Below are 288,358 nucleotides of genomic sequence, written 5' to 3' on the forward strand. Positions count from 1 at the left end.
TTCCAAGTTCACAAAAACACGTCTCCCTGCAGTTTCAAAGCTGTGTAAATTTACTCCTAGGACTCAAGGTATGATCTGTGTATACTGACTTCCATATCTGGGCTTCCAGTGATCAGCTAAAACTGTACTGTCAGAGGACTTCCAGCTAGAAAAGGTAAGCAGCATGTTTCTCTCAGAAAACACAAATATTTGATGAAACTTGCTGTCATAAAGAAGGGGAAAATGCACCAGTGTGTTTTCCCATCAGGTCAGAAACTGCAAGTATTCTGGATTTGTTAGGCAAAAATGCTGCTTTCTCTTCAGGCACTGAGTTCTAGGTGCAGAAAAACATTGCCCCACGGGTTCGGAGCTATGCAAAGGCACACCTAGATCACACTGCAGCATTCCCTTCGAAAAGGATTCAGGGAAGAATGTTCAGTTCTCCAAAGAAGACGTACAGATGGCTAACAAACACATGAAAAGATGCTCAACATCACTCATTATCAGAGAAATGCAAATCAAAACCACTATGAGGTACCATTTCACGCCAGTCAGAATGGCTGAGATCCAAAAGTCTACAAGCAATAAATGCTGGAGAGGGTGTGGAGAAAAGGGAACCCTCTTACACTGTTGCTGGGAATGCAAACTAGTACAGCCACTATGGAGAACAGTATGGAGATTCCTTAAAAAACTGGAAATACACCTGCCTTATGATCCAGCAACCCCACTGCTGGGCATACACACTGAGGAAACCAGAAGGGAAAGAGACACGTGTACCCCAATGTTCATCGCAGCACTGTTTATAATAGCCAGGACATGGAAGCAACCTAGATGTCCATCAGCAGATGAATGGATAAGAAAGCTGTGGTACATATACACAATGGAGTATTACTCAGCCATTAAAAAGAATACATTTGAATCAGTTCTAATGAGGTGGATGAAACCGGAGCCTATTATACAGAGTGAAGTAAGCCAGAAGGAAAAACATAAATACAGTATACTAATGCATATATATGGAATTTAAAGAGATGGTAACAATAACCCTGTATATGAGACAGCAAAAGAGACACTGATGTATAGAACAGTCTTTTGGACTCTGTGGGAGAGGGAGAGGGTGGGATGATTTGGGTGAATGGCATAGAAACATGTGTAATATATATGAAACGAGTCGCCAGTCCAGGTTCGATGCACGATACTGGATGCTTGGGGCTGGTGCACTGGGACCACCCAGAGGGATGGTACGGGGAGGGAGATGGGAGGGGGTTCAGGATGGGGAACACATGTATACCTGTGGTGGATTCATTTTGATATATGGCAAAACCAATACAATATTGTAAAGTTAAAAAATAAAATAAAAATTAAAAAATTAAATTAAATTTTAAAATTTTTTTTAAAAAGACAAAAACTTATGAAGTTCCTTCTTGCTTGAAGCTTACATTCTAGTGACGGAAATGAAAAATGATACCTGTTCTAAAGAAAAATTAAGCAAAAGGAGATAGGAAAAGAAAAAAATGTTCCATGAGGGCTTCTGCTCTACCTGTTGCTACCCTGAGTGGGTAAAATTACACTGTCAGATGACTTTGTAGCATTAATAAGCAAGGGCACGTGCTTTCAGAAAACATAGATACTTATGAAAAGCTGCGGGTGTAAGGAAGACAGAAATGAACCCATGTGTGTTTCTTCCAGGCATCAGACTGCAACCACCCAGCAGTCACATGAAGAAATGCCGCTTCTGCCTTTAGGCTCCAAATCCCATGCTAACAAAAACAAATGTCTGTGTAGTCAGAAAGCTGTCTGAGAGAGCCCAAGGACAGATAGCACCATTCCATGAGTAAAGAGTTAAGGGGGAGTGCTCTGAGGTTCCAGCAGGGAGTGTTCTCTGAGTTTGGCTGCCATACCTATTATTAGCTTAATTCTGTGAAGCTGGACTTGGTGTTGCCTTCCCAGTGAGAAGTGGCCAGCAGCAGGTTCCTTTTAGAAAACAAAAAATGCACCAAAGCTGTTGTCATAATACACAGAAAAATGACCCAGTGTGTTTTCCTGGCTGGTTTGAGGCTGCAAGTCTGCTTTCACAGGAAGAATATACTGATTTTGCCATATTGCCTGGAATTCCACTTCAAGGTAACATGTTTCCTTACACATTTAGAGTTGCATAAAGAACTGTGAACTCATAGTTCACAGACACTGTCCCATTTGAGAAGCCAAGACATCATGGGAGAGTGCTCTGTGATTGTGGATGGCCAAGCCTGTTTTCACTCTGATTAGGTGAAACATACTGTCAGATGACCTAGCAGAGGGAGGTATCAAGCAGCCTGATTCAGGAGAAGTGAATATGCTCCATCGTATATGACTCTTTGTGATCCCTTTGAGTGTAGCCAACCAGGCTCCTCCGTCAGGGTGCTCAACTGTTGCCATGGGGCTAGGATGCTCAGACGGGGACCATCTTATTCATCTTCAAATGGAACTCCATGTCTTCTGTCTTACTTACTCTTCAAATTAACATTGGGGGATGATCATTTTGTAAGGGAAGAAATAGCAAATCACTATGTTGTACACCAGGAACTAACAGTGTTGCAGATCAATTATACTTCAAAAACAAACACACAAAGCAACAAACTCATATAGAAAAAGGGATCAGATATGTGGTTCCAGGAGTCGGGTGTAGGGGACAGGGGATTGGATGGAGGCAGTCGAATGTACAAACTTCCGACTATGAGGGTTAGGGCCATAACCAGCAACCTACACACACACTTAACACTGCTGCATGTCATACATGAAAGCACTTGAGAGAGCAAATCTCGAGAGTTCTTATCACAAGGAAAATTTTATTTTATTTTGCATCTTTATGAGACCATAGATGATCATTAAACTTACTGTGATAATCATTTCATGATGTATATAAGTCAAATCATTACACCGTACACCTTTAACTTATACAGTCAATTATAACTCAATAAAACTGGAAAAAATAATACTGTTGGGAGGTGAACAAGTCTTTTATGTATTTTCCTAGCAGTCTTCCAGTTAAGACAGCTTCTGGTCTCTCTCTACCCCACCTTTGCAAACTGCTGCCAGATCATTTGCCCTCGAGCTCAGTTGTCATCTTGACACTCCTTCAGCTCAGTGTTTTTCACTGGTTCCCAACCACCCAGAAGACAAATCCAAACTGATGCTTCAACCCAACCCATTGCTGCCATAGCATGTACAGGCCCCATTTGCTCCTAAATCTTTGCCTTTCATCACACCATTCCCTCCACCCAGGGGCCCTCTCTCTAGTTCCTGTTAAAGTCAGTGCCCCTCCACGTCCATCTTTTAAAGACCAGCTCATCCTCTCCATAAAGCTTTGTCCCCACTGAGCTCCTGGAGCCCTTTAAAGCCATCAGAAATATGCAGATAATCACCTTCAACCAGGCTGTATAAATACTCATGCATTATCCCCTCTAGTAATATCTCAGCTCTTGGCTGGCAGGGTGAACACAGTCACACACACAGAACACCCACACAGACACACACTCTCTCTTTCCTCTCTTCCTCTCTCTCAGCTTCATACAGCACCCCGTAGGAATAAACAATACCTATCTGGGTGCTTCTGTCATTGTTGTTTAGTCGCTAAATCATGTCTGACTCTTTTGCTACCCCATGAACTTGCAGCACGCCAGGCTCCTCTGTCCATGGGATTTCCCAGGCAAGAATACCAGAGTGGGTTGCCATTTCCTTATCCAGGGGATCTCCCTGGCCCAGGGATTGAACTCACATCTCCTGCACTCGCAGGTGGAGACTTTACCACTGAGCCTCCTGGGAAGGCCCAAGATGTTCCCAAGTACTATGATAAATAGTATCTCAATTAATGGTAAGAAACTCTCACAGCTGAGGAAACAGAGTCCCTGACCGGCAGTGACCTTCCAGCCTGGGTCCTGTGCTCTGCCTGCCTCTCTTTGCCACTCACTGGCTGAATGAAGACACTCTGATTCTAGGGGGTAGCTTCGTGAGATCTGCACTGTCTTTCACAACTGTACGGAAATCAAGAAATGCGTGTCCAGTTTACACCAGGAACAACACCACCATGTCCATTCGGCTGAGAGTGCACACAGCCGTGGGCTTTCCATCTGAGTCTGGCCAGAGAGGATGAAAGGTCACAGGCAGGAAATATGCACTCCCGGGCCCCGTGGTGGCAGGTTCAGCATCTGCTAACAAGAGACCCGCATCACGCCATCACTGGCCCACGTCCCAGACCCCTGACTGGAGCCCAGGGCGCAGCTCATACCTTCTCCCTAAGGCAGCCCAGCCAAGGTCTGTTTTTGAGCTGCAGACCCAGCCGCTGCACAACCAGAGGGCTTCCCAGCCCGACGGGAGCCAGGACGGGAGCAGGGAGGTGGGCCAGCCCGCACAGCTTCTCTGTAGGACCATCGCCAGCGAGCACCAGGCCAGTGAAGCTCGCTCTGTGCCTGGTCCACCCCCTCAGAGGTGGGACTTCACTGTCCCTCTTTTTCTTGATATTCTTTTCATTCTTCTCTTTGCTAGCATCTGAAGGGCTGGGAGTCCTGGGCAAGCCGTCAGCATCTTCTGACAAAGACATATCCATCCTACCTGGGAATTCTTCTGCATTGCTTCCCCATTTAAATGCTACATGCAACTGTCAACTACAAATTGGCACTTACCAAGAACATTGCTAACAACGGAACAACAAACGCGTTTGCCATCTGCCTCTACAGAGACTGAACCCCATGCTGCCGTAGCTATTGACCTTCAGCACACCCGGAGGGAGTTCAGGGTGAAGTGATCTGGTGGGACAGGTCTTTAGATAGTTGGATGTTTTCAGGAACAGATTTTATGATCTCAATCCTTGCATCTCCTCATATCTAGAGAAGCACTAAATCCCCTCATGGTGGCATTAGATTTTCATGACTAACAAAAAACCTTTTGCAAATTGAGTGCTTCATGGTATTGAAGTCCCCCTTCACCAAAACCTTATACACTGACTTTTCCCCACTGCCGCTTTGGAGCAGTCTCTCAGAGCTATCTGAGCTGCCGCCTCCCGGGCTGCAGTCCTCATTTTGCCCCAAATAAAACTTAACTCACAACTCTCAAGTTGTTCATCTTTTTTTAGTTGACAGAACTATGAGGGTGACACAAGAACTGCTGCTGCTGCTAAGTCGCTTCAGTCGTGTCCGACTCTGTGCTACCCCATAGACGGCAGCCCACCAGGCTTCCCCGTCCCTGGGATTCTCCAGGCAAGAACACGAGTGGGTTGCCATTTCCTTCTCCAATGCAGGAAAGTGAAAAATGAAAGGGAAGTCACTCAGTTGTGTCCGACTCCTAGCGACCCCATGGACTGCAGCCCACCAGGCCCCTCCATCCATGGGATTTTCCAGGCAAGAATACTGGAAAAGTTGATGAAACTTACCAAAACCACAGGGTTAACAAAGCACCAAGGGAAAGAGCTAGCTAACTGCCTGGGAGGACTTTAGAGGAGCTTGCAAATGGAAGAGAGTCTAAGCAGGTCACTAGCACAATGAAGAGACTGAGGGGCAGCAAAAAGCAAGGAAGGGAACCTTTCCCATGCTGAGGACTTTGACCCTATTTTAAAGATGAGGAAAGTGAGGCCGTGAGATCTCATGACTAGTGGGTTGTAGAGCTGGCATATCAACGGGGTTTCCATTTTTACCTTCCAAGCACAAGATAGAAGAGGCAAAAAGCACAGGTTACTGAAGAAACTTGAGTCAGAGAAAGTCAAAAGAGAGGGAGGGAGACAGGAGACTTTCTTTGATGAAAACAGGAAAGTTCTGGGTTTGCTGTTCTGGGAAGCAGAAAAGGAAAACCGACTCTAATGATATCAGTTACACTCGTTACTATTAATATAGTGCTTTAAAAGTTTGCAAAGGGTTTTAATTTTTCAAAACAAACAAACCAGTTCTAATTGAATTTAATGTAAATTATATATATATAAACATCAATCACACACATACACGGGGTCCAGATAGGTCATAATACAACCTACTGAAAGGTTGTTGTTGAACCATGAAAGACGCCAGGATTCGTGGCCTCCAGAGGAGAAGAATTCAATCTGGGGCCAGAGAGGAGGTGTGATTGCTCAGAGCTTTTGTGTAATAGTTTTATTAAAGTATAAAGTAGATAGAGAAAGCTTCTGACACAGACATCAAAAGGGGGGCAGAAAGAGTGCCCCCTCACTAGTGTTAGCAAGGGAGTTATATACTTTTTAATTACTTATTACAGTGAATCAAAAGAATGTCTGGAGGTTGTAAAGATCTTACTAGGCCCACTCCCATAACTTACATTTTAAGATAACAGGATTAGCCAGAGGTTTTCAGGAAGGAGAAACTGTCCTCAAGCAGGATACATTGTTGTTATATAATCCTTGATGATGAAGTTGCTCAATCCTGTCTGACTCTTTGAGACCCCATGGACTGTAGCCTACCAGGCTCCTCTGTTCATGGGATTTTCCAAACAAGAATACTGGAGTGGGTTGCCATTTCCTTCTCCATATATCCTTATTACAGAGTTTAAACGAGTTGTTTGTTATGTAATCATCAGTTCAAGGCTTAAAGATAAAAACTTTTATGTGACTAAGACTAAGGACTGTAGAGGGAAAAAAAGTTTGTCCTTTCTTCCTCCTTGAGAATTCCAGACTCCTCTCTCCTTGCGGACCCCCCGGACTTCTTATCAACCTGCATAGGAATTGACTCTCTCACTATGAAGCACTGACTGGACTCAGAAGTTCTTGATATATTTTAAGGTTGCCAAAAAAAGGAAACAATTCTATTATAAATTCTCAGGTTCACTGAGAATAACCATGTAGAAAGGGGCCCAGGTTGTGTGGTAGAGAAAGAGATGGGCAGTGGTCAGCACTGAAAAATAAACACGAAATAGTAACAAGCACTCCTAAGAATGAAACAGGTCTGAATCTGTTTCAGTACATTTGACACAAACATAAGACCAAAGGAAGTCTGCCCCAAAGGATCCTTTCTTGCCAAATACTCGGAGATCCAACCATGATAAAAGAACGTAAAATTCCAAGAATCTCAGGATTATTCCTCTCTCTAAAAAAGAACCAAATTCTCCCCCTTTAACCTCTCCAGCCGACTTCACCCCAAACTCACCTCTAGCTTCAAACACAAGCAAATAAATGAATTCTGTAAGTCCCACATGGTCCATTTCTGCCTTCACTTTGCTTTGCAGAAACTGACCCTACAGCACATGAATTCTAAAATAGTGTGAAAATGTAAGTACACTCTCATAATCCAAACTGGAAGAAAGCAATACTGAATTGGAATGACAGTTTCATTTTCCTTTAAACCAAACTGATTCACCAGTTCTCTTTTCTTTCCACAACTACAACTAAGCCTGGCTTTTACAAAGAACCCAACCAGGGCTAACACCTGCTCCTCGATAAGACTGTTGCTGTTGCTGTTTATCACTGAGATGTGTCTGACTCTTTCATGACCCCGTGCACTGTAGCCTGCCAGGCTCCTCTGTCCATGGAATTCTCCGGGCAAGACTATTGGTGTGGGTAGCCATTCCCTTCTCCAGGGAATCTTCCCAACCCAGGGATCGAACCCACATCTCCTACTTTACCACTGAGCCACCTGGGAAGCCCCTTAACATAATCAAATGTTATTTTCTAAATGAGTCTAGGTATTTCACTATCCATCCAAGGAATAAACTACATGGCATTTCTGCATTGATAGTTTTCTGCTTCTGGGTCTACCAAATTAGACAAAGGCCCATCAGTGTACAATGCTCTCCTAACAGAGGGGAATAACAGCCCGGACCACATGGTCCAGGATTTGTGACTACAGAGTGGACAGCCAAGGAACCATACAATTAAGTTGGCGAGCCTCCAGTGAAAACGGCAGGGCTCCTTTAACTCAGTCAAGAATAATGTTGTGAACAATATAATATTATACAGTCTGCTAAGTGCAGGAGCAGAAGCGAGACCGAAGTCAGACAGAGACTGCAACCTGAAGGACCCATGAGGCCAGCATTATACCTGCAAGAACAGACTAGACAAATAAGCAGTGGTTTGAGGGACTGCTTTCCTGTGGTGCAGAACCAAGTCCCTGAGCACACCCAGAACATCTAGACCACACAGAAGAACTTGTATCAATCCAATGTAAAACCTGACGACTGTCCAGCGAATAAAATTTCAATGACGTGTGCACAGGTAAAAAAAGATACAAGAACTAATGTTTTAGTAAAGATGCAAAAAAAGTACTTAATGTATTTAAATATTTTTTAATTTTATCATCTGAGATTAACTAGCTCAAATATACAGAAAATGACAGAAAATAACATAAGAGATACCTAGAGGTTTAAAGCAATACTGACATTTTGCTTTGTTTACCTCATTTTTTTTTTTAAGATTCTTTTTGTTATGGACCATTTTTAAGTCTTCATTGAACTTACAATACTGCTTTTGTGTTTTTTGCCCATGGGGCATGTGGGATTTTGGTTCCCCGACCAGAGATCGAACCCTCACCTCCTGCATTGGAAGGGGAAAATTCTTAACCAGTGGGCCACTCTTACTCCAGATTAAAGCTCTATATATCCACTTTTTTAAGATTCTATTTCCATAGAGTATATACGTATATGTATAACTGATTCACTTTGCTGTATAGTAGAAACTAATAGAACATTGTACATGAACTACACCCGAATAAAAATTAACTGAATAAAAAGATAAAATAAAAAGCAGTATAACATTAAAAAAAAGCTACTGCAAAAGTAGGAGGTATTTAACGTACATCTCCTGGTGAGCAAGTGATATGTACTCATAGACCTGTTGTGTTTCAGAGAACAGAAAATGTACACCCAGTTCTTTCTGATGAAAGGGACAGACAGTATTTCAGAAAAGAGCTGGACTTTAATTCCTGATGCCAAAAGGGAGACATTGGCAATGACACAAGATATTAAGGTTCATGTCAAAAAGTGGGAGTGGACATGTTAGGGGAAACTGACTGAAGCCACCTCCCCTGGCCAGGTACCATAGTAACCATTTGTGTGAGTTATTTTATGGCAGGAGGTCCTGGTAAAGAATTGGAACTAATAAGCCTCCACTAACCAGAAGAGTTCAGGGAAGGTCAAAAGGAGACGCCCCCTCCTAGTATCCTTCTCGCTGGCATCCATCTTAGCTTAGCAAAGCCTGCACCACCAGGAAGGACCCTGAATCAGAATGGTTGGCCAAAGACAACCCTGAAACTAATCCCGTCACCATAAAACCAGAGACTGTGAGCCACATGGCAGAGCAGTCCTCCTGGTTCCCCAGGTGCCCCTTTCCAAGAAAGTCTCCTACTTTGTCACCATGTGTGTCTTCTTGGACAATTCATTTCTGAATTTTAGACAAGAGCCCACTCTCAGGCCCTGGAAATGGTCCCCCCTCCTGCAACAGATATGGGGGAGACATGTTGTTTTGACCTGCTCTGACCAATGTGGTAATCACTGATGAGATTTCTGAGTACCTTGAATGATGCCAGTCTGAAATGAAATGGGCTGGATTTCAGAGACTTAGTCAAAAAAATATGCAATATCTCAGAATTTCTCTTACTGATTACATAAATAATGAGAATTTGAATACATTGGGTTAGCTAAAGTAATTTTTAACATTGATTTCTCCTGTTTCATTTTACTATTTTTATGCAGCTACTAGAAAGTTGTCAGTTTATGTGGCTCTCATCATATTCTGTTGGGCAGCCCTCTAGAACACCCTTATTCTGTCTAATGCTTACTCTTTTTTCGGTTCCCATTTGCAGTAGCCATAGTTTGGGGTAATTTCTTTTCTCTTTCCTTAAAAAATGTACCATTCCTTATCACAAGGGGTGATAATTCATTGAGTACTTTGAAAGATAGGAAAGAGCCTCAAGGCCTTTGTGCTTAACAATACTTCCTTTGCAACAGTTTTGATATTCAAAATGAACCAATGCATGAATGTTAAAATCTCTTGAGTCTCTTTACCTCTGAAATCACCATCAGAACATTTCCTTTCCTGGCTCTGAATTTTCCATAGAGGCTTAGGCTCTATTTGACTCTTCATTGCCTGAGGTAGTGTGAATTTTGTTTCTGGGGATTTGGAAGTGATTTTTGATAGCATTGTGGTTTCTCTGGTTTTTCTTTTCCTCCTGTCTGAGAAAAGACACACTGAAGCATTGGAACAGGCCTCTTGGGAAATGGATCTTAATTTTCCTTCGTTTACAGGATTTGACTTGTTTCTGCTTTCCCTGAGGAGTCTACAGTCTCTGGAGAACCACAAAGGAGCACTTATTTGCTCGTTTTCTTTTCTCATCTCATTTAAAAAACATACTTATTTGTTTGGCTCCACTGGGTCTTAGTCGCAGCACTCAGGATTTTTTGTTGCAGCACATGGACTCTCCAACTGTGGTTCTGTTGTAGTCATGTATTGCGGGAAACACACTCACTCAGGACAATGTAGATAGTGGAGTGCAGTTTATTACACTGGCAGGCTCAAGGCAGAGTCTCGTCTTAGCCAAGGACCCTAACCAGTTTTTTTGAAAACTTTATATCCCCTAAGTGTATGTGCCCAAAACCACCTCCCCAAATTTCCTGAAACTAGTCTGAACAAAGGAAAAGAAAGATACAGTCAAAGTTAACCCATGATTCATATGCCTTAAGCCTAGGTAGTTAACAGTGGACAATTATCAATAGACCTGTGGTCATATCCCAATAAGCATAATGGAATGTATTATTCTATTCAGTTACACAGATAATTAGGGTATTCTTTTAGGCAAAGGAGCATCTAGGTATGAGCCCTAGGGCTCTTCCATCCGGAGGTCTGGTTATCCAGTTGGTATGTCGTTTCCATAGACACTTGGGCACATAGCTCAAAGTCCACAATCTGGCCCAAGATGGAGTTCAGCTTTCAAGATGGAGCCTGTTCTCTGTTTCCTCCTTCAGTACCACAGGCTCCAGAGCCCCTGGGATTCAGAAGTTGCCCTACTCCAACCAGGGATCAAACCTTAGTCCCCTGCATTGCAAAGTGGATTCGTAAGCACTGGACCGACAGGGAAGTCCCTCATCTCACTTTCAAGAAGGGAACCAGAACACTGATGTTATTTGAAAGGGAAAGAAGTAAGATTAGTTACTGCAATTTGGTTTTATCAGGTGAAACACAGAACAAAAAAAGCCCAAGTCAGCTGCAGCCGGCCTCTTCCCTCATGCCCCGCTCTCACCTGGGGCGGGGGTGGGGGCAGGGATTCCCTCACGCCCCGCTCTCACCTGGGGCGGGGGTGGGGGCGGGGATTCCCTCACGCCCCGCTCTCACCTGGGGCGGGGGTGGGGGCGGGGAGCAGCGGTGGTGGTGTACGGAAGCAGCATAGACTCAGCCTCTTTCCTGGCTGGGAACTACTCATAAATAGAAGGTGTTACAGTCTTACTCTAACAGCGTCTAATAACAGTGTTTAAATGATGTAGGTTAGACCTCTATGTATGGTCAGGCCACTCAAGATGGCTGTTCTCTTGCTGTCTGAATATACCCAACTTGACCAGTCTCTGCCTCACCCACAGCCTACTCACCTGACTGACCTTTGCTCTTAATCAGAGAGCTTAACCAGTGCTTGTTCTAATCTTCAGAGCAGGATTATCTCTACTATAATTTGATCAAAGGGGCAGTTAGGAGTGTTTCTCAGGTAACCTGACATCAGTTCCCTCTGTAACTGGTAACTTCCCTCTTCCCTCAGTAGCAGCCTGCTGCCATGTCCTGCTGGTCACCTGGCACACAAGGTTGGGTGTCATTCCAGGGCCCTGCTTCAGACGTGTAAGCTCTCCCTGTTGCAGGAAGGTGGCCCCCTTCCAGGGCCCGAGAGTGGGCTCTTGTCCAACATGCAGAAATGAATTGTCTGAAAGACACACATGCTGACACAGTCAAGAGATTTTACTGGGAAGGGGCGTGGGGGCGGAGGGCAGCAGGGTGAGGGGGCCCAGGAGGACTGCTCTGCCACGGGGCTGGCAGTCTCAAGTTTTGTGGTAATGGGGCTAGTTTCTGGGTTGTTATGGCAGCATGGAATATTACATATCCAGAAGTAGAATTGCTGGATCACATGGGAATGATATGCTTAATATATATAGTTTTTTAGACCTGCCATACTGTTTTCCTTAGTGGCTGTACCATTTTGCATTCCCACCAACCTGGAGCTGACTTTGAATAAGCGTTAAGAGGGAATGGAGACAGAGGAGCACCTGAGAAAGCAGAGAGGCCTTGAAGGAACGATACATGTGGCCACATCAAAAAGAGGAGGGATGGCAGGATGAGCCTGAGGCAGTGGGCAGAAGTTTGCTCCTTACACTGAAATCCAAGGAGGGACGGAGGGATTTAAAAGTGGTGATGGGGGTGTGTGGGGAGGGTTGGCATAAGAGGTCTGCCTTCCAAGAAATCCACTGACAGGAATGTGGAAGGCACGTTAAACATGGCAAGTCCATGAGAACACTTCTGGAAAGCAGACAAGAGCCTGAAGAACAGCGCTCAGGCTGGAGGGGGCACTTGGGTATGGAGGAGGCAACACCACAGGGTCGGAGTCAGAGAGGCTGCAATTCAGGATAACTTCCCCTGGAGGAGGCTGCACCACAGAGTCAGAGACAGAGACAATTCAGGATAACTGCCCATGGGCAGACCCTAAGGCAGCCCCATGAGTCCCTGGATGTTCATGCCCTGTGTAATCTCCCCGAGTGAGGCAGTGCTGTGCTTCACTTCTAAAAAAAGCAAAAGCAAAGAGATTTTGCAGATAAAAGCAGTTCATTTTGAGTCCATCAAGAGGGAGAGTATCCTGAGTGGCCTGATTTCAAAACCCTTAAAAGAGGAACTGGGCCCTTTCCAGTTGAGAGAGTCCTATTGGTGCAGGGAGAAGCTGATTCTGACTCCATGTTGAAACTGTTTCTTTGACTTGCTTCCCATTGCTTTTGTTATTATAATCATACATAATGGCCTGCTTCAGAGGACCCTGCCCCTCTGCCTGACTGTTAAAGTGCCTTTGTTCAGAACCCTGCCCACCTGCAGATGGCAGGAAACTAACAATATCCCCGTGCCTGACGCTTGCCATTCTAGGAGATGTTTGCAAGATTAATGGCCTTGTTTCCTTTGTTTCCTCACCTCCCCCTCATCTCTGACCCATAAAAGAAACTGGCATCCAGACCCCGACTAGATGATTATTTTGAGATGCTAGTCTGCCATCTTCTCGGTCAGCTGGTTGTCCAAATAAAGTCATATTCCTTGCCTCAACCCCTCATCTCTCAGATTCACTGACCTATCCTGTGGCGAGCAGAGCGAGCGTGGGCTGCTAACACTATGGGTTTGACGATGTAAGCAGTCATGCTAGAGAAACCCACATGCCAGGACCTGTGAGCAGCCTCCAGCCAATGAAAAGGCAGTCGTACAATCCCAAGAAAATGAAATCTGTCAACAACTCGGGGCAGGGGGGCTTGGAAGCGGTCCCTTCCGCAGTACAGCCTCTGGATTAGAGCCCAGGTGCAATCCACACCTTGATTGCAGCTTTGTCAGACCCTGGGCAGGGGACTCAGCTCAACCATGTTCAGACGCCTAACCCAGAAAACTGGGTTTAATAATATAATAATAATACGTTATTATTATAATAGCCAGATAATAGTATGTGTTGCTTTAAGCTGCAATGGTTGTAGTAAAATGTTATGCAACAACAGACTAACACAACCTCCAAGCTCCCTGGGGGTGCCCCCCTAGGGAACAGTGGGGCTGCGGGAGGAGCTGATGACAGTTACAGCTAGGACTTACAGGCCTTACAGACCTCACCATGGGCCAGGCACTGTATTAAGATTTCAGGCAGCTGATTTATTACCCACAACAGTCAATGGTGCTAACTGACCATTGTACAAGAGAGTCCCCTTCTTGGGAGAGGGAGGCAGGCAGATCCGTGTTTAGCAGCACGAAGCCCCGGTCCCTCCCTCTCCACGCCCGGGCGGGCACGCAGCTCCCAATCAGACAGCATGTGATCTCTGCTTCAGAAATTCCAGACTCTGTGGGAATTTCTTAGTCAAGGACTTTTTTTCCTTTAGCTACTGCCAGCTAGCTGGATTTTCATGTGTGCCATGAAGCCTACTGAATCTCCGGTATTCAGCAAAGGAACAGGCTTCAAGACACTTGGGGACTCATCTTCTGCCACATCTTCCTGAAGAGAAGACAAGAAACATTAAGGCACATTTTTCATTAGAAACAAAGTTTTATTTAAGGTAGACACAACAGTGCAGAACAGAAACACCATTTCACTTTTACATACAGACACAGCAGCCTTGGTGTTCAGCCTTTCAACTCTCCTTAAATATCAGCATGGTCAGAAAGCAGGGCGTGGACAGGTGACTTATGTAGAAATATGAAATAGAATGGTGATAATCACCCAAATACAGAAATTTTGAGGCTCTTGGTTTTTAACATTTTCTAAGACTAATTTGTTCCCATCCTTCAATCTCTGTGGAATAGAAACCAAATCATTCTTACCAAATGACACAGAAAGAAAAAAAACAAATACTATTTTTCTTTAAAAGGTTTGAAGAAATGTAGTCATTAAAAAGAATGTAATTTTTGCCTAGAGCACCACTTTATGGAATACCATTAAACTGTCATTACTGTGCTTTTAAAAAAGTCAACTTGTTAAAGAGGAGCTGATGGCTTCAGTTTTTGTAGAAAACCCTTGGCACACTGCAGAATTCTTTTTTCCTCTTCTGATGAGGCACAGAGAAAGTATTCAAGGCATGAGAAACTTTTACAACTTTCAGGAACAATGACGTGCTTTAAGAGACAAGTATTATTACAGCAAAAAAGAGAACCCCCAAAGACAATACATTTCATCTAAAGCAGGCAGGACAAACCAATCACGGATGAGCGTGTATGACATTCCATAAACAACACAATGTCATCTTTGCCAAACTTTTTCAAAGGCTTTACTTTACTTGTGAAAAACACGACAAAAATGCCAATGACTGCCCAGGAGGAGCCATTTCATCCTAGTACCCTCAGATGAAATTACTCAGAATTGCACATTTCAGTCAACATCCCTTTTCAAATTGTTCTGGGAAATTACAGATACCTTTATAACTAAAATTGCCCTGATCTCTGGGAGGCAACACTGAAAACTTGTATTGAACATGGAAAGGATCGCAATTCACTCCAAAATAAAAGGCTAAGAACTGGCACTACTTACATGCAGAAATCTATCCATTTGCAGAACAGGTCCTTTCTCCAGCAAAGGGCTAAATAAGCCTCCCCTCCCCTGACCTGCAGAGGACCATTTGCCTTTGAAAATCAAATTACAGTTGTCCACAAACTAGGATTTATTATAACGGTGTGTTCTTCTGTTCAAGTATTTACAGAATGCCTAGTCCAAGCCAGTCACTGTTCTCCTGGAATTTGTGATACGGCAATGGGTTTAAAATGAAAGAAGCAAAAGAAACCAACATGCGTGCATTTTAAAAGCTGTGCAACAATCCAGCTCTAAGAGTTGAACAGTTCTCACAGGGTCAGTGCCTGCAGTACCCTGCCACTGTCCCAGCTTAGCTCATCCTTGCAAAGGAGAGGGTGCTCAGAACAGCAAGCTTCCACAAAAGAAACACACACACCAAACAGGACCTGCCACACAATGTGGCACATTTCTCCATTTCTCCCAGGACACTTACGAAGTAGGACAAAGCATCGTGCGGGTCAGAGGTGTGCCCACCCTCCCCCAGCCCAGCAAGGCTGGCCCCAGGGGACAATGCCGCGATCTGGAGGCTGAGAGGACGCAGTCCGCGCGGACCCCTGATCAGGCTGTGCCACTGCCCACCCCCTGCTCCCTTAACGGACTCTTTCAGTCTGACTTGAGGAAACGATGTCAGTTACTCAAGGGGACAGCTCATTCTAAGTGTGTAAACTCTAATCAGTAAACAGCAGCTGAGACTTACTGTTGGGAGCGGCAACTTTCCACAAGGGCTACGGGAATCTCCCTGCCACGTGGCTTGGTCCCCAACCATTAGAGCCCAGCTTCTTAACCTGGGGTGTATGGACCACGAAGACCCCTGACGGGTATTTAGTGTTGTGTGTGTGTCTGAGGAGAGGGTCCCTAGCTTTAGAAAATATATTTACAAGAGGGTTTGTAATTTCCTAAAAGTTTAAGAGCCTCTGTCTTAAGAATGTGTCTGCCTGTCATTTGGTGAAATTAAAGGAGGAGCCAGACACTGCTGTGAGAACGGTCGGTCAGACCACAGACACACTGGCGCTGCAAGCCTGGGTTAGAGGACGTGTGGTGGTTTATTAGGAAGACACCAGCCGGAACAAAGCTAGCTGCCACCGGCAGTGGTCATTTAGGATCTGTTTGCCCCCTTTTGTAAAGCAATGATCGATTCCTCATTCTTGGGAATCTGCTCAAAGGTGGTCCTCACCTAAGCCAGCAGTAGATGGAGAAGTTAACTTTCCTAGTAACGCTTTTCCTCAAGTCAAAATGTATGGCCAGATGTGCCCATTAGCCTCTTATCACCGTGCTTGTTCACGGACAGCATCACGTACCTCCAGGTTTGTGTTCCCCATGTCCTGCAAGGTAAGATACAAAGTGTGACTGGAGTTCTTTCTGTTCAAAATCACTGTCTATGTTACTGTTTTGTTCAAGCTTCAGCTTGGGGGATACGTGGCTAAAGAACTTCCGGGAAAAGCAATAACTATACTCTCAAAACTATCAGCTAGAAATGATGGGAAAGAGAAAAATAGTATTGTGTTCCCCAAGAACACAGCATTTGCTGGGAGTTCTCTGGAAGGACCTTCATTGTGGTTATTACTCTTCCTCTTGGTACCTGCCTCTGTCCTCACTGCCTTTTACTAGTCTCTGAATTCCTCAAAGGTGGGCACCAGCCTTATTCACATCCACGCAGCCAGTCACTAGCTGACCTCTGGGACGTCACAGATGCTACTGGAACTCAGAGAGTAGGGATGGGGGGATAAGAGGCCGAGAGAGTTCCTGATCTCCTATAATAACGTATCCACTTCAAACTATAAATTAGGGGCAGTCTATAAAGAATCTGAGGCTTTGGGGGAAAAAATCAAGTCATAGAAAACTGTATTTCAGAAAATTTTCAAATTACACAAAGAAACAGGTGGAAAGAACTACAATAAAACACCTGATACAGTGATATAAAAAGTAGCAAAACTGATGAGTTAGATTACTGACATTTCTAAGTCACACTATTATTCAAGGGTAATAAATATTATGCAGTAAGAATAATTTAAAACACTGATTGCATCCTGGATATTTATTATTAGCTTTCCATCTCAGAAACCATCGCAGAAACACAAATAAAATCCACTTCTGCGAATATTCTGAAAGGCAGAGAGCAGCTTATGTAATTAGATCAGATAAACAACTGTCCCTAAGAGCCACACATAAACTTGAAGGCTCCTGAGGATTATTCAGTAGCAATGTACTAATTTTAACTTCCAAGAATAAAAACAGGAATGTCCACAGATGTCCTTTTTAAGAATTTTGTATAAAATGTAAACATAGTTGGGATCTATTTACATGACTGGAATTGGGAAAAGGTTTTTGATATTCCCAGTCAGCCTTGAATGTTTACAAAATAATGCTTGGTTGATACACAATATACAATTTGTAACATTTATTCTATAATTCTGCATTAATGCTAGAATGTTCTTCCCAAATGGCCTCAATTCTGATATCATACAATTCTAAAATTAAAGAAAATTTTCAAAGATGGTTTTAAATATAAATACACTGCGAAATTGTTCTGGGTCTGAGCATATGTCAGTGTGCACATGACAAATGTCATTTACACATTCTGATCCTAATAGGCAAGAAATGTCCCTCACTTTAAGCCTTCTGTGTTCTGTGAATTTGCCTCAGTAGCATCCTGTCTCAAATGCTTTTGATAACAGAGGAACGCCCTGCAGACAACCTCTTCTGAAGTAGTCACTTTAACTTGTTTTGTATGTTCGTTTTCCCCCACTGGGTTCATTTAGAAGCGTTCCTTCCTGTATGAAGTCAACAATTAAACATCCTTTCAACTCTACCTTATTAACGAAGTTCTCAGCCAGAGCAGCACTGGGGTCCACTGACCTTTGCAGCGCAGAGCATCACATGGTGCTTAGAGGGTCTAGGCTGACCAAGGGTGACAGGTGGCAGGGCCCAGAGCCTGGTTATTAGGAGAGAAGCGCCAGCGGTTCTCCCAGCCTGGGGCACCGCCAGGAAGAGGCCCCCGTGGGTCCAGAGTCAGCCAGTGAATGTTTTCTCCTCCAACAGTCATTGGGACATAGACAAGATTCATATTTAATTATACCCTGATATTATCACCCCATAAAACAAAACAAAAAGCTCCCCCAGTCCTTGTTCTCTGTAGTTCGGAGGCTCTTTGCACCATCCGCACAGAAAGGCGTTTTGTTTGTGGCACTAAAGCGCTACTCCTCTTCCTGAGATTAGCCTTACCACTTTCCATCTGATGAGGATGCTCGCATCGACATTTGCAGAGGCTTACTTGTTTCCGCGTTGTCTCGTAGGAAGTTCATGAACCACCCTCCACAATGTTTGTTGACCATCGTTTCCACCAGAGCCTCAGTAAGACATGCTCAGTACCTCTGCTGAGAACCATTTACTGCCAGTCAGCTGGGTGCCTGCTAGAGGTGCTGCAGCCAAAACGAATCCCAGGTTGAAGTCACCGATCTGAAGTTCACAGGACAAAAATCATCAGCAAGAAGTGTCCAGAAGTCTCTGTCGGGCATTCTTCTCTCTATTACTTATTTTTGTTTCACTGTGTACATTCAAATCTGTCAGAACAGAAAACAAGCATTTATGATGGAAATCCCACAGCAGGTTCCATTGGCACTAACTAACAATCAATCTAGCTGTTGGTTTCTGCCTTATCCACTTAATCTTAGCTTCGCTGCAGAATGGCTGAAGGTGGGTCAGGGTGACAAGTAACTCAGTAAACTCCCAGTTCCTTCTGTAAGAGACAGAGAACAACCAACAAGACGATCAGAGGGACAGGGAGATAAGCCAGTAAAACAAAACAAAAATGAGCAAGAGTGACGTCAGAGAAGAATGCTCAAGCAAGAAGTGGAGTATGAGACAGAAGAGAATGAGAAGAGCAACAGGTGTGTCCCCTGGAAACCTCAGGCAGCACCGATGCCCCCCTCTCTCCCAGCACTGTGGGGTTTCTGCTAATCACACCAGAGAAATGGGCTAACACCAGTGGGCGGGGCAGACACTGCCAGTCAGTCATCGGAGGCGCACAGAGGGTTCCATGGGCTCCCCAGCTCCCCGAGAGCCAGGCCTACCTTGCAGCTCTGTTGTCTGGTCTCCCAGCTCCTCCACCATCATTTCCACAGGCTCGGGATTTTTGCCGTCAACCATGTCCATCTTGATCATGCCGAAGTTGGTCAGGAGCAGCATGGGGTCAACGTCCTGACAACTGCTTTTAATATTCTCCAGGACCTTAAGGCATTTGTATGACTTGAGTTCACTGATATTCTCCTCCAAGAAAAGAACGTAGAGGCTCAAGTCATTGTACCCTTCCAACTTCAAATGCAGAATGTCGAACATGGGCAGGATTTCATACACTTTGAGAACATCCATCTTCTGCTGGAAGGGAACAAACAGGGAGTAGACCACCACCGGAACCAGCATAACATACACCACAAGGTTGATGAAACTGAGCAGCCGGAAGATACCAACAGCAATGAGCTTGCACTGGAACTTATCAGGGACGGTGCTGTCATTTTTCAGGATGCCAGATTTGATGCTGCAGACGAACTCATCCGAGAGGGAGGAAAGGCTCAGGTAATAGCCCAGGTAGAGGCTGGCTAACAGTATCGTGCTGAGTGACAACACCCGGCAGCTCATGTACTTGACGATTAAATGTCTGGAGGCTTTCTTTGTCCTTAAGTACTGTTCCACAATTGGGTACCTGAAGTGGCTTTCCTGTGAACTAAAAAGAAACAAAAATAATTTAAACCCTCACCAAGACCATCAAATAGAAACACACTCAATGGTACCACGTGGAAAATTTCCATCACCTTCCCTTCCGTACTTCTCTACCTGTAACTTCACTGGAGTACCCAGGGAATTAAATTAGTTTTTTTGTTTTTTTTTAAAAAAGAAGGAAAAGTAACAATAAAACCCTTCTCCCCCAACTTGATATTTTAAGGAAGGTCTAATTCGTTAAATGTGCTACTTGTAAATTGTTAGAACAACTCCTGGTTGCTGCTGCTAAATCGCTTCAGTCATCCTATTGAAAGGTAAATGTTTGTTACATGAACTTGATTGTTCTTAGTCTACTGCTGTTTTTGTAAACTATAATTTTCCATTCAAGTGTGTAGAATAAAGACAGTTTTTCCAGCCTAACTAGAACACATCTGCCTCCTATAGGCCAGCAGTGGGAGGCAGACAGCTGAGAGGGTGTGGGTTTAGCCTGTGAACTAAACCTGGTCCTGGTTCCAGGTCTCCCACTTAAAGCTACAGGACAGAGTTTTCAACTGTGGTGGTAGGGGGCGGGGGGGGCACGCGGGGCAGGGAGTGGTGGACAACGGCAGTGAGGGGGATAGATAAATGTAGTTATCTGTAATGATGTTTTGAATATTAAATGAGATAAAGCACTTTGGAAAACTCAACAGTGTCTGAGTTATATTAAGAACTTTTAAAAATGAGAGCTGTGTGCTCAGTTGTGTTCAACTCTTTGTAGTCCCATGGACCATGATCTGCCAGACTCCTCTGCCCATGGAATTCTCCAGGCTAGAATACTGATGTAGAGTGCCATTTCCTACTCCAGGGGATCTTTCCAACCCAGGGATTGAACCTACGCCTCTTGGATCTCCTGTATTGACAGGCAGATTTTTTATCACTAACTAGTGCCACCTGGGAAGCCCCAAATGAGACCTACTAATGCTGTTATTGCTAGTGTCAATAACAAAAACCAAAAGAAGAATGTCCAGAAAGCAAGGTGCTGTCTACTTGTTCCCTAGTTCCCGCATGTCCATTCTCGGTGCTCAGGAGCCTCATAATCCTGTGTTTCTCCATGAAGGGGAAGGTCAAAGCAATTCGCCCTGCACTTGAGAACATGAGAGAGTGACGCTTCACTCCACAAGGGAAGGACTTGAGGTGAGGACTGCTGCTGGGGCAGACAACCAGGATGAGATCTGGGGAGGGCGGGCCTTCCTGGCTCCCCCGGGTGTCACAAGGCGGATGGCAGTCCCCCATGTACTGGTAGTGAGAACCCGAAGCCCAGATGGATAGGAGAAGGGCAGCAAACTCGTACTCCCAAATCCCGATGGGCTGGGGGCTGAGTTACCTTTGCCTCATGTTCTCATTAACTTCTGGCGCTGGGCAGGCACCGTCTCTCAAGTCAAGGTCATGCATGCTCTTTGCGGCTTTAATTGCGCGGTTGTAAACTTTGTCGAGTTCTTCCATGATAAACTTCAAATCCGAGCACACGTGAGGAGCAGCTGCGAAACGCCAGAACAGGGAGGGCAGGTACAGCAGGATGGCCACCAGCAGCAGGATGTAGGGGAAAAACTGAAAAACAGGGAGCAGATCACGCAATCACCAGACCAGCCCCAGCCCCCACTGAAGCAACCGTGCCAGGCACTGTTAGTGGTTTTCTCATTTTCACACTAAAGGCATCCCACATCGCTTGTGAAAATCAGGCTCCTTACCCAGTAGCTACATCTTATGGCTAAATTCACCTGTCCAGGTAATACTTGACACTAGTAACTCCCCAACTTTGCCAGACTCAATTTGAAATAATTGGCAAGTACGTCATGACACATGATGTCTCCACTCTAATCAAAGAAAAGAAACAAAAAATAAAATTATTCCCTGGTCCTTTAAAATAACCCCTCAGCAAAATCACAATTAAGGAAGATATTAATGTCACAGTGGCCTCCAGGTTCTTGTTTTCTTTTTTTAATCGCTATGGTTTTAGGAGGTCACTAAGACTTTTGGAACTCTGTTTTTCTCCCTCTCTGGAATCTAGGAGAATGACACAGAAATGCACAACTTTGCTCAAAACAAATTAGAAAAATGTTGGTTTCAGTGACCCAGTAAACACCCCATGAAACAGCAGAAATAAGCAGGTAAAATCCACAAAGTGCAGAATGGATCTTCTGTAGAGGGATAGACCGTGAGGACCACACAACATTCTCATTTTATAGCCAGGTAATCTCAAGTCTGGAGAAGCCAACCATAATGAACAATTATGGGGGAGTCATGGCGGAGCATCCCAATCTGGATGGTATGCAAAACCAACGAGAGAGGATTCAGCAGTCAGAGATAGCAAAGAGCATCCTATAACCAAGACCCCTGGGGAAGGGAGTAAAGGCTTAGCCTCAAAGACAGAGGAAGCTGCCAGCCAGCACAGATGTGAAGTCAAGTTCAGGTAGTGGCCTTAACAGCAAGGTTGCTGAGCCTCTGACCTCAGTTTCCCTATCTATGAAATGGTCATACAGTACATGTGTTATAAAGATTAAATTAGATACCTTATGAAAAATCCTTTGCATGGTGCCTGGCCTGTCACAGGCACTAAAACACACCAATCAAAACCAACGGAAGGGCTACTGAGTGGCCACGTTAATGTCAACCCTCACAATGACCTTGGCAAAGCCACTACTGATGGCCTCATTTTGCAAAGAGGAAGAGGATGCCCAGAGCAATTTCTGGCCATGAAGCACAAAACTGGTGACAGAGACAGAATACAAAGCTGGACCTTTCTGATCCCAGAACTATACCTCTTCCACCATAATACACTGCAAATCATTTTACTTCTTGGAAAACTTCTCCCTCCCTTTGGACTGGTCTCTCTACATAGCTCCTCAGAGTTGTAACAGAAAGAGGCTACGAAGGCCTTGAGTTGGCACAAAAGCCCCACCCCAACATCTCTGGAAGCCGGCAGCAGACCAAGTGAGAGTGTGACTCACTACAGACTGTGTGTGTGTGCTCAGTCGCTCAGTTGCATGCAGCTCTTTCTGGTCCTATGAACTGCAGCCTGCCAGGCACCTCTATCCATGGAATTTTCTAGACAAGAATACTGGAGTGGGTTGGCATGCCCTCATCCAGGGGATCTTCCCCACCCAGGGATCGAACATGCATCTCTTACATCTCCTACCTCAGCAGGTGGGTTTTTTACCACTAGCACCACTGGGGAAGCCTGGGAAGCCACTATAGATTATTAATAGAAAAGTTGCAAAGATGGTCCAGAGTATTCTCAAATGACCCTCATTCAGTATGCCCCACTGCTGACACTGGACATCTCCATGGTACCCTTGTTAAGAGGAAGAAACCGTTGTTGATATAGTACCATTAATTACATTTCAGGCTTTGATTTGGATTTCTCCAGTGTTCCCATTATTGCCTTCTTTTTGTTTCAAGATTTAGGGTATCCATTGCATTTTGCTGTCATGTCGCCCTAGAAACCTTGGTTCTGTGACAGTTCCTTAGTTAACTTAAGGTGGGCTCTAATCCAGCGACTGGTATTCCTCTAAGCAGGCCACAAGAAGACACAGAGACACACAGGGGAGAAGCTATGTGAAGACGGAGACAGAAACTAGAGTGATGCACCTATAAGACGAGGACCACCAAGACCGCCAGCCATGACCAGAAACCAGCAGCGAGGCACCAACAGACCCTCTGAGCCCCAAAGCAGGAATCGACTCTGCTGACACCCTGATTTCCAAATATAGGAGAGAGGAAATATTGGTTGTTTCAAGTTACTGTGTGTGTGGTCACTTGTCAGAGCAGCCCCAGGAAATCCACACCAAGGGGAAGCATGAACTGAATTATGAAGTTCCCACAGTATGGGGAAGCCACTAGTGGAGGGCATGATGGGAATTTATTTTAGAAAGATTATTACAGCTGTGAAGAAAAGACGAGGAGACAGCAGGCAGGAGGTTACTGCCGCAGAGAGGGGCGGTGATTAGCACTAGCAAGGCAGCAGCAGCGGAGGAAACGGATTGGAGAGCTACTGGGTCAGCCAGGAAGTTAGTTCGGGTTTTTCCAGTAACATCTTAGGGCAAAATCTGAATGAAGTTTTTGGCCAACTCAATACACAGAGGGAAAAACATCTTCTGGTGCCCAACTGTAAGTGATGGATGGAAAAGGGGAGGAACTAGGGCTAATAATCCCGGGTTTCCAGCTTAGGTGAGGGCATGAGTGGTAGCGCCAGCAGTTGAAATAAAGAAACAAGGAGGAACAGACTCAGAGCAGAGAGGAGTGACGTGGGAGACAGAGCTGAGATGAGAAAGTCTGAACACGAGACACTACAGTCAAGAGTAGCCTGGTGGAGACGTGTAGCAGATAACCAAAAATAAAAGAAAATCTGACCATTTCTTTCCAATTTCAGATTCTGCAGCATAGAGATGGTCAAAGAAGCCATGGTTAGGATCCAAGCAGAACCTGCAGGAAAAGATACGCGAAGCACGGAGGATGTGACACCCTAACACTTCAGGATCAGTCAGCAGGAGTCATGTTAATCAAGAACAAATTCTATAGGGGAGGAGACAAATAAGATTCACAAATTATGTTTGTCCCTGGATGCCTGTTGCTTGAACAGTAACATACTTAAAGATAACTTCAATTACACAAAGCCCAATGAGTAAAGGGCTCCCCAAAAAGACTAATGCATTACATCAGCGGTTTACAGAGGAGAGAGGAGAAAGGTGGTATGTCATCCTATTCTGCACTCAAAGGAAGACACCCAAGGCAGCAGGCTTCGTGCTGAGTGACATCCTGGGAAGGACCTAACAGGAAGAGAGACTTGGAAAAGAGAAGATGGCAAACACAGCATTTGTATGTGAAAGAAGACAAGACTCCTGTTAATAGAATTAGAACCAAGTCACAAGGAAGCAAGGAAAAACTTTCCCAAAGATCAGCATGAACACAGCACAGAGTGTTCTGTGAGGTGGTGAGTTCTGTTTCACTGGATCATCTGGGAGGGCTTAGGAGCTCTGGATCCGGGGTGGGAAACTTTTTCCTGCAAAAGGCCAGACAGGAAATGTTTGTGAGCCATATGGCCTCTGTCACAACTAGGTGATTCTGTCATAGTATAAAAGCAGACACAGGTAAAGTGTATAGGAAAGGGCATGGCTGTGTTCCAATGAAACTATCTGCAGAAATGGGTGATGGGCTGGATCTGGCTGGGGTACGTACGTCCGTCTGCCAGCCCCTGCCCAGGATCTTTGCTTTGCAACAAGTGATCCACAGACAAGCACCCTCAGTATCACCTGGGAGCTTGTTAGAAATGCAGAATGCAGCCCCCATCAGGCCTACTGAATCTGAGTCTATAGTGCAGCAACTCTGGATTATAGATTCTGATCCCTCCCTCATCCAAGATTGCTTTGTTATTTGCTTTTTTGTTTAGTAACCTATCTGGCTGGGCTACAATATATTCTCAACAATGTCCAGTTTTCAACAAGAAAAACAACCACCACTACAAAATGAGATGTGCAAAGAAATACAAAAATCTGAATCTAAATTTCAACAAGATCTCCAGGTAATCTGCGTGCACATAAAGTCTGGGAAACACTGGTTTAGATGACCGGTGTACAATGGAACCTAATCTGGCCTAGCAAAAGCAGACTCCTGAAAAGTGGATAAAAATGATATTCTGGGCCTTAATCCCACAGGTTTCAAGCCCACAGGTGTCAACTCAGCAGTCTGGCTGGGGCCCTGGGTCCTGTATTTTCACATGGATAATGCTAAGGTTTGAAAACCTCTGGTCTGGTAGCCTCAGAGAATCCCTCCAACTAAGCTTCTTTGAATCCACTTAAAGGAAACACTGCAAGATCTGACAACTCTGTTATTTTTAAGTTTCTTCTTGTTTTTGTCTGTTTGTTTTTCAGTCAAAAACTGGCTTTTCTGTTTCAGAAAGAAATCGTGCCTAACAGTTGCCTACTTTATGAACTTGAACAAAGAGAACAGAACATTCCAAAAAGACCAGTTATCAAACAGTCCTGGAGTGCCAGCTGCTGGTCCTGTGAGTGCACCCACATTCCCACCAGAGACAACTCAGGCTCTAGAGTCACCAGAAATAAGGGGTGGGAGAGAAAGGGAGGAGGAAAAGGGCCGGAGACATGAAAAAAGCAGGTGCGGAGTGCCAGCATGAGTCACAGCACTGCCAAGTCACGCCCACGCACACGTCAGTGTTCCACTTCTTCAGGGGGATTCTGGGTCTTTTTTTTTTTTTTTTTGGCTGAGGCAGGTCTTAGTTGCATCGTGTGGGATCTTTTACAGTGGTGCATGGGCTTAGTTGCCCCATGGCATGTAGAATTTTAGTTCCCTATCCAGAGATTAAACCTGCGTCCTCTGCACTCCAAGGCAGATTCTCAAACACTGGGCCACCAGGAAGTCCCTGGGTCTTCTCACTGTAGCTCTGACATCAGAACTGAGTTGAGAAGTGTTCACATAAACCCCGTGCCTCTAACCCTCTCATTGTGAGCACAAGTCAGAAGGTTCCTGGAGAACCAAGTCTGGTTCTGATCAGGACTTGCAGCCACCTCGTTCCTCACCTCCCGTCCACACGTGTGTTCCGAGCACCCACTATGGACGGTGCAGAGTCCGGGCACGGGGATGAACAAGACACGTCAGGTCTGCCTTCATGAAACTTAAGAGTCTTGGAAATAAAGAATTAATTGAGAAGAATTAAGGCAAGCGCCAGGTGGCGCTAGTAGTAAAGAACCCACCTGCCCATGCAGGAGACATAAGGGTTCATTCCCTGGGTCAGGAAGATCCCCTGGAGAAGGGCATGACAACTCACTCCAGTATTCTTGCCTGGAGAATCCCATGGACAGAGGAGCCTGGTGGGATACAGTCCATGGGGTCACAAAGAGTTGGATATGACTAAAGCAACTTAGCACACAAGGCAAGTAGTGACCGTATGGAAAGGGCAGGCTGCTCTGGGAATACACAACCAAGCAATGCAGACCAGGGTGGGGTACAGATGATAGTCTGCTCGGCTGCTGCCCCATTTCTAGCATCTGAATGTCTGAGGCAGGGCGTGTGGTCTACTGTCTACTCAGCCAGCCCACAGTCTTATTCCTGCTTCACATTCACACACCTGGCCCTTGAAGCAGTTTTAACTGGCAACAACCCTCAGTCTAGGGTTCAGGGGAAGCTTGTAAGTGGAAATAACATTTAAGCTGAGACTAGAAAACCAAATTAGGAGTTCCCCGGATTCGGGGCTGGGAAGGCACTTCAAAGTAGAATGTGAATGAAACAACCAAGAACAGGAGACCTGCAGGAAGTCAGGGCCCCTGGGTGCAGCGGGGGTGAGGCTGCATGTGGAGGCAAGGCTGGGATCACAGGGCCAGAAAGGAGAGTGAACTTGTTAGCCAAAATATATATATATATATTTTTTTTTTTTTTAAGAAATAGATGGTACTGGCACAAAGACAGAAATACAGATCAATGGAACAAAATAGAAAGCCCAGAGATAAATCCACGTACATATGGACACCTTATCTTTGACAAAGGAGGCAAGAATATACAATGGATTAAAGACAATCTCTTTAACAAGTGGTGCTGGGAAATCCGGTCAACCACTTGTAAAAGAATGAAACTAGAACACTTTCTAACACCATACACAAAAATAAACTCAAAATGGATTAAAGATCTAAACGTAAGACCAGAAACTATAAAACTCCTAGAGGAGAACATAGGCAAAACACTCTCTGACATACATCACAGCAGGATCCTCTATGACCCACCTCCCAGAATACTAGAAATAAAAGCAAAAATAAACAAATGGGACCTAATTAACCTTAAAAGCTTCTGCACATCAAAGGAAACTATTAGCAAGGTGAAAAGACAGCCTTCAGAATGGGAGAAAATAATAGCAAATGAAGCAACGGACAAACAACTAATCTCAAAAATATACAAGCAACTCCTACAGCTCAATTCCAGAAAAATAAATGACCCAATCAAAAAATGGGCCAAAGAACTAAATAGACATTTCTCCAAAGAAGACATACAGATGGCTAACAAACACATGAAAAGATGCTCAACATCACTCATTATCAGAGAAATGCAAATCAAAACCACTATGAGGTACCATTTCACACCAGTCAGAATGGCTGCGATCCAAAAGTCTACAAATAATAAATGCTGGAGAGGGTGTAGAGAAAAGGGAACCCTCTTACACTGTTGGTGGGAATGCAAACTAGTACAACCACTATGGAGAACAGTGTGGAGATTCCTTAAAAAACTGGAAATAGAACTGCCTTATGATCCAGCAATCCCACTGCTGGGCATACACACCGAGGAAACCAGAAGGGAAAGAGACACGTGGACCCCAATGTTCATCACAGCACTGTTTATAACAGCCAGGACATGGAAACAATCTAGATGTCCATCAGCAGATGAATGGATAAGAAAGCTGTGGTACATATACGCAATGGAGTATTACTCAGCCATTAAAAAGAATACATTTGAATCAGTTCTAATGAGGTGGATGAAACTGGAGCCTATTATACAGAGTGAAGTAAGCCAGAAGGAAAAACATCAATACAGTATACTAATGCATATATATGGAATTTAGATGGTAACAATAACCCGGTGTACGAGACAGCAAAAGAGACACTGATGTATAGAACAGTCTTATGGACTCTGTGGGAGAGGGAGAGGGTGGGGAGATTTGGGAGAATGACATTGAAACACGTAAAATATCATGTAAGAAACGAAAAAAAAAAAAGAAATAGAGACATTTCATAAGGACACTGGAGGTGTTTGTTTAGGGAAATGAGTGGGTAGCCTTTCCCTTCTCCAGGGCATCTTCCCAACCCAGGTCTCCCATGTTGCAGGCGGATTCTTCACCAGCTGAGCCACATGGGAAGCCCAAGAATACTAAAGTGAGTAGCTTATCCCTTCTCCAGCAGATCTTCCCAACCTAGAAATTGAACTGGGGTCTCCTGCATCGGATTCGTTACCAACTGAGCTATCAGGGAAGCCAGGAAAATAACAGTCAGGCTGAAAAGAGCCCCTGTGATCATGTGGAACTCGACCAAGATGACAGGCAGTCCCAGGGGCCAGACCAAGGGGCGAAGGGCTCAGAGCTACTTAAGGAAACAGACCTGATAGGGCTCAATGACAGACAGGATGTGGGGAGAGAGAGAGAGTCACAGTGGCCCTCAGATCTGTGGCTGATCTAACAGGGTGGCTGGTGTCATGAACCAAGCTAGAGGTCACAGTGCGGACAGGCAGGGGATGGAAAGTCAGCTCTGAAGCTGTGCTGGAGGCACGAGCCAGACCTTCAAAGGTCCAAGCTCGGGGTTCAGCGGGTCGTGCGGATCTGGAGCTCAGGAGAGAAGGCCAGGCTGGGGTATAGATGTGAGAGTCAACGACCCACGGGAGGTAAGAGGAACCGGGGCCTGGGATGGTTCCAGGAGGGGTGCCGAGGGGGTGCCCTGGGAGAGAACCCCAGCTTCTCAGGGACGGGCAAAGGGCGACACTGCCCCAAGAGATAAGACAGCACCCACAGGAGGGCGTGGCCCACAGGGCTGGATGCCAGAGAAGCCAAGCAGCACGTGCCCCCAAGAGAAGTAACTCAGCAACGAGGGCGGAGGGGACCTCGACAAGACCACGCATTACAGAGGTGGACTCACTAAAACATCACTGGGAAGACAGCCCTTGGGAAGGGAAGGGCTGAGGATGTAGACAAGAAAGATGGGGAGAAGTGTCCATATAACCTGGGAGGGGGATCCAGAACACAGGTGGGTCACATGCGGGTCTGGCTTTGGTCAGGAGAAGGGGCTCCTCCATTCACCAAAAGGAGGGGGTTGGTGCTGCAGGGGGACGCTGGGCTAGGGGCTGAGGGCGCTCTCATGGTCTGAGGGTCTCTTTCTAGTTCTGGGATTTCTCCTGTACTCTGGTTATTTCTGATTGAGTGCTGAACACCACATGCAAAAACCGGAGCAAGGGTCTGAGGTTCTGGATAAAGCGACTTCCTCCAGTGAGGACTGCCTTAATTTTGCTTCTAACTGGCAGTAGACTAGCAACACTGACAATCCCAAATTCCCTTCATTTAATTGGTGCTAAAATGCTTCGAACCAAGGTTCCAGACCCTATGAGGGCTTGATGAACTCTGCATTACCCCTCACTCCTCAGCAATGGCCTTTCAAGCCTAGGGCATTGACCAGGGTCCTTCCAACTTGGCCTGTTCAATTTTCTGTCTCCAGTACTGTGAATCTGGAAAGACCTCTGCTCAGAGTTTCAGCCAAACTTCTACCAAAACAAGCCAGACTACCATCACCAGAAAAAGAGCTCCATCTTTCACTAACATCAAAAACTTACAGCTTGGCTACCCACACCATTCCAAAAGACTTCCCCAACCCTGCAGAGGCAAAAGGAGCCTAGAGACCTGATTTTCACCTTACAGCCAGCAACTAGTTCTGTGACTCCTGGGCGTGACCTCCCAAGATGCCCTTAGCCTCACATGTAAAATGCATCTGGATCAGAATCTTTGAACGTCTTCCTGCTCTAGAAGTTTCACAGTCTCTAATATCCCTGCCACCTCCTACACTGGACAATCCTAGAATATACATTCTTCTTCTGTGGATCTATCAGCGCCCAGCCCAGCCACTGATCACAACTTCCCATTCTCAGAAGACCATTAAAATAAATGGACTTAAACTACCACAGGAGAGCTTCCCTGATGGCTCAATATTAAAGAATCTGTCTGCCAATGCAGGAGATGTGGGTTCGATCCCTGGGTCAGGAAGATAATCCTGAAGAAAGAAATGGCAACCACTCTAGTATTCTTGCCTGGGAAATCCCATGGATAGAAGAGGCTGGTGGGCTAGAGTTCACGGGGTCATGAGAGTCAGACATGACATGGCAACTAAACCACCACCAAACTACAAGAGCATGCATTTAGATGTGCAAACAAAGACATTCAGTTTCTAGAACTGTGCCCATCCATGCAGAAGATCCTTATTATCTGCTGTCCTGGCTACTAAGGCATGCAAAGTTGATGAGGACCCAATCAACGCCAAGGCAGAAAGTCAAAGAGAAAGCCCAACCCCAAAGAAGAAGGGAGTCAGTGGAGAGCATCATTGTGCCAAATGGCACCTGATACACAGACATAAGGGGACAAGTCTGAGTCACAGCAAATGATTTACATTGTTCTTTTTTAAAAAAGAAGGATGCTATGTGCTCAAGGCAGGAGAGCCTCAAATGTTGGCCTCTGGCTTTTTAGCAGCTAACATACCATGATTTCCTTGGTGGATGAGAAGTCCCAAGATACCCATTCTACTTATTTTCATGATGGACAAAAAGACCAGTGGTTGACATAATGACAAGTTGAAACAAAGTCCCACTTTCACAAGCACAGAGAAGACCCAGTGGAGCCATTTCATTATGCAGAGAACATTCTCCTGCACAAACCTGGGGGCTCTGGCCCAAGCCCCACACTGCAAAGCCACTGTGTGCCCTGCCCCTGCGCTCCCCCGGCAGGCTCCTGGCCTGCTCCTCTTCTCTACAGGACACTGCTATCTCCCAGGCAGCAATCTCCCCTTCCCTGCAGCACGTGGACCCATCAGAAAGCAAAGGCGTGTATGCCAAAAGCTGTGCTGCAACCAACACCCCCAAATGAATTCATTCCTGGGCTTCTTGATGGTGGAGTAACACACAAACTGGAAGCTACTGACCTCTAGGCTTGTCCTTACTTTTTCCAAGAGGTCCTGCATGTGGTGGGATAGGAGCTGGTGGAAGCTCTGAGTCCCAGCTCTGCTGTTCTCTTAACAAAGCTCCTTGAGGCATGAAAAATGGCCTGAGAGCCTCCTATGGTTCAGAAATCCCTGGGCATCAAGGATAGAAAGGTGACTGAGACACATGAGGTGCCAACCACTACAGAGCTAAAATCAGAGGGCCTCAGTTTCCCATCTGCTAAAGGAAGGCGCTGGATCCAGTCATCTTAGAGGTTCCTTCCGATTTGAACATGCTATGGCTTTAAGATGTGAGTTACAGCCCTGGTTGGCCACAGGCAGCTGTGGACTGGCGCTGCCACTCTGGACCTCAGTTCCCATGCAGGCAAAGCAAAGACGTGAGATCTGCAATATCCCCCATTACCTTATGCAGACACAACGGAAGGTTTCCAGAATCGCCCTGCAAGGAGTCCTTCTGCTGGACGGCCGCCCAGCAATAAGAGTCCACAAAGGAAGCCTGACGCCACGAGAAAGAACTGGGGGAGAAGCAGCTTATCTGGGTACCTAAGAAGCAAGAACAGAGTGTTTCAAGTCAGTGTGAGTGCAGGTGTGTGGACCCTTCCTGCCGCACCACCCCTCCCCGCCAGCCTCAGGGTTGCAAGTGTTTACTAAGTCACCAAACACCGCGATAGGAGCGAGGCCAGCACCGAAACCAAACACCCGAGTCCGTGGTAAAGCTGACTTTTGTGAGCTTTCTGGCCAGGGCTGGACGTGACAGCAGCTTGGGCTCAGTTGAGGAAGAACTCTTGAAAGAAAAGACACCATCATAAAAAGGAAAAGTGAGGACTTCCCTGGTGGTCCAGTGGCTGAGAAGCCTCCTGCCAATGAAGGAGACACAGGTTCGATCCCTGCTGCACAGGCCATGGAGCAGCTAAGCCCAGGCGCTGCCACTACTGAAGCGCATGGAGCCTAGAGCCTGTGCTCCACAGAAGTGGAGCCACCACAGTGGGAGGCCCACACACTGCAACTAGAGAGCCCACCCGGCCATCAGAGAGAATTTTTCAAGAAGGAAAAGTGAGCAGGAAAGGAAGCAGAGCCAAACATGCATTAAGGACACAGGCAGAGTTGGTTTAGTTTCGGGTAAGGACTGGTGGGGGTGGGGACGGTCCCAGGTGGTACTAGTGGTGAAGAACCCGCCTGCCGAATGCAGGAGATGTAGAGACGGGGATTCAGTCCCTGGGGTGGAAAGATCCCCTAGAGAAGGGCACGAAACCCACTCCAGTATTCCTGCCTGGAGCACCCCATGGACAGAGGAGCCTGGCGGGCTACAGTCCATGGGGTTGCAGAGTCGGATACGACTGAAGCAACTTAGTCCGTGAAGGGTGGGGAATGGGGAAGGAGGAGAACTCAGTACAGAAAATTGAACAGGAAAAGGAGTCCTTTTTACAACAAAGAAACAGTGAACGTTCAGCCTGAGGAAGAGAAAGTTGGTGCAACATTTGGTAATACATCCCTGGACGGAAAATCGAGTTTTCCATCTCCTCTAAGCAAAAAGAAGGTTGAGGCCAGAATTACAGCCCAAGTGGTGTATGTTCAGAAGGCAGATGCTCTCAAGTGCCAACCCGCAGGCAGGGAGTGGGGCTCAGGGTGCGGACTCTCATAACTTGCTGCTCTTCTGTGAGGGGCTCCGGACCTCGTTCTCTCCTCTGCAAGCAGAGGCCCGCGTCTCCACATAAATGCTGTCGTCACTTACTGCCTGGTAGAGTCCTCCTCGGGGAAGGCAATGGCACCCCACTCCACCCCACTCTTGCCTGGAAAATCCCATGGACAGAGAAGCCTGGTGGGCTGCAGTCCATGGGGTCGCTAAGAGTCGGACACGACTGAGCAACTTCACTTTCACTTTTCACTTTCATGCACTGGAGAAGGAAATGGTAACCCACTCCAATGTTCTTGCCTGGAGAATCCCAGGGACAGGGGAGACTGGTGGGTTGCCGTCTATGGGGTCACACAGAGTCGAACACGACTGAAGCAATTTAGCAGCATCAGCAGGAGCAGCAGCAGACTCCTCCTGACTCACAGGGGCCACCGTGGAAAACAGGCCAATGAAGCTTTGGGTGCAGGGCTGACACCGCTCTCCCCTCCTCGGCAGCAGGCAGAGGGCTGGCGCTGAGCCTCCGCGGCGCGCCCAGCAGCGCCACAGGCACCAGCCCTGGGGGCAGAGGCTCCCCCTCCCCGCCACACGGCTCTGACAACGCTGCAGGTAAACCTGCCGTCACACAGCCAGGGACCTCGCCACTGACTTACAACTCCTGGGACGTCCGAATGAGACCGACATTAGAGTCTGCATTCTGAGAAGAGGACCTGGTCCCCGATAGTCGAACACTGTGCGCTACCTCTTCCTGTACAAAGTGGCCAGCAGGTTGCATTACAGCTTTAAAGACGGGAGAGGGGTGCCCATCTTCTCCCTCCCCACCTTGCAGAAAGCACAGGACCACAGGAAGACACAGGCTGGACATCCCCGGTCCCTTTATGAGGGACACAAACACCCGCAAACGGTCACCGTCCTCGGGAGTAAAGAGTTACTCGCTGTTGTGTCTGACTCTGTGACCCCACGGAGTGCAGCCCGCAAGGCTCCTCTGTCCAGGAGATGTCCCGGGATACTGGGAATGGGCTGCATGCCCGACCCACGGGGAGGCCCTCATCCAGGGGATCTTCCCGACGCAGGGACTGAACCTGGGTCTCCTGCATTGCAGGAGCCAGCAGGGAAGCCTCTGGGGAGGAGCTGGCCTTCACACACGTGGCAGGAGAAGGCAGTGAGGGTGGCCATGCTGGCTGCAGAGCAGATTCCTGGGGCAAAGGGGCTGCAACCCCCTTCTTCATTTGCTCAAAGAGGTCAAAGAAGGACTTCTCAGCAAGAGCCCTTGGAGATCACTGTGAAAAGTCACACACCATCTGAAAATGTCCTCTAATAGCATAAGTTCTTGCCAACCAGGAATGGCTTACACATAAGCTGGGGGTGGGAAAGACATGTCAAGGTCCCTTCCAACTCTGACCCCGTTAAACCTGAGTTCTTACATTCTATCAACAAGAGAGGGCTCAGAACAGAACAGGCCCCCAGGCTAACCTCGCTTTGCTCCTGCATCAGTATTCCTTTGTCAAATGCTTCCAACAAGATCCCAGACACCAAGGCTTACATAAATCTGCAGATACAATGAGACTACAATGAGACAGACAGGCCCTGGGTTATAAATGGTTTCAGGCACTTTGCTTGCTTGGCAGAATCTGTTCAAACACATTCTCGTGAAAATGGACCATGCTGCTAGGATTTCATGGAAACCTGTCTGGCCCAGAAGTTCCTGTAGATACCAGTCCTCATGGTGCATGGAGCCAACATGTAGTAATCTTTCCAAAGGAAAATGCTGTGGGTTGTCCTGGAACCTCAGGGGCCTCCCCCAGGGCAGAGGTGGAAAGCACTGGAGCATAAATAACTAAACTTTTCACACCAAACCTTTTGCAAGCTTTGGCAGAAAAGAGGAAGAAAGGAAACCGAGTCTACAGATGGAGCTGGGGACGTGCTGAGCTCACAGTTATGTTCTTACAGTCGTAAGCATGTTGCTGCTGTTGTTTAGTTGCTCAGTCATGTCTGCCTCTTCTGCGACCCCAAGGACTGTAGCCCACCGGGCTCCCCACTCCACGGTGGGAAATGGAGTGTCTCCGGCCAAACAAGGACGTGACAGCCATCAGTGACTTCAAGCCTCCAAACGTGAACTAGAGCTCCCAAAAGGTAACACAGCGCCTGTGCTCCAGCAGACGCTGCCACCCACTAGAGCTGGGGGGGAGGAGCGCAAGGGGAAAGGGATGAGAAATTAAAAAAAAAGAATAGGATCTGCACAACAAAAGAAACTATAAGCAAGGTGAAAAGACAGCCTTCAGATTGGGAGAAAATAATAGCAAATGAAGCAACTGACAAACAACTAATCTCAAAAATATACAAGCAACTCCTACAGCTCAATTCCAGAAAAATAAATGACCCAATCAAAAAATGGGCCAAAGAACTAAATAGACATTTCTCCAAAGAAGACATACAGATGGCTAACAAACACATGAAAAGATGCTCAACATCACTCATTATCAGAGAAATGCAAATCAAAACCACTATGAGGTACCATTTCATGCCAGTCAGAATGGCTGCGATCCAAAAGTCTACAAGCAATAAATGCTGGAGAGGGTGTGGAGAAAAGGGAACCCTCTTACACTGTTGCTGGGAATGCAAACTAGTACAGCCACTATGGAGAACAGTGTGGAGATTCCTTAAAAAACTGGAAATACACCTGCCTTATGATCCAGCAATCCCACTGCTGGGCATACACACCGAGGAAACCAGAAGGGAAAGAGACACGTGTACCCCAATGTTCATCGCAGCACTGTTTATAATAGCCAGGACATGGAAGCAACCTAGATGTCCATCAGCAGATGAATGGATAAGAAAGCTGTGGTACATATACACAATGGAGTATTACTCAGCCATTAAAAAGAATACATTTGAATCAGTTCTAATGAGGTGGATGAAACTGGAGCCTATTATACAGAGTGAAGTAAGCCAGAAAGAAAAACACCAATACAGTATACTAATGCATATACATGGAATTTAGAAAGATGGTAATAATAACCCTGTATATGAGACAGCAAAAGAGACACTGATGTATAGAACAGTCTTTTGGACTCTGTGGGAGAGGGAGAGGGTGGGATGATTTGGGAGAATGGCATTGAAACATGTATAATATCATATATGAAACGAGTCGCCAGTCCAGGTTCGATGCACAATACTGGATGCTTGGGGCTGGTGCACTGGGACGACCCAGAGGGATGGTACGGGGAGGGAGGAGGGAGGAGGGTTCAGGATGGGGAACACATGTATACCTGTGGTGGATTCATTTTGATATATGGCAAAACCAATACAATATTGTAAAGTTAAAAAATAAAAACATAAAAACATAAAAAAATAAGAAAATAAAAATTAAAAAAAGAATAGGATTGGCCCCAGATAGCTAAGGGGCATATAAAAGGAATGAATTCAGCGAGCCCAGAAGCTTGCATCTTCTCAGACACAGAAGAACGCTAAATCCCTTAATATCTAGTTTTCCTCTCCACTTAACAATAATCTTTGATGTATAGATTGCCTGCTCCCCTAGTTGCAAACCTATATATAGCCTGACCTCCTCTCCTGCCTCCTCAGAGCAATTTTCTCAGAGCTACTGAGATGCTGCCTCCTGGAATAAAATAACTCTCTATTTACAGACTGTGACTAATATTTTTCAGTCAACAATGGGATTTACAAGGCAAGAATACTAGAGTGGGTCGCCATTTCCTTCTCCAGCAGATCTTCCCAACCCAAGGATTAAACCCATGTCTCCTGTATTGACAGGTGGATTCTTTACCACTGAGCCACCAGGGAAGCATCATAAGTATTGCTGTTCAGTCTCTAACTCCTGTCCGACTCTTTGTGACCCCATGGACTACAGCACGCCAGGATCCTCTGTCCTCCACTATCTCCCAGAGTTTGCTCAAATTCATGTCCATTGAGTCAGTGAAGCCATCTAACCATTTCATCCTCTGCTGCCCCTTTCTCTTTTTGCCTTCAATCCTTCCCGCTCATAAGTACAAGTATGTTCAAATGTTCTTCCCCTGAAATGGAAGATCAGAAGAAAAAGACTACTGATACTCACAGGACACCATGCCATCTTTAAATCATCACCTCATATAAACCTCACAACGAAATGTGGAAAAGGGATAGAGAGACCTTATCTTCATTTTACTCTGGAATAAACTGAAGCTCAAAGTAGTTCAGCAATCCCCCACCCAATGAAATCTGTGAAGTCAATGGGGGTGCCAGAACTTGAATCTGTACTCAACTCTTAGGCTTTTAAAATGCTCCTATCTAGACCATTCCTTGGACTTCCCTGGTAGCTCAGCTGGTAAAGAATCCACCTGCAATGCGGGAGACCCTGGTTCAATCCCTGGGTTGGGAAGATCCCCTGGAAGAGGGCATGGCAAACCACTCCAGTATTCTTGCCTGGAGAATTCCCATGGATAGAGGAGCCCGGCAGGCTATGGTCCATAGAGTCACAAAGAGTCAGACATGACTGAGTGATGGGGCAGGGCGGAGACCAGTCCCTCCAAGGAGGCCAAGCTAGAGGCAGTCCTGGGAGCCAGGCCTCTGGCACAGCAGGGGAAACAGGGAGGGGGCAGGTTTGAACACGCGGACACTCCAACTGACCAGAGAGGGCAGAGCTTTTTCCTAGGAATGGTCAGGGTCAAACCCAGGGAAAGGAACAAATCGAGACCCAGGTACTGGATATTCCCAAGTCAGAAACAGGAAACAAAGGAAATCAAGAGCCAGACAAGGAAAAGAGCCAAACTGGGGGTGAAAGGCAGGAGAAAGAGAGGGGCAAAGCCAGAGGGTGCGGGATCCTATCCAAGCAGGGCTGTGCAGTCCTACACCTTCACCCAGGGCCGTCTGCCTGGCCTAAATCACCGTGTTGGGATGCTCAACTGTTGCCATGGGGCTAGGATGTTTGGTCCTGGCCCATCCTGATTCATCTTCAAATGGAACTCCACGTCTTCTGTCTTATTTACTCTTCAAACTAATATTGGGGGATGATCATTTTGTAAGGGAAGAAATATCAAATCACTATGTTGTGCAACAGGAACTAACAGTGTTGCAGATCAATTATACTTCAAAAACAAGCACACAAAGCAACAAACTCATATAGAAAAAGGGGTCAGATGTGCAGTTCCAGGAGTCAGGGGTGGGGGACAGGGGATTGGATGGAGGCAGTCAAATGCACAAACTTCCAACTATGAGGGTTAGGGCCATAACCATAACTACACACACACTTAACACTGCTGCATGTCATACATGAAAGCAGTTGAGAGAGCAAATCTCGAGAGTTCTTATCACAAGGAAAATTTTATTTTATTTTGCATCTTTATGAGACCATAGATGTTCATTAAACTTACTGTGATAATCATTTCATGATGTATGTAAGTCAAATCATTACACCGTACACCTTTAACTTATACAGTTAATTATAACTCAATAAAACTGGAAAAAATAATACTGTTGGGAGGTGAACAAGTCTTTTATGTATTTTCCTAGCAGTCTTCAGTTAAGACAGCTTCTGGTCTCTCTCTACCCCACCTTTGCAAACTGCTGCCAGATCATTTGCCCTCGAGCTCAGTTGTCATCTTGACACTCCTTCAGCTCAGTGTTTTTCACTGGTTCCCAACCACCCAGAGGACAAATCCAAACTGATGCTTCAACCCAACCCATTGCTGCCATGACATGTACAGGCCCCATTTGCTCCTAAATCTTTGCCTTTCATCACACCATTCCCTCCACCCAGGGGCCCTCTCTCTAGTTCCTGTTAAAGTCAGTGCCCCTCCACGTCCATCTTTTAAAGACCAGCTCACCCTCTCCATAAAGCTTTGTCCCCACTGAGCTCCTGGAGCCCTTTAAAGCCATCAGAAATATGCAGATAATCACCTTCAACCAGGCTGTATAAATACTCATGCATTATCCCCTCTAGTAATATCTCAGCTCTTGGCTGGCAGGGTGAACACAGTCACACACACAGAACACCCACACAGACACACACTCTCTCTTTCCTCTCTCCCTCTCTCTCAGCTTCATACAGCACCCCGTAGGAATAAACAATACCTATCTGGGTGCTTCTGTCATTGTTGTTTAGTCGCTAAATCATGTCTGACTCTTTTGCTACCCCATGAACTCGCAGCACGTCAGGGTCCTCTGTCCATGGGGTTTCCCAGGCAAGAATACTGAAGTGGGGTGCCATTTCCGTATCCAGGGGATCTCCCTGGCCCAGGAATTGAACCCACATCTCCTGCACTCGCAGGTGGAGACTTTACCACTGAGCCTCCTGGGAAGGCCCAAGATGTTCCCAAGTACTATGATAAATAGTATCTCAATTAATGGTAAGAAACTCTCACAGCTGAGGAAACAGAGTCCCTGACCGGCAGTGGCCCTCCAGCCTGGGTCCTGTGCTCTGCCTGCCTCACTTTGCCACACACTGGCTGAATGAAGACACTCTGATTCTAGGGGGTAGCTTCGTGAGATCTGCACTGTCTTTCACAACTGTACGGAAATCAAGAAATGCGTGTCCAGTTTACACCAGGAACAACACCACCATGTCCATCCGGCTGAGAGTGCACACAGCTGTGGGCTTTCCATCTGAGTCTGGCCAGAGAGGATGAAAGGTCACAGGCAGGAAATATTCCCTCCCGGGCCCCGTGGCGGCAGGTTCAGCATCTGCTAACAAGAGACCCGCATCACGCCATCCCCGGCCCACATCCCAGACCCCTGACTGGAGCCCAAGGCGCAGCTCATGCCTTCTCCCTGAGGCAGCCCAGCCAAGGTTTGTTTCTGAGCTGCAGACTCAGCCGCTGCACAACCAGAGGGCTTCCCAGCCCGAGGGGAGCCAGGACGGGAGCAGGGAGGCGGGCCAGCCCGCACAGCTTCTCTGTAGGACCATCGCCAGTGAGCAACAGACCAGTGCAGCTTGCTCTGTAACAGGTCCACCCCCCTCAGAGGTGGGACTTCACTGTCCCTCTTTTTCTTGATAAGCTTTGTTTCCATTCTTCTCATTGCTAGCATCTGAAGGGCTGGGAGTCCTGGGAAAGCCCTCAGCATCTTCTGACAAAGACACATCCACCCTCCCTCCCCAGGTGCTGTGTGGGAATTCTTCTACGTTGCTTCCCCATTTAAAGGCTACATGCAACTGACAGTGACACAAGAACTGAGCTTCCTGAAAAGTCGATGAAACTCACCAAAACCACAGGTTAACAAAGCACCAAGGGAAAGAGCTAGCTAACTGCCTGGGAGGACTTTAGAGGAACTTGCAAACAGAAGAGACTCTAAGCTGGTCACCAGCACAGTGAGGAGACTCAGCGGCAGCAAAAAGCAAGGAAGGGAACGCTTCCCGTGCTGAGGACTTTGACCCTATTTTAAGGATCAGGAAAATTGAGCCCTGAGATCTCACAACTAGTGGGCTGTAGAGCTCGCATATCAATGGGGTTTCCATCTTTATCTTCCAAACATGAGAAAGAAAAGGCAAAAAGCACAGGTTATTGAAGAAACATGAGTCAGAGAAGGTCAAAACAGAGGCAGGGAGACAGGAGACTTTCTTTGAAGAAAAGAGTAAGTGCTGGGTTTGCTGTCCTGGGAAGCAGAAAAGGAAAACAGACTTTAATGATATCAACTACACACATTACTTTGATATAGTTCTTTAAAAGTTTGCAAAGTGTTTTAATTTTGCAAAACAAAAAAAACCAGTTCTAACTGACTTTAATGTAAATTATATACATACACACATCAATCTCTCTCTCTCTCACATACACACACACACACACACACACACACGGAGTCCAGGTACGTCATAATACAACCTGTGAGGCACTGACTGGACTTGAAAGTTCTTGCTATATTTTAAGGTTGCCAAAAAAAGGAAACAATTCTATTATAAACTCTCAGGTTCAATGAGAATAACCATGTAGAAATGGACCCTGGTTGTGTGGTAGAGAAAGAGATGGGCAGTGGTCAGCACTGAAAAATAAACAGGAAATAGTAACAAGCACTCCTAAGAATGAAACAGGTCTAAATTGGTTTCAGTACCCTTGACACCAACATAAAACCAAAGGAAGTCTGCCCCAAAGGATCCTTTCTTGCCAAAAACTAAGAGATCCAACCATGATAAAAGAAAGTAAAATTCCAAGAATCTCAGGATTATTCGTCTCTCTAAAAAAGAACCAAATTCCTCCCCTTTACGGAGAAGGCAATGGTAACCCACTCCAGTACTCTTGCCTGGAAAATCCCATGGGCGGAGGAGCCTGGTAGGCTGCAGTCCATGGGGTCGTGAAGAGTCGGACATGACTGAGCAACTTCACTTTCACTTTTCACTTCCATGCACTGGAGAAGGAAATGGCAACCCACTCCAGTGTTCTTGCCTGGAGAATCCCAGGGACAGGGGAGCCTGGTGGGCTTCCGTCTATGGGGTTGCACAGAGTCGGACACGACTGAAGCGACTTAGCAGCAGCAGCAGCCTCCCCTTTAACCTCTCCAGCCAACTTCACCCCAAACCCAACTCTAGCCTCAAACAGAAGCAAATAAATGAATTCTACAAGTCCCACATGATTCATTTCTGCCTTTTGCTTTGCAGGAACTGACACTGGCACAGGAATTTTAAAATAGTGCAAAAATGTAAGTACTCTCTTGTAATCCAAACTGGAAGAAAAGAAATACTGAATTGGAATGACAGTTTCATTTTCCTTTAAACCAAACTGATTCACCAGTTCTCTTTTCTTTCCACAACTACAACTAAGCCTGGCTTTTACAGAGAACCCAACCAGGGCTAACACCTGCTCCTTGATAAGACTGTTGCTGTTGTTGTTTATCACTGAGATGTGTCTGACTCTTTCATGACCCCATGGACTGTAGCGTACCAGGCTCCTCTGTCCATAGAATTCTCCAGGCAAGACTACTGGTGTGGGTAGCCATTCCCTTCTCCAAGGAATCTTCCCAACCCAGGGTTTGAACCTACATCTCCTGCATTGAAGGTGGATTCTTTTCCACTGAGCCACCTAGGAAGCCCCTTAACATAATCAAATGTTATTTTCTAAATGAGTTTAGATATTTCACTATCCATCCAAGGAATAAACTGCATGGCATTTCTGCATTGATAGTTTTCTGCTTCTGGGTCTACCAAATTAGACAAAGGCCCATCAGTGTACAATGCTCTCCTAACAGAGGGGAATAACAGCCCAGACCACATGGTCCAGGATTTGTGACTACAGAGTGGACAGCCAAGGAACCATACAATTAAGTTGGCGAGCCTCCAGTGAAAACGGCAGGGCTCCTTTAACCCAATCAAGAAAAATGTTGTGAACAATATAATATTATACAGTCTGCTAAGTGCAGGAGCAGAAGCGAGACCGAAGTCAGACAAAGACTGAAACTTGAAGGACCCATGAGGCCAGCATTTATACCAGCAAGAACAGACTAGACAAATAAGCAGTGGTTTGAGGGCCTGCTTTCCTGTGGTGGAGAACCAAGTCCCTGAGCACACCCAGAACGTCTAGACCACACAGAAGAACTTGCATCAATCCAATGTAAAACCTGACGACTGTCCAGTGAATACAATTTCAATGACGTGTGCACCAGTGAAAAAAGATACAAGAACTAATGTTCTAGTTCAGCTCAGTCGCTCAGTCATTTCCAACTCTTTGCGACCCCATGAACCGCAGCACGCCAGACCTCCCTGTCCATCACCAACCCTCGGAGTTTACCCAAACCCATGTCCATTGAGTCGGTGATGCCATCCAACCATCTCATCCTCTATTGTCCCCTTCTCCTCCTGCCCTCAGTCTTTCCCAACATCAGGGTCTTTTTCAATGAGTCAGCTCTTCACATCAGGTTGCCAAAGTATTGGAGTTTCAGCTTCAACATCAATCCTTCCAATGAACACCAGGATTGATCTTTAAGATGGACTGGTTGGATCTCTTTGCAGTCCAAGGGACTCTCAAGAGTCTTCTCCAACACCACAGCTCAAAAGCATCAATTCTTCGGCACTCAGCATTTTTTATAGTCCAACTCTCACATCCATCCATGACTACTGGAAAAACCACAGCCTTGAGTAGACAAGTAAATGTTCTAGTAAAGATGAAAAAAAAGTACTTAATGTATTTAAATATTATTTTTTTAATTTTTATCATAGAGATTAACTAGCTCAAATATACAAAAAATAATATAAGAGATACCTAGAGGTTTAAAGCAATACTGATATTTCGCTTCGTTTACCTCATTTCTTTTTTTTTTTTTTTTAAGATTCTTTGTGTTGTGCCATACACAAAAATAAACTCAAAATGGATTAAAGATCTAAACCTAAGACCAGAAACTATAAAACTCTTAGAGGAGAACATAGGCAAAACACTTTCCGACATATATCACAGCAGGATCCTCTATGACCCACCTCCCAGAATACTGGAAATAAAAGCAAAAATAAACAAATGGGACCTAATTAAAATTAAAAGCTTCTGCACAACAAAGGAAACTACAAGCAAGGTGAAAAGGCAGCCTTCAGAACGGGAGAAAATAATAGCAAATGAAGCAACTGACAAACAACTAATCTCAAAAATATACAAGCAACTCCTACAGCTCAATTCCAGAAAAATAAATGACCCAATCAAAAAATGGGCCAAAGAACTAAATAGACATTTCTCCAAAGAAGACACACAGATGGCTAACAAACACATGAAAAGATGCTCAACATCACTCATTATCAGAGAAATGCAAATCAAAACCACTATGAGGTACCATTTCACGCCAGTCGGAATGGCTGCTATCCAGAAGTCTACAAGTAATAAATGCTGGAGAGGGTGTGGAGAAAAGGGAACCCTCTTACACTGTTGGTGGGAATGCAAACTAGTACAGCCACTATGGAGAACAGTGTGGAGATTCCTTAAAAAACTGGAAATACACCTGCCTTATGATCCAGCAATCCCACTGCTGGGCATACACACCGAGGAAACCAGAAGGGAAAGAGACACGTGTACCCCAATGTTCATCGCAGCACTGTTTATAACAGCCAGGACATGTCCAGCCAGGACAGATGTCCATCAGCAGATGAATGGATAAGAAAGCTGTGGTACATATACACAATGGAGTATTACTCAGCCATTAAAAAGAATACATTTGAATCAATTCTAATGAAGTGGATGAAACTGGAACCTATTATACAGAGTGAAGTAAGCCAGAAAGAAAAACACCAATACAGTATACTAATGCATATACATGGAATTTAGAAAGATGGTAACAATAACCCTGTGTACGAGACAGCAAAAGAGACACTGATGTATAGAACAGTTTTTTGGACTCTGTGGGAGAGGGAGAGGGTGGGATGATTTGGGAGAATGGCATTGAAACATGTATAGTATCATATATGAAATCAGTCGCCAGTCCAGGTTCGATGCACAATACTGGATGCTTGGGGCTGGTGCACTGGGACGACCCAGAAGGATGGTAAGGGGAGGGAGGAGGGAGGAGGGCTCAGGATGGGGAGCGCGTGTATACCTGTGATGGATTCATTTTGATATATGGCAAAACCAATACAATATTGTAAAGTTAAAAAATAAAAAAAAATTGTGTTGTGGATCATTTTTAAAGTCTTTATTGAACTTACAATGCTGCTTTTTGCTTTTTGCCTGTGAGGCATGTGGGATTTTTGTTCCCCGACCAGAGATCGAACCCTCCCCTCCTGCATTGGAAGGGGAAAAGTCTTAACCAGTGGACCACCAGGGAAGTACCTACTTCATATCTTTTTTAGAAATTAAACATTTTATTTTGAATTTTTTCAGATACGCAGAAGTTACACGAATATTACAATGACATTCAGCTATAAAAAAACAAGGAGATCCTGCCATTTGTGTCATCATGGAGGGGCCCTGAGGGCATTATGTTAAGTGAAATAAATTAGAGAAAGACAAACATGTCTGATCTAATAAAACGAAACTCACCTGAGACAGAAAACAGAGTGGCAGTTGACGGAGGCCAGGCAAGGGGAATGAGGAAAATGCGCCAAGGTGGTCAAAAGGCAAAAACACCCAGATACACGTTCTGGGAAGTAACGCATGATACAGTGACTACAGGTAACCACACCGTACTGTATATTTGAAAGCTAAGCAAGTAGATCTTCAAAATTCTCATCATGAGAAATAAATAACTATGTAAGATGATGATATTAGCAAAATTTACTGTCGTGATCATTTTGCAATACATGCATATATCAATTCATTGTGCTGCATACCTGAAACCTATACGATGTTATATGTCAATTACAGCTCAATAAAACTGGGGGGAAAAAGTAAAATTTGCAAACACATATACAACCCAGGAGAAGGAAATGGCGACCCACTCCAGTGTTCTTGCCTGGAGAATCCCAGGGACGGGGGAGCCTGGTGGCTGCCGTCTCAGGGCTCACAAAGAGTCGGACACAACTGAAACGACTTAGCAGCGTACAACCCAGGCAACAAACCCAGGTCTCTCACATTGTAGGCAGACACTTTACTGTCTGAGCCACCAGGGAAGTCCTATAAAATACAGTATCACCATAAAAAATATTACTGATATATCACACTGTCAACATTCTGCCACACCCTCCCTTTATATGTATAATACGTACATTTTCTTCCCTGAACCTCTTGAGAGTAAGTTGCTGAGATTATGACCCTTTCCTCTGAAGAGTGCATATCTTCAAAGACAAGATATTCTCTTACATTGTGTGCATCCGTGTGTGCTAAGGTGCTTCAGTCAGGTTTGACTCTTTACATCCCTATGGACTGTGTAGCCCACGAGGCTCCTCTGTCCATGAGCTTCTCTAAGAAAAGAATACTGGAGTGGGCTGCCATGCCCTTCTCCAGGGGATCTTCCCAACCCAGGGATGGAACCAGCGTCTCTTACATCTCCTGCACTTGCAGGCAGGTTCTCTACCACTAGCGCCACCTGGAACACTACCCAGTGCGATCACTAAATGAAAACATTACCCAGTGCGATCACTAAATGAAAACATTACCCAGTGCGATCACTAAATGAAAACACAACAGCAGGAAAGCCAAATACAACTATCCTTCATGGCAATTTTCCCTCCACTCAGGGTCCAACCCTGCACCATACACTGTGCGTTTAGATGTCACATCTCCCTAGCCACTTTATCCTGGTTCCACAGCCCTCCTCTGTTGATGAAGACCCTAACATGTGTCAAGAGCTCAGGCCCCCTGTTCTGTGCGACACGCCTTCATCTGTGTTTGTTGGCAGGGATCCCATGAAAGGGTTGTGGGCCCTCCACAGGACACTCCTGGAGATACCTGTCACAGCTTCCCCATGACAGGTGATGTCACCTATGATAATCACTTGGTCAAGGTGCCATCCTCCAGGGCTCTGCTGTAAAAGTGCCTTTTTCCCTGAGAAATAAGTGATGTATGGGGGACGCTCCTAGACTGTGTAAGTATTCTATTCCCCAACTAACTTCTACTCAGTGGTGAATCCAATACTTCCACTGTGGCTGCAACATGAAGGTTTTTCAACTTGATCCTTCCTTCTAATTTATTAGTGGCATTTTACTATAAAAAGGAGCTTCCCCTTTCCCCCTCCCTCATTTTTTAAGCACCAACATAATCAACATAGACTCATGTAGTCTTGTTTTTCAATATTTTATAATCCATTACTTTTATTTCTTCTTTTTTAATATAAATTTATTTATTTTAATTGGAGGCTTACTTTACAATATTGTATTGGTTTTGCCATACATCAACATGAATCCACCACGGGTGTACACGTGTTCCCCATCCTGAATGATCTTTCCACCTCCCTCCCCATACCATCCCTCTGGGTCATCCCAATGCACTAGCCCCGAGCATCCTGTATCATGCATCGAACCTGGACTGGTGATTCGTTTCACATATGATATTAAACATGTTTCAATGCCATTCTCCCAAATCATCCCACCCTCACCCTCTCCCATAGAGCCCAAAAGACCCTTTTATTTCTTTTGAGGCTTAAATTGTTCCAAACTAGATCCTGTACCTAACATGTTCCCTGGGGTTTTGAGCACTTCTGCACTCCCTGGCACAAGCTGTTCTGGGCTTACCTTGTGCTTTGCCTGCCCCAGCCCTGCAATTGGCCATTTCTCCAAGGAGCCCTCCATTCCTTTCAGTAGGTGATAAAATTTTAAACCAAGATTTGGACGCTTGCTATGCTCATTGCTCCTGGGACATCATAGCTTCCAAGCCCTTACAAGAGACCTAGCTAAGAATCTGATTTGTGAGTATGTGTGTAAGAGAGAGAAAGAGTTTATGCTGAGATTTTTAATTCTGATCCAACATCACTAGGCCCTTCCTTGCTTTCCTCTATTCCATGTTTGTATCTGCTTTCTTTCATTTAGACCCTTACCCCCCAATACATCAACATACTGATAATTCACAGAAAATAACTTAAGAAATTTTAAAGCAACAACATCTGATTTTCACTTTGGATTATATGTCAAAATTGGCCGTTTGGGGTCAAGAACTGAAGTAGAGACCAGACAGGGATCTAATGCAATAGTCCAGGTGAGAGAGTGTGAACAGACACCTGCCTGAAGTCCCTCCCATCACCTCTAGGTCCTAGCTTGGTCCAGGCCAAAGGTTTTGCTTCCATGAAATGATCAATACAAAATGTAGATGAAGGTAAAAAGGGAAATCAATGCAAACATAAAACAACTTGTATATTTAAAAAAATGTGTTCTGCAAAATCACTGAAATAACAGAGATTATAAAACATACAGGATTGAGGCACATCACTCAAATTCTTCGCAGATTTTGTACCTAGAGCAGTAACCAAACAGCAACAATCCTGATAAAAACACATTCACTAGTGTGATAAAGGGGTGTGTAAGGAAGGCTGCTGAGTTATGCACCCAAGTACAAAATCAAAAGACCAGAGAGAACCACCAGAGAACACTTCTAAAACAGGACATGTGACCAAATGGAGCCAAGGGGAGCGAGAGGTGAACAGGCATCGTGTGTGCCATACTCCTCTGAAGCTTACTGCATCCCGGTCTTCTTCCTTGGTGGCACAAATCATTCATGTGCTGGAGAAATGGCATATGAACCAATGCGACTCACATACTTTGCTGGTATTCCCTATGTCTGATCCCATATAAGCTACTTCCCATCACAGAATCACTGAGAGGAACAAATGTCATTTACTAAATAGGATGATTAGATAGGAATTAGACGCTCTCACTCAATTGAAAAAAAGAATCTGGTTATCATTTAGTTTCATTTGTCAGATGAGGAAAAAGTTCAGAGAGGTCAGACAACTTCCAGACGTAGAGAGAGAACACTTGTGTCGGTTCCAGGGAACGGCCCTCCTCTTTCCCCAACGAGATGACACCCCGAGAAGCAGTGATCACGGAAGAGACAGCAGATGCGGGTGGAATGAAGAAGGAGTGGTGCTGTGGGATGCAAGGCCAGCCAATAACACAGGAAGAGCAGAAAAAGGGCCCACCTCAGTCTCCCCATCAGCCTGGTCCTGAGCTCCAGGCCCACATTCACAAAGGGAAGTGTCATCAAAAAGTTCAGCACCGGACTTCCTGGTGGCACAGTAGACAGGAATCCGCCTGCAATGCAGGGGACACGGGTTTGATCCAAGGTCTGGGAAGACTCCACAAGCTGCGGAGCAACTGAGGCTGTGTGTCACAACTACTGAGCCCGTGTTCTGCAACAAGAAGGGACATGACAATGAAAAGCCCACACTGCAGCGAAGAGTTGCCCCACTTGCTGCACCTAGAAAGCCCACAGGCAGCAACAAAGACCCAGTCAGTGCGACCAAAAATAAGTATTTTTTTTAAAAAGCCACAGGGCGAAGAACAGTAATGGCTGGTGTGTGAAAACCTAACACAAAGTACCTAATGCTACTTCATGTGGAGTCCGATTTGTGGCAGAAAGATTGTTGGCAGGGTGAAGGGGACCAACTGAAAAGGATGTTCCCTGCTAGCGATGGAGGCTGGGCCCACGGCGGGAGGGAAGGGCCAGATCAGACAAACTGCATCACCAGGAACATCACAGCAGGAAGGACATGTAAGAGCCAGGCATGGATCGCTGCATCAGCCCCAGCTGGGTCCCACCTCCTCCACAGGAAACGTGGGCTCGGTTTTTGCCTTGTAAGAGGGCAGTGGGGATACCAGACACCGTGCCAAAATGAACCAGATAAATGGATACTGCCCCCAAAGCAGGGGAAGGGGCCTTAAGAAAACACATTTAAGGAACAGCTCATTTAAGGCCAGGGGGCAAGTTAATAGATCCTTTTAAGTATAAAAAGGGTTAGAAGAAAATTATTGTACAACCGGTCCTCACTGACACAGAGGCCAAAACTGTGTGAACACGGAAGTCCACTTAGGTGTGGAGAAGGGGTTTCAGTCTAAAGGGAAAAAATTAGGTTCTAAAGTATTTCCTGAATATGGCTTTAAGGTCCCATTATAGCCAATAGTCATTAGGTTTTCTCCTTTACTTGCTAGCAAATTACTTGACCTCTCTGAACCTAATTTTTCTCATCTGCAAAACCTCACAGAATTCCTATAAGGATTAAATGAAATGTATGCCACAGTGCAAGCAGACAGTAAGAACTCAATAAATGGTAGCTGTTTTTATCTCTATGTACTAGGCACCACGGTAAGCACTGGAAATACAAAGATGTATGGGTCATTTATATGTCATATCCTTTATTCTTTTCTTCAGTACCTTTATAATTACTTGAATTTCACGGCCCTTACTGGTATACTTGCTTATCTTCTATAAATCTTAGAGCACATGCATTGTGAAAGCATGCCTCGGACAGCTGGGATCTGAGATCTAATGGGGTCATGGCTTGAAACTAGACTCAACTCTGTTAAGTCCTTTTGTATCTGCCCTCCCTCAAAGACGCCTTTTAAAAGCGAGATTTTATAGTTTCTGCAACAAAGCAAGCCTACTGTATCAGAGAAGGCCTTGAGTGTCTAAATTTGGTACAAATCAACGATTAGTGACTCCAGGAAAATGAGAAGAACAGAGACTACTACCATAATTTAGACAATGGGTCAAGAGGTGGCCAGTTCTTTGCAGACACAAGGACATTCTGAACAGACCATGGAGGATTTCATGGACAGATGCAGATGCTGAAGCAGCAAATGTTCTTCTCAAGGAACCTCAGAAAAGACAGGGACTTCCCTGGCAGTACCATGGTTAAGAAACCACGCTGCCAATCAGGGGCACGGACTCCATCCCTAGTCGGGGAACTGAGATCCCACATGCCTCATGGTGCAGCCAAAAAACGAAAAGAAGAGAGACATCTTAGTTTCTCTGAGCTGGGTATTTAAGGCCACAGAGTCTTCGTGCCAGCAGCCTTGTGCCAAGGACCCTGTTCTCCCCAAGGGCAGTTCTTTCTGTTTCTCTTTGGCACAACAGAGCACAGCTGCGCTCCATAAGGTACTCAGACCTCGATGGTATTGAGCTCAACCCCAAAAGCATTTATCGGGCATGGGACCACAGAGGAGTCAGAGACAAAGAAAGCATGGACCCTGTCCTTGAAGAGACTATAGTCCAGCGAAGGAGGCCAAGAATATGAACCACTAATGATTAACAGACAAAAAGACTGCATGAAGGCTGAGCCATGGCAGATAATCATACTCAAAGGGAGGAAAGGAGAAAACCCAGGCTGCGAAAAAGCATGAGAAAGGATCAGAGTCTTTGATTATTTATTTTAAAGTATCTATTTATCTATTTACTTGGCAGCACGGGGTCTTAGCTGCATCACGCGGGATCTTCAGTTGTGGCATGCAAACTCAGCTGCAGCATGTGGGATCTAGCTCCCCGATCAGGGATCAAACCCGGGCTCCCCAAGCTGGGAGCCAAGTCTTAGCTACCGGACCACCAGGGAAGTCCCAGGCTTGGTCTCTGAAGTTCAGCACATGTTACAAAGGGAAGCAGACCACTGTGCCTGGAACAGAGTTCAGGTGGGGATCAGATAAAGGACACCATGGGGTGACATGCTGGGAAGTCTAGACTTGATGCTATGATAATCACCAGGAGGTCTGGCAGGATGGGTGGTGGGAGGTGTGCTGTGTTTTATTAACAAGATCCTTGGGGCTGTCATTCACACACCCATGGTCTTGATGCCCCACTGAAGCTGCAGGGCTAAATTGAGGATGGGGCTGATTGTGACTCAACAGAACAGGCACCCTCCCCAGCAAGAGGTGAGGAAGATGGTCTCAGGAGTGGGAAGATGGTCCCAAGAGTGGGGAACAGGGTCGAGATCCAGAACAAACTAGCAGCGTCTGTGCTGGGTACAAGCTCACTCTGCTTTCAGTGTGCTGCTCCGGCAAAGTACACAGCAATGTCCGAAAACTCAGGCTGCAGAATCAAAGCTGCGCTACAGCCCTGCCCTGCGCACCCCTGAGTGTGTTAATCTGGCCCCTACTGACGGCAGGCCCTCATCTGTCAGTCATACAGTGCTGGAGGGCGCTGGGCAGCCAACCGCGACTGAATGGTTATTATGTCCCAGACATGGTTCTAGGGCCCATGTGTGAACATTTAATTCTCACCATCCTGTGAGACAGGTTCGCTAGTATTACCCCATTTATTGAGGAGGAAACCAGGACACAGAGAAATCACGTAACTTGCCCAACATCTCACAGTGAATGTGTCTGTGATATGCCAGGACTGGAACCGACGAAGTCTATCTCCAAACTCATAACTTAACCAATATTCCAAAGTCTCCCCAAAATGAAAATACGAACTTTTTGGAAGAATTTCTGCTGAGAAAAATATCACGCTTTATGGACCTAGCACACAGGCGGTGCCAATACCCAATGGCTTCATGTAATAAAGGACTGCTACTGAACACACGCAAAGAATTCCTTAGATGTGGAAGATGTGGTGTATATACATGCAAGGAACCACTGCTCAGCCATAAAAAGAATGAAACAATGTCATGTGCAGCAACATGGATGGACCTAGAGATTATCACACAAAATGAAGTCAGTCAGACAAAGACTAATATCATATAATAACACTTCCGTGTGAAATATAAAAAAGTGATACAAGTGACTTAATTACAAAACAGAAACAGACTCACAGATGTAGAAAACAAATTAATGGTTACCAAAGAAAAAGTCAAGATGGGGTGAGGAGGATAAATTCAGAAGTTTGGGATGAGCAGATTAGGGTTGGGAAGATCCCCTGGAGAGACAGTGAAAGTTGCTCAGTCATGTCTGACTCTTCACAATACTATGCACTATACAGTCCATGGAATTCTCCAGGCCAGAAGACTATAATGGGTAGCCATTCCCTTCTCCAGGGCATCTTCCCAACCCAGGGATCGAACCCAGGTCTCCCACATTGCAGGCGGATTCTTTACCAGCTGAGCCACAAGGGAAGCCCAAGAATACTGGAGTGGGTAGCCTATCCCTTCTCCAGCGGATCTTCCCAACCCAGAATCTAACCGGGGTCTCCTCCCTTGCAGGTGGAGTCTTTACCAACTGAGCTATGAGGGAAGAAGGGAATGGCTACCCACTCCAGTATCCTGGCCTGGAGAATTCCATGGACTATATAGTCCATGGGGTTACAAAGAGTCGGACACAACTGAGCGACTTTCACTTTTACATATAAACTACTATATATAAAATAGGTAAACAACAAGGTCCTCCTGTATATTCAAGATCTTATAATAACCTAAAATGGAAAAGAATTTGAAAAATGTATATACATATGGCTGAATCACTTTACCATGCACCAGAAACACCACACTATAAACCAAATAGTACTTCAGTTAAAATATTTATATACACACAAAGAATTCTTAAAACTCAACAATAAGAAACAACTCAAAAAATGGGCTAAAGACCTAAACAGACACCTCCCCCAAGAAGATATGCAGATAGAAAATAAGCATATGATACGATGTTCCGTATCATATGTCAGCAGAGAAATAAACACTAAAACGACAAGATGCCAGTGCACACCATTAGAATGGCCACAGTCTGGAGCACAGACAGCACTGAACACTGGTGAGGGCTGGCGCCACAGGGACTCTCGTTCGGTGCCGGTCAGAATGCAGAAGAGGACAATCACTTTGGAAAGCAGTTTGGCCGCTTTGCACAAAGCTGAACATACTGTATAGCAATCATGGTCCTTGGTATTTACCCAAAGGACCTGAAAACTCATGTCCACACAAAAATTCACATGTGGATGTTCATTATAGCTTTGTTCGTAACTGCCAAGACTCAGAATCTACTAAGATGTCCTTCAGCAGGTAATGGCATAAACAGTGCTATGTCCAAATGATGGAATATTATTCAGTGTTAAAAAGAAATGGTTATCAAGCCATGAGAAGACATGGAGAAACCCTGACTGCATATCACTGAGTGAGAGAAGCCAGTCTGAACATGCTACATAGACTGTGTGATTCCAAGTCTATGACACTGAGGAAAAGACCAGACTATGGACTCTAAAAAAAAAACGTCAGTAGTTGCCAAGGGTTATATGGTAGAGGCTGAATAGGCAGAGTACAGAGGAATTTGAGGGCAGTGAAAAAATACTCCGTGTAATACCATAATGATGGATATACAATATTATACATTTTTCCAAATCCACAGAATGTGTTATGAGGGAAATGTTGGTAGCAGAGAAGGTTGTGCACGTGTAGGGGCAGAGAGTATATGGCAAATCTTTGTACATTCCCCTCAGTTTCGCTGCAAAACTAACACTGTTCTGAAAAAGTAAAGTCTTAAAGCTTCCCTGGTGTCTCAAATGGTGGTAAGGCATCTGCCAGCAATGCGGGAGACCAGGGTTCAATTCCTGGGTTGGGAAGATCCCCTGGAGAAGGAAATGGCAACCCATTGCAGTACTCTTGCCTGGAAAATTCCATGGACAGAGGAGCCTGGTGGGCTACAGTCCAAGGGGTTGCAAAGAGTCGGAGATGACTAAGCGACTTCACTTTCACTTAAGACTTCCCGTGGTCCAGTAAAGACTCCACGCTTTCAACGCAGGGGCCACAAGTTCAATCCTGGGTTGGGGAAGTAAGATCTCACATGCCGGGTGGCATAGCCAAATTTAAAAACTAAATTAAAAATAAAAATACTAATATGTGTGTGTGTGTGTATACGCACAGCAGCTATTAATACCGGTCTTCAGGACAGCAGGGGAGGGAAGAGATTGGGAGCAGCTGCCTTGGTGCAGAGCCGAGAAGCAGCGTTTCCCTCCGCACCCCAGCCCTGCTAGCTGTTCGCCTGCAGGACCTAGGCCAGAGCCTCCCAGAGCTGCAGCATCTCCCAGGCCCCGGCAGACAGAGCTTCCTGTCGGAGAGGCTCCTGGGGCCCACCTGGGGCCAGGCTTCAAAGACACCATGGAGCCCAGAGCAGAGCCTCTGAATGTGGCCAACTCGGGGCCTTCCCCAACCAGCTTCAGCATCTCAGCACAACCAGAGGCGTCCAGCGTGCCCACAGAGCTCCCAGCAACGGCTCCTGAGAAACGTTGGTGACCCATGTGCCCCTACATGAAGCCTCACAGTGAGTCCAAGACACATGTGACAATCCCCGTCCTCCAAGGGCACAGTCAGTGATCCTGAACTTAACCGTTACAGCCCCTGACTAGTCTCTCCATGTCTCCATTCCAGTCTCCACAAAGTATCTGGGGTGAGATTTTCAAATGCATATCTGACTATGTCATTTATAACAAAAAGCCCTCCAATCACTCTGGATAAACTCCAAAATCCAAATCCCAAGAGGCCGTCCTCGAGGAGCCCTGCTTGCCTCTCTAACCAACCACTCGCCCTTTCCTCCCACTCAGCAGGCCCCAGGGACACTGAGCCTCTCCCATTCTCCAAGAAACCATGTCCTTTCTCCCCTCAAAGCTTCACACGTGCACTCACCGACAACTCGGCCACGTGTCTCGGCCACATGTCACTTCCTTAGAAGGCCCTCTCCAATGTCCGTGGGTGGGCGACGCATCTCCAACAGCACTTGTTCCAAAGCACATATCACAGCCAGAAGCCTGCAATTATTAGGAAAGCATCTTCTCTGCCAAGCTGCAAGTGCCGGGACACGTCTGCTTCCTTCACTGACAGGTCCCAAATGCAGAGCAGCACTCAGCGAGTAAGTGAGGCATGTGAAGGAGGATGTGAGTGAACGGACACCAAGGTGAGAAGGTGAGAAAGAGTAAGATGGTAAGACGAGGCGTGAACTCTAGTGCCAGAACCAGAAGGGAACCGGAGGGCGTGTAACAGCTAATTTTAGTCCAGCGTCTTCACGTCACAAGGGGTGAAACTGAGTCAAGGCGGCAGGGCTTCTGGTCACTCACACATCCACAGCTGCTCCTTTCTGGTAAGCAAGGAGGGCTGGAAGGGGGTTCCCTCAGTTCTTCTGTGCTCAGTCGTGCTCCACTCTTTGCAGCCCCCTGGACTGTAGCCCAGGCTCCTCTGTCCATGGAATTTTCCAGACAAGAATCCTGGAGTGAGATGCCACTTCCTACTCCAGGGGATCTTCCAAACCTAGGATCGAACCCATGTCTCTTGTGTCTCAATTCTTTACCACTAGTGCAGTGGCCACCCACTCCAGTACTCTTGCCTGGAAAATCCCACGGACAGAGGAGCCTGGTAGGCTGCAGTCCATGGGGTCGCAAAGGGTCGGACACAACTGAGTGACTTCTTTCACTTTTCACTTTCATGCATTGGAGAAGGAAATGGCAACCCACTCCAGTGTTCTTGCCTGGAGAACCCCAGGGACAGGGGAGCCTAATGGGCTGCCGTCTATGGGGTCGCACAGAGTCGGACACGACTGAAGCGACTTAGCAGTAGCAGTGCCAACTGGGAAGCCCCTCAGCTGTTCAAAGTGTATCATTTTTCTATTCTGGAACTCACTTCAGTTCAGTTCAGTTGGTCAGCCGTGTCTGACTCTTTGCGACCCCGTGAACCACAGCACACCAGGCCTCCTTGTCCATCACCAACTGCCGGAGTCTACCTAAACCCATGTCCACTGAGTTGGTGATGCCATCCAACCATCTCATCCTCTGTCGTCCCCTTCTCCTCCTGCCCTCAATCTTTCCCAGCATCCAGGTCTTTTCAAATGAGTCAGCTCTTCACATCAGGTGGCCAAAGTACTGGAGTTTCAGCTTCAACATCAGTCCTTCCAATGAACACCCAGGACTGATTTCCTTTAGGATGGACTGGTTGGACCTCCTTGCAGTCCAAGGGACTCTCAAGAATCTTCTCCAACACCACAGTTCAAAACCATCAATTCTTTGGCACTCAGCTTTCTTTATAGTCCAACTCTCACATCCATACATGACTACAGGAAAAACCATAGCCTTGACTAGATGGACCTTTGTTGACAAAGTAATGTCTCTGCTTTTTAATATGCTGTCTAGGTTGGTCATAACTTTCCTTCCAAGGAGTAAGCATCTTTTAATTTCATGGCTGCAGTCACCATCTGCAGTGAATTCACTTCAATATGTGCAAAAAAAAAAAAAAAGGAGAACATAAAGGCTTAGTGTTTACAGACACTCAAAAGGAACAAAGCCTTATTAAGAAGAATATCAAGACCATCAGCTCCTGGATTCTCCTCTCACCAAGGAACTCGGGAACGGAAGGCAGGAAAGTCACAGGTACCATCACCCAAACTCATGTGAGCTGAGCCTCCAGCACCTGTCTGAATAGCGCCCAAATCTGTGTGATTGCTGAAGAGAAGCATGAAGCCTCTGTCTCTGCTTTGCTGGCTGTTCACAGCACTGGAAAGTACCTTCAGATTGTAGAAGCTTATGTCACTGGTTTTAGAGTCAACCAACATGTACTGAATACAAACCAATACAGGTGTATGTGCCAGGCTCTCTCCATAAATTACCTCATTTGATAGCCTGGCTATCTGTTTTGCAAAATAAACCTGGTCAGAGAAGAGAGGTGAAACTTGCCAAGAAAGGGTACAGCAAATAAGCATACCCTGCTCTGAAAAGTTACCCTTCCATACTGCAGTTATAAAAACTTTGAGCATCCATATTTGATCATCAATGATGGAGTAGATGTTAAACAATAAAAAAAGATTTTTGTATGTAGACAAAAAAAGACCCTGAATAGCCAAAGCAGTCTTGAGAAAGAAGAATGAAGCTGGAGGAAGCAACCTTCCTAACTTCAGACTATACTACAAAGCTACAGTCATCAGAACAGTATGGTACTGGCACAAAAACAAAAATACAGACCAATAGAGCAAGAAAGAAAGCCTAGAGATAAATCCATGCACCTATGGGCACTTTATTTTTGACAAAGGAGGCAAAAATATACAATAGAGAAAAGACAGTCTCTTCAGTAAATAGTGTTAGGAAAACACGTAAAAGAATGAAATTACGACACTTCCTAATACCATACACAAAAATAAACTCAAAATATATTACAGACCTAAATTTAAGACCAGAAACTATAAAACTCTTAGAGAATATAGGCAGAACACTCTTTGACATAAATCACAGCAAGATCCTCTATGACCCACCTCCTAGAGTAATGGAAATAAAAACAAAAATAAACAAATGGGACCTAATTAAACTTAAAAATCTTTGCACAGTGAAGGAAACCATGTTGTTGTTCAGCTGCTAAGTCACGTCCAACTCTTTGTGACTTCGTGGACTGCAGCATGCCAGGCTTCCCTGTCCTTCACTATCACCCTGAGTTTACTCAAGTTCACCACTGAGTCAGTGATGCTATCTCACCATCTCATCCTCTGCCACCCTCTTCTCCTTTTGCCTTCAGTCTTTCCCAGCATCAGGATCTTTTCCAATGAGTCAGCTCTTCACATCAGGTGGCCAAAGTACTGGAATTTCAGCTTTAGCATCAGTCCTTTCAATGAATATTCAGGGTTGATTTCCTTTAGAATTGACTGGTTTGATCTCCTTGCAGTCAAAGGGACTCTCAAGAGTGTTCTAAAGCACCACAATTCAAAAGCATCAATTCTTAGGTGCTCAGCCTTTTTTTACGGTCCAACTCTCACATGTGTATATGACAACAGGAAAAACCATAGCTTTGACTATATGGACCTTTGTTGACAAAGTGATGTCTTTGCTTTTTAATACACTGTTTAGGTTTGTCACAGCTTTCCTTCCAAGAAGCAAGTATCTTCTAATTTCACAGCTACAGTCACCATCTACTTACAGGGAACTATAAGCAAGGTGCAAAGACAACCCTCAGAATGGGAGAAAACAGCAAATGAAACAACCGACAAAGGATTAATTTTCAAAATATACAAGCAGCTCATGCAACTCAATACCAAAAATCAAACATCCCAATTAAAAAGTGGGCAGAAGACCTAATCAGACATTTCTCCAAAGAGGACACACAGATGGCTAATAAACACATGAGAAGATTCTCAACACTGCTCATTAACAGAGAAATGAAAATCAAAACTATGATGAGGTAACATCTCATACCCATCAGAATGGCCATCATCAAAAAGTCTACAAACAATAAATGCTGGAGTGGGTGTGAAGAAAAGGGAACACTCTTACACTGCTAGTGGGAACGCAAACTGATACAGCCACTATGGAGAACAGTGTGGAGATTCCTTTAAAAAAACTAGGAATAAAACTACCATGCTGCTGCTGCTGCTGCTGCTGCTCAGTTGCTTCAGTCATGTCTGACTCTTTGAGACCCTATGGACTGCAGCCCGTCAGGCTCTTCTGTCCATGGAATTCTGCAGGCAAGAATACTGGAGTGGGTTGCCATGACCTCCTCCAAGGGATCTTCCCAATCTAGGGATCAAATCCAGGTCTCCTGTATTGCAGGCAGATTCTTTACAATGAGCCACCTGGGAAGCCCATTAAAACTACCATATAACCCAGCAATCCCACTACTGGGCAACAGCCTGGGGAAACCATACACACGTACCCCAATGTTCATTGCAGCACTATGTACAATAGCTAGGAAATGGAAGCAACCTAGATGCCCACTGATAGATGAAAGGACAAACAAGTTATGGTATGTATACATAATGGAATATTACTCAGCTGTAAAAAGGAATGCATTTGAGTCAGTTCTAACGGACAGGGAGGGCTGGTGTGCTACAGTCCATGGGGTCGCAAAGAGTTAGACATGACTGAGCGACTGAACTGAACTGAACTGATTGGGGGTGGATGAACCTAGAGCCTATTATACACAGTGAAGTAAGTCAGAAAGAGAAAGACAAATATCGTATATTAAGGCATATGTAAAGTACTGATGATCCCACTTGCAGGGCAGTAGACATAACAGACTTTTGGACACAAAGGAGGGGGTGGGATGATTTGAGAGAGCAGCATTGAAACACATAATTACCATATGTAAAAGAGATAGCCAGTGGGAATTTGCTGTATGACGCTGGGAACCCAAAGCTCCTGCTTTGTGACAACCCAGAGAAGTGGGATGGGGAGGGAAGAGGGAGGGAGGGCATCTATATATGCCTATGGCTGATTCATGCTGATGTATGGCAGAAACCACCACAATATTGTAAAGAAATTATCCTCTAATTCAAAATTAAAAGAAGATTTCTTAAAGACATCTTTATATTTCCTAAAAAATTATACTTGCTCATTTTGCTACTTAGTTAAGCAGGAAACAGGGCTCAGAAGGGAAACAGCTTATTTTTTAACTTTTTAGCTTTGGAAAAAAAAAAAAGATAAAAAGAGACTGTAGAAGGAAATATTTCATAAGCTAATAATAACAAACTGAGACCTGATAGTCTCTAGGACCAAGCACTCCAGACCAGAGGGCAATGGAGAATCGCCTGGAGACAGAGCAGCCTCTGGACACTGCCAAGAGTCAGAGGACAGCCCCGAGCTGCGCGTTATGAAATCCCAGGACACGCCGGGAACCAGAGACTGGAACAGTGAGGTGCCGTTTTGTCTGTTTTTGTTTCTTTTTATTTTTAATTCTAACAAAGCAGACTTTGTGTGTACTTTTTTAGCAATTTTTTTTTTAATTTTAAAAAACTTATTTATTCTTGGCTGACCTGGGTCTTGCTTTGTGTGGGCTTTTTCTACATCAGTGACCAGGCTGCTTCTCCCGCGGTCGCCGAGGCCCCTCCTGCTGCGGTGCCCAGGCTCTCAGCCCCAGACTCTCAGCTGAAGCGCTCGGGCTGCCCCGAAGGGTGTGAGCTCTGACCGAACCAGGAATGGAGCTGGCATTCCCCTGCACTGGCAGGAGGATTCCCAACCACTGGATCACCAGGAAAATCCTGTGTTGTTTTTTTTTTTTAATTGAAGTAGAGTTGATGTGTCGGAGAAGGCAATGGCAACCCACTCCAGTACTCTTGCCTGGAAAATTCCTTGGACGGAGAAGCCTGGTGGGCTGCAGGCCATGGGGTTGCACAGAGTCAGACACGACTGAGCAACTTCACTTTCATTTTTCACTTTCATGCATTGGAAAAGGAAGTGGCAACCCACTCCAGTGTTCTTGCCTGGAGAATCCCAGGGATGGCGGAGCCTGGTGGGCTGCCATCTATGGGGTCACACAGAGTCAGACACAACTGAAGCGACAGCAGCAGCAGCAGAGTTGATGTGTGAGATTCGATTTCCATCAAGAGAATGAGAAACTGAAAGCTTAGCAGGAAGGAAGTGGAGAAGGGGCTGCTCCCTACATCCTGACAGGTGTAGACCGAGCCCTGAAGGGCAACTGGAAATGCCTTGTGAACACGTAACGTGCACACCTCATGTGGAGCTAGCCGCAAACACAACTCTTTGACCCCAGAGAATGTTTCTCAAAGTGGGGTCCAGAACCTCAGACTCTTGAAGCTAGTTCGTGATGTGAACCCTCTTCTCATAATATTACTAAGTTGTTACCTACCTTCTTAATCTCATTCTCTCGTATGTTCGATAGTGCTTCCAGAAGCTACTGACTTGGTGTATCACTGTGCAATGAATGAGGAGCAGGCAGTGGTCTGTGGTCTTCAAATGAGCCAGACATTAAGGAGACTTGCAAAACTTGGAACCAATGCCACTCTTCTTGCTAAGCTTTTGTTTTTAAACTTATTTTTTTGCAAGATACATGTTAACATGTAATGGGCTTGTATTTTAAATTAACGAATATTTTAAAAATCTCTCAGTTTTAATTGCTAATGTGATACTGATGGATATAACCTACAAACAAAAGCTCTTTGGAAATCCTCAATAAAATTTAGTAAGAGTATAAAACTCTCCTGAGACCAAAAAGTTTGAGAACCACTGCCCTAGAGAAACACATTTTGCATGAGGAAGCACATCCAAGGATGCTCATTGAACCACTATTTGCAGTAGAAAAAAGTGGAATGAACCTGTAAGTCCCTTAACAGAAAGGTTAAGTGAACTAAGGTATAGTCATACAATGGAAAATTATAGGCAACTAAAAAGAATGAGGCAGACCTACACATAGACACCAAAATATCTCTGGGACACATTATAGACAAACGAGCAAATGTTAATACATGACATAATATTTTGTTACAAATTTAACTCTGATAAAATGCTAAATAATATCAGATTTTTCCATAGGAACATTGAGCAGTGTAAAAGGATACACGTTAAACAGTAATAGTAGTTACCTCTAGTAAAGAGACCAAGATTGGGGTATGCTTTTTTTTTTAAAAAAAAAAAAGGGGGGGGGCAGGGTATTAATTTCCTCTTGCTCTGAACTTTAACACAAACATACAGACACATAGCAAATTAAAACTATCTGGAAAGTCCCCTCCACCAGCACAGCAGCAGAATGGTGGGGTATCTACTCAAGAGCATCTCAGGGCAGACGCACTGCTCCCAGTCTATCTTATCAGCATGAGTCCATGGAGAACCTCTTCATCCTTCATACTGAATATTCACCATGTTCTGAGCCTATTTGGAAGCTGTAATTTTCTCAAAGCATTTCCACTTTGTTTATCCCATCCTTAACCGCCCAGCTTCTCTCAATCACAAAGATAGTAGTAATAGCAATCATCAAAATATGAAATGAGGGACTTCCCTGGTGGTCCAGTGGTTAAGAATCTGCCTTGCAATGCAAGGGACCCAGGTTCAATCCCTGTTTGGGAAACTAAGATCCCGCATGCCACGGGGCAACTAAGTCCCCCATTGCAAGATATGCTGCAACTAAGATTTGATGCAGCCAAATAAATAAATTAGTCAAAAGGCAAAAAACAATGAAGTGAAAGTAAATTTAATGAGCCCCGAAATGTAGAAGTTTGTCAGATAACTTGACAAATTCCCAGTAATGATCCCCTTCCTATAATTCTGTAGCAGTATATTTTGAGGAATTTATCTACTAAAGATGTAACAAGCTGTGCAGGCAAGTCAGTCACTTTGTCTGTTGCTTGTCAACTTCCCAGTTTATTTCTAGATGTAAGAAGATACCTGGGTAAATGAGATACATAAAATCATACACTCTGGAAACCAAGAGCAAGGGGACCCTCCTAAACTGCTGGAAGATTCAACAACAAATGATCTTTCCAGAGAGCAACCAGCCATTTAAGTCTAGAATCCTGAAAATGTTCCCACACTTTGTAATTAGATTTATACACAATTTGTTGAAATACTGAGACCTTTAGTTTAGAGGTTTATGTTCAGGAGTGTTCCTCACATTGCTATTTGTATTAGCAAAAAATTGCAACAGGGTTCAATTTCCATACACCTTTTCGATGTTTCCTTTGGTAGCCAACAAAAGGCAAGTTTGTCAGATTTAAGAATGAGGTAAAATCACCCGAAATGAAGTTTGGTTTTTCAAAAGCAGAATACAAGTTGTCAGCTATGTATATACAATAAAGAGTTCGGGGAAACACACAAAGATTTGACAGTGGTTACCTCAGTGTTGTAACAGTGCTGGAATTACTGCTCTGTTCTACATTGCCCATGTTTTCTACAGGAAGTTATATCTTTATAATCAGATAAATATACACATATGTAAACAGCCTTTGAGAAAAAAGGAGTGCAAGCTTTAGAGAGGATGAATAAGTGGGAAGAATCCCCCCCTGTGCTAACACATACCCTGTGCCCCACATGGAGCCAGGCTCACCTCAGTGCTTTCTCTCCTGGAAACCAATGTCCCAGCTGCCCCCAGGCAGCCCCAAGGGACACGGCTGCGTCCAGCTCACTCAGCTGGGGCACGGTGCTCCCAAACTGCACCCCCGCTCTGGACCAAACTCACTGCCCCAGGTAGGGGTTTGAGAAGAAAGCACTCCAAGGAAGCAACCTGCAGAGGAAGGGTGGGTGTTCGAATGGTTTCTAAAAGGATGTTGCTAATCTAAGTCTAGACTCTGCAAAGATTTCAAGACATATGTTCAGCTTTTGCTAAGGACAGGACTTTCATCTGTTTCGAAATAATAGAGTTTCCCCCACACACACAACTTCATCTTCTTTTCGAATTTTCATTTCTCTTTGGAAAAGAGAAAGGGATTTGAAAATAATTAAATATAGATCTAAGTCATTGAGTTCTTTAAAGTCAGGGAACAATGGGCATTGAAACAGAACAAATGCTATTGGGGTAAATTCTGTTAATTTTTAAAATCAATCTCATCATGACTAAATGTTTGCTTATTATCCATCAGTTCACATTCTTTGGTCTATTACTGTTACTCCAGTTCTCTCCAATGACATTATACAGAGTTTTCAAATATTTTTGATGGTGATTTTTTTTTAAGACAAACTCTTTCAAGATACATAAAATCCTGTCTTACAGACAATAGAATAACACTCAGGATCCCAAAATGCTAAAATCCTACTGACATCTTTAATGATTCCATTCCTTTACAAACTCCACTGAATGCCTACTACGTACCAAGTTTTGCGCTGGACGCTAGTGATAAAGCAGTCAACCCCACAGAGGATAAATGGTCCCTGACCCCAGTAAACTTATAGTCTGGTGGGGAGACAGCATTAAACACAAATTATGGAAATAATTAACAAATTGGAACTTCGGGTAAGTGCTTAGAAGGAAACACTGTGCTTTGAGAACACATCAGAAAAGTCCATGGAAACTTGCAACCTTACTCCTGAAAGAGGCAATTTCTTTCTTAAAACAAGGAACACATCAAAATTCCTCTTCCCCTCTTCTGAGTCACATTTAGAGGGAGCTGGAGCCGGAGGGTACACAGGCGCATTGACTTTTACTTGAAATAGTAACTCAGGAATGCAGAACTATCCTAGAGAATGGCTCCATCTTTCTGGGAACTTTTGTTTTTCTTTCAATGATGGGAGGAGGGCAGCTGTTACAGAGATTATGTACCAATAAGCCTGGTGTGTAATCATGGAAAATTAGGAAGAACCTACACGCACATCCCTAGGAAAATGACTGGGTGAACTATGGCAAGAACACTTCACCCTATGGAGTATCTCTGTCTGCTAAGTCGCTTCAGTCGTGTCCGACTCTGTGCAACCGCATAGACAGCAGCCCACCAGGCTCCACCATCCCTGGGATTCTCCAGGCAAGAACACTGGAGTGGGCTGCCATTTCCTTCTCTAATGCATGAAAGTGAAAAGTGAAAGTGAAGTTGTTCAGTCGTGTCTGACTCTTCGAGACCCCATGGACTGCAGCCCACCAGGCTCCTCCGTCCATGGGATTTTCCAGGCAAAAGTACTGGAATGGGGTGCCATTGCCTTCTCCCATCTCTGTCTGCCTGTCTGTTAAAAAACAGTGAGGTGACACTTCAGTACTAACACAGAAGGCTCTCCATATCATACTCAGTGGGAAAGTGCAAACCACCATGACGTGACTCAGTTTGGTTTAAAAAAGTGTCTAAACTTTGTATTAATGCAAAGAAAGGGGACTTTTCAGCTGAACAGTGTCCACGGTGGTCACTGTGGACACACACAGTGGAAGGCTTATAAATCCTAACACACGAGGAAGGCTTATAAATCCTTCACCCTGAGAAGGTATGTAGGTACTATCTGAACAATAAAAATACCAAAAAAAAAAAAAAATTTAACAAAGAAAAACATGTATCAGTAGGTATGTACACTCTCTGGACAGCAGGCATCCTTCTGGAAGGGGACCAGGATGCACCCCTGGTGTTTTGGCTTAAACTGTGAGTTGAGGATGTGCTGTTTTGGGACCTTTGCCCTGAGACCCTATATTAGCCCATTCTTAGAGACACGCCTGAAAAGAACAATCAGCTGTGCCACCCACTGTACGCTGAAGGCAGCCTGAACACATTCCCAAAGGTGTGCCTACGCACAGCCACAGAAGAGCAGATGACAGAGCTGCGGACTCAGCTGGAGGAAACACGAGGGGAGCAGGGCACTAACAGCTCTGCAAGAGGCTGCAGCTCCCTGTCCCCCGTCCCCCTGGGGCTGGCCCAGCACCGGCCCAGGAATGACAGCAGCAGAGAAGGCTAACCCTGAGAGACCACGTCCCTCCATCCAGAACCACAGCAGCCCACCGGTAGGGCAGCAGAGGAGCAGGCTCCCTGGGCGGACCAGATGCCCTTCCCTGGGGTCTAGTGGTTGCCCTGCTGCTCATCTGGTCCGGCCAGACTGGGACCAGGCAGCCAGCATACTGGAGGGACACAGGGACTCCACCCTCCCAGCATCTCCCAAGGCGCCAGACGGGGGCTCCAGAGTCAAAGCAGACCCCAAGGGAGGATACCTCGGCCTCGGGTCACGTACAGCCCTAGGCCAATGGCACTGCAGATCCAGAAAAAGACCCCAAGACCACAAGTCTCATTCAGGGTTTGGTCTGTTGAAAAATAACATGCTTAGGGAATCAGTTTCTTCAATGCTTGAGATAAATACTAGGATTTCAGAGCGTGAAGGCCATGTGGCCCAATTATGCTTGTATTCTACACAGAGCTGTCACTCTGCTATTTCCTAAACTCTCTCTAGATACAGAAATATATAGAGATAGGGAGATAATCAGGGTGACAGATGCTGTACCTCTAGAGGCATCTGCAAAGGTGTGTTAGAAATGAAGGTCCTTTTGTGGCACAGAACTCTGACCCCCTGCACCTGCCATATGGTGACAGTCGTGTGTTCTCCAAGCCACACAGAATGACACTCAACAGCCTGAGCCATACAGAACAACACTCAACCGCCTTCCACAGAGCCTTCGACATTTCAAACAGATTCTCCCTTGCCCCAAAAGTGCTGTAAAAGGCAATTTGAGGCGTTTGCAACACACCCTATGCTTGTAAATCAGGTGGGGCAACTGGTGCCTCCACTCTGACCGTATCCTGCAGTACTGTCATCAGAGCGGGACCTCAGGGAGGGAACCAGGACTGACCTCACCAGAGCAGCCCTTGTGTTATTAAATGACACAGGGACCCAGCAACAAGGAAGTCTCCCCGTACCAGGGACCCCTCACCTCGAGCTGGTGAATTCCAGGTTGGGACCTGGCTGCTGCAACCTCAATCCTGACACGGGCTTCTGACCTGGACACGGAGGCCTGGCCTCCCTCCCTGGATGCCCCTCCCCGCCTCAGCCCAGCCATTCTCCAAGGGCAGACCCAGGAGAGCTCTCTCACAGGCTCCTGCATTTCTTTCACCGCATCTTAATTGAGCACTTGTTGTATACAAGACATGATGCAAGGCAAGCAGAGAGAAAAAGTGAGAGCTGAAAAAACGTGGTCAGTGCTGAGTGCCTGTTCTCTGGCTCCCATCGCACAGTCTTACCAGCCAAGAGTCACAGTCAAATTTAAACTGTCCTCTGCTGTGCATCAGATAGTGTGGAATCAGGGTTTTTTTGTCCCCCTACCCAGCTTACCCTCTTGGGGAGCCAGGCATGCAATGCTTTAGAAGAGCTGAGCAAAGTATCAGGCTTAACCAGACCAGGGGCCTATTTTAATTCTTATATCAATCCAACATCAGCAGCTCACTTTGCAGAAGTCTTTAAAACTCTCCAGCCACAACTCAGAAATTAAATGATTCTCCTAGCAACTCCCTCCAGAATGGCTGTGCTTGTAATTCCGGCCGTCACAGGGCAGTCAGGACCAATAAGCAGTGACAGCTCCAGGTTGCTGCAAAGGCCGCCAGTGTGCCCTCCACCGTGCCCATGGGCACCGCCCTGCTCTGCCCTTCCACACCACATCACCTCTGTGATGACCCACAAAGGCTGGACGGACGGCTAGGCAGAGCCCCTTCTGCTCCCACCTCCCAGAGCACGCAGGACCCCACCAGACCAGTTTCACGCACTCTTTCCTGTACCTCTTCTCTCCTCTCTGAAGTCTGTCTTCTGGCTTTGTCTAACGTCATCCCTGGTCCTGCCTTCCTCCTGTCAAATGTCCTGAAGCTCTCAGTATACAGGAGTCTGCTGACAGCTTCACCCAAGCTCCTGCCACCTGGTGCTCAGAGCTTAACACTGCCTTGTCATTGAATCACACACTGCTGAACCACGTTACCTCCAGCAAGTCTGTTCCTGTGCCCAGCTGGATGGTAAACTCCTACAGGGAGGGGAGAGGACCACATCTCAAACTCCTTCAACACCCTCCAACAAAAAAACAGCAAAAGCTCAGCCTCCCACTGGGTAAACCTACCCAAAGTAAATGTCTTTCAGACAGCCCATCAGTTAGAAAGGGCTGACAGCACTCTTAAGAGTCCCTGGAATACGTGGGCTAGAGGTAAGGTTTGATCACAGAGGGTATCCAGCTCCTGGCATTAGATGGCTGCTCCCCCATGGCAGAGCCCACGTCTCCCCAACTCCTGGGTCCTCAGCGCCCAGCACTGGGTCCTCAGGAAACATTCAATGAAGGGGCAGATCATCTCCAGGATCCATGCTACTTTGTGGTTTTCCTTTCTCCTGGAAGCCTCAACTCACAGGAAGGCAGAGGGAAAGCTTTGATTATCAATGCCTGTCCAATGACAAGGAAAACTGAAGACTACTTTTCAAAATGAATTTGATGACTTCCTGCCAAGTTGAACAATTCTGTGGTGCAGATCACAAAATCAAGCTCACCGTAACCTTTTTCTAACCAACTATTCCCTCAACTTCACTACTTTTGTCAATATCACTCCCCAATCACTAGGCCTGCAGCCTTTCCGGTATCTCTGATCAGTTCGGCCCTTAGGGGCCTCTGGAAAGCTATATGCCCAAAAGCATGTCTCCCTGCTCCTGGAAACCTCCCATCCTTTCCCTTCTAGTCGTGGGGCCCACACTCACACAAGACCTCAACTGATTCTGAATCTTTATGGCATCCTTCCTAACTCTAACCTCCTCCCCTTCACAGACCTTACACACTGCTGCTGCTGCTGCTGGGGCTGCTAAGTCGCTTCAGTCATGTCCGATTCTGTGAAACCCCATAGACGGCAGCCCACCAGGCTCCTCCATCCTTGGGATTCTCCAGGCAAGAACACTGGAGTGGGTTGCCATTTCCTTCTCCAATGCATGAAAGTGAAAAGTGAAAGTGAAGTTGTTCAGTCCTGTCAGACTCTTAGCGACCCCATGGACAGCAGCCCACCAGGCTCCTCCGTCCTTGGGATTTTCCAGGCAAGAGTACTGGAGTGGGGTGCCATTGCCTTCTCCAGACCTTGCACAGTACCCTCAGCCTATTACTTATTAAGTGCTGTTTTCAGCTAGTCCAGCCTCTACTCAAATCATAACTTTTCACTTTTTAAACCAAGTCTTCTGTTCTGTTCTCACTGACTCAGGCCCATATTCACTCTCATATGCCAGAAACCCTGACCAATCCTTCTGCCTCAGTGAGGATACTCGCTCGCAGTGTCTGTCCTTCCAGGAACTGGGCCTTCTCCTCCATCTCAAAATCTTGGCATAAGTGTCAATTCTGCTTATCCACATCCCACCCACGGGCAGGGGCTTCTCACCCAGGCCAGCCCAGCTTCTCACACAGGCTTTCCCCATCCTTCAGCCCACTGGCCACCTCCGCTCCACAGAGCTGTGTATAGCCTCACACACTGCCTTCCTGTTGACTCAAACACTCTCCCCCGGCAACCCAACCCCCCCACCCCGCCCCCGCCAAAATCTGAACAGCTGGTAAGGAAGACCAGCCGCTTGGTGGCCACGTGATCCTACCCAGGCCACCAGACTTTCAGAATCTCACAGAACTGTTGCTATAACACATGAGAATTTACACGGAGGCGATTCATTTATCTCACATTCAAAAAAAGACCATCCAGGTAGAGGATCTGGATATCCTTCTAATACTGGCCAAGAGCAGTTATTTCCCATCATTCACAACCCTGCAGCTGCTAAGTCTCAGTACACGTTAATTTAATGTAAGACAAGGGAGAAAGCACTTTGATTGGGGTACTTTTACTCATATGCTCCATTTAGACACTAAGGAGCTTCTCTGATACAAATTCTAGGTGACTGCAGAAATGTGGGGGTGGAGGGGAGAGGAGACAGTTGTTCCAGGCAAATCTAGTGACAACGGCGCCGGTCTTAGGAGTGAGGCTTGAACACTAAGCCACAGTCAGCAGTAGGCACTGACTGGGCACATTGCCAGTAAGCCATCAGTGGGCAGCAGGCAACTGGCGAACTGGGGAGTGGGATACGAGCAGAGTCCACGTTTGGGGGTGGGGGCGGGAAGCACGTGGACAAGGACTGCTTCAGACCATCAAATCTGGCTACCTTCCTTCCCAACGTGCATATGCCCATGACAACGGCCGAGCACCGCCCGGAGCGCGCGGTAAATCACTTCCAGCCAGAGACTAGGGCACCTCTGATAACGCCGGCCCAGCCCGCCCCGATCCCGCCAGCCCCGGACCTCACCAATGGAGATTTCTTGCGCGAAAGCCAGCGAGACGAGCAGGAGAGGCAGCCCCACAGCGATGCACGTGACCATCTTGTCCACGGCCAGCTCCAGCCGCAGCCCCTTAAACTTGGCCTCCGAGGGCTCCTTCAGCAGGAAGTCCGAGAAGACATACTCGGTGGCTAGGTGCGCAATGGCCATAGCTGCGGCGCGCCGGGCTGGGCCGGGCCGGTTTGCGAGGCAGGCCTGCGGACTGCCGGCGTCGGGAGGGCGGTGCGGCGCCTTCGACCGTCACCAGCCCAGCCCGCGGGTTTCGCTTTCCCTTTGCCGGCTCCCCGGTGGCTCCCACATTCCGCCGGTCTTTGTACCGTGATGCGCCGCAGCCATTTTCTCCCGGCGCCTGGCCTGGCGTGTCCCTGGGCTGCTCCGCGGGCACGGGAGCCCGGGTTGCGCCCGCTCCTCCACCGCAGGCCCGGGCGCAGCCACCCCGGCAGGTCCCCGGGCTCCGCGCCGCCGCCGCGCGCCCGAGGGCGAGTCCGCGGCCAAACAAAGCACGAGCCCCGCCGCGAGGCCCCGGCTGCGGCTGCCGCCGCCCCGCGCGCTCTCCCGGAACCTCGGAGGAGCGCGAGCGCCGAAGGAGCGCGGCGTTTCCGGGAGCCGGAGGGCGCGGTGAGCGCGGCAGCGCCCGCAACCCTGGGATCCACCCCTGAAGGGGGCGTCCGGGCGAGAGGCACCTCGGCTAGTCCTCGCGCCCCTCCCACCCTCATCCCCTCCTCTTCCGGGCGCCGGGAAGTTTGAAGTCCCTTCTGAAAGTGACCTGCCGCCTTGCAGACCGAACGGACCCTTACGCCTCACCCCCAGCATTTCTACATGGCGGGATCGGGTCGGAAGGTGGTGCAAAGGCCTCAGAGAGCAACGGGCGCCATAAAAGGCGATCGAGCGGGTTAGACCGAGCAAACGTGGGAGAGGGGGCGCTTAACTCTTGCAGGTACACTGTGGGCCAGGGATGTGCGGGCTCGGAGTGGTGAGCCTGCGCCTGACTCGGTCTCAGGGGTCTGTGCTTCGTCTCTCGCTTTGCCCGCGAGAGCCTCGGTCTGGGATGCTGAGAGACAGTCAAAAGATGCTGTGATCAGCAACACTTGGAGCTGGCAGGACCTTTGAAGAGGAGGGCTCCCTGGGCCGGGGCTGCCGTCTCTGCTCTTTGTACACGGGCAGGTCCGTGCAGGCAAGCCTCTTCTGTGTGCGCTCACCTGCCCTGTGTACATCTCCACCCCGCCCTGCCCTCGGAGTCCTCGTCCCATGGCCTGTACGACCCTCCGCTTAGGGGACTCATGGGACCAGGACCACACAATGGCCAGGAACACAACCCGCATCTCCTCTTGGCCTGAACTCCAGTCTTCCCCATCTTGCTCAAAGCGGTGCCATCCGACCATGCGCCCAAACCAGACACCTGGACTGCCCTGTGTAACAGTGCCATCTCTCCCAGATCCCTTAGGCAATTTCCAGATTCTCTGGCTTCTCGCTCCTGAACATTGAACATCTAATCATTTTCCTCCACCTGTGCTGCCATCCTCTCTCCTAACCACGTACAGGTAGGCCCTGCAGGCCCCCAAGCCCTTCTCCCAAGCAGCTGCCAAAGGGAGCTTGTAAAAGCTCCAGTCTTATCCTATCACTACCCTTCTTAAAGTGTACCTTGTTTTTAGGATAAAATTCAAATTGTTTAGTATGGCCACTGCCTGCCTTACCAGTTTCACTACTTTCCCTTCAGTTCTTCAACTTAGCCTCCTCCAGACCTTCACCTGCCCCAAAACACATCCACAGTAGCCTCTTTGCCTGGACTGTTCTGCTGGATGTCACTTACCCTGGAGAGTCTTCCTTGAGAACACTAAACAGGATTAATTTTTGTTAACTTTTGTTAAATATTCTTGTGATACCAGCTGCAGGCCTTGGCAAAGTTACATGCCCCCTCTGCACCTCAGTGTTTTCATCTGTAAGGTGATTATACTGCTTAGGATTGAGGTAAACATCGAAAGAGTTAATATACATAAGGTGCCTAGGACATTGCCTGGCGACTGACGAGTGCTGTGTACATGTTATCTATTACTGTTCCCCTCAATTTTTCCTTCTTTATGAAAATCACAGCTCAGTTCAGTTCAGTTCAGTCGCTCAGTCATGTCTGACTCTTTGCGACCCCGTGAATTGCAGCACGCCAGGCCTCCCTATCCATCACCAACTCCCAGAGTTTACTCAGACTCATGTCCATCAAGTCGGTGATGCCATCCGGCCATCTCATCCTCTATCGTCCCCTTCTCCTCCTGCCCCCAATCCCTCCCAGCATCAGAGTCTTTTCCAGTGAATCAACTCTTCGCATGAGGTGGCCAAAGTATTGGAGCTTCAGCATCAGTCCTTCCAATGAACACCCAGGACTGATCTCCTTTAGGATGGACTGGTTGGATCTCCTTGCAGTCCAAGGGACTCTCAAGAGTCTTCTCCAACACCACAGTTCAAAACCATCAATTCTTTGGTGCTCAGTTTTCTTCACACTCCAACTCTCACATCCATACATGACCACTGGAACTAGACGGACTCTTGTTGGGAAACTAATGTCTCTGCTTTTCAATATACTATCTAGGTTGGTCATAACTTTCCTTCCAAGGAGTAAGTGTCTTTTAATTTCATGGCTGCAATCACCATCTGCAGTGATTTTGGAGCCCAAAAAATAAAGTCTGACACTGTTTCCACTGTTTCCCCTTCTATTTCCCATGAAGTGATGGGACCAAATGCCATGATCTTAGTTTTCTGAATTCTGAGCTTTAAGCCAACTTTTTCACTCTCCTCTTTCACTTTCATCAGGCTTTTCAGTTCCTCTTCACTTTCTGCCATAAGGGTGGTGTCATCTGCATATCTGAGGTTATTGATATTTTTCCCAGCAATCTTGATTCCAGCTTGTGCTTCATCCAGGCCAATGTTTCTCATGATGTACTCTGCGTATAAGTTAAATAAGCAGGGTGACAATATACAGCCTTGATGTACTCCTTTTCCTATTTGGAACCAGTCTGTTGTTCCATGTCCAGTTCTAACTGTTGCTTCCTGACCTGCATAGAGGTTTCTCAAGAGGCAGGTCAAGTGGTCTTGTATTCCCATCTCTTTCAGAATTTTCCACAGTTTATTGTGATCCACACAGTCAAAGGCTTTGGCATAGTCAATAAAGCAGAAATAGATGTTTTTCTGGAACTCTCTTGCTTTGTCGATGATCCAGCAGATGCTGGCAATTTGATCTCTGGTTCCTCTGCCTTTTCTAAAACCAGCTTGAACATCTGGAAGTTCACGGTTCACATTTTGCTGAAGCCTGCCTTGGAGAATTTTGAGCATTACTTTACTAGCATGTGAGATGAGTGCAGTTGTGCAGTAGTTTGAGCATTCTTTGGCACTGCCTTTGTTTGGGATTGGGATGAAAACTGACCATTTCCAGTCCTGTGGTCACTGCTGAGTTTTCCAAATTCGCTGGCATATTGAGTGCAACACTTTCACAGCATCATCTTTCAGGATTTGAAATAGCTCAACTGGAATTCCATCACCTCCACTAGCTTTGTTCGTAGTGATGCTTTCTAAGGCCCACTTAACTTCACATTCCAGGATGTCTGGCTCTAGGTGAATGATCACACCATCATGATTATCTGGGTCGTGAAGATCTTTTTGTACAGCTCTTCTGTGTATTCTTGCTACCTCTTCTTAATATCTTCTGTTTCAATTACAGTTCAACAAGTATGTGTTTAACTGTCCATTGATTTAGTGTTTGTCTCCCCCTTTATTGCTATAAGGTGCATTTAGGGATTAAATAACACATCCTCCTCTGGAGAAGGAAATAGCAACCCACTCCAGTACTCTTACCTGGAAAATCCTATGGATGGAAGAGCCTGGTAGGCTATAGTCCTTGGGGTTGCAAAGAGTCAGACATGACTGAGCGACTTCACCTCCTCTAAAGTCTCCCTTCCCCCTCTCCTTACTCCAGTGTCATTTGTTAGAAGGAAGCCAAAGCAGCTGTGGGCCTCATAGCTATGGTCCCAAAACCATTGTTTTGTTTGTTAGAGACCCTTGACATTTGGATATGAAATCTTCTGTGACCAAAATAGTCAAAGTCAAGAGAGTTAAGCCCACTACATGGTCTGTTCTGTTTATATATTCATTTATTTCTGTAAGTAATATTTGCTGAGCAACTATTGTGTATCTGCACTGTGGTCCGTGCTGGGGTGCAGCAGTGAGCAAACAGGTCTGAGGTCCTTGTTTCCATGGAGCCTAGATTTCAAGGAGACAGACAAAAGTCAAACTAACAGGTAAGATGGATATGTCCCAGGATTAGGGCAACTAAAGAAAATAATGGAAATTAGAAATAACTTGGGAGGGGTCCACTTTAGAGAGGGCAGTCTGGGAAGCTTACATCTGAACTAGGAAAGAGGATGAGGGTGCTGGAAAGAAAGAGCACTCCAGGCACAGAAAGCAGTGTGTGCAAAGGTCCTGAGGCAAGAAGGAACTAGCAGGGCACAGGAAAGCTGAAACAGAGAGGAGTCAGAGGTAAAGCTGGAGATGTGGCCATCAGGGGCAGCCAAATCAGTCTGAGTTTTATAGATGAAGGTAAGGAGTTTGGATATTGTTAAAAGTGAAACCAAAAGACAGTAAAGGAAATTTACCAGGTTAAGTGATCTGATCGGATTTGGAGGAGCACTGTTGCAGCTGTGTGGACTGTGGTTAGAGGGACAGAAGCGACAGGGACTGCCTCCATGATCTGCTCAAGCAGGGTTTGGAGTCTGCAGCCTAGGAAGAAATACATTTTGAATTTATTAGCATAAAGATGATTTTCAGATCCGGGAAGATGAGTGAAATAACCTATGGAGGGGGTATAACAAACTACCGCTGACCTGGTGGCACACGTTTATCTTTCATCTCTTTGTCTGCTCTGGGTCCTCACAGCAGCGCAGCAGGCTTCTCTAGTTGCATGTTTCAGGCTTAGTTACCCCTCAGCATGTAGGATTGTAGTTCCCCAGTCAGGGATCAAACCTGAGTCCCCTGCATTGGAAGGCAGATTCTTAACCACCGGACCACCAGGGTTATTTATTTTTCAACAGTTCTGGAAATCTGAAGTTCAAAATCAGTTTCACTGCAATAAAGTCAAGGTGCCAGCAGGCCTCCAGAGGCTCGAGGGGAGAATCCGGTCCTTTGCCTTTTCCAAACTTGAGAAAGCATTCCTGCATCTCCAAAGCCAGCAGCATAGCACCTTCCTTCATGTGTCCCATAGCTCCCTCATCTTTTTTTATACAAACACCATGCTTGCATGCATACTCAGTCACTCTTTTGTGTCCAACTCTTCCCACCATGGACTGTAGCCCATCAGGCTCCTCTGTCCATGGAATTTCCCAGCCAAGAATACTGGAGCGAGTTGCCACATTTTCTCTTTCAGGGGATCTTCCTGATCCCAAGGATCAAACCCATGTCTCTTGCATCAGCAGGCAGATTATTTACCACTGTGCCACCTGGGAAGCCCCATAAGAACACTGTGGTTACATTTAGGGCCAATCTGGGTAATCCGATATAAACTTCCTATCTCAAGATTTGTAACAATCATAGCTGCAGTCTTTTTGCTATACACGATAACATTCACAGGTTCAGGGAGTGGGACCTGGAATCTTTGGCTATACTATTCAGCCCGCCCCGGAGAGCTGAACGAAGAAAAGGGCCCAGTTCAAGTTGGGAGGCATGCTAAGATGTAAGTCAGAGGGAGGAGAAGGAACTCGCAAGAGACTGAAAGGAAATAGCTGCTGCGGAAGAAGGAAGGTTGGCAGGTCATGTTATGGAGCCAGGGAACTAGAGGGTATCCAGAAGGAAGGAGCTGCCAAGTGTTACTGAGAGGTTAAGTAAGATAAAGACTGGGAAGAGGCCACAGAATGTGGAATCATTTCCATTATCATTATAGTCGTGATGGTTTTGATAACAGCAGACTGGGGTGCAGAGTTGGGCAGGGCCCTCTGGAAGGGAAACCTTTGGAACAGGTGGAGGCATGCATCTGGTGAGAAGACAGAGACAAGTGTGGACAGCACTTTCAGTTCTGCTATCAAGGGAACAGAGGACCTGTGTTGAAGCAGGTTATGGAGTTAAAGATAGTGATTGTTTGTTTGCTGTCTGTTTTTAATGGAAGGTATTGCTGATAACTTCGTGCAGGAGGGAAAACAGATGACTAAAGGAATTAAGTTCTTGAGAAAGCAAGAAGGGATGCAATCTCCAGAGTCCAGAGAGACTGGCCCTGCCAGGAGCAGGCACACATCTTCTGTTGTAACAAGAGGAAAAGACATGTATAAATGTGATTCATTTTCTCAGCAGAGTGAGGCTGAGCATGAAGAAGTGTGGTACCTCTGAGAAAACAATACTTGGTGAGAGTCGTGTTATCTGTGGGCTTCCCAGGTGGCTCAATGGTACAGATTCTGCCTGTCAATGCAGGAGAAATGGGTTTAATCCCTGGGTTGGGAAGATCCCTTGCAGTAGGAAATGGCAACCCACTCCAGTATTTTTGCTTGAAATTCCATGGACAGAGGAGGCTGGCGGGCTACATTCCATGCAGTTGTAAAAGAGTCAGACACAACCTAACAACTAAACAACAACAACATTATCTGTATATATATATTGTCACTTTTCATTTCCTCTAATGAGTATAACTAGGATAGTTGCTAAATATCTAAAAAATAATTCTCTTTTAACTAATCGCCTGCTCCAGGTAAAAAATGTACCTATTACTAGACCTCAGGTTGGAGAAGGCAATGGTACCCCACTCCAGTACTCTTGCCTGGAAAATCCTATGGACCAAGGAGCCTGGTAGGCTGCAGTCCATGGGGTCGCTAGGAGTTGGACACGACTGAGCGACTTCACTTTCACTTTCCACTTTCATGCATTGGAGAAGGAAATGGCAACCCACTCCAGTGTTCTTGCCTGGAGAATCCTGGGGACAGGGAAGCCTGGTGGGCTGCCATCTATGGGGTCGCACAGAGTCAGACACGACTGAAGCGACTTAGCAATAGCAGCAGCAAATATTTGATAGGCAATGGCAACCCACTCCAGTACTCTTGCCTGGAAAATCCCATGGACGGAGGAGCCTGGTAGGCTGCAGTCCTTAGGGTCGAGAAAAGTCAGACACGACTGAGCGACTTCACTTTCACTTTTCACTTTCATGCATTGGAGAAGGAAATGGCAACCCACTCCAGTGTCCTTGCCTGGAGAATCCCAGGGACGGCGGAGCCTGGTGGGCTGCCATCTGTGGGGTCGCACAGAGTCGGACACAACTGAAGCGACTTAGCAGTAGCAGCAGACCTCAGGTAGAGCGTTGAAAAAAAAACTGTAAATAGCTATCTTTATGATACATGAAACTTTATTAAAAAGAGAAATGGTATAATCAAACTACTTTGTGGTTTCATTTTCATTAAAAAAAATAAGCTAAGAGAAAAGGAAAAGACTTACAACTAAATAATTTGTTTTCTAGGTCAGTTATAAATAAGGCATTTATCATGATTAATATTATGAAATTATATAGCCTACACATGTCTGAAAACTGTAAGCACATACTAAAAATCACATTATCAGTGGTTAGCAGTCTGGAATTCAGATCCTTGGGTATCATGTTTGATATGACATTCAAGCAAACTATGAACAGAACTATTAGCATTTGCTAATACATCCTGTTTATGTAAGACTATAGCTTCTATCAAATTACTCATTTCCCTTCACCAAGATGAAGATAAGACAGTATGAAAGGTCCCTCCACCAATATTTATTAGGTCCTACTTGTTCACTTGGACAGCCCTGTAACCCACTGCTAAGGCAGATGTACTAACAGCCCCCATATCACAGCAGCATGGGCTAAGGGCAATTTCTCAGTCTAGTAATAAACAATGTTACTTTTATCAATCTTACACCTAGAGCTGAGGCATATATATACAAAGTATGGATTGCCTCTTAATGGGTTGAGCTTAGTTGTTCAATATTTTATTTGGCATTTGAGACTTGAAAATTATAAAAATATATCTCAAAGTTGATTTATTGGTTTAAAAATTTGCTACCGGGACTCTCTTTTATTAGCCTTTTCTTTCCTCTTCCCATCAAAGACTATGTCTTTCTCCTCCCAGCCAGTCAGCTGCATTGATGAATTCCTTCTGGTGTTTTTCACATGATGACACTGTCTTTATTTCATAAAAGATGGAGCCTGGGAAAGATCCTCCTAACAGTGAAAAATCAGACTCAAGAATCAAGGCCAGGCTTGCTTCCTGCAAAGTTTCCCTCCCGCCAAGTTTCCCTCCCCTTGGAAGCTTCCACTAAACTCTCAGGGAGTGTCTTGACTCACAGTGGGAGAATCTAGCCTGCTATTTCAGATTCCAGCCCTCCACATTCTGAAATACAAATTCTTTGATTGATCTTTGAAAATACAAACATTGCCACAGAAACATATTGTAAAAAATGTATAAATGAAGTGAGTTGTAAACATTCAACTCAATGTAAACATTCAAATATCTCTACAGGTTTGCATAAAAACAGTATTTTTTAAAAATGCATATAACTTTGCTTCTTGTAGCAAACAGTGCACAGGCTATTTATATTAAAAGGGAAAGGGCCAGGGGAGCTGGCTAAAGCCTCCAAAAAAGTCATTTGATCAAATTTTATCAGCAGATACTGATTTAGACATTTTCAGGGACACCCCAGAAAGTTATTTTTCCTGGAACCTCTAAAGGAAGCATCTTGCATAACAGAAATGAAAAATCAGTGCCATTCCAGTTAGATGTCTGAGGCAGTGTAACTCTTTCCCGAAACTGTCCATATATAGAGACTTTGATGGTAAGGAAGCACTGTTTAAGAATTATGAAAGATGGAAAACAAAGGTATCTTTCAGAGGGTCTTCGCACTTCGACGAGCTCATTCAGAGAACAGACTGGGTCTGCTTTCTCAGTCACGCCCACTCTTCTATTTCTATTTTATACCTGAGGATTATTCACAGCCCCTTTAAAAATAAAGAAAGAAAAGCACATTGCTTTGACTGTGTTCCAGAGGATCGGAGCCTAACCCGAGAAGCGGCGGCAGGGTCCTCGGGGAGCGGTGCCCTGTTCCGTCTCCCTGCCGAGGACGCGGGGGTCACAGGGCGTCGGTGGGGAGCGCGCAGGACTGGACCTCCTGGTACGCCGCCCGCGGCCTCGCGGAGCACAGCTTGAGCGAGAGGACCACCGAGAGGACCAGAAGGAGGAGGCCGAGGACGAAGAGAATGACCAAGGCTGCTCGTGCTCCTCTGGGATCCAGACTCTGGCCAAAGAAGTAGAGCTGCTCCTCGCCAGATTCTGTGCAAAAGAAACGCGAGCTGTCAGGGCACTTTCCCTGCGGAGTGAATCCCGACCATTGACTATAGGGTCGGGGCGGGCATCGTTACCGTTAGAGGGCGCGGATCCGGATGCACCTCCAGAAGGAGACTTGGTGGAGTATGGAATCCTGTTGTCTGGACAAAGAAGACAATGTGATGGTTTATAAACAATAGAAGCGGATTCTTTTCACTACCTGAGTTATTTCCAGAGTTAAGTCATTTCACCAACAAAGACTTGATCCTATCAGTATCTGTAAGCCTTTATTGGATAGTCACTGTGCCTATTTCGTGCCAGCATACCCCATCCACCCTGCAAACTTCTGCTCACCTATTAAGATATCCACCCGTGGAACCTGGGTTCATGTCCCCCAGCCTGTTAATCATTGCCCCCTGCTGCTGTCACTGAACCCTGTACCCTGCACTTTATCTTGGCATATACCATAGTCTACTACAGTTACAGGTCTGTCTCTCTTACTTGACTCTGAGCTCCTTGGAGGCCCTCATGCTTCCTGTTTTCAAAGTCTGCAGGAAGCCTGGTACTATCAGCTGGCATTACAGACAGAAAACAGTACCTATGTTTCGAAGGACTGTGTAGGTTGTCTCCATGCCAGCATGAATATGGTCAGACACATGACAATGTAACAACCACGTCCCTGGGTGATCTGCAAACAGTTCAATGGTTTGGAATGTCCCGGGAAAGAGGTCATGTACATCTTCTCGGTAAGATTTACCTATCTGCAGGTAGAAGGAAATAATAAAGATAAGAGCAGAAATCAATTAAATGAAGAATAGAAACATAATAAAGATAAAGAAACCAAAAGCTGGTTCTTTGAACAAATCAGTAACATTGATGAACTGTATGGAAACCAACCTGTGCTGGTCCCCAGTGATCCCTGTCTCCTGGTACTCAGTACCTTGGTAGTCCCCTCTCACACTACTATCTGACGGTTGGTCCTTGAAGCCACCAGCATATGGCAGAAGCAAATGGCATTCTGCTTCCCTTTCTCTCCCACTGGATCACTCACTCTAGGGAAGCCAGCTCCCATGTCATGGTAAAGAACTGAAGCCTCTGGCCCATAGTCCTGTGAGTGAGCTTGGAAATGGATCCTCCAGCTGCTGTCAAACCTAATGACTGTAACTCCAGTTGTCATCTTGATTGTACCCTCACAAGAGATGCTGAATCAGAATCAATGAGCTAAAATCTTTTCAGCCTAACCTAGAGAGATTGTGAGATAATAAGAGTGTGTTGCTTTAGGGCACTACATCTTAGGGTGAATTTGTTATGCAGCAAAACTCTAGACAAACTGACAGAGGAAAAAAAAAAAACCCCACAGATTACAAATATCAGAAATGAAAGGAGGTCTATCACTAAGACTTTATAGACATTAAAAAGGATAGTAAATGAATGTTATGAACAACTATCCATGAATTCTACAACTTTGGAGATTTACAGATGGCAGATGATAGAAAAGCATATGAAAAGATACTCAATATCATTAGCCATTAGGAAAATGCAAATGAAAAACAATGAGATACCAATATATATATTGGGTTAGCCAAAAAGTTCATTCAGGTTTCATAAGATCGTATTGAAAAATGTGAACGAACTTTGTGGTCAACCCAATGCTTAAATGGATGGCTAAGAAACAATAAGAATGAAAGATAGCCAGTGTTCATGTGGATGTGGAAAAGTGGTACCCTCATTCATGTCTGATAGGAGAGAAAAGTGTACTGTCTCTCTGGAACATAGTTTGGAAGTTTTATTGAAGTTAATCATATATGTACCACCTGGCCTGGTGGCTCAGTGGTAAAGAATCCACCGGCCAACCCAGGAGACATGAGTTAGATCCCTGGGTCAGGAAGATCCCCTGGAGAAAGAAATGGCAACCCACTCAAGTATTCTTGCCCAGATAATTCCATGGACAGAGGAGTCTTGCAGGATACAGTCCACAGGGTTGCAAAGACTGAAATACAACTTAGCAACTTAACAACAACAACTAGCAATCTACCCCCTAGGTATTTTCTCAAGGGAAAGGAAAAACTTATGTTCACATGAAACCACGTTCACAAATGTTTATAATGACTTTATTTTTAATAACCCCAAACTGGAAACAACCCAAATGTCTCTCAATAGGGGAACAAATAAACAAACTGCAATACATTCATACAATGGAATACTGTTCAACAACGGGATGGAACACACTGCTTATACAATGTGGTGGATGCACTTTAAACGCCAATACAAAATTAAACAAGCCAGATTAATAATGCTATAGGCTGTATGATTTAATTTATAAGACACTTCAGAAAAGGCAAAATTATAGAGACAAAAACAAATCAGTGGTTGCCAGGGGTTAAACATGGGAAAGGAGCTGACTCTAGAAGGTGCAAAGGGGACATTTTAGGGGTTGATGGAGGTGTTCTATATTTTGATTAGGGTTAGTTACACCACTGTATGTGCTTATCACAACAGAAGTGTATGCTAAACAGAGTGAATTTTGTTGTTGTCATTTAGTCACTAAGTTACGTTCAGCTCTTTGCAACCCCATTGACTGTAGCCAGCTAGGCTCCTCTATCCATGGGATTTCCCAGGCAAGAATATTGTTGAGGGTTACCATTTCTTTCTCCAGGGTATCTTCCCCACCCAGGGGTCAAACCCATGTCTCCTGCGTTGGCAGCTGGGTTCTTTACTGCTGAGGCACCAGGGAAGCCCCAGGGTGCATTATACTCAGTGTAAATTATACCTTAGTTGGAAATATTTAGGTATATAATAATTTTATATGTATATAAAATAATTTTGTTTTTATAAATTTTATATATTTTAATATAATTTTTAAATGTGGATTAAAACAGCCAAATTCTGAAAAGTATCATAGACAATTTAATATATGAAACTTAATATAATCACTGTTAGGTTAGTACTTTCTATCTTAAACTGTGTTGAATAAATATACTGAGGGGAGAGGATATTAAATGTTTCATTAGTTACTATTTATTTCTGTGTGACTGGAAAAGGAGCAGTGCAAGTTTTCCTTGCAGATTAGACATGATTATTCATTTCTATCTACTTCCTTGTAGACTGCACAGCACCTGAGATGACAGACATTTGGACCTTATCCCAGGGATTCTGATTCATCAGGTCTGGAGTGGAGCCTGGCAATCTGTTTCTTAAACTGCTCCACAGGTGATTCACCAGTCAGATAGCACAGCTTGATGCTTGAAAGGCAGGAAGCCATACGTGGTAGAGCCCAGTCCACTAGGGCAAAAGTCAAGGTAACATTTCGGACCCAAGACAAAGCTTGAAATATCTCATTTACTAGAGAGAGCTATTCTGTTGGTGAAGCACATAGAAAAGAAACAGGAGAGGAAAAAGAAAAGAAAAAAAGGAAAAGGGACAAAATACTATGGATGCCTTCATTTGCAATATTAATAGCATACTCCAGAGTGGTTGGAATTATCCCCATGTGGGCTGCCATCTATGGGGTCGCACAGAGTCAGACACGAATGAAGCGACTTAGCAGCAGCAGCAGCAGCAGCAGCAACTGATAACAAAACTCTCATTTGAAGCTCAGAGAGTTTTTTTTCTTTTTAAAGCACAAAAAAATACATATTAAGAAATATTTGTCAGGGGAAGGACATAATCATATTTCTCTGTTCCATTCTCTAGCATTCACTACCACCCCTTGTGGCTTGTGAAAGCCTTATTGTCAAATAACTCTAATTTCACAATGGAAATATATTGAATCTGTTAATTCAATGTCTTCCCCAAAGCATTTCTCTTACACGAACCTTGAAAAGAAAGCTCTCAGCATGATAATGAACGGTGTGTATGTCCACTTCATCTCCTACTCCTAACAGGTACCAGTTGGTCATTGTGTCTTCATTCATGACGAGTCCATGAAGGTTCCCATAAATCTTCCCATTAATAGCTAAGAAGGTAAAAAAAAAAACAGCGTCTTGTTAGTGATGATTACTTAATCTGGTTTTAGAAACAATTCAAGAAGATCTTTATGTCACCAACATTTTCATTTGCCTGATAAACATGTAACCATCCCACTCACACTTACCAATGTCCCCACCATTTTAGACCCAAAATTCAGAGTAGTAAGAAATCTTTATAAAAGAGAGCCAGAAAAGAGAAATAGAGGTTTGTTTTTAAAAGCTCTCTCTTGGGTAGCAGTACATGTTGGTTGGTTGGTTGTTTATTTGAAATATTCTTTTTATAGAGTGGATTACAGACTCATGTGTGGGGTCACCAGATTTACACCATTCTACAGCTGAGTGAACACAAGCATGGAGAATCAAGTTTATATAAATCAAAATTGAACCAATTAAAAGGTTCAATTAATATTTCATTTTCTGAGAACTAGCTTGGGGCAAGTTGCTAAACTTGGCTCAATCTCCAAGAGAAGGAAAGGTTCCAAGAGAAGGAAAGGTTCCCACAGGCCTGAGCCCATGATCTAACAATGACTAAAGCAAGCTCAAGCTAGGCTGACATGGTAGATAGGGATTTCATTCCTCTGTTTTCTACAAACTTTTTATTCTGTGTGTCATGACACAACCAAATGAGTTACATTCACTAAAAGGAGAGAGCCTAAGAAACTTTGCATAGAGGGAGGCAAAATTGTAGGGGAGAGAGTAGCTGAATCAGAAATCAGGTTGCTATATTCTAATCAATGTTAGCAATTAACTAGCTTTCTTATCTTGGGCAGGACCTATCTTTTTGCACACTGTTGGTCAAAAGTAGATCTTGGTGATAGAGTGTAGATATGTCAATTAAAACACATTACTTCCACTTAAAAAACAAGAAGTACCTTAAATTTCAAAGAATTACATAACAGACACATTAAAACAGAAATTTGGTGATAGTGTTTCATGTTCCAGAGACAGTTAAACCAGGCCCTTAAATTTGATCAAGTACAGGTTATCCTGTATTCTTATACAAATATACCAATAAGTGATCATTCATTTCCTAGGAATTACTTTACAGTCTTATAGTTTAGGGATCCCAGCATTCAGAGACACAGCTGCCTAAACAGATGGTCCGGAACCTCACTGGACCTTGCTGGCAGCCAGTCAGTGGTTTGGCTGGTTCCCTCTGAAGGAAAGCTTTGGAGGACTTTGTTCTATCAAGGTGCCCATGGGAATGGAGAAGGGCTCAGAGAAGGAGGCTGGGACCTTCCACAGATTTCTATGGACTTATCTCAACAAGGGTCTCCTTTTTAAACCTCTGATATACCATGCATTTTGTTGCTCTCCTCAAAATCATCAGAGGGCTTAAAATCTCGTGGATCTTTATTAAGATACTTCTTAATATTGTCATCCAGATACCAGGATTCATTCTCATTAAATACCAAAAACAAGAGAGCAAATTCATAATCAACGTCGCTTCTTCTTCCCTTTTCATTCAACACTCCTTCTCTGCATGTAATCAGAGGACCCACCAAACCACTGTATGTATCCTGAAAGAAAAATAAACTGAATTAGAAAAGCTTTAAATAATTTAATAACACAGATTAGTTGCTTGTAAGAGTCAATACAAAAAGACTAAAAGACAATTGACCATGAAATAAGTACCAAGAAACCCTGAAGAATCAGGGCGATCTTCGCTAAAATTTAAGATTATTTCTAAAAATTTGCTGAGAGTGAGCTTTATGAGGGCTGAGGCTGTGTTCTTTACTCACTGTTGAGTCTCCAGAGCTGGGCTGTCTACTACATAGAAGGTGTGCAATAAATATTTGTTGAATAAATGAATGCTTATTTCTATTTTCCTGTGTGTTTTTCAAGTGAGACTATATTTTTTTATTGAAGTATAGTGGATTTACAATGTTGTATTAGTTTCAGATGTACAACAAAGTGATTCAGTTATGCGTATATATATATGTATATGTATTACTTTACAGATTCTTTCCCATTATCAGTTACTACAAGATATTGAATATAGTTCCCTGTATACAGTAAGTCCTTGTTGTTTATCTATTTTGTATGTGGTGGTGGTGTGTGCTCAGTCGTGTCTGACTCTGTGACCCCACGGACTGTAGTCCACCAGCCTCCTGTATCCATGGGATTTTCCAGACAAGAATACTGGAGTGGGTTGCCAATTCCTTCTCCAATTTTGTATGCTGTGTGTATCTATTAATCCCAAACTCCTAATTTATCCCCCACCCCTTGTTTTCTTCTTTGGTAACCATAAATTTTTTTCTATGTCTGTAAGCATATTTCTGTTTGGTAAGTAAGTTCATTTGTATCATTTTTTTAGATTCCACACATAAGTGATTTCATACAATATTTGTCTTTGTCTGACTGACTTAGTGTAATCATCTCTAGTTCCATCTATTTTGCTCCAAATGGTTTTATTTCATTTTTTAATGGCTGAGTAATATTCAGACATTGAGTGTGTATGTGTGTGTATATATATACACACAACATGTTCTTTACCCATTCATCTGGCACTGGACGTTTAGGTTGCTTCCCTGTTTTGTTTATTGTAAATAGTGCTGCTATGAACATTGCACATATCTTTTTGAATTATGGTTTTCTCTGGGTTATATGCCCAGAAATAAGATTGCTGGATCATATGCTAACTCTGTTTTTAGTTTTCTGAGAAACCTCCATCCTATTCTCCAAAGTGGCTGTACCAATTCACATTCCCACCAACAATGTAGGAGGGTTTCCTTTTCTCCACACCCTCTCCAGCATTTATTATTTGTAGACTTTTTAATGATGGCCATTCTGTCCAGTGTGAGGTGATACTCAAGTGGGATTGTATTTATAACTATATACAAATGCTTATATTCCATTTTCTATCCCCCAAAGATGATAAATTCCTTCAAGACAAGAATATTTTCAGCCCTCATAGTACTTGGTGAGGTCATTTGCACATCACAACGGCTCAATAAATATTTGTTGGGATGCACAAAGCAATCAGCAAAAAATTGATATGAGCCCATGAATGATTTTCATATTGAGTTATTCAGCCCTGAGCTTTCTTTTGAACTCCCACATTTCCATCTGCCTATTTAAATATTCCAGCTGGATGCCTCCTGCAATAATTCAATCTGCTCATAAGCCTTTCTAAGGTGAATTTTAGTATTTCCCTCAAACCATTTCCTTCTCCTGAATTCTCTATTTCTGTTAGTAGCACTATGATATTCCCTGTCACTTAAGTCAGAAAACTTGATTATCAGTGTTTAATTCCTCATTTTCCTCACTTTGTCCCACGTTGTGCGTGTGTGTGTACTCAGTTGCTAAATGATGCTGGACTCTTTGCAGCCCTGTGGACTGTAGCCACCAGGCTCCTCTGTCCATGGAATTTTCCAGGCAAGAATGCTGGAGTGGCTCGCCATGTCCTCGGCCAGGGGTCGTCCCATCTCATTTGCTATCAAATCTTACATTTTTTTCCCCTTCACAGAGTCTGTTCTGTGACTTTCTCTTCATTCTACCCACCATCCTTCTAGTGTAAGATCGTTTTGTTTTTTGGCCCCACCCTGCAGCCTGTGGGATATTATCTCTCAGACCAGGGATCGAACATGTCCTATAAAAGTCACCAGATTCAGAATTGTGATATAATTATGGATGTACACATGTATTATTTCCCCCAAAGATGATAAATTCCTTCAAGACAAGAATATTTTCAACCCTCATAGTACTTGGTGAGGTCATTTGCACAACGACTCAATAAATATTTGTTGGGATGAACAAAGCAATCAGCAAAAAAAGTGGACTTCCCATGATTCTACTTTGGTTTTTGTTGTTTTTTTCAAGTGTCTGGTATGTTTCCCCTGAACTCTTGTGCTTTCCAGTAAAAAGACACTAATTATATCAGATATGACCTTAGTTTGGACTTCAATTATGATACATAATTCAAGACTAGATTTTTATACATACATATCTGACTCAAGTTCAATATTGAATCCTTGCCTTTAATTTCTAAGTAAAGTTAGCCTATTTATCATTCAAATAGTTTGTGATTTCAGTTACTAAGTTTTTATGGAGTGTGTTTTCTTTCCTGAGCCCTGATGGTACTGGTAAGGATTTTAAAACTGGGTAACGTCATAAACCATGTTAAAAATTAAAATATATATTTATTTTTTGTTTATCTAATTTACATATCTTCTCTTGCTTCAAACTTCCTTATAAGTTCTAAATTTAGTAATTTGAGATCTCATTTTTTTCCCCTACACTTTAGATCAAGGGGCAGCAAACTTTGTTTTTGTAAAGTGCCATATAGCAAGTGGCTCCCTTTGTGACTCAGATGGTAAAGAAACCACCTGCAATGAGGGAGATCTGGGTTGAGACGATCCCCTGGAGAAGGGAAAGGCTAACGACTCCAGTTTCTGGCCTGGAGAATTCCATAGACTGCATAGTCCATGGGGTCGCAAAGAGTCAGACACGACTGAGCAACTTTCACTTCACTTCACCTTCACAAAGCAAGAATTTTTTACTTTGTGAATCATACCATTTCCATCACAGATACTCAACTTCATTATCAATAATGCAAACAAATGGGCATGGCCATAGTTTGAGACCCCTGCTTAAAACCAATATACCTCTTCATATATACCCACTGTAATTGTGATAACTTGAACAGTCAACTGAAAACCGTATCACTTTGAGCATTTTGGCGGCTCTTTCCACCTTACCTTCACAAAGTTTACTGTTGAATAGTAAAGCCATGGAATACAATTTGGGTCAGATGGCCCTGGACCGGACCTTTTAGGGACATTCCATCTGTAAGTTTTTATTTCTCCTGAAACAAATAAGAAGAAATAGAAAAAAAAATTAATTATGTGATCTCTGTTCCAGACAATTTACCTGAAGAAATACAAACAGATTCTTTGTATATTTTGATTAAAGTTACTGCTGGGGAGAATTACCCATTCAATAGAAATATTCCTGTTAAACTCATACCTTGACTTTTTGCAGGTTCACCATGACAGATTTTCATTTCAGCCTATATTATAGCCTTCCATCCTAGTTTGATGGTTTTTCTCCTCAAATTTTGTATCTCCTTCCCAAGAGTTATGCTTGAGCACACTAGAGTTGCCGTGGGCCTCAGCCTTGGCTTCTTGTGGAGGCACCAGGGAGCTTTGTAAACCCTCACTGCTCAGACCTCATCCCAAACCAATGAAATTAGAATATCTGCAATATATTATTGGTGTACAAATATATTCCTTAAGCTTCTCAGGCAATTCTAATCTGCAGGCAAGTGAGATCTAGCTGGAACCAGAGAGACTCAGAGAGGCCTAGTTTCAAATCTCAACCCTAATGACTGTTTCCACTCAACCTTTGATAAGCTACCTTACCTGACTGACCTTTGAAAAGTGACAGCTTCCCTGGTAGCTCAGATGGTAATGAATCTGCCTGCAAATCAGGAGACCTGGGTTTGGTCCCTGGATAGGAAAGATGCCCTGGAAAAAGGAATGGCTACCCACTCCAGACCAATGCCTGGATTTCACTTAGCTTTTGACAAGCTACTTAACCTTCACAGAACTTTAGTTTCCTTATTTGTAAAGTGGATTAGTCAACCCAGTTTTCAAACTGTTGTGAGGATTAAATGAAATAAAATATCTAGGAAAGTGCCTCACATTGAGGTCAGTCAATAATTGTTAATTTGTATATATGTGTGCATGCTAAGTCGCTTCAGTTGTGTCCAACTCTGTGCAACCCAATGGACTATAGCCCACTAGGTTCCTCTGTCCATGGGAATTCTCCAGGCAAGAATACTGGAGTGGGTTGCCATGCCCTCCTCCAAGGGATCTTCCTGACCCTGGGATCAAATCCATGTCTCTTATGTCTCCCACGTTGGCAGGCAGGTTCTTTACTGCTAGTGCCACCTGGGAAAGCCCTAAATGTTAGTTGCTCAGTCATGTCTGACTCTTTGCAACCCATGGACTGTAGTCCACCAGGCTCCTTTGTCCATGGACTTCTCCAGGCAAGAACACCAAAGTAGATTGTCATGCCCTTCTCCAGGGGATCTTTCCAACCCAGGGATTGAACCTAAGTCTCCCATGTTTCAGGCAGATTCTTTACCATCTGAGCCACCGTGCAAGAGTTAGTTTGTATGTATACTAGCAACAAATGCGTGCACTCCCTCTGGTCAGGCCCCATATCTGTGAATCCCCTGTGACTGGCCCAGAGCCTTGCAGAGGAACCATATATTACTCATGAGTTATCAAGATAATCACACTGTAAAAGGCTCATTTAAATTATCTCCTTTTGAACTATCTGAGTCCCATCCTCACCCTATAAGGACAAACAATTTACAGCTGAATCTGAGTCACAAAGCAAAACAAAAGACTTGCATGAAACTTTGGTCTGTATTTGTTCATGAAGCAGTTGGTTTAGCAATATCAACTTAGGTCTAGTTTCCATGATTTACCCCATGCCTTGGTAATCACAAGATAAACAGCTAAATGCAAGTGACTATTGGTGCGGGGTTACTAAAGTTGAAACAATCCATTGTCCACCCACCTGGAAGCCAAGTTCTCAACAAAAAGAGGATGCTCAGTAAATGTTTGTTGAGTGATATAATGAAAAGAAGATGAAGAAAATGGAGGAAGGGGAGAAGAAGGAGAGGGGAAATCTGAGGGGGCTTCAGTTCAATTGTGTCCAACTCTTTGTGAACCATGGACTGCAGCAAGCCAGGCCTCCCTGTCTATCACCAACTCCATGAGTTTACTCAAACTCATGTCCATCTAGTCGGTGATGCCATCCAACCATCTCATCCTCCGTCATCTCCTTCTCCTCCCGCCTTCAATCTTTCCCAGCATCAGGGTCTTTTCAAATGAGTCAGCTCTTCGCATCAAGTGGCCAAAGTATTGGAGTTTCAGCTTCAGCATCAGTCCTTCCAATGAATATTCAGGACTGATTTCCTTTAGGATGGACTGGTTGGATCTCCTTGCAGTCCAGGGGACTCTCAAGAGTCTTCTCCGACACCACAGTTCAAAAGCATCAATTGTTCAGCACTCAGGTTTCTTAATGATCCAACGCTCACATCCATACATGACTACTGGAAAAACCATAGCTTTGACTAGATGGACCTTTGTCGGCAGAGTAATGTCTCTGCTTTTTAATGTGCTGTCTAAGCTGGTCATGGTTTTTCTTCCAAAGAGCAAGTATCTTTTAATTTCATGGCTGCAGTCACCATCTACAGTGATTCTAGAGCACAAACAAATAAAGTTTTTCACTATTTCCATTGTTCCCCATCTATTTGCCATGAAATGACGGGACCAGGTGCCATGATCTTCGTTTTCTGAATGTTGAGTTTTAAGCCAACTTTTTCACTCTCTTCTTTCACTTTCATCCAGAGGCTCTTTAGTTCCTCTTCACTTTCTGCCATAAGGGTGGTGTCATCTGCATATCTGAAGTTGTTGATATTTCTCCTGGCAATCTTGATTCCAGCTTGTGCTTCATCCAGCCCAGCATTTTACATGATACACTCTGCATATAAGTTAAATAATCAGGGTGACAATACACAGCCTTGGCATATACCTTTATCAATTTGGAGCCAGTCAGGTGTTCCATGTTCAGTTCTAACTGTTGTTTCTTAACCTGAATATAGATTTCTCAGGAGGCAGGTAAGGTGGTCTAGTATTCCCATCTCTTTAAGAATTTTCCATAGTTTGGTGTGAGCCGCACAGTCAAAGGCTTTAGCATAGTCAATAGAACAGAAGCAGATGGTTTTTTGAATTCTCTTGCTTCTTCTATAACCCAACAGATGTTGGCGATTTGATCTCCAGTTCCTCTGCCTTTTCTAAATCCAGCTTGAACATCTGGAAGTTCATGGTTCACATATTGCTGAAGCCTGGCTTGGAGAATTTTGAGCATTACTTTCCTAGTGTGTGAGATGAGTGCAATTGCGTGGCAGTTTGAACATTCTTTGGGATTGGAATGAAAACTGACCTTTTCCAGTCTTGTGGCCACTGCTGAGTTTTCCAAATTTGCTGGCATACTGAGTGCAGCACTTGAATTCCATCACCTCCACTAGCTTTGTTTGTAGTGACACTTCCTAAGGCCCACTTGACTTTGCATTCCATGATGTCTGGCTCTAGGTGAGTGATCACACCATCATGGTCATCTGGGTCATAAAGATCTTTTTTGTATAGTTCTTTTGTGTATTCTTGCCACCTCTTCTTAATATCTTCTGCTTCTGTTAGGTCCATACCATTTCTGTCTTTTATTGAATACCTTTAAAAAAAGGTATCCTTTAAAAAAGGATACCTAAAAAAATGGGTATCCTTTTTTGGTTGGATCCAACATTCTCCTGTCAATGGTTGTTCAGAAGTGAGTTGCAATTTTGGAGTTCTTGCAGGAGATAAGGGCAATCCAATCCAAGATGACAGAGTCCTGAGGGAGCTTACTTTTCTTAAAATGCTAACTTGCACTCTTCATCACATGCATGCCCTGATTAAACTTTCTTATCCAACTTGCCTGAACTAAGTTAGTCTCTTGCTCCTACCCCCAATCTTTGGGTTCTCCCAAAACTTTCAGACTTATTTGAAACTCCTGTGGGGACTGAATACCTCTGGCTCTAATTTAAAAAAGAAAAAATGCTCCATTGCCACAATCTATAATAATTCTTCTTCCTACTCTGACAGCCTTCCTACCTAGGACTCTTAGGAGTCCAGTCAGCCTAGAGAATTGGAGCTGTGTCCCTTGTCAGTCTTCACCAAGAGGGTACATCCACCAGGAGGGGTCACGCCAGCTTTCCCAAAGCCCTACCAGAGCCCCCTCAACCCTCAGGCCTGATAGGCATCTTTCTTCCTCCCTCTGAAGCTGCTTCAACCATCAAAAATAAATATATTTAATAGTTTTTTTTATCCATTTTAAACCATTTCCCTCTTCATCGAAGCAAGAAGGGAAGAAGAAAGTACAAAACATGTGAAGTAGAAAAGATGATCACGTTGCTGTTTAAAATACCACCATGAAGATAAAACCATTATTAACATTTTGGCTTATTTCCCTTCTAGTCTGTCTTATATATTTGTATGTTGCTTAACAAGTCTTTACCATGTAATTTAAAACTTTTTTTTCATTAAAACTTGTTCGTTAAATCTTTCTTAAATGTCATTTTATGGCCACACAATGGTCCACTATAAAAAGATTCCCAAATTTACTTGTTTCTCTGTATATAGACATTTAGATGTTCATGAAAAGTTTCTTGAAGCAGGTTGAAGCAGCTTTTGATACTGGGAATAGGAAGTGGCAGAAATTGGAATAGTAACCAGTAAAGATTTTCCTTCCCACAACCCCATCCTTGAACAGGTACCTTGCTAACTTTTTGATTCATTATATTGTTTTCTTTTCTTATTTTTTACATCTTTAAATTTTTGATTTAATGATCTTTATTGAAATTGCTATAGCATTGTTATAGTTGTTCTGTTCTTCTGTGTATTCTTGCCACCTCTTCTTAATATCTTCTGTTTCTGTTAGGTCCACACCATTTCTGGAAAAGATCAGTTTTCATTCCAATCCCAAGGAAAGGCAATGCCAAAGAATGCTCAAACTACAACACAATTGTACTCATCTCACACACTAGCAAAGTAATGCTCAAAATTCTCGAAGCCAGGCTTCAACAGTACATGAACTGAGAACTTCCAGAAGTTCAAGCTGGATTTAGAAAAGGCAGAGGAACCAGAGATCAAATCGCCAACATCCGTTGGATCATCAAAAAAGCAAGAGAGTTCCAGAAAAACATCTACTTCTGCTTTATTGACTCTGCCAAAGCCTTTGACTGTGTGGATCACACCAAACTGTGGAAAATTCTTAAAGAGATGGGAATACCAGACCACCTTACCTGCCTCCTGAGAAATCTGTATGCAGGTCAGGAAGCAACAGTTGGAACAGGACATGAAACAAGACTGGTTCCAAATCAGGAAAGGAGTACATCAAGGCTGTGTACTGTCACCCTGCTTATTTAACTTATATGCAGAGTATATCATGCAAAATTCCAGGCTGGGTGAAGCACAAGCTAGAATCAAGATTGCCAGGAGAAATATCAGTAACATCAGATATGCAGATGACACCACCCTATGACAGAAAGTGAAGAGGGACTAAAGAGCCTCTTAATGAAAGTGAAAGAGCAGAGTGAAAAAGTTGGCTTAAAACTCAACATTCAGAAAACAAAGATCATGGCATCTGGTCCCATCACTTCATGGCAAATAGATGGGGAACAATGGAAATAGTTAAAGACTTTATTTGTTTGGGCTCCAAAATCACTGCAGATGGTGAATGCAGCCATGAAATTAAAAGACACTTGCTCCTTGGAAGAAAAAGTGACCAAACTAGACAGCGTTTAAAAGGCAGAGACATTACTATGCCGACAAAGGTCCATCTAGCCAAAGCTATGGTTTTTCCAGTAGTCATGTATGGATGTCAGAGTTGGACTATAAAGAAAGCTTAGCACTGAAGAACTGATGCTTTTGAATTGTGGTGTTGGAGAAGACTCTTGAGAGTCCCTGGACTGCAAGGAGATCCAACCAGTCCATCCTAAAGGAAATCAGTCCTGAATATTCATTGGAAGGACTGATGCTGAAGCTGAAACTCCAACACTTTGGCCACCTGATGCAAAGAACTGACTTATTGGAAAAGACCCTGATGCAGGGAAAGATTGAGGGCAAGAGGAGAAGGGGACGACAGAGGATGAGATGGTTAGATGGCATCACCAACTCGATGGACATGAGTTTGAGCAAGCTCCGGGAGTTGGTGATGGACAGGGAAGCCTGGCGTGCTGCAGTCTATGGGGTCGCAAAGAATCGGACATGACTGAGCAACTGAACTGATAGTATTATTATAGTGTTATTATGTAGTCATAAGAGGTAAAAGGGAATATAACTCCCCCATAATTATACCTATGGGGTTGCTATCAGTTTTGTAACAGGGGCTCTTAACACTTATTACAACCACATTTCAACTGTGTAAAATTTATGGAAGCTCATTATATTATGAAATCTTCTCACCTTTCAATGCATCTTTTAAACACATCAAAGCTGTATATAATCACTCTGCTTATTTAACTTATATGCAGAGTACATCATGAGAAACGCTGGGCTGGATGAAGCACAGCTGGAATCAAGATTGCCAGGAGAAATATCAATAACCTCAGATATGCAGAAGACACCACCCTTATGGCAGAAAGCGAAGAAGAACAAAAGAGCCTCTTGATGAAAGTGAAAGAGGAAAGTGAAAAAGTTGGCTTAAAGCTCAACATTCAAAAAACTAAGATCATGGCATCTGGTCCCATCACTTCATGGAAAATAGATGGAGAAACAGTGGAAACAGTGGCTGATTTTATTTTTTTGGCCTCCAAAATCACTGCAGATGGTGATTTCAGCCATGAAATTAAAAGACACTTGCTCCTTGTAAGAAAAGCCATGAGAAACCTAGACAGCATATTAAAAAGCTGACATTACTTTGCCTACAAAGGTCCATCTAGTCAAAGCTCTGATTTTTCCAGTAGTCATATATGGATGTGAGAGTTAGACCATAAAGAAAGCTGCACACTGGAGAATTGACGCTTTTGAACTGTGGTGTTGGAGAAGATTCTTGAGAGTCCCTGGACTGCAAGGAGTTCTAACTAGTCAATCCTAGAGGAAATCAGTCCTGAATATTCATTGGAAGGACTGATGCTGAAGCTGAAACTCCAATACTTTGGCCACTTGATGCGAAGAGCTGACTCATTTGAAAAGACCCTGATGTTGGGAAAGATTGAGGGCAGGAGGAGAAGGGGACGACAGAGGATGAGATGGTTAGATGGCATCACTGACTCAATGGACATGAGTTTGGGTAAACTCCGGGAATTGGTGATGGACAGGGAGGCCTGGCGTGCTATGGTTCATGGGGTCGCAAAGAGTCAGACATGACTGAGCAGCTGAACTGAACTAACCCCAGACTCCCAGTCCATCCCTCTCCCGCCCTGTGCCTTGGCAACCACAAGTCTGTTCTCTATGCTATGAGTCTGTTTCTGTTTTGTAGATAGATTCCCTTGCGCAATATTTTGGATTCCACATGTGAATGATATCATGTGTATAACTGAGTCAGTATGTTATACTTTGGAGTTTGGCACAACATTGTAAATCAACTATATACTTCAATTAAAAAAACAATTAGAGTTCTATCTCTTTTATAAAGCTTTTCTTAACTGTTCCTAATTAAATGAGTCTTCATGGATTTTCTTTCTCTGAAATTTTATCAACCTTCTCAGATATATTCTTGAAAATCTTCACCACTTAGAATTTCAACATGTATAATCTGTATTATTGCTGAAATGATTCATCTTGTCTTTTTTTTTCTTCCAAACTCATTTTAAGCATCTTGAGAGAAATGCATGGTTAAGAGCTCAGGTCCTGAGGTCAAACAGGCTCCACCATTACTAATGTCTGTCCTGGTTGACCTCTTTACTCCTCTTTGCCTCAGTCACCTGTTAAATGAACGTAACACCACCAGATTTCATCAATAACAGGATGTGCATTTTCACAATTTAGCATATCTGATGCCAAGATGTATCTTTCCATCAGTGGCATGTTAAAGTTTAATTGGCAGCATTTAAAATATATATTTATTTACTTGGCCACTTTGGGTCTTAGTTGCAACACACAGGATCTTGCAGTGTGTGGGCTCCAGAGCTCAAGGGCTCAGTAGTGGCAGTTGCAGGCTTAGTTACACGTGGGGTCTTAGCTCCGTGGTCAGGGATTGAACCGGGTCCCCCACATTGGGAGGCAGATTCTTAACCACTCAACCACCAGGGAGGTCCTGACAGCACTTTTTTTTTCTTTAATAACAAAGTAATGATGGCCATTATAATCAGTGGTATCAGGCTCAATGAAATATGTTAGTGTCTACCTCCCTGAGTTATTATAAGTAAGTTTTTAAATTTTTTTCTAAATTTAAAAGCTGGCACAAGGTTAACATTCAATATGTACTAGCTGTTATTATGTCTTAATACCCTTTAAGGACTCTAATTGAGCCCTAGAAACTCCATAAACAGTCATTGGCTGAATAGTAATTTCGTATCAGGGTAATGGATGGAACGTAATGGAGTAATAATGTTACAATGAGCTTTCCAAGACCTGTCAGAGATCAGACAAGAAAGAAGTTGAGCCTGGAGTACTCATCAGCATGGAGCAGACCTCTGGGGTAAGTTACCTGGCTTTGTGACAGGCACTTGGAGCCGCTTCCCACTATCCACGTCCTCCACACCCTGGGCTGAGATGGAGTAGGGCCGACTGGCCTTGTTCATAAATATGATCAGGATGGAGTCCCCAACCTCGGCGTGAATCATCGGGCCTAAAGGCAAAACACAGGTCTGTGTGCATTATCGTTGCTCTTTTCAACATTGGTGTAATTCACATGTGGGTAGTATTTGACAAAATAAACAAAGGTTACCTTGTTATTAGTGTATTTCCTCTAGCAGGTGACATTGGTTAGCATTAAATATCATGTCATGTTTTGCAGTTGGATCAATCAGGTTTCAAATCCTGCCTCCTTCTCTTACTTATTAGAGAGGCTTTGAGTAAGTCAAGTAACCTACCTGAGTCAAATTCCTCATCTGTAACATGGTCTTACCTTTCTTAAAGGGTTACAGTAAGGATTAGATAAAGTAACATATGTAAAGTGCTAATTTCAGTAAATTGAGACATAGTACTCAATAAATGCTTAAATTTTTACTACTGCTAAGACGTACTCTTCAGGAAAAACTATATCCACAACACGTGGTGACTTTCCATTGTAATCCCCCTGTGTGTAACCTTTGGTTAGCTTAAAATTGCTCATTATCTGGTAAGTAGATAAAATAATAGTGAGGATGCAATGAAATAATGACTATAAAAGGAATTTCTAAGACAACAAAATTAAAACATAAACATATTGATTTATGATCAATATGGTGATTTCACTAATGTATGTCCAAATATCCAATGCTATTTCTCGGTATTTGGATACCTGCATGAGACGTGCACTCTTCAGAAAGTTGTGTGTACACATTTCTGTTAGAAGCAACCAGCATGAGTGCCAATGGAAATCGGCACACACATCCCTGGAGAGGTCTACCCTCATTGCCGTGGGATGCCCTCATCCAGCACAGGTGCCTGTTGGTCCCCAAAACAAGGCACAAATGCAGTTTGCTCAGCCACACTGACAGAGCATCACTCACACAGGGATCACTTGAGAGAGGTGGAAACAGACTTCCAGTGGAAGCACCTCAGATCTGATCCGTGAGGTTCTTGGAATGTATCTGCACACTATGTTCACAGGGAAATACACTCACAGTTGAGTCTGACCACGCACATCCACTGTTCACTGGTTCAACCGTGGTTTTAATGCTTTCCTGAGAAATGCAGTTGGCTGTCGGTATTCATGGATGCAGACATAGAGGGACAACAGTACTAAGCCATTTACTGCAAGAGACTTGCGCATTTTGGTGCCCGTGAAGTTCCCGGAACCAATCTCCTGGAACCAGTCTTGGACTGTACTGATAAAGGCCTAAATAAATCTGAAATTTGTTGGACTATTATTATCTTTAAAACAAATATTTAGTATGAATCAGACAGTGTCTGTAAAGCACACTGTATTTTTTAAATGATAAAGCTAGAAAAGAAAAATTTAGGCATGTTTTTAAAAGTAGTTTTGGGGTAGAGTTACAGATGGGCCATGTGCATACATGTAATAAAATCAACATATTTTCATTACCACTTAAATTGCACATGCTTTGCTGTTTTGGTGAGAAGGGGTGAAGCATTGATGGCCAGTGTGCTATCCTGGGGTCTTGGCAGTTTCTGGGGTTAAGGCCTCTCCCTGATCTGCAGCAAACGAACAGATGGCCCTTCTGCTCCCCTGACTAACGTGGTGCAGAGCTTGCCTCTGATGTAGTCACTGGTCTTTTTCCTTTTCCTGAGCAGACCAAATTGAGCCCAGCCCCCTCTGCAGAATCAGCACCCATTCTTCAGAGATCTGTTCTCTGACTTAGAGACTCAAAAGAAGGAATGTTCCCATGGGAGATGACTCATTGGTATGAAAAACAAGCTTGGGAGCTGATGTTAGCAGATGGTGAAGATGGATGGGCCAGTTAATAATTTATGAATCTAATAATCGTGTGGTGCATTATTTTGATAATAAGAAACATATTAAAGCCTTAGTATTTATATAAGTTGCCTTGTACATTTAAAAACGGAAAAGTCATCTAGATTAGCCCTCTGCTTTAAGATCTCTTCTTCACGATGGGGTGACACTCAGGTGACGACAAGTAGGGAAGGTTAGCAAGAAGAGCTTATCCTATCTCTTGGGCAGCCCAGGGCGTCAGACAGATGGAGTCAGTTCTGAGAAGGCCAGGAAGTCAGGGCCCCCGGAACTGAATCCATGCTGTTCACCCAAGCACTGCTTCTTGAGTAAAAGGTTTCTCTTTTGTCAGAATGATTTTCATGGTATGTTGTGAAGGCACTGGCCATGGATGACCTTGGAGAAGCTATGTGAACACTATGCCTGCTGTTCTGAGGCATCGGTGTTTCATATGAAAGTTTCCTGGCTCAGCAGAGGGGTGGCCAAGGACCTTCATGGCAGCAGGTGCTGGTTAGACTGCCTGGATGACAGGGATTCCTGTTTGTGTGTCATCTGCCGGTCTTCTTATGCTACTGTTTGTGCGAGCTGAGCACGCAGCATGCTCCCTGATGATGAGAGAGCAGAAAGCTGTCTCCCTTGGATGAATGCAGTCAGGCTACTCTGTTGCTTCTACTCCTTCTTGGGCAGATGTCTAACCGGGTGTCTGTGTGTGTGTGTGTGTGTGTGTGTGCTGGCAGTGCACAGCTGTGATCTGTGCCATACCCAGGAGTGCCAAATGCTCCTCTCGTGGCGGTCGAGCTTTGATCTCTACAAATTCTCCATTGGTGTATTCCCTGTAAACCACTTTCTTGTACTGAGAGCCGATCCAGTTTTCAGTGTGGTTCATGAATATATCTCCATGTCTGCAAATCAGAAGCAACAGGAATTAAAGTCGTTAGAGGGTAGAAAAACCTTGAGTGCTTCTGCATGATTTGGAGGTGTGGGCACTGGAGCAGTGCTTCCAAAACCTGGCTATGATCAGGATCTCCCTGGGGAGCTGGCCGTTTACATCAGACTTTATGGAAGTGGGGCCAGGAATCTGCATTTGAAAGCATCTCTGGGGCTTTACATGTGGCAGTCCAGCATCAGCCTACCTTCCACTCTTGGGAACCACTGCTCTAGAGCCCTGCTGGGACACAGAGAACAGACTCGTGGATGCAGTGGGGGAAGGAGAGGGCAGGACGAATTGAGAGAGTGTCACTGACACACATGCACACCACCATGTGTCAAATAGAGAGCTGCTGCTGCATAGATAGCCAGCTGGCTGCTCTATAACACAGGGGGTTCAGTTTGATGTTCTGTGATAGCCTGGAGGGACCAATGATGAGGAAAGAGTGGTGAGTGGTGAGGGAGACTTGAGAGGGAGGCGATATATGCAGACTTACAGCTGATTCATGTTGTGTGGCAGAAACCAACACAACATTGTAAAGCAATTAGTCTCAATTAAAACAAAAAAAACAAATGAACCCTGCTGGGTGCTGCATAGTGCCAGACTTAGTCAGAGACTCCCAAAGGCACTTTGAGATTACATTAGCTTCCTGGGACCAACCAGCCTCACGCAAATGTTCATCCATGCACATGCGCACACCCCACCACCCTGCATTCCTTCAGATTTCATATGTTGTTCTGTACCCTGCTATGTTTTTCCACTGTAAAGATCTCAAGAAAGTCTGTGGGTTGTGTATTGCGCATATGCATGTGTGCAAAGTCTCTTCAGTTAGGTCTGACTCTTTTTGACCCTATGGACTGTAACTCACCAGGCTCCTCTGTCCATGGGATTCTCCAGGCAAGAACACTGGAGTGGGTTGCCATGCCCTCCTCCAGGGGATCTTCCAACCCAGGGATCGAACCCATGCTTCCTGTGGCTCCTGAATTGCAGGTGGATTCTTTACCATTGGGCCACCAGGGAAGCCCCATATTCTGCATATACTTATATACAAATATAAATACAGTTGATTCTTGTTATTCACAATAGTGTGCTCTATTCAGTATTTGGAGAGTCACTCCAAATACTGAACCATTGTTCCTAAGGGAAATACAGGGTTAAGTTCCTTCGAATCTCTGGTTACAATATATTTATCAACAGATCAATATATAAATTCGATAGATGTGTGTTTCTGTTTAAAGACATATCATGTGATATATATTACTGATCCATAATCACTGAACTCATGACCGATAATACACTGACTCATGCCTGAATGAAGCTTATCTAAAACCTGTTTTTCCTCTGTTAGGTATATTACAGCACTACCTTCCGTGCTCGGGAATCCTAGACAGCATTTCAGCCTTACTCTGGGTGGGGAGGGACATTTTAAACAGCTAAGTCACCAACAAAAAGCACAAAGAAGAAAAAAGTGACACTAAATAGATGACTAAAAGGACAGTTGGAAGAGCTAAAACAAGGAAACAGAGAGATGCCTTGTTGGTTTGACCTCTGCTGGGAATGTGAACATCAGGTGACACAAATTTTTCACTGTTCTATTCATATCTGCAAGTGACCATGAAAGCACCACAAGAATTGATTTGAGGGTTACAGATAAATTTCAGCAAGTGGGCAATTTTGCAAATATGAAATCTGCAAATAATGAGGATCAACTCTATATTTTATCTAGTAACAACATAGATCACTACAAGAGACAGAAACAAATCTATCAACTTCATCTCCAAAATATATTGTGTCTCACATCCTTCCATTTCCCATGGTCAAACTCCCCACACTATAACCTAAGTCACCGACTTCATCTGTTGACTCACCCGTATTAACTGAAACTGTTCCTAACCATGTTCTCTGCTCCCGATTCTCCTCCCTTCCCTCTCCTCTCTACACTACAGGCAGAGAGATCCTAAACTACACATTTGAATACATCAGTCCTTGTCGAAAAGATTTTTATGGCTTCCCACTGGCAGACTCCTTGATTTAGCTTTCATACCCCTTTCCCTGATGCGAAGAGCCGACATATTGGAAAAGACCCTGATGCTGGGAAAGACAAAGCAAAAGAGGAAGGAGGCGGCAGAGGATGAGATGGTTAGGTAGCATCACCGACTCAATGGACAAGAATTTGAGCAAACTTTGGGAGACAGTGGAGGACAGAGGAGCCTGGAGGGCTGCAGTCCATGGGGTGGAAATGAATCGGACATGACCTAGCGGCTGAACAACAAAACTTCCCCACTTGTCTCTGCCAAGCTCCCAAACCTGGTTTCCATCACCGCCACCCAAACGCTCTGTGCTCACGCAGTTCTACACACTCCCTCTCGTGAACCCTGCAGGCCCTCCACACCTGCAGGGCTTTCCCATGCTGCCTTCCTGTGCTGTTCACCTCTTCAACAGGCCCTCCCTTCAAAGACCACCTCCTCCCAGAAGCCTTCCCTGACCACCCACCCTCTCCCTCTCCCACAGTGCCTGTACGACTCAGCGTGTTTGCTCTAATGTCTTCCCCCACCGGAACATGAAGTCTGTGTGGAAAGGACCCTGTGTGCCCTTCTCAGCACTCTGCACAGTCCCGAGCACACAGTAGGTATTTTACAAATGCATGTATATACCTTCTACCCTGCACTGTGTGCTTTCCAAGGAAGAGAATTTTCTTCTACTTTTATTTTCCAGGAGTCCTAGAAGCATGTGTGGTGGTGACAAGCCCAGACTCTTGAGCTACCTGTGCTGTTTTCTAGCTTCCCTTCTCTGCAAAATGAGGTGATAATAATTCACCCAACTCCCAGGAGTGATGTGAGGATCATAGGAGTTGGGACATATAAAGCTATGTCAGCCTCAGACACCTGTTAAGAACCACCTGAGCGCTTACTCTATCGTCATCTCACTGGGAGGTCATGTAACAGTGCTGGGCCAGAGCTGATGGAGTGGGAAATGCTCAGCAAAAGGCCTGGCTTACAAGAGATGGTGCTCAATAGATGCTGAGTCTTACCTCAAATTCCAGGTTAGTTAAATTACATGTGCATCAGTCCACAAGTTCAAGAGTGCTAGGAAGTGAAGTGAAAGTCGCTCAGTCACGTCCAACTCTTTGCGGCCCCATGGACTATACAGTCCATGGAATTCTCCAGGCCAGAATACTGGAGTGGGTAGCCTTTCCCTTCCCCAGGGGATCTTCCCCACCCAGAGATCAAACTGGGGTCTCTTGCATTGCAGGCAGATTATTTACCAGATGAGCTATGAGGGAATTCTCTGTAGCAACCTACTCTTTGTTTTCAAATTCCCTCCCACTGCATAGATGCTGGCATTGTGCTGACAGTCCCATTTGTTGCCTTTCTGGGATCCTGAGTTCTCCCCACTATGTTCTTAGGAAGCCACAGGGAAAGACTTCCAGGTTCCAAGGTGAGGCAGAGGGTCTGTGCTGACCAGGACAAAAAATGTTTCAGGGAAAACCCATACTGAGGGGGGGTTTGAAACCTGGAGATGTCCTAAGATATGGCCTCGGGTCAGATGGCAGATGCATAGTAACTGGGGTAGGAGGGCATTTGCTCCTGGGCTCTGATCTATGGGGGTGCCACAGACTGCCACTGGGACAACCTGTCACTGCAACTCTGTCCTGCATTTTTATCTACAGAGCTGTTGCTTTTTAAACAGGCGAAATCAATTTTAACAATTTCAGTTAACCCAACACAACCAAAATTATATCATTTCATCATGTGATAATTGTAAGATATTTGTTAGTTATATAGTTTATGTTTTTGTTCATACCAATTCTATGAAATTCAATGTATGTTTTATACTTAGGGTTCATCTCAATTTGGACTACCACATTTCAAGTGTTCTATAGCCAAGTATGGATACAGTCTACTATATTAGTGCTGATCTAGAAGACTGCGGTTGTGGCTCTTCTATTATATTTTTAATAGGTGAAAATGCTCTCATTTCACTTTGTTGTCATTTATTTATGGGCAAGACCAGAATGGCAGGGACAGGGTGCAGACACACCCACCACCCTCTATCTCTCTAAGAAGCTTGAAAGACAATCCCAGAAGATTAAAGCTAGCTCTTTCTGCCAGCCTGGATGGATGGGGCTGAAAACAGAAATTACACTGAGTTTCAAGAAAATAATGAAGGATATATTTCTTATATACTCATGGGCTAGGACTGTACATATGACAATTATTATACAATAATGTCTTCAGAGATAGCAGCCTGTTAATGAAATAATTATTTTAGAAAAGACCAAATTAGTATTCATTTCACTTTATACTGAATTATCCATTTTTAACTTGTATAAGCAGCACTACTTTGGCAGGGGGCGTGTCTGGTTTAACAAAATGTGTTGGTGAATAATTGAAGTGAAGTGAAGTGAAAGTCACTCAGTCATGTCCAACTCTTTGTGACCCCATAGACCGTAGCCTGCCAGGCTCCTCTGTCCACAGGATTCTCCAGGCAAAATACTGGAGTGGGTTGACATTTCCTTCTCCCTGGGAAGGGCTACCCATCCAGGCAACCCACTCCAGTATTCTTGCCTGGAGAATCCTGTGGACAGAGGAGCCTGGAGGGCTGCTGTCCATGGGGTCGCACAGAGTCGGACACGACTGAGGCGACTTAGCATGCATGCATGCGTGCACTGGAGAAGGAAATGGCAACCCACTCTAGTGTTCTTGCCTGGAGAATCCCAGGGACAGAGGAGCCTGGTGGGCTGCCGTCTATGGGGTCACACAGAGCTGGACACGACTGAAGCGACTTAGCAGCAGCAGCACTTCCCAAGGGATGTTCGCAACCAAGGGATCAAACCCAGGTCTCACATTGCAGGCGTATTCTTTACTGTCTGAGCCACCAGGGAAGCCCAAGAATACTGGAGTGGGTAGCCTACCCCTTCTCCAGCGGATCTTCCCAATCCAGGGATTGAACCAGAGTGTCCTGCATTGCAGGTGGGTTCTTTACCAGCTGAGCTACCAGGGAAACCTGGTGAATCTTGGAATGAATTTTAAAGCATCCTACCCTTGAGGCAAATCTTTTACAACTGAGTGATTTTGTTTCTTCATTTATCCACAAGGTGGCACCATTATATTCTTTCCATGAGCCTGAACCCTCAAAACAGGTCGAGTAAGAAAAATAGAACAGGCTATGATTCCTAAAAGCTGATGTAGAGGAGTTGGTGGGGATCATAACCACAGAAGGTGCATGAAGGCTGGGCAAGAGAGGGCAAGGGAAGTGTGATAATAAATATCAAAGAGGAACAGGGCATGAACGTCAGCATGGCATGGTGATGAGAACACGGATTTGTCCTTCAAAAAGGTCAGTGTTCAACTCCACTTCTGCCAGTGACTGAGTGAACCAGTCCTCACCTGCATACATGGGGCGGTGCCACCCAGGCAGAAGGCGCTAACCCTGGGGAGGAGGCCTGCAGGCCTGCCCCCCAGACAGTTCAGCCCTGAAGGCCGGGCCGGAGGGCACCCGTGCTCAGCAGTGCGCAAGGTCCTCGAGCCCGCGGATTCCTCTGTGCTCTGCAAGGGCAGCGCCTCCACAGGAGGGCAAGCCTCATGGAAGCTCTGGGGACCCGGCCAACGAGGGGACCTGCCCTTCCTGCCCCAGCCCGGTAATCTCCACCTCCCCCGCCCCTCGGGTGTCCCCGGGGCCAGTGACTGCCGGCGGCCCCCACCCCGCCCATCTACAGCGCCACACCCACCCCAGCTCTGCGCAGAGGCCCTGCGTCTCCGCACCACGTCCCTCGGGGTTCCCGGGAGGCGAGCCCCTGTACTGACCCCTTCCCCCAGCCCATCTACAGCGCCTCCCCCACCTCTGCGCAGCGGGCCTGCCTCTCTCTGCACCGCATCCCCTGGGTCCCCGGGAGGCGAGCCCCTGCGCTGACCTGCCCCGCGCTCGCTCAGACCCACGTGCGTGGCCCGCCAGCCTCCCGAGGACCAGACTGGTTTCAGACCACTCCCTCGGAGGGGGACGGCGACTTCCCTAGGCTTTCGTGTTTCTGAGTGACATGTCTGTGTGCCAGGACTGGGCAGACAGCACCCGGGGCCCTTTTAGGTTCCGCGTTTGCCGAACGTCCACGCACGTGTGCAAACCCACCCCAGACACGGCGGCGGCTCGGCCTGTGGTACCTTTCCCCTCTTGCGTCCAAGTGCTGCTTTTCGAACTCCCAGTTTTTGTTAGGGGCATAATCCCATTCTACCTCTTCAGCGGCGATGTAAAAGGTTCTTATCATCCCATAGGGCTGCTCAGGAGGGTCCTTGTTGCCGCAGCTGCTGACCTCATATATCTGATGCATGCCTCTTGCCAAGTGGTGCAGGGTGGAGCAAAAGACCCTGAAGATTCCTGGAAGAGACATGGCTTGGCGTTCAGAGCGATGCTCGAGCGCTTGCTTTTGATTTGCTAGCAAACCTCCGTAATTATTAAAAAATAACCGGTCAGGTGGGTTTTTAAGATATCAACTTTCTATAGCATTTAAAAATCAGACCCTAAGAGAAATAAATTACTTGTAAATATATTTACGTATGGGGGGAAATACCATCTGAAATTCATCTGTCATGTCCAAAAACAAATAAAGAAAAAACCTGTAAAGTTGCTGCCAAGAAATTATTTCTCTGGGTCTCCCCTATTGTACACACCTATTAGAGGATAGTCACTCCTGGAAAAAAATCATTGATAGGTATCTTCTCCCAGCCCAGTTTAAAAGGAACTAATTACCTGTCTAGACAAAGTTCAAATTAGGTCAGTCTTCTGAAGTCATGGCTTTTGCCCTAAAAGGTTTTATAAGCTATAAGGTGCAATATACAAATAAGCTATTACTCTTAAAGCTAAATGTATTTTTTCATTAAGCCCTTGAGCAGAGGAGGGTCTCATTTCCAGTGGTAGGTCTACATTATGCCAGATGAAAAGGAAAAAGAAATAGCAACCATCCTATCTGACTGAGAACTATATGATTTTTTAAGCTGAATTTTCTAGATGCCTTGGCATCAATATGCATATTTTAATTAAATTCACAATAAAATCATACAAAATCAAATTATTGGAAGATGTTAACTCAGGGAAATTATTGGATCAACAAATCTCTGTTCTCAGAGGTGAATGAGAGTGTGGGTCTCATTAACTATCTACAATGCACAGAGATAGCATCTATCATGTCTAAATATTGCCAAATTATCCCTTCAGGATGAGCCCAAACCATTGGTTCATAGGGTACCCTAGCACACCCAGGCACAAATGGTGACCCTCTGTAAAAACAAAGAGAAGACCCTTCTGACAACAGAGGTGGCCAGAGCTTCCTCTGCCTGTGCTGGTCTCCAGGCAGCCCACTATTTGTGTGCTAATCATCCCTTCAACAGAGGAGGAATTTTCTTTTCTAAGAACAAAGAGGAGCTTAAAGTCTTGATTATGGTGATATTTTCACAGGTGCATACTATTTCCACACTCATCAATTTACATGTATAAAATATACAGCTTTTTGTGTTTCAGTCATACATCAATAAAGTGGTTTAAAAAAAAAAAAAGATCAAAGAGGAAATGTTTGACTTTCAGCTGACAGGCTACTCTACCCATGTTTGGGTACTCCTTTTAGCTTAGAAGATGGGGCGGCAACAGGTGAAATGACTCAGCTTTTCAGCAGTCACTGATTTATACTCACCGCCAAACATAAGCTGGAAAGCACTGTCATGTAGCTCTTTAGAAGCCTGGAGGGCCTGTGAGTAAGTAACCATGTCCCTAAAATTATTCCAGCCATCTCTAGCTTTGAATGCTGTTTCTATGAAGTAAAACTATTTGGCTGTTTCCCTCTTGTCCCCTCTTTGGTCTTGAAGAGTGAATTTTAAAAAAGTAATTGTTCCAAAGGCATCCCTTGGGGTGATTCATAACTGATCAATCAATTAATATAGAAAGGTTGAATACTAGAAGCTTACAAGGCAAGGATTAATGGAGCCCCTAGTCTGAGGCAGTACTTTGGCAAAAGTTTTGAAGCTCAAGGCTCTTTTTCTTTTTTTTTTTTTCTATAAAAATCCATGTATTTTATTTGGTAGGTAAGTCATGGCAACTTTTCCTCTCTCAACCAGATAACTGAATGTAAAATCATGGAGAAAATATGCATTTACACTCACAGCAGCCAGAAGTGAACGTTGAGGCGGGAACTCACAGCAGCCAGAAGTGAATGTTGAGGCAGGGTTAGGTGGCTCCCAGGGTCCATATGTTTTCTATATATTTCTCTGATGACTTAAAATTTTAGATTTGTCTCAGGTAGAAATGTTTAACTTGTAAAGAGGTGACGTAAGTCATATTTACTACTTGTTAATAGAAAAGAGTAGCTTTGAAGAGCTCTATCTTCTTTTCTCTTTGAATTTTTTTTTCCCTCAAATCTCAAATTCTTAACCAGTGACAGAGAGTAGCATCTAAAATGCAGTTCCAGTGTGAAGGAAAGAAGTAAATACCTATTTATAAAGGAAACAGAGCAGGCAAGTACTTATCTTGAGTAGCATATTGGTTTCATTTTTAGACCAATGAAAAAGTTGGTTTGGAGAAACATGTTGAATATCCACAGCATTTACTATTCTTATTTTTCATGAGAGTATATGTTGCCAAATATTACCCTTTATCTTTTATTAAAATGCCCCAGTGACCTAATTAACGTATTAATCTCTAAGAGAAGGGATGGGTACTGTCACTTCAACGGGCTCTCCATGGACTCCGGATCCAACACAGCTTGCTTTCTGGGTACCCGAGAGAATGACAATAGGCAAGTCCCTGTCTGGACTCATCAAGAGACCACTATCAATCTCTAGAGAAGGGAGATAAGTTCACATCTACAACCTGGAAGCAACCACCAGTCTGCCCATGTCTGGTTGATGCTTCCAAGCAGCAACTAAAATGAAGTCTGTGTTTAAAGAGAATAAACAAGCAAACAAAAATACTCTTTCTTGGGGCTGAATTGTTCATGGATATAAATAAAGAGCATTCTCCTAGGATTTGTGAGGCCAGGTCAGTTAGAGGACTCCTACTTTTGCTTTATGGATGTTATTAGATGCTTTTCCTCTGTTCTTCACATTATGTGTTTGAAATACAATAGTCAGGACTCTCTGATTCTACTCAAGGCTATATTTCCTTCTGCACACGCAGAAGTGCCCAAATTCAACCAATTTCTTCTGGGGAAAGACCCTAAGAGTACTTGCCTGAAGATAGGAATCTGGTCACCTGAGCTGGCCCTGCCAAGTTTACCTGCACGGTCTGGCTGCATGAATGCCGTTGTGGAGACGTGGGGAAACAGCGCCAGGGAGTCCCGGTGAGTCCCTCGTAGGTGGATGGTGTTCCCTTGAAAATAAACTCCATGCATGTCCGTGTCAGTGCCCATGCCAATCAGATGCCAGGAGACTCTATCCTTTTTGCACATGGTTAGGCCTGGCTGGTTGCCATACATGTAGCCATTAATAGCTAAATGGAAGGAAAAGGAGAGCAGAGTGCACTATTATTTTGTAGATGTGCTGAAAACACATCACCTTAGTGAAAGATTATCAGTGCATATGGAGGCAGTGGTATTCAAGTTCAAAATTTACAGAAGATCCTATTATCAGAGAATAAAGAGTACTGGGAAAAAGTCAGGTGTTGTATCAAATTTAAATGGAGACTGAACTTAATAACGAATAATGAAAATACACTAAAACAGTGAAACTGTTCTATTTAACAATGTATACACAGGACATGAATTCTAAGAAGTAATAAAAAATAAACAGGTTGTTTTCTTAAGCAATTTTTTTCTGACAAAATTATTTGATAGCATTATATAATATCCTTCATTTCACATTTTAGTTTTGCAGATTATAAAAAGCATCATCTTGAAAAAATATTTACAGATTTCATGAATTTCCCCAAAGTCTTTTTTTTAAAACTCTTTATATGGAAGTCATTTTCTTTTAAGGTTCTTATCCTGTCATCTCCCTTGTTAAGTGTCTTTTCCTCAGTTATTCATTTAATTCTGTCAGATCCTCATTTGCCAATGGCTTTGCATTTCATTCTAGAAGTTATCAGACATCCCTTCACTGATTTTATGGATCTTGCATCACTTGAAAGATTTGCAGTTGATTGACATTATATTTGCATGTCTGGTCAGTGAAGAGGGATTTGAGAAGTAGGGAAGGGACACTAAGTTTTAAGAGGTTAGCCCTTGAATAAATAGTTTTGCCTTATGATAATTTTGATTTTCCAACTTCAGTAAAATAACTGACAAGACTTTGAATAATGATCACTTAGATATGAAAAGTCTTTGTACCTCCAGAAATGCAAATTGCTTTTCTCTTTGACATCAACCTCAATCCACTGACAGCAGCTACACGCGCCCCCTCTGGGGGATGACCACTATGACTGAGTACACTGAGGCGTGACTGTGCCTAACTGCGTCTCAGGCTTGATGTCCTGGAGAGAGACACCCCCCACTCCACTCCTTCTACAGCCTGTCCACCACACACGTAAATGGTCTCCTGTTAGAATCTCATTGTCAAATAAAATTACCTTTTGTTTCTTTATCTGTGAATGAGTGGTGTTTGGTAATTTTACTCAAATATCTGGAATTATTAGCAGAAATTCCAAGAAGCCCTGGAGCTGCTAAGAAGAATATCACACTTTCTGAAGAAAATCTTTGATCATGATGTTGCAAATAAACTGTCTTGTCCATTGAATGTTAAAGAGATATCATTTTAAATTTTTTTCATTTTATTTATTTTAATTGGAGGCTAATTACTTTACAGTATTGTAGTGGGTTTTGCCATACATTGACATGAATCAGCCATGGGTGTACATGTGTTCCCCATCCCAAATCCCCCTCCCACCTCCCTCCCCATCCCATTGTAAATTGTAGTGCTAACAGTTTAGTCCTTGGTAGAGCTGGTAGAGAATTCTCTGTTGCCTAGGAACTCCAGTTTAACACTTCTCTTTCCTAGGAATTCCCTGATGATCCAGTAGTTAGGATTCCACATTCTCACTGCTGGAGGCCCAGGTCAGGGAATTAAGATACCACAAAGCTGTGTGGCATGCCCTCACCCACTCCGGAACCTCTTTTTCTGGAACATTCATTCATTCATTTATATATTCAACAAGCAGATTGGAACATAGACTGTATAACACGAGCAATGCAAACATTGTATGCCATGTAAGGCATTTTCTCTTTGGTATTGTAGCCAACTTTCTCCTACTCATGCAAGCAAGACTGGAGACAAAATTTAATTTATAATTAATGTGAAGCTTAAACTAAATACATAATTTCCTTGAATTTTGCCTTAAACATTACATATTCTGCAGGTTTAAAATATACAAATATATCAAATTGCCAAAGCAGGAAGGGACTGGATTTGACATGATCCATTAGGTTGTTTTCTGTTTTCTATATACAGGCTTCTCTGTATATAGATCCCTTTTGCAGCCTAGCTTTTCCATTAAGCGATTGCTATGTTTCCTAATTTATAGCTTAGTTTACCTTTTTATTGGCTATTATAAAGGTTGGGAACAAATTTTGTCTTCAGTTATAACAAATTTTTTTTTTATAAGATGATGTTGAAAGTGCATTATTCCTTGTTTTCCATTGGTCCAAGAAGGGGTTCAGTTGGAACAGAGCATCTGAGACCACAAAAGTATGAGCCAGTGCTGTGGGTCACTTGGAGCCTTGAACATTTTTGGACTTCCATGGGAGAAAGAGAGACTTTTTTGCACTTCTTTGGGAGAGAAGGGGAAGGCTATTTCACTATTTTCTCATAATGTTTTAAAGGCAATAAATAGATGCTATGCTTGGTCCTAAAACAAGGTCTGTTATCTTGCCATGTTTGCTTTAGGTATTGAAAGAAATTTTTATTGAAACATATTTGATTTATAATATTATATTAGTTTTAAGTATACAACATGGTGATTCAATATGTTTATAGATTATACTCCATTTAAAGTTAATATAAAATAATGGCAATATTTCCATATGTTGTATAATATACCCTTGTAGCTTATTTATTTTATTCATAGTAGTATTTTTTTCTTAATCCCATAGCCCTGTCTTACCCCTTCACCCTTCCCCCTCCCCACCGATAACCATTAGTTTGTTCTCTATATCTATGAATCTGTTTTTTCATTGTTGTTGTATATATTCATTTGTTCTATTTTTTAGATTCCACATATAAGTGAAAGCATGCAATATTTGTCTTTCTCCGTCTGACTTATTTCACTAAGCATAATATTCTCTAGTTCCATCCATGTTGTTGCAAATGGCAGAATTTCATTCCTTTTTTATGTCTTAGCTTTATTCCTTATATATGTGTGTTGGGCTGCATGCATCATTTTGAATTAGTGGTTTTGGGGTTTTTTGTTTCCAGAACTGAAATTGTTGGGTCATATGGTAGTTCTATTTTTATTTTTTTGAGACACTTCCATACTGTTTTCCACAATGGCTGCACCAATTTACATTTCCATCAATTGTGTATAATGGTTCCCTTTTCTCCACATCCTGTCTAACATTTGCTGTTTGTGTTCTTTTTGATGATAGCTATTCTGACGTGAGCCGATACCTCATTGTGGTTTCGATTTGCATTTCTCTGATGTAGCAATGCTGTTGAGCATCTTTTCAGGTGTCTGTTGGTTGGCCATCTGCATTTCCTCTTTGGAAAAATGTCTATTCAATTCTTCTGCCCCATTTTTAATCATATTGTTTGTTTCTTTGATTTGGGGTTGTACAAGTTGTTTCTATTTGTTGACTATTAATCTCTTGTCAGGCATATCATTTGCAAACATTTTCTTCCATTCAGTAGGTTGTCTTTTCATTTTGTTGATGGTTTCCTTTGCTGTGCACAAGCTTTTCAATTTAATTAGATCTCATTTGCTTATTTTTACTTTTTTTTTCTTTACTTTAGGAGACAGATCCAAAAAACTATTGCTAGGATTTATGTCAAAGAGTGTTCTGCCTCTGTTTTTCTCTGGGAGTTTCATAGTATCCAGTCTTACATTTAGATCTTTAATTCATTTTATTTTTGTATATTGGTGTTAGAGAATCTTCTAATTTCATTCTATAGTTGTCCAGTGTTTCCCTGAAACACTTATTGTAGAGACTGTCTTCTCCATTCTATATTCTTGCCTCCTTTGTCATAGAGTGATTGACAGAAGCACATGGGTTTATTTTTAGCCTCTCTATTCTATTCCATTGATCTGTGTCTGGTTTTGTGCTTGTGCCAAACTATTTTGATTACTATGCTAAGCCACTTCAGTCGTGTCCAACTCTTTGCAACCCTATGAACTGTAGCCCTCCAGGCTCCTCTATCCATGGGATTCTCCAGGCAAGAATACTGGAGTGAGTTGCTTTACCCTCCTCCAGGGATCTTCCCAACCCAGGGATCAAATGCTGTGTCCCTTATGTCTGCTGCATTGGCAGGCAGATTCTTTACCACTAGCACCACATTTCTCCAAAGAAGACATACAGATGGCTAACAAACACATGAAAAGATGCTCAACATCACTCATTATCGAGAAATGCAAATCAAAACCACAATGAGGTACCATTTCACGCCAGTCAGAATGGCATCCAAAAGTCTACAAGCAAAGCTGGAGAGTGTGGCACTAGAAAAGGGAAACCTCTATGGTTGGGAATGGGAAGCTTCTGCAAAGGAAACAGCACAGCCAGCAGCAACTGGAGCTCAATTCCAGGTACTAAATAGACATTTCTCCAAAGAAGACATACAGATGGCTAACAAACACATGAAAAGATGCTCAACATCACTGCTATCCAGAAGTCTACAAGCAATAAATGCTGGAGAGGGTGTGGAGAAAAGGGAACTCTCTTACACTGTTGGTGGGAATGCAAATTAGTACAGCCACTATGGAGAACAGTGTGGAGATTCCTTAAAAACTGGACATAGAACTGCCATATGACCCAGCAATCCCACTGCTCAGCATACACACCAAGGAAACCAGAATTGAAAGAGACACGTGTACCCCAATGTTCATCACAGCACTGTTTATAATAGCCAGGACATGGAAGCAACCTCAGCAGACAAATGGATAAGAAAGCTGTGGTACATATACACAATGGAGTATTACTCAGCCATTAAAAAGAATACATTTGAATCAGTTCTAATGAGGTGGATGAAACTGGAGCCTGTTATACAGAGTGAAGTAAGCCAGAAAGAAAAACACCAATACAGTATACTAATGCATATATATGGAATTTAGAAAGATGGTAACAATAAACCTGTATGTGAGACAGCAAAAGAGACACAGATGTAAAGAACAGTCTTTTGGACTCTGTGGGAGAGGGCGAGGGCAGGATGATATGGGAGAATGGCATTGAAACATGTAAATTATCACATGTGAAATGAATCGCCAGTCCAGGTTCGATGCATGATACAGGGTGCTCAGGACTGGTGCACTGGGATGACCCAGAGGGATGGGATGGGGAGGGAGGTGGAAGGATGGGAAACACATGTACACCCGTGGTGGACTCAAGTCAATGTATGGCAAAACCAATACAATATTGTAAAGTAAAAAGATAAATAAATAAAACTTAAAAACAAACAAGCAAAAAATATTGATTCTTACTATCCAAGATCACAGTATATCTTTGCCATCTATTTTTGTCTTTTCCATCTTCAGTTTCTTTCATCAATGTCATATAGTTTTCTGAGTACAAGTCCTTTGCCTCTCAAGATAAATTTATTCCTAGGTATTTTATTCTTTTTGATGAGATGGTAAGTGAGATTTTTTCTTAATTTCTTTTTCTTATAATGCATTGTTAGTGTGAATAAATGCAACAGATTTCTGTATATTAATTTTGTATTCTGAAACCTTACTAAATTCATTGATGAGCCCTAGTAGTTTTCTGGTAACTTCGTTAGGATTTTCTATGTATTGCATGCCACCTGAAAACAGTAATAGCTTTACTTCTTCTTTCCAATTTGGATGACTTATTTCCTTTTCTTTGGATTACTGTGACTTAGACTTCTATTATTATGTTGAATAAAATTGGCAAGAGTGGGTATCCTTGTCTTGTTCCTAATCTTAGAGGACATGCTTTCAGCTTTTCACCATTGAGTATAATGTTAGCTGTGGATTTGTCACATGACTTTTATTATATTAAGGTATGTTCCCTCTATGCCCACTTTCTGGAGAATTTTTTATCAAAAATGGGTGGTGAATTTTGTCAAAAGCTTTTTCTGCATCTATTGAAAGGACCATACTGTTTTTACTCTTCAGTTTGTTAATGTGTATATCACATTGATTGTTTCATGGGTATTAAAAAGTCCTTGCATCCCTGAGATGAATTCTACTTGATCATAGTGCATTATCCTTTAAACGTGTTATTAGATTCAGTTGGCTAATATTTTGTTGAGGATTTTTGAATCTATGATCACTGGTGATATTGGCCTATAATTTTCCTTTTTTTGTGTGATACTTTTGTCTGGTTTTGGTATCAGGGTGATGGTGGACTCATAGAATGAGTTTGGAAGCATTCTTTCCTCTGCAATTATTTGGAATAGTTTTAAAATGTAGGTGTTAACTCTTCTCTAAATATTTGGTAGAATTCCAATTCTACCATATGGTGAAGACTGGATTTTGGTTTGCTTGGAGTTTTTAAATTACTGACTCAATTTCTTTACTGATAAGTGGTCTATTTGTATTTTCTATTTCTTCCTGATTCAGTCTTAGTAGATTGTACATTTCTAAAGATTTGTCCATTTCTTCCAGGTTGTCCATTTTATTGGCAAATAGATGCTTTTACTAGTCTTTTATGATCCTTTATATTTCTGTGGTGTCCGTTGTAACCTCTCCTTTTTCATTTCTGATTTTATTGATCTGGGTCCTTCCATTTTTTTCTTGATGAGTCTGGTTTATCAGTTTTATTTAACTTTTCAAAGAACCAGCTTTTAATTTCATTGATCCTTTCTATTTTTGTCTCTATTCACTTATTTCTGCTCTTATCCTTATGATTTCTTATCTTCACTAACATTAGGTTTTATTTGCTCTTTCTCTAGCTCTTTTAGGTGTAAAGTTAGGTTTTTATTTGAAATTTTTCTTTTTTCCTGAAGTAAGCTTTTAAATTCTGTTGTAGAACTGTTTTTGCTATCTCATAAGTTTTGGATTGTCATGTTTTCATTTTCATTTATCTCTAGGTATTTTTTTGTTCCTCTTTGATTTCTTCAGTGATGTATTGGTTGTGTAGTAGTATATTGTTCAGCCTTCACCTGTTGTGTTTTTTTGTAGTTTTTTTCCTCAAAGTTAATTTCCAGTCTTATATAGTATTGTTTTCAAAAAAGGTGCTTGATGTGTTTTCAATTTTCTTAAATTTACAGAGGCTTGTTTAGTGGCTTAGCATATAATCTATCCTGGAGAATGTTCTGTTTGCACTTGAAAAGAATGTGTATTCTGTTGCTCTTGGATGAAAAAAAAAATATATATATATATATATGTCTGTATATACACACACAGATATATATATATATAGATATAGATATATATATGAAACAGTAATTTTCTACATTTATTATGTACTGTGACCTTTGCTAGTTCAAATTCTGTATTATTTTATCTACAGCTGATGAAGTGCTTTAGAAGTATTAAGCTTCATATCTCTTGAGATGGAGAAGTTTCACCATACCTTGTGAGGCTGAAGCCACAAAATATTTTAGTCATGACCAAGGACAATACCCAAGAAACCAAGCTTAAGATAACTACAGCATTCCAAATATTTTCACTTCAAATGTGATTATGACTTGACTTTACAAGAGGAAAAGATTTTTCATACCATGCATTCGGTTGGACTTCACAAACTCTTTGTCCTCCTTGTCAACGCTGAAGGGATGCCAGGTAAACTTCTGAATATTTTCATCAAGATACCTGCTCAGATTCTCATCAAAGACTGTAACTAGTAGGTAAAATTCCTTGTCTATTCCTTTCTACAGAGAAGAAAGAAATGAATGTATTAAAGTATAGCTTGGGAGACTTCTTAGCTCTACTTCACTTTGAAAGTTAACACAAAGTAACAGAAAGTAAATTAGGATCAACATCAGCCATAGATTTACTGGATCATTTTGTAAATCAAGATTCTGATAAATTCATTCTACACCCTATATATTCATCTTCCTCATTACATCCTTTCCTTCCCCATGTGACCTCCTCAGAGGAAGTAAGTCCGTGTTCAGAAGCTTTCCTAATCTGCAGTACTCCTGTTCTCAGGCTGGGCATCACCATGTTATTTTTGTCACTCTATACTCCATGTCCTGGCCTCGGCCTCTCTGACCTCATCTCCTTGTATTCACCCCCTAGCTCACTCCAGCCACCCTGGTCTTTTGTTCTTTTTTGAACACACCTAATTCATTCCTGCCTCAAGACCTTTTCACATGCTGTTCCCATTGTCTAGAAGGTTCTCCTAGGTCTTGCCTGGCTCCCTCCCTTATTCTGTTCCATTCCCTGCACCAATATCACCTCCCTGGAGCATCCTCGCCCCACCCTAGCTAAAAGTCCCTCATCTTCCTTCCTGCCTGCAAACTCACTCACTTTTCCGCACTCTACTCTTCTTCATAGCGCTTATCTCCACCTAAAATATTTCCTGTATGCACTTAAAATTTTGACTGTTGTCCCACTGTAATGTAGGCTTTGATACAGTAGGAAAGTTTTGGGTGTCTCTCTGTATTCCCAGCTCCAACGAAAATGCCTGGAAAACTAGACACTTAATACATGTTTTTGAGTGAGATAATGAATACATGTAATTCATGGCTTTGCTAAATTATATTAATTTGAGTTGATAATGGAATAATTCCCATGTGGATATTCCTAAACCATCTATTTGAATATTACTGACCACACAGCATACTGAATTGTCAAAATCTGCTTTTCTTTAAAGCTGAACCAGAGAGGTAACTGTGTTTTCTGTCTCTCAACCATCTTCCCACCTCTAACGGACTCTCTCCCAATCTACCCTTCATCGTGTCCTCTACTCCAGAGGGACCCTCACCAGTGCCATCTGATCACATCTCTCTCCTTCTCAATCTGGACAATACAATGTAATTCACAGTGATAGGTCCCTGCCTACCTTTTCAGCCTCATCTCTTGGCTCTTCCCTCCTGACACCTGAACCAAAGCAAGCCCAAGATCCTTGTAGCAATCTGAACTTGCTGTGTTCAGCAGGCCTCTGTCCTTTATACGCATTCTCCCTCAACTTTGATGGTCTGCCACCCTAATCCAACTTTAAGGGGACCTTAGCTGTCCCAGCTCTGTGATGCTTTCTTAACTTCTCATTGAAGGTAAGGTTATTCTTTGCTTTACGTTCTTACTATACCTTATATAACTTACTGCTTTTATCACATGGTGTTTTAGATCATGGGCTATGGAAAGAAACAATGTAGGCTTAAGATTTTTGAAAATAAAATATTAAAACTGGAGGGGGAATAAGGGATCAAATATATTTGGAAAGATATCAGGTTCTAGTGCCATTCTGCTTACATGTTATGACAACTGAGACAAATGACTTGTCTTCTCTAAGTCCTAATTCCCTCATTTGCAAAATGAGGATATGAGTTGTCCCTACTTCATATTTTTGGAGGGTTAAATTTGATACTATAGGCAAAGCACTTGGTGCACCCTCTAGCAAATACTAAGTACCTTGTGTTAACTGTTATTAACTGTGGTTGTGTTTGTACACAGGATGAGAAGGGACCACTGAGAGGAATTCGGTTGGAGAGCCTCATCATCTGAGAGTCATTTGTAAGGTAACTGGGTCTATGAAAGAGAAAATTAGCCCAGGAGGAGGTTAGAAGGTAGGTATAGGACCCTGTGTTGTAATTAATTTTGAGTCAACTTGTTTGGGTGCCCAGATATTTGGTCAAACTTTTTTCTAGCTATTTCCATGAGGGTGTGCTTGGATTTGATTCAGCGACTAAGTGAAGAAGATCACCCTCCCTAATGTGGGTGAGCCTCATCCAATCATTTGAAGGCCTTAACAGAACAACAAAAAATCTGACCCTCTCACAAGTAAAAGGGGATTCTTCTTGCCTTTGAACTGGAACATCAGCTTTTGCTTGCCTTTGAACTCAAACTCAAACACAGGCTCTTCCTTTCAAGACTGTTGGACTTTTGGGTCTCCTGAGTCTCTTTCTGTGACATACCCTGCATATCTTGAAACTTGTCATCCTCCATAGTCATGTGAGCCTACTCCTTATCATAATTTTCTATCTATATATACATCCTAATGGTTCTTCTCTTCTACAGAACTAGGATTAATGCTGAATATAAAATATACCATTTAAACAAATAGCCTGCTATTTCTGATTAGTAAAGTAATTCAAAATGATTAAGTAGCTGACTTTCCCTCTTTCCATAAGTGTGTTTAATATTATGTAGATATAGCTTGAAATGCTATGCTTTGCCACACTAATCAGTGTTGCTTAATAAAAGCCTCTAAGTTGGGACTTGCAAGAAAATATCTACCTGTTTTCTTGTTTCTTTGGTCATAGTGATTAACTCCTGGATTATAGTGATGAGCTACAGTGATTCTCAAACTTGGTTGCACATTGGAATCACCTAGAGATTCTGACCGGAGAAGGCAATGGCACCCCACTCCAGTACTCTTGCCTGGAAAATCCCATGGACGGAGGGGCCTGGTGGGCTGCAGTCCATGGGGTCGCTAAGAGTCAGACACAACTGAGAGACTTCACTTTCACTTTTCACTTTCATGCATCGGTGAAGGAAATGGCAACCCACTCTAGTGTTCTTGCCTGGAGAATCCCAGGGACGGGGAAGCCTGGTGGGCTGCTGTCTATGGGGTTGCACAGAGTCAGACACGACTGACGCGACTTAGCAGCAGCAGCAGAGATTCTGACGTAATTGGTCTGAAACACCTGAATAAAGGATGTTTAAAAGGGCCCCAGGTTTTTGTTTTTTTTTTTTTTGAAGGTAGGGGGTGGGCAGGTAAGTCTAATGTGTAGACAAATTTGAGAAAATTGCATGCACGCTAAGTTACATCAGTCTTGTCCGACTCTGTGCAGCCATATGGACTGCAGCCTGCCAGGCTTCTCTGTCTATGGGATTTTGCAGGCAAGAATAGTGGAGTGGGTTACCATGCCCTCTTCCAGGGGATCTTCCTGACTCAGGGATCTAACCTGCAACTCTTATAGACTACCTGCATTAGCAGGCAGATTCTTTACCACTAGCACCACCTGGGAAGCCCTTGAGAAAATTTTCCCCCTGCCCCCCAAAATATCCCAATTTATATTCTATATAGGTCTCTGGAGATTCTAGAATCAAAGCAATGCCCAGGGAAAGTGAGTCACCAAATTCCAGCCAAACAAGCAGAGTTCCTGGCTTTCTGCATAGGCATCAGTACATTTCAGATCTTAAATTTACACTAAAATTACCTTAAATTAAAATTTGCATCTTAAATTTATGAAAAATAAAATAAAATCCTCATGTAGAACTCGATTTCGAGAGCACTGAGGAAAAAATTCACCTTTTTGTAATGGAGAATTACTATTTACTCTCTAGCCACATTCCTGATCTCTCTCACATACAACCCTGTGAGCCCAGTGACCTCTGAGGCCTACCTGTGTCGCATCAGCATTGAGAACGCCCCTTTTACAGACTAGCAAAGGCCCTACAAGGCCAGAGCTCGTGTCCTTGATTGGTTCAACGGCTGAGAAGTAAAGATAAGTCAGACAGGGTGGGTCATCAGCTGTTGGGCTGACACTTTCAGGCACCGTCCATCTGTATGTGAAGATCTCACCTGGCTTAACATGTGCCCCTGGCTTCAGAAATCCTGTGGAGACAAGTAAAACAGCTACTCAAAGCAACAGCCAGGAATGAGAAACTTGTCAGACTGGGTCTTCCAGCTCAGGGTGCGTCTCTGTCTGATGATGTGCTTTGTGGAAGGACAGGTGTTTCCACTGTATCCTATCAGAGAGATCAGTGCCACCATCTGCTGTTTTATGAGATAGATGCTTATATCAAAGGACTATCTTCTTCACAGTTTATACTTAATATCTTCATAGATTCTACTTCTTACTCAAATCTCAAGTTTAGCAAATATTAAAAGAATGATAATTGTCTTTAAATTATCTTAAAGACTGATAATTGCCCATTTATATATAAATGTAAATCCATAAAATACCATCTAATACCTTCTATGATGTGGAATTTATTATATTTGGGCCTTTAGAGGATACCCCAAGAAGTTAAACAAGAGACCTACATTTAAAGAGTTTTAAATCTAGAAGGTTAAACTAGGAAATAACCCAAATAACTACAGTTAGAGGAGGTAAGCAAAGGCACAAGGTAACAAAGCTGGTAAAAGGCAGATCTGGGATTAAACCTAGGGCTGATTCCAAAGACTTTTTACTTGACCCTCACATTGTATTGTCAAATGAACACATTGCATCTCTTCAACTAGACTGAGGCCAGAGACTTCCTGCATTTTGTTTGTCCAGGGCTTGCAAACAGGTACACAGAAAGTTTTCTGAGATAAACAATAGAAATGTAGACATTTCAGCTGTCTTTAGGGTTCTTTCTGCAAAAGTCATCGTGAGCATTTTGACCAAGGAAGAGAATGTGGGCACAGGAGACATTGCTGCAGTGGGCAGGGGGTGCGGGGTGGGGGAGACTAGGGAATGGGGAATACTGCCTCCACCCTTTCCTTCTCTGTTCCCTCCCCAGCACCACAAAGCCTGCTCTGGACTGGGACCAGCCTCATACGTGGGAATAAAGAAGTATCTCAGGAGTCATGGTATCTGCTATAGCGATGAGAAAGGCTTCCCACACAGCCAGGATTTCCCAAGAACAGTATCATGAATGGAAGGATAGTTCCTGTAGCCAATGGGTAGAAGCTGCTTTTCTTACATGTAGACAGCCTGTGTTACATACTCTGTGATTGGGGGATACATATATGATGGTAAGCCCACAAAAGTTTTAAATAAATATTTGCCCAGAGAGACAAAGCAAAGCCCATGTGTAAGAGTTTCATTTCAATAAAACGTTGGAAATCAGATTTTCCCCTTAGCCTTACCCAGAGAATCCCATGCAACTACAGCAGAAAACTCTCCGTCTTAGAGAAGTGGGTGAGGCTGTGAAAGTAGCCCACTTTGAGATTTATTATGTTACTGAGAGTAAAGGAATGGCATTAACGTTTCCTAAATATCTACTGTGCGCCAGATCCTGTCCTGAATTCTGTCTGAAGTGAAGTGATAGTCTCTCAGTTGTGTCCGACTCTTTGTGACCCCATTGACTGTATGTAGCCCCCAGGCTCCTCTATCTATGGAATTCTCCACAAAAGAATACTGGAGTGGATAGCCATTCTCTTCCCCAGGGGATCTTCCTGACCCAGGGATTGAACCCAGGTCTCCTGCATTGCAGGCAGATTCTTTACTGTCTGAGCCACCAAGGAAGCCCATGTATCCCTTCCCAAAGCCCTGTGAGGTGAGCATAATTCCCTGCACTTGATAGAGGAGAAGTGTAAGGTTCAGAAAGTTGAAATAGCTGCTCAAGCTCACAGGACTGGCAAGTAAAGGGCCCACTATCCTCCCCAGTCACAGACTAGGACTTACCATCTATGTTTGGGGCTGCATCAGAAGCTTTGTCATAGATCACACCATGGGGCAAAATACTGTAGACCTTGTCAGCTTTGTTGGCAAATGTCACTAATAGAGTGTCACCTACCTCTGCCTTGATGACGGGACCTGAGAAATGTTGAGAGAAGAAGGGAGAAGAGATGAAAAGAGACAGAGAAGTGAATGGGAGCAGAAGAGTCATTCCCTGTTAGATTACATGCCCCACTGAAACATCTCCCTCGTTCCAAACGTGACAGATGATTTCACTGTACCCAGAATTCCAAGGTGGGCTTCTGCCTCAGAGAATCGCTTTCTTCGAGTAAAAGTTGCATCAACATACTCTGTGTACCGAGCCTTCCAGTATTTCCCTCCTATTCTGTTGTTGCCTTGTGTGAAGTAGAGCTCGGAGTCACTGTGGGAAAAGAAGGGAGTTGACTGGGAATATACCTCTGCACATTCATAATTAAGTGCCTTAATTATGAAGCTTTATTGTATTGTCTCTAGGCCATTCATCCACCCATCTCCCCAGAAAAGATAGCACAGTCTTCAGCCAAGTTCCCAGAAATAGTTGACCAGCCTTAAAATTCTTCAGAAGCTGTTTGGTGCTCAAGCTCATTTCTCTCTTAGCCATTGTACTTTCTTCCCCAGAGGTCCAGCAACCGAAGGAGGCATAGGTAAACTCCTTACTTACCAATACTGGAGTCCCAGATGGTGTCCTACAAAGTAACAAAGAGCTAACTGTTTTCTTTGCAGAATGAGCATCCCTCTATCTCTTGCTGATGTCAATATGAATAGTCTCTGCAAATAGTAAGCTCTGATATCTGGCATGATTAAGGAATGGAGTATCTAGTTAATCAAGTAGTTTAATCAGTGGAGTTACCATATAAACTATATATACAAAATACCAAATTTCAAACTTGTGAAATACAGTAATGTAACTTCCAACTAGTACTATCCCTCCTCTGCTTCTGTCAGTGGTACCACCACTCTTGCAGACATGCCAGCTGTGTCTTCTTTTTCTGCCTCTTCCTCTTATCTTGTTCATTCTGACTTTGTAACCTTTTATTTTGCACCCTTCCTTTTCTTCACCTTTATTTCGTCTTTTCCTTTCCATTCTTCCCACAACCCACTCTACATGTGTGTGCTCCTCGCCTTGTGTTTAGACCATAGTATGAACCTCCTATCTATCCATGCAGCATCCTCTATCTTACATTGGCTCCCTTGAGTTTTTTTCTAAGCATACGCACTGATATTCCAAAACCTTTAAAATAGTCATTTTCATTGTCATTTTTTCTGCTCCAAAATCTTCAGTTGCTTCCAGTTGCCAATCAAGTAAAGTTCAAACAGACTGGAGGACCTCTGCAAAGGATATCTGGTTTGCTCCAGGCCTCTCTCCACTGCTCTGTGTAAGTGGTCATGCCCCATGCAAATCCCTCACATGTCATTCACTCTGATCTAATCACTCTGCTTTACTTATGGCAGATGCTTTGCATTAACCCCTGCATCTAAAATTTCCCTGTCTTTGCAATTCACTTACATAAATTCTATCATTCAAAAGACCTACTTAAGTTTCACTTCCTTTGTGACATATTTCTGGCTATCTTAGCTCTCTCTAAATGCCCAGACAACTTACTGTCTGGACAGCTTATCTTAATCTTATTTGTAACTTGCAAAGTCACTTCTCTTCTCCTGTATATTCAGCTTATTTCTGTACCTGAGATCGGGAACATTATCTTAGACCTTCCTGCATCTCTCATGTCACTTAGTACATTGTGTTTTCACATATTACATTAAATATCCATTGAATATAGCTTAATATTTCATATTTTATACGGTGCTTTCTAATTTTGGAAGGCTTCTAAGACATAATTCTCAATGTTAATTTTCACTATTCTGTTTATGGGAAAATACTAGTCAATAGGGAATGTTGATATCAAAGAGTTTTTCACAGGTGGTCCACACAAATTCTTCAGGCAAGGTTAAAGGTTGTCACTTTGGTGGAAGAATGAATGAAATTTATAATGAAAGAAACAAAAGGAATCTTATTCATCACAAAGACAATTTTTTAAACATTCCCTCAAACATGAAAAGGATTACAGGGTAAGAGCAATACTTGTTGATATCATACTGTATATTTTGTAATGCTTCCCTAGACATATTTGTATATGATCCTACAATTAAAGCTACAGGGGTCTTCATCCACTTAATAAATTGTTAGATTCGATTTGAAAAATATTACATGCTATGGAAGCCCAGAGAAAATTACTCAGATGTCAGGGAGACTTTACTTAAGAAGTTACAGCAGAGTTAGATTTTGAAGGGGGAAAGTGGCATTGTACTGGACAGGGAAGAATATGAAGTCTGAGAAGAAGGGGCTTCACTTATATCAGGCTGTCCTTGAACCAAAAAGGGTAACCTTCCTTGGCTATTTCATCTCCACTGAGAGTCCTGACTTAGTCCCTTTTCAAAGTCGTCTGCTTAATATGTGTAAGACCTTAGTCTGTTCTCTGTCAGCTTAGTACTTCTCACGGCACTTAATGCTGCAGCTTGCACATAGTAGATGCTCCTGAAGTGTTTGATGGATGAATAGATGAATCTAGTGCTTTGATTTGGCCAGCAAATCATAAAGCAATAAATAGTTCAGTTCAGTTCAGTCACTCAGTCGTATCCAACTCTTTGTGACCCCATGGACGGCAGCACGCCAGGCCTCCCTGTCCATCACCAACTCCCGGAGTTTACCCAAACTCAAGTCCATTGAGTCGGTGATGCCATCCAACCATCTCATCCTCTGTTGTCTCCTTCTCCTCCTGCCCTCAATCTTTCCCAACATCAGGGTCTTTTCCAGTGAGTCAGCTCTTCATATGAGGTGGCCAAAGTACTGGAGTTTCAGCTTCAGCATCAGTCCTTCCAATGAATATTCAGGACTGATTTCTTCTAGGATTGACTGTTTAGAACTCCTTGCAGTCCAAGGGACTCTCAAGAGTCTTCTCCAACACCACAGTTCAAAAGCATCAATTCTTCAGAGCTCAGCTTTCTTTATAGTCCAACTCTCACATCCATACATGACTACTGGAAAAACCATAGCTCTGAGATACTCTGCATTTATCTGCAGTATATACAATTGTATATACAATTCTAAGCAGGATATACATTATGGGACTCAGAGCTTCTTAAATGATGCCATTATGCCATCTATGCAGTATGTACTCATAAGAACAGTGCCTGGAACACAAATGAGATCGCAGCAAAAAGTCTAACAGATGTCTCTCTTATCAGAGGCTTAGAAACATCAGCAAAGAGAGCTTACCTGCCAGAGGCATTTAGGGGAAGACCACTGAATTTGTCATAACCTTGAGGACCATAATCCCAAAGAATTTTTTCAGCTGCTATGAAGTAGCGCCTCTGTTGACCCTTCATCTTGGGGTGAGAAATACCACTTTTGCAGTTACCAACATTGTATTGCCCCAGCATGCCAGCTATAAAACAGAGGAAAACCAAGAGCCAATGTATAAATGCTCCAAAAGCAATCAGAGAGGAAGAATAGACTGATTTATTTGAATTCATGAACATTTAAAACTTTTGTACAGAAAGTAGGACCGTAAACAAAATTAAAAGTAAAAATAAACAGTGGGAAGAGGAGTGTTTTAACATATATGACAAAAGATTAATATGTAAATATCTTTGATAAATAAGAAAGAAAAAAGTAAACATTTCAATAGAAAATGAGCAAAACATTTATAGGTTATTCACAAAAGAAATACTATTGGCCCAAGAACAAACAAAAAAAAAGTTAAACCTAATAGTAATCAAGTGATACTGTTGTCAGTTATCAAATGGTAAAGTTTGGAAAAAATATACATTTGTATATGAAGGTCTAGAAAATAGGGAAGATATTCACTAAAATGTGACACCATTATCTCTAGAGGTGATTGCTAATTTTAAAATTGAATTATACATATCTTCCAATTTTAAACATTTTTTCCAAGACTATGGACAATTCAGTAAATGTATTTCAGTAATGTATTCCAACTTATGTCTACAACTACTGGCCAAATTTAAGAATCTAATTTCAAATGGCTGCTAATGCCTTGATTTTAAAACTAATTTCTTCTCAAATTTAAGGATCTTCTGTGGAGAACACTTACAATCTACCCTTTTAGGGAATTTCAAGTATACAACACAGTATTTTTGATAGTAGTCACCATTAGATCTCGAGGACCATTTGTCTTGCATAACTGAAACTTTGTATTCTTTGAGATCTCAAGTGTTCTCAACATCACCAGCTTCACAAAGTTTAACTATGTGAGGTAATTGATATATTAATTAGCTTGTGTGTAGTTTAAAAAGTTTATACCTTATATCAAAACATCAAGAAATTTATATACAATTCCTATTTGTCAATTATACCTCAATGAAGTCTGGAGTGGGGGTGGAGAATAGTAACTGTCATGTTCATCTTTGTCTTTTCAGGAGAGTGTCTGATACATATTAACTGAGCAACTCAACATTTGCTTAATTGAATTTACCTGGAATAACCCAGTGGACAAATGTGAGGTTTGCTTTAAGGTTGAGGGGAATAAAAAATGTGTTATGAAAGCAGCCCTGAAGTGCTGCACAGCTGTCCTTGTGGTGACTGTGTGTAGTTAGGATCCAGACTGAATCATACATTATTTACTCCATGTTTATCCAACTGATAACATTTTCTTTTTCTCTTCTTAGGCCAAACCTTTAATATATCATAACTTTAATGTTGCCAATGTTTCTTAACTGGCATCCAGTAGCCAGAATCTCTCCATTGAGTCTTCTCTGCATAAAGACATATTTAGCTCCCTAAACCTTCCTAAATCACTTGTGTCTAATGATCTAAAAGGGCTCACTATTACCTTCCAGGGGCTTCCCAGGTAGTGTTAATGGTCAAGAACCTGCCTGCCAATGCAGGAGAAGTAATATAGTGAGTTCAGTCCCTGGGTTGGGAAGATCCCCCTGGAGGAGGTCATGGCAACCCACTCCAGTATTCTTGCCTGGAGAATCCCACAGACAGAGGAACCTGATGGACTGTAGTCCATAGCGTCGCCAAGAGTCGACACAACTGAAGGGACTCAGCATGTACGCACGCATCACCTTCCAGATGTTCCTTAGCTTTGCCATTCAAAACTGCTCCCCCGAGGCCCAAACTGCCTCTCTAAAACTTCTGCTTCATCACTCCTCTGCCTTGAACCTGAGGCCAGCTAAGTAGACTTATTCCATGTGGTCCCAAGGAACCTGGACCGAATCATTCAACAGGTATTTAAGTCAACAAATGCTTATCTTTCACCTTTCAAAGGATTTTGCACCTGTCATTGGATTCTGTCTCAATATAAAGAACTCTCATGGAGCAGCCCAGAGATGAAACAGGCTGCTACAATTACTAGGCTGGGGTTATACACACCACTCTATATAAAATAGATCATCAGCAAGGACCTACTGTAGAGCACAGGTAACTATACTCAGTACTCTGTAATATGGGAAACTTACATGGGAAAAGATTCTGAAAAAGAATGGATATTTGAATACGTATAACTAATTTTTCTGTACACCTGAAACTAACACATCATACATAAATCAATTATACTCCAATATAAAATTTTTAAAAACATTTTAAAGAGATGTCCAAAAGGGAATTCAAGAATTGGATAGGGAGGTGGCCCAGATTATCTAGAAATCCCTTTCTGGTTGGACCAGATTATCTGTAAATTCTAACTTCTGATTGTAAATTTTATTCTATTTATAATTGCCCATGTGTTTTTCCCAGTTTTTGTTGCTTCCCCTACTTGGAAAGCCTTTTTCTTCTTCCTCATCTATCAAATTCTTACCCATATTTCTAGGCTCAGATTAGGGACCCCCTCATTAGGTAGCCTTTCTGACTGTTCCAGTAAAGTGACAAAGCTCAAGAACATTTATCATTCTGCCTCAAATTTTATTCATTTTGTAAATGTATAACTATGTTTAACTACTAGATTCCAGGTTCCAGGAAGGTCTTATCAATTTTTTCAATCACCTCTTACCTGGTTCATAAGGAGTTAATTAATTAATAAATATCTGTCAATAAGATGCCAAATAAGCATTATACATTTTCCTATGTTTAATATTAATTGTAATAAATATAACACAGACAAGAATCCATCCAATAGCATGCACTGAATGAACACCGTTGACTGTGTGGTTTAATTGTGCCATTGTAACCATTTCCACACTGGCCTCATCCTTTTTACCTTGGAGGTGATCACTGACTTGGCAGGTTATCATCCACTTTCCAGGATTCTCAACTATCATTTCTATTGTCAGGAAGGTGGCTGGGAACAGGTTGACGACATCAGTCCGATGCCCTCTGCTGATGAAGGTGTTACCATAAAAATAGATGGAATGGATGTCTATCTCATTCCCCATCCCAAATAGGTGCCAGGACACTGATTCACCAACGCACATATCAGGTTCAGGGAAGTTTCCAAAGAGGTATCCATTGAGTGCTGAAAAACAGAAACACTGGTGAAAGACACTCCCCTGCAGAGCCCAGCAGAACCAGAAACAATGGTAATACATACTCTAGCACAGCTGAACAACTAGCACAGATCACTGGGTTGTAATATTTTTGTGCAGAAAAAACGTGGCTTCTTTGATAAAATGCAGTCCCCAAAGGAATGAAAAGCATTAGTCTTTTTAAGAGAAAAGCACTCAATAAAAGTGATCGGCAATAGGAACACAGCCTGAGCTGCTCTGTGGACACAATGAGATCAGGAGTAAACCAAAGTGCTGTTTATAATTCAGGACAGCTTGGCCACCTCCTACTTCCACCTCTATTTGCATATTTACCATCCCCACTGGATCTGTTCTGTATAACTAGAAACCCTGTCTTACCTCACGTTGGGAAAGCTGACATATAGTAGCTATTTAAGTGACAAAAGCATTCAGCAAGAAGAAAAAGAAATGATTAGAAGGGAGGAATGAGGCAGTTCAGTTCAGTTCAGTCACTCAGTTGTGCCCAATTCTTTGCGAACCCATGGACTGCACCACGCCAGGCTTCCCTGTCCATCACCAACTACTGGAGCTTGCTCAAACTCATGTCCATCCAGTAGGTGATGCCATCAACCATCTCATCCTCTGTCATCCCCTTCTCCTTCCCTCAATCTTTCCCAGCATCAGGGTCTTTTCAAATGAATCAGCTCTTCACATTAGGTGGCCAGAGTATTGGAGTTTCAGCTTCAGCATCAGTCCTTCCAACGAATATATTCAGGACTGGTCTCCTTTAGGATGGACTGGATCTCCTTGCAGTCCAGGGACTCTCAAGAGTCTTCTCCAACACCACAGTTCAAAAGCATCAATTCTTCAGTGGTCAGCTTTCTTTATGGTCTAACTCTCACATTCATACATGACTACTGGAAAAACCATAGCTTTGACTAGATGGACCTTTGTTGGCAAAGTAATGTCTCTTCTTTTTAATACGCTGTCTATGTTGGTCAAAACTTTTCTTCCAAGGAGCAAGCGTCTTTTAATTTCATGGCTACAGTCACCATCTGCAGTGATTTTGGAGCCCGAAAAAACAAAGTCTGACATTGTTTCCACTGTTTCCCCATCTATTTGCCCTGAAGTGATGGGACCAGATGCCTTGATCTTAGTTTTCTGAATGTTGATTTTAAGCCAGCTTAAAGGAATGACACACGTTACTTTTTTTTTTTTTTTTGCCATTTCTCCCATCCCCATCCCCTGCCTGTTGTAACCACCAGTTTGATCTCTGAATCTATGAGCTTGGTTTTGAGGAGTTTGCTTGTTTGTTAGATTCCACATATAAAAAAGATAATACAGCATTTGCCTTCTGTGTCTGACTTATTTCACTTAGCATAATGCCCTAAAAGTCCATCATGCTGTTGCGAATGGAGAGATCATTCTTTTTTTATGGCTGAATATTCCACTTAATATTCCTTTATTATAGACCACAATTTCTTTATCCATTCATCCATGAGTGGACACAGGCTGTTTCTGTATATTGGCCATTGTAAAAAAAAAAAAATGCTGCAGTGAACATGGAGGGGAGTGTACGTCCTTTTGAATCAGTGTTTTCATTTTCTTCAGATAAATACCCATGAGAAGAATTGCTGGATCATATGTTAGGTTTTTATTTTTAGTCTTATCAGGCAACTCTATACTGATTTTCATAGTGGTTACACCAATTTACATTAGTTATTTCTTGATAATCGCCATTCTAACAGGTATGAGATGATATTTCATTGTGGTTTTGATTTGCATTTCCCTGATGAGTAATGATGTTGAGCATCTTTTCACGTACCTATTGGCCATCTGTATTTCTTATTTAGAAAAATATCTATTCAGATATTCTGTTCATTTTTTAAATAGGGTTGTATGGCTTTTTGCTACTGAATTGTATGAGTTCTTTATATATTTTGGATATTATTTCCTTATCAGATATATGATTTGCAAATATTTTCTCCCATTCAGTTGGTTGCTTTTCCTCAGTGATGGTTTCCTTTGCTGTGTAGAAGTTTTTAGTTTGAAATAGTTCTACTTGCTTATTTTTGGTTTTATTGCTTTTGCTTTGGTGTCAGATTCAAAAAAATCACTACCAAGACCTATGTCAAGCAGCTTACCACCTATGTTTTCTTATAGGAGTTCTATACTTTCAGATCTTACTTTCAAGTCTTTAATCCAACTTGAGTTAATTTTTGCATATATGTAAGATAGTGGTCCAGTTTCACTCTTTTGCCTGTGGCTGTTCAATTTTCCCAACACCATTTATTGAAGAGTGTCCTTTTCCTCCTATATATACTTGCACAGGCTTATTTCATGGCTCTCTATTCTGTTCCATTGATCTCTGTGTCTGTTTTTATGCCAATATCGAATTCGTATCAGTTTAGTTCGGTTCAGTCGCTCAGTCACGTTCGACTCTTTGCAACCCCATGAACCGCAGCATGCCAGGCCTCCCTGTCCATCACTAACTCCCAGAGTCCACCCAAACCCATGTCCATCGAGTCGGTGATGCCATCCAACCATCTCATCCTCTGTCATCCCCTTCTCCTCCTGCCCTCAATCTTTCCCAACATCAGGGTCTTTTCAAATGAGTCAGCTCTTCGCATCAGCTCTTTCCATCAGCCCTTCGCATTCAGCTTCAGCATCAGTCCTTCCAATGAATATTCAGGACTGATTTCCTTTAGGATGGACTGGTTGGATCTCCTTGCAGGCTAAGGGACTCTCAAGAGTCTTCTCCAACACCACAGTTCAAAAGCATCAATTCTTCAGCCCTCAGCTTTCTTTATAGTCCAAATCTCACATCCATACATGACCACTGGAAAAACCATAGCCTTGACTGCTGCTGCTGCTGCTAAGTCGCTTCAGTCATGTCCGACTCTATGCGACCCAATGGACGGCAGCCCACCAGGCTCCACCGTCCCTGGGATTCTCCAGGCAAGAACACTGGAGTGGGTTGCCATTTCCTTCTCCAATGCATGAAAGTGAAAAGTGAAAGTGAAGTCGCTCAGTCGTATCCCATGGATACGACTGAGACCCCTACCAGGCTCCTCCGTCCATGGGATTTTCCAGGCAAGTACTGGAGTGGGGTGCCATTGCCTTCTCCGATAGCCTTGACTAGATGGACCTTTTTTGACAAAGTAATGTCTCTGTTTTTAATATGCTGTCTAGGTTGGTCATAACTTTCCTTCCAAGGAGTAAGCGTCTTTTAATTTCATGGCTGCAATCACCATCTGCAGTGATTTGGGAGCCTAGAAGAATAAAGTCAGCCACTGTTTCCACTGTTTCCCCATCTATTTCCCATGAAGTGATGGGACCAGATGCCATGATCTTTGTTTTCTGAATGTTAAGTTTTAAGCCAACTTTTTCACTCTCCTCTTTCACTTTCATCAAGAGGCTCTTTAGTTCTTCTTCACTTTCTGGGTGAAAGTGGTGGTGGTGTCATCTACATATCTGAGGTTATTGATATTTCTCCCAGTACTCTTGATTCCAGCTTGTGCTTCCTCCAGCCCAGCGTTTCTCATGATGTACTCTGCATATAAGTTAAATAAGCAGGGTGACAATATACAGCCTTGACGTACTCCTTTTCCTATTTGGAACCAGTCTGTTGTTCCATGTCCAGTTCTAAATGTTACTTCCTGACCTGCACACAGATTTCTCAAGAGGCAGGTCAGGTGGTCTGGTATTTCCATCTCTTTCAGAATTTTCCACAATTTATTGTGATCCACACAGTCAAAGGCTTTGGCATAGTCAATAGAGCAGAAATAGATGTTTAAATTAGTATAGTTTTGTAATAAAATCAAGGAGCATGATGCCTCTAGCTTTGTTCTTTTTCAAGATTGTTTTGGCTATTCAGGGTCTTTAGTGGTTCCATACAAATTTTAGGTTGTTTTTTCTATTTTTGTAAAAATGATATACCATTGAGATTGACATAGGGATTGCACTGTGTCTGTAGACTGCCTTGAATATTTTAACAATGAGTATTTTAACAATATTAATTCATCTAATTCATGGACACAAAATATCTTTCCATTTATTTGTGTCTTCTTAAATTTTTTTATTAATATCATAGTTTTCAATATATGGGGTTTTCACCTCTTTGGTTAAATTTATTCCTAGATATTTTATTCCTTTTGATGAAATTGTAAATGAGACTGCTTTCTTAACTTCTCTTTCAGATAATTCATTATTAATGTAAAGAAATGCAACAGATTTTTGTGTATTGATTTTATATCCCTCTAATTTACTGGAGTCTTTAGCTTTTCTATATGTAATATGTCATCTGCAAATAGAAACAGTTACTTCTTTGTTTCAGATTTGGATGATTTTTATTTCTTTTCCTTGCCTAACTGCTCTGGCTAGGACTTCCAACACCATGTTGAATCAAAGTGGCAACAGTGTGCATCCTTCCCTTGTTCCTGACCTTAGAGGATTAGCTTTCAGCTTTTGCCATTGAGTATAACCTTAGCTGTGTGCTTGTCATATATGGTCTTTATTATGTTAAGGTGTGTTCCATTTATACTGTGTTAAGGGTTTTTATCCTAGATAGGTGTTGAATTTTGTCAGATGCTTTTTCTATGTCTATTGTGATAATCATATATTTATATGCTTAATTTTATTATTGTGGCATACAACTTTAATGGATTTGTGGAAGCTGAATTATCCTTTCATACTTGGAATAAATCTCACTTAATCATGGTTATGAAACTTTTAATGTATTGCTGAATCTGGCTTGCTGATATTTTGTCGAGAATTTTTACATCTATGTTCATCAGGAATATTAGCCTGTATTTTTTCTATTTTTGTGTGGCATCCTTGTCTGGTTTTGGTATCAACACAATGCTGGCTTCATAAAACATGTTTGGAAGAGTTTCTCCCTCTTCTGTTTTTTGGAAGATTCTGAGAAGAATTGGTATTAATTCTTCTTTGAATGCTTGATGGAATTAACTAAAGAAGCCATCTGTTCCTGGACTTTTCTTACTTGGAAGGTTTTTGATTACTGATTACTACTTTCTATTAATCAGTCTGTTAAAAGTCTATTCCATCATGATTCAGTCTTGGTGGGCTGTATGTTTCTAGGAACGTATGCATTTCTTATATGTTATCCAACATGTTGGCATATATTTGTTCATGGTAATTTCTTATGATCCTTTGTGTTTCTCATCTTTCATTTCTGATTTTGTTTATTTGAGTTCTTTCTCTTTTTTCTTAGTGAGTCTAATTAAATATTTTAGTGTCTATTTCATTTTTGTTTTGCCCTTTCTGCTCTGCTGCTGCTGCTAAGTCGCTTCAGTCGTGTCCGACTCTGTGCGACCCCATAGACGGCAGCCCACTAGGCTCCTCTGTCCCTGGGATTCTCCAGGCAAGAATACTGGAGTGGGTTGCCATTTCCTTCTCCAATGCATGAAAGTGAAAAGTGAAAGTGAAGTCACTCAGTCGTGCCCGACTCTTAGCGACCCCATGGACTGCAGCCTACCAGGCTCCTCCATCCATGGGATTTTCCAGGCAAGAGTACTGGAGTGGAGTGCCATTGCTTTCTGCTCTAATTTTCTTTATTTCCTTTCTTCTAGTAATTTTGGGCCCAATTTGTTCTTTTTCTAGTTCTTTAGGTGTAAAGTTAGCTTCTTACTTGAAACTTTTCTTGTTTTCTGAGATAGGCATTTATTAATATGAACTTCCCCCTTAGAATTCTTTTTGCTGTATCCCATAAAATTTTATATATTACATTTCCATTTTCATTTGTTTCAAGCTTTTTAAAAATTTCTTTTTAGAGTTCTTATTCAACCTATTGACTGTTCAGTAACATGCTGTTTAATTCCACATGTTTGTAAATTTTCTAGTTTTATTCATATAATTAATTTCTAGCCCATTGTGGTCAGAAAAGATGGTTGATGTGATTTCAGTTCTCTTAAGTGTATTAAGACTTATCTGTGGCCTAACACGGATAAGGCAATGGCACCCCACTCCAGTACTCTTGCCTGGAAAATCCCATGGACAGAGGAGCCTGGTAGGCTGCAGTCCATGGGGTCGCTAAGAGTCGGATAAGACTGAGCAAATTCACTTTCACTTTTCACTTTCATGCATTGGAGAAGGAAATGGCAACCCACTCCAGTGTTCTTGCCTGGAGAATCCCAGGGATGAGGGAGCCTGGTGGGCTGCCGTCTATGGTGTCACACAGAGTCAGACACGACTGAAGTGACTTAGCAGTAGCAGTGGCCTAACATATGATCTGTCTTAAAAAATGTTCCATGTGCTCTTGAGAACGATGAGTATCCTGTTGGTTTTGGATGGAATGTTCTATAAATATCTGTTAAGTCCATCTGATCTAACATGTTGTTTAACACCGGTATTTCTTAATTGATTTTCTTTCTGGACACCTACACTGCTATAAGTAGGGTATTAAAGTACTTTGCCATTATGTATTGCTGTCTGTTTTGCCCTTTATGTCTGTTAATATTTGCCTTATATGTATATAAGTTGTCCTATGTTGGGTGCATGAATATTTTAAATGTTATCTATTCTTGTTGAATTTACCACTTTATAATTATGTACACCATTCTTGGTATCCTATTATAGCCTTTGTTTTAAAGTCAATTTAAACTCTGATATAAGTGTAGCTACTCCACCTTTCTTTTGGTTTCTATTTGCATGGAATACTTTTTTCCATCCATTCAGTGTCCATCTATATGTGTCCTTAAAATTAAAGTGTGTCTCCTGTAGGTAATGTAATAGATAGGTCTTGGCTTGGTTGTTGTTGCTGTTTAATCTATTTAGTCCCTCTGTGTCTTTTGATTTGAGAATGTAGTCTATTTACATTTAATTGCTGATAAGTGTGTGCTTATTACCATTTTGTTCATTGCTCTCCGTTCTTGCGTCTCCTCTCTGTTCCTTTCTTCTTCTTTGCTCTCTTTCTTTGCTTTAGATTCTGACTGGTATTATGTTTCATCACTTTCTTATTATTCTCATCACTAAGTTATAAATCTTGGAAAGCTCGGTTTGCTATTTCTGTGTGTTTTGTATCCCTTGTAGTGCCAGATACACAAACGACAGTTGGTATGTACTTGATAACATGGGAGACACTCACCATGCATTTTATTACTTCTCTGGAAAACAGCATCTTTTTTGTCAACTGAATCAGGATCAGTGCAGAATTGTCTGATATTTTCATCGAGGTACCAGCTTTGATTCTCATCCACAAGAGTAAACATTATAACAAACTCCCGGTCTACATCAGTCCTTGTTCCTGAATAGCTGTGCAGGATACCTATCAGGAACATTAAAGGAGTAGGAAAAGTTCAAAGTGAACTAAACCAAGATGAGCTTTTCTTTCTGTCAATAGTATCAGATAAATGTGAAGATTTTTAAAGACCTATATCTACAAGAGTAACCCACAACATAAAAGCAGTGAAGGGCTTTGATGGAAATGACAGAACCATGTAAAAGTCATGAAACAGAAATTCTCACAACCACAGACTTGGAAACCTGGCTATCCTTAAAAGAAATATACTTTATTGATAAAAATAGATATATTAAATCAGTTAATAGGGTACAAAGTAGCAAGGTGATTATGTGGGTGAAATAATAAAGCAAAGCATCCCTGGTTATTTGAGTACATTTTACACTTTCCTGTGTGTGGTGTCCGTGTGTAGTTTTTGCATATAGGTTTCAGAATGCGATGATGGTTTTAGGCAGAAGTCTGAGTTATTGTCCCTGCTATGGATCTTCTATGTTAGGAGAATTTCTTTACTCTTACAGAAAGTTAGGAAGAAGAGACACACTTTGTGTGATGCAAGGCGGGTGGGCAAGATAAGACCTGAAGACTATATTCACTTTTCAGCACACTTGGGAAGAGGTTTCTAGGCACCGAGGGGTTTCTAGGCATCTTACCTTCTTTGCACACCAGCAGTGGGCCAATTAGCCCAGAACAGATGTCCTTAGGGGCATCAATATGTGAATGGTACACCCAAGTCAGGCAGTTTGCATCTGCTGGGGCAGGAGCATATTCTTCTCTCACTGGCCAGACGTAGGTATAGTTTTTGCCAGGAGGAACCATGTCATCATCCTTGTTCCTTCCAGATGTTCCATCTGGATACAGGGCTCCTTTCAAGAAAAATGAAACAGTTAAAACACAGAGATCGCACATTATAGTGGAAAGAGCTAGAGCTTTGAAATCAAACATATATCAGCTAAAATTTATTTGCTATGGGATTTAAGACTTGTTACTTAAATTCTCACTGCCTTGTTTTTCTACCAATAAATCTGGAATCCACCCCACAGAGATGTAAGAACTATATGAGGCACTGTATATTGTGTCCTGCAGAGTCAGATACTTAGTAAATTTTTAAGAGAAGATTAAGAAAAGGTATGCAAGGATACACAGAAGAATTATACCAAAAAGATCTTAATGACTTAGATAACCACAATGGTGTGGTCACCTAGAGCCAGACATCTTGGTCTATGAAGTCAAGTGGGCCTCAGGAAACATTACTGCAAACAAAGCTAGTGGAGGTTATGGAATTCTAACTGAGCTATTTAAAATCCTAAAAGATGATGCTGTTAATTAAAGTGCTGCACTCAATACGCCAGCAAATTTGAAAACTCAGCAATGGCTACAAGTCTGGAAAAGACTGGTTTTCATTCTAATCCCGAAGAAGAGCAATATCAAAGAATATTCACAGTAACAGACAATTGTGCTCATTTCACATGTTAGTAAGATTGTGCTCAAAATTCTTCAAGCTAGGCTTCAGCAGTATGTGAACTGAGAGCTTCTAGATGTAGAAGCTGGGCTTAGAAAAGGCAGAGGAACCAGAGATCAAATTGCCAACATAAATTAAATCATAGAGAAAGCAAGGGAATTCCAGAAAAACATCTACTTCTGCTTCATTGACTACATGAAAGCCTTTGACTTGACTGTGGGGATCACAACAAACTGAAGAAAATTCTTAAAGAGATGCGAATATCAAACCACTTTACCTGTCTCCTGAGAAACCTGTGTGTGGGCCAAGAAGCAACAGTTAGAACATTACACTGATCAATGGGCTGATTCAAAATGGGGAAAGGAGTACATCAAGGCTGTATATTGTCACCTTGTGTATTTGTGCAGAGAATATCATGTCAAAGGCTGGGCTGGATGAACCACAAGCTGGAATCAAGATTGCCAGGAGAAATATCAACAACCTCAGATATGCAGATGACACCACCCTAATGGCAGAAAGCAAAGAGGAACTAAAGAACCTCTAATGAAAGTGAAAGACAAAAGTAAAAAACTTGGCTTAAAACTCAATTTTCAAAAAACTAACGTCATGGCATTTGTGCTCATCACTTTATGGCAAAAAGAAGGGGAAAAAATGGAAATAGTGGCAGATTTTCTTTTCTTGGGCTCCAAAATCACTGTAGACAGTGACTTTAGCCATGAAATTAAAAGACATCAGCACATTGGAAGGAAAGCTATGACAAACCTGGACAGCGTATTAAAAAGCAGAGTCATCATTTTTCCCACAAAGGTCCATCTAGTCAAAGCAATGTTTTTTTTCAGTCATTATGTACACAAGTGAGAGTTGGATGATAAAGAAGGCTGAGCATTGAGGAATTGATGCTTTCAAACTGTGGTGCTGGAGAAGATTCTTGAGAGTCCCTTGGATGGCAAAGAGATCAAACCAGTCCATTCTAATGGAAATCAACCCTGAATATTCACTGGAAGGGCTGATGGTAAAGCTGAAGCTCCAATACTTTGTCCACCTGATGTGAAGAGCTGACTCATTGGAAAAGATCCTGATGCTGGGAAAGACTGAAGGCAAGAGGAGAAGGGGACGATGGAGGATGAGATGGTGGATGGCATGACCGACTCAATGGACATGAGTCTGAGCAAGATCCAGGAGATAGTGAAGAACAGGGAATACTGGCATGCTGCAGTTCATGGGGTCACGAGACTCAGACACTACTTAGTGACTGAACAACAGCAACAACAACAGGTTAAATAGAAGCCAATTCCAGGCGTATTCAAGTCCTTAAGGTAAAAGGCAAAACTGTAAAGCTTTAAGAAAGTAAAATGGGAGAATATCTTCATGGTTTTAGAGTAGGAAGCTTTTTAAAATAATTATAAAATGTACTGATTGTTAAAGAAAGCACTGATAAATTTTAACCACAATTACACTTATGAGCTTTTGCACAATGAAGGAAACTTAAGCAAGGTGAAAAGACAGCCTTCAGAATGGGAGAAAATAATAGCAAATGAAGCAACGGACAAAGAATTAATCTCAAAAATATACAAGCAACACCTGCAGCTCAATTCCAGAAAAATAAATGACCCAATCAAAAAAATGGGCCAAAGAACTAAACAGACATTTCTCCAAAGAAGACATACAGATGGCTAACAAACACATGAGAAGATGCTCAACATCACTCATTATCAGAGACATGCAAATCAAAACCACAATGAGGTGCCATCTCATGCCGATCAGAATGGCTGCTATCCAAAAATCTACAAGCAATAAATGCTGGAAAGGGGGTGGAGAAAAGGGAATCCTCTTACACTGTTGGTGGGAATGCAAAATAATACAGCCACTATGGAGAACAGTGTGGAGATTCCTTCAAAAACTGGAAATTGCTTGGGGCTGGTGCACTGGGATGACCTGGAAGGATGGTATGGGGAGGGAGGTTAAGGATGGGGAACACGTGTATGCCCATGGCAGATTCATGTCGATGTGTGGCAGAACCAATACAATATTGTAAAGTAATTAGCCTCCAATTAAAATAAATAAATTTAAATTAAAAAAAAAAAAAACACTGGAAATAGAACTGCTGTATGACCTAGCAATCCCACTGCTGGGCATACACACCAAAGAAACCAGAATTGAAAGAGACACGTGTACCCCAACATTCATCACAGCACTGTTTACAATAGCCAGGACATGGACACAACCTAGATGGATAAGAAAGCTGTGGTATATATACACAGTGGAATATTACTCAGCTATTAAAAAGAATGCATTTAAGTCAGTTCTAATGAGGTGGATGAAACTGAAGCTTATTATACAAAGTGAAGTAAGTCAGAAAGAAAAACACCAATACAGTATATTAACGCGTATATATGGAATTTAGAAAGATGGTAATGATGACCCTATATTTGAGACAGCAAAAGAGACACAGATATAAAGAACAGACTTTTGGACTCTGTGGGAGAAGGTGAGGGTGGAATGATTTGAGAGAATAGCATTGAAACATGTATTCGATTATTTCAATTGAAATATGATTTCAATTATCATATGTGAAATAGATCACCAGTCCAAGTTTGATGCATGAAAGCAGGGCACTCAAAGCCAGTGCACTGGGACAACCCTGAGGGATGGGATGGGGAGGGAAGAGGGAGGGGGGTTCAGGATGGGAGACACATGTACACCCATGGCTGATTCATGTTATCAGCCATGGCAAAAACCACTACAATATTGTAAAGTAATTAGCCTCCAATTATAATAAATAAGTTAATTTTAAAAAGAAAACAAAAAAGAAAGTTAAGAAGTTCTGTTCATTAAAAGATACCTTAAAAGAATGAAAAAGCAAGTCACATATTCACGACATACATAACTGATGAAAGGATTCATATTCAAAATAAAGTACTCCGTCAACTAAGTGACAAAAAAAACCCAGAAAATCCCATAGGAAAATAGTAAAGGTATTGGTATGGGATCAGTATTTAGAAAAAAAAAATACTTAATTTAATAAATTTCATTACAGGGAAACCCTAGATTACAATGACAATGATATAGCACTACGGACCTAACAAATAGGCAAAAATTTCTACTAAAGTTGGTAGTATTCAGTGTTGTTGGGAATGTACAGCAACTGGAATTTTCATACACTGCTGTTAAGAATATAATTGGTACAACCACTTTGGAAAACCAGAGTTATCTCCTAAATTTGAACATAGGTATGTATATTTTCACTCTTAGATATGTTTCTTAGAGAAGCATATGCAACTGGAGCAGAAAGCATGTAAGAATGTTCACAGCAGTATTTCTCAGGAGTCAAAAAACAGCAGAGCACTCAAATACCTATCAAGAATGTAATAGAAAAGTAAACGATAGTATATTTATATACAGCTGGGTTCAGAAAACATTTCCTGTGAAGAGTCTGAGTATAAATATTTTAGGCTTTGCAGATTTCTGTCTCAAAATCTTAGTTTTTCCCCCAACTTCATATATATATAAAGCATTCTTAACTCATGGGCTATATAAAAACATGTCCCGTGGACCATACGTTGCCAATCCCTGATGTAGAGGAAAACTGTGGGCGTGCATTCTAAATCACTTCAGTTCGACTCTTTGAGACCCTATGGACTGTAGCCCACCAGGCTCTCGTGTCCATGAAATTCTCAGCAAGAATACTGGAGTGCGTTGCCATGCCCTCCTCCCTGGATCTTCCCAACCAAGGGATTGAACCCGAGTCTCTAATGTCTCCTGCACTGGCAGGCAAGTTCTTTACCACTAGCGCCACGTGGGAAGCACAAGATGAAAATCACACAGCATCGAAAGTGGTCTACAGATGGGAATGACTATCCACTCCAGTTCTTCCCTGGAGAATTCCATGGACAGAGGAGCTTGGTAGGCTACAACCAAAGGGTCGGACATGTCTGAGCAACTAACACACACACATAAATTTTGGAGCAGAAATCAGTGAAGGAGGAAATAGAAAACTGTAAAATAGATGAATCCAGAAGTTAGTTAGTTCCTCGAAAAAGATCAACAAAATTGAGAAAACTTTATATAGACTGCCAAGAAAGAGAGAGGGCCCCAGTTACCAAAACCAGGAATGAAAAATGGGGTGTCATTTTAGAGACTTACAGAAATTAAAAAGACTATAAAGGGACTATTACAAATAATTTTATGCCAAAATATTAGACAACTTAGATAAAACTGAAAAATTTCTGGAGAGAAACAAATTACTAAAACTGACTTAAGAATAAATAAAGAATTGGAATAGACCTAATACACAAAGGAACTGTTTCACAATTAAGATTCTCCCCTCAAACAAAACCCAGGCTCAGATGGTTTCACTTATAAATTCTATGAAATACTGAGAAGAAATGATACCAGTCCATTACAGAATCTTTCAGGGAATAGAGAAAGGAATAGTTCCAAATTCACCCTGTGAAGCAAACAGTACCTTGACACCAAAACCAGATTAAAAATACCATAAGAAAGGAAAACTATAGACCAGTATTCCTCATAAGTGTACACCAAAAAAGTCTAACAAAATACTAGCAAACCCCAGCAACATATAAAAAGAATTACATACCATGTCCAAATGGAATTTATCCTATGACTGCAAAGTTGGTTTAACGTTCAAAAATAAACTAAGGTAATAAAATATATTAATAAAATAAAGGACAAAAACTACACCCTCGTCTCAAAAGAGGCAGAAAACAAACAAAATCTAGTGCTTATCAAGTTAAAAACTTTTAACAGTCTAGGAGTAGATGGGAATTTCCTTAACCTGATAAAGTATATCTAAGAAAAATCCATGGCTAGCCTCTTGCTTAACGGGAGGGAGACAACATGCTTTCTTCCTAATGAGAACAAGGCAAGAATGTCTGCTCTCACCACTATTATTAAATATTGTCCTGAAGGTTCTAGCCAGTGCAATAAGGCAAAAGAAAAAATTAAAGGTTTACCAATTGGTAAGGAAGAAATAAAACTCTGTTTATTCATAGTGGCATGATTCAGTATTTAGAAAATTCTAAGGAACCCTTTAAGCATCTATTAAAAAACAAGTTTAATGAGATAATAAGATTCAAGATAAACATATAAAAACCAAGTGTATTTATTTACACTAGCAACAACCAAAAATGAAATTAAGAACACTATTCCATATATAATAGTACCAGAAAGAATAAAATACTAATTCTGAATAAACTGAGCAAAAGAATGCAAATCTTGTGCGCTAAAATCTAAGACATTGTTTAGAGACATTTATGATCTAAATTTTATGCTCAGATTGGAAGAGTCAATATTTCCCAGATGGTAATTCATCTTTCAGTGCAGACAACAGTTTTTCCCCAACTGATCAATAGACTCAATGCAACCCTCATCAAAATCAATTAACTTTTTTGGTAAAAATTAACAAGCTGATCTGATATTTATTGATATGAAAATGCAAAGAACCTAGAAAAGCTTTAAAGTCTTTTTTAAAAAAGCAAGGTTGGAGATCTTATACTTACCAATTTCAAAACTTACTATAAATTTATAGTAAGCAAAATAACACAGCATTGGTGAAAGGATAAGCAGATAGAATCAGTAGAATGGTATTGAGAACCTTGAAATAAACCTTTATAGTTATAGTCATTGATTTTCTACTATAGCCTATGATTTATTTATCTTTTTCCCAATACCTAGAGTCAGTCTCTGATATCTGGTGGGCACCCAGTGGAAGGTCCATGAAGGTAAAGAATTTTTTGTGCTCACTTTCAACTATTCAGAACTAACCAGATCAGTGACCAGGAGCTTTGCTGCACTTCAGGCGGAGGAAAATGGCCAAGAACAAAGGGGGCTCCGCATCTCGTGTCCTTCATCAGTGGTGCCTGCTCTGGCTACTTAGACAGACCTGGTCGTGGCAACTGCCAAGCCAGTCTGGCTGCCTTAGGACATTCACCACAATCCAGAAGCTTCCCTTTATGATAAAGTGAACTGCATCCAAGGTAAGGTTACTCTTCCCGGCATATTCCTCAGAGTCAGGGTGTAGCACGTTTAGTACCATTTAACCCGTTCCAACGGATCACGAGCAAGAATGCAGTGAGGGATGAGAAAAATACTTCTGAAGATTGAGAAATGGTTCCCATTTCAAAAGTCCAAGAGTGCCCTTATACTTTTTTTTAACCTTAGGGAGAACTCAGGGAATTGCACTATTGAAACTCTTGAAGTGCAAACAAGAAGACAGGGCAGCTTCAGAAAGGAAGCACCACAGACAGTAGCTTTAAGCAGGGAAGTTGAGGCCCACGAGCACTGTGACACTCTCTCCACAGCCGAGGCTGTTACTGGACAGGACATGGGAACCCATCACGCATGCTGGTCTTTATCCAGTGTGAGGCCCGGTCATGACTAATTGACAAGGAAGGTTAGTGTGCCTCGGAGCTGTGCTGGAGCACGTGCCAAGGGACCTCAGCACCTACCCCTGTAGCAACATAGAGGAAGAAAGGAGGGAGGGAGGAAATAAGGGAAAGAAAAAGGAAGAAGAGGAAGAGAAGGTAGGGACAGAGGCAGGTGGGGTGAGGAGGAGGCAGGGAGAAGTTAAAAGAACACATGTTACCACTGTGGTTTTAGAATCCTGCTCACCATAGCTGACAATTGCGTTACATAGGAAGGAGAGACAAGACACCTATAATATGATTGATACTTACCTTCTGAATCCTTGTTGTAGAAAACGCCATGTGGATGCAAGGAGTAAGGGCGGGACGCAAAGTTCTTTAAATGGATGACAATCACATCACCCACTTCAGCCTTCAAGATGGGACCCAAGAATCCAAGCCAGGGAGGCTTGGGGATCTCCTTGGAATAGGTCTCATCTGTGTAGTGTCTGTAAACAGCCTTTTTGTAAAGACTTCCTATTCTGTTGGGCCCTCTTTCCAGATATAAGGTTGCAAGCCTGAAAGTAAGAAGGAAAATATTTTATAATTAAAGCTAAAAGAGAAATCCTAATAGCTTACCTTAATAGTTCATCAAGTGCTTACAAGTATGATTTCTCATTTGGTGTTCACCATAGCACTTCAGCCTCTGTAGAGTTGGTAAGATTATCCTCAATTTATTAGAGAGGAAATGGAGGCCAAGAGTTAAGTGACAAGCTGAAAGGCACAAATAGTATTCACAACCAAACTAAAACAGAACCAAGATATTTGCAGTCCATTTGCCCCTTTTCATTCAATACAATCCCATTCACTTTTTCATTTAACACTATGCTAAAGCTGAAACTCCAGTACTTTGGCCACCTCATGCGAAGAGTTGACTCATTGGAAAAGACTCTGATGCTGGGAGGGATTGGGGACAAGAGGAGAAGGGGACGACAGAGGATGAGATGGCTGGATGGCATCACTGACTTGATGGACGTGAGTCTGAGTGAACTCCGGGAGTTGGTATTGGACAGGGAGGCCCGGCGTGCTGCGATTCATGGGATCTCAAAGAGTCGGACACAACTGAGCGACTGATCTGATCTGATCTGATCTGATGCACTTACTGCATTCTAAGTAAGAGTTTATGATCCAATATTGAAAAAATTAAGTAACTGCACAAAGAAATTTATGGTTAAGTGCCAACTGACTGGTTGATGCAATGGATATAGGCTCCATTTTTCTAGGGATATATTTATTCACAGAAGGAAAAGATTGCTGTGGATCAAAGAGGTCAGAAACACCTCATGAAAAATGCAGAGATTAAGGAGAAGTAAGATTGGGTAAAAAAATGGAAAACTTGAAGATACTAAGCAGGGGTGGAGCTTGAGCAACAAGGAGGAAGAAGTATGGGTGATCTGGGGGAGAGTGGTTTATAAGCTGGGGCTCAGGGGTGAATCAGAGAAGGCCATGGCACCCCACTCCAGTACTCTTGCCTGGAAAATCCCATAGACAGAGGAGCCTGGCAGGCTGTAGTCCATGGGGTTGTGAAGAGTCGGACACAACTGAGAGACTTCACTTTCACTTTTCACTTTCATGCATTGGAGAAGGAAATGACAACCCACTCCAGTGTTCTTGCCTGGAGAATCGCAGGGATGGGGGAGCCTGGTGGGCTGCCGTCTATGGGGTCGCACAGACTCGGACACGACTGAAGCAGCTTAGCAGCAGCAGCAGTAGGGGTGGATGGTGAGGAGTGAGCAGTATGGCTGCATGAAAAATCTGGGGAAAGACTGGTAATGAACTTTATCATATGGTTATCATAGGTTGAAGAATTTAGAATTTATCCTGGAAGCTCTGAAGACTCACTGAGGTTTCTCATAAAATGGGTGACATGATAATCAGTATTTAAGGATGGTGCAATAAGTATTATTGCAGTGGTGTGTAAGTTTTAAAGGAGTCAGGCAAAGAGAATACCAAAGATGGGGGGCAGGGAGGCTGTTTGGAGACCAGGAGGGTGTGGTGCAACAGAAAAGAGATGGATGTGAAAAAAATAAGATTCTAGGACGTGAAGTGTCCAGATACCCTCCTGGAACCCCAGAGTAAAAGGGAGACTCAGTCCCAGAGTCTGGGAGCCTGAGACAATAGCAGTGCTAATGACACTACTTTGGAGGTGGCCATACCATCTTCTCCTGGGGGTGGAACCCCCTTCCTCACTCTCAGTCTATGTGCTTAGTGTGGGACTCCAATCCCAGAAGTACTAGCTTCTGCTTGAACAAAACTCCTGGGTACAGCCATCCCAGTGTAGCTGTGTCTAATCAGGTGATGAGAGGCAAGTCCCACTGTCGTACACGCTCCTGCCTGTGTGTATGCATTCCCTCTCAGTCACTCAACAGACTGTGAGTATCTCAAGCCCTGTACTCGAGAAAAAGGGCAAAGACTTGAAGGAGCTCTCATTCTAGAAGGAAGAGTTATTGAAACCAAGCAGGACCTTGTGGGGCCTTCCCAGTGACAGATCCCTGGTGTCCCCTGCCTCTTGTTTGTAGAAAAGTTTTAGTCTCCTAGGTATTCCCCAAGATCCAAAGAGCAAGTTTAACCAGAGAAGTGAGAAAATGCAGAAACAAAGACAAGACAAAGTAATAGTTTAGCTGTAAAACAAAGTCAAAGGCCTTTAGTTCCTCCTCAAGAGCTACAGACAATATTCTGCATCATAACCTTGAGTTGTTTTGCAGATACTAAATCCTGCACCAAGAGGAAAAAGTTAACTATGTGCTGACCACCAGCATGTCAACCCCAGATGAGTAGGAAACAGATTGATGGTGTTGACTCCCAAACACCACCATCACCTCACCACCAGTCAGTCAGAAGGATCACATGAACTGATCACATACCCTCGATCTCACTTTAAAAAACCCTCCCTGAAAACCACTGGGGCATTTGGGTCTTTTGAGCATGAGCTGCCTGTTTTCTTTGCTTGGCCCCACGTTGAGTGCCTTGCAACAAATGCTGTACTCTCCTTCACCACAGCCTGGTATCGGTAAACATGCTTTGCTACGTACTGGGTAAGTGGATCCATGTTTGCTTCAGTAACATTATGAGAACACAGGCATCTAATCTGGGGCATAAAATGTATCAGGTGAGGTTTCCTAGACGAAGTTGGGCCTAAATATGGTCTCAAAGAGCAGAGACAAGTTACCCAAGCAAAGAAGATGGAAAGAGCTGATATGGCAGACACTTTGCCAACTTAGCACCCACACCACATTCTTTGGTCTAAGGGCAAGCCTTCCGCATTCTCATTCTATGTGCATGGGTGGGGCTCTGCATCCACCTCCCGCAATGGAAAAAGTGACTCAACCTAACCGATCAGCACACCAACCACATCGTTGGTGGAGCACTCTGTCACTGGTGGAGGGATGGCTCATGGTCCACACTTGGACAACTCCAACCAACAAAGCCACCCTGGACCACAGTGATTGGTTCAGGGACAGCCATAGCATGGCTGGTTGGTTAAATCCAAGGAAATCTAGGAACTTGTGAAGGATAGCATTTTGTGTACTCAGAACTGGGAACGTGAGTCTAGAGCTTTTGGCAACCATATGGCCAGCCCAAGGAGAGAATCTGCTGGGGACTTGTACGTTCCTCTCATCTCTTAAATTTTGCTATTTGCTTCTTCTCTCTAATCAACTCCAACTTGCTTTCATCATGATATAACTTTTCACTTTTCTCTTTCTCATTTACTGTATCTTCCATTCTCTTTTATTCATGTCCAACTCGTCATGGCCCCATGGACTGTACCCCACCATGCTCCTTTGTCCACAGGATTTTCCAGGCTAGAACACTGGAGTGGGTAGCCATTTCCTCCTCCAGGGGATCTTCCCAACCCAGGGATCAAACCTGAGTCTCCTACATCGGAAGGCGGGTTCTTTACCACTAGCACCACCTGGGAAGCCCAGGATATAATTATATCTATAATTAACAGTCATTGAAGATTCTTGAGCAGGGAAATCTGACCATATATCTTTGTTTCAGGAAGACAATTTTCCCATATCTAACTTCTCTTCATCTGATTTCACCCACCTGCTTCTGCTCACTTGAGCAAATTTTCTGAGCTTGCACCTCTGAATACCAGGCCTGCCTGGCTGACAGAGACTATTTACCTTCATGCTTGATTTGCAGGATTTTATTCCTTGGTATCTGGCCACAGCTTGGCTGAAACACCCTCTCCCAGTGGCCTGAATATGGCTTCTGCTTGCCTTGTCGGATCTGGTTCTTTCTTTAGCCAACTGGAGAAGATTCACTGTCTCTCTTTACTTCTACATCATCTTTCCCCAATTCTTCTCCTCTCTTCTTCCCTCTTTCTGGGTCCTATTCAAGTAGATAACTCTCTCTCTCTCTCTTTTTTTTTTGGCTGCACACTGTGAGACTTCCAGGATCTTAGTTCTCCAAACAGGGATTGAGCCCAGGCCAAAACAGTAAAAGGGCCAAGTCCTAAATACTGAACTATCGGGAATCTCCCTAGAATTTCTTGGTAGATGGATCCATAGCAGGTCTGATAGTCTCTGTATTAGCTAATGGATTTCTGTTAACCTCATTAAGATTAGCACTTAATTAAACACTACTTTTCCAGTAGTCATGTATGGATGTGAGAGTTGGACTATAAAGAAAGCTGAGCTCTGAAGAATTGATGCTTTTGAACTGTGGTGTTGGAGAAGACTCTTGAGAGCCCCTTGGACTGCAAGGAGATCCAATCGGTCCATCCTAAAGGAAATCAGTCCTGAATATTCATTGGAAGGACTGATACTGAAGCTGAAACTCCAATACTTCGGCCACCTGATGTGAAGAGCTGACTCATTTGAAAAGACCCTGATACTGGGAAAGACTGAAGGCAGGAGGAGAAGGGGATGACAGAGGATGAGATGGTTGGGTGGCATCACCGACTCAATGGACATGAGTTTGAGTAAACCCCAGGAGTTGGTGATGGACAGGGAGGCCTGGCGTGCTGCAGTCCATGGGATTGCAAAGAGTCAGACATGACTGAGCAATTGCACTGAACTGAACTGAAAAACTATAGGCCAAAAGGTTAAATAACAGGTATTTTCAAGGCTTCATGTTCATTTTCTTGAAGAGATCAACAAATGATCAGATACAAGTGGCTCAAATCCAAGCTCCCAAGCAGTCCCTTTGGCAAAGATCCCAGCAATCTCTAGTGTGAATAGTAGTTTTGCCCATCCCGTAGACTTTTCAGGATGATGCAACCAGAGATCTGTGTACTCTATGTACACACTTCAGTACTCAGCCTTTCCTTCAAATTAGAGTTGAATAAATGTTTTAGCAAGTATCAGTTGAAAGAGCCTAATATTGTTTATCTGCCCAGAGGACCAGATTACTAGCCTTCCCAGGCACCCACATGTGCCAACCTTCCCTGCCCTTGGTGTAGAGTCAGTATGGGGGGAGGTTCCTATGACAAAGGAGAAAGCCAAGGGTTCAGGCCCCCCAAAGAAAAGCCAGAGGTGAGCCTGACCTGAGAAAGGCCAGCACTCCAGAAATCATAGGGCCAGTCCTGCCAGAGGAAGCAAAGCTCTCTCTCACCCAGATGCCAGCTTCAACTTCCAATCCAGATAATGGAGCCAATGAGACAGGAATCCTGACAAAAGGACTGGAGAATTATAACAATGATTTTCGTATCAAAAGCCTTGACATATCAATATTTCTTCAGCTGCTGACTGAATAAATAATAATAATAACTGGGTAAATATAATAATAACTGGGTAAATAAATTATGGCACAGTCATACCACTTCAGAGAAGGCAATGGCAACCCACTCCAGTACTCTTGCCTGAAAATCCCATGGATGGAGAAGCCTGGTAGGCTGCAGTCCATGGGGTTGCTGCGTCCAACATGACTGAACAACTTCACTTTCACTTTCATGCATTGGAGAAGGAAATGGCAACCCACTCCAGTGTTCTTGCCTGGAGAATCCCGGGACGGCGGAGCCTGGTGGGCTGCCATCTATGGGGTCGCACAGAGTCAGACACGATCAGGGCAGGTGGCTCAGTGGTAAAGAATCAGCCTGCAATGCAGGAGACACAGGTTCAATCCCTGAGCTGGGAAGATTCCCTGGAGGAAGAAACTGCAACCCACTCCAGTATTCTTGCCTGGGAAATCCCATAGCAGGCTGCAGTCCAGTTGGATATGATTTAGCAACTGCAATGGCACCCCACTCCAGTACTTGCCTGGAAAATCCCATGGACGGAGGAGCCTGGTGGGCTGCAGTCCATGGGGTCGCACAGAGTCAGACACGACTGAAGTGACTTAGAAGCAGCATACCCACCCACATACCACTTAGCCATACATAAGAATTAGATGTTTTTACAGGTAGAAGGATGGTGTGATTATCAAATACTAAATGGTAAAAGCAAATTTCAGCATGTAAAGTGTGTAAAGTATGCTGTTTGTGTATTTTTAAAACAGTGTATATACACACATATGCAAAGAAAACATTTGAAAAGTGGCCAGGGAAACCATAAAGTGTAGCTTCTGGGACTTGGGACTGAGGCCACAGACAGGAGCAAGAAGGGAAGAGAACTTTACTTTTTTACATTTAATTCTATGTATTTCCATTTATTTCTCCATGCTACTTTTTAAAATTAAGATGTAACTCATACATACAATGGAATATTACTAAACTATGAAAATGAATGAAATCGAGCCATTTGCAGAGATGTGGATGGACCTAGAGACTGTCATACAGAGTGAAGCAAATCAGAAAGAGAAAAACAAATATTTTATATTACCACACATATGTGGAATCTAAAAAAATTGTACAGATGAACCTATTTGCAAAGCAGAAATACAGACGCAGAAGTAGAGAGCAAACATATGCACATCAAGGAGGGAAAGGGATGGTGGGATGAATTGGGAAATTGGGATTGACATATTTACATTATTATGTATAAAATAGTTAACTTCAGTTCAGTTCAGTTCAGTTCAGTCTCTCAGTCGTGTCTGACTCTTCGTGACCCCATGAATCGCAGCACGCCAGGCCTCCCTGTTCATCACCAACTCCCGGAGTTCACTCAGACTCACGTCCATTGAGTCAGTGATGCCATCCAGCCATCTCATCCTCTGTCGTCCCCTTCTCCTCCTGCCCCCAATACCCCCAGCATCAGAGTCTTTTCCAATGAGTTGACTCTTCACATGAGGTGGCCAAAGTACTGGAGTTTCACCTTCAATATCATTCCCTCCAAAGAAATCCCAGGGTTGATCTCCTTTAGAATGGACTGGTTGGATCTCCTTGCAGTCCAAGGGACTCTCAAGAGTCTTCTCCAACACGACAGTTCAAAAGCATCAATTCTTCGGCCCTCAGCCTTCTTCACAGTCCAACTCTCACATCCATACATGACCACAGGAAAAACCATAGCCTTGACTAGATGGACCTTTGTTGGCAAAGTAATGTCTCTGCTTTTCAATATGCTATCTAGGTTGGTCATAACTTTCCTTCCAAGGAGTAAGTGTCTTTTAATTTCATGGCTGCAATCACCATCTGGAGCCCAAAAAATAAAGTCTGACACTGTTTCCACTGTTTCCCCATCTATTTCCCATGAAATGATGGGACCGGATGCCATGATCTTTGTTTTCTGAATGTTGAGCTTAAGCCAACTTTTCCACTCTCCACTTTCACTTTCATCAAGAGGCTTTTTAGTTCCTCTTCACTTTCTGCCATAAGGATGGTAACTAATGAGGACTTACTCTATAGAACAGGGAACTCTACTCAATACTCTATGGTGACCTAAAGGGAAGAAAATCTAAAAGGGGGGGACATATGTATACATATAGCTGATTTACTTTGCTGTACAGCAGAAATTAACACAGTATTGTAAAGCTACTATACTCCAACAAAAAATTTTAAAGCCTTTACTTTTACTCACCCTCTTCCCTACTGTGGGAATGTTTTACTTTGTACCAGTGTACTTACTTTCATAATAAAAACAAGCCTACATTTTATTTAGACAAGAGAGTACAGCCTGTTTGGCTACTGAGGGGTCAAACTTTCCTCCTATGTGACTTCTACCTCTGAAAACCCAGCTGGCACCACGAAGTGTGCTGTGAGGATAAACTCTCCTTCCCTGCAGGGAAGACTTAGCATCCTGATCCGGGAGCACAACACCTGCTCAGCCTCTGGACTGACAAGTCTAAGTCCACTCTCTCAGCCTCAGGACTCAGGTCTTGGGGACACTTCGATCTGTGCACACTTGGTCTTCCTCCTCCACTGAGCCTACATGTGCCTGCCCAGCTGCAAGCGTTCACCTCTGCTGGTCCGTAGGGCCAAAGCCTACATTTCCCTGTGCAAGGGAATGGGATCAAAAGTCTGGATGCTGATAGTGGGGCTCTATTATAGAGGCTCTTGTGTTTCTCAGCTTCACTTGCAACTTGGATGGTCATGTGACACAGTTCTAGCCAAAAAGATGTGAACACATATCATTCCTTGGTGCATCTCTGAACTCCGCTGGTAGAGATGCTTTCTGTCCTTTGATTTCCCATTATCCATGCCTAAAATGAAGACATGAACAATGGATCTTTGGCAGCCTTCCTGAGAGACTGAAGAAGAGGGTAAGTCAAGTGGAAAGCCAAAAGAACCTGGGACCCTAACGATTGCCAACCTCTGGATCTCTTTTGTGTAAGTGAGTAGATACACTTAAGCCAGTGTTTCGGGGGCTTCTGTTAACTAGAAACTGAGCATAAATCCTAACTGGGGAGGCTGCTCAGAAGGAGAAGGAGGAGGAAGGGTAGAGGAGAACTGAGTCATCCTCACTAACTGGTCCTGGAGCAGGCGGAGTTGCCTGGCTTTATACTGGTCACCAAGTAAGCCAACATCTGAGCAAGGGTTAGATTCAGAATTTCTGGTGTCCGCTCTAAGCTCAGCTTGATGGGTAAAAAGTTATAATGAGTTATTTGTAGGAGCTTGCAGGCTTTGCAGGGAAAGACACACCTCTGCCCCTCCTCAATTCTCTGCTCTGGGTTCATAGTGTGGGCATACATGCACACGTACATATGCTGCTGCTGCGTTGCTTCAGTCGTGTCCGACTCTGTGCGACCCCATAGACGGCAGCCCACCAAACTTCCCATCCCTGGGATTCTCCAGGCAAGAACACTAGAGTGGGTTGCCATTTCCTTCTCCAATGCATGAAAGTGAAAAGTGAAAGTGAAGTCACTCAGTCGTGTCCGACTGTAGCAACCCCGTGGACTGCAGCCTACCAGGCTCCTCAGTCCATGGGATTTTCCAGGCAAGAGTACTGGAGTGGGGTATATACCCATGTGCAAATGTCTGCTGAGCAAGAGTTCCTCACTGTGAGTTGTCTGCAGAGCCACCCAGACAGAAGGTGAGGATATCAGAGGGATGGGAAGTGTATATACTGCATATTTCAGCAGTGAATTATATATTGACTTGTGTTGCACATTCCTGGATGGGTATCAGTCTTATCACCTTGTGAAATGGAGTATTTCCTGCCATATCAATAAACAAGGATGTCACAACCATCAGCGATTTCAGCCTTTCAAATGTAAATTTCTGAGACCTGGAAGAACAGTGTCATCTGTCCGCAGCCATTAGCCATCCCGCCCCCCACCCCCATAAGTGCTGAGCAGCTGGTGGGGGGTGGGTGGGGCACGTGAGAAAGTGGCAGCCTGGCCATGTCTGCCCCTCCCTGCAGTGAGCAGCGAGTCAAGGATACAGAGCAGGTTGCTGGTCCCAGACAGCTGAGACGCAAATGAAAGGAATGATTTCAGTGAGCCCAGACACTTATACATCTTCTGATACATAGAAGAGTGCTAAATTCCATAATTTGAGATATCTGGTTTTCCTTAATTAACAATAATCTTTTGATATTCAAATTACCTGACCCTTGCTGCAAACTTCTATGTAGTCTGACTCCTCACCCACCCACCTTCTTGGGAACAGTTCTCTCAGGGTCACTTGAGATGCTATATCTTGGGTTTAAAGTCCTAACAATTCCCACTGAATAAACATAATTCTTAACTTTTAGATTGCATTTTTTTTAGATTGTATTTTTTCAGTTGACAACCTAAGCAGCCAGTGGTCACTCCAAGGTCCATATAATCAAAGCCATGGTCTGTTCCAGTAGTCATGTATGGATGTGAGAGCTGGACCATAAAGAAGGCTAAGTGTTAAACATTTGATGCTTTTGAACTGTGGTGCTTGAGAAGACTCTTGAGAGTCCCTTGGACTGCAAGGAGATTGAACCACTTGATTCTAAAGGAAATCAACCCTGAATATTCATTGGAAGGACTGATGCTGAAGCTGAAGCTCCAATATTTTGGCCACCTGATGCAAAGAGCCAACTCAATGGAAAAGACCCTGATGCTGGGAAAGACTGAGGGCAGAAAAAGAAGGGGATGACAGAGGATGGGATGATTGGATGGCATCATCAACTCAATGGACATGAGTTTGAGCAAATTCCAGGAGACAGTGAAGGACAAGGAAGCCTGGTGTGCTAGTCCATGGCGTCACAAAGAGTCTGATACAACTGAGCAACTGAACAACAACAACAATAGTGCTTGGCATAAAAACCACAGTAGCTATTTGAAACCATAGGAGCTACTTAAATCCATAGGATCTATCTACAGTGGAAAAAGTAAAGGAGGGGTGGAAATAAGAGAAAGTCTTTTCAATGTCTATTCAGCAAACCACCCCTAACAATACATCTTGCATTTGTGACAGAAGCTCCAGCTCCCATGAGCTCTAGAAAATGCAAATCTGGCCCAAGTAACAAAGCAAGTGGGCGACTTCAAAGAGCCATCCATAGGAAGCAGCCTCCAGTTTAGCTTGAGTACACTCGTTAGAATGCCCATGTGGAAGGGTTGTATATTATATTTACAGTGCAGTCACAGGATAATCCCACTGTGAGCAAGTGAGTAATCACCAACCTTGAAATTCATCCCCAATCTACATTCTAACATTGTGACTCAAGCTGGGGAGGTGTCTTATCTCCTGCTGTGAAGGAATCCAGTGGGGTGGGAAGTTTCAGACTTTCTACTGCTTTAAAGACAAGATGCTCACATTGCCAAGGCCAAGGACAATACCATGAAGGGAGACACCTTCCAAAGGCAGGCCAGATCAACCACTGTCAGAATGAACCTGTCTGTGGGAACATCTAGCCAGTGCAGAGATGGGCTGCGAGGTTAAATTCCAAGGGCTCTGTAGCTCACAGAGCTGTGCAGCTCACCAGCATCACCATTGCCCCATAACCTGGATCTTTTAGTGGAAATTTTTCCTTATCCATTCAACTATCAAGCAATTGTTGAACCTGTACTGTATATGAGACTTTAAATTAAAAACTGGAGCCAAGATGTATAATTATCAGTCCCTGTATTCAAGATATGTCCCACCTGGCTATGAAGACAAAACAGATGCTTTGGTAACTATATAGCAACAAAAAGTTTTCTATATTAAGGGACAACTAATGCCTGGAGACGAACCTTTGTTGGCAAAGTAATGTCTCTGCTTTTCAATATGCTATCTAGGTTGGTCATAACTTTCCTTCCAAGGAGTAAGCATCTTTTAATTTCATGGCTGCAGTCACCATCTTCAGTGATTTTGGAGCCCAGAAAAATAAAGTCTGACACTGTTTCCACTGTTTCCCCATCTATTTCCCATAAAGTGATGGGGCTGGATGCCATGATCTTCGTTTTCTGAGTGTTGAGCTTTAAGCCAACTTTTTCACTCTCCACTTTCACTTTCATCAAGAGGCTTTTTAGTTCCTCTTCACTTTCTGCCATAAGGGTGGTGTGATCTGCATATCTGAGGTTATTGCTATTTCTCCCGGCAATCTTGATTCCAGCTTGTGTTTCATGGATGTGAGAGTTGGACTGTGAAGAAGGCTGAGCACCAAAGAATTGATGCTTTTGAACTGTAGTGTTGGAGAAGACTCTTGAGAGTGCCTTGGACTGCAAGGAGATCCAACCAGTCCATTCTGAAGGAGATCAGCCCTGGGATTTCTTTGGCAGGAATGATGCTAAAGCTGAAACTCCAGTACTTTGGCCACCTCATGCGAAGAGTTGACTCATTGGAAAAGACTCTGATGCTGGGAGGGATTGGGGGCAAGAGGAGAAGGGGATGACAGAGGATGAGATGGCTGGATGGCATCACTGACTCGGTGGACGTGAGTCTGAGTGAACTCTGGGAGTTGGTGATGGACAGGGAGGCCTGGTGTGCTGCAATTCATGGGGTCGAAAAGAGTCGGACACGACTGAGCGACTGATCTGATCTGAATGCCTGGAGAATCCTAGGGACGGGGGAGCCTGGTGGGCTGCCATCTATGGGGTCGCATAGAGTCGGACATGACTGAAGCGACTTAGCAGCAGCAGCAGCAATCATATAGTGGGCTTCCCCAATGACTCAGTGGGTAAAGAATTCATATGCAATGCAGGAGACACAGATTCAATCCCTGGGTTGAGAAGATTCCCTGGAGGAGGAAATGGCAACCCACGCCAGTATTCTTGCCTGAAAAATCGCATGGACAGAGGAGCCTGGTCCAAGGCTACAGTCCAAAGGTTGCAGACAGTAGGACATGACTGAGCAGCTAAGCATGCATGCAACCATATAGAGCCCAGATGTCCGAGTGAGTGTTGGGGGATACAGGATAAGCGAAGAGGAGCTAAGGAGCCTCTTGATGAAAGTGAAAGAGGAGAGTGAAAAAGCTGGCTTAAAACTCAACATTTTAAAAATTGAGGTCATGGCATCTGGTCCCATCACTTCATGGCAAATAGATGGGGAAACAGTGGAAACAGTGACAGATTTTATTTTCTTGGGCTCCAAAATCACTGCAGATGGTGACTGCAGCCATGAAATGAAAAGACACTTGCTCCTTGAAAGAAAAGCTATGACAAACCTAGACAGCATATTAAAAAGCAGAGACATTACTTTGCCAACAAAGGTCCATCTAGTAAAAGTTATGGTTTTTCCAGTAGTCATGTACAGACGTGAGAGTTGGACTATAAAGAAAGCTGAGCACTGAAGAATTGATGCTTTTGAACTGTAGTGTTGGAGAAGACTCTTGAGAGTCCCTTAGACAGCAAGAAGATCCAACCAGTCTATCCTAAAGGAAATCAGTCCTGAATATTCATTGGAAGGACTGATGCTGAAGCTGAAGCTCCAATGCTTGGCAACCTGATGCAAAGAGCTGACTCATTTGAAAAGACCCTGATACTGGGAAAGATTGAGGGCAGGAGGAGAAGGGGACAACAAAGGATGAGATGGTTGGGTGGCATCACTGACTGGATAGACATGAGTTTGAGCAGGCTCCGGGAGTTGATGATGGACAGGGAGGCCTGGTGTGCTGCAGTCCATGGGGTCACAAAGAGTCGGACACGACTAAGCAACTGAACTGAACTGAGGATGAGGATGAGCGGCAAAGTAACATCAGCAGAGGGTGTGGTCAGGGCAAACATGTAAGATCATACACGTGAGATACAAACATGTAAGATCAACTTGTCACAATAAGGACAAGTTGTGTTGTCTGAGCTTGAGATGGGATGCAGTTCACCAAGGAGAAAACGCGCTCACCAAGACTAGACTGAGATGAGTGCTACTTGGCAAAAGGAAGGGTGGAGACGGTGGTTTCAAGCTGCATTTGGGGGGCAGCCACACCCTTCCTAATTAGATGAATAGTTTTTGAAGTATTAATTCAGGGAGAACTCACCCTGGTTCCTCCAACATCACCTAAGTCTTGAGTTCCCCCTTCTCCCACCTTATTCCACAGAAGCCCCCCAGGCACCAAATCCAAACAGTAAAGGGAAAAGAGAAGGAGCCTGAGTCCCAGTGCCCCACTTAACAACTGTGAGATCTTGGGGAAGTTACTTGACTTCTCTGGACCCCAGTTTCCTTGGCTGTAAACCACTGAGCATGGCAGAGCCAACACAAGGGGTGAATGAGATGTGGAGCCCCACACATGCCCTCTGGGAGAGTGAGCACTAGATCAGGGGGAGTCTGGGGAGTTTTGATTGCTTCTGGCAAAGCTCTAATTAGAAAAGAGGAAAATGCGAGACTTCCCTGAAAGTCCAGTGGTTAAGACTTCCCCTTCCAAAGCAGGGGGTGTGGGTTTGATCCCTGGTTGGGGAGCTAGGATCCCACATGCCTTGTGGCCAAAAACCCAAAACATAAAACAGATGCAGTATTGTAACAAATTCAGTAGAGACTTTAAAACTGGTCCACCTCAAAAGGAAAGAAGAAAATGTGACCATCTGAGGTATCACTGGCACAGGTATCTTGCTCTCCAGAGAGCCCCTCGAGACAGGTGAGCAATATGGTGACAAACATTTCTTGAGTGCTAACCCAGTGCCGGCACCACACCTGAGCACTGACAAATCTCCTGATACCCACTGTGATAGCTGATGATGACTCTCAAAGATAAGTCCACATCCTAATCCCTTTCTTTGGAGAAAGAGTCCTTGCAGGTGTAATTAAGTTAAGGATTATGAGATGAGAAGATGGTCTGAGATAATCCAATCCTTGTGGTCCAAGGGACTCTCAAGAGTCTTCTCCAGCACCACAATTCAAAAACATCAATTCTTTGGTGCTCAGCTTTCTTTATGGTCCAACTCTCACATCCGTATATGACTACTGGAAACCATAGCTTTGACTAGGTAGACCTTTGTTGGTAAAGTGATGTCTCTGCTTTTTAGTTCTGTCTAGGTTTGTCATAGCTTTATTTCCAAGAAGCAAGCGTCTTGGTTGCTCCAAAAATGTTCTCATAGGAAGGGGATTAGACACACACAGGGGAGATGATATGAAGATGGAGGCAAAGGGTGGAATGATGCAACCACAAGCCAAGGATTATTAGCAGCCCCCAGAAACTGAGGCAATGGGTGGATTCTCCTTAGCGCCTCCAGAGGAATTGCGGAGGAAGTCCTGCCAACAGCTTCATTTCAGACATTCTGCCTCCAGGACAGGGTGAGAACAGACTTCTGTTGTTTGTGGTAATTTGTCACAATAGCTACAGGAAATGAATATATCCCTTCCCCATGCAAGTACTGTCATTATCCCCATATCACTGATGAGAAAATTAAGGGGGAAAAAAAAGACTCAACTGGGACTCCCCTGGTGGTACAGTGAATAAGAGTCCACCTCGAATGCAGGGGACACAGGTTTGATTCCTGGTTCTGGAAGATTCCATGTGTGGTGGAGTAGCTAAGCCAGTGCGTCATGACTACTTAAGCCTGAGTGGCTAGGGCCCGCAAGCCACAACAAGAGAAGTCACCACAATGAGATGCACTCACTTTAACAAAGAGTAGATCCTGCTCAACGGAAGTAGAGAAAGCTCGCACAGCAATGAAGACCCAACGTGACAAAAAATTACTTTTTTCAAAAAGACTCAATTACTTACTGAGTAAACAGAGCAAGAATCCTAGGCCTCTCAGTTAATGCCAGAGCCCCACACTCACCAGCAGGCCAGGCTACTCTGGCATCTTGTTAAATTTCTTTCATAAGAGTATCAAATCCTCATTTATTTAAGCCACTCTAGATAAGCGAATGGCAACCCGCTCCAGTGTTCTTGCCTGGAGAATCCCAGGGACTGGGGGAGCCTGGTGGGCTGCCATCTATGGGCTCTCACAGAGTCAGACACGACTGAAGTGACTTAGCAGCAGCAGCATTCTTATCTTTACTGGCAGCCAAAAGCAACCACTAACTGATATAGAAAATAACAGCAACTCCAAGAGATTCACAAGGCCTCAGGCCGAACACATAATTATTTTCTGCTGACAAGATAGAAGCCAAAATTTGAAAGTGAGCATCTGTTGGTTGGTTTCATTTTTGACCAAGGGTAAACTGGTCTGAGTTTGACTTGTGCACTCAGAAAGAGGTCCTTCTGCAAACATTTGAAGACACTATAGACTGATCCCTAAAGTTCTAGAATAGATCTAGAATAGATCTTTTGATTTCCAGTTTAGTTGGGAATTTTCCTGCTGCTGCTGCTGCTAAGTCACCTCAGTCGTGTCCAACTCTGCATGACCCCATAGACGGCAGCCCACCAGGCTCCCCCATCCCTGGGATTCTCCAGGCAAGAACACTGGAGTGGGGTGCCATTTCCTTTTCCAGTGCATGAAAGTGAAAAGTGAAAGTGAAGTCACTCAGTCGTGTCTGACTCTTAGCGGCCCCATGGACTGCAGCCTACCAGACTCCTCTGTCCATGCGATTTTCCAGGCAAGAGTACTGGAGTGGGGTGCCATTGCCTTCTCCTACTGATATAAAAAAACAAAATTGTAAAAAAGGTAGTTGGTCAAATCAATCTTTTGATATCATTTAGGTAGCAGCCCAGTTCTTCGGGGAATTGAAAGCAACTGTGTTTGTCTTGCAAATGTCCACATATCAGGGGACTTCCCTGGTGGTCCAGTTGTTAGGAATCTGCCTTCCAGTGCAGTGAAGGCAGTTCAATCCCTGGTCAAGGAACTAAGATCCCATATGTCCTGGGGCAACTAAGCCCGCACACCACAACTACTGAGCCCATGTGCTCTGGAGCCCACGCACCACAAGTAGAAGAAGCCTGAGTATCACAGTGGAAGATCCCACATGACACAACTAACACCCAATGTAGCCCAAAAAAGTACAAAAAAATAAAATAAAATAAAACGAAGTACTAATGAGGTGATATCCTTCTCTTTATTTCAAAATTTACCAAAGCCTTTCTCTTCCCCCTCCTGCTTCCCTTCATTGGCTCTTCTTTCAGATAAACATACAAGAACATCCTCACTCCCATCATAGGACCTGCTCATAGGTAATGCTCAAAACCCTTTGCCATTGGCTGGGCTGCCACGGTGATGATGGAGGTGGGTAAACTCCCTTCACAGACCCTAAGTGGAGTTTGAGCAGTGATCAGTTTCACTTGTGTCCAAGAATGATTCTGCTTATGAGTCAGCACCCACGAAAACCCCTATATTTCACTGGGAAGAAAAAAAGCCTGCCTGAGTGTTGGTGGCCTAAGGAGAGCTTGGTGAGAATTGTAGCTTAAGTAAGGTGATCCTCTCTGGCACCATTAAAGACCAGGCCCCACCACGGAAGCACAGTCACATCTTCATTAAGCATTTTAGGAGCAGCACCGGCAGGAGTGCATCAAATGCTGACATCATCCCCAGGCCAATTAAAGGAGCCTTGTGTCCTCATTACTCCCAGTGGGGAAGAGGAGGAATACATTCATCAGGAGGAAAAATTTTATTTTATTTTATTTTTTAACTTTACAGTATTGTATTGGTTTTGCCATATATCAAAATGAATCCGCCACAGGTATACATGTGTTCCCCATCCTGAACCCTCCTCTCTCTTCCCTCCCCATTCCATTCCTCTGGGTCATCTCAGTGCACCAGCCCCAAGCATCCAGTATCGTGCATTGAACCTGGACTGGTGACTCGTTTCATATATGATATTATACATGTTTCAAAGCCATTCTCCCAAATTTTAAATAGACTATGACTCCTAAATCTTATACCTTCTAGGAGACATTAGTTCTTATAGCCTCAATTACATTTTTGACCCCTATGATCAAGCAAAGGTACCAACTTGGGAAGTTAAATTGCACCATCTGACTGCTGTCATATCTTCATGAAAGAATTTCAGTTTATTTCCTATCTCATCCCTGTGAACCAGAATTTATTAGGCTCTTGGCCCTGCCTAATTTTGGTTTCCAAGCTTTTTTATATCACTGAAACTTTGGCATTCACCTTCCTTTCCCCTTAATTTTTGCCCATTCCCCTTATTTAAACACAAAGCAACCAGAACAACTAAACTGACAGTGATTAGTTCTTACTGTAAGGATCCCAAGTGAGTGAGCTGGCTTAGTTCTCCATGGCTCATTGTCACTGACAGAGCTCTGTGTAGGGTTGGGGAGTTTATTACACATACTCTGGACCTTTTCCACCATCCTCCTTCTCCAGGTACGGAGGTGACTGGGGTACACCAAACCCCTAAAGAGCAAAGCGGGGTGGGGTACATGCCGTGTTCAAGGCCAGATAAAGTCCAGGCTGCATGAGGGGTTAGGAAGGAATGTTATGAGAACAAGCCAGGACTCCGGGGAATAAAATATTTTGTGGGTGAACAATTGGAGATCATTCTTAAAAGGCGGGGGACAATGAATGGATAAATAAAAGTATAGAATACTTTAAAAACTGTCACTTATCCCCACTCTTAGGACTTCTCCAACTCTTTTTTTTCCATTTATTTATTTTTTAATTGAAGGATAATTGCTTTAAGAATTTTGTAGTTTTCTGTCAAACCTCAACTTCTCCAATTCTTGATTTCTAGGGTGAACATTTGTAAAGCATCTTTCTCCTTGCATTGCAAAAAATTTTCTCCAACCGGAAAGTCAGATAACATATTTTTCATTTAGTTTTTTTTAATTATTTATTTAATTGGAGGCTAATTATTTTACAACATTGTGGTGGGTTTTGCCATACATCAACATGAATCAGCCACGGGTGCACATGTGTCCCCTGCTCCCATCCTAAACCCCACTCCCCCTCCCTCCCCACCCCATCCCTCTGGGTTGTCCCAGAGCACAGTCTTTGAGTGTCCTGTTTCATGTATCAAACTTGCACTGGTCATCTATTTTACATATGGTAATATACACGTTTCAGTGTGTAGCCCATCTTATCTCATTTTGTATCCCTACCTAATTCCTTCTTTGAAATTATTTTGAAACAAATTATATCACTTTTATATAAATACCCTAGCACATGCATGCATGTGTGTTAAGTCACTTCATTCATGTCTGACTCTTTGCCACTCTATGGACTGTAGCCCACTAGTTTCTTCTGTCCATGGGATTCTCCAGACAATACTGGAGAGGGTTGCCAAGCCCCCTCCAAGGGATCTTCCTTACCCAGAGATGGAACTCAGGGATAAAACCCACATCTCTTATATCTCCTGCATTGGCAGGTGGGTTCTTTACCACTAGAGCCACCTGGGAAGCCCACATACCCTAGTAACTACCTCTAAATATACGCTCTTAAAATATAACTAGTATATCATTATCACACCTAAAAAATGAAAAATAGTTCTTTAATATCATCATACATTCAATTAATGTTTGGTGTTGTTGTTTAGTTGATAAGTCATGTGCGACTCTTATGAGGCTCCAAAGACTACACCCCATCTCTCTGACCATGGAATTCTCCAGGCAAGAATACTGGAGTGGGTAACCATTCCCTTCTCAAGTGGATTTTCCTGACCCAGGGATCAAACCCATGTCTCCTGCATTGGCAGGATTCTATGCACTGAGCCACCAGTTAGTCAGCCAGTTCAGTTCAGTTCAGTTGCTTAGTTGTGTCCAATTCTTTGCAATTCCATGAACCGCAGCAAGCCAGGCCTCCCTGTCCTTCACCCTCTCCCAGAGTTTACCCAAACTCATGTCCATTGAGTCAGTGATGCCACCTAACCATCTCATCCTCTTTCGTCCCTTTATCTTGCCTTCAATCTTTCCCAGCATCAAGGTCTTTTCAAATGAGTCAGCTCTTGGCATCAGGTGGCCAAAATACTGGAGTTTCACCTTCAACATCAGTCCTTCCAATGAACACCCAGGACTGATCACCTTTAGGATGGACTGGTTGGATCTCCTGGCAGTCCAAGGGACTCTCAAGAGTCTTCTCCAACACCACAGTTCAAAGCACCAATTCTTTGGCGCTCAGCTTTCTTTATAGTCCAATTCTCACATCCATACATGACTACTGGAAAAACCATAGCCTTGACTAGAAGGATCTTTATTGGCAAAGTAATGTCTCTGCTTTTTAATATGTTGTCTAGGTTGGTCATAACTTTCCTTCCAAGGAGCAAGTGTCTTTTAATTTCATGGCTGCAGTCACCATCTGACGTGATTTTGGAGCCCAAAAAAATAGTCTGACACTATTTCCCCATCTGCTTGCCATGAAGTGATGGGACCAGATGCCATGATCTTAGTTTTCTGAATGTTGAGCTTTAAGCCAACTTTTTCACTCTCCTCTTTCACTTTCATCAAGAGGCTCTTTAGTTCTTCTTCGCTTTCTGCCATAATGGTGGTGTCATCTGCATATCTGAGGTTATTGATATTTCTCCCGGCAATCTTGATTCCACCTTGTGCTTCTTCCAGCCCAGCGTTTCTCATGATGTACTCTGCATATAAGTTAAATAAGCAGGGTGACAATATACAGCCTCGACCTACTCCTTTTCCTATTTGGAAAAGGAGTCTGTTGTTCCATGGCCAGTTCTAACTGTTGCTTCCTGACCTGCACACAGGTTTCTCAAGAGGCAGGTCAGGTGGTCTGGTATTCCCATCTCTTTCAGAATTTTGTGATCCACACAGTCAAAGGCTTTGGCATAGTTAATAAAGCAGAAATAGATGTTTTTTCTGGAACTCTCTTGCTTTTTTGATGATCCAGCGGATGTTGGCAATTTGATCTCTGGTTCCTCTGTCTTTTCTAAAACCAGCTTGAACATCTGGAAGTTCATGGTTCATGTATTGCTGAAGCCTGGCTTGGAGGATTTTGAGCATTACTTCACCAGGGTGTGAGATCAGTGCAATTGTGCAGTAGTTTGAGCATTCTTTAGCATTGCCTTTCTTTGGGATTGGAATGAAAACGGACCTTTTCCAGTCCTGTGGCCACTGCTGAGTTTTCCAAATTGGCTGGCATATTGAGTGCAGCACTTTCACAGCATCATCTTTTAGGATTTGAAATAGTTTAACTGGAATGCTATCACCTCCACTAGCTTTGTTTGTAGTGATGCTTCCTAAGGCCCACTTGACTTCACATTCCAGGATGTCTGGCTCTAGATGAGTGATCACACCATCGTGATTATCTGGGTAATGAAGATCTTTTTTGTATAGTTCTTCTGTGTATTCTTGCCACCTCTTCTTAATCTCTTCTGCTTCTGTTAGGTCCATACCATTTCTGTCTTTTATTGAGCCCATCTTTGCATGAAATGTTCCCTTGGTATCTCTAATTTTCTTTCTTTTGTGTGTGTGTGTGTGTTCAGATATGATCTTTTTTTTTTCCTGTTTATTTATTTCTTAATTTTACTTTACAATATTGTATTGGTTTTGCCATACATAGACTTGAATGCACCATGGGTGTACATGTGTTCCCCATCCTGAACCCCCTTCCACCTCCCTCCCCATCCCATCCCTCTGGGTCAACCCAGTGCACCAACCCCGAGGACCCTGTATCATGCATCGAACCTGGACTGGCGATTCATTTCACATATGATGATTTACATGTTTCAATGCCCTTCTCCCATTTTGAAAATTATTTCTGATGCCTGGGAATTATACTTCTCAGGTGACTTTAAGGATTATATTTCTGGACCTCGCAGGTGGTGCTATGGTAAAGAACCTGCTTCCCAGTGCAGGAGATGTAAGAGACACAGGTTCAACCCCTAGATCTAAAAGATCCCCTAGAGGAGGGCATGGTAACCCACCCCAGTATTCTTGCCTGGAGAATCCCCACGGACAGAGGAGCCTGATGGGTTACAGTTGGTAGGGTCACAAAGAGTCGGACACAACTGAAGTGACTTAGCACATACATGCACATTATACAAAGTAAGGAAACTGATGTTCACAGAGATTATGCGACATGTTCAAGGTTACACAGCAAATTGGGGACAAAGCAAGGACTAGAAGTCAGGCCTCTTGTTTCCTGTTCTAGGCCTTTTCCTAGAAAGAGCCACGACAGTGGAAAGAGCAATGACAGAAATTCGGCTGTCATGGATTTCTAAATACTGGGCATTTTCTGGTTGTGAATATCTAAGTTGTGAAATTAAAAGACGGTTACTCCTTGAAAGGAAAGTTATGACCAACCTAGATAGCATATTCAAAAGCAGAGACATTACTTTGCCAACAAAGGTCCGTCTAGTCAAGGCTATGGTTTTTCCTGTGGTCATGTATGGATGTGAGAGTTGGACTGTGAAGAAGGCTGAGGGCCAAAGAATTGATGCTTTTGAACTGTGGTATTGGAGAAGACTCTTGAGAGTCCCTTGGACTGCAAGGAGATCCAACCTGTCCATTCTAAAGGAGATCGGCCCTGGGATTTCTTTGGAAGAAATGATGCTAAAGCTGAAACTCCAGTACTTTGGCTACCTGATGCAAAGAGTTGACTCATTGGAAAAGACTCTGATGCTGGGAGGGATTGGGGGCAGGAGGAGAAGGGGGCAACAGAGGATGAGATGGCTGGATGGCATCACTGACTCAATGGACGTGAGTCTGGGTGAACTCCGGGAGTTGGTGATGGACAGGGAGGCCTGGTGTGCTGTGATTCATGGGGTCGCAAAGAGTCAGACACGACTGAGTGACTGAACTGAACTGAACTGAACTGAATATCTAAGGAGCAGAGTGTCCTAAGAAATGCTGTCTACTCATCCTGCCGAAGCCGAGTGAGAGGCATGGTTACATCACCCAAGATGACCCCTTGCTCCAGGGAAAGGTGTTGCAACGCAGAGTGCACATAGTGAACTCCATATTTTGTGACAATTTCATAGGTGTCACCTGTGGCACCATGACACTTGTGAATCATAGCCCCTGAGACATGTGTCCTGTGGTCTTCAAGCAAGAGTCAGCAGCCAACCACAACTGTGCCTTCTTAGAAACTTGCCCTGAACCACTAGCCACATGCGTGGCATGATTACTTCCTGGCATGATTACTACTAAAAGCCAGCACATGTCACAGCCTCACCCAGGCTCCCCTTTCGAGTCAGGAGTCTGCCCTGCATAAACACTGCCCCTCGACACACCAGAAGGAAACACGTGGGAACCTTGGCCTTCCAGGTATGATATCTAGCATGCCAGCTGCTCCTAAAGGGCAGGAATCCTCCTCCAGGGAACCACAACATTTGTTAAACAACCTCACTCTAATCTGATGCCAAACTGTGTTTTAGTCATGCCTGCTTTTTTTTTTTCTTTTTCACCATAACTATTTTTGTACATTTTATTGTAATTTCTTCAAAGCCCCATCTGCTGGCTGAAATGATCAACAGAAAGCCCCTAACTTCTTCTTGCACCCAGCCTTGTGAAAATGGTATCTTAGTATTTGATTATTTAAAGTACTTTGAGTCTTTAAATAAACTCACAGACATAGAAAACAAAGTTATGGTTACCAAAAGGGAAGTGGGTGGGGGGATAAACTGGGAGCTTGGGATTGACATATACACAGTACTACATTCGAAATAGATAACCAACAAGGTCTTACTGTGTAACACAGGGAATCCAGTATTCTATAATAACCTAAATGACAAAAGAATTTGAAAAAGAATAGATATATGTAAAACTGAATCAGTGCCATAAACTGACATAACACAACATTGTAAATCAACTGTCAGTTCAGTTCAGTTGCTCAGTCGTGTCTGACTCTTTGTGACCCCATGAATTTCAGCACGCCAGGCTTCCCTGTCCATCACCAACTCCCGGAGTTCACTCAGACTCATGTCCATCGAGTAGTCCCATATAAAATAAAATTGTAAAAATAGATAAAGTACTTTGGGTGTTTGAATAAACCCAGGTGACTGGTTTGGTCACTGACACCAGTGATCATTTTCAACGTTTTTCTGAAAAGAGTGACAAGTGAGACTAAACCTGCCCTTGGTAAAGAATTGGGTCTCTCTAGAAAGTTGTTTTTACTGGAATTCCTACTTCCCTCAAAGTTGAGTTTAATTCAATGCGAAAGGATCACCTTTGCCAAGAAAAAGTTTCACAGTGAAAAAATATTAGCTCTGAAGCCAAAGGAACGTGAATTTGGTGATGCGTTTTACACTGTAAACTCTGGCACATACTTAACCTCAGAGCCTCAGTTCCTTGTTTGTAGAGTGGGAATAATAACAACTGTATGCAGTAATGAATTGAAAATTGCTTGTGGAATCCCTGGGTCAGAATCAATGCTACTGAACAGTGCTAATGACCTGAGCATTTTAGGAGAAAGAATTCTGTGCCTATGGAAAGGCAGTCCAACATCCATCCCATTGAGCTTAAAGCCTATGCTCAGTGCCCTCAAAGCATACGTCTTCAATAGTTTCCCATCCAATAGCAACTGACAATGATCAGTTTTTCTATTGAGCCCTTTTTGAGGATAACCGAGCTCTACTTTTAGGGAAGGCTGCTGGGAGTTAGGGGAACCTTAAAATCTCAGCTCCATTTGTTACAGTACAAACTACCACTGTCAACAGTCTGCAGATGTGAAATACAAAGAAGTCAAGAGTCTTTTCTGGAAATAGCCCCCTGGACAAAATTTCCTGGTACAAAGCTTAAGAAAAAGTCTTTCTCGGTAGCCTGGCATAAGCACCATCCTTTTTGAATAAGCAAAACATGACTATGCCCCTTTTGTGTTGTTAGAAAGCCTGGAAGCCATGGGTCCAAGCCAACTGGATCTTTGGTCTTCCCCCAGGGCAGGAGGACCTGACTCTTACGGATTTGACAGACCCCATGAATCTTAGCAGCTAGAAGATGAAACCTGGATGTTGAATGCGCTGGGCACTGCCTATCAGGAAAGAGAGATCAGAACTTCCCTGGTGGTCCAGTGGTTAAGACTCTCAGCTTCCAAGGCAGGCGGCCAGGGTTCGAACCCTGTTCGGGGAACTAAGATCCCACACACTGCAACAGAGAACTTGAGTAGCAACTACTGAGCCTCTGCTCTCTGGAGCCCATGTGCAACAAATAGAGAAGCCTGAACACCTCAGTGAAGACCCAGCACAAGTTAAATAAATAAATGTCTTTTAAAAAAAAAGGAAAGGAACAAGTATGTGAATATACAACTATTTCCAAAATATCTTCAAAGATGTTCTAAGAACTACAATGTTGAAAATATGCCTGATGGGACTTCTGAAATCAGAAGCTGATTTCAGAGGGAGCTCAAGGGAACAAATTAAGATTATTATTAAGTTAAGATTACTATCTTAGATTAAGATCTTAATAAATTAAGATTATTATTAAGATTATTCCTCCCCCTGGGAGGACAAAGGGGAGCAAGGGCTGCTTTGTGCAAAAATTAAAAAGTCAGGAACAAAGAATGTTGCAGCACCATCTCACCCAGCTATGCCCTGGGCTCTGAGGATAAATACTGCCCTCAGACTGACTGGATTGGGGCTAGAACAAATTTCTCACCAGCAAAATAAAGCCATTTTTAAGTGGGCTCAAGGAAACTCTTAAAATACCAGCCAAATCTACTACAACTGCCCCCATCTTTTAAATATTGCAAACCAAAACCAAAGTGTAACTACCTATGGCATATTTATCTCTAATGATTATGTTTCATTCCAAAAATTAAAACTAAGAAAACACTGTGTATTTTAACAGTCAAGAATTCTTGAAAATTCTCAAATTTTTATCCCAAAGTTTAACTTTTTTGGGCAAAGTGAGTCCAGAGTCCCTAGAAGTTCTTAGTGGTATCTAGGGAAAATTGCCCATATAAAAAAATAGGTCATTATTCAGAACACCTGGTTGTGTATATGACTCTTTACAGACAAAGTGAACAGATAGAACTAAGAATCTCTCTCCCAAATTATACACTTGCCCATGCAAGCACTCTCTAAGCAAACACAAAGCCTTCCTGTTGATCTAGATCAACTCATACGCATTGTACGGGCTTCCCAGGTGGCTCATTGATAAAGAACCTGCCTGCCAGTGCAGAAGACAGGAGTTTGACTCCTGGATGAGGAAGATCCCCTGGAGAAGGAAATGGAAACACACTCCAGTATTCTTGCCAAGAAAATCCCATGGACAGATCAGCCTGGTGGGCTACAGTCCATGGAGTCCCAAAGAGTTGGACACCACTGAGTAAGTAAACACCACCACCACCATCCATTGTAGCAACCCAAGGAATACAAACTGGAGTCTCTGAGGACCCCAAGTTCACTCACTTGTCTTCTGCGAAGCTTTTCCCAGTAATGACATTCTTCCCTTGGGGCACATAGTTCCAGTATTCTTCCACAATCCCAATGTGGTATGTTCTGGTGACTGCGCCAACCAGCCCAGACAGACCCAGGAGTGTGAGAAGAAGGATGCTGTCAGCCTGCCACTTCCAAGGCATTTGTGGATGTAACTTGGGCCAGCAGCCTGCACAGGGACCAACCCTGCCTGTCCCTCCCCCTCACTCCCAGCCAGTTATAAATAAGGAATGGACAAGGCCCAGCTCCTCCTCCTCAAGGAGTTTGGGGTTGGGACAGAGGCTGACAACTTGTGTAAGCTCAATGAGGTAGTGGCTATGGTGACCAAACTTTTGCCAGCTGTCCAGGAAATGCATAACTGGCTTATTTACTTACTGTACAAACCAAACAGGTTTGGTTCTGTAAGTCTCGGTGCTCTGCTGTGACATTGGTCTTTTATCTTTGCCAGGAATTTGCAAGGACTGTGTGTAGCCAGTCAGGCTCCACTGTCCATGGGTTTCTCTAGGCAAGAATACTGAAGTGGGTTGCCATCTCCTTCTCCAGGAAGAATGTCAGTGCAAAAAGTTAAGCTGATACCTTCCTCCTGCTTCCTCTGTTTCCTCTACACCTACTTAAAGGAATATATTAAGATTGGAAAACTGGGCTGGTCTGCATGGAGCACCAGGAAACAATCCCATGCACCAGGGAAAGCTTCATCTCTGTCCCACAGGCAAAGGGAGTGATGTAATCACCCCCCGCCATCTCCAGCTTGTTTTATGAGGCTACATGAAACAATCAACTCACATCATAAAGTTTATAACAACATTGTAAAACCTCACTAATTCTCCATTTGCTCATGCACCATCTCCCTCGGATTCTCTCAAATCCCGTCAACAAAAACGAGGCACCCAAACCCCCTAGTTCAGTCAAAACTTTACAGTCCATCACCCCCAAGGGCAGGGAGCTGCCTTTCTCAGGATGAAGAAAAATCATAAGGGAGAAGAAGGAGAATGCCCATTCACCTGTTTACTCGGATCTGTGACCTAGAATCTCCGTGTTGAAAGAGACCTCATCCAACCCTGGAAGACAGCCAGTCTGATTCCCCTGCAGAGTTGCTTTTGAGACAGTAGCCCTGGAAGGAAGGAGATGCCCTCCTGGCTGGGCTTTGAGGTTAAACAGACCTGTGTTTGAATCCAGTCCCACCATTTACTGATTGAGTGGCTCTGGATAATAACTCGATCTCTCTAAGTTTGTAAAATGGGGGCAGAGGGATTATTCAGAAATTTTAAAGGATGACCTAGGAGCAAATCTAGATGAGCTTGGGATTGATAACTTTCTAGATACAACACCTAAGACACAACCCATAAAAGAAATAATGGATAAGCTAAACTTCAAAAATAAATGTCTACTCTGTAAAAGACACTGTCAAAAGAATGAGAAGAAAAGCCACAGACTTAGAGAAAATACTTGCAAAAGACATGTCTGATAAAGAACTGTTATCCAAAAATATACAAATAACTCTTGCTAAGTCACTTGCTAAGTCGTGAAGATCCCCTGGAGGAAGGCATGGCAACCCACTCCAGTATTCTTTCCTGGAGAATTCCATGAATAGAGAAGTCTGGCAGGCTACTGTCCATGGGGTCATGAAGAGTAGGACATGACTGAGCATGCTTGGACATTTGGAAATATCCCAGACCAAATAGCCTTTTGTTTATACCACAAAGAAGCACACAGTCTTAGTATGCTATCAAAAACATCATTAGAAAAAATGCCACACAATTCTTTTAGACAGGAGAAGCAGAGGCATAAATAACACTGATCAAAAACGCACAAGTTAACTTTTCTGTCCAGGGTACCACCTGAGGCAGGTACCACCTAGCTTCTGATTCAAAACAAAGCCCCCAGAGAGGACCCAGTGCACGGGAGGTGCTGGAGCTGATGAGATTAGTGCACTCAAGCTATTTGAAGCAGAGAACATGGTTACTGAGGGGCACAAGGGCCCGGGAAAGAGTTTACTAAAAGCAATGAAATAAAGTTCTGAAAAGTTTGACATTCTTCCTTACTCTAGGACAATAAAGATGCTACTCAACAAGCACCTGAATTACATAAGAGCTCAGGAGTACAAAAGTGTGTGAGTGGATGCTGTGTTCCTATGACACTCATCTCTGAAAACCCATTGCTAAATACAAGGTGTTGGAACTTCCCTGATGGTCCAGTGAATAAGAATCCACCGTACAGTGCAGGGGATACCATTCAATCCTGGTCTGGGAACCAAGATCCCACATGCCATGGAGCAACTAAGCCCACGGGCCACAACTACTGAGCCCAAGTGCTCTGGAGTCCACGCGCCACAGCGAGAGTCCATGAGTGGTAACAAGGATCTTGGATGACACAGCGAAGACCCTGTGTGCCACAAGGAAGATCTGACACAGCCAAGTAAATGAATAAGTTTTCCAGTAACAAGTAAATAAATAAATACAAGATGTCATGGACAATGTCAAGAATTTGATTAGGAATTCTGTAAGTAACCACATGAACAAATACTTTCAATTCCATTGGACACTATTCAGACATACATAAAGCAGAGAAATGCAAGATTTGTAAAGCACCCACTATGTGAGATGGACAGTCCAGATATTCACTCCATGATTTCTTCAATATGCTCACCAGGTTTAAGATATGGTAAATCTTGATGTCAGGCATAGTAGAAGAGAAACATATTTTTGGATCAAATCATATTTCTCTGAAACATAGTATGGGCTATTTAGACAATAAAACTTTTAGTGTGAGAAGCCAATTCAGATAAATAGTATTCCTGCTAGCCTTAGCTGAGGTGTCATTTTAAATAAAAAATAAACTGTGAATGACCAAATTGACTGTCTTGTTCTTTAGCCTTTTTGCATTTTTTAAGAGAAATATTAAATACTCCTTAAGAGATTTTCAATATCCCAAACTCTGACCAAAAACTCTCACCACTCCAGGCCTCTAACTGCCCTGCCACAGTAGATCTTGGCTCTTCAACCTCCTTGGGACCCCCAGTTTCTTGATGGGACCTCTTTATTGATATTTCTTACTCAGAGCCTTAGGGCTTCCTGGCTGCTCTCTCAGGGGCCAGGGTGACCTTCCTGTACACAGATGGGATCAGGTCTCTCCACCACTTGAGACTTTTTGGCAGGTTCCTATGGCCTTCAGGATAAGGGCTGATGGCCTTGACTTGATTTTCAAGCCTGGCCCTAATCTGGCTCCTAGGGACTAGAGCCCTCTCCTCAACATTTGGCCCAGGCTTTGATCATCATCGCCACCACGGCCACCAGTGCGCCCTTCATTGTGCGCCGTCATCACTTCGTAGATGCCTTTGCCATAGCACTTGTCACACTCACACAGCACAGTCATCATCTGTTTGTCTGCCCTCCCACACAAACACCCATCAGAGACTTCTTATGGGCAGGGACTAAACTTTATTAATCCCTGTGTTCCCAATGTCTGATATTAAATGGTGAACCAACACATGCATAAATGAATGAATGGATAAATAAATATGTTAGATGCTACCAATATGTACCAAGAGCATGTTATATATTGGTTTCTATGCAAAACTCTTTACATGCATTATCTCATTTAATTATAACAACATCCTTATCAGGTGTGCACCATTTTATCTGCTTTACAGATGAGGAAACCAGAGTTTAGAGGGGTTCTGGAACTTGCTCAATTCCCACAGTGGTAAGCAAAAGAGTTCTGTGAGACTCCAGTGTCAGATTTCTACCTGGTCCACTTAGACCAAGGAGAATGGGGAGCACCAGACATTACGGTTTCCTGCTTCATTCTATAGGAGGACTTGCTCACTTTAAAGAAATATGTCAGGACTGTTCAAGGACATGTCCATTGAAGAAGGTTCATCAAATGCCTTCTCCCAGCCCAATCCATGCACCCCTGACAGCCAGTTAAATTCAGTTCAGTTGCTCTGCTGCTGCTGCTGCTGCTAAGTCACTTCAGTCGTGTTCGACTCTGTGCAACCCCATAGCTGGCAGCCCACCAGGCTCCCCCGTCCCTGGGATTCTCCAGGCAAGAAAGAACACTGGAGTGGGTGTTCAGTCGGTTAGTCATGTCCAACTCTTTGCAACCCCATGGACTGTAGCACTCCAGGCTTCCCTGTCCAGCACCAACTCCCAGAGCTTACTCAAACTCATGTCCATTGAGTCGGTGATGCCATCCAACCATCTTATCCTCTGTCGTCCCCTTCTCCTCCTGCCTTCAATCTTTCCAAGCATCAGGGGCTTTCCAAATGAGTCTGTTCTTCACATCAGGTGGCCAAAGTATTGGAGTTTCAGCTTCAGCAGCAGTCCTTCCAGTGAATATTCAGGACTGATTTCCTTTAGGATGGACTGGTTGAATCTCCTTGCAGTCCAAGGGACTCTCAAAAGTCTTCTCCAACACCACAGTTCAAAAGCATCAATTCTTTGTTGCTCAGATCTCTTTATAGTCTATCTCTCACATTCATACATGACTACTGGAAAAATCATAGCTTTGACTAGAAGGACCTTTGTTGGCAAAGTAATGTCTCTGCTTTTTATTTTTTTTATTATTTTATTTTATTTTTAACTTTACAGTGTTGTATTGGTTTTGCCATATATCAACATGAATCCACCACAGGTATACACATGTTCCCAATCCTGAACCCTTCTCCCTCCTCCCTCCCCGTACCATCCCTCTGGGGCCTCCCAGTGCACCACTGATGTATAGAACAGTCTTTTGGACTCTGTTTTTTAATATGCTGTCTAGGTTGGTTATAGCTTTTCTTCCAGGAGCAGGTGTCTTTTGATTTCATGGCTGCAATCACCATCTGCAATAATTTTGGAGCCCAAAAAAATAGTCTGTCACTATTTCCATTGTTTCTCCATCTATTTGCCATGAAGTGATGGGATCATGATCTTAGATTTTTGAATGTTGAGTTTTAAGCCAACTTTTTCACTCTCCTCTTTCACTTTCATCAAGAGGCTCTTTAGTTCTTCTTCGCTTTCTGCCATAAGGGTGGTGTCATCTGCATATCTGAGGTTATTTATATTTCTCCTGGCAATCTTAATTCCAGCTTGTGCTTCATCCAGCCCAGCATTTCTCATGATGTACTCTGCATATAAGTTAAATAAGCAGGGTGACAATATACAGCCTTGATGTACTCCTTTTCCAATTTGCAACCAGTCTGTTGTTCCATGTTCAATTCTAACTGTTGCTTCTTGACCTGCATACAGATTTATCAGGAGACAGGTAAGGTGGTCTAGTATTCCCATCTCTTTAATAATTTTTCAGTTTGTTGTGATCCACATAGTCAAAGGCTTTGGCATAGTCAATAAAGCAGAAGTAGATGTTTTTCTGGAACTCTTTTGCTTTTTTGATGATCCAGTGAATGTTGGCAATTTGATCTGTGGTTCCTCTGCCTTTTCTAAAACCAGGTTGAACATCTGGAAGTTCATGATTCACACACTGTTGAAGCCTGGCTTGGAGGATTTTGAGCATGACTTTACTAGCGTGTGAGTTAAGTGCAATTGTGTGGTAGTTTGAGCATTCTTTGGCATTGCCTTTCTTTGGGACTGGAATGAAAACTGACATTTTTCCAGTCCTATGGCTAGTGCCGAGTTTTCCAAATTTCCTGTTATGTTGAGTGCAACACTTTCACAGTATCATCTTTTAGGATTTGAAAGAGCTCAACTGGAATTCCATCATCTCCACTAGTTTTGTTCATAGTGATGCTTCCTAAGGCCCACTTGACTTCTCATTCCAGGATGTCTGGTGAGTGATCACACTATCATGGTTATCTGGGTCATGAAGATCTTTTCAATATAGTTCTTCTGTGTATTCTTGCCACCTCTTCTTAATATCTTCTGCTTCTGTTAGGTCTATACTGTTTCTGTCCTTTATTGTGCCCGTCTTTGCATGAAATGTTCCCTTGGCATCACTAATTTTCTTGAAGAGATCTCTAGTTTCCCATTCTATTGTTTTCTACTGAATAGTTTCCCATTCTATTGTTTTCCTCTATTTCTTTGCATTGACCACTGATAAAGGCTTTCTTATCTCTCCTTGATATTCTTTGAAGCTCTGCATTCAAATGGGTATCTTTCCTTTTCTCCTTTGCCTTTAGCTTCTCTTCTTTTCTCAGCTATTTTTAAGGCCTCCTCAGACAACCATTTTGCCTTTTTTGTGTTTCTTTTTCTGACAGTTAGAGAAAGCCCTAATTATTATGGAACACCCAACCATGCCATTCTACGTCATTCCTCCTTTTAATGCTCTGACCCTCCACCCATTCTGCTTCTCAGTAAATTCCCTCCCATCCCCCTAAACCCTCCTAGGCCCTTTCTCTGGGAAGCCTGCCTTGGTTCCTCCCATCACACCCACCACGCAACTTCCCTCCCGTTTGTCCTTTCTTTGTGCTTCCTCTGGACTTTGCACACATGCTTATCCTTATTTATATTATTATTTGCTTATGTGTCAACCTTCCTTGCTAGGCTCTAAACTCCTTGAGAACAATGTCTCACCAGCCTTCAACACCTCCTTCACACTCTGCCTGAAGTTTTACTAAGGCTTAGAAAAAGAATCGGAGAAGGCAATGTCAACCCATTCCAGTACTCTTGCCTGGAAAATCCCAAGGACAGAGGAGCCTGGTAGGCTGCAGTGCATGGGGTTGCAAAGAGTTGGACACAACCGAGCACCTTCACTTTCACTTTTCACTTTCATGCATTGGAGAAGGAAATAGCAACCCACTCCAGTGTTCTTGCCTGGAGAATCCCAGGGATGGGGGAGCCTGATGGGCTGCCATCTATGGGGTCGCACAGAGTCGGACATAACTGAAGCAGCAGTAAAAGAATCCACCACACAGGGCCAGCTTCAACCTCCACTTGACCCCTGTGTGGCCCCCATCCCTCACTCTTACTCTCCTAAGTCTCTCTTCTGTCCATCATTTTTTGGACCATGCACTCACCTGGGATGGGATTTTGTCCTCCCCTCTCCCCTCCCTGGGCTTCCCTGGTAGTTCATATGGTAAAGAATCTGCCTGCAATGCAAGAGACCCAGGTTTGATCCCTGGTTTGGGAAGATCCCCTGCAGAAGGGAATGGCTGCCCCTCCAGTGTTTTAGCCTGGAGAATTCCATGAACAAAGGGGCTTGGAAGTCTATAGTCCATGGGGTTGCAAAGTGTTGAACATGACTGAGTGACTAGCACTTTCACTTTCTCTTTCCTCCCCTCCCTTCCTTCTTCCCACCACCCTATCTTCCACTCAGGCTTCTGGCCCAATCTCTGAGGTCTGAGAGCCAGTCCTGCCTCATCCCCATGTCCAGGTCTGTGCTCAGGTCCCTTCATATGTGGACTGGGAGATTTGAAAGGCATACTGTTCATCTCTGTATCCTCAGGGTAAGCACAGAACCAGTGGTTAGCAGTAGACACTGAAGAAAAGGGCTTCCCAGTTAGCTCACCTGGTAAAGAATCCCCATGCAGTGAAGGAAACCCCAGTTCAATTCCTGCGACCCCAGTTAAATTCTTAGCCAGGCTACCCAATCCAGTATTCTTGGGTTTCCCTGGTGGCTCAGATGGCAAAGAATCCTCCTGAAGTGTGGGAGACCTAGGTTTGATCCTTGGGTTGGGAAGATCCCCTGGAGGAGGGCATGGCAACCCACTCCAGTATTCTTGCCTGAAGAATACCATGGACAAAAGAACTTGATGGGCTACAGTCCATGGGGGTCACAAAGAGTCAGACACAACTGAGCGACTATGAACAGCAAGCACACAGCACTGAAGAAAAACCAAGATTAATGACTATAGTGTTTATAATATGTCAGCCAAGGTACAAACTGCTTTGCATACATCATCTCATACTCCTTGCCACCATAATACTCTTTGAGGTATAAATTTTTGTCCTTGTATTGCAGGTGGGAAAACTAAAGGTTAGAAAGATTAATAGCTTGCCCATGGTGACACAGCTAGAAAATAGTCCAGATCCAGGATTCAAATCCATGTCTATCTGATACAGAAGCCTATACTCTAGACCAGCACACTTGATCCATATTAGAGGAACTGGAAGTCAGTTCAGGAGACCATTCCAAGGAAGAAAACACTACCAATATACAAGAAATTTCTCCAAACATGAACATGACCTAAGGTTTTTAAAGAAACAGAATGTAGAATGCACATGGACAATCACTCCACCAAATGCAAGTCCAGTGATTAAATCATTCAAGCCACTATTTGAAAGTATTTGCTGAACACCTGTTTTGTTAACTGAGAATGAGACATGCATGGTTCTTGCTCTCAAGAAGTTTATGCTCTAGTGAGGGAAACAGACTGTCAATACGAAACAAGTTTTAAAGTATAACTAAATATCATGGTGAGTTCAGTGAGGTTCAAGTTAAACCCTACGTGAATGGCGTGGGGAGAACGTTAGGGCTACACCAGGTGTTTGAGGTGTTCGGGGAGATGGCCTGGCAGTGCGCTCTGAAGCATGTTGACATTTTATAGAGTGGAATAAAACATGTGGAAATCCCATCCATAAACCGCCCCCCACACACACACTGCCATGGGAGAGAAAGAAAAAGAGAGGGAGGAAAAGAGGAGGGAAGGAAGAAATGTAGGAAGGAAAGAAAAAAGGAAGGGAGGGAGGGAGAGAGGAGGGGAAAGTACAAGGTCCAACCTAAGAGGCATGTTGGTTGAGTTCTGGAAGGAAAGTTAATGATGAGCCACATCCCAACCCAGTGGGAGCTTCCGCTTTCAGGCATCTGTTTGTCCCTCTGCTGGGAAGTGCCTGATGATGCCTCAGAGCCCACATGCCTGAGGCAAACCTTGGTGCCAGACACTCCAGCAAGTCGGCCTTCAATCACAGATGTAGTAAAAAGAAGAGCAAACACTCTCTCCTCAAAGTCCTTTGTTTTTCCCTCCTTACACACAAGCCAACACAGCTGAGGGTGTGATTCGAATCCCTAATGCCTCTTTGAGGTATGGATTTTGAGGGGTTCAAGCAGGTCTGCCCCCTTGGGGTGTGTGGCAGGATCAGGAGGAGGGCAATCTAAATATAATAGTAGTGTTAGCCCCTTTATGATGGCCAGCCTTACACAATCCCACAAAACAAGCATGCCTGCCAACAGCAGCAATTTGCCCACCAGGCCACCCTCCTAGAATTGAACTGACTACAGGTCCCTGGGACAACCACATGAACACAAGGGCTAGAGCCCCTAGAGGCAACTGGTCAACCCCTGCACACACTGAAGGATTGGAGAGTGCTGTGAAGAGGAGAAACAGGACCAGAGACCAAGGCCCATGTATGTTTCTGTCTGGGCCCAAGGCACCCTGTCCCTATGGCACTGCCCATCCAGATATTCCTGGACACCAGAAGGGAATCTTCTTTAAGAAATGCACTCCAGAATGAGGGACCTCCTCAGGACCAGGGCTCAGAGGAGGGTCCCACTGCTCAAGTCTAAGGACAGTACTGGGTTTAGCTCTTCTTCCAGCTCCACTGTGTGTGTGTGTGTGTGTGTGTGTGTGTGTGTGTGTGTGTGTGTGTGTGGAGGGAGGGGAACAATCTGGCCTCTGTGGGCTCAACAAAGCGTTTTCCCATACCATCTCTTTGGTGACTCTTCTACACCCTTTAGGGTAATACTCTCTTTCTCATTAAAAGAGAAAAACCAAAGCAAAGAGCTGGAAAGCCCCCAGAGACCCATCGACTGCCCCTTTCCATGACTAAAGGGTCAGACATTCATTTACTCCTCCATAGGGCAGGGATCACCCTTCACAACCATTGTCACAGCCTAACTATGTCCTGCCATTCTCCATGCTCAAACCTCACAGTCAGCTGTGGTGTCACTTATATGTGATGGGTAGTCAAAACTTCTCCTAAACCCAGTCACTAAATGCTCCTGAGACTCTCCATGTGCTTGCAGCTTAGAAACAAAGAAGGCAAGAGTCTAACAATCTGGGTTGATTCCATTGCAATAGAACTTTCAGGATTCAGTTATGACCCTTGAATTTACTCTCAAAATAGGTGGGTCTTCCTGAGTCTTGCAGCTTGATTTATAATGATCTTGCATTGGTTGAGCTTGTGAAGAAAGTTTCATTTCCCTTCATCATTAGTGGCCAGGGAAGAAGTCATAGAGGCAGAGAGAGTTCTGCTGTCTGGGGTCCCCAGGTTTTAGAGTGATGTCTATGTGAAAGTATTTGGCAAATCAGGGTACCATATAGGTTTGGCTGGAAGGCCAGTCCAGACTCTAGATCCCCCACTTCTCAGGAGATGGAAGGCTCTGCTCCCTTCTCCCACTCTTCTGTTTCTTCCAGTAGTGGCTAAGTGAAACTGTCCTCAGTTCAACCCCAGCGATCTGGGCCTATGGAATACAGAGGAGCAGGGTGCACACTCAGGAAGGAGTTTGCCAACTTCCTAACCTGTTTTCTGGGAAAATAACAAACTACTCTTTTCAACACTTCTTAAAAATGCTACCCAAGGAGCGAAGCTCTTTAGGAAGCCCTGTTACATGGCTCAAAGATGCTGGTTAACTATAGCAAATTTCTGAGTTTGGGTGGCTGTAGGAAGTAAATTCCTGTTAGAAAGGAGGAACTGGCTCCAGGTGGGGCCTGCCTTAGCTGAGACCTTCTTGAGACATAGATTCCCAGGAAAAATGCTTCTGACCATCAAAGAGCCTGTAGAGTGAATCTGTAGAAAAGGTCTTTATAGGCAGAGCTTCAACTCCCAGGTTTGGGCACGTAGGCACATGTGTTAGATTCTGGAGCACAGCCAAAGCTCCCCATTCTTGCCTGATGACTATTGCCCAAATTCCACAATCAGAGCGTCCTGGTTTTGACTTGAGGTAAACCATGTAAAAATGGAAATATCTCATGATAATAGTCTCACTGATTGACGTTTCCTTCAATGAATGAGATAACTACATCCTTTCCCATAAATAGGTTTAGATTGGGAGGAGGAAGGGAAGAAGCACCACAAGGTACCTGGTCTTCCAGAAGAGGTTTAATAAGGCTCTGCTACAAGTCAAAAGGAATGTAAGTGACTGTCTGGCTCAGCAGTCCCAATTCAAGGCATTTCTCCAAAGAAGACATGCTGATGGCCAAAAATCACATGAAGAGATGTTCAACATCACTAGTTATCAGAGAAATGCCAATCAAAACTACCTCATACTGGTCAGAAGGGTCACCATCAAGGAATATACAAATAATAAATACTGGAGAGGGTGTGAAGAGAAGGGCATCCCGTTACACTGTCGGTGGGAATGTAAATCGGTGCAGCCACTGTGGAGAACAGTATGGATGTTCCTTAAAAAAAAAAAAAAAAAAATCTACCATATGATCCAGCAATCTCATTCCTAGGCATATACCCAAAGAAAAATGTAATTCAAAAAGATACGTACACCTCAATGTTCATTGCAGCACTATTTACAATAGCCAGGACATGAAAGCAACTTAAATGTCCATCAACAGAGGAATGGATAAAGAATATGTGGTACATATATACAATGGAATATTAGTCAGTCATTGAAAAGAATGAAATCATGTCATTTGCAGAAACATGTATGAACCTAGAGATTGTCATACTGAGTCAGACATAGTCAGACAAAGACAGACATCATATGATATCACTTATATGTGGAATTCAAAAAAAAATACAGTATAAATGAACTTATTTACAAAACAGAGTCACAAACATGGAAAACAAATTGTGGTTACCAAGGGATAACAAGGGAGGGGAAAATTGGGAGACTGGGACTGACATATATATAGATATATATACACTACTATATAAAAAATAGATAATTAACAAGATCCTGCTGTATAGCATAAGGAGCTCTACTCAGTACTCTGTAACAGCCACATGGGAAAAGAACCTTAGAAAAAGAGTGGATATATGTATACGTATAACTGATACCCTTTGCCGTACATCTGAAACTAACACAACTTTGTAAATCAACTATACTCCAATTTTAAAAAAGCCCCAATTCACAGTCTGCAGGGCAAACTCAGACTGTGTTGCTTGTCTAGAGTGAAGTCTAATACAAGATCCAAACTTTCTGTCTTTTGAGTGGGATATGAGCTCCCCAGTCCATCACAGAGCCCACCACCCTCACCAGCCTGCATCTATTTCTATTCAAGACAGCTGGCCTAAAGCTGTGTGTGTTTTTGACCCTTGAATTCTAGTCCAATTTTTTACTCAATGCAAAAATCCTTCAACAACATCATACATTCTTTGCTCTTTCATTTTTCATATATTCCTTAAAAAATATGTACTGAGTACCTAGTATAGGTTAGCTTATAAATACATAGAATTTTGGAGCATGAAGAGCCCTTGGAGATACTCTCGCTCACCACTTCACAGGTAATATAAGTGAGGTGCAGGCAGTTGCATGACATGTAACACCACCAAGCTGCTCTGTAGTTGTGGCTGTCTCTCTTGAGACTGCAGGGACCTCTCTAAACCCAATTACACTATGACCACACACCCCCCCCCAATGCCTAGCTCAGTGATTCTCAAAGTGAAGCCCAGGGTCTCTGGGGTCCCTGTGACCCTTTCAGGGCAGCTATGAGGTCAAACTTGTCTCCGTAATGGTACAAAATTATTATTTGCTTTTGTCACCCTCACGCTCATGAATGTATGTTGAACTTTTCCAGAGGTACCAATAGCTAACATGGAAGCAACCTAGATGTCCATCAGCAGACGAATGGATAAAGAAAGCTGTGGTACATACACACAATGGAGTATTACTCAGCTATTAAAAAGAATGCATTTTAATCAGTTCTAATGAGGTGGATGAAACTGGAACCTATTATACAGAGTGAAGCAAGTCAGAAAGAAAAACACCAATACAGTATATTAACACATAAATGTGGAATTTAGAAAGATGGTAATGATGACCCTATATGCGAGACAGCAAAAGAGACACAGATGTAAAGAACAGACTTTTGGACTCTGTGAGAGAAGGTGAGGGTGGGATGATTTGAGAGAATAGCATTGAAACATGTATATTATCATATGTGAAATAGATCGCCAGTCCAGGTTCGATGCATGAGACAGGGTGCTCAGGGCTGGTGCACTGGGATGACCCTGAGTGATGGGATGGGGAGAGTGGTGGGAGTGGGGTTCAGGATGGGGGACACATGTACACCCATAGCTGATTCATGTCGATGTATGGCAAAAACCACTACAATATTGTAAAGTAATTAGCCTCCAATTAAAATTAATTAAGTTTATGGGGAGGGAGGACGGAGGAGGGTTCAGGATGGGGAACACATGTATACCTGTGGCAGATTCATTTTGATATTTGGCAAAACTAATACAATTATGTAAAATTTCAAAATAAAATAAAATTTAAAAAAAAAATTAAGTTTAAAAAAAGAAAATTTGCCAGCACAACACTGTAAATCAACTATACATCAATAAAAACAGAAAAGAAAAAAAAAAAGATGTGTGATATTGCAACAGATTCAAGATAGAAATAGATACTAAGAATATTAGTAGATATGAGAATATTGTCTATAATTAAACAGGTTTGTCCAGGTATATGTTACTAAACTATGCTACTGTTCTCATTAAAATTTTTCAGAAAATATATTTTTATTTAAAAACATGCTATTTATATTAATATTTAATAAGCCTTCTGTTAACATTTATCCTTATCCTTTAAAAATGAATACACAGTTTTCAATTTCTCACTCAGTTTCTGATATGCTATAAATAAATATCAGCTTCTCTTGTGGCTCAGTTGATTATCAATATTAATAAATATCAGAAGATATAACCATCATAAACTACAGCTTTCTGGGGTCTTCAATAATTTTTAAGAGTATAAATAGATCTTGAATTCAAAAGTTTGATATCTGTTAATCTATTCTGATAAATCTAGCAAAGACAAATTTGTATTACTTGAACTTTTCCACTAAGCATATATTCATATATAAGTTGCTTAATTTTTTAACAAGGAAAAAAGTGAATGGGGATCTGTTTTGGCTTCTTTGAGTTGAAAAATGGGGCCTTGCAAAAGACAGACTTATGTCCAGGCTCAGTCTGACTTGAGCCCTTCCACCACCAAAGACCAGGAGTTAGGCTGGACATGTGGTTATCAAAGGATGGAATTGGGTCTGGCATACCTAGTTTGGACTTATGTCTCAGCCTCCAAATGTGGTCCTCTTGTTTCCATCTTAGAGACAAGGGCCACCATCCCAGGGGCCTAGGCCTGAGACTAGGCTCCTTTTTCAGTCTCTCCTCTTGCTTTCTGCCACACTCATCATTGCCACCTTCCCCAGCAGCTCTACTGCCTTTCCTTCACTGCAGCAGCCATAGGTGGGGCAGCCTTTACCTTGGGCTTGGAGTTGGGCCTTGTGTCTTCCCTAGGCGCAGGTCTCCTCTAGTCCCCCCATCCATGGCAGCTCCTCTATGTCCCCAGAGTAACCTTTGTATTGCCTGAATCTGATCATGAGCATCCATCCTGCTCAACTTTCTTTGTCATATTGAAGGTCTCCTGTAATCTGGCCCCTGAGCGCAAACTGGCCTCAACACTTGCACTTGCGTCTTACGACTCTGTCTTCACCCATGGAGAGCATCTCTGGGAGATGGTGAAGGACAGGGAAGCCTAGTGTGCTGCAGTCCACGGGGTCACAAAGGGTCAGACACAACTTTGTGACTGAGCAACTACAGCACAGAGTTCTTTTTCTATCTCCAACCCACCAAAGGGCTCAGGGACTTTCCACTTAGGGTTTGGATTTCCCTTAGTCTGGAACGGGTTTCCCTGATAGCTCAGCTGATAAAGAATCCACCTGCAATGCAGGAGACCCCAGTTCAATTCCTGGGGCAGGAAGATCTGCTGGAGAAGGGATAGGCTACCCACTCCAGTATTCTTGGGCTTCACTTGTGACTCAGCTGGTAAAGAACCTGAGTTGGATCCCTGGGTTGGGAAGATCCCCTGGAGAAGGGAAAGGCTACCCACTCCAGTATTCTGGCCTAGAGAATTCCATGGACTGAACTGTAGAATCCATGGGGTCGCAAAGAGTCAGACACAACTGAGTGACTTTCACTTTCACTTAGTCTGGAACACACATCGTCCTACTTATCTACCTGGCAAACTCCATACATCAGGTCTTAGCTCTGGAACTCCCTTCTTCTGGAGGAAATTCCAGCTCCTGGAAAGGCCTGCTGCTGCTGCTACTGCTAAGTCACTTCAGTCGTGTCCGACTCTGTGCGACCCCATAGACGGCAGCCCACCAGGCTCCGCCATCCTGGGATTCTCCAGGCAAGAACACTGGAGTGGGTTGCCATTGTCTTCTCCAATGCATGAAAGTGAAAAGTGAAAGTGAAGTCGCTCAGTTGTGTCCGACTCTTCACAACCCCATGGACTGCAGCCTACCAGGCTCCTGCATCCATGGGATTTTCCAGGCAAGAGTACTGGAGTGGGGTGCCATTGCCTTCTCCACCTGGAAAGGCCTAGTACAAAGTTAAACAGACAATAAGCATTTGATAAAACGAATGAATCTTGGAAAACACCATTCTATATTGTCTGTTAAATTTCTGTGCTTTATTAATTGTAGCATTATGAACTGAACTGATAATTGCCATCCTGCAGAGGTAGTGGTCTTTGCTTTGGACACCAGACCTCATTGTACACTCTGTAGGTAGAGACAGTGAGCTGGAACAAGAGTTTATTGACCTCAGGACTTGACCTAGAAGTTGTTTTTCTCTTCATATATCTTTCATACCAACTGTTTTCTTGTTTCCTGTTTATCTCTCCTTAAAATGGAATCACAGGACAAGATGGAGATAATTTGTGGTTCCAATAAATTGGGTTCTGGCTAGTGGGTTCTGTCACTTTAAGGTTAATAATATGGTACTTACAAAGCTGTTATCTAGTATAAAGAATGCATGACTATTATTCTTATTACTTTCTCATTAAAAACAATTCTTCTTTGTGACATTAATTAATCTTTCTTACAGTGTCAAGAAGAAATGGGATGGTTTGCCACAGAGCCTTCGGTTTAGTTAAAATAATTTGTGATCCTTATTTCTTTTTTTAATATAAATTTATTTATTTTAATTGGAGGCTAATTACTTTACAATATTGTATTGGTTTCTTAAGAGAGGAAATTTTATAGAAAAAAAGATTGAAATAATTTGCATCAAGCACCTAAGAGAGGGGTTTGTAACACGGTTCAGTTCAGTTCAGTCGCTCAGTCTTGTCCGACTCTTTGCAACCCCATGAATCGCAGCACGCCAGGCCTCCCCGTCCATCACCAACTCCTAGTGAACAATAAATGCTAGTTCTTCTCCCTTCTACCATTAAGGTAAAATTCAACAAACAAAGTCCAGAGTTTTCATGGGAATCCCCTGGTGGTCTGGTCATTAAGACTTGGTGCCTTCACTGCCACGAAGAAGATCGCTCAGTCGTGTCCAACTCTTTGCAACCCCATGGACTGTAGCCTACCAGGCTCCTCTGTCCATGGGATTTTCCAGGCAATAGTACTGGAGTGGATTGCCATTTCCTTCTCCAGGGAACTTCCCGACCCAGGGATTGAACCCAGGTCTCCCACGTTGTAGACAGACGCTTAACCGTCTGAGCCACCAGGGAAGTCCAGTAGTATGTAAGGTATGTACAAAGTATGCATGCCAGCAAGTCACTTCAGTCCTATCTGACTCTTTGTGACCCTATGGACGATAGCCTGTCAGGTTCCCCTGTCCACTGGTATTCTCCAGGCAAGAATACTGGAGTGGGCTTCATACACTTGTTCCACAGGATTGAACCCAATCTGCATTGGCAGGCGGGTTCTTTACCACTGAGCCACCTAAAGTATAGCAGGTGCTATATACATTATGGTTAATACTATTTTCCATTTGCTAATTATAAATTTCAATGAGGTAGATCCATGCATCTTTAAGTAATCCCATAAAATTTTAAATCTCTATGACATGTACCTAAGAACTTAACTCATGTAAAAAGAAGATCTGAGTTCTCAACACAATTGGGATCTAAAAAAATGGTCTGATCAAAAAAAGAAAAAAAAATTATGGGAAAGATGGAGCCATAAGAATTATTACCTAAATTTTAAGAGTGCCCAGAAAATTCCACTGTCTCTCCCAATAGTGTGCTCATCTGAATTTATTGTCAGGCAGTTTCCTTGTGCTGTCCAAAGTACAGCATCACTGCCATGGGACCAGTTCAATTCCTGGTCAGGAAACCAATATCCTGCAAGCCACATGGTGAAGCAAAAAAAAGAAGAGGGGGCAGAGTTTTTAGCATGGCATGCAAAGCCCTACTGATTTGACCCATGCTCATATCAGAAACCTGCTAGGCTCCCCATGAAATTCTGTATTTCAGCAATATACCCTGCTGATGGTCCCTGAATACATCATGTCTGTCATCTTTTCTTTCACTCACTTAAATCATCTCCTAATGGCCTTTGCCTCACCTAACTCCTTCCTGTCCTGCCAGACTCAGAGCAGGTACCACCTTCTCTGGAAATGCCTCTGGTCCTCCCCAGTTTGGGTTAGCTGATCCATCTTGAATCTCTCATGGAGTCTTGGGCTGATCTCTATCAGAGTCACATGACCTTGGGCCGGGACCTGACCTCTCTCACCTCAGTTTTTTAATCAGTAAAATAGGATAATAATAGTTTCAACCCCACAAGTTTATTGAGATGATTACTTGAGATTTATGTAAAGCACTTAGAATAGTGCCTGGGACATATTAGTCAATATTTACATAATAGCTATTATATTTAATTTGGTTGAACGTACCACATTGAAAATATCTGTGCACTTATCTGGGTATATAGCTCTTTTTTAAATTAATTTTTTTAATGAAGGATAATTGCTTTACAGAATCTTGCTGTTTTCTGTCAAACTTCAACATGAATCGGCCATAGGTATACATATATCTCCTCTGTTTTGAAACTCCCTCCTGTCTCCCTCCCCATCCCACCCCTCTAGGTTGATACAGAGCCCCTATTTGAGGTTCCTGATCCATATGGCAAATTACCATTGGCTATCTATTTTACATATGATAATGTAAAAGTTATGACCAACCTAGACAGCATGTTAAAAAGCAGAGACATTACTTTGCCAACAAAGATCCGTCTAGTCAAGGGTATGGTTTTTCCAGTAATTGTGTATGGATGTGAGAGTTGGACCATAAAGAAGGCTTAGCACTGAAGAATTGATGCTTTTTTTTTTTTAATTTTATTTTATTTTATTTTTTAACTTTACAATATTGTATTGGTTTTGCCATATATCAAAATGAGTCCACCACAGGTATACATGTGTTCCCCATCCTGAACCCTCCTCCCTCCTCCCTCCCCATACCATCCCTCTGGGTCGTCCCAGTGCACCAGCCCCAAGCATCCAGTATCGTGCATTGAACCTGGACTGGTGACTCATTTCATATATGATATTATACATGTTTCAATGCCATTCTCCAGAATCATCCCACCCTCTCCCTCTCCCACGAGTCCAATAGACTGTTCTATACATCAGTGTCTCTTTTGCTGTCTCGTATACAGGGTTATTGTTACCATCTTTCTAAATTCCATATATATGCGTTAGTATACTGTATTGGTGTTTTTCTTTCTGGCTTACTTCACTCTGTATAATCGGCTCCAGTTTCATCCACCTCATTAGAACTGATTCAAATGTATTCTTTTTAATGGCTGAGTAATACTCCATTGTGTATATGTACTATAGCTTTCTTATCCATTCATCTGCTGATGGACATCTAGGTTGTTTCCATGTCCTGGCTATTATAATTTTGAACTGTGGTGTTGGAGAATACAGTCTTGTGAGTCCCTTGGACTGCAAGGATATCCAACCAGTCCATCCTAAAGGAAATCAGTCCTGAATATTCATTGGAAGGACTGATGCTGAAGCTAAAACTACAATACTTTGGCCACCCGATGTGAAGAACTAACTCATTGGAAAAGACCCTGATTCTGGGAAAGATTGAAGGCAGGAGGAGAAGGGGATGACAGAGGATAAGATGGTTGGATGGCATCTCTGAATCAATGGACATGAGTTTGAGTAAACTCTGGAAGTTAGTGATGGACAGGGAGGCCTGGCGTGCTGCAGTCCATGGGGTTGCAAAGAGTCAGACATGACTGAGTGACTGAACTGAACTGAACATAAGTATTAAAAAAAATAGGTTCAAGGTTCATCCATCTCATTCAAACTGATTCAAATGTGTTCCTTTTTGTGGCTGAGTAATATTCCATTGTGTATATGTACCACAACTTCTTTATCCGTTCATCTGTCAATGGACATCTAGGTTGCTTCCATGTTCTAGCTATTGTAAATAGTGCTGCAATGAACAATGGGATACATGGGTCTCTTTCAGTTTTGGTTTCCTCAGGGTATATGTCGAGGAGCGGGATTGCTGGGTCATATGGTGGTTTTATTCCTTGTTTTTTAAGGAATCTCCATACCATCTTCCCTCATGGCTGTATTAATGTACATCCCCACCAACAGTGCAAGAGCGTTCCCTTTTCTCCACACCCTCTCCAGCATTTATTGTTTGTAGACTTTTTGATAAGGTTCATTCTGACTGGTGTAATGTGATATCTCATTGTAGTTTTGATTTGCATTTCTCTAACAATAAGTGATGTTGAGCATCTTTTCATGTGTTTGTTAGCCATCTGTATGTTTTCTTTGGAGAAATGTCTGTTTAGGTCTTTTTCCCACTTTTTTTATTGGGTTGTTTGTTTTTCTGGTATGGAGTTGTATGAGCTGCTTGCATATTTTGGAAATTAATCCTTTGCCAGTTGTTTCATTTGCTATTATTTTCTCCCATTCTGAGGGTTGCTTTCCACCTTGCTTATAGTTCCCTTTGCTGTGCAAAAGCTTCTAAGTTTAATCAGGTCCCACTTGTTCACTTTTGTTTTTATTTCTGCTACTCTAAGATGTGGGCCATAGAGGATCTTGCTTTGATTTATGTCACTGAGTGTTCTGCCTATGTTTTCCTCTAAGAGTTTTATAATTTCTGGCCTTACATTTAGATCTTTAATCCATTTTGAGTTTATCTTTTTGTATGGTGTTAGGAAGTGTTCTAATTTCATTCTTTCACATGTAGCTGTCCAGTTTTCCCAGCACCATTTATTGAGGAGGTTGTCTTTGCCCCATTGTATATTCTTACTTCCTTTGTCAAAAATAAGCTACCCATAGGTGCATGGGTTTATGTCTGGGCTTTCTATTTTGTTCCATTGGTCTATATTTCTGTTTTTGTGCCTGTACCATACTGTCTTGATGACTGTAGCTTTGTAGCATAATCTGAAGTCAGGGAGCTTGATTCCTCCAGCTCCATTCTTCTTTCTCAAGACTGCTTTGGCTATTCACAGTCTTTTGTGTTTCTATATGAATTGTGAAATTTTTGTTCTAGTTCTGTGAAAAATGCCATTGGTAATTTGATAGGGATCACATTGAATCTGTAGATTGAGTTTGGTAATATAATCATTTTCACAATATTGGTTCTTTCTACCCAGGAACATGGAATATCCCTTCATCTATTTATGTCATCTTAGATTTCTTTCATTGGTATATTATAATTTTCTGTGTACATTTCTTTTGTCTCCTTAGGTAGGTTTATTCCTAGATATTTAATTATTTTTGTTGCAATGGTGAATGTGATTGATTCCTTAATTTCTCTTTCTGATTTTTCATTGTTAGTATGTAGAAATGCAAGTGATTTCTGTGTATTGATTTTGTATCCTGCAACTTTGCTAAATCACTGAGTAGCTCTAGTAATTTTCTGATACTATCTTTAGGGTTTTCTATGTACAGTATCATATCATCTGCAAACAATGAGAGTTTTTCTTCTTCTTTTCTGATCTGGATTCCTTTTATTTCTTTTTCTTCTCTGATTGCTTTATCTAGGACTTCCAGAACTATGTTGAACACTAGTGGTGAAAGTGGACACCCTTGTCTTGTTCCTGATCTTAGGGGGAATGCTTTCAGTTTTTCACTATTGAGAATAATATTTGCTGTACACTTATCATATATGGCCTTTACTATGTTGAGGTAGGTTCCTTCTATGGCCATTTTTTGAAGAGCTTTAACCATAAATGGGTGCTGAATTTTGTCAAAGGCTTTTTCTTCATCTATTGAGATGATCATATGGTTTGTATCTTTCAATTTGTTAATATGGTGTATCACTTTGATTGATTTGCATATACTGAAGCATCCTTCAAGTTGAATAAACCCAACTTGATCATGGTGTATAAGCTTTCTGTTGTGTTGCTGAATTCTGTTTGCTAAAATTTTCCTGAGGATTTTTGCATCTATGTTCATCAGTGATATTGGCCTGTAGTTTTCTTTTCGTGTGTTGTCTTTGTCTGGTTTTGGTATCAGGGTTATGGTGGCCTCGTAGAATGAGTTTGGAACTGTTCCCTCCTCTGCAATTTTTTTGAAAGAGTTTTAGATGGATAGACATTAGCTCTTCTCTAAATGTTTGATAGAATTCAGCTGTGAAGCCATCTGCTCCTGGGCTTTTGTTTTTTGGGAGGTTTTTGACCACAGCTTCAATTTCAGTGCTTGTAACTGGGTTGTTAATAATTTGTATTTCTTCCTGTTTCCATCTTGGAAGATGGAACGTTTCTAAGAATCTGTCCATTTCTTCCAGGCTATCTATTTTATTGCCATATAGTAGTTCATAATAGTCTCTTATAATCCTTTGTATTTCTGCATTGTCTGTTGTAACCTCTCCTTTTTCATTTCTAATTTGTTGATTAGATTCTTCTCTATTTTTTTCTTGATGAATCTGGCTAAAGGTTTGTCAATTTTGTTTATCTTCTCAAAGAACCAGCTTTTAGTTTTATTAATCTTTACTATTGTTTCTTTCATTTCTTTTTCATTTATTTCTGCTCAGATCTTTATAATTTCTTTCCTCCTATTAATTTTGTTTTTTTTTTTTATCCTTCTTTTTCCAGTTGTTTTAGGTGTAAAGTTAAGTTGTCTGTTTCATGTCTTTCTTGTTTCTTGAGGTAGGGGTGTATTGCTATAAACTTCCCTCTTATAACTGCTTTTGCTGCATCCCATAGGTTTTGAGTTGTCGTGTTCTCATTGTCATTTGTTTCTAGAAATTTTTAAATTTCCCTTTTGATTTCTTCAGTAATCTGTTGGTGCTTTAGAAATGTGTTATTTAATCTCCATGTGTGTGTGTTTCTTACACTTTTTTTCTTGTAATAGATATCTAGTCTCATAGCATTGTGGCCGGAGAAGATGCCTGATACAATGTCAATTTTCTTAAATTTACTGAGGTTTGATTTGTGACCCAAGATGTGGTCTATCCTGGAGAATGTTCCATGTGCACTTGAGAAGAAGGTGTATTCTTCTGCATTTGGATGGAATGTCCTGAAGATATCAATGAGATCCATCTCATCTAACATATCATTTAAGACTTGTGTTTCCTTATTAATTTTCTGTTTCGATGATCTGTCCATTGGTGTGAGTGGGGTGGTAAAGTCTCCTACTCTTATTGTGTTACTGTGAATTTCTCCTTTTATGTCTGTTAGTGTTTGCCTTATGTACTGAGGTGCTCCTATGTTGGGTGCATAGATATTTATAATTGTTATGTCTTTCTCTTGGATTGATCCGTTGATCATTATGTACTGTCTTTCCTTATCTCTTGTAATCTTCTTTATCTTAAGGTCTATTTTGTCTGATATGAATATTGCTAATCCAGCTTTCTTTTGCTTCCCATTTGCATGGAATATATTTTTCCATCCTCTCACTTTCAGTCTATATGTGTCTTAAGGTCTGAAGTGGGTTTCTTGTAGACAGAATATAATGAGTCATGTCTTATCATTCAGCCAGTCTGTTTCTTTTGGTTGGAGCATTTATCCTGTATGGATATCAATGCCATTTTCTGTTTGGGGTTGACTTTGTAGATCTTCTTCTCTTGTATTTCTTGACTATATAAGTCCCTTTAACATTTGTTGTAAACCTTGTTTGGTGCGAATTCTCTTAACTTTTGCTTGTCTGACTATTTCTCCATCAATTTTGAATGAGATCTTGCCATACAGAAGTCTTGGTTGTAGAGTTTTTTTCAACTTTAAATATATGCCATTCCCTTCTCTGTAAAATTTCTGCTGAAAGATCAGCTGTTAGTGTATGGGGTTTCTGTATATTACTTGTTGCTTCTCCTTGCTGTTTTTAATATGAGTCTACATGAAACATGTCTTGGCATGTTTCTCTTTGGGTTTATCCTGTATGGGACTCTTTGTGCTTCTTGTACTTGACTGACTATTTCCTTTTCTATGTTGGGGAAATTTTCAACTATAATCACTTCAAAAATTTTCTCATACTATTTCTTTTTCTCTTCTTCTTTTGAGACCCCTATGATTCGAATGTTGATGTGTTTGATATGGTCCCAGAGGTCTCTGAGACTGTCCTCAGCTCTTTTCATTTTTTTTTACTTTATTCTGCTCTTCAGAAGTTATTTCCACGATTTTATCTTCCAGCTCACTGATTCATTCTTCTGCTTTAGATATTCTGCTATTGATTCCTTCTAGAGTATTTTTAATTTCATTAATTGTGTTGTTTTTCTCTGTATGTTTATTCTTTTTTTTAATTTTTTAAATATAAATTTATTTATTTTAATTGAAGGCTAATTACTTTACAATATTGTATTAGTTTTGCCTTCGATGCATGATACAGGATGCTTGGGGCTAGTGCACTGGGGTAACCCAGAGGGATGGTATGGGGAGGGAGGTGGGTGAGGGTTTCAGGATGGGGAACACATGTATGTTTATTCTTTAATTCTTCTAGGTCTTTGTTAATTGATTCTTGCATTTTTTCCATGTTATTTTCAAGGTTTTTTATCATCTTTACTACCATTATTCTGAATTCTTTTTCAGGTGGTTTGCCTATTTCCTCTTCATTTATTTGGACTTCTGTGTTTCTGGTTTGTTCCTTCATTTGTGCAGTATTCCTCTGCCTTTTCTTTTTTTTTTTTTTTTAAGTTAATGTGTTTGAGGTCTCCTTTCCCAGGCTTCAGGAAAGTTGAATTCTTTCCTTGAAGAAAGTTGAATTCTTTCTTCCTTTTGGTTTCTGTCCTCCTAAGATTGGTCCAGCAGCTTGTATGTGTGTGAACTTCCTACAGGGTGAGATTTGTGTGAAGTTTTTGTTTGTTTGTTTGTTTGTTTATTTTTCCTCTGATTGGCAAGGCTGAGTGAGGTGGTAATCCTGTCTGCTGATGACTGGGTTTGTAGTTTTGTTTGTTTGTTTGTTGTTTAGATGAGGCATCCTGCACAGGGTGCTACTGGTGGTTGGGTGATGCAGAGTGTTGTAGTCCAGTGGTTTCCTTCGTGTGACTTATCACTATTTGATACTTCCTACAGTTAGTTCTCTGGTAGTCTAGGGTCTTGGAGTCAGTGCTCCCACTCCAAAAACTCACAGCTTGATCTCTGGTCAGGAACAAAGATTCCACAGGTGGTTTGTTATGGCATTAAGTGAGATTAAAACAAATATCCAAAACTGAGAAATCAAAGATGAACCTCAGACAAATGGCAGTTACAAAATCAGTCAAATAATAATTAAAATAATGGAATATGCACATATACATATACACCCATGAGCACAGTGAAAACAGTCCAACAAAAATAAAGTACAGTAGATTGACCTGGAGCACAAAGGAAATCACAAATTGTATTTACCAGTTAAGAACAAAACTAACTTAGCACTAACTGGAAAACAAAACTAAAGCAAGGCACCAAGTGGGGAATAAATCAATGAAAACAAAACTAATAAATATGTTGAGAGGAAAGGAAAGAAAGAAAATAAAGAATAGATATGCAAAGTTAAATAGAGGTAGATAGAGAAGATTTATATACATCAAAGATTAACTGCAAGGGGAAAAAGAACAGTAGGAAAAGTAAACAAAGGAGTAAATGTAGAAAAAATAATAATAGGTTTTTTTAAAAATTAAAATTAAAAAAATGGAAAAGAAAAAAAGAGGAAAACTCCACAGAAATGCAAAAGCCCATTGTAGAGGCAGATGTTTATGACAACAATAAAAAATGTGAGTGGGGGGAAAAAATAAGTTCAAAAGCTTAATTGGATTTCTTACTGTCAATAAAATCGACAACTACAACAGAAAGGGGAGTGGGGAAGAAAAGAAAAAAAAAGAAAAAAAAATCCAAAAGAATCTACAGAGCAAGTCAAAAAATAAGATTAATGCTTTTCTTGAGTCACTGCTGTCAGAGTCCTTTCCTACACTGGGAGTCACAGTCCACCTCACCTCCCTGGGATGCCCTCCAACGCTGTGCTGATCTCTCTGGACCTGCTGTGGGGGCAGCTCAGATTTTAATCTGGTCCTAGTCCTGTGTGTTCTTGCCTCCAATGTCCACAGCTATCAGAGCTAGTGAGTTTTCTTCTGTGGGAGCTCTCAATGTCCTTTCATATATTCCATAGACACAGCGTCTACCTAGTTGGTCTTGTAGATTTAATCTGCAGCTTGTACAGCTAGTGGGAAAGTTTTGGATCTTCTTCCTTAGTCACACTGCCCCTGGATTTGAGTTGTGGTTTTATTTCCATCTCTATATGTGGGTCATCCACTGGAGTTTGCCCCTGAGGCTGCCCTGGAGGAGTTGGGTTTGCTCCAGTGAGGGCCAGGTGTGGAGGTGGTGCAGCTGTTTGGGTCTCAGGGGTTCTGGCAGCACCAGGTCCTCAAGGGAGTTGGCGGCTAGGGCAGCAGGAAGTATAGTGCTCTAAAAGGGTATGGCAACAAGTAATGGCCAATACACTCCAGTGTTCTTGCCTGGAGAACCCCCATCGCTGACAAAGAAACCTGGCAAGCCACAGTCCACACGGTTGCAAAGAGTCTGACATGACCAAAGCGACCCTGCATGCATAGACACAAGACTTTTTTGCCTGTGGCTGCTCTGCCCCAGTGAGGGTTGAGTGTGAAGGTGGTGCATCTGCTTGACTTGTGGGGACCCTGGTGGTGCCAAGTGTGCAGGGACACAGACTGCTTCCACTGCAGGAGTTATGGCCGGATCAGAGTGTTTTTTCCAGTCTCTTGTAGCTGGAGATCAGAAGGCCTCTTTGGCCAGTCTTTCTCTGTAGCTCTGCCCATTCAGGCACTTAGAGGGCTCCCTTGCCTGGGGTCCTTCTCTGTTGTTTGGCGCATCAGTCACTTCAAGGGGCCCTGTGGCTGGGGTCCTACTCTGTAGATCGGTGTATCAGTCACTTAAAGGAGCACCCTGGGTGGGGTCTTGCTCTGTAGTTCAGTGTGTCAGGTGTTTGATGGGCCAGCCTCTCTATTGTTCAGCTGCTGATGCTGGCATGTTGGGGGAGAGAGGCTATGGTGATGGCTCCACCCGCTACGCGTGACTCAGCCATATCACCTTGCTTCCATGGTCATTTCCACAGTCATTTCCCACCACGATCTCCTCCCTCACATCCCCTGGATCCGTCTCTCTGCAGTCGACAGCAGCCCTTGCCCTGGGATTGCTCCACAATCCCTAAACTCAAGCTCCCAGCCGCTGTGCCTTCCAGGGGACCTGCATCCCTGTTCAGGGTATGCATGGCTGCAGCAAGGACTGTCTGATTCTCATTCCATTTAGGCTGCCATAGATCAGCTGTTTCACTCTCAGCCTTAAAGGTTTTTCCTCTGACTCAGACAGTTTCCCTGCTGTGGGGATCGGACCCCTGCTTCTGTTCCCCCACCTGCTGAGGGCAGGTCGGGCCCTACTAACACTCCTGTTTTTCTCCCTAGTTCCTTCATCCTACCGAATTTTACGTGGTTCTACATATTCTTTTCTGGTGGTCAGGTACTCCTGTCCACTCTCAGCTGGTATTCTGCATGCACTTCTGTGTCTAAAGATGTATTCCTGATGTATCCAAGGAGAGAGATATATCCATGTTCACCTATTCCTGCACCATCTTGTTCCAAATTCTACAACTCTGTTTTTTTCCATTGTCTCCAAGAACCTAGCCAGACCTTCTGGTCACTAGCAAGTGTTCCATAAACTGAAGTAACTCTTTTTCTAAATTTTTATTTCATATTGGAGTACAGTTGGTTTCCAATGTTGTGTTAGTTTCAGGTGTACAGCAAAGTTATACATACACATATCTATGTATACATCATACAAAGTTATACATGTCTATGTGAATGTTGTTTAGTCACTAAGTGTCTGACTCTTTGGCAGCCCTATAGACTGTAGCCTGCCAGGCTCCTCTGTCCATGGGGTTTCCCAGGCAAGAAAACTAGAGTGGGTTGCCAACCACTGAGCCACCAGGGGAGCCTATCGATGTATATACATCTAAATATATCTACTTATACAGATAAGCAGATTCTTATCTACTAAGAATAGTAGGTTCTATTTTTCAGATTCTTTCTATTAGATGGCACTAGTAGTAAAGAATCCCCTTGCCAATGCAGGAGACACAAAGGACATGAGTTCAGTCCTGGGGTTTGGAAGATCCCCTGGAGGAGGAAATGGCATCCCATTGTAGTAGTCTTGCCTGGAAAATTCCATGGACAGAGGAGCCTAGTGGGCTACAGCCCATGGGGCCACAAAAAGTCAGACACAACTGAGTGACTGAGCACAGATATCTATTTTTTTCAGATTCTTTCAATTATAAGTTATTATACTGAGTAGAGTTCCCTGTGCTATGCAGTAGGTCTTTGTTGATCATCTATTTTGTATATGTTAGTTCAGTTCAGTTCAGTTCAATTCAGTTGCTCAGTCGTGTTCGACTCTTTACAACCCCATGAATCACAGCATGCCAGGCCTCCCTGTCCATCACAAACTCCCAGAGTTCACTCAAACTCAAACTCATCGAGTCAGTGATGCCATCCAGCCATCTCATCCTCTGTCATCCCCTGCTCTTCCTGCCCTCAATCCCTCCCAGCATCAGAGTCTTTTCCAATGAGTCAACTCTATGCATGAGGTGACCAAAGTATTGGAGTTTCAGCTTCAGCATCAGTCCTTCCAACACACAGGACTGACCTCCTTTAGGATGGACTGGTTGGATCTCCTTGCAGTCCAAGGGACTCTCAAGAGTCTTCTCCAACACCACAGTTCAAAAGCATCAATTCTTCGGCGCTCAGCTTTCTTCACAGTCCAACTCTCACATCCATACATGACCACTGGAAAAATCATAGCCTTGACTAGACGGATCTCTGTTGGCAAAGTAAGGTCTCTGCTTTTTAATATGCTATCTAGGTTAGTCATAACTTTTCTTCCAAGGAGTAAGCATCTTTTAATTTCATGGCTGCAATCACCATCTGCAATGATTTTGGAGCCCAAAAAAATAAACCCTGACAATGTTTCCACTGTTTCCCCATCTATTTCCCATGAAGTTATAGGACCAGATGCTATGATCTTCGTTTTCTGAATGTTGAGTTTTAAGCCAACTTTTTCATTCTCCTCTTTTACCTTCATCAAGAGGCTTTTTAGTTCCTCTTCACTTTCTGCCATAAGGGTGATGTCATCTGCGTATCTGATATTATTGATATTTCTCCTAGCAATCTTGAATCCAGCTTGTGCTTCTTCCAGCCCAGCGTTTCTCATGATGTACTCCGCATATAAGTTAAATAAGCAGGGTGACAATATACAGCCTTGATGTACTCCTTTTCCTACTTGGAAACAGTCTGTTGTTCCATGTCCAGTTCTAACTGTTGCTTCCTGACCTGCACACAGGTTTCTCAAGAGGCAGGTCAGGTAGTCTGGTATTCCCATCTCTTTCAGAATTTCCCAGAGTTTGTTGTGATCCACACAGTCAAAGGCTTTGGCATAGTCAATAAAGCAGAAATAGATGTTTTTCTGGAACTCTTGCTTTTTCTATGATCCAGTGGATCTTGGCAATTTGGTCTCTTGTTCCTCTGCCTTTACTAAAACCAGCTTGAACATCTGGAAGTTCATGGTTCACATATTGCTGAAGCCTGGCTTGGAGAATTTTGAGCATTACTTTATTAGCATGTGAGATGAGTGCAATTGTGCGGTAGTTTGAGCATTCTTTGGCATTGCCTTTCTTTGGGATTGGAATGAAAACTGACCTTTTCCAGTCCTGTGGCCACTGCTGAGTTTTCCAAATTTGCTGGCATATTGAGTGCAGCACTTTCACAGCATCATCTTTCAGGATTTGAAAGAGCTCAACTGGAATTTCATCACCTCCACTAGCTTTGTTTGTAGTGATGCTTTCTAAGGCCCACTTGACTTCACATTCCAGGATATCTGGCTCTAGGTGAGTGATCACACCATCGTGATTATCTGGGTCATGAAGATCTTTTTTGTACAGTTCTTCTGTGTATTCTTGCCACCTCTTCTTAATCTCTTCTGCTTCTGTTAGGTCCATACAATTTCTGTCCTTTATTGAGCCCATCTTTGCATGAAATGTTCCCTTGGTATCTCTAATTTTCTTGAAGAGATCTCTAGTCTTTCCCATTCTGTTGTTTTCCTCTATTTCTTTGCATTGATTGCTGAGGAAGGCTTTCTTATCTCTTCTTGCTATTCTTTGGAACTCTGCATTCAGATGCTTATATCTTTCCTTTTCTCCTTTGCTTTTCACTTCTCTTCTTTTCACAGCTATTTGTAAGGCCTCCCCAGACAGCCATTTTGCCTTTTTGCATTTCTTTTCCATGGGGATGGTCTTGTACCCTATCTCCTGTACAATGTCACAAACCTCAGTCCATAGTTCATCAGGCACTCTATCTATCAGATCTAGGCCCTTAAATCCATTTCTCACTTCCACTGTATAATCATAAGAGATTTGATTTAGGTCATACCTGAATAGTCTAGTGGTTTTCCCTACTTTCTTCAATTTCAGTCTGAATTTGGCAATAAGGAGTTCATGATCTGAGCCACAGTCAGCTCCTGGTCTTGTTTTTGTTCACTGTATAGAGCTTCTCCATCTTTGGCTGCAAAGAATATAATCAATCTGATTTCCGTGTTGACCATCTGGTGATGTCCATGTGTAGAGTCTTCTTTTTATGTTGTTGGAAGAGGGTGTTTTCTATGACCAGTGCATTTTCTTGGCAGAACTCTTAGTCTTTGCCCTGCTTCATTCCATATTCCAAGGCCAAATTTGCCTGTTACTCCAGGTGTTTTTTGACTTCCTACTTTTGCATTCCAGTCCCCTATAATGAAAAGGACATCTTTTTTGGGTGCTAGTTCTAAAAGGTCCTGTAGGTCTTCATAAAACCATTATACTTCAGCTTCTTCAGTGTTACTGGTTGGGGCATGGACTTGGATTACTGTGATATTGAATGGTTTGCCTTGGAAACGAACAGAGATCATTATGTCATTTTTGAGATTGCATCCAAGTACTGCATTTCAGACTCTTTTGTTAACCATGATGGCCACTCCATTTCTTCTGAGGGATTCCTGCCCGCAGTAGTAGATATAATGGTCATCTGAGTTAAATTCACCCATTCCAGTCCATTTCAGTTCGCTGATTCCTAGAATGCTGACATTCACTCTTGCCATCTCCTGTTTGGCCACTTCCAATTTGCCTTGATTCATGGACCTGACATTCCAGGTTCCTATGCAATATTGCTCTTTACAGCATCAGACCTTGCTTCTATCACCAGCCACATCCACAACTGGGTATTGTTTTTGCTTTGGCTCCATCCCTTCATTCTTTCTGGAGTTATTTCTCCACTGATCTCCAGTAGCATATTGGGCACCTACTGACCTGGGGAGTTCCTCTTTCAGTATCCTATCATTTTGCCTTTTCATACTGTTCATGGGGTTTTCAAGGCAAGAATACTGAAGTGGTTTGCCATTCCCTTCTCCAGTGGACCACATTCTGTCAGACCTCTCCACCATGACCCACCCGTCTTGGGTGGCCCCACAGGCATGGCTTAGTTTCATTGAGTTAGACAAGGCTGTGGTCCTAGTGTGATTAGATTGATTGACTAGTTTTCTGTGAGTATGGTTTCAGCGTGTCTACCCTCTGATGCCCTCTTGCAACACCTACCATCTTACTTGGGTTTCTCTTACCTTTGACGTGGGGTATCTCTTCACGCATACTCCAGCAAAGCGCAGCCGGTGCTCCTTACCTTGGATGAGGTCCATACCATTTCTGTGAGGTCCATACCATTTCTCCTCACCACCACCCCTTCTGACCTTGAATGTAGAATAGCTCCTCTAGGCCCTCCTGTGCCCACGCAGCCACCACTCCTTGGAGATGGGGTTTCTCCTCCTGGCTGTGGCCCCTGGCCTCGGGCGTGGGGTAGGTCCTCCTGGCCGCCTCTCTTCGGGCATAGGGTCCTCCCGGCTTCTGCCCCTGACCTCGGACGTGGGGTAGCTCCTCTCAGCAGCGCTAAATGTGCCGGTCTCAGCCACCCGCACTAAAAAGAAAAGGAACCTTAGGGTGCACATATCTTTTTGAATCGTGGATTTCTCCAGGTATATGCCCAAGGGTGGGATTGCTGGATCATATGGAAGTTCTATTTTTAGCTGTTTAAGGAACCTCCATACTGTTCTCCATAGTGGCTACACCAAAATTACATTTTCACCAGCAGTGTAGGGGGATCCCTTTTCATCATAACCTCTCCAGCATTTATTGTTTGTACATTTTTTTAATGATGGCCATTCTGACTGGTGTTATGTCATACCTCATTGTAGTTTTGATTTGCATTTCTCCAATTATTTCTTCCCTTGTGGCTCAGCTGGTAAAGAATCTGCCTGTAATGCAGGAGACCTGGGTTTGATCCCTGGGTTGGGAAGATCCCCTGCAGAAGGGAAAGGCTACCCACTCCAGTATTCTGGCCTAGAGAATTCCATGGACTGTATAGTCCATGCGGTCGCAAAGAGTTGGAATCAACTGAGCGACTTTCACTTTTACAATTATTAATGAAATTGAGCATCTTTTCATGTGCTTTTTTTTTGTCATCTGTACATCTTCTTTGGAGACATTTCTATATAGATCTTCTGCCCATTTTTTGATTGGAATTTTTAAATAGAACTGCAAAAATTGTATATTTTGGAGGTTAATCCCTTGTTGGTAGCTTTGTTTGCAAATATTTTCCACATTCTGTGGGATTTTTTGTTTGTTTGTTTGTTTGTTTTCTTTAGTTTACAGTTTTCTTTGCTGTGTAAAAGCCTTTAACTTAATTATGTTATCTTTATTTGTCTATTTTTGTTTTTATTTTCTTTCTTTCTTCCTTTTTTTTTTTTTTTTTGCTTTACAATATTGTACTGGTTTTACCATACATCAACATGCATCTGCCACTGCTCTAGGATGTGGATTTAAAAAGATATTTTTGTGATTTATGTCAAAGATGGTTCTGCCTGTTTTCCTCTAAGAGTTTTAGAGTATCCAGTCTTAAACATTTAGTTCTTTAATCCATTTTCAGATTGTTTTTGTGTATGATGTTAGAGAATATTCTAAATCCTTATTTTTACATTGGTTGCTCTGTTTTCCCAGTACCACTTATAGAAGAGGCTGTCCGTTGTATAGTCTTGCCTCCTTTGTTGTAGATTAATTGACTATAGGTGTATTGATTTATTTCTGGGCTTTCTCTCTTGTTCCATTGATCTATAAATTCCCTGGTGGCTCATACAGTAAAGCATCTACCTGCAATGCAGGAGACCTGGGGTTGGGAAGATCCCCTGGAGAAGGAAATGGCACCCCACTCCAGTACTCTTGCCTGGAAAATCCCATGGATGGAGGAACCTGGTAGGCTACAGTCCGTAGGGTCACAAAGAGTCTGACAGGACTGAGCAACTTAACTTTCACTTTCTATGAGTCTGTTTTTGTTCCTGTACCATACTGTTTTGATTACTATAGCTTTATAGCATAGTTTGAAGTCACGGAGCCTGGTTCCTCAAGCTCCATTTTCCTTTCTTACAATTTATTTGGTTACTTGATGTATTTTGTATTTTCATACAAATTTTAATATTTTTTATTCTAGCTCTGTGAAAAATGCCACTGATAACTTGATAGGGATAATTTGACAGGAATTGCACTGCATCTGTACATTGCTTTGAGTAGTATAGTCATTTTGACAATATTAATTCTTCCCATCCAAAAACATGGTATATCTTTTCATCTATTTGTGTCATCTTCCATTTCTTTCATCAGTGTCTTACAGTTTTCAGAGTACAGCTGTTTTACCTCCTTATGTAGCTTTATGCCTAGACATTTTATTCTTCTTGATGCAATGGTAAATGAGATTGTTTCCTTAATTTTTTTCTTATCTATTGTTGTTAGTGTACAGAAGTGCAACAGATTTCTGTGCATTGATGCTGTATCCTGCAACATTACCAAATTCATTGATGAGCTCCAGTAGTTTTCTAGAAGTATCTTTAGGATTTTTTATGCATAGCATCATGTCATCTGCAAATAGTGACAGTTTTACTTCTTCTTTTCTAATTTATATTCCTTTTTTTTTCTTCCCTGACTGCTGTGGATAAGGCTTCCAAAACTATGTTGAATGAAAGTGGCAAAAGAGGACTTTCTTGTCTTGTTCCTGATCTTAGAGAAAATACTTTCAGCTTTTCACCACTAAATATGATATTAGTTGTGGGTTTGTCATATATGACCTTTATTATAGCCTTTGGTATGTCTCAAATGACTCAAAATTCTATTATCTATCAATGAAGTCAGCACAGAACATTGTTCCATATTTTAATCTTTCACTTTATATCATTCACACTTTTGCCATTTAAGTAGCTATATATGTATTTATTTATTTCCCTTTATATTTTTATAATTGATTTTGTTATAAACATTTTAGGCATTAAAAATATTTATTTGTGGGAGCAAGGAATTGTTTGATCAAAACATATTAGCACTTTCATAGTCCTTGAGAGAGAAAACCACATTGCTCTCGAAAGAGACCAGACAAATATACAATTTCTTGGGAACTTATTTCTCCTCCTGACTTGTCATCACTGGATTTTACCACTGGCTTTATTACTTTAATGGGGATATAATAGTACCTCCAAGTTGTTCTTATTTGTATGCTGTTAATTACTCTGAGGATGGACATTTTATAATGTAATAAGATACTGCACTTTTTTCCATCAGCAAAAACATCTGTTCCTTTCTTACTACACTCAAAGTGGAATCAAATGACAATGTTATATATTTATATCATATTTATTCTTCTTCAGATATAAATTTCTCTAATCTATTTAGTTTCTTTTTGATATGTGTTTTACAGCATTTTTGGCTACCACAGATTTTTGTACATGGAATGTGCCCCAGGAGTTAGGTAATACTGACATTCAAGATGTCCCATGACAGTCTTCAGTAGCATTCAATCAAGCTAATTTGTTTACCTTAAGCTCTTTTTGACAGGTGGTTTTTAAATCATTCATTCTTTGACTTACTGAGAATCTATTGTAGTGTCTAGCTCTGAATTTACTCTCTTCCCTACTGAGATTCGATTTCTTCAAAACATTGAATAGTAAATCTGTTCCCTATTGTGATACTGTTTCTAACATGTTATAAAGCTTTGTACAATTTTGAATTTCTGAAATTCCTATTCTATTGCAATGATGAATTTTCTAAATCCAAAGCTATATGGTTTTAATCACTGGTACTTTGCAACACACTTTACAATCTACTAGAGTGGGAGGAGTGTTATTACTTATCTTAGACGCCTTTGATGTTCTTGCTCCCACTTCTCAGGGGTTGGGGGGTAAGAAGGCTGAAAGCTAGAGTCATCAAGGAGCCTTAGCTTTCTTCCCCATCTGCAGAATTTGGTGGCTGTGATGGAACAGAGCAGACATCAGAAACTGGCTGCTGCACCTATCCTACAGCTTTGTTTTGTTTGAGATCCGGCAGCCTACAAGGTTGTTTTTATTTTGGTTAGTCTTGACTTTGAACATCCTCAAGTAAAGCACATTGGCCCCAGTTCTTCAGAATCCCTGCCAATTCCTATCATCTGACACCTTGTCTAGTTCTCTCAGTTTTGTCTTCTGATACCTAAAAACATTCTAAATTACAAACCAAGGCATAAAGTGTATCCCAGTGGTTTTTTAAGAGTATTTTTGGGGGGGGCATCCCCCATAGCATGTGGGATCTTAGTTCCCTGACTGGGGATCAAACCTGTACCCCTTGCTTTGGAAGTCTGCAGTCTTAACCTCTGGACTGCCAGGGAAGCCTATCTCAGTATTTTTTAATTCTAACATGGAAATAATAATGTATCTCATCAGGTTGTTGAAAGGATTACAGGAGAAAACATGAAACAGTTGTGGGAAAAGTGTTTTATTTTAGCAACTTTTTCTATTGTTCTTTACTGTTTTGGTGTTTTTGTTTTTGTTTTTGTTTTTTTGGTTGGGGGGAGGGGTTCTGCCCACCTGCAGTAATCCTGTGGTTCTCTGGGACCAGGGGAGGTGTCAGGGATCTTGATGATCTGTGTATCCCTACCCCACTGCACAGTGCCCTAGTACACATCAAGGATTCACTAAATATTGGCTGAAATCTACTGAATATGAATATACATATTTCAAGTGCCCAGGAGCTATGGTGTAGATATAAAACCCCAAACCACATTTTAAAAAGGATGCACATCCCAGCTTGCCATTCTTCAAACACCTGTCTGCATTCCCATAACAAGTCCTTTATTATTGGTCTCTTAGTTGCAGGGTCTGTTGAATTGCTAACCATCCCCATGTCCATGCTAAGTTAGTTTCAGTTTTGACTTGGCCTTAATTAAGACACTATATAGTGGCTACTTGGCCTATATTCACTAGTATTTAGTACTCATGGCCTCCAGTGGCCACTTCTCTTATTCAGATAGACAGGAGACCTCATTGTTAGATGATGATCTTATCTGTAAAAATCATAGGCAAAACCAAATCACTGGAATTACATAGGGTTATTAAGCTCTATCCATCTATATTCATGTTGAATGATCCCAAGATTTTACCTCATAACCTGTGAGTATGCTTCTAAAATGTTTCAGGTCAATTAAATAATACTTATTCAGAGCAGTCTGCATTTTACTTAATGGAGAAAGAACTTTTAAGATTTATATTTTTTTTTAATTTTTTTTTTAACTTTACAATATTGTATTGGTTTTGCCATATATCAACATGAATCCGCCACAGGTATACAAGTGTTCCCCATCCTGAACTCTCCTCCCTCCTCCCTCCCCGTGCCATCCCTCTGGGTCGTCCCAGTGCACCAGCCCCAAGTATCCTGTATCATGCATCAAACCTGGACTGGCGACTTGTTTCATATATGATATTATACATGTTTCAATGCCATTCTCCAAAATCATCCCACTCTCTCCCTCTCCCACAGAGTCCAAAAAACTGTTCTATACATAGTGTCTCTTTTGCTGTCTCGTATACAGGGTTATTGTTAACCATCTTTCTAAATTCCATATATATGCATTAGTATACTGTATTGGTGTTTTTCTTTCTGGCTTACTTCACTCTGTATAATCGGCTCCAGTTTCATCCACCTCATTAGAACTGATTCAAATGTGTTCTTTTTAATGGCTGAGTAATACTCCATTATGTATATGTACCATAGCTTTCTTATCCATTCATCTGCTGATGGACATCTAGGTTGCTTCCATGTCCTGGCTATTATAAACAGTGCTGCAATGAACAATGGGGTACACGTGTCTCTTTCAATTCTGGTTTCCTCAGTGTGTATGCCCAGTAGTGGGATTGCTGGGTCATAAGGCAGTTCTATTTCCAGTTTTTTAAGGAATCTCCACACTGTTCTCCATAGTGGCTGTACTAGACTGCATTCCCACCAACAGTGTTAGAGGGTTCCCTTTTCTTCACACCCTCTCCAGCATTTATTGCTTGTAGACTTTTGGATTGCAGTCATTCTGACTGGCATGAAATGGTACCTCATAGTGGTTTTGATTTGCATTTCTCTGATAATGAGTGATGTTGAGCATCTTTTCGTGTGTTTGTTAGCCATCTGTATGTCTTCTTTGGAGAAATGTCTATTTAGTTCTTTGGCCCATTTTTTGATTGGGTCACTTATTTTTCTGGAATTGAGCTGATTATAATATAGTAAATTGAATTAGACCACTATTACCAGTATTATTTAATGAAGTATTTATAAAATGATCAATAAATTAGATAAGAAATAAAAAGTGTAACCTATGAATGAAATAATTACTTTCTAAAGCAAATGATGAATGTGGCTCATCAAATTAAGTTTAAGATATAAAGAATAATAAAAGAATACTACAGTTATTTACCAAGAATTGGACAGCTTAGGAGAAATGGACAAATTTCTGGAAACAAGCAATCAGACTGAATCAGGAAGAAATAGACATTCTGAACAGAGCAATCACTTTGCTGTACACCAGAAGCTATGACAAAATATTAAATCAATTATACTTCAATTTAAAAAAGAAAGAAGGAAAAAAGTGGGTACAGAGGAAATATATCTCAACACAATAGCAACCATTTATGACAAACTCACAACTAACAATTTTTTATTCTATAGTGAAAACTTGAAATCCTTTACTCAAATCAGGAGGAAGAAAGGATGCCCACGCTCACCATTTCTATTTAACATAGTATTGGATATCCTAGCCACAGCAGTCAGACAAGAAAGAGAAATAAAAGACATCCAAATTGGAAGGGAAAACACTAAAATTGTAATTATTTGGAGATGACATGATTCTATACATATAAATCCATATCAGCAACCTCAGATATGCAGATGATACCACTCTAATGGCAGAAAGTGAAGAGGAACTAAAGAGCCTTTTGATGAGGGTGAAAGAGGAGAGTGAAAAAGCTGGCTTAAAATTCAACATTCAAAAAACTATGATCATGGCATTCAGGCTCATCACTTCATTCAGGTTCATCACATATAGAAGGGGAATAAGTGGAAGCAGTGACAGATTTTATTTTCCTGAGCTCCAGAATCACTGCAGATGGTGACTACAGCCATGAAATTAAAAGATGCTTGCCCCTTAGAAGGAAAGGTATGACATATAGGCAGCATATTAAAAAGCAGAGACATCGCTTGATGACAAATTTCCATAGAGTCAAAGCTATAGTTTTTTCAGTAGTCATATACGGATGTGAGTTGGACCATAAAGAAGACTGAGCACCAAAGAATTGATGCTTTCAAACCGTGGAGCTGGAAAAAAACTTTTGAGAGTCCCTTGGACTGCAAGGAGATCAAAACCAGTCAATCCTAAAAGAAATCAACCCTGAATATTCATTGGAAGTAGTGATGCTGAAGCTGAAGCTTCATTACTTTGGCTACCTGATGTGAAGAACTGACTCATTGGAAAAGACCTTGATGCTGGGAAAGGTTGAAGGCAAAAGGAGAAGGGAGCAGCAGAGGATGAGATGGTTAGATAGCATCACTGACTAATGGACACGAATTTGAGCAAACTCTGGGAGATAGTGAAGGACAGAGAAGCCTGGTGTGCTGCAGTCCATGGGGCACAAAGAGTCAGGCACAACTTAGTGACTGAACAAAAACAAAATATCTCCACTCAAAAGCCATTAAAACTAATAGATGAATTCTGCAAACAAGATTAATATTTGTTGCCTTTTCTGTACACTTATGGTGAAGGTGAAAACCTATACTCTGAAAACTATAAAAACTTTGATGAAGAAATTTGAAAATGATGCAGAAAACTGAGAAGATATACTATATTCTTGGATTGGAATAATAAATATTGTTAAAATGGCCATATTACCCAGAAAAATCTACAGATTTAATGTAACTGCTATCAAAATGCTCATGATATTTTCACAGAACTGGAAAAATTAATCCTTAAATTTATATGCAACCACAAAAGACCCAGAATAGCCAAAGTAAAGCTGGAGATATTATCCTCCTTGAATTCAGACTACACCACATAGTAGCAGTAATCAAAACAGCATGGTACTGGTACAAAAACAGACACATAGATCAATAGAACAGAATAGAGAGCCCAGAAATAAACCCACACATTGATGGTTAATTAATCTCCAGCTTAGGAGGCAAGCTTGGGCTTCCCTGGTGGCTCAGAGGTTAAAGACTGCCTGCAATGAAGGAGACCTGGGTTCGATCCCTGGGTCGGGAAGATCCCCTGGAGAAGGAAATGGCAACCCATTCCAGTATTCTTGCCTGGAGAATCCCATGGACGGAGGAGACTGGTGGACTACAGTCCATGGGGTCGCCAAGAGTCGGACAGGACTGAGTGACTTCTCTTTCTTTCTTTCTTTCTTTCTTTCTTTCTTCTTAGGAGGCAGGAATATACAATGGAGAAAAGACAATCTCTTCAATAAGTGGTTCTGGGAAAACTAGGTAGCTCCATGTAAAAGAATGAGATCAGAACACTCTCTAATAGCACACACAAAAATAAACTCAAAATGGATTAAAGACCTAAATGTAAGACCTGAAACCATAAATTCCTAGAAGAGAACATAGGCTAAACATTCTTTGACATAAATCATAGGGGATCTTTTTTTAACTCTGTATCCTAAGGAAAAAGAAATGAAAGCAAAAATAAATGGGACATAATTAAACTGAAAAATTTTTGTACAGCAAAGGAAACCGTTGACAAAATGGAATAGAACCAACTGAATAAAGCAATACACACACACATAGATGAACACACAAGAAGAAAGATACATAGAGGCAAGAGAAAGGCTCAGAGTAGTTAGAATACTGAGACTCTGGAGCTTCCAAGGAAGATGATAGAACTCAGTAACTTAAGGGCTTAGGTTTTGCCACCTTGTAAGATCTGGAGATAAGTTTTTAGTTTTGCAAAGACTAGGAAATTGGACCTAAGACCCAAACACAGAGCCAGGATCATCTATAAGCAGGATGTTCAGTAAAAATGGTGACCTAGAAAAGAAAAATCCATCCACCAGTCCTGAATAACAAGGAACATCACTACTTTTTCCCTAGGCTCTAAATGAGGAAAAATATTAAAATAAAATACTTTCAGTTGAGATGGAAAACCTGGAGATTTATTTCATGGGGCTTTGGTTTTGCTTTTCTCTTGGCTATTTCATTTTTAGTTATTCTCACGGTCCCAGAACATCTAGACCAAGAAATTCTTATAACAGTTTATGCAACCAGTGATACAATTTTCACCAAGCCAGTGATACCCCAGAATTAAATGGAACATCTCTCTAGGAGGAGACTTTCACAATCCAGGCCATAAGCTAGTCTCATCAATCAAATGATGACCTCACAATCAAAATTTTTAAAAAACACATAAGGAAAAACTATGCATGAATTAACAGACACAGTGAATACCAGGATTAGAACCCTAAAGACTTGAGATAGTATAACGTAACTCTAAAAGTTATGGCATACGCATATTTAAATTAATCAGTGAAGGAATAAACTCTAAGAAAAGAGTGTCACTATGAAAAACAATGAGGGCCTTCCCCGGTGGACCAGTGGCTAAAGCTCCCAGATCCCAATGCAGGGAGCCCAGGTTCGATCCCTAGCTAGGGAGTTAGATACCACGTGCCACAGTTAAGAGTTTGCTGCAGTTAGAGACCCCATGTGCCATAGCTAAGACCCAGTGCAACCAAATAAATAAATTAATAATTTTAATGAAAAAATAAAGGAAAATAATGAGTAGTTAAAAATAGAATTTCTAGAAATAAAACTATAGCTCTCATAATTACAAGTAACAAATGAGTAAAATAAGTTATTAGATACATGAAGAGACAATAAAGCACCCAAATGACAAACTTTTAAAAATTAACTGGAGGGCCTTCTTGGGGGGAAAAAGGTGGTCTTCACTGCCAAGGGTCCAGGCAATGACAGGGCTAGGAAAGCACAACCAGGCCTATGTGAAAATCCATGGACAATTCCAGATGTTTTGTGAGTGAAAATTGGCTTGCCTCCAGTTTGGGGCTATTTAATTACCAGAGAAGATTTTCATATTGCATTACGAGTTTTTGCTTTAGCTGGTCTACTCGATTTGTTGAATGAATTTTTTGTTCAAAATTTGGACAATCAGAAATCAACTCTTGGATGTGTTCTTGGTTAACCTGCTGATACAATACCTATCAGTACCTTCTATATTAGTTTGACCTATGCAGATATTATTCTGGTCTTACTTATTTACATGATAATTTTAAAGATGTAATGTTGATTGCTATGATTTTGATGTCAAATATTGAACTCTTCCAACATTGAGAATGCTTGCTAGCTATTTCAATCCTTGCTGTGCCACTACTAAATTAAAACCAGTTCTCATCAGCAAGGTAGACACAGAAGCCCACCTCACCTTGGTGGCAGCTTCTTTGGCAGCTGAGCTTTCAGTTATAGTTGATCCTTTAACATATGGGCATGAGAATCGTGGAAATGAGCGCTGCTGATGATGTGCTAACAGACTGACAGTTCCTCAAAAAGTTAAGCATAGAACTACCCTATGATCTGGCAATTCCATGTCTAGGTATATACCCAAAAGAATTTAAAAAGTGAAAGAAAGTGAAGTCACTCAGTCATGTCCCCATGGACTGTAGCCTACCAGGCTCCTCTGTCCATGGGATTTTTCAGGCAAGTATACTGGAGTGGGCTGCCATTTCCTTCTCCAGGGGAATCTTTCTGACCCAGGGATCAAACCCTGGTCTTCCACATTGTAGGCAGATGTTTTACCCTCTGAGCCACCAGGAAAAGCGGGGACTCAAATACGTACATACCAGTGTTTATAGCAGAATTATTTGCAATAGCCAAAAGATGGAACAACAGATGAATGGATAAACAAAACATGGTATTCACATGCAATGGAATATTATTTAAATTTAAAAAGGAATGAAAACCTTGTATATGCTACAACATGGGTGAACCTGAAAGATATTACACTAAGTGAAACAGACCACATACATAAAAACAAATATTGTATGACTCATCTTACATAAGTACCTAGAATAGGCAAACTCATATAGACAGGAAGTAATAGTGCTGTAGATGTACTGTAGTAACATCTAGTAAATGTTACTAGAGAATGTAGCGAGTGGGGAGTGAGGGTTTGTTTTATAAGAGGTACAATTTCTATTTGGGATGATGGAAGAGTTCTGGAAATGGACAGTGGTGGTGGTGGCATATTGTGAATGTACTTAACACCACTGAATTGTACACGTGAAAATGGCTAAATGAGTAAAATTTTATGTATTTTATAACAATAAAATGTATTATTTTATAACAAGAAAATTTAAATACAGGACCACCAAATTACATTTGAAATTCACATAAGCTATGAAAAATTTTTAGCATTAAGTCCCTTGCAATATTTGGGATAAACTTATACTAAAAAAAATTAATGTGTTGTTTTCCTAACATTCAAATGTAATGGGGCATCCTGTATTTTATGTGGCAACCCTCACAATAGATGCTCAGAATCTAAACTCAGGTAGGGACAAAGTAATGAAGAGGGTTTGGGAGATATTTTAGGATTTAAACTGATGGACTTGGTGACCAAATGGAATGAGCTTGTGCTCAAAAGAGAGAAAGTATGAATTGCGTTGAGGCTTCTGTTTTACAGCACAGAAGGGCCATTCATGAAGGTAAAGAACCATTACAGCCATTCAGTTCATTCATTTGTTCAACTAATCTGTATACTTTGCCAACATTATTGTAGAGAGAGCTGTCCAGATCTCAGTGAGGAAACAGCCCAAAGGGGCCTGTGGACAAGTAAGGAGCAAGTGACAATTGGTTATGAAGCATTCTGTGATAGGGGAAGTGGGGGAGAAGGGGGCGTCTGTAGCAGAGGTCATGGAATCTGGAATGGGGGAACAGCAGCAGGAGGGCCTGGACGAGACCTGAGAACGGTCCTGGCCTCCTGAACTGTCACGTGGAGTGGCCTTGCAGACCATGAAGAATCTTACTTCTTTCTTGCCTTCCAAAGATCAGTGTCCTTCTAAGGAGAAACCTAGCAGGTCCCAAGCCCAGTAGAACCTGTTGTCAGCAGGTTCAGATAATATCGTTCAAACTGGAATGATTACTGTCTGCCCTGCTGCCTTCCTGGAACAATGATTTGAAAGATGAAATATAGAATATATTGTTCGGATCCTTGCCAACCATGGGTTTCCAAATGCCAAACATGCAACAGCCAGTGGGGCCTGGGAAATGCGCATCTTCTAAATGGGGTGGGTACCTTGGCTTTGCTTCCTGCAGGAACTGCCTAAACTGGCCTCCTGCTGCCTCATAACACCCTGCACACCCACAAATTATTACTTCATTAGACACATTGTAGCACCACTAAAATTACATCTGCAAAAAAAAAAAAAAAGCTTCATTAAAGGACTAGGGCTGGCTTAGGAGGAATGAGTCATAAAGATTAAAGAAAAGCCATTCCACAATCTTGGCATTTCTTGAGAAATTCCCTGAGGCTGTTCAGCAGAAAATTTAATCGCCCTGCTAGCTAGCTGGATTTTTTGTAACTTTCAGAGCCTAGAGATCCAATCTTACTCATCTCCCTGTGGGTCTTTCCACTGAGCAGGCAGGGTGAATTTTTTTGTCAAGTTCAGCGGAAATTTAGAGATGACTGGGTAGTGAGATAGCCAAGATACTGGGGTGGGGCAAGGTGACCTGAATATAAGCTGCACCTTGATCTGCATCCAGGGGAGTGCAATCTTACCTTGTGGCATGGGCAGGGGAGGTAGGGAGGCAGGGAGGCAGACCCTGAGAACATCAAGATAAATGAGCAAAGGGGGCTACAGATGGGATTTTAGGACAGTGTAACTATTTAGGACAGTGTAACCATACAGTATCGGAGAAGGCAATGGCACCCCACTCCAGTACTTTTGCCTGGAAAATTGCATGGACGGAGGAGCCTGGTAGGCTGCAGTCCATGGGGTCGCTAAGAGTCAGACATGACTGAGCGACTTCACTTTCACTTTTCACTTCCATGCATTGGAGAAGGAAATGGCAACCCACTCCAGTGTTCTTGCCTGGAGAATCCCAGGAAAGGTGGAGCCTGGTGGGCTGCTGTCTATGGGGTCACACAGAGTTGGACACGACTGAAGCGACTTAGCAGCAGCAGCAGCAACCATACAGTATGACACTGCAATTATGGGTATATGTAATTATACATTTGTCCTAACCTGTAGGTTGTATACCAGGAATGAACTCTTATAGTCAAAAATATTATGTATCCATATTGGTTCATCATTTGTAACAAATGCACCACACTAATACAATATGTAATAATAGGAGAAACTGGGTGGAGAGTGAGGAGGTACACAGGAACTCTCTATATTTTCTGCTCACTTTTTCTGTAAACCTAAAACTGCTCAAAAAAAAAAAAAGTCTTTTAATTTAAAAAGGAGAGAAAGGGCTCAGTTTCCTTATCAAATGTGTTTTGACAGAATGGGAGGAACCAGAACAGATGAAACAAAACTCCTTTTAGTTATAATATCAAATTTCCCAATTCTATTCAGTTCAGTTCAGTCCTCGGTCATGTCCTACTCTTTGTAACCCCATGGATGGCAGCGTGCCAGGCTTCCCTGTCCATCACCAACTCCCAGAGTTTACTCAAACTCATATCCATTGAGTCAGTGATGCCATCCAAACATCTCATCCTCTGTCATCCCCTTCTCCTCCTGCCTTCAATCTTTCCCAGCATCAGGGGCTTTTGTGAGTCAGTTCTTTGCATAAGGTGGCCAAAGTATTGGAGCTTCAACTTCAGCATCAGTCCTTCCAATGAATATTCAGGACTGTTTCCTTTAGGATGGACTGGTTGGATCTCCTTATAGTTCAAGGGACTCTCAAAAGTCTTCTCCAACACTACAGTTCAAAAGCATCAGTTCTTCAGTGCTCAGCTTTCTTTATAGTCCAACTCTCACATCCGTACATGACTACTGGAAAAACCATAGCCTTGACTAGACAGACCTTTGTTGGAAAAATAATGTCTCTTGTTAATATGTTTCTTTTTAATGTCAGCTTTTTAATATGCTATCTAGGTTGGTCATAGCTTTTCTTCCAAGGAGCAAGCATCTTTTATTTTCATGGCTGCAATCCATCTGCAGTGATTTTGGAGACCCCCAAAATAAAGTCTGTCACTGTTTCCACTGTTTTCCCATTTATTTCCCATGAAGTGATGGGGCCAGATGCCATGATCTTAGTTTTCTGAATGTTGAGTTTTAAGTCAACTTTTTAAACTGTCCTCTTTCACTTTGATCAAGAGGCTGTTCTTCTTCGCTTTCTGCCATAAGGGTGGTGTTATCTGCATATCTGAGGTTATTGATATTTCTCCCAGTAATCTTGATTCCAGCTTGTGCTTCATCCAACCCAGCTTTTCTCATGATGTACTCTGCATACAAGTTAAATAAGCAGGGTGACAATATACAGCCTTGATATACCCCTTTCCGAATTTGCAACCAGTCATTTGTTCCATGTCCAGTTCTAACTGTTGCTTCCTGATCTGCATACAGATTTCTCAAGAGGCAGATCAGATGGTCTGGTATTCCCATCTCTTTCAGAATTTTCCACAGTTTATTGTGATCCACACAGTCAAAGGCTTTGGCATAGTCAATAAAGCAAAAGTAGATGTTTTTCTGGAACTCTTTTGCTTTTTCCATGATCCAGCGGATGTTGGCAATTTGATCTCTGGTTCCTCTGCCTTTTCTAAATTCAACTTGAACATCTGGAAGTTCACATACTGTTGAAGCCTGGCTTGGAGAATTTTTAGCATTACTTTACTAGCATGTGAGATGAATTGTGCGGTAGTTTGAACATTCTTTGGCATTGCCTTCCTTTGGGATTGGAATGAAAACTGACCTTTTCCAGTCCTGTGGTCACTGCTGAGTTTTCCATATTTGCTGGCATATTGACTGCAGCACTTTCACAGCATCATCTTCTAGGATTTGAAATAGCTCCACTGGAATTCTATCACCTCCACTAGCTTCATTCATAGTGATGCTTCCTAAGGCCCACTTGACTTCGCATTCCAGGATGTCTGGCTCTGGGTCACACCATCATGGTTATCAGGGTCATGAAGATCTTTTTTGTACGGTTCTTCTGTGTATTCTTGCCACCTCTTTTTAATATCTTCTGCTTATGTTAGGTCCATACCATTTCTGTCCTTTATTGTGCAAGGGAACTTTGCATGGAAAGTTCCCTTGGTATCTCTAATTTTCTTGAAGAGATCTCTAGTCTTTCCCATTCTATTGTTTTCCTCTATTTCTTTGCACTGATTGCTGAGGAAGGCTTTCTTATCTCTCCATGCTAGTTTTTGGAACTCTGCATCCAAATGGATATATCTTTCCTTTTCTCCTATTCCTTTAGCTTCTCTTCTTTTTCAGCTATTTGTAAGGCCTCCTCAGACAACCATTTTGCCTTTTTGCATTTCTTTTCCTTGGGGGTGGTCTTGATCCCTGCCTCCTGTACAATGTCACAAACCTCCATCCACAGTTCTTCAGGTACTCTGTCTATCAAATCTAATCCCTTGAATCTATTTGTCACTTCCACTGTATAATCGTAAGACATTTGATTTAGGTCATACCTGAATGGTCTAGTGGTTTTCCTTGCTGCTGCTGTTGCTGCTGCTAAGTCACTTCAGTCATGTTCAACTCTGTGCGACCCCATAGACAGCAGCCCACCAGGCTCCTCTGTCCCTGGGATTCTCCAGGCAAGAATACTGGAGTGGGTTGCCATTTCCTTCTCCAATGCATGTACGCATGCTAAGTCGCTTTAGTCTTGTCCAACTCTGTGTGATCCCATAGATGGCAGCCCACCAGGCTCCTCTGTCCACAGGATTCTCTAGGCAAGAATACTGGAGTGGGTTGCCATTTCCTTCTCCAAGTGGTTTTTCCTACTTTCTTCAAGTCTATTAAAGGATCATAAGTCAACCACCCCCTCCCAAGAGTGGGGAGGGGATGCAGAGTCTTCCCAGGGTCAGAGTAAAGTGGAGGTAAGACAGGCAAGTATTAGACTAATTCATAAATGGGCAAGGTCCAAGCAAACAGGACTGTAAGCATTTAGAGGGTAGGGACTGTTTTAGTCACCTGTGTGTGTGCAGTCCATCATGTTTGCAATATAAATGAATGAATCAATAAATGAGAGCAACCAATTCGTTTAAGGCAGTTATCCACAGGTAAATGAATTAGAAACACCAAGGAATGTTTCCCAAAATACACAAGCCCATTAGTCCTGCTCAGCCCATAAAGGTTAGAATAAACCAACTGTGAATATACCAGTACTCAATACCACTGTGAGTATACAGCACCAATGCCCTCATAGCACACACACAGCTGCCTCCCTCCCACCTCCACCCGTCCCTGGGTTAAGAGCTGTCGTGTTTAGGCATCTCTCTGCCCTCTGATACATGTAGCCATAGGATAAATGCACTATTGCCCTGTGTTGCCTGAGGAAGACCCAGGCTAAGAGAGAACTTGTCTTTGCCAAGTTCACTTTGTCTGGGACAAAGCCCTGTGTGCAGGGCTGTGTGCAAAGCCTTTCATTCCCTGCCTCTTTCTCACTGCTTCTCTCTACCTGGGCAGAAGCCTTCCCTCAGGTGCTTACAGGACTTCATTTAAGACTGCAGAAGTCCTCTGTTAAAACACATGAACCATCCTTAAGCTCTCCCTATAGCACCAAAGTGTGATGATGTATTTACCTGAAGATTTAGTTGGTAGCTTTCCCCTCAGGAAAACGGGAGAGTGTCAGAGGCCAGCCTGGATTGATTATCAGAGGTATGGGGGGCCTAGTAGTGGAAGGCAACCCCTAGCTTCATGCCCTGGAAGGTCAGTCTAGAAGGGTACCAAGGGCCTGGGGTAAGCTTTGGATTCAGAGAATCATAGGAGATTTGGCATTTAACCTCAGTTTTAAGAATAAGTAGGAATTTTCAATTGTCATGCTGGCAGAGAAGGCAAGAAGAAATTAAAATCAGTTTGTTTCAGAGATTCCTAAGAGTTGACACATTGCCTATGGCCCAAATCTGTTAACAGGAGATAGGGGATTTTATATTGATTATCTGACTGCCTTGGTAGCTCAGCTGGTAAAGAATCCACCTACAATGCAAGAGACCTTGGTTTGCTTCTTGAGTTGGGAAGAGCTCCTGGAAAAGGGATAGGCTACCCACTCCAGTATTCTTGGGCTTCCTGGTGGCTCAGATGGTAAAGAATCTGCCCACAATGCGGGAGACCTGGGGGTTCTATCCCTGGGTCGGGAAGATCCCCTGGAGGAGGGCATGGCAACCCTCTCCAGTATTCTTGCCTGGAGAATCCCCATGGACAGAGGAGCCTGGCGAGCTACATTCCATGGGGTCACAAAGAGTCGGAAATGACTGAGCGACTAAGTGCACACATATGGGTTATCGTACTAAGTAAAGTGAGTCACACAGAGGAAGACAAATATCACATGATATCGACTATGTGGAGTCGAGAAAAATGAACTTGTTTACAGAGCAGACTGACAGACATGGCAAACAAACATGGATTATCGAAGGGTCGGGGCAGGGATAAATCAGGAGTTTGGCATGAACAGAGGCAAACTATTGTATATAAAATAGATAAGCAACGAGGATCTAGCATATAGCACAAGGAACTATATTCAGTATCTTGTAACAACCTATAATGGAAAAGAATCTGAATAAGAATATATGTATATGTATGTATGTGTGTATATATATATATATGTACTACTGTGTATGACTGAATCACTTTGCTATATACCTGAAATAATACAACATTGTAAATCAATTATACTTCAATAAAAAAAAAAAGTAACCAGAGAAGCGTAACTCAATATGAAGTAAAATAGAGTTAGAGAGTAAATTCTAAAAAAAAAAGGAGACAGTTTTAAGTTTCTTACTCATGCTCATGCATATTCACTGATGCATGTCCACTCCTGGGCAATCTGGGCATTTCTGGCCCCAAGACCACTCTACTCTATAAACTTGACCTTTCTTTCTTCCCTTCCCTCCTTCCCTTCCTCCCTCCCTCCCTGCCTTCCTTCCTTCTTCTTTTCTTTCTTTCTTCTTCATGTTTGTGTTAGAACATCAGCATGCTCCTGCTGTCCAATTTCTTAGTTTGTCTAAGAGGCGAGGCAGGATGAGTTTATTCTGTGGGAGTTCAGACAGGAGTTCCTGAAACCATAAAACAGCACAATATGTCCCGCATAGATGCCTGTCACACTAGCTGAGCAAAGTATTAACTTTATAAATTACACTAATGCTTCCCAAACTTTAATGCGTACAAATCCCCAATCCAGTTCAGTCACTCAGTCATGTCAGACTCTTTGCGACCCCATGAATTGCAGCACGCCAGGCCTCCCTGTCCATCACAAACTCCCAGAGTTCACTCAAACTCACGTCCATTGAGTCAGTGATGCCATCCAGCCATCTCATACTCTGGCGTCCCCTTTTCCTCCTGCCCCCAGTCCCTCTCAGCATCAGAGTCTTTTCCAATGAGTCAACTCTTCGCATGAGGTGGCCAAAGTACTGGAGTTTCGGCTTTAGCATCATCCCTTCCAAAGAACACCCAGGGCTGATCTCCTTTAGAATGGACTGGTTGGATCTCCTTGCAGTCCAAGGGACTCTCAAGAGTCTTCTCCAACACCACAGTTCAAAAGCATCAATTCTTCAGTGCTCAGCTTTCTTCACAGTCAAACTCTAACATCCATACATGACCACTGGAAAAACCATAGCCTTGACTAGATGGACCTTTGTTGGCAAAGTAATGTCTCTGCTTTTCAATATGCTATCTAGGTTGGTCATAACTTTCCTTCAAAAGAATAAGCATTTTTTTTATTTCATGGCTGCAGTCACCATCTGCAGTGATTTTGGAGCTCAAAAAAATAAACTCTGACACTGTTTCCACTGTTTCCCCGTCTATTTCCCATGAAGTGATGGGACCAGATACCATGATCTTCGTTTTCTGAATGTTGAGCTTTAAGCCAACTTTTTCACTCTCCTCTTTCACTTTCATCAAGAGGATTTTTAGTTCCTCTTCACTTTCTGGCATAAGGGTGGTGTCATCTGCATATCTGAGGTTATTGATATTTCTCCCAGTAATCTTGATTCCAGCTTGTGCTTCATCCAACCCAGCTTTTCTCATGATGTACTCTGCATATAAGTTAAATAAGCAGGGTGACAATATACAGCCTTGATATACCCCTTTCCGAATTTGCAACCAGTCATTTGTTCCATGTCCAGTTATAACTGTTGCTTCCTGACCTGCATACAGGTTTCTCAAGAGGCAGGTCAGGTGGTCTGGTATTCCCATCTCTTTCAGAATTTTCCACAGTTTATTGTGATCCACACAGTCAAAGGCTTTGGCATAGTCAATAAAGCAGAAATAGATGTTTTTCTGGAACTCTTTTGCTTTTTCCATGATCCAGAGGATGTTGGCAATTTGATCTCTGGTTCCTCTGCCTTTCTAAAACCAGCTTGAACATCTGGAAGTTCACAGTTCACATATTGCTGAAGCCTGGCTTGGAGAATTTTGAGCATTACTTTACTAGCGTGTGAGATGGGTGCAATTGTGCAGCAGTTTGAGCATTATTTGGCATTGCCTTTCTTTAGGATTGGAATGCAAACTGACTTTTTCCAGTCCTGTGGCCACTGCTGAGTTTTCCAAATTTGCTGGCATATTGAGTGTAGCACTTTCACAGCATCATCTTTCAGGATTTGAAATAGCTCAACTGGAATTCCATCACCTCCACTAGCTTTGTTCATAGTGATGCTTTCTAAGGCCCACTTGACTTCACATTTCAGGATGTCTGGCTCTAGGTGAGTGATCACACCATCGTGATTATCTGGGTAATGAAGATCTTTTTTGTACAATTCTTCTGTGTATTCTTGCCACCTCTTCTTAATCTCTTCTGCTTCTGTTAGGTCCATACCATTTCTGTCCTTTATCTAGTCTATCTTTGCAAGAAATGTTCCCTTGGTATCTCTAATTTTCTTGAAGAAATCTCTAGTCTTTCCCATTCTATTGTTTTCTTCTATTTCTTTGCATTGATCGCTGAGGAAGGCTTTCTTATCTCTTCTTGCTATTCTTTGGAACTCTGCATTCAGATGCTTATATCTTTCCTTTTCTCCTTTGCTTTTCACTTCTCTTCTTTTTACAGTTATTTGTAAGGCCTCCCCAGACAGCCATTTTTCTTTTTGCATTTCTTTTCCATGGGGATGGTCTTGAAACCTATCTCCTGTACAATGTCATGAACCTCAGTCCATAGTTCATCAGGCATTCTGTCTATCAGATCTAGTCCCTTAAATCTATTTCTCACTTCCACTGTATAATCATAAGGGATTTGATTTAGGTCATACCCGAATAGTCTAGTGGTTTTCCCTACTTTCTTCAATTTCAGTCTGAATTTGGCAATAAGGAGCTCATGATCTGAGCCACAGTCAGCTCCCGGTCTTGTTTTTGCTGACTGTATAGAGCTTCTCCATCTTTGGCTGCAAAGAATATAATAAATCTGATTTTGGTGTTGACCATCTGGTGATGTCCATGTATAGAGTCTTCTCTTGTGTTGTTGGAAGAGGGTGTTTGCTAAGACCAGTGTGTTTTCTTGGCAAAACTCTATTAGTCTTTGCCCTGCTTCATTCCATTCTCCAAGGCCAAATTTGCCTGTTACTCCAGGTGTTTTTTGACTTCCTACTTTTGCATTTCAGTCCCCTATAATGAAAAGGACATCTTTTTTGGGTGTTAGTTCTAAAAGGTCTTGAAGGTCTTCATAGAACCATTCAACTTTAGCTTCTTCGGCATTACTGGTTGGGGCATAGACTTGGATTACTGTGATATTGAATGGTTTGCCTTGGAAATGCACAGAGATCATTCTGTGGTTTTTGAGATTGCATCCAAGTACTGCATTGGACTCTTTTGTTGACCATGATGGCTACTCCATTTCTTCTAAGGGATTCCTGCCCATAGTAGTAGATATAATGGTCATCTGAGTTAAATTCACCCATTCCAGTCCATTTTAGTTTGCTGATTCCTAGAATGCTGACATTCACTCTTGCCATCTCCTGTTTGACCACTTTCAATTTGTCTTGATTCGTGGACCTAACATTCCAGGTTCCTATGAAATATTGCTCTTTGCAGCATCGGACCTTGCTTCTATAACCAGTCACATCCACAACTGGGTATTGTTTTTGCTTTGGTTCCATCCCTTCATTCTTTCTGGAGTTATTTCTCCACTGATCTCCAGTAGCATATTGGGCACCTACTGACCTGGGGAGTTCCTCTTTCAGTATCCTATCATTTTGCCTTTTCATACTGTTTATAGAGTTCTCAAGGCACAAATACTAAAGTGGTTTGCCATTCCCTTCTCCAGTGGACCACATTCTGTCAGACCTCTCCACCATGACCCGTCCATCTTGGGTGGCCCCACAGGCATGGCTTAGTTTCATTGAGTTAGACAAGGCTGTGGTCCTAGTGTGATTAGACTGACTAGTTTTCTGTGAGTATGGTTTCAGTGTGTCTGCCCCTCTGATGCCCTCTTGCAACACCTACAGTCTTACTTGGGTTTCTCTTACCTCGGACATGGACAAATCCCCAGGGATCTTATTAAATTATGGGTTCCTGATTCCGTCAAGCTGGGCTGGAGCCTGAAATGCTACATTTCAAATAAACTCCCAGATGTTGTTGGTTCTGCTGACTGACAGGATCCACTCTTTGAATAGCAAAGGATACACCACCGTCAAAGCATAGGGAAGCAAATTCTTACCTTCTTCAGTGGAGTGTATGAGAGAATGTTCACCTATCACCAGTCTGCCCATGGCTGCTTCCAGGTACCAAGTTCTAGGATTTGAAAGGGCATGTTGTGGTCTGACTGGTTGGTGAATAATATATTCATATACACTTCATCCTGACCCCCAGAGCATAAGCATCACACCATATTGAGTTTCCTTAAGGGTCTTTCAACTGAATTATGTATGAATAAGGCAGGATGAGAAGAGCAAATGGAAGAGATGAGAAGAGAGAAGTGTGTGCACTCACAGACCCAGCTCAGCCAAAGTCTCAGCATCCCAGTGCAGTGGAGATTGACTAGATGGTGATATAACCTATCTCCTGCTCATGGACCCACAGAAAAAATACACTTATCAGTGTCTCTAAACATTCTGCCCAAAGAATTGCGGAAGATAGTGTTATATGATTCTTCCAAGACTGGCCTATAAAGTCCTCTTTTGCGTGATTCTTGACTCGGAGTCCCCTCTGCCATGGGAGCATCCAAGAGAGGGCTCCAAGGCCCTTAGAGAAAGGCAGTGTCACAAGAGTCCATGGGTCCTGAATCATGTGGCAGCCTGACTAGTGAACACTGATTGAGTTTTAACCACACACCAAAAAATGAATCAATATTGTCTAAGACCTTGAAATTTGGAGACTTAACTGTGTATCAGTCAAGTCCACCTGGTGAGGAAACAGAAACAACCTTAAGTCTTTCAACAGAGAGAATTTAATATAAGGAATTGGTCACAGAAAAGATGAAAGAGCTTAGAACCTAAACGTGAGATGGGGAAGCAACCCTTTTTTAGCAACAACTGGGTGATAGTTCATTCTTAGTCTCAGCTGGATGACAGGAAGAGGCAGCTTTGTCAGAACTCATTACTGGAACTGCCTGGCTGAAGCTGGAATCCCTGTTGGAGCTGCCAGTCAGAGGTGGGACCACAAAGTTAGAGGTAATCTTGCAGGATCTAGGGCTCAAAGGAGACAGCCACTGCCAGAAGATTAAGAAAGTCAAAATTATCTTGGCTTCTGCTTTCCTCTGTCAAAACATCCCATTCATCTCACAACATGGGAACCAGTCAATAAGAAAGTTTGTAATATATTATTATCTATGATATGTAAAAGGATGAGGAAAGGCAGAATATGGATCTGAGAGAAAATAGGAAATTGGCCAGCTGTATTACCATCCTTAATATATTTGCCGTGGTCCCCATGGAGTTTCCTTGGGCTCAGTGGTGCCACAAAGATTGCTCAACCTTTGCTTGACTATTTCCTCAATATACCTTTGTCTGCCTTTGCCCAGTTATCCTACTTTGCAAAGAAAGACAAGTTTGTGGAATGCTCTCACATCCTAAGTCTCCAGAGTACAAGCAAGAATGACAACTGGCCATGTGTGTGTGTGTTAGTTGTTTAGTTGTGTCTAACGCTTTGTGAACCCATGGACTGTAGCCCACCAGGCTCCCCTGCCCATGGAATTCTCCCCACAAGAATACTGGAGTGGGTAGCCATTCCCTTCTCCAGGGTATCTTCCCAACCCAGGGATCAAACTTGGGTCTCCTGCATTGCAGGCAGATTCTTTACCATCTGAGCTACTGGGGAAGCCTGACATCTGGCCATAAGAAGGTACAAAGAAAACTTTAGCCTAAGCTTTACCACTTAAGTCTGTTAGCCTCAGCAAGTTATTATCAGTTGACCACCAGCAGGATGGGAACTAGTCAATACTCCGATCTTATTGTGAGAAAGAAATGAGATAATTTATGTAAAGAGCTTGATATAGTTATGATAGAGTTATATAGAGTTACACTGCTTGATAGAGTTATGCTTGGTATACGATGACCACTATTATTCACTCATTCACATACATACTTAGGGCCTTTGTTGTTGCTGTTCAATAGCTAAGTCATGTCTGACTCTTTGCGACCCCGTGGACTGCAGCACACCAGACTTCCCTGTCTTAGGGCCTATCACATACCAAAGTCTGTTCTATGGTAAAGTCTATGAATAAACAAAAGGCTATGACAAAAGACAAAATCCCTATCTTCCTTGAGCTAATACTTTAGTGAAGGTTAATGCCTTTTTCATCACATGGAAAGGAGAAAGAATTTACATTTACTAACAGGTTCTTTTCAGCTCTGAAATGTATAATTTTACTCAGAGGCACAGTTTCATTCAAATAAAGCTTAGTCAACACTTTTAATCATTCAACTTTAGACATAAATTAACGTATGTTTCCTATTACTGGAGATAGGCCACATTAATGTAACTGGCACTTGCCAAGAAGCTGTGGTGAGGATTTTTCATTGGATAATTGGGTAATATCACATGGCCTCAAAATCCCTTCTATGTTTATGATAAGTGCAACCTGTACTTAAAGCTGTTTAAGATCTGTCTTGCCCACCATAATATTTCCAACACCTAGCACAGTACCTGGTACTTAACAGGTACCTAGTAGATATTTGTTAAATAAATGATTGGTGGCTCTTTAATTCTTGGACTTACGCTTCTATTATTGTTGGCCGGGGTTTATTAGAGCATTTACCACCTTGTGTTGTTGTCACTATTTTATCTGTCTGTCGTCCATACTCATTTCTGATCTCCCTAAAGATGGGGGCTGTTTTCTTAATCTCTGCTAACCAAGACTGCACTCAACAAAAACCAAATATAGTTGACCTTTCAAAAACACAGGTGTTCAAAACCAGACAAAGATGACACAAAAAAAGAAAACTACAGGCCAATATCACTGATGAACATAGATGCAAAAATCAACAAAATTCTAGCAAACAGAATCCAACAACATATTAAAAAGATCATACATTATTACCAAGTGGGCTTTATCTCAGGGACACAAGGATTCTTTAATATTCACAAATTAATCAATGTGATACACCACATCAACAAATTGAAAGATAAAAACTATATGATTATCTCAATATCTGCAGAAAAAGCCTTTGACAAAATTCAACATCCATTTATGATTAAAAAAAAAAAAAAAACAGAAAGCAAGTATAGAAGGAACATACCTCAACATAATAAAAGCCATATATGATAAACCCACAGCAAACATTATCCTCAGTGGTGAAAAATTGAAAGCATTTCTGCTAAACTCAGGAACAAGACAAAGGTGCCCACTCTCACCACTACTATTCAACATAGTTTTGGAAGTTTTAGCCACAGTAATCAGAGAAGAAAAATAAATAAAAGGAATCCAGATTGGAAAAGAAGTAAACTCTCACTGTTTGCAGATGACATGATCCTCTACATAGAAAACCCCCAAGGTACCACCAGAAAATTACTAGAGCTAATCAATGAATATAGTAAAGCTTCAGGATATAGCATTAATACACAGAAATCCCTTGCATTCCTATACACTAACAATGAGAAAACAGAAAGAGAAATTAAGGAAACAATTCCATTCACCATTGCAATGAAAGTAATAAAATACTTAGGAATAAATCTACCTAAAGAAACAAAAGACCTATATATAGAAAACTATAAAACACTCATGAAAGAAATCAAAGATGACACAAATAGCTGGAGAAATATACCATGTCCATGGATCAGACCATGGTAACAGAAATATACCATGTCCATGGATCAATATAGTGAAAATGAGTATACTACCCACAGCAATCTATAGATTCAATGCAATCCCTAACAAGCTACCAACATTATTTTTCACAGAACTAGAACAAATAATTTTACAATTTGTATGGAAATACAAAAAACCTCGAATAGCCAAAGCAATCTTGAGAAAGAAGAATGGAACTGGAGGAGTCAACCTGCCTGACTTCAGACTATACTACAAAGCTACAGTCATCAAGACAGTATGGTGCTGGCACAAAGACAGAAATAAAGATCAGTGGAATAAAATAGAAAGCCCATAGAGGAGAAGGAGCCAAGATGGTGGAGGAATAGGACGGGGAGACCACTTTCCCCTTGACAAATTCATCAAAAGAACATTTAAATGCCAAGTAAATTCCACAAAACAACTTCTGAATGCTGGCAGAGGACATCAGGCACCCAGAAAAGCAGCCCATTGTCTTCGAAAGGAGGTAGGAAAAAATATAAAAGACAAAGAGACAAAAGAGGGAGGGACGGAACTGTGTCCCAGGAAGGGAGTCTCAAAAAGAGAGAAGTTTCCAAACACCACAAAACACTCTCACTGCCGAGTCTGTGCCGAGCCTTGGAAGTACAGAGGGCAACATAACAGGGAGGAAAAATAAATAAACAATTAAAACCCACAGAGTACAAGCCCAACGGTAACTCCACCAGCAGAGAAGCAGCACAGACGCCTGCACCCACCACTAGCAACCGGGGGCTGGGCAGGGAGGCGCAGACTGCATTGCTTAGAGTAAGGATCTGGCCTGAATGCCCCGAGCACTATCTGAGCTAACTAATTTGGGCTAGCAAACCAGACTATGGGATAACTACCACGCGAAAAGCCAGCCCTAACCTAAGACACCGCCAGGCCCGCGCACAGAACAAAGGACTGAACAGAGATAGCCGGCTGCAGACCATCCCCCTCCGGTGACAGAAAGCCAGAGCCAGAAGGGGGAAATCTCAGCCCCAGAGAGACATTATCTTCAAAACCGTAAGCAGGCTTCCTTGCTAACTAAGACTTCTTGGGGTTCTGGACGGTCAACATCCTCCTGAGAAGGTGTGCCAGTTGTACACCCAGAAAACCAAGCGGCAGGGAGGCGATAAGTCGCAGCAACTGCACTCACCAAACACATCATCACCTGAGCTGCTCGGATCTGGGAAGGGCACAAAACGCAGGCCCAAGCGAGTCTGCACCTCTGAGAACTACCCGAGTGCCTGAACCTGAGAGGCTTAGACCTGGGAGGTGCATACAGCCCAGGGCCAGCCTCAGATGGTTCCCGGCAGAGCAACCTAGAGCCTGAGCAGTGTGGGTAGGGAGGGTACACGCACCATGAGTGGGGGGCAGGCCCAGTGTGGTTGAGGCACTACGAGCACACACCAGTGTTATTTGTTTGCAGCGTCCCTCCCTCCCCACAGCGCGACTGAACAAGTGAGCCTAAAAAAAAAAAAAAAAAGTGTCCACCACCACCCCCTTTGTGTCAGGGCAGAAATCAGACACTGAAGAGACCAGCAAACAGAAGAAGCTATAACAGAGGGAACCGCCTTGGAAGCGACAGGCAATAGATTAAAACCCTGTCGTTAGTACCACTACATAGGAAGGGGCCTATAGATCTTGAGAAATATAAGCCAGACCAAGGAACTAGCCGAAAATGAACTGACCCCACAATACTAACAACAACACCAGAGAAAGTCCTAGATATATTTTTAGTATTTTTATGATAATTCTTTCTTTTTTTTTAATTTTTTTAAAATTTTAGGTCCTCTATTACTTCTTTAATTTTCACTTTTATAACCTACTATTACTTTGCAAAAAAAAAAAAAACCCTATTTTTTTAAAAGCAAACTTCATATATATTTTTTTTATAATTTTTGTGACTTTTTTTCTCTTTCTTTCTCTTCTTCCTTTCTTTAACATTGTATTTCTGAAATTCCAAACGCTACTCTAGATTTTTAATTTATGCTTTTCAGTATTTGTTATCAATTTTGTACCTATATTTTCTTTATAATTTTTGTGACTTTGTTTGTTTGGGTTTTTTTCTCTTTCTTTTTCTTCTTCTTTTCTTTAACATTGTATTTTTGAAATTCCAAACTCTACTCTAGATTTTTAATTTTTGCTTTTTGGTATTTGTTATCAGTTTTGTACCTTTAAGAACCCAATCTTCAGTACACATTTTTTACTTGGGAGCAAGATTACTGGCTTGACTGCTCTCTCCTCCTTTTTCTCCACCAAGTCGCCTGTGTCTCCTCCCTAACCCCTCTCTACTCTACGCAACTCTATGAATTTCTGTGTGTTCCAGATGGTGGAGAACACTTAGGGAACTGATTACTGGCTGGATCTATCTCTCTCCTTTTCATTCCCCCCTTTTATCCTCCTGGTCACCTTTGTCTCCTTCCTCCTTCTTCTCTTCTCTGTATAACTCCGTGAACATCTCTGAGCGGTCCAGTTGTGGAGTGCACATAAGGAAGTGATTACTGGTTAGCGCACTCTCTCCTCTATTGATTCCACCTCATCTCATTCGGGTCATCTCTAACTCCCTCCTCCCTCTTCTCTTCTCCATGTAACTCTGTGAACCTTTCTGGGTGTCCCTCACAGTGGAGAAACTTTTCATCTTTAACCTAGATGTTTTATCAATGGTGCTGTATAGAAGGAGAAGTTTTGAGACTACGGTAAAAATAAGACTGAAAACTGGAAGCAGGAGGCTTAAGTCCAAACCCTGACTCCAGGGAACTCCTGACTCCAGGGAACATTAATTGACAGGAGCTCATCAAACGCCTCCATACCTACACTGAAACCAAGCACCACACAAGGGCCAACAAGTTCCAGGGCAAAACATAGCAAGCAAATTCTCCAGCAACACAGGAACACAGCCCTGAGCTCCAATATACAGGCTGCCCAAAGTCACCCCGAAACCATAGACATCTCATAACTCATTACTGGACACTTCATTGCACTCCAGAGAGAAGAAATCCAGCTCCACCAACAGAACACCAACACAAGCTTCCCTAACCAAGAAACCTTGACAAGCCACCTGAACAAACCCACACACAGTGAGGAAATTCCACAATAAAGAGAACTCCACAAACTGCCAGAATACAGAAAGGACACCCCAAACTCAGCAATATAAACAAGATGAAGAGACAGAGGAATACCCAGCAGATAAACAAACAGGATAAATACCCACCAAACCAAACAAAAGAGGAAGAGATGGGGAATCTACCTGATAAAGAATTCCAAATAATGATAGTGAAATTGATCCAAAATCTTGAAATCAAAATGGAATCACAGATAAATAGCCTGGAGACAAGGATTGAGGAGATGCAAGAAAGGTTTAACAAGGACCTAGAAGAAATAAAAAAGAGTCAATATATAATGAATAATGCAATAAATGAGATCAAAAACACTCTGGAGGCAACAAATAGTAGAATAACAGAGGCAGAAGATAGGATTAGTGAATTAGAAGATAGAATGGTAGAAATAAATGAATCGGAGAGGAAAAAAGAAAAACGAATTAAATTAGGACAATCTCAGAGACCTCCAGGACAATATTAAATGCTACAACACTCGAATCATAGGAGTCCCAGAGGAAGAAGACAAAAAGAAAGACCATGAGAAAATACTTGAGGAGATAATAGTTGAAAACTGCCCTAAAATGGGGAAGGAAATAATCACCCAAGTCCAAGAAACCCAGAGAGTTTCAAACAGGATAAACCCAAGGCGAAACACCCCAAGACACATATTAATCAAATTAACAAAGATCAAACACAAAGAACAAATATTAAAAGCAGTAAGGGAAAAACAACAAATATCACACAAGGGAATTCCCATAAAGATAACAGCTGATCTTTCAATAGAAACTCTTCAAGCCAGGAGGGAATGGCAAGACATACTTAAAGTGATGAAAGAAAATGACCTACAGCCCAAATTATTGTACCCAGCAAGGATCTCATTCAAATATGAAGGAGAAATCAAAAGTTTTACAGACAAGCAAAAACTGAGAGAATTCAGCACCACCAAACCAGCTCTCCAACAAATACTAAAGGATATTTTCTAGACAGGAAACACAAAAAGGGTGTATAAACTCAAACTCAAAATAATAAAATAAATGGCAACGGGATCATACTTATCAATAATCACCTTAAACGTAAATGGGTTGAATGCCCCAACCAAAAGACAAAGACTGGCTGAATGGATACAAAAACAAGACCCCTACAGATGTTGTCTACAAGAGACGCACCTCAAAACAGGGGACACATACAGACTGAAAGTGAAGGGCTGGAAAAAGATTTTCCATGCAAATAGAGACCAAAAGAAAGCAGGAGTAGCAATACTCATATCAGATAAAATAGACTTTAAAACAAAGGCTGTGAAAAGAGACAAAGAAGGTCACTACATAATGATCAAAGGATCAATCCAAGAAGAAGATATAACAATTATAAATATATATGTACCCAACATAGGAGCACCGCAATATGTAAGACAAATGCTAACAAGTATGAAAGGAGAAATTAACATAACACAATAATAGTGGGAGACTTTAATAACCCACTCACACCTATGGATAGATCAACTAAACAGAAAATTAACAAGGAAACACAAACTTTAAATGATACAATAGACCAGTTAGACCTAATTGATATCTATAGGACATTTCATCCCAAAACAATGAATTTCACCTTTTTCTCAAGCGCACATGGAACCTTCTCCAGGATAGATCACAAGGCCATAAATCTAGCCTTGGTAAATTTAAAAAAAATTGAAATCATTCCAAGCATCTTTTCTGTCCACAATGCAGTAAGATTAGATCTCAATTACAGGAGAAAAACTATTAAAAATTCCAACATATGGAGGCTGAACAACACGCTGCTGAATAACCAACAAATCACAGAAGAAATCAAAAAAGAAATCAAAATTTGCATAGAAATGAATGAAAATGAAAACACAAGGCCATAAATCTCAAGCGCACATGGAACCTTCTCCAGGATAGATCACAGGGCCATAAATCTAGCCTTGGTAAATCAAAAAAAAAAAAATTGAAATCATTCCAAGCATCTTTTCTGTCCACAATGCAGTAAGATTAGATCTCAATTACAGGAGAAAAACTATTAAAAATTCCAACATATGGAGGCTGAACAACACGCTGCTGAATAACCAACAAATCACAGAAGAAATCAAAAAAGAAATCAAAATTTGCATAGAAATGAATGAAAATGAAAACACAACAACCCAAAACCTGTGGGACACTGTAAAAGCAGTCCTAAGGGGAAAGTTCATAGCAATACAGGCATACCTCAAGAAACAAGAAAAATGTCAAATAAATAACCTAAATCTACACCTAAAGCAACTAGAAAAGGAAAAAATGAAGAACCCCAGGGTTAGTAGAAGGAAAGAAATCTTAAAAATTAGGGCAGAAACAAATGCAAAAGAAACAAAAGAGACCATAGCAAAAATCAACAAAGCCAAAAGCTGGTTCTTTGAAAGGATAAATAAAATTGACAAACCATTAGCCAGATTCATCAAGAAACAAAGGGAGAAAAATCAAATCAATAAAATTAGAAATGAAAATGGAGAGATCACAACAGACAACACAGAAATACAAAGGATCACAAGAGACTATCAGCAATTATATGCCAATAAAATGGCCAACGTGGAAGAAATGGACAAATTCTTAGAAAAGTACAACTTTTCAAAACTGGACCAGGAAGAAATAGAAAATCTTAACAGACCCATCACAAGCACAGAAATTGAAACTGTAATCAGAAATCTTCCAGCAAACAAAAGCCCAGGTCCAGATAGCTTCACAGCTGAATTCTACCAAAAATTTAGAGAAGAGCTAACACCTATCCTACTCAAACCCTTCCAGAAAATTGCAGAGGAAAGTAAACTTCCAAACTCATTCTATAAGGCCACCATCACCCTAATACCAAAACCTGACAAACCACACACACACACAAAACTAGAGGCCAATATCACTGATGAACATAGATGCAAAAATCCTTAACAAAATTTTAGCAATCAGAATCCAACAACACATTAAAAAGATCATACACCATGACCAAGTGGGCTTTATCCCAGGGATGCAAGGATTCTTCAATATCCACAAATCAATCAATGTAATACATCACATTAAAAAATTGAAAAATAAAAACCATATGATTATCTCAATAGATGCAGAGAAAGCCTTTGACAAAATTCAACATCCATTTATGATAAAAACTCTCCAGAAAGCAGGAATAGAAGGAACATACCTCAACATAATAAAAGCTATATATGACAAACCCACAGCAAAACATTATCCTCAATGGTGAAAAATTGAAAGCATTTCCTCTAAAGTCAGGAACAAGACAAGGGTGCCCACTTTCACCATTACGATTCAACATAGTTCTGGAAGTTTTGGCCATAGCAATCAGAGCAGAAAAAGAAATAAAAGGAATCCAAATTGGAAAAGAAGAAGTAAAACTCTCACTGTTTGTAGATGACATGATCCTCTACATAGAAAACCCTAAAGACTCCACCAGAAAATTACTAGAATTAATCAATGAATATAGTAAAGTTGTAGATATAAAATTAACACAGAGAAATCCCTTGCATTCCTATACACTAATAATGAGAAAACAGAAAGATAAATTAAGGAAACAATTCCATTCACCATTGCAACCAAAAGAATAAAATACTTAGGAATATATCTACCTAAAGAAACTAAAAACCTATATATAGAAAACTATAAAACACTGGTGAAAGAAATCAAAGAGGACACTAATAGATGGAGAAATATACCATGTTCATGGATTGGAAGAATCAATATAGTGAAAGTGAGTATACTACCCAAAGCAATTTATATATTCAATGCAATCCCTATCAAGCTACCAACGGTATTCTTCACAGAGCTAGAACAAATAATTTCACAATCTGTATGGAAATACAAAAAAACCTCGAATAGCCAAAGCAATCTTGAGAAAGAAAAATGGAACTGGAGGAATCAACCTGCCTGACTTCAGGCTCTACTACAAAGCCACAGTCATCAAGACAGTATGGTACTGGCACAAAGACAGAAATATAGATCAATGGAACAAAATAGAAAGCCCAGAGATAAATCCATGCATATATGGACACCTTATCTTTGACAAAGGAGGCAAGAATATACAATGGAGAAAAGACAATCTCTTTAACAAGTGGTGCTGGGAAAACTGGTCAACCACTTGTAAAAGAATGAAACTAGAACACTTTCTAACACCATACACAAAAATAAACTCAAAATGGATTAAAGATCTCAATGTAAGACCAGAAACTATAAAACTCCTAGAGGAGAACATAGGCAAAACACTCTCTGACATACATCACAGCAGGATCCTCTATGACCCACCTCCAAGAATATTGGAAATAAAAGCAAAAATAAATAAATGGGACCTAATTAAACTTAAAAGCTTCTGCACAACAAAGGAAACTATAAGCAAGGTGAAAAGACAGCCTTCAGAATAGAACAGTCTTTTGGACTTTGTGGGAGAGGGAGTGGGTGGGATGATTTGGGAAAATGGCATTGAAACATGTATAATATCATATATGAAACGAGTCACCAGTCCAGATTCGATGCACAATACTAGATGCTTGGGGCTGGTGCACTGGGATGACCCAGAGGGATGGTACGGGGAGGGAGGAGGGAGGAGGGTTCAGAATGGGGAACACATGTATACCTGTGGTGGATTCATGTTGATATATGGCAAAACCAATACAATATTGTAAAGTTAAAAATAAAATAAAATAAATTTTTTTAAAAGCCCATAGATAAACCCATGCACCTATGGCCACCTTATCTTTGACACAGGAGGCAAGAATATACAATGGAGAAAAGACAATCTCTTCAGCAAGTGTTGCTGGGAAAACCAGTCAACCACCTGCAAAAGAATGAAAGTAGAACACTTTCTACCACCATACACAAAAATAAACTCAAAATGGATTAAAGATCTAAACGTAAGACCAGAAACTATAAAACTTCTAGAGTAAAACATAGGCAAAACACTCTCTGACATAAATCACAGCAGTATACTCTATGACCCACCTCCCAGAGTAATGGAAATAAAAGCAAAAATACACAAATGGGACCTAATTAGGCTTAAAAGCTTTTGCACAACAAAGGAAACTTAATGGGAGAAAATAATAGCAAATGAAGCAACTGACAAAGGATTAATCTCAAAAATATACAAGCAGCTCATGCAGCTCAATACCAGAAAAATAAATGACCCAATCAAAAAGTGGGCCAAGGAACTAAACAGACATTTCTCCAAAGAAGACATACAGATGGCTAACAAACACATGAAAAGATGCTCAATGTCTCTCAGCAGAGAAATGAAAATCAAAACCACAATGAGGTATCATCTCAGGCCAGTCAGAATGGCTGCTATCAAAAAGTCTCAGTTCAGTTCAGTCGCTCAGTCATGTCCAACTCTTTGCGACCCCATGAATCGCAGCACGCCAGGCCTCCCTGTCCATCACCAACTCCCGGAGTTCACTCAAACTCACGTCCATAGAGTCGGGGATGCCATCCAGCCAAGTCATCTTTTGTCATCCCCTTCTCCTCCTGCCCCAATCCCTCCCAGCATCAGAGTCTTTTCCAATGAGTCAACTCTTCGCATGAGGTGACCAAAGTACTGGAGTTTCAGCTTCAGCATCAGTCCTTTCTAAGAAATCCCAGGACTGGTCTCCTTTAGAATAAACTGGTTGGATCTCCTTGCAGTCCAAGGGACTCTCAAGAGTCTTCTCCAACACCACAGTTCAAAAGCACCAATTCTTCGGTGCTCAGCTTTCTTCACAGTTCAAATCTCATATCCATACATGACCACTGGAAAAACCATAGACTTGACTAGATGGACCTTTGTTGGCAACATAATGTCTCTGCTTTTTAATATGCTATCTAGGTTGGTCATAGTGAAGTGAAGCTGCTCAGTCGTGTCCGACTCTTTCCAACCCCATGTACTGTAGTCTACCAGGCTCCTCTGTCCATGGGATTTTCCAGGCAATAGTACTGGAATGGATTGCCATTTCCTTCTCCAGGGGATCTCCATGACCCAGGGATCGAACCTGGGTCTCCCGCATTGTAGACAGACACTTTACTGTCTGAGCCATCTAAAGCCAAGTCTACAAACAATAAATGCTGGAGAAGATACAGAGAAAAGGGAACCCTCTTACACTGTTGGTGGGAATGCAACTAGTATAGCAACTATGGAGAACAGTGTGGAGATTCCTTAAAAACTTGAAATAGAACTACCATATGACCCAGCAATCCCACTGCTGGGCATCACACTGAGGAAACCAGAATTAAAAGAGACATGTGTACCCCAATGTTCATCTCAGCACTGTTTATAATAGCCAGTACATGGAAGCAACCTAGATGTCCATTGGCAGATGAATGGATAAGAAAGCCATGGTGCATATACACAATGGAATATTACTCAGCCATTAAAAAGAATGCATTTGAATTCGTTCTAAAGAGGTGGATGAAACTGGAGCCTATTATACAGAGTGAAGTAAGCCAGAAAGTAAAACACCAATGCAGTGTATTAGCACATATATATGGAATTTAGAAAGATGGTAACAATGACCCTATATGTGAGACAGCAAAAGAAACACAAATATAAAGAAGACTTTTGGGCTCTGTGGGAGAATGCAAGGGTGGAATGATTTGAGAGAATAACAGTGAATCATGTATATTACCATACATAAAACAGATCAACAGTCCAAGTTTGATGCATTAAATAGGACATTCAAAGCTGGTGTACTGGGACAATGCTGAGGGATGGGATAGGGAGAGAGGTGGGAGGGGGGGTTCAGGATGGGGGACACAGGTACACCCATGGCTGATTCATGTCAATGTATGGCAAAAACCACTACAATATTGTAAAGTAATTAGCCTCCAATTAAATTAACAAATTAATTAAAAAAAAAAACACAGGTGTTGGGATGCCAACCATCCACACTGTCAAAAATTCATGTATAATTTATAGGCAGCCCTGTCTATATTCAACCTCTCAATCCCAGTTGAATCCAGGGATTCAACCAACCTTGGATTATGGAGTATTTACTATTGAAAAAATCTGCACATAAGGGGACCAGTGCAGTTCAAACCTGTGTTGTTCAAGGACCAGTTATACTAAGTGAATGTTTGTTGGAGGGAGGCAGGGACAATATATGAGCAAATGAATGAAATTTTTGATCCAAATTTTTGTTATTAATAAACATATCAACTACACATCTCTTGTTAGAGATTCACTTTTTTAAAAATGAAGACATTAGTGATAAAGACCTATTAGCAAAATGGCAGAAGGGATTCTGGGGTCCTGGGAGAAAGTTGACAATGGAAATAATTGCTAATATTCCAGACAAGATATTTTGTAATGGTCAAGTTAGAGCAAAAACCTACTATGTTCACAACCCGTCATTGAGTGCTGAGAGGCAACAATTCAAATTTTCCAGAATTCATGATCAAGGTTGGAGTCCAGCAGACTTTTTCTGCATAGGGCCAGAGAGTAAATATTCTCAGCTTTGCAGGCCATCTATCCCCATTGCAACCACTCAACTCTGTTATAGAGCAAAAGTACCCATAGATGATATGTAAGCAAGTGGGTGTAACTGCATTCCAATAAAATTGTTTATGGACATTGGTACTTGAATATCACATAGGTTTCACATGTCATGAAATATTATTGCCCTTTTTGTTTCTTAAATAAGTGAGGCACAGGGGACTTTTAGGGAGGTGAAGCTATTCTGTACAACACTGTAATGGTACCTTTGTCAAACTCTTAGAACGTACAACACAAAGAATATAAATTGTGAGCTTTAGTGAATAATGAAGTGTTAATATTGGCTTACTAATTTTAACAAATAAACCACTAAGGCAAGATACGAATAGGGGAAATTGTGTGCCAGAGGTCACAAGCTGGAGGAGGTAGGTACATGGAACTCTATGTACTATTCATTCCATCTTTCTGTAAATCCAAAACTACACTAAATATATATATATGTGTGTGTGTGTGTGTATCATGTGAAGGCTGTTTTGTGAGGGCCCAGGTAGCATGCCTTCTATGGGGTTGCACAGAGTCGGACATGACTGAAGCGACTTAGCAGCAGCAGCAGGTAGCATGGTGATTTATTTGGGCCCAGCAGTAATGGGAGTAGTCTGGCAGGTAGTCAGGGACACCACTCGCTCTGGTCTTCACGGAGATGAGTTGGGGTCCTGACCTGCCCATTGTCTTCTCACAGAGCATTAATCAAGGTTTTCTGCAGAAATCAGCAGATAGGATCAGAAGTCTCCAGATTTTTTAAATGCTGTGGAATAACTTTATGTTTACTCCAGAGACTGATCCTAATACAAGGGAAGAGAAGCAAGGGTAAGAAGGGAAGTAGGGCTATTAAAGAAGGAAAAAGGAGCAAACACCCAGATCGAGCTCTGTTCACCTGCTTTTCCAGCTCTCACTCCACATTTTCTAAATCGGGGCCTCTGAGAAGCAGCAGAAACACACTTCTTTGTCCCTTCTCTGCCATCAGAGACTGAGTATGACTTGAAGGTGAAGTTCAGACAAATACACAGGCCACTGTGCTCTCAGAAGACAGAAAGGAACTCAAGACTTCCGTTGAAATGGTTTCCTTCCTTAAATCGGTGTGGATTTAACAAGAGCTTACCACCTTTCAGGCCGTGTGCTGGGCGAAGCTGAGAAAAGCAAGCAGAATTGTGTGTCCCTGTCATCAGGGAACTTATGAAGTAACATATTTAGACCCTAGGAAACTATCTTTATTCCCTCTTGGGATAAATCAATTTGCTGCCACTGTGCTTTAGTGTATCAGTTCAATTCAGTTGAGTCGCTCAGTCGTGTCCGACTCTCTGTGACCCCATGAATCGCAGCACACCAGGCCTCCCTGTCCATCACAAACTCCCAGAGTTCACTCAGACTTACGTCCATCGAGTCAGTGATGCCATCCAGCCATCTCATCCTCTGTCCTCCCCTTCTCCTCCTGCCCCCAATCCCTCCCAGCATCAGAGTCTTTTCCAATGAGCCAACTCTTCGCATGAGGTGGCCAAAGTACTGGAGTTTCAGCTTTAGCATCATTCCCTCCAAAGAAATCCCAGGGCTGATCTCCTTCAGAATGGACTGGTTGGATCTCCTTGCAGTCCAAGGGACTCTCAAGAGTCTTCTCCAACACCACAGTTCAAAAGCGTCAATTCTTCGGCGTTCAGCCTTCTTCACAGTCCAACTCTCACATCCATACGTGACCACAGGAAAAACCATAGCCTTGACTAGATGGACCTTTGTTGGCAAAGTAATGTCTCTGCTCTTGAATATGTTATCTAGGTTGGACATAATTTTCCTTCCAAGGTGTAAGCATCTTTTAATTTCATGGCTGCAGTCACCATCTGCAGTAATTTTGGAGCCCAGAAAAATAAAGTCTGACACTGTTTCCACTGTTTCCCCATCTATTTCTCATGAAGTGATGGGACCAGATGCCATGATCTTTGTTTTCTGAATGTTAGCTTTAAGCCAACTTTTTCACTCTCCTCTTTCACTTTCATCAAGAGGCTTTTTAGTTCCTCTTCACTTTCTGCCATAAGGGTGGTATCATCTGCATATCTGAGGTTATTGATATTTCTCCCGACAATGTTGATTCCAGCTTGTGTTTCTTCCAGTCCAGCATTTCTCATGATGTACTCTGCATATAAGTTAAATAAGCAGGGTGACAATATACAGCCTTGACGTACTCCTTTTCCTATTTGGAACCAGTCTGTTGTTCCATGTTCTGTTCTAACTGTTGCTTCCTGACCTGCATACAAATTTCTCAAGAGGCAGGTCAGGTGGTCTGGTATTCCCATCTCTTTCAGAATTTCCCACAGTTTATTAAGGTAAGCACAATTTTGATGGAAACTCCCTCAAGTTCCTACTCCAAGCTATCACCCCAGGACCAGCCTCTGCTCCTGAGCTGTCCATATGGTAGCAACTAGCCATACAAGGCCACTGAGCATTCAAAATATGCCTTGGATATTGGAGAAACTGAATTTTTTTACTTTAATTTTCATTTAATAGCTGATATTCAATCCAGGCCCTGGTGACTTAGCAGTACAGAATCTGCCTGCCAATGCAGGAGATGCGGGTTTGATCCCTGGGTCAGGAAGATCCCCTGAAGGAGGAAATGGCAATCCACTCCAGTATTCTTGCCTGGAGAATCCCATGGACAGAGGAGCCTGGTCCATGTGACAGTACAGGGGGTCACAAAGAGTCAGACACGACTTAGCAACTAAACACCACACACTCAATCCAGTTATTGGGAAACATTTAGGTGTCTTTGAGTATGTGAACTGACTTTTTCTAATATAAATTTATGTATTTTAATTGGAGACTAATTACTTTACAATATTGTATTGGTTTTGCCATACATCAACATGAATCCACCACGGGTGCACACATGTTCCCATCCTGAACCCCCCTCCCACCTGCCTCCCCAGACCATCCCTCTGGGTCATCCCAGTGCACCAGCCCCAAGCATCCTGTATCATGCATTGAACCTGGACTGGCAATTTGTTTCACATATGATATTATACATGTTTCAATACCATTCTCCCAAATCCTCCCACCCTCTCCCTCTCCCACAGAGTCCATAAGGTTGTTCTATACATCTGTGTCTCTTTTGCTGTCTCTCATACAAGGTTATTGTTACCATCTTTCTAAATTCCATGTATATGCATTAGTATACTATATTGGTGTTTTTCTTTCTGGCTTACTTCACTCTGTATAATAGACTCCAGTTTCATTCACCTCATTAGAACTGATTCAAATGTATTCTTTTTAATGGCTGGGTAATACTCCATTGTATATATGTACCACAGCTTTCTTATCCATTCATCTGCTGATGGACATCTAGGTTGCTTCCATGTCCTGGCTATTATAAACAGTGCTGCGATGAACATTGGGGTACACATGTCTCTTTCATGAATTGACTTTTTTAACCATAAATTTTATAAAATCTAAATACAAGGAGATCAAACCAGTCAGTCCTAAAGGAAAGCAACACTGAATATTCATTGGAAGGATTGATGCTGAAGTTGAAGCTCCAGGGCTTTGGCCACCTGATGCAAACAGCTGACTCATTGAAACAAACCAGTACTGGGAAAGATTGAGGGCAGGAGAAGAAGGGGGCGAGAGAGGATGAGATGGTTGGATGGCATCACTGACTCAGTGGACATGAGTTTGAGTAAACTCTGGAAGTTGGTGATGGACAAAGGAAGCCTGGTGTGCTGCAGTCCATGGGGTTTCAAAGAGTTGGACATGACTTAGTGACTGAACAACAACAAAATACAGGTCAAAGGTTTCCCATGAAGATTTAACAATCAAATCAAAATGTGCCATAAGTAAAAATGCACACTGGAATTCAGACTCAGTATGAAAAAAACTGTTATTAATTTGTCATTGATTACATGTTGATGTCATTGTTTTGATATATTAGAATAAATAAAGTAGATTACTTAAATTAATTTCACGTTAGCTTGCATTATGTTTCTAGCATACAGCACTGCTCTAGACTTATTATAGTTTCCTAGCTGATCTTCAACCTCCAGTGACTCCTTCATCTGATGAAGTTTGCTCCTTCATCTCTCTTTACTAGAAAGTTCCTATTCAAGTTCTCTTTTTCACATTGTCTTTTTCCATTTAGTGCCTCCCTTACAGTTACCTGTCATGACAAATTATCATCTCTAAGATTGTAGTCAGGACTCCCAACAGTGTCTCAGCTCCACAGAGCCCACACCTCCCCATGGACTGTACCTCTGCAATCTCGTATTTACTTCCTACCATGTTGCCTTTGGGGCTTCCCAGGTGGTGCTATTGGTAGAGAACCTACCCAGCAATGCAAGAGACGCAGGTTCAATCCCTGGGTTGGGAAGATCCCCTGGAGAAGAAATTGGCAACCCACTCCAATATTCTTGCCTGGAAAATCCCATGGACAGAGGGGCCTGGTGGGCTATAGTCTATGGGGTCGCAAAGAATTGGACACGACTGAGTATGCATGTGCACACACACACAAGGAAGGATGTTGCCTTGGTTTCAGCTAAACAAATGCTCTGCCAAATATTAGTGTCTTCATACGTTTATCCCTTCCCCAAACTTTCCTTTCCTTAAATTCCATCAGTTCTCCTCTCTAATCCACAGCTTCCACCTCCTTCAAGGTATGTATCAAAAGCCAGGTCTTCCAGAAATCATTCTGGTAATAACATGAGCCCTGCCCCCTTTCAGTTCAGTTCAGTTCAGTCACTCAGTCATGTCTGACTCTTTGCAACCCCTTGGACTGCAACATGCCAGGCCTCCCTGTCCATCACCAACTCCTGAAGCTTACTCAAACTCATGACAATGATGATCAAGTCGGTGATGCCATCCAACCATCTCATCCTCTGTTGTTCCCTTCTCCTCCTACCTTCAATCTTTCCCAGCATCAGGTCCTTTCAAATGAGTCAGTTCTTCACTTCAGGTGGCCAAAGTATCACTGCCCCTTTCCCTCATTCTCAATGACTAGACCTTTAGGTCCGGCTGTAGCACAGTGTCAGTGTCTCTGATTGCTGGCCCACAGCTCTTGTGCAAGCTGCTCTGTGCCCATTATGGTGTCTCAGGTGGCCAACAGGTTCCCACAGAACGTACTGTGCCTGCTCAGTTTTATATCCCCCAACAATACCTTCTGCAGTACTTAATAGATGTTTGTGAATGAACAGTCGATACTACAATAAACCCTAATGAAAGATGTGTCTAGCAGAGAACAGGGCTTTCATGTGTTGATATTGCTGCCTACAGATGTGTTTCATGTGGTGTGAGACCACATCTGGTATATCACCTTTCATGCCATCTGAGAAAGGGGCACGCCTTCATCAAAGACTTTCTTTGCCCAAGGCATTTTACAACCAAGGACCCTTAGTTTTAAAGCAGATGTTTGTACCAACAGAGTGGTTACCATTCTGTCTGAAAGGTTACTTGCTGTTTCTTCACATCAAAAGCAACCCTTTCCAGATAGGCTTAGTAGCCTTAGTGCTCTCACAATCATTGGGACTTCTCAAGATTTGCTTTTTGATGTAAGTATTGAGCTAATGCATCTTAGAAGAAAAGTTCCCTATAAAATTCAGTCCAGAAACATTCTTCCAACTTCTACTTCTAATGCATACATGGGAAAAATAGGTCTTCAAAAATTAGGATGGAATAAAGATATTTATAATATTGTAAAGTAATTAGCCTCCAATTAAAATAAATAAATTTAAATTTAAAAAAATTTTAGCTGAGAGAATCTGTCACCAGTATACGCACACTACCATGAATGGTAAAGGATGCATCTCAGATTGAAGGAAATACTGCTGGATGGAAACTTGATTCTTCAGAAAGAAAAAACACCAGAAATTGTGGGTAAGTGTAAAATATTACATTTTTGTCTTCTTATAATTTACTTAAAAGCCAGCCGACTATTTAAGGTGAAAATAATAACATTATAAAGAATGGTTTGTAGTATTATATATATACAACTAAATGTTATGACAACAATAAAACAAAGGATAGGAGAGTAGGTAAATGGAATAATACATTTGTAAAATTTATTATACTTGAAGAGTAGAAAGTGTCAGGTATAAAGTAGAAAGTTGGAAAGTGAAGGTTAAGGTATAAAGAAAATGTGAAGGGTTACAATACTGACTTAAACAGCCTTTGACAAGTTAAGGATACATAGTGCTATGACTAGAGCAGACACACACACACAAAAAATGAAATAAATTAAGCATGCCTAAGAAGCCAACAGAAGAAGTTAAATGGAATAGAAGCATACTTCACTTTATTGTGCTTTGCTTTATGGTACTTCACAGATACTGTGCTTTTTTAACAAATTGAAGATTTATGTCAATGCTGTATTGTCAAATAATGATTCACAATTTTTAATTCAGGTGTGTAATATTGATTGTCATAGACATACCTATATTGCACACTTAATAGACTATAGTAAAGTGCAAACAAGCTTTTATATGTACTGGGAAATATGGTGATATTCACTTTATTGAAATGGTCTAGAACCAAACCTGCAGTATCTCCAAGGTATGTCCATACTAAGAAAATTTCCCCAAAAGAAGAAGGAAAATGATCAATAGAAGAATAAAATAATAGAAAAGGCAAATTGAAGACAAGTAGCAATTTTGGAGACCAGAAAATATCAATAATTACATTAAATGTAAATGAAATAAGTATTCCAATTTAAAAAGATTGTCAGACAAGATTAAAAAAAAACACACCCCCCCTCCAAAAAAAAAACACACAACCCAACTGAACTGTAAGAAGTCTATAAGCAATTCACTTAAACTTTTAAGGCATAAGTAGTTTGGAAATAAAAGAATGGAAAAAATATGACATGCAATCAATAAACATAAGGAAGCCATTGTGGTTGTGTTACTATCAGACAAAGTAGACTACAAGGCAAAAAGTAACACAAGAAATGAAGAGGGATGTTTCATGATAATATAATGGCCAATTCCTAATGCAGACATATCAATCAAAAGTTGCATAAATGTATCTGCTTGTAATAAAAGAGCTTCAAAATACAGAAAGTAAAAATGATAAAACTAAAGGGGGAAATAGACATATCTATCATCATAGCTGGATATTTTAGCATCCTCTTCCCAGTAACTATAGGACAAAGAGACAAGAACCAGTAAGAATACATAGAATCTCAGCTATCCTCAAATGCACTAAGAATAAGTTGGTAGTTGCCAAACTCTATACCTAACAACTGTAGAGTATATATTCTTCTCAAGTGTACATAGAACATTCACCAAGACAGACATTCTGGGCCTAAATATTCCTCAGATCTCTTAGACTCTTTGTCTAGTGAAAATGAACACAACTTCCTGCAGCAGACATCAGCATCTGAGGGGTTTCACTAATGTCTGCTAACCATTGCCAAGTCTATTGGAAAAAAAGGGCTCCAACACAACTCATCCATCCAACATACACATATCAAGAGACAGGTGTGGATCCAGTACTTGATTAGGCAGTCTGCAGGGGACAGAACAAAATGGTTGCACACTTTAGCTTTAAAGAGTTTAAAATTTAGATGAGGAAATGGAAAAAAAAATACACACAGGGCAAAAACAGATGCAAATGATGCAGGAATTCAGAACAAAGAAAATATCATTTCAAATAACGGTTAAGGAACTTGAGCTTTTGTGTCAGAGAGATCTGAATTTGAATTCCAGCTTTATCAATCACTGGTGTCATCTTAGGAGATTTAAGGTTTCTGAACCTTGGTCTCCTCACCTGTAAAAGACATAATACCTCATTGGGTTGTGAAACTACATGAAGTAAACCGTGTAAAGTGTTTAGCACAGTCCCTGGCACATAGTAAGTGTTCATTAAATGTTAGCTATTTTTGAAAATTTTAATTCCTTCATTTACCAACTTGGACATTTTTTTAAGTATCTAAAAATACAACAATAGACAGTTGGCTACTTAGGTTGTCAGGACAACCCTAAACAATTTAAAACTATCTGTATACATTACCTCATCTGTTAAAGGTAGGGAGGTGGAAAGTGCATATTAGAAAATATAAAGCACTTAGCACAGTAAGTGCTCAAAAAATAGCTATTATCACTAACACATGATAGAGGAAGTGAGATCATGAGATGCATCTTGAAGGAAATATACACTTTGACTTTATGGAGAGGTGTGAGGAGAGCATACCAGTCCCTGTGCTGTCTGTGAGCTAAGTCGCTTCGGTTGTGTGCAACTCTTTGTGACCTTATGGACTGTAGCCCACCAGGCTCCTCTGTTCATGGGATTCTCCGGGCAAGACTACTGGAATGAGTTGCCATTTCCTCTTCCAAGGGATCTTCCGTACCTAGTGATCAAACCTGAATCTCTTGTGTCTCCTGCATTGGCAGGTAGGCTCTTTTCCATTAGCACCACCTGGGAGGTGTGAAGAGCGCATACCAGTCTCTAAAACGTTGCTGAAAACTTTGTAAGTTTGCATTATATTTCAGTGTCCATGTGTGTGTGAGCATGTGCACACACACATACATACATGCACACAGGTTTTAAAGAAAAGAATGCAGGAAACACAAAGGCAAAAAGTGATATAAACAGATTTTTTTTAATATATACAACTTTGCTGAAAAAGCCACCTAAAATGCAAGCCATAATACCAGACAACCTTTCCTGCCTCCTGAGAAATCTGTATGCAGGTCAAGAATAGAACTGGACATGGAACAACAGACTGGTTCCAAATTGGGAAAGGAGTATGTCAAGGCTGTATATTGTCATCCTGCTTATTTAACTTACATGCAGAATACATCATGCGAAATGCTGGGCTGGATGAAGCACAAGCTGAAATCAAGGTTGCTGGGAGATAACCTCAGATATGCAGATGATACCACCCTTAGGGCAGAAAGCAAAGAAGAACTAAAGAGCCTCTTGATGAAAGTGAAAGAAGAGAGTGAAAATTCTGGCTTAAAATTTAACATTCAGAAAACTAAGATCATGGCATCCAGCCCCATCACTTCATGGCAAATAGATGGGGAAATAATGGAAACAGTGACAGACTTTATTTTCTTAGGCTCCAAAATCACTGCAGATGGTGACTGCAGCCATGAAATCAAAAGACACCTGCTCCTTGGAAGAAAAGCTATGACCAACCTAGATAGCATATTAAAAAGCAGAGGCATTACTTTGCGAACAAAAGTCTGTCTGGTCAAAGCTATGGTTTTTCCAGTAGTCATGTATGGATGTGAGAGATGGACTATAAAGAAACATGAGCAACAAATAATTTATGCTTTTAACTTGTGGTGTTGGAGAAGACTCTTGAGAGTCCCTTGGACTGCAAGGAGATCCAATCAGTCAACCCTAAAGAAAATCAGTCCTGAATATTCACTGGAAGGACTGATGCTGAAGCTGAAGCTCCAGTACTTTGGCCACCTGATGTGGAGAACAGACTCCTTGGAAAAGACCCTAATGCTAGGAAAGATTGGAGGCAGGAGGAGAAGGGGAAGACAGAGGATGAGATGGTTGGATGGCATCACCAGCTGGATGGACATGAGTTTGATCAAGCTCCAGGAGTTGGTGAAGGACAGGGAAGCCTGGCATGCTACAATCCACGGGGTTGCAAAGAGTTGGACACGACTGAGTGACTGAACTGAACAGACCTGAATCTGGAAAGAAAAAAAGCTTCAGGTCCAATAATCAAATAAGTGCAAATTTTAACAAATATGATATTCTACCTTTCTTAATATTTTAGTCATGATTTTATAATGAGTTTTATAGGATCCTATTCTCATGTGCTAATACTGGGTCCCAGTCTCCCACAAAGCCCTCACCCAGCATCTGGGATCTTCAGGTGGTGTCTCCTTCATGCTCATGAGCAAACTCTATCCAGCTATTACGTAAATTCTCAATTGTAAGCATCTTCTGCTCCATGGTGTAACTTTCAAGGCCCTGGTATTTTAGAAGCTGTGTTAAGGCACCTCATCACTACACCACTGCCTCAGGGTTCACCAATGAGACCCTCACCTGGACACTGCCTTCTGTGTCTAGGTATCAGGGCCACAGACAAATTGAAGTGCTTGTATATATTAGTGTATATTAGCTAAGAGTCGGACACGACTGAGCGACTTCACTTTCACTTTTCACTTCCATGCATTGGAGAAGGAAATGGCAACCCACTCCAGTGTTCTTGCCTGGAGAATCCCAGGGACTCGGGAGCCTGGTGGGCTGCTGTCTATGGGGTCGCACAGAGTCGGACACGACTGAAGCGACTTAGCAGCAGCAGCAGCAGTGTATATTAGTTTGCTAGAGATGTCATAACAAAGAACCACAAACTCAGTGGTTTAAATAATAGAAATGTATTCTTTCATAATTCTGAAGCCTACAAGTTTTAATTTAAGGTTTCGGTAGGGTTGATTTCTTCTGAGACTTCTCTCCTTTGCTTGTAGATGACTGTCTTCTTGCTGATGCTTCTTCACATACTCCTCACATGTGTCTGTGTCCTTATCTCCTCTCTTTATAAGGATACCAGTCATAATGGATTAGGACCCACCCTAATGACCTCAACTTAAGTCCGCTTTAATGCTCCTTCTTTCATATTGAGATCCTATAGGTTAAGACTTCAGTGTATGAATTTTGAAGTGACACGATTCAGCCCATAATAAAGGGCAAAGCTTATCTATAGCCCATGGGATCCTCCTTCACATGTCCATGTGGGTACCAAAAGCAGGATGCTGAGAAGGGAGCTATTTCAGTTTTCACTTAGACCTCCCACCTGCATCTCTATATTAGACATATTTAAGTTTGACCTTTCTGAGACAAATTCAACTGGCTTTGTGAAAGACCCAAAGACAAGGATGTTTGGGGTGTGTGAACCTAACTTTAATGATTGAATTCCTAGAAGACCAGCAGATCCTCCCCAAATAAACACTTAGAGCATCATTTCTCCAAAAGATTTCACTGGACACAGAAGCTGGCCATCAGTCTATCAAGTTGGCTACCAACACCTTGGTGATTTCAGGTGGAAAATTGCAGTAGAATTTTTTAATATACATTTATTTATTTTAATTGGAGGCTAATTACTTTGCAATATTGTATTGGTTTTGCCATACATCAACATGAATCCGCCACGGGTGTACATGTTTATGTTATTTTGCAGATTTGGAAATACAGGATTGATTATTATTGTCACAGAAATCTCATATCTGTTTTAAAAGCTGTTCATGCTCTTCAAGAACTGGATTGACTTCTGACCATCATTCAATTAACAGAGCATGGCTTGAGATGAATGGATAAAGAAGATGTCATATATATATATATACACACACACACATATATACACACATATTGTATATAATGGAATACTACTCAGTCATAAAAAAGAATGAGATTTTGCCATTTGTAACAACAGAGATGGACTTGGAGGGTAGGTGAAATAAGTCACACAGAGAAAGACAAATACTGCATGATTGCACTTAAATGTGAAATCTAAAAAATAAAACAAGCTAATGACTATAACAAAAAAGAAACATGGCAAGATGGGGAAGGTAGTCAGAGATACAAATTATTATGTATATAATAAGCTCTAAGAGATATTGTACAGTACAATATTGCCATAGTGAATATAGCCAATATTTTATAATAACTATAAGTGGAGTATAACCTCTAAAAATTGTGAATTACCATGTTGTACACCTGTATCTAATATAATATCATACATCAACTGCACTTCAATTTAAAAAAAATAGAAATACTTTGTGCTAGCTAAAATATTTTACATAATTTGCAAGTTATTGTTCATGTTCATTAAATTAGCATTTTTACTTTAACTATGGTATTATATTATGCTACCAATTTGAAAATGGGGTGAAGCCCTCAAATGTGATTCATTGAAGTACAAAAGCCATGATTTCATTTTATTTTATTTAAATTTATTCATTTTAATTGGAGGCAAATTACTTTACAATATTGTATTGGTTTTGCTATACATCAACATGAATCCGCCACGGGTGTACATGTGTTCCCCATCCTGAAACCCCCCTCCCACCTCTCTCCTGGTACCATCCCTCTGGGTCATCCCAGTGCACCAGCCCCAAGCATCCTGTATCCTGCATCAAACCTGGACTGGCAATTCGTTTCTTATATGATATTACACATGTTTCAATGACATTCTCCTAAATCATCCCACCCTATCCCTCTCCCACAGAGTCCAAAAGACTATTCTATACATCTGTGTCTCTTTTGCTGTCTCGCATACAGGGTTATCATTATCATCCTTCTAAATTCCTTATATATGTGTTAGTATACTGTATTGGTGTTTTTCTTTCTGGCTTACTTCATAAATTTTGAAATGTAGTATTGCTGTTGTTGTTTTATTTTTAGTATTTTTTAAAAAGCCATGATAAAACAGTAACAGCAATACTACATTTCAAAATTTATAAATGTAAAGAATAGAAAGGATTCCAGTATAAATGTAGACTGCACCGGCTCTGTACTAGAATAAGTGAATCTCTGAACGTGATGATTTTCCACAGCAGCTGATAAAGAGAGTTACCTCTGTGAAATATCCCCATTGCTATCCAGAAAGTTGATTTAATGATGGGGTAATACCCTTATCTCTGGTGCCCAGTGCTCTGTCTCTTAAGGAACTTCTCAAATACAAAACCACTTGATGCTCTTGTTTTGTGTTCAAACAAAGCCCAGTGACCTTGTTTTTAAAGAAATTGATTAATTTAGTCATTACAGAAGAGGAAAAAAACCTACAGAAGCATGGCTAAAACGTGATCCTCATGACAAAAATGTAAATAAGTCAGATATTTTAAAAAGCTTCTAAAACCAGCCCCAAATTTCAGAAAAACAATACTATTTCCTCTGTTGAAGGAGAAACAGAAGAGCTAATGAGAGAGTCCCTGAATCAGAAGATGCTGCTGGCATCAGATCTCATCTGTAGCACACACTGCAGAAGAGCAAAGCCAAGCCCATGTGGTATTCTAGCAGAAGTTTTGCCTATGAGTTAGATGAAATACACTGATGTGAAGAGCATGATTCAGTTATTTCAATGGAAAGTACCCAGAAAGATGTCGTTGGAACTTTTCTATTTTATCATTGAAAGTCAATGTTATAGGAGCCAAATATTTTGTTAATTAAAAATTAAAATAGCAGCACTATTTACAATAGCCCAGATATGGAAGTAACCTAAGTGTCCATCAAGAAGATGTGGTACATATATACAATGCAATGCCACTCAGCCATAAAAAAACAGAAATCTTGGCATTTACAGCAGTGTGGATAGACTTGGAGAGTATTACATTAAGTGAAATTAGTCAGACAGAGACAAATACTGCATGATGTAACATATGTGTTACATTTGTAACATGTAAAAATGCAATGAACTAGTGAATATTAAAAAAAGAAGTAGACTCACAGATACAAAGCACAAACTAGTGGTTACTAGTGGGGAGGATGGGAAGAGACAGTCCAGGGGTGACAGAGAGGGAGGTACAAACTACTGGATGTAAGACAGGCTCGAGGATGTATTGTACGACATGGGGAATTTAGCCAATATTTTGTAATAACTATAAATGGAAAGCAACCTTTAATTTTTTTGAATATTTAATGAGGAAATATATATAATATTGAGCTCAAAAGCATTGTATGTTTGATGTGTCACTTGGTGAAGGATTGTGGATACACAGGATAGAACTGGTGAACAGGGTATGTGTAAACAAAGGTACACATGGCCACTGAATGGAAAGCATGCCAGGCATGGTTTTAAGTCTCAGCTTCCTCATCATTCAGCAGCATGTTGGAGATTCCATGGATGATGAGAAATAGATGTCCAGACTCAGGGCATTGTGGGGTGCCCTCCACCAGCACGTGGTGCGTCTTGATCAGAAATTTCTCGTTATGCTCATATTCTTGAATCCACTCTTGGAGCACCTTGATCAGATGCAAGATGTCCACAGACTCCAAATGCACTGCCCCTCCACCTTGGATATCACAGGTGCCACGGAGTGGAGTGGAGCTCCACAGGACTGCAGACCACGGGGCCACTCCACCCCACCCCACATGTGTCAGTTCAGCAGGTTTGGGTGAGTGGATGCTTCATGTCTATGCTACACCCTCTCTCAAAGCCATACTGGAAGGAGGAAAAATAACCTCTTACATTGATTTAAAATTTTTTAATTAAGTTAAACAATTAAAAAACAATTAATGTGTGAACTCTGATAGTCACCCAACTGATGTTTTATTTTTCAGTTTTTTTCATTATTACTTTTTTTATTGAAGATAATTGATTCACAATGTTGTGCTAGTTTCTGCTGTATACATATACACATATCTAATCTCTTCTAGACTCCATTCCCATAGGTCATTACAGAGCACCAAATAGAGTTCCCTGTGCTATACAGTAGGTTCTTACTTATTTATTTTATATATAGTAGCATATATATGTTAATTCCAGTCTCCCAATTTATCCCTTCCCCACTCTTTCCCCTTTGATAATCATAAGTTTGTATCCTAGGTCTGTGATTCAATTTCTGTTTTGTAAACAGGTTCATTGTACATTTTTTTTAGATTCCACATTTAAGCCATATCATATGATATTTGTCATCCTCTATCTGACATACTGCACACAGTATGACAACCTCTAGGCCCATCCATGCTGCTGCCAATGGCATTACTTCATTCCTTATGGCTGGCTAATATTTCATGGTGTAGATGCGCCACATCTTCTTTATCCACTCCTCTGGGGATGGACATTTAGATCGCTTCCATTTCTTGGCTTTTGTAAACAGTGCTGCAATGAACATTGGGGTGCATGTATCTTTTCAAACTATGGTTTTCTCTGGGTATATGCCTAGGAGTGGGATTGCTGGATCATATGATAATTCAGTTTTTAGTTTTTTAAGAAGCCTCCATACTGTTCTCCATAGTGGCTGTACCAATTTACATTCCCACCAACAGTGTAGGAGGGTTCCCTTTTTCCACACCCTCTCCAGCATTTATTGTTTGTCGATTTTTTTGATGATGTCCATTGTAACCAGTGCGAGGTGAGGCAACATTGTAGTTCTTGATTTGTGTTTCTCTAATAGTTAGAGATATTGAACATCTTCTCATGTGTCTCTTGGCCACCTGTAAGTCTTCTTTGGAGAAACATCTAGATCTTCCACCCATCAAACAGTATTTTGAAATCATTGTTGACAAAGAGGTCTTGTTAGGTATGAACTTGAGCAAATCCCTCAATCTCTTTACCTCAATTTCCTCACCTGTAGACTGAGAATTAGGTTTGACTACAAAAGTTTTTTTTTTTTTCCTAAACCCACCAACTAGTACTAGTTTTCCAGAAGTTGTCTAGTCCTTGTCCATAGGTCCTACAACATCATACTGTTTAGGGAGGTAGCTATGACCAACAGTAAAGAACAAGGCTCCAGGGTGAGGGAAACCCAGATGAGCCCCTCTACATCTTGGTTTTCTCATATGTTAAATGGCAACAGTGTAAGGAGACCACTTACCACACAGTACACAAAGTAGCGTTGTGAGGCAAATGATTACTCAGCAGAGCTCACGATGCGTAGAAATCACTAACAGATGTAAGTCATTGTTACTGTAGTTGTCGTTAGTATTTATTATTATTATTATTACTACCACCACTTCTTTTCTGAGTTTAGTTGGCAGTGAGAACAGCTTGTAGGAAGAAATAAACTTAGGAGAGGAAGAAAAAGTAAAACTCTGTTTACATATCAAAACATCTTAGAGCAGAAAACAGGTCTTGTTGGGGCTTATTCTTTAATATAGAAACTGAGGCAATGAGCTATGGAATTGCAGATCAAGGCTATCCAGTGAGTCAGTAACGGAACCTGGCACCCAGCCCAGAAATGGGTTTCCTGAGGATAATTATAAAAGGTGTTCAAGTCTCATTTAGTGAGATTTCCTAACAGAAGGGTGTCCCACTTTCTCTACCTTAGCATCAGCTTGAAGGCCATCAAGCAGCGAAAGTCACATGGACACATGCATTGATGACAGAAGGTACAGGACTAAAGCAAATTTTAAAACTATGAAGACAAAGGATGATAAACTCTGAAATAAACTGCTCTTCTTAGAGCTCTCATGGGGCTTCAGAATGTTGATAAATAAGATGAGCCGTAACTATTCATCCCACTACAAAGATAGAGGTCATGGAAAAGTGCCGGGAGCAGGAGCTCCGCCCGTGGCAAAGGTCATGAGGAAGGAGGCTCGGCATACGCAAAGGCGGGATCGAGCCTCAGGAGTCCCCCTGGAAATTCTCGAGCATCTGCCCCCAAAACCAGAGTCTGCCTACTTTCTGCTTTGTGCTCTCACCTACACCTCTGACTTTATGGGGGGCTCTCCCCCACTACCTCTCTCTGAAAAAAGAGTTAGCTTACAGCTCCAGTTAATAATTCCTGGGTGTGACAGTGTTTCAACCTACAAACTCCTTTGGAAGTCCTCTAGCCTGCCTGAATAGGTTTTTCCGGCCACATGCGATTGTTCAGAGCCTCCCAACTGTGAGAGGGAGGAGATGTTCTAAACTGTCTAAATACAGATTCCTTTGAGCAGTTAAAAGATTGATTAGAAATTGTATTGGTGAAGGGTTTTTCACTTGTTGGGCCAATGTATGCTGCTAAGTCTCCATATCCCTTACCTACTGTGTCCCTGGCAGTGTATTGATTGATATAATGGGTGTATAGAAATTTAAGTAGCAGCTTTAATGTTTGTAACCTTGGACCCTTGAGTTAATTCTTTTTCTTGTTACAGCCCACCACACCTTTGCCCTGTAGGAATGCAATTTTAATGCTTTTGGAGGGTGGTGCCTGACTAATCACCTTTAGAGAAAAATAAGTTTTCTGAAGAAAGGGTCTTAAAATGTTAACAGGCCTCCGGGCCAGAAGATGATGCAAATCACCTAAATTTTTGCATATGATAAGTTTGCAGGAAGAAAGCCTGGCTTACTGCCTGACTCTACACCTTCCCCCATTATCCTCTATGCATAACTTAAGGTATTAAAAACTACTTTGAAAAATAAAGTGTGGGCCTTGTTCACCGAAACTTGGTCTCCCCATGTCGTTCTTTCTCTCACCTTCTGGCTGAATTATTCAGCCTCTTTTCTCCACTGAATTTCCTCACTGAGCTATCCTTATTTCAGCCTCTTTTCTCCACTGAATTTCCTCACTGAGCTATCGTTATTTAACCACTCTTTATATCCTTAATTAACGTTTAATTAAGCAATTGTTTCCTGATCACCGCTGCCGTCTCCCCTTCGAATTCCCTGGATCCACCGGGGCTGGACCCCGGCAGAAAAGTGCTATAGAATGACCTACTTGGATACAAACAGAAACACTGCACCAATCACTGATCACGCACACACTCACTGGAGATTTTTTTCTTTAAGTGCTTTGCCCTCATCTTCATTTACCTTCAAGATACACAGTAAATGTCCACTACATAATGATTAGATCAGGAACTTCCCTGATGGTCCAGTGGCTAAGACTTTGTGCTCCCAATACAGAGGGCCTGGGTTTGATTCCTGGTCAGGGAACTAGGAACCAAAATAGCCCTCGTACCACAACTAAAAGATTCTGTGTGCTGCAACTAAGACCCAGCACAGCCAAACAAATACACAAACAGCTTTCTTCAAAAAATACCAGCTAGATCAAACCCATACCGCCTCTCATTGTTATGCCATCTTTAAATCTCTGCTGCTGCTGCTGCTAAGTTGCTTCAGTCGTGTCCGACTCTCTGCGACCCCATAGATGGCAGCCCACCAGGCTCCCCCATCCTTGGGATTCTCCAGGCAAGAACACTGGAGTGGGTTGCCATTTCTTTCTTCAAATTTCTAGATCTAGATAATTGAATGCAGCTATGTTCCTGCTACCAGACACATTTAAAATTGCAATTAAAATGTAACCTGGTACATCTAAATCTCTTCTGTCATTTACTCCCCACATTAATTCCCTCTAGTAAGACATTCACCCTTCTCAGTCAGGCAGTTTGGATGAGAATGATGTGACACCCTTAGCTCAAGGGGAGAATGTGGACTTCCCTGGTGGTCCAGTGGGACCAATGCAGGGAACATGGATTCGATCCCTGGCCCAGGAAGATCCCACATGCCATGCGGTAACTAAGCCAGTGTGCCACGACCATTGAACCTGCATGTCACAACTCCCAAGCCATGTGCCCTAGAGCCTGTGCTCCCCAACAGGAGAACCCGCCCAAAGAGAAGCTTGTGCACCACAACGAAGAGAAGCCCCCATTCACCAAACAGAGAAAGCCCACCTGCAGCAACAAAGACCCTGCACAGTCAAATAAATACACAAACAACTTTTAAATGGGGGGAGTAGGCGACACAGGACTAGATAATTAGAGCATCATGTTGTTCTGGGCTTAATAATCGGCTCAGAACATGTGACACAAAGGAGCCAATAAGAACAAAGAGACTTCTTCGTGAAGCTGCAGATGAAGAGGTCGAGATTCTCTTCCACTGGACTTAAACCCGGAAGCATGCAACCCAACCCCACCCAGGGTCTGAGCATAAAGGCAGAAAGTAGAACACAGAGCAGAAAGACGAAACAAGCCACATCCCAATGATGTTGCTTGGCCCCCCTGAATTCAGTAGTGGTCAAAGTCAGCCTATCACCCTCGGATATTTAGTTATGTGGACCAATAAATTCTCCTTATTAAATGAAGCCTATTCAAGTTTGTGAAGAGTTGACTCATTGGGAAAGACTCTGATGCTGGGAGGGATTGGGGGCAGGAGGAGAAGGGGACGACAGAGGATGAGATGGCTGGATGGCACCACCGACTCAATGGACGTGAGTTTGAGTGAACTCCGGGAGTGGGTGATGGACAGGGAGGCCTGGCGTGCTGCAATTCATGGGGTCGCAAAGAGTCGGACACGACTGAGCAACTGAACTGAACTGATTCAAGTTTGTTTATTTCTACATTTATCACTTAAACTTAGTTAGTGTATTAGTCTTCTCAAGCTGCTTAAAAAAGTATCACATACCAGGTGCTTTAAACAACAGATTTTATTTTCTTATAGTGCTGGAGGCTAGAAGTCCAAGAGCAAGGTGCTGGCAGGTTTGGTTTCTTCTGATGCCACTTAGCTGGCAAATGGCCACCATATCTCCATATCCTCACACAGTCTTTCCTCCGTATATTCATGCTTGCTGTCTCTCTTTATATGTCCAAATTTCCTCTTCTCATGAAGATGCTAGTTTTGCTGGATTAGGACCAACTCTCATGGTCTCATTTTTAACTTCATCAATGGCACCCCACTCCAGTGTTCTTGCCTGGAGAATCCCAGGGACAGGGGAGCCTAGTGGGCTGCAGTCCATGGGGTCGCTGAAGGTTGGACACAACTAAGCAACTTCACTTTCACTTTTCACTTTCATGCATTGGAGAAGGAAATGGCAACCTACTCCAGTGTTCTTGCCTGGAGAATCCCAGGGATGGGGGAGCCTGGTGGGCTGCTGTCTATGGGGTTGCAGAGAGTCAGACATGACTGAAGCGACTTGGCAGCAGCAGCAGCAGCAGCAGCACCTCTTTCGTGTGTGTGTGTGTGTGTGTGTGTAATAAAGTTTTATTAAAGCATAAAGGAGATAGAGAAAGTTTCTGACATAGGCATCAGAAGCGGGTAGAAAGAGTACCTCCTTGCTAGTATGGGCAAGGGAGTTATATACTCTCCAATGAATCCAAAGAATGTTTGGAGGTTGTAAAGACCTCACCAGACCTACTCCCATAATTTAAATTTTAAGATAACAGAATTAGCCAGAAGGTTTAATCCAGAGACTGTCCTCAGGCAGGATACATTATTGCTATATAATCTTAAGGAATGTAGAGGGGGAAAAAAAGTTTGTCCTTTCTTCCTCCTTGAGAATTCCAGACCCCTCTCTCCTTGGGGACCCCTAGACTTCTTATCAACCTGCCTAGGAAATGACTCTCTCATTCCCCCTCTTTTCTTTTAGGAGAATTATGTTGCTAGGGAAAGGGGAATCGTTTTAATTCCAAAACTAATTCCTGCTGTTTAGGGGCATGGTCCCTAAATTGTTGAGGCAATATATTCTCCTAATCCTCATATTGAGGGTCTCTGGTCCAGCGGCCCCAAGTAATAGTTGGAGGAGGCTGTGGCACTCGTAGGCGCTTGGACACCATTTGTAACGTAAAAACCTTCATGCGACTAGAAACAAATCCAATTACACAGTTACAGATGGAAGGCAAAATAGTCATTAAAACAAATTAAAATCAAGATTAAAAGTCATATTATGTCCATAGTTACATCAGTCCATCTTAATGTTGTTAAATGTCATCAGTTTAAGAAGAGACATCACATATGACTGTTGTCGAAGGAATTTGCAGGCTTGGAGATAGTCTTTTCCTTGAAGTGGAAATGTCCACCACAAGAAGCCTTCCACTAAAGAGGGGAGTGCTCCGCAGACCCAGCAGTTAGACTGATTATGAAATGCAGTGTAGGAGTGAGCCCAGGACAGGAAGGCATTGTCTTGAGGATCAAATGGATTTTTGGAGTCAGCAGAAGTAGGCGCCCATAGATTATCAGGCCCATCTTTTGGCTCATCCAGACAGTCCCATTATGGAAGCGGATCAGGAAGAAAGTTTCATCACCTCTTTAAAGGCCCTCTCTTCTAGTAGAGTCACATTCTGAAGTACTTGGAGATTGGGCTTAAACCTATGAATTTTAGCAGATACAATTCTGCCTATAATCACCAGGAAGAGTGAAAAGGAGACTTCAGAGTGCCAATTATTCTGTAATGGATAAAAATATCAAATCCCTACATTGTATTATTGTTCAGTCACTGAATCATGTCTGAGTCTTTGCAACCCCAGGCACTGCAGCATGCTAGGCTTCCCTGCCCCTCACAATCTCCCAGAGCTTGCTCAAACTTCACGTCCATTGAGTCGGCGATGCCATCCAACCATCTCATCCTCTGTCACCCTCTTCTCCTCCTGCCCTCAGTCTTTCCCAGCATCAGGGTTTCTTCCAATGAGTCAGTTTACTGTATACCTGAAAATAATATATTATTGTAAGTCAAGTATGCTTCAGAAAAAAAAGAGTTCAGAAAAACAAACAAGAAAATTATCAAAGGAACTATATGAAAGGATTTACCAGAGATGAAAGATAAGCATTCTAAACCAAAAGGGTCCACCAATTCTGCAGCACAATGAAAACCTATTCTCATCTAGACCCTCCATTGTGAAATTTCAAAATCGTAAAGAAAAAGACCCTGTGAGATGTTAGAGTGAAATTATAGGTCACCCACAAAGGAACAGAAATGAAACTGGCATCAGGCTTCTAATACTGGGCATTAGAAGACAGTGGAGAGGGAAGGGACGTAGCTATACCTAAGGCTGATTCATGTTGATGTTTGGCAGAAAGCAGCACAATATTGTAGTGCAATTATCCTTCAATTAAAAGCAAATAAATTTTGTTATAAAAAGCACACACTAAACACACATATAAAGAAAATTTCATCATACAGAATTGAAAATGGAAAAAAAGACCGTGGAATAATGCCTTCAAAGTTCTAGGGAAAAATACATTTTCAATCCTGAATTCTCTATCCAGACAAACTATCACTTATATTGAGGGCAGAATAAAAACATTTCTAAGCATTCAAAGCCCAAAATTTATTTTCAATATGCCTTTCTGGGAAAGCTGTTGAAGATATGCCCCAGCAAAACAAGAGTAAACCAAGAATAAAGAAGATGCAGGCTCCAAATAACTAAAGCAGTGAGGAAGTCCCAGAGTGACAGCCATGCAGCATCTAGGGAGCAGTGAGCAGAGGAGGGAGGCTATTTAATAGAATGCCTACTCAGATTAAGTACTTGGGAATAAATTAAGGATATAATAAAAGCAAACAATGCCAGAAAAAGAAAGGAATTAAGGACTCTACATAAAACCTAAAACTTTCTATAAAAGAGAAAATATAATCATGGTACAGAATCAGGCTCTGCACTAAGCAGTTAAGATGATCTTCAGTTCTTAAACTTAACCTACATACAAAGCGCAGGTGCAGTCATGGCTCTGATACAGAATATAAATGTCAATCTTGACAATGTGGAAGTTCGAATGACAGAAGTTGAGAGGGGAAAACAGGAAGGAGAACTGAAAGGAAGGGTCAAGATGCCCTAAAATGTCTCATTTTCTAAGCAGAGGAGTAAAAAAAAAAAAAAATGTCTATAGCTGAATAAGAAACAAAGTGATAAGTTTATGACAAAATTTCAAAGGAAATTATAAAAGGACTGGAATAGTGAACTTCCCTGGTGGATAAGAATCTGCCTTCCCATGCAGGAGGTGCAGGTTCCATCCGTGGTCAAAGAACTAAAATCCTACATGCTGTGGGGCAACTAAGCCCATGAGCCACAACTAGAGAACGCCCTTGCACCTCAGCGAACGTCCCATGAGCCACAATGAAGACCCAGCACAGCCAAAGTAAATAAATAAACTTTTTTAAAAAAGAACTGGAAAAGTGACATAGCTAAATTAAAAGGTTGAGGGAAGAGAGATGGAGGATGATAAAATCCTTAATAGATCAATGGCAAAAATTCAATAACTATTTTCTAAAATTGGTGAATCAAAAAGCAAGACTATAAATGCTTTATTTAGAGAAATGGAAAGTGATTCGAAAAGAAAGAGCGAAAGGATTACAAGTGGCTGCCCTAGGGAAAAGGACAGGAGTTCAGAAGAGATGAGGCAAGAGACTGTGGTTTTATCACCAGAGTGCTATACCATTTCATTTATTAACCAAGGTCAGTTATCTTATAAACTTATTCGAAAATTTTTAAAGTTTCCCATGGGATCACTGCCAAATTGCCTTTAGGCCCTTGCTTCATGTACAGATCCTAATTCTCATGGGCAGTGGCCAGGTCCTAGCGCCAAAAAGTCCTTGGGCTCAACTCCCTGTCTTTTCATCCACCTTGCTGTGAACACCATAAGTAATTTAGCTTCCGTGATCTTCCATAGGTCAAGGGCCTTTAATAGCATTTTGGGTTTATATATTGCCTTTCATCTGAGGACTGTGGCGCATGTTACAACACTATCTCACCACGTTCCCGTGGAGCAGGTAGGAGGCAGCTGCTATTAACCCCATTATATATATATGGGAAAACTGAGGTGCAATGTACTCTCATAACCAACCTGTTGGGTTTGTTCTGTCATTCAGAATTAAGGGGGTACCTGCTGAGCCTCAGGATCCTTATAAGGGACTCTGGGAGATTTAACCTGGTTTTTGGTTTTGTATTGTTTTCTTTAAGTCCTGTAAAGGATTATTTCTGTAGACACTAGTGAGCGGGCTTAATTATGGGCTTCATCTGTTCCCTCTTTTGGCTGAGTGATCTGGGGCCAATGAAGGGTGGACCCATGGCAAGAAGGGACTTAAATCAAGAAATTAAGAAGGAAAGAGAGGATGAGGAAGGAGAAAGGAAGATCTAGTTAATTGTGGGTAGTCGTACCATTCACTAAATAGATCAGAAAGTATTTATGCTCCCCCCACTCCCAGTAGGTTTTTAACTCAATGCTTGATACCAGTGAGAATTCAAAGTCTAGAACTAGTGTTCATTGATCAATAGTTTGTAATCTGCTTGGATTCATAAGAAATATGCATATTGAAAAAGATGGAAACAATCCTGCACTGGAAGATAGAATCAGAACAGTAAGTGAAATAAGTTGTCAGGGGAGGGTAAGGTGAGCCAGGGCTCAACAGTCATTTTTTCATCTTGAATTTCTTTACTGAGCATCCACTGTAGACCAGGCCCTGTGATATAGGCTGAATATGTGGTATCTAGTTCCTGCTTTCATGGGTTCACAATGATTGGCAGGAGCTTGTGGTGGGAAGGGGTGGTCAGAAAAGTCTCCCCCAGAAAGTAGTATCTATAAACTGAGACCTAAATAAAAATTGAATGTGGTGTCTGTGGAGTGGGCAGAGAGCTTTTGGGTCGGGGGAGGGTATGCTTGGCAGGGAAGGACAGGGAAGAAAAGCGTCAGGTAGAAAGAAGGGCTTGGGCTTGAATTTAAGAATCTTTCCCGAGGTTACCCAGCTTTCTCCTCTTAGGCCAGGACTCTTCCCTTCACTGATACTCTTTTGCCTAATTAAGTTTTTAAGAAAATATTCCTGCTCCATCTCCAAATCTATCTTTCTCTATTTTTGCCTACCTTGAACAATGGCATCAAGAGAATGGGTTTGTTTTTTTTAAGTATTCTTTAAAAATTCCGTATTAAGAATATGTTCTTGCTTGTGTGACCTCACTTCATTGCCCATAATCATTTCCATCACCACAAAGTAACATCCTGAATCTGACAAGGGACACCAAGGTCAGATCAAGGATTTATTTGCAAGATGATTGACATTATTACTATTAATAATAAAGTTTTTATTAATAAATATTTTATTGCTGTAGCATTATCAAAATCAGCATAAATACTTACACTACAATCATTACTAATAGTTGTAAATTTAATTGTTTCATAAGAATCCTGAAGCGTTCTTGGATTTTCCCATGAGCTTGGACTTCCCTGTTGGCTCAGCTGGTAAAGAGTCTGCCTGCAATGTGTGAGACCCAGGTTCAATCCTGGGTTGGGAAGATCCCCTGGAGAAGGGAATGGCTTCCCACTCCAGCATTCTGGCCTGGAAAATTCCATGAACCTCAGTATTCTGGCCTGGAGAATTCCATGTACTATATAGTCCAGTCCATGGGGTCAGAAAGAGTCAGATATGACTGAGCAACTTTCACTTTCTTAGCAAACAGGCATGTAGTGTCCCAGGGATAATTTTTTTTTAGTTAAATTAAAAGCTAAATAACAGAATCTATGCTCTGCTGTTCTGTTCTTGCAGTTCTTTCCTCCCTGGTGTTTTATGCTCTTATGAGGAGCATAAGATCATAAGTTCTTATGCTCATAAGCTCATAAGCTCTTATGCTCCTCTTAAGCTGCCTCTAAAGGTCATGCTTTCAGGCTCAGTCTTGTCTGACTCTTTAAAGCCCCCTGGACTGTAGCCCACCAGGCTCCTCTGTCTATAGGGTTATCCAGGCAAGAAGACTAGAGTGGGTTGTTATGTCCTCCTCCAGAGGATCTTCCTGATCCAGGGATCAAACCTGAGTCTCCTAAATCTCCTGCATTGGCAAGCAGATTCTTTACCACTGAGCCACCTTGGAAACCCGTATTTGGTTACAGAAGAGTTGTTCATATTCACCAAGAAATCTGGTCTGATCTGTCCTTTGGAGGGACACACAGTAGCCATGAGTAGGCTATTAGACTCTTGGGTGCCTTCTGCAAGCACTAAAACCCTAGAAAAGGTGAAGTTCAGTCCAAATTTCTCTCACTTGATCTTTGAAAAAGGAGTTAAAATAAATTTTTGTTTTCTTAACTAATTTTTGTTGGAGTATAGTTGATTTTAAATGTTGTGTTAGTTTCAGTATATAGCAAAGAGAATTAGCTATATACACACATATAGCCACTCTTTTTAAGATTCTTTTCCCATGTAGGTCATTACAGAGTATAACCTGTGCTTATACAGCAGATTCTTGTTAGTTTTCTTCTATAGAAAAGTGTGTATATGTCAGTCTTAGTCTCCCAATTTATCCCCCCCACTTTTAATCATAAATTTGTTTTCTACATCTGTGACTCTATTTCTGTTTTATAAATAAGATCATTTGTATAATTTTTTTTAGATTGTAGCACTATTTACAAAGACCAGGATAGAATAAACCTGAATGTCCACTGATGGATGAATGGATAAAGAAGATATGATACATATATGTGATGGAATATTGCTCAGCCATAAAAAAGAAAGAAATAATGCCATTTGCAGCAACATGAATAGACCTAGAGATGGCCACACTGAGTAAGTCAGACAGAGAAAGACAAATATCATGATATCACTTATATGTGGAATCTAAAATGAAATGTTTAAATACACATGACAGCTATTCAGTAACTTCAGTAGAGAGGCTGAGGTGATGAGACTATCATGCTTGAATCAGAGGAGCAGGAAATTACAAATGGACATTAAACTTTAGGCAAAGTCATGGAACCTCAGAGCTCCGAGAGAAATCAAAATCCAATTTTAATTGGATTGCCCACTTGATTTTCTATTCCTTCCCATTAAGAGACCATGCCAGTCTCCCATAGCCTGACTGAGGCCTGTGAGTCTAAGTGGGTGATCAAAGTAGACAAGTCAGCTGTTTGTGGAGTAAACTGGAGAGGAAGTTCCTAACATCCTTTTAAATAATAAATGAAAGAATAAATAAGAAAAGGCCTTGTATATATACTCTTAATTTCCTGTTTAATAATTATCTAGTTTAAAGACATATGAATCATATATGTGCGGTTTGTGCTTTAAAATACTGAATGATAACTACTAAAAGAAAAATCATCACGAATTCTGAAGTTGTTTTTGATGTTGCATCTCCAGTGTCAATTCTGAAGACAAGCAGACAGGACTGCTTTTTAATCATGAAGGACTGTACCTGTTTGTCTCTGCCCACTCCTGGAAGATCTTTCTAAAAATGCAGAAAAATAACTCAGAATAGGAGATGAAGTCACAGAGCTGCTGCTGCTGCTGCTGCTAAGTCGCTTCAGTCGTGTCCGACTCTGTGCGACCCCATAGACGGCAGCCCATCAGGCTCCCCCGTCCCTGGGATTCTCAAGGCAAGAACACTGGAGTGGGTTGCCATTTCCTTCTCCAATGCATGAAAGTGAAGAGTGAAAGTGAAGCCACTCAGTCGTGTCCGACTCTTAGCAACCCCATGGACTCCAGCCCACCAGGCTCCTCCATCCATGGGATTTTCCAGGCAAGAGTACTGGAGTGGGAAGGTCACAGAGCAGGAAGTGCCAATGTATTTTGGGAAGATGAAAAGCAGGGGCAAGTGTGGTGCCTAACTTTGTCAGAAGGGAGAAAGCTGAATTCTAAATATCTGCAGAGGAGGACACCAGCATGAATCCCATGGAATCCAGCCCTACAATCTAGAAAGGATTTACCTGGTTTGGAAGATAGGGGTGGAGGATAAACTGAAAAAATCTTGTGGTCCAAGCATCCATCTAGGATCTCTGCATCCAGCCAGAAGACAATTTTAAAAAAAGACAGAGAGGATGGAGAATCACACATGAGAAGTTATACTGGGCCAGGTCCAGAAGTACCACACATCATGACGGCCTGTTGTTCCACTGGCCAGAAAGTAAGCACACGGCCACACCTTCCCGCAAAGGAAGCTGGGAAATGGAAGCTAGCTCTGTGTCAAGAAGGAAAAGGTTTTGGTGATCGTATAGCAGTTCCTGCCACAGGCTAAACTCTTCTAATTGATAGAGCAATGTATAATGTTCAAGCAAGGAACTTTACCAATTTCATTTCAGTTATACCTTCTCAGTGCTATTATGGGTGCTCTCTGAACACTAGATCCTTTGGTAGAAGGATAAACCACAACTCACCCAAGACTGACTCTGTATGTTTAACAATAATGTTGTATAGTGTTTACCCTGTGCCAAGCATGGTTTTAAGTGTATAATAGAGATAAGGGAAAGATTTCACTGATGTAGTTATCAGCACAAACACAAATATAAGCATAGCTCTAACTGAGTTCTGTACAGAGTTCTCTCATTATTTCCATTTTATGTTTATATACATAAAATTACTGAATCCTCACAGCAACATTGTGAGATAGATGTAATTATCCCCATTTTACAGAGGAGAAAACCGAGACCTGGAGAGGCAATCAGGTAACTGGCCCTGATCACTCAGCAAGTGGCAGAGCTGAAATGAGAAATCAGCTGATCTGATTTCTATGCTCTATAGACTATAGACTCTATGCTCTATAGATCTATAGACTCTATGATTTCTATGCTCTATAGATCTATAGACTCTATGATCAGAGTCTATGCTTTTAAGTGGAAATACCTCCTCAAAGAGGACAATTAAGGACTTACTAGTCAGTGTTCCCTGGTGTAATGTGAGTGGGTAGCATTCACTGAGCATTTAATCTGCATCAGGCACCATCACATGATGTTTTGTGACTGGTACCTTTCTATTGATGAACAGGGATTTGCATATTGATGAACAGGTACCTTGCATTCTCACCACAACCCTATGAGATATGAGTGTTATAGTCCTGTTATTATGATGCTCCCCATTTTGGAGATAAGGAAACTGAAACACAGGAAAAGGTAAGTAACTTATCCAAATGCATACAGCTAATTAAATGACGAAGCAAGGCTATTAGTGCCCAAAGGCTTTGTGCTATGCAACAGTGTAAGACATGAACACTGGACTTCTCTGGTCATACAGTGGATAAGAATCTGCCTGCCAGTGTAGGGGACACAAGTTCAACCACTGGTCTGCGAAGATTCCACAAGTCACAAAGCAACTAAGCCTGTGTACTGCAAACACTGAGCCCGCGCTTTAGAGCCCATGAGCTGCAACCAATGAGCCGGGTGCACTACTGAGCCCACCTGCTGCAACCCCTGAAGCCCATGCTCCTGAGTCCTGTGATCCCCGACCAGAGAAGCCACTGCAGTGAGAAGCCTGCACGCCACAACGGGAGAAAGCCCACGTGCAGCAACAAGACCCAGCACAGTCAAAAATAAATATTATTTTTAAAAAACAGACATGAACATCATGAGAAACGTAGCAGAGAATCAACAGGGCATGGGGGGAGAAGAAGCTTGGACTGGACCCCAGGAAAACCACTTCTTTGGCTGCGCATTTAGACTGTATTTTTAGAGGGATGGAACTGGACATATGGGAGAACTCTGTATAGAACTCAGAGCTATGGGTCCATCTGTGTTTGTGCTAAGAATTATAGGAGTGAAGCCTTTCTTTTATCTCTGTGAAGTCCCTCTCGGCATTGTGACCAGTATCTGGACAGAGAGAAATGGGCCACTGCAGTCAGGGTTCTGGTGACCAGAGAGGCAGACGCAATGAGCACATCGCTCCATGACATACTAATGCGACCAGTGTTTGTGAGCATGCCTCGGGTTCCACATGCCACACGGGAGCATGTGAGTGTGTGGGAAATACTCATCAGCAAATGAAACAATTACACACACTCAAGTTAGAGTTCTACATGTCCATCTATTAGTTAATTGTAAGACCTCAGGCAATTTTTTAATTCTCTCTGAAGCTCAGGTTTCTCCTTGGTAAAATAATGCTTCTCTTACAGGGTTATTATATTAAATGTATATGAAACTTATTTATAAATCAGAAGCTTAATTCAAGAATATAAGTTAGTGCATATATACGTATATAATACATATATATTTGTTGTTCGGTCACTAAGTCGTGTCCAGCTCTCTGTGCCCCATGAACTGCAGCATGCCAGGCTTCCAGATTTGAGGCCTGAACTTTCCTGGTGGCTCAGACGGTAAAGAGTCTGCCTGTAATGCGGGAGACCCGGGTTTGATCCCTGGGTCAGGAAGATCCCCTGGAGGAGGGCATGGCTGCCCACTCCAGTATTCCTGCCTGGACAATCCCATAGACAGAAGAGCCTGGCGGGCTACAGCCCATGGGGTCACAAAGAATCGGACATGACTGAGCGACTAACACTTTGAAGACTACCCTCCCCATGGAGGCCAGCACGTCTGGACACTCTCTGCAGGGAGGAGCGGTGCAGGGAGGCCAGAGAGCCCAGCATCGGTGCTGGTGGAACAGCCCAAGATCAGAAGGTCATCTGGATACCAGAAGAGCACACAGGGAGAACTGTGAACTCTCTCTCGGTTCCCTGCTCTTTGGAAAGCTGGTTCTTCTTTTATCCTGTTTCCTCATCTGAATAATGAGGAAAAAATAAAACCGTCCTGACAGTCCCCTGGCACTGCCAGAAAGCCAGTGTAGGCTCCACACAGCAAAGCACTTGGCTGCCCAGGTAAGTTACCAACTAGGCCTTGGGAGCCAGGTATCTGAGCATTGAATCACTTGGTTTTGCAGCACCCTGGGGGTCACTGTGTAGAAAACATTAAACTTGATGACCAGAGAGAAATGAGCTCTCACGGCGGAGAGGGCTGGCAGCAAGGCCAGAGACAAGAGGGCTTTCTCCCTCAGCCGTGCCACGCACTGCCCGGGAAAGCACGAATGGACTGGGGGCAGAGCTGTTTTGGTCTCGTCCTACTGGGCAGCTGGGTAACCAGATTCCCAGCACCTAGCCCCACGTGGCTACACTTCCTCCGTATCGTGCTGTGTCAATATCACAGCTCTGGGGGCCGGAGAAATGGTTGAGAAACGGGGAGAAGACCCCCTTGACTGTCCATTTCGTTTCCTTGGCGGGCTGGGGGACCAAATATGGCTAGAAAACCGAAGCACAGCCAGCGCCCCCCGCCCTCTCCCCGCCATGCGCATCTGTGTGAGCCGCAGTCAGCTGACAGCTGGGGTCTGCGGTAGGGCAGCTGGACTGCGAAGAGCTGGCGAGGCCAGGCCCGCCCCCCGCCCCCCGCGCCCGCTCAGTCACCCGGCCTTCTCCCATGAGTCCACGCGGGGCTGGCGGCCTCCCTGCCCGCCCATGTCCCGCACCCTCCTCCGTCTCAGCGGAAACACAGGGGCCAGGAAGCCCTTCAGAAGTTGTCAGGGGTGACCCGGGGAGAGGAGTCCCGCGCAGAAAGTGCAAACGCCTTCGTGGCGGGTGGCTGCGCCCTTCCCCTGGGGCCCCTGCAGCAGAGGTAGGGCTGACTTTTACTGGGGGATCTGAGCCGTTTTGCCCAGACTAGGGGAGAGGAGAGAGACCTGGGGTCGGACGGAAGGAGGGGAGCCCTCCGCCTCTCGGTGCTGAGGGGCTGCAGAAGGGCCCGGAAAAGCCTTCGGGCTCTAAAGAGACTAGCTGCTTCCTCACAGGGCCTTCAGGGAAGAGGAAGTGAGGGCTGGGATTAAATGCATTAACTCGGGGGCCTGGGACTTACTGTGGTCCAGCATCTGCCAAGTGTTCATGTCGTGCCTCCTGGAAGGAAGAAGGATCCAGATCTCACCCAGAAACTGCCAGCAGCTGAGCTGGAAGATTCTGTGGAGCCCCAGCACTGCTGCTGCAGGCCTGGCCAGGCCAGGGTGCCTAGCGGGGCGCGGGGGAGCGGAGGGGGTGCGGGGGGAGCAGCCACGGTGCCTGCCCCCAACCTCCACTGAACAGGTACTGGGCGAATGGCTATGTTGTATGTTTCTGCTGGAGACTGGCGGATCTCCAATCTGCAGGACTGGTGCTGAGAGCCAGTGCCCATAGCCTGGAGCTGCATGCGTACATGCTACGTATGTCACTTCCATCATGTCAGGCTCTTTGCGACCCCATGGACTGAAGGCCACCAGGCTCCTCTGTCCATGGGATTTCCCAGGCAAAAATAGTGCAGTGGGTTGCCATGTCCTCCTACAGGGGATCTTCCCAGCCCAGGGATCGAATCCACATCTCTTATGTCTCCTGTATGGACAGGTGGGTCTTCACCACTAGTGCCACCTGGGGAGCCCTTGGAGCTGCACAGCTGGTGTAAAAACTCAGTGTGACAACCATGCTGTCCAAACCCAGACTTAGCGTGTCATTGTCTGGCATGTACGAATATGATGCTCTGGGGAGCACGAAGCAGATTATCTGATGTGAAGTCTGTGGTCAAAGAACTCAAGGGCTTGTGACTGTCCCACCTGCTGAGGCCACAAGCTATGGAGACCAACAGACTCGGAAGACGAGCTCCCCCGCTACCAGCTCTTGGGTTTCTCTGAGCCTCAGAATGTCCAGCAGCAAATGAATAACAAATAAATAGGTATGATCATGATGTTTCTGTCACTAGGCTATTGAAAGATCAAGTGAGGCAATGCCTATGAACAGGACTGCAATGATTTTGTTGTGATTTCCAACTACCTAGCAGTAAAACTTTGAACATGTAAAGTCAACTCCCCAGGGCTCTGCTGCCTAGAAAAGGAAGGGACTAAATTTCCAATAGTTCTTAGCAGTTCTAACACTCTCAGCCCAAGGGAATGATTGACTTCTTGCAGTTTTAATTAAGTGCTGTCGACTGAAAAAATGTACAGCTTAAAATTTGAGAGTCATGTTTTATTTGGTGGACAAAACTGAGGACTTAAGCCCAAGACACAGCTTCTCAGATAGCTCAGACAGACTGTACCAACGAGGCAAGGAAACGATCCAGGATGTATAGCAGTTTTTGCAACATAGACCAGGTGCCAAGTTGCTTCAGTTGTGTCTGACTCTTTGCAACTCGCATGGACTGTAGCCCGCCAGGCTCCTCTGTCCGTGGGGTTATCCAGGCAAGACTACTGGAGTGGTTGCCATGCCCTCCTCCAGGGGATCTTCCTGACCCAGGGATTGAATCCATGTCTCCTGCATTGGCAGGTGGCTTCTTTACCACTGAGCCACTTGGGAAATCAGAACATCAAAAGATCACTGTTAATGAAAGAAAAGTAGGCATCTTAAGTTAAGGGATCTAGCTTTTTCTATGCATGGGAAGAAGCAAAGTCTGGGCTCACTGGAGTCATTCCTTTGATAGGCACCTCAGCTATCTGGGGTCAGTATCCTGCGCTGCTTCTTCTGAGTGTCCTCAGGGTACATCGTCAGGATGTACAGTGGCTGCAGTGGCTGACTGTCGGATGGGGAGCACACCCTGCCTCCATCCTGAGTTCCCTGAGGGCTCGTTGTCAGGGCGGCTGTAACATGATGGCGTGACGGCTGAGGCTTCCTTTGTTTACTGATACGGCTTTTGCAGTCATGCCAACCTTGGGTGCTGCATGGTCCCCCTGGCCAAAAGTGGCCAGTCTCAACCCCTTCTCCTCTTCCTAAGAAGATCTGCAGTTTCCCTGCAGTCACCCCTGGAGAGTGAGCATAACTATATTCATTACTGTAAGAGCTGGGACAACCAGGTGTCCAGGAGCAATGGGGACTGTTGGCTTTGCCTCCTTTTACAGGCTGTAGGAAGGCTCACCAGCCTTGAATTCCCAGTTCCTAATCACCTGCCCTAGCTGGGAATAGCTAGAAGTGGACAAGAGCAGACTTACATTTGAGGATCGGCACTGCCGTTTACAGGCTGGGAGAGCCTGCAATACTGTTTAACTTCTATACGCCTGTTTCCTCTCAGAGTCATGGAGTTGTTACATCATGAGGATGTTTGAAATGACATCTATGATGTGTCTGAACAAGTGGCAGCAGTCGCGTGTGTGTTATTGTTGCCCAGGATACAGCATAGTTTTCCTGTAAGTGTTAAAAAAATTTTTATTATCACCTCTCTTAGTGATCATAATGGGAGTGAGGTTAGCAGTTTCAGTCTCCTTCATCCAAACAGAGGAGCCAGAGGCAGTTCCCCACATTCAGGCATCAACCTTCTGCAGCCTCGAAATTGGATATCAAACAGAAATGAGAACCCACGCGTCATTATCCTGGCCTAAACCATTGTGCATGAATAACTTTAACTCTTCAGGGGGAATAGGAAGCTCAGATTGGATATCTCTCAGTTTTGTGCCCAAAAAAGACCTGGCTTTGCTGATTGCTCCAGGTCCCTCAACTGCCCTCCCCCTCTCCTCCCCCCTCCTCCCCGCTTCCCCCTTCCCACCTTTCCTCCTCTCCCTGCCCTCCCTCCTGGGGAAAGCGTCATTCACAGCACGAGGTCTCATGTCTGGCAGCCAGGTAGTGACTGAGGTGCTATTCAGGAGTCAGTTAACAATCTCAGGGTGAATCTGAGTGGAGAACGGACACAAAGGGAAAGTGCCATCTTAGCAAAACAGGAAGCCCTTCCTGAGTCACAGAGGAACATCCTGGGCAGCTTCTCAGCAGTCTTCACTCAGCAAAGGAGAGCCTGAACTTCCTCCAGTCCCATTTCTGCTCAGCAGGAAAAAGAAAAAAAAAAAAAAGCATCATTATGCAGAGGAAAAAACAAGATGCAAAACCTTTCCTCTTTCCTTGTGCCTCCATCTTGGCCTCTCAGAAATCACCAGGCCCAGTAACCTCAGTTGACAGCGACAGTCAGAGTGGAAATCTCTACATAAATAAAATGAGAGGCCAAGATGATCCTGAGCTCCCTTAGTTCTTCTTTTCCAGCTCCCACACAGGGACAGCCTTGTGTGGGAACACTTTGAAAATATTATTTTCATACCCTCTACAATCTCATAAGGTGAGTGCTATTGTCAGTCCCATTTTACAGGCAAAGAAATTGAGGCAAGAGATGTAAGACAACTTACCCAGGGTCACAGAGCCGCCAAGTGACGAAGCCAGGGTTTGGATCGGGATGTAGTTCATAATCACATGGGGAATTCCTCTGAGGGTGAATGAAAGGAACTGAACAGGGTAATAACAAGTTCCTAAACATTACATAGGCTTCCCAGGTAGCTCAGTGGTGAAGAATCTGCAGGTTCCATCCCTAGGTCAGGAAGATCCCCTGAAGAAGGGCATAGCAGCCCACCCCAGTATTCTTCCCGGGAAAACCCCATGGACAGAGGAGCCTGGCGGGCTGCAGTCCAGGGAGCCACAAAGAGTCAGACACGAAAAAAAAAAAAAAAAGAGTCAGACACGATCAATCGACCGAGCACTCATGCATGCAAACATTACGTTAACTACTCCAATCCTTTAAAGAAAGCCTATTGAACATCTCCTAGAGCCAGGTGCTTTCACACTGATTTTACTTTAGTCCATGCGCCACCACCTGTAAGATCAATGTTTTCTCTGTTTTACGGAAGAAGGCTCCCCAGTTGCCCCACCCACTGGGGGCAGAGCCGGGTGTGGCTTCTGGCTCGAGGATGAGGCCCCCTCTCCTGACTCCCCAGCGGCTGGGGCAGGCATCGTCCTGGAGTGGGTTGTTTCTCTGTTCCTTCCAGGGAGGCTTCACCGTGTGCTCGGAGACGGGCTCAGGTGCACAGGCCTGCTGCTCTTGGCCTGGGCTACCGCAGCCATCGCCACCCGCCTGTGGTACTTTCCCAAAGGGCGGGTGCTGGCCCGCCAAAATCACAGACTTGGTCTGGTTTCTCCATGGCTTTCTTGGAGCTGGACTCTTGGTAAGAATGAGGTTTACCTACCTTACCTCCTCCAGAAGAAAGATGTTCCTGAACAACCTTCAAATCACAGAGCAGTTCATCTCCTCTTGGGGCCCCCGCCCTGGGCCCCCTGGCATGGCCGACTGCCCGCCTCTGTGCCCACAACATCGGAGACATAAACGCCCTTGTCACTGGCTCATCCTACTGCAAATGTCTCTGTATGCGCCTGCCTCCCACATTCGCTGTGAGCTCCTTAAGAACACAGCCCAAGTCTCCTTCACCTTTGCCTCTAAAGCAGCGGTCCCCCTTTTGGGGATCAAGGGCTGGTTTTGTAGAAGACAGTTTTTCCACAGGCTGGGGACAAGCAAGGGGATGGTTTGGGGATGATTCAAGAGCTTTACTTTTATTGTGCACTTTATTCCTATTGTTATTACATCAGCTCCACTTCAGCTCATCAGGCATTAGATCCCAGAGGTTGGGGACCTCTGCTGTAATGTATGTACCTAGCAAAGTGCTGGCTTAGACTGGAGCTTATTATGTGATCATTATAAAAGATATTTCACAAAAAGCACAAAGCAGGTTCATCAGATTTCAAGAGAGTCATCTCAAAAAATAAACTGTGTAGCTCCCATCAAAGCTTCCCTAGGCTAGATTATGGGATTGGCAAACTTCCTCTCAGGAAGGCCAGACAGTGATTATATTTCCAGTTTTGCAGGCCACATGGTCTCTTGTTTCAACTATTCAACGCTGCCACCATAGGGCAAAAAGCATCTATTGATAATATGTAAACAAATGGGTGGAGCTGAGTTCCAGTAAAACTTTATTTATAAAAACAAGCAACCTGCTGGATTTAGCCTACAAGTAATTAGCTGCCCCCTGAGGTAAATACTGAGTGTTTTTCCTTCCTCTCCACCTGTATTTTCATCTGGCTCCTCTCCCAGGCATCCAGGGTCCCTTAGGAAAAGATTATGTGTTGATGTGAGATCCCAGTGCCAGGCACTGGAACTTCCCTGGCGGTCCAGTGGTTAAGACTCTGCACTTCCAGTGCAAGGATCACAGGTTCAGTCCCTGGTTGTGGAACTAAGATGCCACATGCTGTGTGGTGTGACCCCCTACCCCCCAAAAAATGCCAAAACCAGTGTTGGGCAGTGAGCTCAGCAAATGGAAGGATGAATGTATGAAGGAGAAAGAACCCTCAGAAAAAGGTGACCACCTCCCTTCCTGTTTCTCCTCCACACACAGTAGTAGAGGCAGTGATGTCTCAGGTTGCATCTGATAACTGCCTGCCCCGCTCCCCGTCCTGGCAGAGCTGAGCCTTCTCTTCCTCCACAGGAGAACGTCTAAATCAGCAATGCCTCACCAGAGTCCTACCTAAGTGGCGCTATAGATCTAGTTGTCTAACAGACGCTGCTCAAATCATAAGACTGTCCCGACTGGCTATGTATCCTCCCTGAGCTTTAGTAAAAGGAGACTCACACCATCTCACCAAGAGGTGGGGAGCATTAAATGAGATAATATATAGACAGCACCCTGCACATACCTGCAGCCAGTACAATGCAACCTGTCCTTCTTTCTGGCCCAGATAACCACTCCCCAACCTCTTCCCTGGACCCAGTCAAGTGTCCGTGTCCTGCCTCTTACCTCCCTTGCTGATTTCTGTAGGACAGGTTTGCATCTCTCAGCTCCACCACCAGGCAAATCGTTCACAACCCTTGCCTCACTCTCCTTTTCTGTAGACTGTGTAGGAACATCTGCACCCAACTTCTCTCAAGAGATAGATGAGCAAATACAGTGACTATTGGAAGGTGTCAAGCAGCTTGAGGAAATGTAGGCTTCCTACTTGCAGAATCTTAGAACGTTCACTGAAAGAAAGTGATGAGAGAGAAGACTTTCCCTAGTCCTGGGGCAAGCAGAGTGGGCCCTGGCTCAGTCAGGGACCAGAAACCCTGTGTGCTTAGCATCCCCTCTTAATACCAGCCACTAGTTCAAACCTCACTCCAGTTTTCCAACACAACCTCCCAGTATCGCCTAGAAAGATAGTTATACTTGCCTATTCACAGTGAAATAGGAATAAAATAAACAGGACCTAACCAGTCTGTGAAGCTGAATAAAGTAAAAATGAATGCGCCATCCCCTTTTTTTCTTTCCTTTTCTTTTTTTCCTTTCCTTCTTTCCATTCAGTCCACTTTAGTGTCTACTCTGTGCCTTCACTCATACCTGGCTCTAAGGCAAACTAGGGCAGTAACCACGAAGTTGGAGAGATGGGCGTGCATTTGACACATACTAAAAGGTGGAGTTGGGCGATTTCCCCAGTGGTTAAGTCTTCACCTTCCAGAGCGGGAGTTATGGGTTCGATACCTGGTCTGGGAGCTAAGATCCTACATGCCTTGTGGCCAAAGAACCGGAACATAAACAACAGAGAAAATGTTGTAACAAATTCAGGAAAGACTTTAAAAAGGCATTCCACATAAAAAGATGGAGTTGGCAGGATCTGAAAAATGTTGGGAGTAAGGGGCAAACAAGGAGCAACCAGAGTGGTTCAGGCGTTCTGGTGCTGGGAGGCAGTGGTGGCGTTCCCTGCAGCAGGGGCCTCAGGAGGAAGACAGAGGCTGAGCTCCATCCCACGATCCCCCTTGAGAGAGCAGAGGGCGATTGGGCTGAGACCAGAAGCCGGGAGAGAGGTGACTGTAAGAACCACCACAGGCAGATGACGTAGAGCAGTAAGTTTGCCCGGGGCTTGTGAACTGATGGAGACAAAAAAGGAGATGTTTGTATAAAGGTAGAGGAGCATCACAGAGGACAGTGCATTCATGGAGATGCACAGTCTAGTGTGACTGGAGCACGGGCCGCTGAAGTGAAGAAGGGACAGGAACCGGTGCTGACAGGCAGCCTGGGGCAATGTTCCATATGACCTCGTGTGCCATGCTAACGAGCCAACTCCTGACCCTTGAGTTGTTGTTCAGTTGCTAAGTTGTGTCCAACCGTTTGTGACACCATGGACTATATAGCACATCAGGCTTTCCTGTCCTTCACCATCTCCTTGAGCTTGCCCAAACTCATATCCATTGAGTCAGTGATGCCATCCAACCATCTCATCCTCTGTTGCTCACTTTTCCTCCTGCTTTCATTGTTTCCCAGCATCAGGGTCTTTCCAATGAGTTGACTCAGCATCAGGTGGCCAAAGTATTGGAGCTTCAGCTTCAGCATCAGTCTTTTCAATTAATATTCAGGATTGATTTCCTTTAGGATTGACTGGTTTGATCTCCTTGCAGTCCAAGAGACTCTCAAGAGTCTTCTCCAACACCACAATATGAAAGCATCAGTTCTTTGGTACTCAGCCTTCTTTATGGTCCAACTCTCACATCCATACATGACTACTGGAAAAACCATAGCTTTGGTGAGATGGTCAACAAAGTGGTGTCTCTGCTTTCTAATATGCTATCTAGGTTGGTCATAACTTTTCTTCCAAGGAGCAAGTGTCTTTTAATTTCATGGCTGCAGTCATCATCCACAGTGATTTTCAAGCCCAAGAAATAAAGTCTGTCACTGTTTCCTTGAGTAGTGGCCTGCAAATATTGAGCATCACCTATGGGCTAGCACTGTTCTGGGTATTAGAGACACAATAGAGGGGAAAAAAGCAAAATTCCTACTCTCCCAAGGCTTACATTCTAGAGGAAGATAAAGATCATAAATAATCAACAGTATGATATGAGGCATCAGATGATGTGCACTAGGAAGAAAGTAGAGTAAAGGAATAGACAGACAGCAAAATACTGGCTGAGGAGGTGGCATTTTAGAGCCATTCGAATGAGCTGCAGAAAGCCATGCTGGCACTTGAGGGAGGAGCATTTCCCAACAGAAGGACTGGCACACTCTAGAGCCCTGAGCTGGGAATGCACAGTGTCTTGATCCACAGGAAAAGACCCTGATGCTGGGAAAGACTGAGGACATGAGGAGCCGCTATGTAGCCGGAACAATGTAAAGGAAGGTTTGGGAGAGAGAGGAGGGAATGAGGTCAGAATGAGAAAGGAGAATCCACTATAACTTTGAAGCAGGAGAGAAGCACATTGTTCACGCTATTAGTATTCATATCAAGCTATGACAATCCTGATCTGAAGCCATCACTGCATCCTGACCACCACGTAGGAGCCTGACTTGTTCTAAGTGCCAAGCTACGCTCCCCAGAAGATGCTTGAGAAGACCTCCTCCAGGGCGGTTCCAATAACTCTCGTTTGTCAGCCCCAGACTTGTGCCCTTGTCATACAATCTGCAGTGGACCCTCCCACTTGACTCAAGCTTTGGGTCTCCCAAAGGCCCAGGATAAGGCAAGAATCAGTCATTCCTGCTGCCAGAGAGTCATCAGAACTAGGAAAAGAAACTCAAGGAAGGGAGCACATTACATCATCCTCCAGGGTGTGAGCACACAGGGACCTGAGGCTTGAAGCTGCTCACACAAACCATCTCAGCATGCCAGGGTCCTGGCTCATCTCTTCCTCTTTGGGAAGTCCTCATAGTTTTTACATCCCAACACTGAGCTATCAAGAGATGACTTGGAGAATCTGAGATTTTAGTGAAAATACTTCACTTAAAGAAATATGTTTCACTGAAAAAATGGGAAATACACATCCCCATTACACCAGTCAGGTTTTTCTAGAAAATTTTAATATGTTTTACTTCATGCAATAAAACAGCCCAGGGCATACAGTCATTCAATAATTTGCATGAGGTCCACAGAAAACATCAGCAGTTCTGATCTTTGTCTCCTCCTCTGAGGCTAAGAATTCAGGTATGTGACCTGATTTATGCCAGCGTAGGGAAAAAAGAAAATAAGGCCTAAGACCTGGAAGGGAAGGAAAGAGGGCTGGTAGGCCCTTAATAATGCTTTCTCTCCTTTCTCATCTCCAAAAATCATACTCTGTTTAAGGCATCTTAGAACTGAATATTTGAACTGGAAAACATATCAGACGTCAATACTGCAACTGCTCTTACGACTGAAGTGACTGAGCACGCACACACACAAGTCACCCAGAGCGTGGTATTTGTCACAGCAGCCACTGCAGACTAACACTGTCCATTTCCCACAAATGAAAGTTACCAGCCCTTCGTTCTGCATCTAGCCGTCATTTATTCCATCTCATCTTCAACTCTGGTTTTTGCTGTTGTTGTTTTGTTTTGGCCAGACTGCACAGCTTCTGGGATCTTGGCTCCCCAGCCAAGACTGACCTTGGTCCCAAGAGTGAAAGCACAGTCTTAACCTCTGGACTGCCAGGAAAGCCCCTGGGTTTTTTGGGTTTTTTTTTTTCTCCTTTTAAAAAAATTTTAAAACTTTTTCATTTACGTACAGTTGATTTACAAGGTGTTAATTTCTGCTGTAGAGCAGTGATTCAGTTATACCTATATATATTCTTTTTCATGTTCTTTTCCATTTTGCTTTATTGCAGGATTTTGACTAGAGGTCCCTGTGCCATACGGTAGGGCCTTGTTGTTTTTATAGAGTTAAAACAGAGGCCCAAGAGCAGTTAGGCTAGATGTCGGTCATAGAGCTAATATATGGCATAGCCAGGTGTAGAATGCAGGTCTCAGGGCTCTCATCTGTTAATGATTAAAAGATGTCCAAACAGGGCTTCCCTGGTGGCTCAGTGGTAAAAAAAAAAAAAAAGAAAGAAAGAAAGAAAGAAAAAATCTGCCTGCCTATGCAGGAGATGCGAGTTCAGTCCCTGGTCCAGGACGATCAACTAAGCTGGTGCACCACAACTTTTGAATCTATGCTCTAGAAGCCAGGAATCTCAACTACTGAGCCCACGAGCCACAACTACATCAGCCCACTCACCCTAGAGCCTGTGCCCAAAGCAGAGGACAGAGGCAGCTCAGAGGAGCAGTGCTCAGTGCGATCAGCTCTGCTCTGGCCAAGGTCTGAGGGGCAGCACTGCAGATCAGGTACTCCATTTCTTCTGTGCACAAAGTACTGATGAAACTTCTCAGGGACTTTGAACAATACTGGCCAAACTCACCAAAGTTCAACTGATACATCAAAACATTGGTGTATTTATCCCAAGGAGAATCACTCCTGCCAGGAAAAGCAGGTTGGGGATATGCAGGGTCTTCTCTTCCCAGAGCCAAATGGAGCTGGGTTTGAAACCATGCTCTCCAGCAGCTGGGCGGGGAGAGTCTGGGCAAGGCACTCGTCTCTCCATGCCCCAGTTCCCTCTTGGTGGCATGGGACTGACATCAGTCAAGCTACCACGTATGCTGACGATGAGGCTTGTAGGTGGTCAAACAGAGAGTGCCCGGTTCCAAACCTGGCTAGTGGCTGTGCTCATACAATGGCCGCTGAAAGACAGCTGGAGTGAGGGGTACCTGACTGTCACCGTACCCAGGGTTGTGGAGATGCCCCATTCCCACTACAGGGAAAGAGCCGAGAAGGCAGCCTCAGCACAGAGGACACCTACCTCCAAACGCTGAAACTGTGGTTTTCCTTTTAGTAGATTCCAGGTTGCTACTCCAGCCTCTATCAGGGCTTCTCAAAGTCTGCAAACTACCCAGGAGTTAGCTGAAGTCTGTTTGGGGCAGTGTCTGTCTGTTTTGCTTTACAGAACTAGATACCTCTAGGAGGGGTATTCTACGTCGTTCTCTCCAAGGTCCCCATCACTCCCTATTGTGTCATACCAGGACGCATTTCCTTACTTAAAACTGGCTGCTTGAGACTTCCCTGGTGATTCACTTTTTAGGACTCCAAGCTTCCACTTCAGGAGACACAGGTTTGATCACTAGTCAGGGAACTAAGATCCCACAAGCCAAGAGGCAAAGCCAAAAAAAAAAAAAAAAATTACCTGCTTGACTTTGCAACACTACCCTCCCACTCAGACTATCAGCTGAAAGAATACATCCATGTAGGCACCGATCATCTTTAGCATCAATCATATTCCCCAGGGTACATCTTGGTAACCTTGGTGAGAAGTTGGGATTTCCCAGATGTCTGCATCAGCGGACACATTTACCAACCATCTGTCAGACTGAGGTGATTTATTTTCATAAAGTTAACTTCACACAAGCTGGAATCAAGATTGCCGGGAGAAATATCAATAACCTCAGATATGCAGATGACACCATCCTTATGGCAGAAAATGAAGAGGAACTAAAAAGCCTCTTGATGAAAGTGAAAGTGGAGAGTGAAAAAGTTGGCTTAAAGCTCAACATTCAGAAAACGAAGATCATGGCATCCAGTCCCATCACTTCATGGCAAATAGATGGGGAAACAGTGGAAACAGTGGCTGACTTTATTTGGGGGGGCTCCAAAATCACTGCAGATGGTGACTGCAGCCATGAAATTAAAAGATGATTACTCCTTGGAAGGAAAGCTATGACCAACCTAGATAGCATATTCAAAAGCAGAGACATTACTTTGCCAACAAAGGTTTGTCTAGTCAAGGCTATGGTTTCTCCTGTGGTCATATATGGATGTGAGAGTTGGACTGTGAAGAAGGCTGAGCGCCGAAGAATTGATGCTTTTGAACTATGGTGTTGGAGAAGACGCTTGAGAGTCCCTTGGACTGCAAGGAGATCCAACCAGTCCATTCTGAAGGAGATCAGCCCTGGGATTTCTTTGGAGGGAATGATGCTAAAGCTGAAATTCCAGTACTTTGGCCACCTCATGTGAAGAGTTGACTCATTGGAAAAGACTCTAATGCTGGGAGGGATTGAGGGCAGGAGGAGAAGGGGAGGACAGAGGATGAGATGGCTGAATGGCATCACTGACTCAATGGATGTGAGTCTGAATGAACTCCGGGAGTTGGTGATGGACAGGGAGGCCTGGCGTGCTGTGATTCATGGGGTCACAAAGAGTTGGACACGACTGAACAACTGAACTGAACTGAACTGAACTTCATCCTTTCGTATTTATTACTTGCTCTTGACCCTTTCCCCTATCATGCCCCTTTCTTCCTCCCAGCCCACAGTGCCAGAAGAAACGTGGGGACATGTCATCGTAGATCTGACCGCCACACCGCTGGGTCTTGATTCCACATTGGGCGCCACGGTAAGAGCTGCTGATCCAGCACTCGGAATGCAGTGGTAGGAGAAGAAGCTTGTTCAGTGCAGCAGGACGGACTGGCGTGTTCACCGAACAAGAGAAGATATACTGGCTTCTTGTAGCTGCTATAACAAATTATCATAGGCGATAATTTGAAACATCAGAAGTTGATTGTCTCACAGCTCTGAAGGTCAGAAGCTCTCAATAAATGAACTGACAGGGCCCCGTGATCTGGGCCGTGGATGAAAATCATTCCTCGCCTCTTCCACCTCCTGGCAGCTGTTGGCATTCTTTGGTTTATAAAGATATCACTGTAATCTCTGTCTCCAGATCCACATCGCCTTGTCCTCTGTGTCTCTCAAATCCCCTTCTGCTTCTCTTATAAGGACACATATGATTGTATTTAGGGCCCACCCAGATAATTCAGGATAAACTCTTCCTATTAAGATCCCAACTCAGTCATATCTTCTGTCATATTAGGTAACATCACAGGCTCTGGGATTAGGAAGTGAATGTATCTTGGGGATGGGAGGAGAGGGGGCTTTGTGCAGCCTACCACAGAAGATAGCATTGCAGCTGGCCCTTTGAAGGTGAAGAGGAATGTACCCAACGGCAAAGGATTAGGGGCGCATTCAGAGATGTGGAGACAGGAGAGTCCCAAGTCCTCCTGGGAGCCCAGAGGCTGGTGTGTTATGGGGTCTCAATGGAGGAGACTGAGGCTCTGGTGGCAGGTCAGGAGCAGGACGTGAAGTGCTCATGCAGTGTCCAAGCTGTTGCTGCATATAGGTAGTGAAGAATCGTTAGACAGTTTCAATAGTTCCAGTTCTGGACGTTTGTTCCTAAAAGGTAACATCGCCCTCTTTACCAGAGCATCTCCCTTGCTGCAGGCTATGGTCCAGCAATGGAGAGGGGGTGAGGAGGCCCGCTGTGCTCCCAGACGGGGCGGGTGGGGGGGGTGGGGGGGGGGGGGGGGGGGGGGGGGGGGGTGGGGGGGTGGGGGGGTGGGGGGGTGGGGGGGTGGGGGGGGGGGGGTGGGGGGGGGGGGGTGGGGGGTGGGGGGGGGGGGGTGGGGGGGTGGGGGGTGGGGGGGGGGGGGGGTGGGGGGGTGGGGGGGATGGGGGGGTGCTTCAGATGGTGAAGAATCTTCCTGCAGTGCAGGAGATCCAGGTTTGATCCCTGGGTCAGGAAGATTCCCTGGAGAAAGGAATGGCAACCCACTCCAGTATTCTTGCCTGGAGAATTCCATGGACAGAGGAGTCTGGTGGGCTACAGTCCATGGGGTCGCAAAGAGTCAGACATGACTGAGCAACTAACACTCACTTGTATCATTTTTTAGATTTGATATTTGAGTGACTAATACTTCCTTTTAAAGTAAAGACATTTTGCCGGGCTCCCCCCAGCAGTGATGAGGGCTACTGCAGGAGATCCCAAGAAGAATGAGCTTGGAGAGGGCGTGAAGAGAACGTTTACACACAAAGGCTATGAGCTCCGGTGGACCAGCCTGCCAGGGTTGGGTTGGTTGTTTCTGTCTGTCTGTCTGTGTGTCTGTGGGAAGCCTAGAACCCTCCATCCTCTCGCCTTGCACACTCTCACAAAGTTTGCTTTTGCCTCACGAAGAGCAAAAGGCTGACACTGTGTATGAGCATCCATAATGTGTTCATTTCTTGTTCCTGACACATGGCCCTCTTATACCACTGCCATTTCTCCTGCCTTATGCTTCTGGAAGAAACCAATGGAGATGTCACCGCTATTTTGCAAACACGTCTGCATTTGACAGATAGGAAAGGAAAAGCTCAGAGGCTGGGTGACCTGTCTAGATTCTCATGACTGTGATCTTAGAGCTGGAATGGACATTTAGGACTGTTTTCCCAACTCCAGGCAGAGTGTAAGCTGCTTTCTTCAAGACAAGGAGTACATGTTATCATCTACATATTCCCAGGTACCTGACACACAATCAGATCTCAGGAAACAGCCAACGAAGGACTGGTCAACCTAACACTTTTCGTGGTCTCCTGACCCCCAAGACTATGCTCTTTCCCACACACAAAACTGCTTACCAAGACCCTGCTCACAGCCAGCTGTCACCTGCTCTTATATTTCTAGTTCATATACCATCTCACGTCTTTTCTGCTCCCAAAGTCCCCTCCCCCAGACCCTCAAAGAGACCTCAGCCACCAGGCTATCTGAAGACTGTCTCCGAGGAGCTCCCTGAGTCATTCCATTCAGCTCTGGCCTGACCTCCCTCACTTCAGTGATACAGAAGCTGTAACATGAATGTGCTGGGAGCAAAAGCTCAGGCTTTGAAGCCAGCAAGTCCCTCAGCTCTGCCCGAATTTAATGCACTAATATGCCAGGAGGTTGCCCGTCCCCAACACCTGCCTCCTACCACACTCACTCACCCACCCATCCAGTCCACACATATTTAAGGAGTTTATACCCCTGTGTTGGTCTCTGACTCAGGCATTAGAAAAATGATTATTCATTTACTCATTCAGTGTTGCAACATTTACTGGACACCCACCACCAGGATGGTGAGTAGATCTCATTTAGGTCACAGAGCCAATAACAACTGACAATAACAATTTTGAGAAGGACTGTGGGGTTTTTTCTTCCAGGGGAAGAGCATTGAGATCAATTACTGATCCCTGCTACAAGTGCAAACTAGGGGACTGGTGGCACACCTCCATTATGTGCAAGAGTGTAGGCACTGAGAGTTCACTGGTGAGTAAGTCCCATTTTTTCCACTCACAATTTTGTAGGGGATGGCTTCATTCTTTAGAATTGCAAATGGAGCAGATAAATGGACAGAGATTTTCTCAGTTCGAATGCCCCATTTTTGGGGACTTCCCAAATGGCTCAGCAGTGAAGAATCCACCTGCCAAAGCAGGAGATGCAAGTTGAATCCCCCATTTGAAGGAGAGGAGGAGGAAATGGCAACCCACTCCAGTATTCTTGCCTGAAAAATCCCATGGACAGAGAAGCTTGGCAGTCTACAGTCCAAAGGGTCTCAAAGAGTCAGACACGACAGAGGACTGAGCACAATTAGGAAGCAAAACGAGATTTCCCTGGACTGGCATCTATAAGAGAAGATTCACCTCTTCAGTTTGCCAGGAAACTCATGATGGATCTTTAGAAAGGGTCACCACCTCCTTGCTCATTGCTGCACTGACCTTCTGGTTCTATTCCATTGCAGATGCTGTTACCTGTGCTGGCCATACAGGGCATGCTGGGGGCTCTGATTTGTGTGGTCATTTGCTCAGCGGCCCCCTCTGTGACACAGGCAGTGGAGACTACACCTACCCTTTCAGGAATGACTCCCTGGAGTGAGTAGCATTTATGGCCTTGGGTCAGTGTGTAACATATAAGATGATGCAGTGATGACCACAAGGAGTGTGTGCTCTCAGAACTGACTGTGCAGTAGTGGGGCCAGACACTTCCATCAATTCCTGGTGCCTTGCTCCTCTCTCCATAACGAATCAACAGTTTTGCTCCCAAATGACCAATCTCTAGAAGAATCTCTGATTGGCCAAGGCAAAGAGTGCCCCATGAAACAAACAGCTCACCCAAAGGGTTTAATACAATACTCGATCCCTGGTTCAGGAAGATCCCCTGGAGGAGGGCATGGCAATCCTCTCCAGTATTCTTGCCTGGAGAATCCCATGGACAGAGGAGTCTGGCGGGCTACAGTCCATGGGATCACAAAGAGTCAAACATGACTCACACACACTTGACTTCATTAGCCCTCATTATTAAACTCAACTGAGTATGTGCTGAGGGCCTGCTTAGCACTGACTAGGCACTGTGATAAGGGAAGGGATTACAAAGGAAGGATAAGACCAGTTGCTTATTTTTAACTTGCCTGTTCACGATCTAACTGGGGAGACAATAGCCAATTTAGAGATTGTTTTGTGATGATCTCAAGCCTATCAATAAGCATTGTTGTGGCTGGACCAACCCTTGTGGTTCTTATTATGATTGTAAGATGCTCTTTAGCATTAACCATCAAGAAACTTTGAAAAAACAAAGGTTTTTTACTTCCAGGACCTGGAAATTATACAGCCCACAGGAAGGTGGGGAGAGGGGTGCTGGAGAGGGAGTGTGTGGGCCTTTAATTTTGCTTTTACTGGGGTTGAGGGTGGGGGTCTAGGGTTTTCCAGGTTCACTCTTTATTGATGAATGTAAAATAAAAAAAAGAAAGAGTTTAAAGCACAGGAACAGAAAAGATAGGTGGCCCCAGCGATCAGTTATTGAAATCAACCAAGATCTGTGAAACAAAGGTGCCTCAGTCGGGCAAAGAGACCCAACTCTATACCTAGGCAGGAGGTATTTATTTATCTGTGTTTATTCAGATAGCGATAGTGGATGCCAGGCAATCAAAGCTGAAGTCATGCATTTGCATTACAAAAAGAAATATCAGCTGTCAGGGTTGACACTGCAGGGATGCACACATATCCTGAATGGCAGGCCTGGTGACTCCAGTGGCTTTTCTTCAAGAAACAGGGAAAGAAACCCAGTGTCACTGGTTGAGAAAGACACTGCTTCTCTTCTCATTTCACGTTCTGTCCCAGGTAGAGCTCATCCACCCCCATGGCTTTCAGAACCCTCCATCTATTCATATAAATAATCCCCAAATGTCTGTCTCCAGCCCAGATCTTTCTTCTGAATTCCTGATCCAAGTATCAAATGATCTCTTTGAAATCTCCTCTTGAGAGTCTCACATTATTTGAATATTAGTTGGTTCAAACTCTGGTATTCCCTCTCCACTTCTGCTCTGTCATTGCCAGCCTGTTAGAAGGCACCTGAGACCCGTGAGTCTTTGATTCTTCCCCCTTCTCGTGCCCACATCAGTCCACCCCCAGGTCCTATCGGCTCCGCCTCTACCATACACCTTGACTCTGGCCGATGCTCTCCATCCGGTCTGTCTTCACCCGGTCCCAGTCTGCAGCACCCTCTGCCTCTGTGCCTACACCTCCAGCGAGCACCTCGGTTCCATCTTGCCCGTCAGTCCTTTCACTGGAGATGAGCCAGGACTGGGGGTGGGGTGTGGGGAGGGGGATGTAAAATGTAAAAGTGCTGATGAAGGTCAAAAAATCTTTGCATTGAAGAAACTTGGAATCTCACTGAGAACTCAATAGATGAATAAGGATGTGGGCAAAGAGAGAGATTAAAGGCAGAGATACCAAATAATATGGAGGTCTATAGATACAGGGCCTGAAAACATAATCCATTTTCTTTGTCCTACTAGTACCCTCTGATTCCACATTTTCCTTACAGTTTTTGCTTATATGCTGTTTCCTCTTACAACTCAATGCCCTCTCCTTGGCTGCCTCCTCCTATAAGGCCAGGTGACTCCATATTTTCACACAAAAACTCTGATTACTCTAGACCTCCGCTTTCTATGATGATAATTATAAATATATTTTCTACTGCATGGCAGGCACTGTGCTGATATCTAATCCTCCCAACCCAGTCACTGGTATTGATGCTATTTTGAACCCCATTATGTATATAGGGAAGCTAATGTCAAATCTGCTGCCAAAAAAAGGAACTTGAGTTCGATCCCTGGATTGGGTGGGAAGATCCTCTGGAGAAGGAAATGATAACCCACTTCCGTATTCGTGCCTGGGAAATCCCAAGGACAGGGGAGCCTGCTGGGCTATGGTCCTTGGGGTAGGAAAAGAGTCAGACACAACTTAGCAACTGAACAAAAAAAGCTGATGTACAGAAACACTTCACTACTGGGACCAGGGTAGGCTGCATATTAATGCATGTATCAATCAATGGCGTATTATTTTGAATGAAAGTAACTTAAGAAAGAGATGAGGCAAGGCCACTCTGACCCTCCTCTCTGTCTCCCTGAAAGCAGAAAATAAATCTCTCACAAAACACCTGAGGGTAGAAGGACACTCTTATCACCAGAGATAGAGAGTTCAGGGCCAAGAATCCTGTATAAGCAGATCTTGTTACTTATTTAATTTACTACCCAAGCTCAAACTGTTCACATTCTTTACTAATTAAGCACCTAAACCTAAGTTTCTTTGTCCTGTCAAATCCTCACAAATTTATTGTTTGTCTAAAGCTGCCTCCTTTGGAGAATTCCCTGGTGGTCCAGTGGTTAGGACTTCACACTCTCACTGCGCAGGGTTCAACTCCTGGTCCAGGAGCTAAAATTCCATAAGCTGCATAGTGCAGCCCCCCACCCCAAAAATAGCTTCCTTCTTTGGTCATTTTCAGGTCTTATTTCTATGAGACCTCCATGGGCATGAATTAAAATGTGTTTCTTTTTCTCCTATTAACCTGTGTTGTATCAGTTTTTAGTATTACTCCAACCACAAGAATGCAAGATGTGCAGAGGGAGCATTTCACCCTCCCTGACAGTGTCTCAAGAACTTCCTAGGATCCAGGTCTGCGGAAATTCAGACCTTTTTTTTAATCTTTTATTTACTTATTTTATTTTGGAGCCACGCCAGGCACCTTGCAGGATCTCTGCATGGGTTCCTGCTTCAGAGACTGAACCCATGTCCCCTGCAGTACGATCACAGAGCCTTAGACACTGGACCATAAGGGACGAGCTCAGCCTGAGCTCTGAACCAATCCTCACTGCCCCTGAGAGCTTTAGAGTAGCTCACACCTTGCTACCCACTTCCCATTCCTTCCTGCACTCCCCTGTGCAGCTACGTCCTTACCCACAGAGCCTTGCTGAGATGCTGTGCTGTTACAGGAAAGTTCGACCCTCTGCCAATGGGCAATCATAAGTGTGCTGTCCTCACAAAGACGAGAGTGCTGTATTAGACTAGTGTCTCTCACACGCTTCCAAGTAGCAGCCTTCTCCCTTTCCTGTTCTCAAAACCAGGCTAAAGGTCTCCCCTGTCCTGGCAGGAGCACCTACATAGCCAACCAGCCCACCCAGGCCACCTGCCAAGAGGCTGAGCACACCGTCCTCCGGACGGAGTCTTCTCCATCCTCCTGGGCATCCGAATGGGGGAAGCTGTCCTGTGCCTCAGCCATGTTGTCGGTGGACTCTGACACCTTCTGCAATACATGTGTCTGAAAAGGACAGGTCAGTGAGTCTAGAACCTAGGAATTTTCAAGTCATATCCCCTGACCTATTCCTCACATCTCCCTCCTTCCCTGACCCCATACTCCCAGAGGTAATCCAGTAATTGGGAAATGCCTTTTGAAATACATAACTTCATTTGCCACTTGGGGCTGAATTTTCTTTCAGGAGAACATAACTGACTTATGACCAGCCTAAGAAATTGCAGCTGATTGGCAGAGTTTCCTGGATTCAGGAGGACTGGATTTGGTGAATATCAATCCCCAGCATACTGAGAAGCTGAAGAAAAGTCCCCAGTTTTAATAAAAGCCATCAGTTTCCATCTTCTTTGCTTGAATCTGGATTGTCATTTCCCCCAAATATTCTCTGAGAATAATATAAGAAGTCATAGGGCTTTAAATACTTTTTAACATTTTTAACAATAATAATAATAGAGACCTAATTGTATTCAGTAGTTTCCATATTCCAGGCCGGGTGCTAAGCACTTTATCTACATTATTTCAGTTAATCCTACAAAAAAGTAGCATTACAATGTCATCATACTGAGGAGGGACTCGGGTTCAGAGAGGTCCAGTTACTTATCCAAAGTCAATAAATCTAAGTTTTGAACTTGAACCTGTTTCCAACATTTATATTCTTGACCACTCTCTCCAGTAGTATTCAAACCACTGGACTAGCTCTGTGGATTGTAATAGATGTTATTCATTTACCAAACAGGGGGAGAAGGAGATTCTGTGGTCAAGTTAAACAACATGTAATAGGTTTCTCTGCTGCAGGACTTGTCAGAACCTTTACAAAGCCAATGTGTAGAGCTAATATCCAGGAGGAGAATAGCAAATTCACAATTTCCCAGAAGTCTTATTTGACCACAAAATGCTTTTCTACAGAGAAATTTTTAACGGGGTTAATATTTCCATGGAGGACACTTTGAAAAGGACTGCATGGCTTTACCTCATCACTACCTCATGAGATTTTTCCAAGCCACTAGAGAACAGAAGAAAATATGGGACAAAACAGGTTAGGTAGACTGCTGTCCTGTGTTTTAAAAAAAGAAAAAAATGTTGCTATAATTGCTGGAATCAGAAGTTTGCTTTTCAGACTTCCTTGCTGTCTCTGCAGAAAATTTTATTTTTTTAATTTTTATTGATGTATAGTTGATTTACAATGCTGTGTTAGCTTCAGGTATACAGCAAAGTGATTTAGATATGTATATCACATATACATATATGTGTATATATCTGAATGTATGTACATATATTCTTTTTCAGATGCTTTCCTATTTAGGTTATTACAAGATATTGAATATAGTTTCCTGTGCTATATAGTAAGTTCTTATTGTTTATTTGTTGTTTATCTTTTTTATATTATATAAATATGTATTATAATATATAGTAGTATGTATCTGTTAATCCAAAATTCCTAATTTTTTATCCCTCTCCTTCAGTAACCATAAGTTTGTTTTCTATGTCTGTGAGTCTTTCTATTTTGTAGGTAAGTTTATTTACATCTTTTTTAGATTCCACAAATAAGTCATATCATATGGTATTTGTCTTTCTCAAAACAAACTTTTTTTTAGTTTATTTTTAATTGGAGGATAATTGCTTTACAATGTTGCGTTGGTTTCTGCCCTACAACAACGTGAATCAGCCATAAGTATACATGAAACAAACATTTTTAAGAACTCAGTCTTCCATACAAGCCACGGAAGTTCCCAAAGAGGCATCAGGTTCTGCTTCAGGAAGCAGACTAATGGACCTTGCATAGCTGACTGCTCCCATAAATGATCATATCCAGGGCCCTTGCTAGCCTACATGACACATTTGTACAAATTACGTCAGTGCTACAGTTGGCAAGTAGGCAGAGCTGATGGCAAATTTGTAAGAGGTGCCTTCTCTGCAGATTAATGCCTATTTGGGGTGGAATAATGTCTGCCCCTCCCCCACCCCCCAGAATTCATATTTAACAGGAATGTGACCTTATTTGGAATCAGCGTCTTTGTTGAAGTAGTTAATTAAAATTAGGTCATACTAGATTAGAGTAGACTGTAAATCTAATGGACTTCCCAGGTGGCACCAGTGGTAAAGAACCCACCTGCCAATGCAAGAGACATAAAAGATGCAGGTTTGGTCCCTGGGTTGGGAAGATCTCCTAGAGGAGGGCATAGCAACCCACTCCAGGTTCTTTCCTGGAGAATCCCATGGACAGAGGGGTCTGGCGGGCTACAGTCCTTAGGGTCACAAAAAGTTGGATATGACTGAAATGACTTAGCACATGCGCTAAATCTAATATGACCAATGACCTTGTGAGAACAGAAGAAACACACACAGAGAAGGCCACATGATGGTGGAG

At 42.8% G+C, this 288,358-nt stretch overlaps 2 protein-coding genes and 1 pseudogene across 6 annotated transcripts; 1 reads left to right on the plus strand and 2 right to left on the minus strand.

Annotated features, from left to right (window-relative positions):
- Positions 1-14,175: 14,175 nt before the first annotated feature.
- On the minus strand, positions 14,176-70,472 carry PANX1 (pannexin 1). Of its 5 annotated transcripts, none has more exons than XR_009734460.1 (6): positions 69,899-70,353; positions 32,055-32,194; positions 21,292-21,515; positions 19,283-19,932; positions 18,435-18,772; positions 14,176-16,534 (listed from the first exon to the last, which is right to left on the minus strand). XR_009734460.1 is itself a non-coding variant. In XM_061405952.1 (5 exons), exons 1-5 carry the CDS (start codon positions 70,077-70,079, stop codon positions 18,693-18,695), a joined length of 1,275 nt encoding a protein of 424 aa, XP_061261936.1. In that variant the 5' UTR covers positions 70,080-70,472; the 3' UTR covers positions 14,176-18,692. The 5 variants fall into 5 exon arrangements, 2 of the variants coding, with proteins under 2 accessions (XP_061261936.1, XP_061261937.1); XR_009734458.1 differs by having other exon boundaries at positions 18,069-18,772; XR_009734459.1 differs by having other exon boundaries at positions 18,023-18,772.
- A 6,892-nt stretch (positions 70,473-77,364) lies between these two features.
- On the minus strand, positions 77,365-169,519 carry HEPHL1 (hephaestin like 1). The gene is made up of 20 exons (XM_061405954.1): positions 169,314-169,519; positions 143,738-143,982; positions 136,234-136,446; positions 135,431-135,610; positions 128,082-128,336; positions 125,138-125,306; positions 122,103-122,242; positions 121,828-121,959; positions 119,836-120,047; positions 116,043-116,193; positions 108,500-108,712; positions 105,400-105,613; positions 99,076-99,215; positions 96,406-96,546; positions 87,903-88,009; positions 84,500-84,722; positions 83,050-83,189; positions 79,833-79,995; positions 79,330-79,395; positions 77,365-79,240 (listed from the first exon to the last, which is right to left on the minus strand). The coding sequence occupies exons 1-20, from the start codon at positions 169,481-169,483 to the stop codon at positions 79,041-79,043; spliced, it is 3,474 nt and encodes a 1,157-aa protein (XP_061261938.1). The 5' UTR covers positions 169,484-169,519; the 3' UTR covers positions 77,365-79,040.
- Positions 169,520-169,570: 51 nt separating this feature from the next.
- On the plus strand, positions 169,571-210,549 carry LOC133240903 (cardiolipin synthase (CMP-forming)-like; annotated as a pseudogene).
- Positions 210,550-288,358: the final 77,809 nt, after the last annotated feature.

This window comes from Bos javanicus, chromosome 29 (genome assembly GCF_032452875.1).
Source record: "Bos javanicus breed banteng chromosome 29, ARS-OSU_banteng_1.0, whole genome shotgun sequence".
In the NCBI taxonomy this organism is placed as follows: Eukaryota; Metazoa; Chordata; class Mammalia; order Artiodactyla; family Bovidae; genus Bos; species Bos javanicus.

Bases quoted from the DNA above. Each gene is read 5' to 3' on its own strand.
- PANX1 (XM_061405952.1), bottom strand. From the start codon at position 70,079: ATGGCCATTGCGCACCTAGCCACCGAGTATGTCTTCTCGGACTTCCTG. The intron at 19,933-21,291 runs GTAACTCAGCCC...GTTTCTTTTTAG, and splicing joins AATGAGAACATGAGGCAAAG to TTCACAGGAAAGCCACTTCA. The intron at 18,773-19,282 runs GTAGGCCTGGCT...CTGTTCTGACAG, and splicing joins CCAGACAACAGAGCTGCAAG to ATTTGAATGTACACAGTGAA.
- HEPHL1 (XM_061405954.1), bottom strand. From the start codon at position 169,483: ATGCCTTGGAAGTGGCAGGCTGACAGCATCCTTCTTCTCACACTCCTG. The intron at 116,194-119,835 runs GTAGGCCTCAGA...TCTTCTCTGTAG, and splicing joins TCAATGCTGATGCGACACAG to AAAGGAATAGACAAGGAATT. The intron at 105,614-108,499 runs GTAAACTTGGCA...TGTCTCTTCCAG, and splicing joins CATGCAGCCAGACCGTGCAG to GAATCTTCAGGGTCTTTTGC.